At 55.4% G+C, this 280,434-nt stretch overlaps 4 protein-coding genes and 1 pseudogene across 6 annotated transcripts; 1 reads left to right on the top strand and 4 right to left on the bottom strand.

Annotated features, from left to right (window-relative positions):
* Positions 1-375: 375 nt before the first annotated feature.
* ABCC11 (ATP binding cassette subfamily C member 11) lies at positions 376-44,296 on the bottom strand. Its single transcript, XM_024551504.3, has 30 exons — positions 42,110-44,296; positions 35,611-35,755; positions 33,111-33,247; positions 32,627-32,785; positions 30,782-30,929; positions 29,247-29,480; positions 27,525-27,698; positions 26,649-26,796; positions 26,335-26,483; positions 25,086-25,193; positions 24,357-24,620; positions 22,405-22,476; positions 21,289-21,413; positions 19,825-19,897; positions 18,736-18,939; positions 17,464-17,598; positions 17,285-17,381; positions 16,889-16,978; positions 15,127-15,230; positions 13,952-14,149; positions 13,081-13,307; positions 12,819-12,956; positions 11,377-11,563; positions 7,648-7,737; positions 6,164-6,353; positions 4,426-4,585; positions 2,596-2,674; positions 1,919-2,032; positions 645-809; positions 376-525 (listed from the first exon to the last, which is right to left on the bottom strand). Exons 2-30 carry the CDS (start codon positions 35,707-35,709, stop codon positions 376-378), a joined length of 4,218 nt encoding a protein of 1,405 aa, XP_024407272.2. The 5' UTR covers positions 35,710-35,755; positions 42,110-44,296.
* On the top strand, positions 41,242-103,774 carry LONP2 (lon peptidase 2, peroxisomal). Of its 2 annotated transcripts, XM_053916191.1 has the most exons (17): positions 41,242-41,585; positions 49,516-49,750; positions 51,015-51,146; positions 52,251-52,373; positions 54,191-54,354; positions 55,529-55,623; positions 58,645-58,903; positions 62,919-63,060; positions 67,416-67,566; positions 69,285-69,411; positions 72,538-72,671; positions 83,253-83,392; positions 85,776-85,983; positions 86,401-86,591; positions 91,148-91,362; positions 99,369-99,412; positions 103,653-103,774. In XM_053916191.1, the coding sequence occupies exons 1-17, from the start codon at positions 41,353-41,355 to the stop codon at positions 103,772-103,774; spliced, it is 2,715 nt and encodes a 904-aa protein (XP_053772166.1). In that variant the 5' UTR covers positions 41,242-41,352. The 2 variants fall into 2 exon arrangements, with proteins under 2 accessions (XP_053772166.1, XP_053772165.1); XM_053916190.1 differs by lacking the exons at positions 99,369-99,412; positions 103,653-103,774 and having other exon boundaries at positions 41,244-41,585; positions 91,148-91,578.
* SIAH1 (siah E3 ubiquitin protein ligase 1) lies at positions 102,684-120,693 on the bottom strand. 2 transcript variants are annotated; one of them, XM_053916192.2, is made up of 2 exons: positions 120,427-120,693; positions 102,684-104,608 (listed from the first exon to the last, which is right to left on the bottom strand). In XM_053916192.2, exon 2 carries the CDS (start codon positions 104,604-104,606, stop codon positions 103,758-103,760), a length of 849 nt encoding a protein of 282 aa, XP_053772167.1. In that variant the 5' UTR covers positions 104,607-104,608; positions 120,427-120,693; the 3' UTR covers positions 102,684-103,757. The 2 variants fall into 2 exon arrangements, with proteins under 2 accessions (XP_053772167.1, XP_024407225.1); XM_024551457.4 differs by lacking the exon at positions 120,427-120,693 and adding an exon at positions 106,726-107,720.
* A 32,864-nt stretch (positions 120,694-153,557) lies between these two features.
* Positions 153,558-154,866, bottom strand: LOC128779618 (keratin, type I cytoskeletal 18 pseudogene; annotated as a pseudogene).
* Positions 154,867-169,724: 14,858 nt separating this feature from the next.
* N4BP1 (NEDD4 binding protein 1) lies at positions 169,725-204,837 on the bottom strand. Its single transcript, XM_053915186.1, has 7 exons — positions 204,400-204,837; positions 182,773-184,472; positions 177,249-177,379; positions 175,522-175,618; positions 172,901-173,008; positions 172,023-172,130; positions 169,725-170,433 (listed from the first exon to the last, which is right to left on the bottom strand). The coding sequence occupies exons 1-7, from the start codon at positions 204,595-204,597 to the stop codon at positions 170,085-170,087; spliced, it is 2,691 nt and encodes an 896-aa protein (XP_053771161.1). The 5' UTR covers positions 204,598-204,837; the 3' UTR covers positions 169,725-170,084.
* Between the last annotated feature and the right edge of the window lie 75,597 nt (positions 204,838-280,434).

Genomic DNA, 280,434 nt, shown 5'->3' on the forward strand with positions numbered 1-280,434 from the left:
ATACCTGAGCCAATCAAGCTCCCTTTCCCGGAAGTCAGTTTAAGGAAGTTTCTGCTCCTGGCAACTGAAGGAATATTAGCGCAAGTAGAAAGCAGGACAGAGAATGAGACTTTTCTTTACAGAGTCAATACATCATTCGCAACACTCTTCACACAGATCAGGAAAGTATAATAAGCTTTTACATTATGATGAAATTACTCAACACATCAGTTAAAAAGAGACACAAGATCATTTGACCCCACGGTCTCAAAGGGTGCTGGGGTTCTCAGCATCCCCAAACCTCCCTCGGTCTCCTTTTGCGTCCGCTCCCCAGCACCCCTCGGGCCCATGAGCCCGGCTTTCAGAAGGGGTCTGTGCTGCCCCTGCACCTGACGGTCACAGAATGCAGGCCTCACCCGGGCGGTGACGAGCTCGGCCCTCAGTCCCCGAGTCTCCTTTGCTCTGCGACCTGGCCATTGCCAGTAAGGCTGCGAACATGGACCCGGGCTGCCTCTGCAGGACCTCAGGACTGTCGAACTCTACAACCTGGAGGGTGGAGAAAGGAAGGGACAGCGGCCGGGCTGAGCTCAGACTGGAAGGATCAAAGGCCTCCCGGGTGCTGGCATGCACGCCCGTCCTCCCCCAGCCCAGGTGGCTGCCCTGACCTTCCCGTTGTCCATGACCAGGATGCGGTCACAGTAGAGGACAGTGGTGATGCGGTGGGCGATGACCAGCACTGTGCAGCCCTGGAAGGCTTCACGGATCGTGTGCTGGACCAGGGCATCGGTCTCCAGGTCGATAGAGGCTGTGGCTTCATCGATGATGAGGATCTGGCAGACACAGACAGGGGTTGAAGGCGGCCTTGGGCCCCAAACCTGGGTCTGGCCCTGGGTCAGCCCCTAATGCACCAAGACCCTTAGCTGCACGTTGAGAGCTTGGGACTGCATTTGAAATCCAGTGCGAGCTCTTGTTACTGGTTCCATTTTAAAGACACTATTAGGTTGCCACCAAGAGCTAACTATTTTCTAGTGACCAGAGAGTTAAAACCTTTTTCTAAATTTACTGATTAGAGAAAGGGAGGGAGGGAGAGAGAGAAACATTGATCTGTAGTTCCACTTATTCATGCACTCATTGGTTGATTCCTGTATGTGCCCTGACCGGGGGATGGAACCCTCAACCTTCACATTTTGGAATGATGCTCTAGCCAACTGACCACCCGGCCATGGTGAAAACTAAACTCTTGAAAATGCCCCAGTAGCCCTTCTGGTTTTACAAACCGCCTTCCTGTTTGCTGAACAAACATAGAGCCACGTTCTGCACGGGGCAGGAGAGGGGCTCCTCGGACCACCGTCCTTTTTACTACAGCTTTTTTGCACTTGTTTCTTTAACTCCCTGCATCAGGGAGCTGTAACAAGCATGGAGTGTGATTCCACGAATGTGACAGTTCACGATGAGACCCTTCTTAAGAAGAGGGCTTCATGAGTAGGTCAGAGGGCACACGGACACGACAAAATCGTGAGCGCATGTGCACATAGGCGAGTGTGTGTGTGCTGCTTTGCTTGGGAGAGAAAGCTTGCTGCTAACGAGCCCAGGGGGTCAACGACCTGTAATTACCGGTGAAATTACTTAGAAAACTTCAAAAAACACCACCAGATGAAATTTTCCAAACCTGTATAATGTTGCCCTGGAAGGGCAGAGCTCTCGGTCCCGGTTGTAATAAGGACAAGGGAGTACCCGGCTCCCGAGTTTTAAAAGAATGTGCAGTGAGCCGCTTTTAAATCAGTCAGCTCCTGACCTCTGAGCTTTGTGGTTCTGGGGCCCGCACCTGGGCTCGGGTGTGGGACATCGGGGTTGAGGATGCAGGTGCGAGCCCTGCCTGTCCCGCCTCACCACCCCCGGCAGCGAAGGGAGACATCCCCTGGCGCTGCCCTGGCCTCACCTTGGAGTTGCACAGCAGGGCTCGGGTGATGCAGAGCAGCTGCCTCTCCCCCACGGAGAAGTTCCTGCCGTTCTCCAGGACCTCGGCCTGCAGCCTTTGGGGCAGCTTTACGATCTGTCACGTCGGGGCAGGCAAGAGTAGGTCATGCAGCCCTGTGCGCGCTGTGCGGTGAGACCTAGGCCGAACCCCGTAAGGCTCCTGTCTCGTTCTGTCCCTCTCCTCCACTCTCTCTCTGCCCTCCCCGTCGGCTGTCTCCTTCCTTGCCTGCGCCCACCCGTCCGTGTCTGGTCTCAGCTCCAGTCCTTAAAGAGACCCTGCCTGGGGGGCTGCTACCCCCACCCCCATGGAAGTGCCGGTGGTCTCGCTGGGCCCCTTCCAGCCCCGACCACCATCGGAAAGGATCTCCGTGGTCGCAAGCCGGTTGCCTTTACCTCCCACCGAATGCAGAGGCCTGGAGGATAAAGACTCCACTCGCCTCTCCTCTGCTGTGTCCCTGAGCCCAGCATGTACCCGGTGCACTGTTCGTGTCTGAGCGCCATCAGCCCATCCCAAGGAATCTCAGGTCATGCCATCTGGGTGAGACGGCCCCGCCCATGGCCCAGTGTGGCTCCCTCGGGAGCACCGTGCGGGACGAGCCCTGTGGGAGACGCCAGCTCAGGCCTGGTCGGGCTACTGACCGTCTTGCTCAGGGACGTCTTCTCCAAAGCACCCCAGATCTGCTCGTCCGTGTAGTTGTTGAAGGGGTCCAGGTTTAACCTGCGCAGGAGAGGAAGAGAAGTGTTTGTTGACCATCTGGGCCACCAAGCAGTGTGTCCTAGACACAGCGAATGACCAAGGACTGTTAGAACGGACACCGGGTGTACAGAAGCCCATGGGCCTACCATGTGTGGGCATGTCTTATGCCGGTTGGTACCTATTCCTTCTGCAGGCAGCACCCCGGGTTTCGTCTGGGGCCACCTGTCTCCCAGCCCCCAAACCCATGAGGTCCAGGTGGGGCTCTCTCTCCAACCCCAGGGGTGGATGGAGCAAGGGACTTGGGTAGAAGCAGATCAGATGCGGCGAGCCCCCAGCCACAGCGGTCAGTCGGGGGTGGCAGGTCAGCACGCAGAGTGTGTCTCGGGACTTTTAAGACATTCGCTGGGAAGAAACTCTTTCTCCAACTGAGAAGGAGAGGCTATGACCATCCTGCCCCAGGAGGGGCACATGGAGCCCCCCAGAGCCCTCACTGGGCCTCGAGAATGGAGCTAGAGCAGGGCTGTGGGGGGGCCCTGGCCCTGGAATGAGCCCCAGCCTTCCCCAGGTCATGAGGCAAAAGAGGACTTTTTAGCTTAAGCCATTTGCGGTGTGTGTGTGCATGAAAATAAGCATAACATGTTCATCACTTTAACCATTTCTAAGTATACAACCAGTGGCATCAAATGTATTCACAATGTCGTGTAACCATCCCTAAAACTCATCAGCTGCAATGAAATTTCTTCCGTCCAACCATCTCCCTCCCCGCCCCAGCCCCTCTGAGCGTTGGTTCTACTTTATGTCGTTGTGAATTTGCCTGTTCCAGGTACCTCGTTTAAGTGGAAATACATAATGTTTGTCCTCTCTGCCTGGCTTATTCCTTGAAGCACAATGTTTCCAAGGCCCAGCCGTGCTGTAGCATATACAGCTTTGTACACGTACGGATATATAGCACATATATGATACTTTGTTCCTATATCTGACCGAGCAGTTACATCTGGTATTATAATGTATCAGGTCTTATGTCTCCGCAACATCCCCATCCCCCCGACTGCTCTGTGATGCTGGGGGGTGGGGGCAGGGATTGTTCATGTCCCCAGTCCCTAGCCAATGTCTGGACTCGACAAAGCCTCAGAAAAGGCAAGCCAATGGGTGGGTGAATGAATGAATGAATCAATCAGTCAATCAATTCTCTTGCCTCTGAGAATGCCCCTCAACTAGCCCCAAATCCCGAGGCCTCGGGCTTCATGTAGCGCCTCAGTCCCCCTGGGTCACCAGGCCTTGGTGGCCCTACACAGCCAACAAGCATGACGGTCAAGCAGGAGCTCTCGATGACTGAAGTGGGGTCCCTGAGCTGCCTTTGGGGGGCTAGAGCCTGGGAGTGCCTCTTCTGCGTGCTCACGGAGCGGCCGCCCGGGCCACTTCTCACTCCCCCCCCCCGCCCCCCCCCCCCCCCCCCGCATAGAGTGTGTGCCTCGGGAAGGACCCCTTGCTAATTCCAGCCTCAGCTGTCCCCAGCCGGTGGAAACAAGAAACTAAACCACCCCAGACAGGGAGGCGTCTGGCCACCACTGCACATGTGCTGAACAGTGAACTGAAATCGGACACGAAAACTACACCTTGCTCTGGTTTGGATGGGACAGGTCCCCAAGAGGCCTTGTGTTTATCAGGGTCTCCTTCGATCTTCAAGGACAGCTCAGTGAGGGGGACCTGCCTGGCAGCCCAGCCCTGACACCCGGTCCTCGCCCTAGGCTGGCCTCTGGCCCAGCCCTCACCTGACAGTTCCTGAGAACAGGACTGGATCTTGAGGGATGATGGACAGCTTGGACCGCAGGTCCTGCAGGCTGACGCTGCTGATGTCGACACCGTCGATGAGAATCCGGCCCGCGGCAGGCTCCGCCAGCCGGAAGAGCGCCACCCCCAGGGAGGACTTCCCTGTCGGGGGAGAAACAGGCGGCACGCTGGTTTCCTGAGTCTGCACAGGGACCCCGACTTGCACACCAGACCTGCTCCCCACCGTGGCCCAAGCTTGGTCAGCACAGGTGCTGAGAGGACAGAAGAGGGCTGGACCTCCGCTGCAGGCGGCCTCCAAACGAGCAGCTTCCTTAGAGCTGAGATTGGGGGGCACCGCGGACTCGGTGTATTAAATCCAGCCACGTATGTGTTTTGTTTTACACATGCAGCGTTCCTGGTATTTTTAAAATTCTCTGCCAGCATTTCAAACAGCCAAAGGTCCTGCACATAAAATTGAGATCGCATGCTTCTAGCCCCACGTCCCCGGGGCGACCGGCAGCCGGGGCTGCTTTCCTGAGAGACCCCTGTTCTCCAGCTCAGCATGCAGCCCTCCCCACCCCACCCCGACAGCAGCCCCAGCCCCGTTCCACTCATCCATGTCACTTGTCAGGCCCTAACACACTTGAGTGGTCAACCTCTGCTCAAAAAGACAAGGTCAATGCTTGTTCTCATTCACCTTGGCGTTCCTATCGCTGCACCTGCTGATGCTCAGTTAATGCCTACGGGGCGAGCACGATCCTCTGGCCCAGGGCCAATTGAGAGCTTCATTTGACTCCTGGGAGGAGTCAATCTTCCCAGGCCCATCGCCTGCAGGTACACTACAGAGTCCAGACTGAAGCCCTTCACTAGCAGTGGTGTGAGCCCTGCAGGGGCCTAAGGAGGAACAGCCATGAAGATCGTGCTCAACCCTGGGGGGCTTCCTGGAGGAGGCAGCTCCAAGGTGCACAAAGGTAGGGCAAGAACCAAGTCTGAGCAATGTCTTTGAACAAGTGGAGATCAGGAGGGAGTGACCTTGGACCAGATCTCCCAAACGTGCTGGGAGGGAAGGAAAGAAGTCAGAAAGGAGAGGGGAGGAGACCGATAAAGGTCCAGGAAGGGAGGGTGGGGGCAGAGGGAAGGAAAAGAAGACCCAGATTTCACTCCTCGGCCTGCTCGACCCCTGCCTGAAGCGCTCCTCCCCTACACCCTGGTCTTCCTATCCCAGCTCCAATGCTGGCCTCAGGGCCCAGGCCACCGTGGCTTCAGGACCAGCAACCCATCACTCGGCTGGACCCCATCCCTCCCATTTCCTCCAGGCACTCACTTCACCTGTCAGTATCCCGCTTGCTTCCCTGCCCGACCACTTGTTCAACACCCGTCTCCTGCGCTGCGGCCCCCCGAGTTCAACACCCGTCTCCTGCGCTGCGGCCCCCCGAGTTCAACACCCGTCTCCTGCGCTGCGGCCCCCCGAGTTCAACACCCGTCTCCTGTGCTGTGGCCCCCCGAGCTCAACACCCGTCTCCTGTGCTGTGGCCCCCCGAGCTCAACACCCGTCTCCTGCACTGTGGTCCCCTGACAGCGGGGGCTTGGGGCTCTATTTGCCAGTGTCCAGGGCAGGGCCCAGCACAGAGTGAGGGTCAGCAAACACCTGCGGGGTCTCTGAGCCAACCCATGCCCCAAAACAGGTCCGACACCCCAAGGCCAAAGTTGGAGATGGGGTGTGCAGGACGTGCAGCTCACCGGAGCCCGTCCTGCCCACGATGCCCACCACTTCCTGGCTGCGAATCCTCAGGCTGACCCCTTTGAGGACCACGGGCGTGTTGTCCCGGTACTTCATCTGATAGTCCTGGAAGGTGATTTCCCCGTGCTGTGGCCACCCGTGGGGGCAGCTTGCGCCTTCCTCATGTAAAGAGGCCTCGGGGACACACATCTGAAGAAGAAGGAAAGTTTTCGAAGGAGGGAAAAGAAATCAACAGTTACCACCTACCTCTGCCCACCCACTGCCGACCCACGGGCTCCAGCCCCCGGCGGGGTGGTCACAGAAACAGCCCACGAGGAACTTCTCTGCCCCCACTCCCCTGAAAGGCACGGAGTTTTATCCCCAAAGAGGGAGAAACCCCATAGCCAGCCCCCTCGTTACTGACAGAGAGAACTTTTTCTAATTTGTTGTCAGGTCCGAAAGAAATAGGATCCAGGGTAATAGTGACAAGGGCAGCGGAGAAACAGCCCCCAGCAGGGCGCCGTGGGCAGCTCAGAGCCCCGGGCAGACACTGCCTCCCTGGGTCTAGTCCCGAGAGGCGGGTGCGCATTTTCCCCTGTGTCTCCCGGGCAAGGAAACAGAGGCTCAGACCATACCAACAGCGAGCTTGAGGTCACACAGCTGGGGAGTGGACAGGCAAGGACTCTGGCCCAGGGCTGCCGGCTCCAAGGCCACAAGCCCAGTTGGGGGGAAAGGATGATGGAGGAGAAGCTGGGCACAGGCTGCAAGTGACGGGTCGCCCCCCTCAGCACAGTGCCACCACAGCCCGCTGCAGGGTCTGGAGTCCCAGCTGTGCAGTTCACCACTTCCTCTCATGGGACGGGGCAGGGGCCTGGCGTCGGAGGGCTCTGCCAGCCCCTGGCCGCGCGGTCTTCGGCCAGATGCTCAGCACGGCCAAGCCCTGGCTCCCTCTTCTGGATAATGGTACGAGTTCAGTCGACCTTATACAAGGGTTTTCTGGTTTTGCTGACTGAGGCTTCCCTACCGGCCAGGCTGTGCTCGGTGCTTCAGATGCCGCACCGTTTAACCCGTGCACTAACCCAACGACGGAGCGACTGGCATTTCTCCCGTTTCAGAGACGGGGAACAGAGGGGCTGCCGCAGTTGCCCCCAGCTGCACAGCTGATGCAAGTGGCTCCGAAACCTGTGTGCTTCACTACTATGACATAAATAGAACAGTAGCAATACTATTATTATTATCGTCGCTGTTAGACTTGGGCAAAACTCTCGTTTCTGAAAAGGGGAGATCATTCCTTCTGTACCCAAGAATGCTGGCGCATGGACAGATTGGTCAGAGTGAGCCAGTGAGTATGGAAGGGCTTCAGAGAGGAAGCTCTTCTGGGAAGATGGGGAGGAAGTTCCTCGAGCCCTGGCGGCCTCCTGGCAAAGTCTCAGGGCCCTGGGGACTTGCAGGGACCAACAGAAGCCGCGCCCCGGGCTCGTGCCAGACCCAGACCTGCGCCTACCTTCATGTACTGCAGCATCCTCTCCGCCGCCATGAAGTGCGCCTCTGTCTCCGAGCCCATGCGGCCCATGGCCTGGAAGCTGGACGCCAGCTGGAAGGAAGGAGACTTGTTGGACTGCGTGGCTGCTGGAGGTGTGCCCAGGCTCTCTAGGTTCCTGGGACCCGGTCACCGCCATGCCCCCAAGAGTGGCTCAGGTGCTCCCCAGTGGAGGTGCAGCTGTGGTGGGCAGTTCTGAATGAGAATCCCAGGGACACCGTGTCCTGGTCTGCGCCACCTCAGTGCCCAGAGGCCCAGAAAGAGCAGAGTGCAGGCTCTGGGGGGTGACCCTCACCGAATGGGGACAGGAGACAGGGGACAAGGCCCCCCATTCTCTCAGCCTTCAAGGACAACCCAGAGAGCATCCTACACACTGCTCAGGAGATCTCAGTCAGTCCTGTGCTGGTGACCCAGGCCTGCGACTTCGGTGACACACCCTCGTGATGCAGCTCCTCCTTCCCTGCCACCCAAGGCCTGTCTTCCAGAAGCATCACCCGAACAATCTGCCCGCACCCATGGCCTTGGTGTCAGGCTCTGCCTTCAGGGGAGCCCAGGCTAGGAGTCCTGGGGGCTCCCGGGACCTGGCAGTGCCACAGACGAGGAAACGGAGGACCAGAAAGAGGACAGATGGAGCCCCCACAGTGTCCCTGGGAGCCGGAGGTGGAGCTGGGAGGGGCCCCGCCTCCACACTCCAGACGTGGGCAGTCTGGCAGTGCAGAGTGCTGGGAAATCCCTTCCCAGCGCGGTGGGTCACCAAACCCCAAGGTCAGGCCCCCTGCCCCTGAGTGCCACCGACACAAGCCCGCCCACCAGGAGCACCCCGTCCGATGGGCAGAAAAGACAGGTCGACAGAGAACGGCAACCCAGAGGGGTGCTCTCCACGATGCAGTCAACACGGAGAGCCATCGGGGCCACGGGACGGTCACCCAGGCGGGGGTCACAGGGAGGGCTCCCGGAGCAGCTGGCACTAGAGGTGCACTTTTAAGGAGAGGGGCAGTTAGCAGGTGAAAAGTGGGCAGAGACAGGTGTTGCAAATAGAGAGCAAAGTGCTGCAGGTCATCCAGTAGCAGGACTTGCCCAGGGTCCGGGGTGGGGAGGGAGAGCTGTCTGTACGAGAGAGAAGGAGGACCCCGTCGGGGCATGGCACTAGGTTGGGAAAGGAGGTCAAGGGCGGGCTGGGGGACTGTGTTTCCTCCAATCAGCAGATCAGACATGCTGCCCCCCTAACCAATAGCTGATCCCTTCTTTCTTCTGCTATGTTCAGGTAGGCGGCAGCCGGGTGCCCCAGGGGGGGCCTGGCTACTTCAAACCAGTCATGATAACCCCACTGCTCGAGTGCCCATAAAGCCTGAGGAAGAGTCAGATAGGAGCATTCTGCAAAACTGCTCCTTGCTCTTAAAAAGGGACCTGTGAACAAAGCTATCTCCTCCTCTCCAGCCTTGGACAGATGTTGGATGAGGATGTGCAGCTTGGGGCTGCGGCAGCCGTTTTGTGGACTTGAATAGACAATCCTGCGGACAAAGGCAGGCTGTGGATGCCAGAATAGCATGGAGACAAAACAACCACGGGCTCCTGCTAAGCCACTAAATTAACCGACAGAGCACAGCCCTGCCTCAGCCTTCCGGCCACATCAGGTAAGTCCCCAGACTGCCGCGGCCACTTTGATTTGGTTCTGTGGCTTCATTTGGCAACCAGAAGCTTCTCCATTATTTACTGAGAAGCCTCTTAGGGCTGCAGAGCAACGCGGTGTGGGGTTCCTGCTTCCCAAAGAGCGACCGTGGCTTCCTGGAGCTGCACACAGCAGTCAGTGAGGCACCCCTGTGGTCAGAGGAGAGCATGCATGTTGGGGTCACAGAGCCAGATTTGAGGGGCCTGGATGGCAGGGCAGAGCTCAGAAGGAGGCAGGGGGTCTCTGGGGGCCCTGAAACAGGCGGTGACTTCAGGACCACTGAAACTGGAGATCGCTCTAGGGAGGGGGCAGGAGATGGGTGGGGAGGGTTTTGCGGGCGGGGCAGGTGGGCAGGCAGGGAGATTCCCCAGGACACGGATGGGGCAGGGCAGCCAACCTCGAGGAGAAAGGACACGCCCGGGGCTGTTATGCAGCCAGGCCAGGCCTGTAGGCAGAGTCCCTCACTGGTTCCTGTGGGACAGAGCCAGGAGTTCCTGGGAGCAGGCGCCCTCTGGGACAGGTGAGCCTCTGCTCACGCTCCCCTGCACCGGCATGGGACAACCTTTCCTCTGAACCTGTCCCTCCGCACAGCCAGGGGCAGTTTCTGGACTTAATGACTCTTAAGTCCCCTAGGGCCCCATGTGGCACCTCTGCCCTGCATCCTGGAAGGCTTGGGAGCAACTGTGCTCCAGGGTGTGCGTGTGCCCATGTGTCAGAGACCAGGAGAGAGACCGACAAGCCCGTGACCAGCTGCGGGACCCTGAGCTCTCAAAGCGGGCCCCCTCTCCGTAAGTCGGGGAGGGCATAGGTCTTCCGGGCGTTTCTCATGCTGTGACCCTCTCGCTTACGCATGCTCCGCACCAGGCTGGGATGTGTTACCTCCCTTCCGCTGATGAGAAGCCCTAGGCACGAGGATAACGGGCTTCCCCAAAGTCACACTGCAAATGGGGGCAAAGCCCAGGGCAATGCCGCACGTCCCAAACCGCACGCTCTTAACCACTTCGCTGTGTCCCTTAGCACGTGATGAGAACACTGTGGAGCAGAGTCCAGCGAGTGCCCAGCCAGGCGCCGGCTGAGGTGCAGCTCCCAGTAAATCCCACGGTGGTCACGCTGTGGGCATCGTACAGCCTCCCGCATGGCCCATGCGCCAGGGAGGGGCCTGCGCACGCAGGCAGGGATGGTGTGCGTGTGTGTGTGTGTGTGTGCAGATGTATGCCTGCTGCAGAGCCTCACCCAGAAGCAAGACAGAGCCCTTAGCTCACCCAAAAGAAGGCGCCAGCTTTGGGCACTCAGTTCGAAAGCTAGCTCAAGAGGAAGCCGCACAGCACAGGGGAGAGTTAATGAACTCCCCTGGCAGCAGGGAGCGGGGCAGGCTGGGGGAGGTGGGATCAGGCAGCCTGGACTGGAAGAGGTGGCTGCTGAGCCGGCCTTGGGGCTCACAGTCCTTCAAGGACAGACAGCCCTTCTGCAGGAATCTATAGACGTGAACCACGACCACCAGTCCCCTCTCACACCCAGAGCCCCGGGAGGTAGGCAGACCACCACATCAGACCCCCTGCCCCCAGGCAACCTGGCTTTAAAATTAGATCCCAGACCCCGCCCGGCCAGGACCTGACTCCAAGCCGAGCTAGCCTGTGAGCTTTGGGACCCCTCCCCGTGTCAACTCCCCAGGTGACTCAGACAAGTTTGCTGCCTGGAACAGGGCATGAACGGTGACGGGAACAGAACCAGCCAGGCAACCGAAGGGGTCAGCGTTCTCGCCCTGGCTCTGCTTCTAACACTCTGTCCATTCGAACGACTCCTTTCCCTCTCTGGGCCTCAGTTTCCCCATCTGCACAATAGAGGTTGGCCTCCCCTTCGATGCCGATATTCTATGATTCCATGTGATATCTTTAAATGGACTTCCCAGTGCAGAGGTGACGGGGAAGCAGAGCAACAGGTGCAGGAGCCCATAAGGTCACAAGTGGCCCGAGGTGTGATCACAGTCCCGTGCCTGCAGGCCACAGACTGAGCCCCGCCCTCACCTGCAGGATGAGGTTGATGACCATGGCTTTATAGGAATAGGGAGCAGAGGAAACGCCGAAAGCCACGAACAGGGCCACGGCCAAGGTCATCAGGTTGATCGTGAGCTCCAGCCTCAACACCAACCATCGCGTGGCAGATAGAAACATCAGCAGGTAGTTATTCTGTGCATCAGTCAGCCTTTTGAACCTGAGAAAGAAAGGACCACCTGAAATACACGCGTTTGTCTGCCCCGAGGTTTCCCCAGGGCAGACACTGGCTGCTTACCTGCCCCCAGCATCCAGCTCCCTGCCCCCACCCAGACAACCTGACCTTTCTCTGGGGGAGTCCTCCCTACTCCTTTCTCAGGCCACAGAGTTGACCTGACCCCAGATCTAGAGTAGGCTCTGGGCCCATGTAGGCCTGTCCACACATGCTTGTCCCAGCCTTGGTGACAGGTTCAAGGATGGGTAAGTGACCCTCGTTGGGCCAGGGAAAGGGAATAGTGAGTGCTGGGATTTGTGAGTGGGGGGAGGCCTGATTCTGCCCTATCCATCTCCGAGCGGGGCTGTGTGTGCCTGGTCCAGCGAGTGTCCCCGGTGGGTGCTGAGCACCGCATGGGGTCTCAGGGCTGACTGCACGCAGGCAACGCTCCAAGGGTCCGTCAGCCGTGTTGTCTGCACCACCCTCGAGGGCTCTCGCCACAATCCACCCGATATTCCAGGTGACTGGGCTCACGCCATCTCCCGTGCCCACATCTCAGCAGGCTCTGGAGCTGGCTCAGACACCACCTCCTCCTGAGAGCCTTCCCTGATATCCCCAGCAGGCCGCCTCGCTCCCCCCCCCCCCCCGAACTCATCTGGTATTTCACCTGCTCCTCTCTCTGCTGTCTGTCATAGTCAGCCCTGGGTTATTACAAAGATATGCACTAGTTTGCGCCTCCTCTCTTCCTCTGATTGTGAGCTTCCTGTCGGTCAGGGCAGACCACATGGGACCGGTCTTTGCAAATAGCTAAGCTCAGAGGGCACGATGAGCCCCCAGCAACAACCGCTGGATTTTTGTTTGTTTGTTTCAACCAACATTGAGAGGGCAAATCGGCGCATGTGAATAGTAAAGGAAATTCTGTTCCTTAGAAAGCTCTTGCTCCTTCCTCTTCTAAGAAAATTAGGCACCTGTTTGGAAGTGAAAGGGAAAACCAGGAAAGCAGTGCTTCCCAGAGACTTGTCCCTGTAACGCTACGCATAGGGGCGTCCACACCCCCTTGGGGGTCAGGGTCACAGACATTTTCTGCGCCGCTGTGCTTTTCGTTCCTCTCTGTGCCGTCTTAACAGGGGGCTCTGGGGGCACAGAGGATAAACGGAGTAAAACAAGCTTTTCCCTGATCCACCTGCAGATGGCGCTGTTCCCGGGGCTGTCCGGCACCCCGCCACCGGCAGCCCCCACGCCCTGCGGCAGAAGGACTCACTCGCTGATGAAGTCTTCGGTCTTCCCGTAGATGTGGATGGAGCTCAGGCCCTGCAGCGAGGTGAGGATGTGGGAGAATAAAGGGGAGCGGCTATAGTTCTCCAGCCTCTTGAACACGTTGATGGCCCTCTTGAACTTCCTGCGTCGAGAGGGACAGGGAGTGGCCTGGGCCGTCCTCCTCTGGGATCACCCAGGTCTGGGTGGGTTCCCACCTCAAACCCCAAGTCGCAAGGCCCGTTCCCAAGCGAGGGAAAGACCCTCACGTGTAACCAGTGAGGCACGCCGCCATCAGAACGACGCCTGTCAGCAGGATGAAGGGGGACAGTGCGCTGGCCACCATCAGGTTGAGGGTCACCGCCAGGAGCAGGACTAGGAACTCTTCTGCCACGATGGGCAAAAGCTGGTCCAGCTGGTCCAAGTCCCCCACAAAGCAGTTCAGGAGCCGGCCTGTGGGTGTCGTGTCAAAGAAGCTCAAGGGACTGCCGAACACCTGTGGGGAGCAGAGTGCCGGGTCATGAGCTGGGCTGCAGGCCTCGCTGGGACACCGGACTGCTGGAGCCCTGCCTCCAGCAGGGGGCGCTTCAGCCCACCCACTCAGACCTGCCAGCATCCCGCCTAGTGCCTCTAGTGCCTGGGTGTCCCCTTGCACCCATGTGACGCTCTGGGAAAGGCAAAACTAGGGAGACATTCAACAGATCAGTGGCTGCCAGGGGTGGGGGGCGGGGGAGGAAGGAGCAGGTGGGCCCCCGGCGGGGGGGGGTGGGTTCAGGGCAGAGAAAATAGTGTGCATGATACTAAGTGGCGGATCCACATCGGCATACATTCCTCAAAACCCTAGACTCACAGCGCCGCGGGCGAACCTTAACGTGAACGGTGGGCCTCCGTTAAAAATACAGTAATAATAGACCCATGCTGGCCCCTCCGCTGTGACAGGCGTCCCACCCCGCTGCAAGAGGTTAATAAAAGGGGGGGGGGGGGCGTTGGTGAGGGAGCATGTGAGAACTCTCTGTCCCTTCCACTCAGTTTCTCTGAAACCAAAAACTGCTCAAAAAGTGAAATCTGGTCATTAAAAAAATGAAGAAAGAAAGAAAAAGATAGGGCAAGGTCAAGTCCAGCCTGTGGCCAGGCCCTTACCCTGTGGAAGAGCTTGTTGTGCAAAGCCGTGGACGCCTTCCGCGTGACCTTGGTGAACGCCACTGAGGAGCAGCACCCCACACAGGTTAGGACCAGGGCGCTGAGGCCAAACACCAGTTGGTAAAAGGACAGGTGAGGGTTGTCCAGGATGTCACCTGGGTCTGCGGTGGTCCCGTTGGTCTCTCGGCTGCTGTTGGTCTTCAGGAGAGAACAGGGGACGTGGTGTGATAATGCACGTTGCTGGTCTTAGTCCCGGGCCCTGGCACAGAGGTCCTACAGCCCTTGTCATTTCCCACACGAGGCAGAGCTATGAGTTTCCTGTGTTCCAGAACTTGGCCTCTGACTCTGGTTCCTGCTCCAGGAGCTTCTGAGCCCCTTGGAGTCTCCGGAGCAGTAAGAGAGACTTCGTAGCTGATGGGCCAGCAGGTGGCTAGGGCCCTGCCTGGCTTCAGGGTGGAGCTGGTCTCCGGGAGACGAAGCCATCGGTAAAAACCTGGACCCTCCAGCCCCACACCATCCTCATGCCAGTGGGGGAGGGTCTGGCGATGTCATCGACTGCCTATACAACACAGGCAAACTGGAGCGTGGATTCCTGCCGTTTAAGGTGTGTCTGTAGGAGGACCCCAGCCCCCCAACTAAAACGCCTGTCTGAGAAAGCTCAGGGGCTGCCCCAAGAATTTCCTGGTGGTTGCAGCCAGCACCTCGCACACTCCCCTGAGCTGCCTCTCTCCGCTCACTAAAAAGGGCTCAGGACGGCGAGTCCACGTCTCGTGTGAGTCGGAAGCATCTCTCTTCAGGACCTGAGAGGGGCTCCCTAGGAATGTAACCTTTCCACGAACAGGGCCCCTGCCTCCCGGTCTCTGGGGGAGGGTAGGCTCCAGCCAGCTGCCACGGACCAAGACCTCCCCTGGAGGTGTCACTTTTCTGACTCCACAGCGAGCTGCCTGTGGACAGAAACCTCTTAGTTTTGTCCCCAAAAGTCTGCACGGGTAACGGCTCATTCAGTGCACACCGGTGAGAGCCAGGATGGAGCAGCCCCAGACACCTCCTCCCAGAGGCCCTCCCTGTAGTTCCCCACGTCATCTCGGCACTGGCAGCTGCGGGCGGCTCGTGGGGCCCCCAGATTGTGCACACTGGTCCTCAGAGAAGCCACCCACTCCCACCGCGGCACTCACCCCTGAGCCCTGCTCCATCCAGTAGCTCAGCCACCAGAAGTTGAAGGCCATGAGGGAGATGAACATCACTATGAGGAGGAAAACCACGACACAGACGGTGTACCCTGCAGAGGAGGGGGTGGTGACGCGGGTACTCTGGGACAGCGCACGGCAACTGCGGAGGACACAGCTGCTTGTCCGCCCCAGGCCCTTGGGTCTCCCTGACCCCCTCCCATGCACCTTGAACACCTCGAAGGGCCAGAAACAGCTGGCCTCTGAGGTCAGACAGCCCCGGGTTCAAGTCCTGGCTCTGTTTCTTACAAACGGTGTGATCCCGGGCAAGGTACCAAATGTCAGTGACACGCCACTTCCTCAGCTGTGAAATGGCGACAGCAGTCACGGCAGCCTCCTGGGCCGCTCTGACGAGGACACGGGATGACCTGGGTCCAGCCCCCAGCCCCGTGTCCGGCCCATGAGCAGCATCCTGGAGAAGTCAGCTCCCCCTTATGCAGGGGCTGGGGCTCAATTTTCAAAATAACACCACCAGCCCCCCTTTCTGTGGTGCTCGCTCTTGTGTGTGACGTGGCAGACGTGCCAGACCTGGTCCCACACACATGGGCCATTTCTGCGTTAGGGACTCCTCCCCCTGTCCCCCCAGTCACTGAGTCTCCAAGGGCGGATCCACCTCTCACAGAGTTCCAAAGTCAGGGAAGAGTAAAAAGTTGTCACGGAGTCAGACTTGCTCTCAGAAATTTCTTAAATTACTCGGAGAATGCAGAACCATGCTCAGTTTGGAGGGTTATAACAGTGTGCCGCGGAACGCACATGGATTGGACAGGTCGCACACCGTCCCAGGGCTCTGAAACTTCTCTTCGCCACTGTCCTTCAGAAATGCAATTTAGTGCCATCGCAATAAAAGCTGCACCCATGTCCCAGCATGCAACAGTGCTGGTGGGTTCCATCCTGTTCCATCTCTTCATGCCGCTAAGGATTTAGCTCAGTGGGTTTCGCAGCCGTGCAGCTTGGAAAACACCGAAATGCGGAGAACTGTATTCAACTGTGTGTTCTCAGACCCTGTGTCTGGGTGCTTTGGAGTTGGGGCCCCGGTCCTGGAGAGGCCACCCTTCCCGGGGTCAGCCCGTGCCTGCAGCTGCCAAATGACTCCCGCGGGCCCATCCACAGCCTCCACACCCCGTGGTCTCATTCATCACCATGCCAGTGTTCCCCCTGCCCTTCACCGCCCCAGAGCCAGCTACCTGACCCTGAAGGGTCACCCCGAGAGCCCATAGCCTCCTGAAACCATTCAGCCCATCTGATCCTAAGCTTACTCAGTGTATCTACCCTGCCTCTGCCCACTGTTTCCCGTGAAAACCCCAATAAGGGCTGTGGGCCATGCGCTCCCTTCTTAGCCCCCGGCCTCCTGATCAACGGAGGTGCCTCCCCACGCGGCCCCACGTGGCCCGGCACGCCTGCTGTTTCTAGGGACCTGTGAGTACGCACCTCTCCCTTCGTGACGGTCACTTCTATGTCTGTGTGTCTGATCCCACCCGCACAAACCAAATCCCAGGTCCATGGTAACACAAGCACACACGGAAGCACCTTCCAGCACTGACCGTGAGGGTGGAGCTGCCAGACCTGAGGGTGGCAGGGACTGTGCGAGGACCGCCATGCATGGCACAACTCCTCTGTGCCTCTGGACCACACGCGACCTCACACATTCTGACCTGACCTGGCCTCGGGTCAGAGAGCCTGGGCTGGGCCGGGGGCAGCTGACAGACCATACCTCCAGCTGCCTGGATGTAGTCGTGGTAGACACGCCATGTCAGGGAGCCTTCTTCTATCTTCTCCTTCGTGGTGAGCTGACTCTCCAGCCCTGGGGCGGGGGCGGAGGGGGGGACAAGAAGGAACCGGTGTGCCTCACAGGCTCCGTCCTGCCGCACGAGGGGCCCCTGCAAAGCCTTCTGCTCCTGGCTCCCCCCTTTCCCAGCTCCCTCACCTTCCAGCTGCTGTGTGTCACCCCACCTGGCCCTAAGTGGCAGATTTTCCACGGAAGACTCCGGACTCTGGGATCCCTGACCGTGAGGGACGTGGCCCAGCCTGGGGCTGAGAGGAAATGGCAGGGCCTCTGGGGGACCCAGGCAGACACAGGGACGTTCTGGCCTGTCCCCAGCCTCCTTACCAGCACTGTCACTCTGAGGCTTTTCCTGGCTGGTGGCCTGGGCAGGACCTTGCACCTGATGCTCTGCGGCTGTCTTTGCTGTGTCCTGAAACGCGTCCTGGGCAGAAGGCAGGGCCGTGAGCGTTGGGGTGTTCCTGCCCATGGGGAGTGCGGGCGGGGGGCCGGGGGGTGCAAGTCACCTGTGTGTCTTCCCCGTGCATCTTCTGGATGAGGTGGGCGTATTGCCCCTTCTTCTGGACTAACTCATGATGAACCCCTTTTTCAGAGATTTTACCATCTTTCATCAAAATGATCTGGTCACAGAACTTTAAATACTGAAGAATCAGAAAGAATAAGGTTTTCAGGGAGTATACGGAGATGTTCAACCTCGCTATTCAGAAGGAAAACGTACATTCACCTCCTGATAAAATATCAGGACGTCCTGTTGGACAACCCAAGTAATGGTGGTGACTGGAGGGAAGGGGGGCACTCCTAAAATGTCGGGGGGTGGGGCAGGTTGTAGACCCGTGCAATGCCATTGGGAAGCAAGTTGACCGCATCTAGTAAAACGAAAGGTTTCCGAAGAATTACGAACCAGCAGTCAAACTGTTAAAACTCTGTCATAAAAAAAGCTCTCAAAAGTGCACAGAGACACACGGAGACCGGCACACATCGGAGCATTTTTTTTTTGTAAAAGTGAAAAATCGGGGGGGCAAACCCTAGATGCCCACCGTAGAGAAATACATTCTGGTGGTATGTTTGGGTACTGGAATACTTTACCAGGGAGAGTCAAGTTACCCGTGTCAACAGGGAAGATCTCGGAAGTGTGATGCTGAGTGAAAAGGCGAAGTAACCCAGGACGCAGAGAGTAAAATACCAACGAGATGAGTATTTAAAAATGTGGGAAAGGAGACGGGACTTTATCGGGTGTAAAGACCCACATACATGTTATAAAGGTGTGAAGACACGCCCAGAAGCCGTGAACAGCAAAGCCAGGAGAGATGGGAGGAGCCGGAACACCACCTGGGAGGGCTCATGTCTGATGAGGTCCCCGGGAGCCAGACCAGTGCGATTGCTTTGTAAAGCTTTTTTATATGTCTTAAATATTCTATCCCCCCCAAATCTAAGGCCCAAATACAAGACGAAGAGGGAGAAATACCAACAATGTGTTGAGGCCAAAACCAAGTATGAAAATATCGCGCAGAAAAGACCTGTGAGAGGCAGCCCCGGGCTCAGCGTTGCATCTGACCCAAGAACCGGAGACCTGGGGAATTCTCCTCTGAGGGACGTTTTTTCTTCACAGGCGCTGGCCCACCCAGACGTTTGGTTTTGGTTTTTACCAGCCTATCTTCTTCACATGGAAAGCCAAGGAAGTCCAAGTTCTTTACAACACCCCCTGAATTTTGGGGTGCAGTCCGAACTGAAGCTGCTGTGTAAGTGGTTACTAAGTCACAGCCTGGAAGGGCAGTCACCTGCAGCTGGTGGGTCACCAGGAGGACCGTCTTGCCCCGGAGCGTCTTCTTAATGCACTCCTCAAAGATGTGCCGCCCCACGTGGGCGTCCACGGCCGACAGGGGGTCGTCCAGCAGGTAGATGTCATGGTTGGAGTAGACGGCGCGGGCCAGGCTGACCCTCTGCCTCTGCCCCCCGGAGAGGTTGAGGCCCCGCTCCCCGATCTGCAGACAGGGGCCAAAGGCACAGTGTTTAGTGGGTGAGCACAGCCAGGCAAGCTCAAACCCCCACCTCGAGTACTCCTAGGCACCTAATGATTTGGCATCCCTGGCATTTAGAATATAGTTCCAAAGTTTGCATAGTGGCCAATGTCCTCCCATGGAAGACGCGGCCCATGTGTGCAGTGAAACACCACTCAGCCATAGGCACGGGTGAAGTCCTGCCATTTGCAACAACACGGACGGGGCTGGAGCGTGCCGTGCTAGGTGAGGCAAGTGGACAGAAAAGGACAGAGACACACGGTTTCACTCGTAGGTGGGGTACTGAACAGAAAGCCAGAAGCAAATGCACAGAAGAACAAATTCCTCGACGGGATGAGCCGACACCGTGGCGGCTCTCAGAGGGAGAAGGGGCGGGGGTGTCTGAGCCCCCCTGGAGCCCTCCAGGCGCTAGAGCAGCGCTGTGCACAGGGCGAGCGGGCACAGGCCGCGCTGTGGTCAGGTAGTAAAACCAAGACAGCAGCACTGCTTCTGTCTTACCAGGGCGTTCCGTGGAGCGAAGGTGGCTGTGGGTGGGAAAGATGGTGAATTCTCCGGAAAATGCAAGTCAGAACCCAAATCACTCCTCTGGGTCCATGGCTGATGTCCACCCCCCCCCCCCCCCCGGTGAGGGGAGTGGTGGCCAGCGAGGGGCAAGCAGGTGGGGGGCCAAGGGGGCAGGTGGGAGGTTTCTTATCTTCTCACTTTTCCCTCCTTGATGGGGAAGCTCTGCAGTGGCAGCTCGGGCTGCTCTGGGAAGAAGATGGGGTCCCCCCTCTCTTTACCCAGGGGGGCGGCTGGGGGACCCCAGAACATCACCACAGAACTGAGGGATGCTCACCTCCCACTCACCTCTGTCATGTCTCCAAAGGGCAGCCTGTCCAGGTCGTGGTTCAGGGAACAGGAGTGGATCACCTTCAGGTACCTGCCGAGTCGGGGAGCAGAGGGGACCGGGCGAGGGACCCGTCTTTATCCTGCGCTACTAAGAGGGTCGGATTTGGTCCTCTGTGGGCTGGCTAACCACGGGAGGCTCTTCATTTCCTCCCGTCTTTCTTTGCTCTTAACCTGACATGGGTGCTTCGTGAATATTTGAACAGAACAAAAAGAAGAGACAGCGGGAACACGTCTCTCTCGTGCCTTTGACCTTCAGGGGCTCCCCTTAGAGGCCGCCACCCTTGCACTTTCTAACGTATTTACTGAGAAACAGCCTCTCCCTCTCTCTGTGTGCAGCGTACACGGGCTTACGTCACTCTAATGCCGCACATGGCCGCCCGTAAACATTTAAGCAGTGCCCCAGGGGGACTCTTGGGTTCTTTCTGGTCTTTTGCCACTGGACTCTCTTGCACACAGGTCTTGGTGCACAAGGGTGAAACCATCTGCCCATTAAACACCCAGCATTGCCGAGCCTGCTCTGATTTTGCCGAGATGTTTCCAAACGGGCCCGTGTGGTACCCATCTGAGGAGACCGGGCACCAGAGGCCAGGACAGGAGGACAGTCCCAGCCAGAGACCGCAGCCCCGCAGAGAGAAACCTGAGAGACAGGAAGGAGGTGGAGCCGTCCAGGGTGGGTGACCACTGAGATGGGAGGGGGCTGAGGAGGAGGCGGCTGGCTGGCTGGGGGGGCGTAGTTCTGGAATCTCATCACACCGTATCGGGCAGCTTGGGGGTTGGGCAAGAAGGGGGGTCACCAGTTGGTATTGGGCCTGGCGTTGAGGAGGCCACCGGACATCCGGCCGCAGCTGGCCGGTGCAAACATCTGCGTGTCTATGCCCTCGGGGCTGTTCCCGTGGGGGCGGAGGCAGATTGCAAAACCAAGCCAAGAGTCCACGGAGTCCTGTGCCCCACACACGGCCAGAGGCCAGTGGTAGCATTTGGACTCATGACTGAACCCGGCAGGTCCGCTCAGCACCCAGGGCGGAGAGGCCCCCGGGCCATGGATCCAAAGGCGATCCCTCCACATTCACAACCTCACCCCCCTAGGGACTAACCTGGAGACCTAGAGGTCAGGAACGAATCGGTACAAAGCTTCAAACAAACCGTTTGCACCGGGAGGGTTATTTCGGCCCCAATAATAATGTAGTTAAACATGTAATTTCGGAAAGCGACTGGGTTCAGTCCCGGTCATTCCAAACCCCACCAGCTGTGTGCCTTTGTGACGATTAGTTAACCTCTTGGGGCCTCGGTGGCTCCCCTGGAAAATGGATGCAATGAGAACCCGTCGTTCGTGGTCAGGAGGAGCTCGGGCAGGGCCTGCCGGTGGGCGCACAGCAGGTCTTAGCCTCAAAGTACCTCCCACATCCCTCCCCAGAGGCTCACCAGGCTTCCTCGAACTTGCTTCCCATGAGGATGTTGTCCCTGATGCTGCCCGGGATGATCCAGGCCTGCTGGGGCACATAGGCCAGGCCCCCGCACACCCCCACCGTGCCCTCCAGCAGGTGCATCTGCGGGACAGGGAGCCCAGCCTCAGGACAGGCAGGCCCTCTGGACCCTGGGGCCCGCCTGCGTAAGTAGGGCTTTGAATGACACCGTCCTGCCTGCCTGTGAGGGAGGGCCTGGCCCCGAAGACACGGAGCTGAGCCAGGCCGGATCCAGTGGCGGCTGAACACCCCAGGCTTTCTTTCTCCTTACGTCCCAGCCCCTTTGTTTGGAGACCCTCTGGGGCCAACCCCTGGACACCCGGGGGGCTGTTGGTAGCGTGATGATGTCATGGAGGTGAGATGGGAAACGGCCCTTGTGGTTTGGACTTCAGGAGGACGTGGCTGGTGGGACAGCGTCATCGTCTCTGTCCTTAAAAGAAGTTCCATGAAATACGTTTCTGCACAGATGGGGCGAGTGCTACCAGCTGGTGCGTCTAGGCACTGGGCATGCGGTCCTTCACCGCCGTGGCTCCGCCCGACTTGCCGTGTGCTCCATTTAAAGACGCACGTTAAAAAGGTAGAGACCACAGCCTGCCCCCCATCACCCCAGCCCAGGCCCAGCACCCTGTGTTGCTTTCTCTCTCTCATCCTGGGCTCCCTGCTCCTGCTCTGGAAGAACAAATCTTTAAAGTGACATCTTTCTGTTTTCCTTTCTTGGCATGAAAGCGGCTGGCTCCTGGGAAGAGGAAACACACCCCCGGCCACGTAGGAAGGTGGCCTTGAAGGGAAGCCGCCAGGAAATGCGCTGTGATGAGAAGCAAAGCTCCGACCACCTCCGGGCAGGGGACCTGGCTTGCAGCCCTGGCCCCACGCCTTCCCTGCCCTGTGACCTTGGGCAGGGCACCTCTCCGACTCCTCTTCCTCTCGGGGTGCACACCATCATTTGCAATTTGTCAAGGCTGGTTTGGTTGGCTCAGACCCCTCTGAGGAAGGAAGCGATGGAGCCACTCACTGGGGGAACCTGGGAGGCCCTGGTCTGCCTGAGGGTGGACATGCACGGTCAGGGGTCACTCACCTCCCCAAGGATGGCTGACAACAGGCTGCTCTTGCCGCTCCCTGTGTTGCCACAGACCCCTAACATGGTCCCCTGCAAAGCCAAGGAGGACAGACAGGTGTTGGGACAGCACAACCGTCCCACTCGCCCGGGGTGGGTCTGCTGTTTGAGCACAGTGACAAAGAGAAAACAGAATAACTGCCCCCCCCCAAGCTGCTCAGACAAGCAGACCTCAGGAGATGTGTGGTCAGTGTACGAGGTGGCCCCGGGGGAGTGGCACATAGGAACTGAGGGATTGGTGTCCTGTTAGCGGGGAGCCCACCATCCGGTCCAGCCTGCATTCTCCTCTACGGCTCTGGGCAAGTCACTGAGCCCTTCTGCTCCTTCGTTTCTCCATCTGTGAAGTGGGGCCGCAAAGCCAGCCTCACCGAATTCATGCCTCCATCCACTCACTCACTCACGCATTCCCCCTTCCATCACACAGTCGCTGAAGTGTCCTCTGGATACCAAGCAGTGAAGAAGTGGCTCTCCCAGAGCGGACACTCCAGTGGGGAGAGGAAAACCATGCCATACAGGAGCAAGCGAACAAGCCGTAGCAGGCGGAGAGAAGTGCAGACGGCAGAGGAAACTGGCTACTGCTTCAGAGTCGGGGGTCAAAGCCATTGTAGGTGGGTTGGCTAAGGGAGGGCCTCTCACAGCACGTGCCATTGCCGCTGAGACCCACGTGACAAGGAGGAGCCAGACACGGGAGGACCTGGAGCCGCTGTGGGAACAGCAGGTGCAAAGGTCCTGCGACAGGAACGAGGCTGGCTGCCAGAGAGCAGGGCTGGTGTAGGTGGTGTGCAGATGGTCAGTGGGAGAAGGAGGTGGCGACGGTGTGGGCAGGGTGCTCGGGTACCCGGGTCCCTCCTGAGTGTGGTGACACTGAGGGGTGGAAGCAGGAGGGGACCTACACTGGTGTACACCTTAAAAAGATCCCTCTGTCCTCTGTGTGTTGTGAATTGGGAAAGGGCAAAGCAGAGCAAGAGAGGCTGGTTGGAGGCTTCTCTGGAGGAGAAGGGAGCAGCGTGGTGGGGGCTGGGGCAGTGGAGGGCGCTGGGTGGGAGGAGGCGGCTCTGAAATGTGGAAGGGAGCTGACCGTCCTCCAGGACGAGTCAGGTTGGTGGGAGGGAACGGAAGGACTCGACTTTGACTTCCAGGTCCTCCGCACTCGCCCCTGAGAGGGGGAAGACGGGGTGAGGGGCTTCTTGTGCTGGAGACGTGCAGTAGTCATTGCAGAGGAGAGAGTAAATACATCACCCGTTGAGCCCGCAGCTCAGGGGAGACTTCAAGGCTGCAGAAAGCAGCTCGGAGATGGAGCTTGAAGCAATGGACCGCAGGGGCCGCCAAGGGGCAGAGCGTAATGGGTGATGGGTATTAGATGGTACCGTCTATGGCTGGTAGAGGTTAGCCTTGATTCCTGTTAAGCACGAGTAGCTATCTGAGGTACCTCTACCCTGAGGGGTAGATCAGTGTCTACAAGCTCTCTCTATGTGATTGTTATATCTATATTACCTATCACAAGACATGAAGAGATCACAGAGAAGGGCAGAGCAGATCTTCCGGAGCAGAAGTGAGGACAGGGCAGGGAAGCCGGCCCTCGCAAGTGTGACGCAGAGAGGAAGCCGGAGAAGGTGAGCCCACAGGTAGGGCGGTGCTTGGCACACTCCAGGAACTGATTGTGAATGTGATCTCCTTCCCCATCCCCTCCCCGTGTCCTGCGTCCCTCCGCAGTCCGGCACACGTGCAGCCTGCTCTTCTGGGGTTTTCCATTACAGAACAATTTCAGACGACCAACTGGTTCACGCTAACGTGTGAAAGACTGCCAGTGTTTGCCTTCCATGAAAACTCTATTTTAAAGGAAGATGTGGAGAAGGCAGTTTTTAGCCAAGGAAATGGTGGCATGCCAGGCTGGGCGGCCAGGAGGAGGTTACCTTGGGCACCACGACGTTTATCTTGCGCAGCTCTGGGGCCAGGCTGTCCCCTTTGTCCTCTGGCCCGAGGGCACCCAGAGGTGGCTGGGCCCTAGCTGTCCCCTCGGGGGGAGTGTGTCCGTTCCTCTCCAGCTCGAAGGCTCGGTTGACAACCGCGGGGCAGGTCTTTCTCCAGGACAAGGTGGCCTCCTCCAAAACCAGTGCTTTGCTGGGGTCTTCCAGGGTCTGGACATATAAATCGGGGCTCTGCTTCAGGAAAAAGCTCTGTGTAGACAAAAGAAAGGGAGGGAGGAGGAATTGGGATGCCCACTCCAGCAGAAATGTGGACCCCTTTGGCTGGATGGGCCCTAGGACCGGTTTATGAACTCATAACCAGGAAAAGTGCAAAAAACTACCATTGGTTGAGAGGAGGCTAGTGTCTGCCGGGGAAGCTTCAAGGTTTTCCCGTTTTCAGACTGCTGGGTCCCTCTTTCATAGCTGAACACGTGCTACCCTGTTCATTCTTTTCCAGGAGCCACACGGGGCCTAGAGCCAGGACCCGTACCTGTCTCTGGGGTCCCGCCCCAGCCGGCTCAGCCCCCTGCAGGTGCTACTCGCCCTCCAAGCACCCCGCCCCCCGCAGAACCCCGCCCCGCAACCACTAACCCCACATCCGGGGAGGAACATCTTGAAGCTGAAGGCAAATACCACCCAATGCCGAGGGCCGTGCGGCCATTGCCGAGCCCTCACCTGGAACCTCTCCATGGCAGACTTGGAATGGCTGAGACCCTTGACCGAGAAGGGCAGGAAGAACATGGAAACCCGCATGGTGTTCCAGATGGCCACCACGGTGAAGGCCTGGATGGGGCAGGGGGCATGGGGGTGTGATGGTGAGGGTCTCGGCCCTGCCCTGCTCCCTCCACCCCCGCAGGCCCCCATTCCGACCCACAGCTTCCCACAAGCAGGCCCTTCGCTTGGCAGGGGCCGGCCCGCTGTCTTGGGGAGACAGAAAATTGGTGAAAAAGAGGAGCTGTCTTAAAGCCTCCCCATCCGAAGGCTGGGTCCATCTAGTCACTTAGCCGACGGGGAGCTCCTGTGGACATAGTGCCAAGAAGCATAAATCTGGTGCCAGAAGGGAGTTCGGGCGACACTAAGGAAATACAGGTGAGACAGTTTTGTCTGCTATCAATGTAGCCTGGTACTATTATTGCTGTTAGGAGCCTATTTCTTCCTCTTTGCCTTCGACGTTCTGTTATTTTCTGTCATTCAAAATCTCCCTACACGTCAAGGCTGAGCCCTGCCTCCTTCTTCCCCAGCAGGCCTCCCTGACTATGGCAAACCACCTCTGGCCTTCAGCATCCCAGCCCGCGAGGCGCCTGCTTCCACCCTCCGACTCCGGGCAAGGGCTCCGAGCCCGTGCCCAGCAGAGGGGACTACTGTCGAGCCCTTGGCTGCAGGCTCCCAAGTGACACCCCTCTTGCTTTGGGTGCAGGCTCCTGGCTGCCCCAGCTGATTCCAACCTCTCTCAGGTGAGCACCCTGTCCTGTTCTCCTCAAAGACCTGGGACCCCTAACCTGAAAAGCCAGTGGCTCTGTCCCCAGGCCAGGGTCAGGCCGCAAAGGGAAAGAGAGAAGAAACTAGATCTTTTCATTTAAAGAGTATTTTCAGGGCCCTGTGTGGGCATCAGAGAAACTCATCGATTTCGGGTTCCCAACCTCAAGACATGTATAGGGATCATCGGGGTGAGAACTACGTGTTCTGCCTCCCCTGCACCCCGAGATGACTCATCCCTCCCCCGCAGGGTTGCTCTCCAAGGGACGCCGGCTTCTCCCGCGGGTTGGGGTGGAAGAGAGCTTGACCACCCTAGTGCCTGGAAAGTTTAATGAATTCATGTTCTCCATGTGCAGAGCCTTTGACTCTTTGAGGGGCACGAGCTGGGAAAAGGCGCATGAGAAAACCCCGTCGATACCGGGCGGAAAAACTATGTGCACAGACTTACTACCGAGGCTGTGAGCTTCAGCCGCAAGCCTAAGTGGACAAGATACGTCACCACTATGGCCACGGTGGGGCCCACAAACAGGACAACGGTGCTGAGGCTCTGGTTGAGCCCCTTCTCCTCCAGCATCTTCCTCTCTTTCCTCCTGAGATCTGGGACAGAACAAAGAAATGCACCGAAGGAAACCCCTCACGCCTTCTGCAAAGACACGGAACCACCCTCAGCGCACGAAGGAGCGGGACGCTCAGCCCCACCCCACCCCCACCCCCCCGCCGTCCCATCCGCAGACTCTGAGCACAAAGCCCGATTTTCTGTACCTTTAATGATTTTTGCGAACGGTTTCTCCCATGTGTACATTTTAATCAGCTTGATGCTGGTGAGAACCTCGCTGGTCACACGGACGCGCCGGTCACTGATCTCGGAGACCCGACTCTGAGTCTTCACCACCCTGAGGGTTAGGAGCCCCTGTGGCCGGGGCGCAGCAAGAACGTCCATTGAGAAGGGCAGGTGAGGGCTCCCCGAGGGAAACTCCAGCTGCCATGGGCTGCTGGGTGTCCCCCTGCACTGTTTCAGTCTGTGGAGACTGAGTTCAGGTCCCCGCTGAAGGCTTTCCTGGAAGTCCCCCCACCCCCACCCTGGGGCTGTCATGCCCTGCGGCACCTGCCTCGCACACCCTGTGGGGGTGGGCACCTTTCTCTCCTGGGGGCCGAGCCAGGCTAACTAAACAGAAGTCTGACACCCCCGCCTTTGGGAATCCTAACCCTCTACCAAGAACGGCCACCTTTCCCGCGGGCCTGTGCCGAGGAAGAATGCTCGATCTCAGCGAGTCAGAACGTGGGTAATCCAAGCATCATCCCCCTTAACTTCCCCTGAAATTTAGGCAGCATGTGGGTTCCGCACCCCATCCCCATGATACAGGGCTCAGCCAGCTGTTAAATGCTGTTATGTTCTTAGACCAGCACGCTCTGAGTGGAAGAAAAGGGGCAAAAGTATAGGAGGCTGTCTACCGAGCGAAGCGTGAAACAGACACCCCACCAGAGAAGCCACACGTACACCAGAGTCGCCTCTAAGTCCCTGGGCTGATGCTGCGGCCAGAGAATCGTTTGAGGTAGGAGTGGAAGCTGAAGGGCCAACGTGTCCGCTCAGAAGCACCCCCAGGAGCCCTGGGGGTTCTGGGGCGCGTCCGGCCTTACCAACAGCAGTAGAACCAGGAGAAAGCAAAAGGTGGTGATGAGCCCGGTGAGGCCAAGCAAGAGGCAGGTGGTGACGGTGCAGGTGATCAACGTCGTGAAGCAGATGAAGATCATGGGGCAGTAGTACACGCCTTCATACAGGTAGTCGATGTCGGTGGCGAAGAAACTGATGGCCTATAAGACAGCCAGCCCGTGCGCCCAGGCGTCACCTCTCCCGTCACCCGAGCGGGGCTCCTTGTGCCCCTGGCAAGCAGCTTCACCGGGCCTCCTCACGGCAGGAAGGCCTGAGAGGCAGGTGGGAGGGCAGGGACGGACACGCCAGGTTCGCAGCTCCCACCAGCTGCGTGACCCTGGACACGCTGAGCCTCGGCTTTGTTACCTGGGAAGCTAGAATAACCGCACCTGCTTTACAGTGAGACTCTCAACAAGATACAGTATCTGCACTCATAGACCGGGCTGAAGGGAAGTTCTACCTGACGATACTGTTGCTGCTAATGCTAGTATCCAGATTCCAGAGAGCAGCTTCTGGTCTTGTACGCTGCCCTATTCCATTCTACTCCTGCTACTAGTAATATGAATAATAACTGAGCTTTTTAGGTAGGACCTGAGTTGTTTTCCTCCTCCTCTTTTTTTTTTTTTTTTTTTTGCTCGACTCTTCTACCCTCTTGTCCTTACCCCGACACGTACCCCTGAGTTCAGTGTGTCACACAAACGCCAACATTCCAACTCAGGAAACATTTAAGGAACCCATTCATTAATATCCTTTAGAATGACGTGTCTGAATCCCTTCAGAAATGATTTCATTCGACTTGAGTCCGATCTCCTTCCAGCTGCCGGTATGTACCCCAGGTTGAGCCTTTATAAAAATGCTCCGCGTAGGAGGGAGTGCAACTCGGGACGGCCACTTCGGAGGGCAGTGCCACAGCATCTTGTACAATGAAATATTTCCACAGGCCGGGGAAGCCCTTAGGAGACGGTCGCTGCAGCACCGCCTGCGGCAGCCAGGCCTTGAAAACATCCCAGACGCTCATTGGTGGGAGAGGCTGACGTGCCCGCCCGGGGAAGAATCGGGTACCATGGGGTCCCGGACCTGTCATCGACTAGCTGTGGAGCCACAGCCACACTACTCAGTCTCTCTGGGCCTCGGTCACCTCACCAGGAACATGGGAACAGTAATGCAACCTGCTTCGTAGTGCTGATGGGACGGCTGAAGGAGATGATGCCTAAGGAACCCTTCGGGCACATCAACGGTGCTTTGCAGGGGTGGGTGAAGGGCATCAAAAGGTACCACCTTCTAGTGATGGGATAAGTCAGCCCGGGGGATGCGGTGTACAGCGTGGGGTTGGAGGTCACAGTAGCGCCCTGTGAACCTGACGGCTGCCACAAGAGTTGGTCTTCAAAGTTCTCATCAGATAAAAAAAGAAACATGTAACTCTGCGTGGGGATGGGTGTTAACTGGACCCACCGTGGTCGCCGTTTTGCCACACGCAGGCCCCATCGTTCCGTTGCATACCTCGCACTAACGCGACAGAAACGGGGAGTGAAGAAAGGGCTAGGACCCTGAGGGAGACCTCTGTGTGCTAACGTGGAAGCTGGGGACATAAAGAGGAGGGAGAGACAGCTACAAACCGACGTAAATGTAAATGTCAATGGAAAAACTGACCCAAAAGACGATACCGTGCATTTCCTTCGGCAAAACCCAGTCGCAGCCCAGGCACTGACCTCTCCCGTGCTGATGTGCGTCAGAGACTTAAACCGCATCAGCTTCTCGAAGGTGAAGGCCATGGCGGCCGTGTGGAACCTGATGCCCGTGCGCTGGTTGACGGTCCAACTGCCGCACATGCACAGAGACTTCAGACACTCGGTGAGGAACAGAGAGAGGCAGAGGCCCACTCCACGGGCAACACCCTTCGATGGCTCTTTGGAATAATCCAGGATCTTCGGTATAATCAGCACCTGAAACAAAAGCCGGGGTTTTGGCGCGTTTGGATCTTCCAATCCTGCTTTCGGGAAAAGATCTCAAACACCGGCTGGGCACCAGGGTCTCGGGCTAATGCCGGGGCTCATTGAATGACTCACACTGACATGGAGGGCACAGTCCTATCTCAAGGTCATATAGCCCAGAGCGGGGAAGCTTAGTTCAGCTGACCCAGATCTGAACCCCAGCTCTGCCACCTCCTGGCTGGCCCCAGCAGGGAACTGAAGATACCCACGGGGTAACCGGGAGTTAACGGACTATTTCTGAAAGTGTGTGCAGAATTGAGGCAACCCACCAGGGCTGGTGGAGCACTGTGGGGCTGGGGACAGCAGGGAACGCTCACCTCCCCAGGCCTGAGGACGGACTGGGGGGTTCCTGGAATCCAGGAGAACAGCCACTCAGAAAAAACCGCTCACAAGACTCTGGTCACGTCCAGGGAAGGACAAGGAGGCAGCCAAAGGAAGACACATTCTTCCCTGAATTTCTTCTCTCCTCCAGTCCCCTGTGGCACCCCCACTGGTCACACCCCACCGGATGCCGAAAGGTGAGGGGACCCCATTCATGCGCTCCATAATCTCTGGGATGACATCCACCGTTGTTTCTTCCTACATCCATTCTCCCCTTCGCTGGTCATAGCACTTCGATTTTATCGGGCGACACTGTCACCGGCCCCATTGCCTGCAGTCTAGGCCGGGCTGCCCTACCCTCTGGTGGCCCACAGCGACCCCAGCAGGGACAATCCGCTCCCTCTCTGTGATCAGATCTTGAGCTGAGGAACTGGAGGACCCAGAATAGCCTCAGTGGGTTCATCCCAAGCAGGGTACATGGAAGAGACCACCAGTTCCCGCCACCTGCATACCCCGTGGCTGCTCGGCCATTTCTCAGAGCGGCTAGCATGGAATGAGCCAGGACACGTTCTGTGTACTTACAGACTTAACCCATTTAACGTCACCCTCTGAAGCAGGTGACACATGAGCATCTCCAGGACGTCTATCGCTGTCAGAGTCACAGGGCTCCGTGATGAATGAAGGCACAGAGAAGGTAAACAAATTGCCCAAAGTCACCCAGCATCTAAGCGGAAGGGCCAAGGTTTGAACCCAAGCAAGGGCTGCAGAACTCACACTCTTATTATTAGCTCTACTACACATCCCCACACCCGAGATATTCAGGTTTGGAGCAGCATCTGAGAGACAAACACATCCCCAACTCCTGGCGTAGACTTGCACATGCTGATCTCTCAAGCCCAGGGTCCCCCGATGTCACCAAGCCTGCCACTTACCGGCCCTAGCACACTGGTGATCGCGAGGCAGACGCTCAGAATCATGTAGAGCAAAACCCGTGTTCTTTGGAATCTCAGTAACACGCGAAGTAACGAAGCTTTTTTAATCCCACTCCTTGAGACTTCGTCTTCCCAAAGGCGGCGGAACCTTGAAAAGAGGAATGTTGAACCAAGTGAAATCTCTTTGCTAGTGTCACCCGAAAGTCCCAGGTCTGGCTAGCACAGGCTTCGTTACAGAAATTCGCAAACGTAACCAAAGGCAACCAGTAGAGAGGACCTCCCCCCAAACACCACTCAAGCTTTATCAACAGCAGCCACGTTTATGTCTTCTCTCCTCCCCTCCACTTCGTTTCTTTTTTTTGCTACATCCCAAGCAAATCCCAGACATATCTCAGTGCCTTAGTATGTCTCTCTCCCAGATAGGCCTTTTAACCGCACCCCCAACCACAGCCATAATAACAATACTTATTCATCGTAATTAATAGTTACATATTAGTAACATAGTAACAATAATTTCTTTATGGTGTGGAATACCCAGTCTGTATTCAAATGTATCTCATTATTTCAAAAATATCTTCTTGTAGTTAGCTTGCCTAAAGCAAGATACAAACCAGGTGTGTACGTTGTTTTTTGGAAGAAGCATCTGAGAGACCTCTTGAGTCTCATTTTAACCTGTACTGGCTTCCCCTTCCCTGCACTTTCTGTCATTCATCTGTGAGAGAAACTGAGTCTTTATCCTGCAGAGCAGGGGTGTCACACTCATTGTCACTGGGGGCCACATCAGCCTCACGGTTGCCTTCAAAGGGCCGAATGTGATTTTTTTAGGACTGTGTAAATGTAACTACTCCTTAACTAGGGGCAAGGAGCTCGGCGCTGCCACCGGGGAGAAACAAGGTGCCGGGCCGGATAAAACAAGGTGGAGGGTCAGAGTTAGCCCTCGGGCCTTGTGTCTGCCACCTGTGCTGGAGAATGTCCCACATTCTGGATTTGACTGAGTGCCTCCCTGCGCCCCCTGAAGGCTCTCTTCAGAGGGGCCCACTGGGGCTGCCATGTCCCAGAACATCTGGAACAGACGCTCCATACCTGCTGACTCTCAGGGAGTAGCTGGAGGTGGGGGCACATGTACAGAACATTTCCGGTCACTTCGTCTTCCCCCCATGTTACCTTGTCAGGTGGGTAATACAGGAAAGTTAATCCCACAGCCAGCTCCCGGTGACTCAAGGACTGAGAGACGAAGCTGCCGACCCCAAAGGGAAGGGCCCTTGACACTGACAAACACCTGACCCAGGAGAAGAAGCAAAAGGGACTAGGAAGTAAACAGTCCTGTTTGCGGTTCTTGGGGTCCTGGGCCCTCAGGCAAATCTGATAAAAGACGTGAATTCTTTTAAAAAAAATTTTATCCTCGCTCGAGGGCATTTCGTCATTGCTTTTAGAGAGTGGAAGGGAGACAAGAGACGTCGATGTGAGAGAGAAACATCGATTGGCTGCCTTGTGTGCCCGTCCTGACCAGGGATCCTACACGCTGGGCCCAGGAATCAAACCCTGAACCTTTCAGTAATAAGACAACCCTCCAACCAGCTGAGCCACACCAGCCAGGACAAAAGGTGTGAGTTCTTGCTCCAGAAAAAATATCTCCAGCCATATGCCTCAAAAATGTGTACCATTTCTGGAGATTCCTGAGCCCCAGGTAAGGGAGCTCTGGATGAGAGGGAGGCCCTTGGTATAGAGGAAGAACCGATATGGCTGCCTGAGGGTGGACTTGACTTACTCTTAAGCATCTCTGGTCTCCTTCCCCCCAAGACATGATCTCTCAGCAACCCAGTGGCTCGCCCGGCAGGACCGCACCTTCTAGAGTTCCGGGCTGAGGCATCGCGCGGCGACAGCGGAGGGGTGGAGCTCTCGTCCAAGTGTTTCCGCAGGCCCCGGACCATGAGTGGGGTGATCCAGGACACCGTGAGGTAGGAGAGCAGGCCGGCGTCGTCAATGGGATTAGGGGAAGGAAACCTAGGGGTCACAGGCAAGGTGGTCACCACGAGGGTGCTGGCTCCAGAGAGGGAAGGTGAGGTCGAGGGCAAGGTTCTGAGCTGATGAACAGTAACTCTGTATAAGCTGCAGTGCGGTCAACCAGAGATACACGCACGTGTGTGTTCCCGTGACCTGCTTACGTGTAATAGTGGAACCACCACCACACCAACGAGGAGGGGAATGAGTTTCAAAGAAAGGAGAGCACGGCAGGTCCATTCCGTGGGAGACGGAGCAGAAGCGTCCCGGGGCCGGCCGGCCTCTGCTGCCCTGCTGGGAACTGCCGGTCACCCTGCCCGGGACTCACTTTGGCTTGAGCCGGAAGGGGAGCATCACTCTCCGGTCACGGTCCTTCCCCGCAGCGGGGACCCCTGCGCTCCCCGGTGCCTCCTCCGGCTTCCCTGCCTGTGGGCCCCCGCGTCCGTCTTCAAGAGTGCACGTTTTCTTGGGAAAGAAAACCAAAGAGCATTAGTTTCATGAATACTGTCCCGAGGGGGTGTTGGAGCAGCCGCCCAAGGAAGACGGACCCTTCCACATCCAGCTTCGGAGTCAGGCAGGCAACTCCTGCATGTTCTCACTCACACGTAGAATCCTAAAAAAAAAAGAAAGAAAAAAAAATAGGTAGCTCATGGATGCAGAAGACAGATGGTGGTTGCCCGAGTCAAGGTGGGAGGGTGGGCAAATGGGTGAAGGTGAAAAGGTGCAACCTTCCAGCTGCAAAACAAACCAACCCTGGGGTGGAGCGCAGGGCACGGAGACTGTGGGCAACGACGGTGCGCTGTGCCTGGGAAGTTCCTGAGAGAGGAGATGGTACAGTTTCTCAGCGGGAGAAAACGAAGTGTTACTCTCTGCGGTGATGGATGTTAACGGGGCTGATTGCGGGACCCCTTCACCATGTGCACAGATACCGAGTTCTAGGCGGTGCACCAGAAACTAACATGCCGGTGTAGGTCAATTCTATCTCACTAAAAATGAATGAAAATGAATGAATGAATGAAATGGTGCCAGGCGGAGAGTGAGCACTGAGCCAGCAGTCAGGAAAACCAGGTCCCACCCCCGGCTCTGCCCCGACGTCGCCCAGTGACTCTGGGCAGGTCACTCCACCTCCCTGGATTTCCATCTGTCACCAAACACCGTAGACAAGAGGGAAAGGGGGCCGTGGTTAGTCACCCACTGAATGTGAGGCCAAGTCCCCCTCTGAGGGTTAACCTCCCGGAAAGAAATCAGCAAGTGAAAAAGTAAATCCCCAAACACGATGTTACCCTTTGGAGAAAGTGGGAAATGACCAAAACAAAAAAGAGAGATACCATTTCTGGGACTTCATATAGAGTAAGTGATAACGACCTTAAAAGCCCTGCAGCGGATCGATGGGAAAGGGTTCAGAGAGTGGGCCCTTCGGGGGGCGGGGAGGGGAAGGAGCAGACCAACAGCTGGATGTGACGTTCAAGGTCCAATCTGGCATGTTGCTGATGGGTTTGTAGGTGCTCATGTTATTCTGAGTAAATGCATAGATCCGTAGGTCATGGGTAACACGTACGTATGCGATACATACACAGACCCGTAGGTCATGGGTAACACGTATGCATGTGATACACACATAGATCCGTAGGTCATGGGTAACACATACGTATGCAATAAATACACAGACCCGTAGGGCATGGGTAACACGTATGTATGCAATACATGCATGGATCCGTAGGTCATGGGTAACACATATGTATGCAACGCGCAGAGATATGTAGGTCATGGGTAACACGTATGCATGCAATACATACACAGATCCGTGGGTCATGGATAACACGTACGCATGTGATACATACACAGATCCGTGGGTCATGGGTAACACACATGTATGCAATACATACACAGATTCATGGGTCATGGGTAACACGTACGTATGCGATACATACACAGATCCGTAGGTCATGGGTAACGCATATGTATGCAATACATACACAGATCCGTAGGTCATGGGTAACGCATATGTATGCGATACATACACAGATCCGTGGGTCATGGGTAACACACATGTATGCAATACATACACAGATCTGTAGGTCATGGGTAACACGTACGTATGCGATACATACACAGATCCGTAGGTCATGGGTAACGCATATGTATGCAATACATACACAGATCCGTAGGTCATGGGTAACGCATATGTATGCGATACATACACAGATCCGTGGGTCATGGGTAACACACATGTATGCAATACATACACAGATCTGTAGGTCATGGGTAACACGTACGTATGCGATACATACACAGATCCGTAGGTCATGGGTAACGCATATGTATGCGATACATACACAGATCCGTGGCTCATGAGTAACACGTATGCATGTGATACATACACAGATCCATAGGTCATGGGTAACACGTACGTATGCGATACATACACAGATCCGTAGGTCATGGGTAATGCGTATGTATGTGATACATACACAGATCCGTAGGTCATGGGTAACGCGTACGTATGCGATACATACACAGATCCGTGGGTCATGAGTAACACGTATGCATGTGATACATACACAGATCCGTAGGTCATGGGTAACACATATGTATGCGATGCATACACAGATCCGTAGGCAATAGGGAATGCATACATGCACACACATGCATGGCCCGTGAAGATTGTGTCATGACCAGGGGTTATTGATGGTTCATCTAGTTGTAGAGGCCTGGGGTCCGTTAATAAAAATCAATACAGGAGACCACTCCTTGAGCTAAGTTCTAGCATTGAGAATACCCTGCTATCGCCGTTTCCAGGTGCTTTGGTGCAAAGGAGACCTACTTACGTAGCTAAGTCCCGAAACCATGTCATCAGCCACATCCAGGCCGAGATTCACGAGGCCATTCGAAGACCTGGGGACCCAGTATTCCTTCCTCCTGCTCATTTTCAGTTGTCCTGCCAGTTGTCTTCGTTTTCCACAATCAGAGAATCTGCAAACCCAAGAAGTAGGAGTAGCTCAGCTCCAGACCTGAGCAGGCAGGAGAGAGGATGGCACCCGGCAGGGAGGCACGTGGGGACCAGGCACAGGACGGGCCATCGTCCCAGCCCCTGCTCTTCCCTCTGCCTGGAATGGACTTGGCTCCCTCTTTCCAAACATCTACTCTGAACTCAGCCCGACATCACTTAGGGAAACCTTCTCTGACGGCCCGCTCCCAACCCCACGCCCTTACGCTGGGTCAGTCTGCTCACAAAACCATGCTTCTTCCCTTCTCCCAGTCTGTAACTGCACGCTTGTATCCATCATTATGTGTTCCAGGTCATTTCCTGCACTACACAGAGGACGGGGACGTGTCTGCTGTGCTCACCGTGGAGTCCCGGGGGCCTGGGACGGAGCGAGGAGTACAGGCCAGGTGTTCAGTAACTGAATGACGAATGGGTGGGTGGACAAGTGAAAGGCAGGCGATTTTGCCATTTCCCGACTCTTGGTTTTTGGACTCAGGGCAGGGGGCCCAGGCACAACTGGGGAGCCTGGAGTCACCAGGCATTTTTACAATGTACTGACGTGCTTTTTGTTTTCACCTTTCTGCGTGTGTGACTCTCTCCCAGCAGGGCCACTGCCAGGGGGAGGAGAAGGACGGTGATGAGGAATGTTTCTGAAGGGACGGAAAGAGAACTTGGATGCCCCAGCAGCATCTGGGGTGTGACTGGTGCCCCACAGGGCCCCATGCTCAGAAGGGCCCCAGGCTCAGGTCCATGCTCTCCCGCCACCAACTTGAAATTCTTTGGGTTTTTTTTTTTTTTTTAAGATTTTTTAAATTTTATTTTTGGACAGAGAGGAAGGGAGGGAGAAGGAGACGGAGAGAAACATCAGTGTGTGGTTGCTTCTCACACGCCCCCTACTGGGGACCTGGCTCGCAACACCAGCATGTGCCCCGACTGGGAATCGAACCGGCAACCCTTTGGTTCGCAGGCTGGCGTTCAATCCATTGAGCCACACCAGCCAGGGCCCAACTGGAAGTTCTTAACAATTTCCAACAAGGAGCCCCACATGTTCACCCTGCCCTGGTGTTGGGATACAGCCTTTGACATTCACGTCTTGGATTGTGCTTCACAGGAACAGCCTTGCAGGCTAGCCTATTGTCTTGGGACAAGATTTACTCAATCCTTTTATCCCTCCTCCCCCTACCTTTTTTTTTTTTTTGCAAATCAGAGCCCAATTTGGTGGACTCTGTTTCTGGAATTTTCCTGTAGAGCACACAGGTAGATCGACGCCCCGGGAAAGCACCAGGCCACATGCTAGCCTCACTGAGCCATGGCTGAAGCGGGCCTTTCAGGGCTGATACAAAAGGAAGAGGAGAGAAGGAGGCGTGTTACGTAAGAGGGAGTCGCAGGCTCCTTGTCCAAGGCTCTGGAAAGAGGCCGGGTTTCCGGCTGCTGTGAGCCAGCCTGACTCATAGGCACATTCCACTAACATTGGCACGGTTCCACGGAGAGAGGCCCAGGGTGGAGGACTGTGTTTGCTGCCGTCCACTTTGTTCACCGGGCAAAGTTCCCCAGGGGAGGGAGCGGGGGGCGGGGGGCACAGTCAGCAAATTCTAGATCGCAAGTCATGCACCCTGGCACTGGGCTGTGCCTGCAGGTGTCTGCACGTCACCAGCCTCTTGGGGCAGCTGGTGAGTCAGCGTGGTTCCCACAGGAAAGCTGCTTGGCGTTTTGCTGTGCGCTGAGGCGTAATAGGAGAGTGAAACGTCAAAGCTGATTGGACCTTCACTCGTGTGCCCACGGCCAGAGTAGCTGTGCCGGACAGTTTTCAAGCAGGGAAGGAATGGGTCCTCCGTTGCTTGGTACTTGCTCTTCACAAAGTCTTGGCTGCAGGCACCGCCCGCTTGTCAATTGCGTCTGCGTTATGAACATTGCCCGCATTTCTTAAGCCTAGATAATCAACAATATGGCAAGAAAACAAGCCATGATTTGCAGCTTTCGTTGATTTCGGTGGTGAAAAAATTCCCACCGTGACTGACTTCCAGGCACCCGCACGACCACGGAGTGCGGAGTTTGGAAGGGAGGCGTGGTCAGACTTCGGGGTGGCCTGTCCGCCGTGCAGGTCCAAGGTGTGTAAATTACCTCAAGAGTGCAAAGTGAAGTAAAATAATTAGGACGTGATAAACCTGGAGTATTCCCTTTGTCCTTGATGGAGCATATTTAGGAAGTGTATCTAATTTGTTTTTCCTGGTGTTTGTATGTAACAACGGGGCTCACGAAATCCCTGAGAATTTGACATTCGTTCCCACGGACTTGTATGAACAGATCACTGTCACATCCATCTGGAAAAAGTGGCACTTTTTAGTAAATCTTCTCATCAGGGACATCTTTGTCCAATAGCTCTTGAGTGCTCTTTGGGCTCCTCTTGGCTCTGCCTGAGGGGTCACCCTCCTGGCTCCCCCAAGATGCAGGTGGGAGCAAGAAGTAGCTGGAAGTTGGGATGAGGGCCTCACCTGCGGTGCCTAGCGGCCCACCCAGGCTGCAAGTAAATGAGAACCATGGGAGGGGAGGACAGTGCCAGGAGAGGCCAAGCCACCCTGGGGACACCACCAGGCCACGAGCAAGCCAAAAGCATCGCTTGAAGGCTACAGCAGATGCTCCAGCGGCAGCAGGTCACGCACTAAGCAGGTGGACAAAAGACGTATTTTGGGAAGGCTGCAGACAGCCCGCCCAGGACCCTGTGTCTGAGACCCAGCCTTCACCGCGCTGCCTCCGGGAGCTGTTTCAGTGACTGGATGAAACCAGGTCTTACAATGGGGAGCGAGCGTCACCGTTTGCTTTCTCCTCACTCAACAACCAGGGTTTTCAGGAGGAAGGCCAGGTGCTTAGGGAGCAGCTCAAGAAATTCCATTTTCTCCCTCCTTTCAGCTGCAGTGTGGTTTCTTCACCTGGTTTCTTTAGATTCACGTGCAAAGAGAGGCAACGAAGGTGTCCAAGGTGGGGCTGTGCAAGGCTAGTCTGGGAAACGAATCCAGGGAAAAGTAAACCAAGGGACAGAGAAGGAGATGCAAACTTGTGCAATGTTTGCAGAACGCCAGCTGCTCCCCCCAGCGGGCCTGGAGCTCAGCCCCAAGTTAGCTTGGGCCACCTTCCAACCCGCAGAGGCCCAGCTCCGCTTCCTGGACTGGCCAGGAGAATTCCCTCCAGAGCTTCCTTCGGCAGCGCTTGAGAAGTTCCCTGGCCGTCTGACTTCAGGAAGTCAGAGCTGAAGGTCATTCACTCTAATCAGTGGCAAGGCCATTGTTGCAGGCAGGGTGGGGACCAGGACGTGACTGAGAATAAAACAGAGAGGGACCACGCTTCCAGCCTGTGTTCTCCCCATCCCCGGGGGACCAAAGTCATGGCTGTAAACTTGGTTTGGATGTGGGCTATTTGCATATGGCGAAATGGCCTGAAAACAGGGAGGGAGCTAGGTAAACTGTGCCCTGGTTCCAAGGCCAGAAGGCTCCCAAGGACACGGGGCAGAGCCACCTGCCAGCCAGGCCCCGAAGGAGTTTGAGATCAGACCTTTCTCCTCCTATAGGTCTTCCACCGGGGCAGGTCACACCCCATGCCAGCTACCCTCCTGGCTCTTAGGTTTTCTGCCTCGACCGGTTCTGGTGGCTTCTGGAGGCCATCGCTGGCCAATTGTTGACTGCTGAGCCCTTACTTCCCAGTTCCTGGACCTTTTTTCTGTCCCAGAAACTGGGATGCTCCTCTCCACCTTCATCTTCGCTCTGGTTTTAATCTCTGCCGAGAACATTCTCCAGCCAGCTCCTTGCACAGCTGGTCCATGCTCGAATCCGGAGTAGCACCAGCACATAGCAGAAGCTCGGTGCACACATCTGACGGCCGCACGAGGGAAGCAGACGCAGAGCCTGCTGGAGCAGGAGAGCCACAGGGGCACGAAAGGCCTCGCGTCTACATTTTGATGTTGGCCCCAGTGGGCTGACCTGTCGCAGCGCAGAGATGCACCGACAGGGTTGAAGGGAAGTGATTGCGGAGCAAGCGACTTCAACACGGGCCCATTCTCTCTGCACACCCTCTGTGTCGTGGTCGGAAACTGTATTTCCAAAAGTAAATCCGGCCATTGTTATGGGAATAAAACACTCGGAAGGTTTGTTGCTGGTGGCGGCAGGGGGTGTGCATTAAAAGCATTAAACATAAGTGTTTAAAAACTACCTGCAAAGTTTGTGAGATGGTGTTTGAAGTTCTTTGTTAAAACACTGGGAGCCTCAAAAATGCACAACCCCCCCCCAGGTGCCCTGGGAGAGACCTGGATGAAAAGGTAAGCCCTTGTGGTCCTGGGCCACGCACATTCACCTCTGCATTACCCCCAGCGTCAATGAGAGGGTGCGCGGTGCCCATCCAGGGAAACAACCCAGCATCTTCAGTCACCCCCAAGACTTCCCTCTCAGCCCTAGAGGCTCCGTCCCCGTCCAGGAGACACCCTTGACCACCGCTGTCCTTCCCTCGCCAGGCCCCTCCCGCCAGCATGCTCTGCTGCAGCTGCATTTGAACGTGGCCTGACCCCTCAGCTTGAGTCTGCGTCACTCTCACCTCTTGCCTCCACAGGTGCAGCCCCCTCCTCACTGCCGTCCCCGTTTTTCACCTTAAACCCTTCCATTCCATTTCTGACGCTGCAGCAAAAACGCTCTTTTGAAAACATAAGCCCAGCAATGTTTTCCTGAAAGTTGAAACCTCCAGTGGCTTGCATCGGGCCTGGAGTAAGAGCCCTGCTCCTCGCCAGGGCCCCCTCAGCATCTGCAGTCCCCACGGAAGGCCACACCCTTCGATGGTCTCCCTGCCCAAAATGCGTACGTTTTCTCTTGATCCCATGAAGACAAAACATCCCATAAACCCAAATTGAGGAACATTCTACAAAATAATGGATCAAAACACTTTAAAAGTACCAAGGTCTTAAAAGGAAAAAAAACTGATTGAGGAACCATCATAACTAAATGAAATGTGGGGTCCTCGGCCAGAAAACAAGGACATTAGCCAGGAAAATGGCAACATTTAAGTAATGTCTATGGATCAGACAACAACGACGCTGAGCTCCTGGTTGTTATCATTAAGCCATGATTTTGTAAGATAATTGCAGAGGGAGTCGAACGGAAGATGCACGCGTGGGACCTTGTTATTAGATTTCTGCAACGCTTTTGCACATCTAAATTCAATTCGAATCAAAAGTTAAAAACATTTCCTTTTTTAAATTTCTTTTTATTGTATGTTTTCTCATTACCATTTAAAAACATCTTCAGTAGTTAGAATTTACAGCCGATCGTCCCAGTCCCACGAGAAAGCGGACGCGGGTGGGCAAGCGGGGAGAGGTGAGTCTCACGGGGGACCTGCGCCTCTTTTCGCGTAATTACGACGCGCGTCTGGCCGCGCGGCCCCGCGAGCGGGGAGCGCGCGGCGGCGGCGGCGGAAACTGAGCCTCGGGGCGCGCCGTAGCCCGGGGCCGGAAGTGCGGGCGCGCCAGCAGCCGCGAGCTCCGGGGTTGGCCGCGCAGAGCTGCGAGTGCTGCGCGGTGCGAGGTCACCGGGTCCGAACGGCCGGTGCCATGTCGTCGGTGAGCCCCATCCAGATCCCCAGCCGCCTGCCGCTGCTGCTCACCCACGAGGGCGTGCTGCTGCCGGGCTCCACCATGCGCACCAGCGTGGACTCGGCCCGCAACCTGCAGCTGGTGCGCAGCCGCTTGCTCAAGGGCACGTCGCTGCAGAGCACCATCCTGGGCGTCATCCCCAACACGCCCGACCCGGCCAGCGACGCGCAGGACCTGCCGCCGCTGCACAGGTGGGCGCGCGGCCCCGGCCGGCGCGGCTCCGGAGGGGGGAGGGGCGGCCTTCGCGGCTGGGCGCTGCCGGCTAGCAGGTGAAGCAGGGGTGACAGGTGTCCGCCTGCGGCCGCTGGGTGAGAGCGCTCGGGCGGCGCTGCGACGCTACAGTGAATGGTCACTGCGAACAGTTCGGTCGGAGTCCCCTCCCCGCACCGCCGCCCCCCCACCCCCAGGTCTTAACTTTCCAGGCTGCTTCGCTCTCTACCTTCCTTCCTCCCTGTCACTTTGGACCTCTCGACTGCGACACCTGCTGCTCCGCGTGTTTTCCCTTTTTTTCTGTCCCCTCCTGAACCGCGTCAGCCCTGCGGCTAACTTGCGGCCGCCTGTGTTCCGCACTCCCTTGCCTGTCCCTTCTCCCGTCCTCTCCCTGTTTTCCTTCCGGAAGGGCCTTTCTTGCCCACGGGTGCCCTTGACTCCTGTTTGGCGCTTGCTCCTCATCTCTGCTCCTTGTCTCTGAGCATTTCTCAGGCCCCGTGTTTACCGAGAGAGCGCCCTGCGCCGTGGCCGTCGTCGTGTGGCTTTGGCTGGGAGGCGGAACCGGTGCCTGTGTCGTCCTTCGCCTCGTATGTGGACGCGAATGGTCCATCTCCTGGGTGTGCGGGGAAGATCGAGTGGAAGAACAGGTTGTCTGCTTTGTGCTGCTTGGTAGGGAGTTGCCTGTCCAGACCCTGAGCACTAGCCACGGTACAAATTGGGACGCTGGAGTGGCCCCTTGTCCCGGTTTCCTGCGGACCCTCCTGGTTTGCGCACTGAAAGAGTCCTCTGTCCCAGGCAAAGCCCTCACCCCAAACCTGCCGTAAGTGTACCACACACAGTAGATTCTGAAGACTTCGTCTGAAACACGTTGATTATTAAAAGAATACGTTTTCTGTAGAGTAGGCCCTGGAATGCTAAGATTTTGGCTCTTTGCACTTAAATAAAACATTAGTATGTTTGCCCATATCTTTTGACCTTATCACGTGAGCACTAAAACTGCGCGTGTGACTGGCATTGCGTTTCTGTGGCACTGCGCTGTCCTCGCCCTCAGACCTGCCCCCCCTCCTAGCTCCTCTCGAGGTGTGTCCCCCTTAGAGCCCTTGTTCGCCTGCAGGTATCTTCACACAAAATTCGGGCCTCCTGGCTCCGTGGGTTTCCAGAGGCTTAAGATAGCCTTGTTTTTATCCAAAACCTTGTGACTGTAGACATTTTTTAAAAAGTGAGTCTGTAGCTTCAAATTCCCAAGGGAGACTGGTACCTCTCCCCTCCCCCCGCAAAACAATACTGAACAAAACAAACCCCGAAAGACCAAACAGCCTGCTATCAGCCCGCGTTGGGAGAGCTTTGCTTTTCCCACTATTTTGGCTCCCGTCTGACCAGCGCTGGGGATTGCTGGAGTGGGACTGGACACTTTCCAAGTTGCAGCGAACTCTGGTAAATCGTACTGGTTGCGGGTTTCCCTGCGCCTGACCCGACCCCCCGAAGACTCTGTTGACACCTCCCGGAGGTCCTGCTTCCTGTGCCCAGGCACTTAGGCACCTGTCGAGTCAGAGTGACCGCGGTTCCATTTGTCCTTGTCTTCCTCTCGCGCGCCTGCACGGTGGTTACCCGTGGGCACACTGTGAATCTCAGAAGTGGATGTAGCCCTAGGTTAGGTTGGAGGGACTGTGTGATGGTATTATTCTGGCCAGATATTGGAGGGCTTTTTAGTCTCTTTGATGTAAGTCCCTGTGAAAAGACCAATAACTGAACCCTACACCCTCCTGCCCGGAAGCGCGCACTAAGATTCAGATGGTGCGACCTCTGACCCTTGATGCTCACGTTGCTGCCTTTGTTTTGCGTGAATAGCGATGTTAAAATTTAGTCATTTCAGTTAGAAAACCCACACTGAAAATTCTTCATAGAATTCCAGCATTGGAAGGACGCACCCGACCCCCCAGCTCTCCCAGAAACGCTGTGTGCTGCCTGAAAAGTCTATGTGGAAACATCACACTGCATTCTCAGTATTGGCTTCCACTGTCTTTTCTCTCTAACGTGATCGTGGAACACTCTTTACTTTAAAAAATAAAACAAACTTTTACTAGCACAGACATCGAGTTATTCATAACATTATTCTCTTTTGCTATGCAATCTTCCCTCGTGGGTTACCTGCTCTTCCAGGTGGCGGTCTCCAGGGGGAGGGCTGGGGCTCGCTCTGCTCCTGCCTGTTCCTTTACACCATCCAGGGGACACTGACAGAGTCTTCAAGGAGCAGCAGAAGTCAGTCTGTCCCCTGGGCTCCTTGCCACACGGAAGAGCGGGGCCAGGTGTTGACTTCCGGAACCAGCTCCTCTGCTGTCCTGAACCGCAGCCCTTTTCCGAGTGCTGGGGTGCGAGCAGTGCCTGACGCGGAGCCTCTTCCCAGGAGGAGCTGTGGGTCACCCCTGCAGGCTGGGACTTGGGACCTAGCGCCCGTGCCACCGCAAGCCACCCTGCATAAGTGGGCTGTATTTTTAGTGGCTCCGCAGGGACCCATTGCTTTCTTAGTGAAAAATGCGTAAGGGTCAGCACTGCCCGCAGGGCACACCGTCCTGCCTCCCTCTGCCCCCCACCCCCACCCCAGTGCATCAGGGCTGGTGTCTCTGCCCCTCTGCGTTGTGCAGCTCCTTCTTCGTCTCCGAGACCCCAGACTAGTTTCCCTGGCACTAGTCTAACAGCAAACGAATGCATTACACATGTAGCACAGGTACACAGCTTTGTTTATCATTTGGATCGACTCTCTGTGCCTGACTCCCATCTCTGTCTGCTAGCATTCTGAGGCACCGACCAGAGAAATGCTGGTAATAGTAAGATTTTAAATTGTAATCTTCTATATTAGCCAGTGTGTAGTGGTCAGCTCTAGGTAGAGTTTCCTGAATTTGCATTTATGTGAAGGTAGATCCCAGTTAGGACTCTCAGAAATTCTTTGGACCGTAGAAGAGGACAGCACTCGAGGTGCAGAGCTGCAGGGCTGCTGCCTGAGAGGGAAGAGTGGCGCCTGCGCGCCTGTGTACACTGTGATCTGTGGCAAAGTCAAAACGTTGCCATTTGGTCATGCCTAATAGGGCGTGTTACTTAGAAAGGCGACTAACTTGCTACAAGGTCTACTATGTATCACAGTTAGAAGGAAAGTATTCAGTTAACTGACTATTTTGTGTACTTAACTCCCACTGTGACGTAGAGGCAGGTGTGCTGGGCACGCTCCGCAGACCCTGTGTGTGCACGCTGCTCGAGCGTGGGGTGGCCCTGTGTCAGGCGGGTCTCGGCACTGCCCCCCGCCGCCCATGCTCACTTCCTGTCCCTGTCACAGCCTGCTCGTTTTCGCAGTGTCTCAGTCCTTTTCCTTATTATTGGACGGGTCCTGGTGACCTGCGACCCCTGATCTTTGATGTTTCTGCTGTAACCGTTTTGGGGTGCCATGGACTGCACCCATGTAAGACGGAACTTGGTGGCCGGCTGTGTCCTGACTGCTCCACGGACCGGCTGTGGCCTGTCTCGCTCCCTCCCCACGGCCTCTCTATTGTCTGAGACACGGCAGTTTTGGAATCAGGCCACAGAGTTGCCCTGCAGTGGCCTCTGGGTGTTCGGGTGAGAGGAAGAGTCTCACGTCTCTCAATTAAAATCAGAAGCTAGGAAGGGCCAAGCGCAGTGAGGAGGCATGGGGAAAGCCAGCATGCGCTGCGACCGGCCCCGTGTGCCAGTGAGCCAAGCTGTGAAGGCCAAGCAGACGCTCCTGTGGGAAATCCGAAGTGCTGAGCGCCCCAGGGAACACGTGGGTGACAGGAAAGGGAAATGGACTCATTGCTGGTCGTGGAGAGAGTGTCAGTGGTCTGGAGAGGAGGCCGGCCCAGGCACCGCTTTCCCTCCATCCACAGCCGAATCTGGAGCCGGGCCCTAACGCTCCTCAATTCTGTGAAGGCCGTGCGAGGCGAGGAGGCTGTGGAAGAGAGGCTCGCAGCCCGCGGAGGGGCTCAGGAGGGTTAAGGACAGAGGCCATCTCCATGCCACGAAAGCACCAGGGGAGGCAGCACGGTCTCCAGAAGATCTGCCTGAGACAGTGCACGAAGGTGGCTACAGCAAACAGCAGGTCTTCAAAGCAGAGAAAGAGCCTTCTGTTGGAAGAAGATGCACCTTGCTTCCGTTGCTGGAGAGAAGTCAGTGCCTGGCTTCAAAGCTTCAGAGGACAGGCTGGCTCTGTCCTTGGGGGCTAATGTGGCTGCTGATTCGTGGTTGAGGCCAGTGCTCGCGCACCACCTGAAAACCCTGGGGCCCTCAGCGGGACGCTGACTCCGCCCCGCCTGTGCTCGATGAACGGACTGCAAACCCTGGAGTGCGGCACGTCGGTGTACCGGATGGGTCGCTGAGTAGTTTAATCCCACTGCCGAGACCTGTTTGAAAAAAGATTTTTTTTCCAAGTGTGACCGCTCGTTGATAACGCAGCTCCCTCTGCAAGGACTGTGACGGCGGTGCACGAGGCTGGCGAGTGTGTGCACGCCTGCTCACACAGGTCCATTCTGCGGCCTGTGGACCAAGGAATAATTCCAACTTGTAAGCCTTACTACTCAGGAAAATCATTTCCTGGATTGCGATGCCTCGGTGGGTCTGGGCAGAGCGACCTGGAAACTCCTGGGAAGGAGTCACCGTGCCAACGCCACCAGGGACCTTCACAACCCGCGGGAAGAGGTCAGAATATCAGCATTAGCGGGAATCAGGAAGAATTGGATTCCGGCCCCCTTGAGCGACTTCGGCGGAGGAAGTGACTGCAGCTGTGGTGGGAACGGCTGCCGCGGCCTCAGCACAAGACTCGCGTGGGCGAGGGGGTGCGTCTGGTGGATAAGCAAAGAAAGCAGTTTCTTGAGACGGAGCCCACTCAGGTGACGCCGCAGGTGGTTGTCGAATGGCAGCAAAGGGTTTGGGGTGTCACGTAGCCCTAGCTAGCAATGCGGCGGCGGGGCTGGAGGGGTCGACTCCAGTGTCCAGCCTCAGCCGGCGAAGTGCTGGCGAATGCGTGGTGTGCTGCTGAGAAGTCCCTCCTGAAGGGAGGGGTCAGCCGGTGCAGCCGGGTTCCGTGCTGTCTTTTTTCAAGTAACTGCCCCAGCCACCAGCTCCCACCACCCCCCAGGAGCAGTGGGCAGCCATCGGCATCACAGCGAGGCCCTCCCCCGGCACAGGGAACACAGCCCACCGAAGGCTCAGGAGCCGGTGAGCATTTGTTACCAGTAAAGCGTTTTCTTTTTTTCGCTTGCTTCCTTCTTTGAGCTGCCCACCCACACACTGGGTGAGTCCTCCCGCCTGCCCCGCTCCCACCCCAGACACACGGGAAGGATCAAGGGTCAGTGCCACTGGTTACTGGCGCAGCCACGTGACAGCCAGACACTCGTTCCTGAGTCACACCGTGGCGTCCCTCCTCCCGTTAGTTGCCTCCTGTCTACCTGCGAGACCGGCACGGAAACTCTGTCTTCCGCAGTTTCTTTCCTCCTGGCCCCAGGCCCTCTTTTTTAAAAAAAGTTCATAGATGCTTCCCCACTTCTCCTTCCTCTAAGTCAGCAGGTCAGGAGAGTTACTAGGAATGGCAGGTGCTCGGACAGCGAGGAGGGTGGGCAGGCCTGTCCTTCCACCCGCCCTGGGATGGGAGTCGCCCCCCGCGGCCAGGCCTGCGGAGCAGCCCCCGCTCCCAATCCCTGGTGCTCAGGAGACCTCAGAAGTGGCTCCCGATGAGAACAGAGCTGGCGCTTGGAGGGAGACAGAACGCGGCCAGGACGGGGATGTCACAGAGCAGTTCTGATGTCTGGTTAGGGATTGACTCTGTTAGGAAACCAATGAGGAAGTGTTTTCCAGTAAACGTGTGGGCGCCGTCTTTTAAGACACCACGCTGCCGCTCGCCGAGCAGACTGCGGCCCAGTGTGAGCACGACTTGTGTGTGCACCGGGAACCAAAACTCGACGCGACGCTGTCGTGACAGCCGCTGAACTGCGTGTGGGGCTCCGGGTCCGGACCCGCGGTGTGTGGGAGGTGTGCCTGCGGCAAACCTACAGCCCGGCAGGCAGCGGAGCCGTCTAGAAGAGCGTCAGCACAAACACGGTCTTTTCTCAGCCTTTCGCCCCAATGCCTGTTAGCAGGTGTCGTTTCTGGCCATCTGTCACCTTCACGGATGATGGTTTTCTTTCAAGGGGGCGCATTCGAGTCAACTGTGAGTGGTTCGAAGTGAGAACCGCTTGGTGCGCCTGCAAAGCCCTGTTGTCTGTTGTCTGTCTTCTCGGCAGAGGCGTGGCGCACCTCGTCCTTTCGCGGTTAGCAGAAGTGCTTTACTGGCTTTGTAAGCAAACCCATTTTTGGTCTCCCCATGAGCAGTGTTGTGGCCCAAATAAATAAGCTCATCTCCTGATCCGGAGTTTGGGTTTACCTCCTCTCCCTCTGGTTTCTCGTGTGCAAACCCCCGAGGCCAGGGATCCGGCTCCTCACCGGTTGCTGTTGCCCGTGGACGCGTCCTGAGCTCCTCCCACACGTGAGAGCTCAGTAAGCACCGTCGGCAGTGAACTCAGCTCTCAGCTGGCCTCTGTCTCCTAGCTGCTGCCAACTTGCTCAGGCAGCCTGAGCTGGTTGCCAGGAGATGGGGGGGCCGGGGGGGGGGACAACCCCCTTTTAGCAGCCACAACACAGATAACTCCGTAATAGATCATTGCCACGTCATTTCCAGTTTTTAGAGCGTGGGGCGTCTTTCTCCCCACCAAACCCTCTTCCTGCTTTTTCGATTTAAGGGATTGTTCAAGTCAGTTTTTGCCCCTGTGCCCGTGATAGGACTGGAAGGGCGGCAGGAAAGTAGTACAGCCCGAAGTTACGCGCAGTCTAGAGAAGGGATTTACAAGGCAGCGGCCTCGTGTGCGGTGTGCGTGTGGTACGCGAGGGAGCGGCCAGACCGCCGGATCCATCCCGCGCTGTGCCTGCAGGAGCCGCGTTCTGTGTGAGCGGCCAGGGCAGTGTGCTCCCAGTACGGTGCCCAGGGTGTCGGGAGCTCTGGGCCCTGTAGTTCTTTTCCAAAATTACAGCCGTTCCTCCGGCCAAAGAGAGACAATGCAGTTTTAGTTTGGGACCTGGAAGTGTCTTCTGAGCGTTGGTCTTCCTGTTCTGTGTCACCGAGGCTGAGTTTGGATGGGACTTCCTCTCCGTGAATAAGTTTGTACGTCACGTGGTCAGGGTTGCATGTTTTACAAGGAGTTAAGACTTAAGTATAACACAACTTCTTCAACTCGGATTAGGCAAGGTGACTGCGAGTTAGAACAGAATTCAGCCTGTACCTCCTGGAGATGGATGTGGGTCCCTAACTCCCCTCAGTGCAGGACCGTGTGGGCCTCTGATATGTAACCACCGCTTCCAGAAGCTCAGTGTTCAAGAGCGTGCGTGTCATTCCCAGATCTGAGGTCACTTTGTGTTCAGGAGGGTTTGTAGAAGCTGTACAGGTTCCGTAAAAGCCCTGGCTTGATGCCAGTAGCAAAACTGGTGTTGGAAGGGAGATTTCCTGGGGTGGTTTACATCATGCTGTTTATGTTTAAGTCCATTTAAATCGCTAATATTTATTCTGACTTAGGGTTGCCTCCTGCCTAGGTGGGAGAACTAAGCTACGTAATCGTCAGCTACTTTTGTGACTTTATGCTTAGAGAATCCAACTGTGTAGGAATTCCTACCCGATCCTTGCAAGGGGTGCTAACGAGAAGGCGCTGGCTCTGCCCCGGCCGATGGCAGTGACTTGGCCCCCGAGCCCCGGTGCCAGATCACACGGAACAGCACGTTCTCTGAGTTCAAGCGAGGCCCCTGGGCGAGGCAGCAGCTTCGGAGGCGGGCGTCTGCTTTTGCAGACCGGGCGCTTGTAATGCGGGCACTTGCTGTGTGTTTCAGGATCGGGACGGCCGCCCTGGCCGTGCAGGTCGTGGGCAGCAACTGGCCGAAGCCCCACTACACCCTGCTGATCACGGGCCTGTGCCGCTTCCAGATCGTCCAGGTGCTGAAAGAGAAGCCGTACCCGGTTGCCGAGGTGGAGCAGCTGGACCGGCTGGAGGAGTTCCCCCACAGCGGCAGGACGAGGGAGGAGCTGGGAGAGCTGTCGGAGCAGTTTTACAAGTACGCCGTGCAGGTGAGCCGCTGCCGCCTCCGTCCTTGCCGCGCCCGTTCCCGGTGCCCTTGCCACCCTGAGAGAGAGAGGGTGGGTTTGCTGGACGGTGACGTCTTAGGGCAGCCTGTGTTTACATGATTTAATAATGTATTGATTTCAATTTGCTTATCTCCCGGATGATACCTAAATCATTCTAGGACATACTAGCCAGCCCTTCGTAAAATTTTTCCAGAAAGCATTTCTGGAATTTTCCTTATAACTTCCAGTGTCTCCAAAACAGGTAGCTATTAAAAATAAGTAACTTTAAAAACAGTAACGCTGGCAGGTGAAGCGTGGGGCAGACTGGTTCTGAGCGAGGGACCCAGGCGGGTTGGAGGCTGGTCTCAAACACGCCTGCGCCGTCCTGCAGCGGGAAAAGGGCAGGAGCAGACAGCGCTCTCGGTGGCTGAGGCTTCTGCCCGGAAGGAGGCGTCGCTTCCCCTCCTGTTCATAGGGCAGGAGGGGCCCACAGCCACGTGGGTGTTCAGAACAGGCGGGAAAGCAGTCCCACCAGGTGCCCCGAGGAAGGCGGGGTCTTTGTCCGCAGCCCCGGTGAGGACCAGACTGACTGAAGCGGCCCTGAACCAAATGCCCTTCGCGCCAGGGTGCACCCTGGAAGCTGATTCACAAAACTCATTCACAGTCAGGGTTCAGATTCCCGCTGATCCAAACGTCCTCCTAAAAAGCGGAGTTTCAGCTACCAGCCGGTTGACGTAAGCGCATCAGCTGCGTTCGGTTTCCAGAACTTACTGGTCACCCTGCGGTTACGTAAGAGAAGGCCCTGTTCTTGGAACAGGGGCCATGGTGCCGGCAGCCCCCCGGACATGCGGCGCAGTGGGCACGTGTGGGAGTGGGAGTGTGGAAAGAGCGAGCAGATGCGGCGGGGTGCTACCAAGTGGTGGACTTAGGGGAAGGACGTATAGTTTATTGTACTGTTGCCACTTTTCTGTGAATGTTAATTGCTAATTGCTTTCTAAATAAAATTTAAAATAAAATCAGAAATTCATAAAGCTTTTTCTAAACATCAGTATTACCCCCTTTCTTTGAGCCATTTTTCCTCTTCATTCTGATGGACGTTCTGAAAGGACCTCTCTCTTCCTCTGAGGCCTGGACGGACCCTGCGCTGTGATAATCAGCGAACTTTCAACCACAGACACAGGGACCGAGGCCCGGACATGGCACCGGCAAGGCAGTCTGAGTTCTGAAATGCAGCACTCACGCCGGGCGTCTTTCTCTCCCCTTGCAGCTGGTCGAAATGCTGGACATGTCCGTCCCCGCGGTTGCAAAGCTGAGGCGTCTCCTGGATAGCCTTCCCAGGGAGGCGCTCCCGGACATCCTGACCTCCATCATCCGCACGAGCAACAAGGAGAAGCTCCAGGTAGCGCCCCCTTCTGGAGGGCAGACTTGCCTTGCCACGTTTTGGTTGGGTCTAGATTGTGGGTAAAGTTGGACCACAGGTCAGGGACACTGGAGGCTCACAGAAGTAGTTACGTCGACTCTGAAAGCGACGGCTGTCATCTGTGTTGTCAGCAAGAGCCGTGTGTCAGTTTATGGAGGAAGTAGCAGCAGAGAACAGTAGCAAAGGCGGGCGTTCACTGTAACTTAGAGGCACGCGGAACCTTGTCCCGGTGTTTCTGAGCGTATGGTGCCGTGACCTTCCCGCCGTGTCTGGTGTTTCTCACACGGACCGCCGTTGGGGTGCGTTAGCGGTAGTTTTCTGCCTCCGTGTCTGTCACGTGAAAAAGAATACAAGTACAAAATGTTAGATTTGCATTCCCCCCCCAACCATGAAAGTTTGCTTGCAAACTTATTTGACAGTATTTTTTTAGCAGTGTGATTTTTTTAATCTTCCTAGAACACTGAAGCTAGTTTTCATTGAAACAACCCTCCTTACTTCATCAGTTTACTTAGTACTCCAGCCCAGCAGTGGTAGCCACAGGTACAACTAGTGCAGACTGGCTGGGTGTAGCCCTGTGCAGCCGGTCCGGCTGGGGAGGTGCGGGGATACTGGCCCCCCCGCCCCCCGCCCTCTACCCCCGGTGGTGGGCCGGCGTGGGCACGGCAGTTCTGAGGGTGTGGGGAGCCCTTGTTGCTCAGATGGCTTGGCGTGGGAGGTGCGTAAGGTGCTTCTAGTCTCGTGTGTGCACGAGAGTTTAATATCTCGAACCTAGAAGTTGTCCACACCTACTGTCCACACACAGTCTGGGCTGTAAGAGAAGAATCCCCAGAAAGAGTTGGCGTAGAGTGTGCGTTCCGTTCTTGCTCTTGGAACAGCACACGTGGCTTCATTTTTAAATGAAAACTCAAGATCTCTTCTCTTGTTTCGTAGCATTCTGGGATGCGTGTCAAACAGTTTGATTAGTCTGGTTAATCGGGCTTGTTAGCCCGGGTGCCTCTGTGAGGGGGGTTCCGTGGGCGGCTCGGCCTGCCTGCTGCTGGAGCGCGGGTCCGAGCGAGCGAGTTCTCACGCGCGCTCCCTCAGATTTTAGACGCCGTGAGCCTGGAGGAGCGCTTCAAGATGACCATCCCGCTGCTCGTCAGGCAGATCGAAGGCCTGAAGCTGCTGCACAAGACCCGGAAGCACAAGCAAGACGAGGATAAGCGGGCAAGTACTTGGAATCCGCGGCTTCAGGCTGCCAGTTGTTTTCCCGTGGCGCCAGATTCGGTGTTCTTTGAAGAGAAAAAGGGGGGGGATAAAGAAACACACAGAAGAAAAGCTTCATTGTCTCTTACCAAGCGAGCTACCGATAAAATTTTCAGTTTTAGTACATTTCCCTCCGGTCTTTTTCACGCCAGAATCTTTTTTTGTCCGAGCAGGTAAACGTGTCCCCTCCTCCAACTTTGTTCAGCGGCTGTCGGAACCGAATGGTTCCCTCGGCCATCTTCCTCTGCGCCGCACTCTGTGTCGTCCCCAGTGCTCTCTGCAGTTTAGGGACCGGCAAAGATCCGCTCTGAGCCTCTGAGTAGAACTCTCCTTGCGGGATGTAACACTAAGGAGAGACTGCAAGCCCTGTGGGCAGAGTTAAGATCAGGAAACCGTGCTGATGTGGGCGGGGGTGAAAAGGGGAGCCCGCAAAGGGGGTCGGAGACGCAGGGCGCTGAGTCAGAGGTCCGATGGCGGAGTGGAGGTGAAGGCTCTCCCCTGCTGGGACGGACAGAGAAGCGGGCGGGAGGCCAGAGCGGGAGCAGCGCTCTGGTGTGTGTGTCCCCACACACCATGCTGCTTAAAGCAAACGCCCCAAATCCGAATTATTTCTGGCATGAGATTAGATCGTTAACTCAGTTCTTCATCTGAGGCAGAAAGACAGACCAGGGCCCGCTCTGCACTGGGAGGCAGAGAACTGCAGCTTGCTGTCAAGAAACGTCCTCATCACTTAAAAGGAGATTGTTCCAAATTGCTCCAGAAAACCATCCAGTAAGGGACGGTGTTTGAAAACAGAGGGAGCACAGGGCATGTTTGGGGTTGGTCCGAATCAGCTTCCTCGCCGTCCCTGAGAGCTGAGCACTGTTCCCGGGGCAGCCGGGGAGGGGGGGCTGCATATAAAAGCACTTTGTCTCAACAGTAAAGTCATTGATGTGCTTTATATTTAATCTCACTCTAAAATAAAATGTTGCATTTTCAGTTTTTTATACCTTATCCTACTAATTTTTACCTGCTAACAGCTTGTGTAGGACTAGAAGTATATGTTTAACATTTCTGTTTTTATAATGTTACATTATCGTTCCCTGCTTTGTGTTTTTAACTTTTTGTATTTGAATGTAGTAAATGGGTCATTTCATAGGTTAAATAAAATAAATCCTGAGGCTTCTGAGTGAAATGCCAGCATCACATTTTGCTGCAGTACGGCTGGAGCTCAGTCAGTATGGTAGTGAGCGTGTAGGCAGGTTTGAAGAGCCCCGAGCAAAGTAGCCGTGAGGGAGAGGAGCAGCAGAGTTAGGCGGAAGGGAGGTCCCTTGGGTGGTACCTGGTTCTTCAGGGAGGAAGGCTTCCCTCCCTGTTTGTGCCAGACGCAGGCCTACAGCAGGGGTGGGGAGGTGGTGCTGTTGGAGGCGGGGTGGGCGCCATCCAGCTGCAGAGCGGTGGGCAGTACGTGTGTCCAGAGGCCAGGTGCGGCAACGGCGGTGCAAAGAAGGGAGCTCCTGGGCGCTCTTGGTACTTGTGGCAGTTTCCTGATTTTCCTCTGCGGTGCAGTGAGCCGACGCCAGAGAGTGGTGCCACGTGGTCGTGGTCCACTGTCACTTTCTGCCGTGTTCACCTCTGCGTGTGTCCCGGAGGGTCGCTCTGAACCTCGGTTTCCGAGGATCTAGACGCTAGCCATGGAGTGTTTATTTACTCTGCCCCAGGCGTGAGCTTCTGTGTGGCTGGGAGCTGCGTCTCCAGTCCGTGGTGGCACTCAGTTTCACCGTCCCTTTCTCCTGCAGGTGATAGCCATTCGCCCCACTCGGAGGATCCTGCCCCTCCCGGGCACGTTGGAAGATGAGGAGGAGGAGGAAGATAACGATGACATCGTCATGCTGGAGAAAAAGATCCGGACATCCCACATGCCAGAGCAGGCCCACAAGGTCTGCGTCAAGGAGATCAGAAGGTGAGCCGTGGAGGCGCCGCTGCCTTCATGTTTGCGTGCCTCTTGCTGGGGCGGAAGGGCCTCGCCCATGGCGGCACACCTGCTGCTTTGCTTCGGAAACTGAAAGCCGAGTCATTCGTTGTAGATGCTCTGCTCTTTCTCCTTTTCTCCCACTTAGTGTGGACACAGACCACCCTGTCCGTCTTGTCCCTGCGTCATCAGCTCTCAGCTCCCTGCCTCCCCCAGTTCTCAGGCTCTCGCTGTGGCCTAGACGACTCTCCCCGCTTCATCCCTCACCCCTTAACCCAGCGTTACTGCTCCCGAGTTCACATCACTGCCCCTCCTCTCCTCCCCCGGTGCCGAGTGTGAGCGGGGTCAGCCCTTCCAGCTGCTGGGCGTGCCGTCAGGCGCGGTCACAGCCGAGACCTGCGTTAGTCGTCTCAGAGAGCCGGCCGCCCTGGGTGTAGACGGCATGTCTGCTTACTCACCGTGACCTTCACGGGCACTGTGTTCTTCAGAGGGCAGGCAGGGGCTGTCCCTGTCTCTGTGTACCAGACGGCGTGCAGGCAGGCCGGCCTTGGCGGCGGTGCGGGTGCGTCCCTGGGCACCTGTACCGTTACAGCCACGGCCCCTTTTCTTGCATTAGTGACTTATAACGGGCGCAGCTAGAGGCTCGCTCTCTGAGCTTCACAGTTAGGAACAGCAGTGCATGCGGTCGAGGGACCTTTCACGGCGACACCCCGTGAGCAGGGCCCGCCCAGCACCGCACGCACTGTGCACGGTGCACTTCCTGTTAAGCAGCGGATGCCGGCGTGCTCACGTGAGCTGACCTGGGCTCTGCTGCAGAAGCACACCGGTGCGTGGCGAGGCACTGAGGTCTCACCTCGGCGAGGAAATCGTGGGTGCGCGTGACGTGAGACCGTGTGAGGGACTGACGCCCATTTGGCCGCATTCCGAGGCCAGAGTCATTCACAGGTGCCCACCCTCCCTGCAGTTGGCAGGCAGCGCTCTAATTGTGTTTTGTAGCATGCCTTCAGAACAAAATGGACGTTCTGTTAACTAGATGGTGCAGCTTTCCGGGTTTGGTTAGCCAAATATGTGTGGCACATCTGGCCCCAAAATGGACAGAAGCCTGATTTTTCTTTTTATGGAATGCTTTTCTTGAACATGTTTGCAATGTATTCTTTCCCCACAGACTCAAAAAAATGCCTCAGTCAATGCCAGAATACGCTCTGACGAGAAATTATTTAGAACTCATGGTGGAGCTTCCCTGGAACAAAAGCACAACCGGTGAGCCAACAAGCGAGAGCCTTGTCGCGGTCCCATCGTCAGTCTGCGCTCGTGCGGGTTCTGCGGAAACCCCGGCCCTTGGCCGCCTTCCTGTTACATTTGCTCTGGGTGAAAATGATGTAGAGACGGAACTTCTGGCACCCAGGTCTTGGGATTGAACAGGAAAAGAAGGCGCTACCTGGGAGTCCCTTGCACCTGATTTCAGAGGAAGTAGGATTTTCTGTACCTGAGAAATGTGTGTTTCTCAGTACTGTTCCGTCTGGGTCGTCCTCTCCTCTAACTCCTGACCCTCCAGGCCCCGTGCCTGTCTCTGGGGCGCGGCGACCCTCCGAGCGGCCTGCGCCTGGCCCGCTCCTGTCGGCTGGCCGGGAGCGGAGGGGCCCTTCCCTTCATGGCTGGTAGCTGGTCTGCCGCCTCCGTGCGGCGTGTGCTGGACAGGCACGTGTTTGCTAGGTGGTGGTGGTGGGTCTGTGAGTCTCCTGTCGTGCACGACAGGTGCTTTCTCGGCAGCACTGTCCTGCGTTGCGGGATTTATTCTGACGAACGACTTAAGGGAAATGCTGGGGCGTGCAGTGAAGTGACCTGAGGACATGGAAGCGGCGGCTCTGACTCTTCGTCGTTAGAGACTTGCACTCGGCTTCCTCCCTCCCCACACGTCCCGTTTGTAACGTGAAATTATTCACAAACCCGGCGTTCTTACCCAGCGTACACAGTGTAGGTGTAGCGACTCGGGGTCAAAAGGTTTATTGAACAGAGAGCTGACTCCCGTTTGTTTATGAAAATAACCAAGACAGTATAAACACAGGGCAAAGCAATTAGTATTTTTACAACTAGGGAAGGAGGCCCCTCATGTGCCAGAAACAGCGCGCGTTTCCGTGAGAGAGAGCCAGGCGCGCGGCCCGTGGGCAGGCACCTGTCACTGTGCAGCGCGTCCTCAGTCCTCAGAGAGTGGCGGTGGGGGGCAGTGGTGCGGACGTGCGAGTGCCTGGCCCACCCCGGGTAGACCCAGCTCTAACTGCAAGCCCTGGGCGTGGCGAGGAAACCGCAGAAAGGCCTTGTGTCCCGCCCCAGGGCGCTGCCGCCAGCCCAGGCAGAGGCCCGCAGCGAGGAGAACGGGAGCGGTGGGGGACACAGGTTTTCTGATGTCCCCACCTTGAGTGGAAGGAGCCTGCAGGACCATTTCAAACTTCAGTCGTAAATAGGAAAATACGTTCAAGTGAGGTTTAAATATTTCACGTGTAACCCCCATAGTATTCAAAGCAGGGAGTGTGCCTTCTGAATCGTTGGAAAGGATAATCAGAAGAAATGCGTGTCCCGCAGAGGAAACATGCAAAGCAGCGAGTGACAGAGTAGGAATGGCCTCTTCTTACGAGTGTAAAAGAACTTCCTTTTTCAGGTTTTCTTCACTTGGCATATTTCTTAGGAGAAATTCCTTCGCAGTGTCCTTGGTTTTTTCCTAAATTGCCTAGAATTGTGTTTTCACTTTACTAAGCGTTAACTGGGAGTCGACGTTGTGTTGTAAAACTGCCTGGTGCGTACAGAATGACGTCTTGGTGGAGAGATTTTCTCCTTTCACGGTGATACAGTACGGGCAGCCTAACGTCGACCCGTCTGTGCACGAGTAAGCCAGACCCACGGGACTCTTCAGTCTTTGGAGACGCCACCTGGGGCTGGTCTGGAGTTTTCCGTGGCGTTTGCTGGGCTGGTCTAAGTGCCAAGGTCAGCACTGAACAAACCGCTGGGAAACTCCCACTCCTGCGTTTATTCCCATCTACTGGCTGGGTTCTGAACGAAGCCTAACCGCTCAGCTGGGACTCCTGCCGGATCCCTAGTCCTGCAGTTAAATTACAGGGAGTGCCGCTGAGCCGGGGCTTTACGGACTGTCTCGGGAGCCAGACTGTTATTTAAAGACGTTTTTCTCCTGTATAAAAACACGAGCGAGTGCCAGACACCCGGAGGAAAGGGTGGAGTTGTGTACGTGTCTCTCCCCCTCTCCCTCCTCTTTCGCTGGGAGTGTGGTCTGGCGGCCGTGCCCTGCCCCCGGCTGCCACCCCGCTGGGGAATTTATCTTGGCTTCCCCGAGCTGGCGGTTCATCTGTGAGTGTTTGAAGTACGCAGCACATCAGGAAGCCTGGTGAAAGCTTGTCTTCAGAAACAGCCCCACCCACACACCTGGTGACACTGTGGTCAGCGGGACGTGGGCACGTCCTTACGTCTTAGTGTTTTTCTTCCTGCGCTTCCATTTGTAGGAGGTCCACTAAAGGAAAGAATTCCAGGTAGATGTGGAGATTTGGTTAAAAGGACACACTGGGGCATTTTAGAGTGCTAGAACCGTAAAGATTTATAGACCTAAATGCTCGGGCGTAGGGAATTAGTTAAACGAGCATGCATACGTAAATGAGGGGACGTTATGCAGCCCCCCAAATGTCACTGACAAATGCAATGGACGTGAAAGCTGTTCATAATATATTAGGCGAAAAGACACCTCCCAAACCGGAAGGCCTCATGAAACTGCCGTTTTGAAAAGCAGGTACATGAGAGACACACACTGAGAACCTGGAGTAGCGCCTGCCAGAGAGGGCAGCGGTGCCGTCTTGGGGCGGGAGGTGACGGGCGGCTCTTTTCTTTTTGAGAATGCCATCAGGGCTTCTGGCACGAGTGTACAGGACAGAAGTAGTGAGAAGAAGAACACTTCAAAAGGAACACGTGCCCACACAGACAGGGTGTGCAGACATTGTTTCCACAGAAATACTGTGTATCCAGGAAACCGTCCCAGACGAAATGGTGGGAGCATTAACCCCGCCAGTGTCTGTGCAGTGCCTGCTGTTTCTGTAGACACTGCATCCTCTCGGGGAAGGAAACCAAGTCCGGTCCGCCCGGAGACTCGTTCGGGAGGGCCCGAGCCTGTCCTCCTGCCGCATCTCCTCGAGCTAGACCGGGGCTCCGGCCAGCCCTGACAGGAGCTTTCGCACCCCCAACTCCACGCACTCACGCTGTGTCTGTTGTCGGGTCCTTCCCCAGACCGTCTGGACATCCGGGCAGCCCGGGCCCTCCTGGACAGTGACCACTACGCCATGGAGAAGTTGAAGAAGCGGGTGCTGGAGTACTTGGCTGTCAGGCAGCTGAAGAACGACCTGAAGGGCCCCATCCTGTGCTTCGTCGGCCCCCCTGGAGTTGGGAAGACCAGCGTGGGGAGGTCCGTGGCCAAGACCTTGGGCCGGGAGTTCCACAGGATTGCGCTGGGAGGTGTGTGCGACCAGTCTGACATCCGGGGACACAGGTATGCTCTTCTCCTGGCTGGGTCTGTGATGCCCCGCCCTTTGCCCTTGACTCAGCTGCCCAAGGGCAAAGCGGAGCTTTCGGTGCAGGGCTGCTAAGGGGTGCTGAGTGGAAGGGGAATGCGCCTCCCCGTAGTGGGGTCCCCCCCGCTCTGCTGGAGCCGCACACGCACGCCGTTATAATAAATGGGTCATGACGAGGGCGTCTTTACGGCATTCTGGCCCCGTAGCCTTTCAGGAGGGGCCACCAGAGCTCTGCGAGGTTGAAGAGTAGGCACAGCGTGGTGAGGGCGGGGAGCAGAAGCGGGAGATGCCCGGGAGCCAGTTTCTCCTGCTGGCAGTGAAAGCCCCGTTTGGGAAGGCTGCTTTAGGCGTGCTGGAGTTACAGGGAGGAGACCGGCATCGCTGTTCGCGCTCACCCCTGCACAGCTGGCGCTTTTCCTGCAAAGACGCGCGGAGCTGTGAGCACTGAGTCTGTTAATAACCTGACATGTCGGATCGGAGCGCATGTTAACTCTTTGTTCACCGTTGCTCAGGGTGGCAGGTGCTTGGGGCAGCGTGAACCCCTGTTTCCCAGTCTCGGGGGACAGAGCAGGGGCAGGCTGTGAGGTGACGTGCCCCCAGGTGTGTGGTGAGGGCCCCATGTGGCCGCGTGTGCTTCCCCACGGCAGGGCGTGCTGCGCACCTCGGACCCAGTGGTGTGTGTGTGTCGGCCACACCGGGACTCAAGTGGGCTTTCCAAAGGACCTGCTGAGCTTGTAGTCCAAGTGATCAAACTGGACATAAAACCTCTGTCCTGGAGACGAGACCCTCCTCGTGTGGTCGTGAAGGAAACCCAGGGTCGAAGTGGGGGCTTGCACAGGGGGCCAGTGCCACCTGGGCCAAGGGCACTTTAACTGCGCGGTGACGGGTCGGTGTGGATGAAACTTGGGTTGTGGGAGAGGATCTGGTGCTTTTATGGCATCTGATTTTCCACTCGCCTCTTCAAAGATCACTGGCCTTGGGGCGGGATAGGAAACTTCAGAACGTGGCATGAAAAATGATTCTTTTTATTTTTTGTTTGCTTACAATTCTCATACATTAAAGAAAACGCATTCCGAGATTTTAATAGCTAAGCAGTGAGGGCTGCAGGTTAGCCAGGGGATGGACTCGTCCCGTTCTTTCTGGCAATTTCAAATGCTATTTTTTGTTACCAAGACCGTCTTATTCTCGCTTGTGCCACTAGAGGCTGTACTTGGCTTTTATAAAGAAATTGGCATCTTGGACCAATGTTGGAGAAGCTGGCTCCAGGGCCCAAGCCTTCGAGTTTCAGCTGCAGAGCTTTGGGGAGGTTTTCCCCATTCAGGTGACTTGGCTCGGGCACTCCGAGTTGCTTTGGTTTATTTCTTCCTTGTGTGATCTGGAGCACGGTATCGTGTGTGTGACGCGCGCCAGGGAGCAAGCTGGTGTGGCCGTTCTCGTGTGAAAGCAGCGTCGTGGGCACATGAGTGTAGGCGGTTTGCCTTCGCTCCTTCCCACACTGGGGTTGGCCAGTCCGTGAGGCTCTGAAAGTGGACCCTCCGCGCCTGGCGCGCGGGCTGCAGTCCACAAAGTCCAGCCTTCATTGCTATTTTGTGTCTAAGTGCCCAGGGGGACAAGTTTAGGTTTACACGTTTCAATACACCGTTTTATGAAATTCAGTCTGATTTTTAATTGCACCCCAGATCTCAGTTCTCAGCATGGTTGGTTAATTTGTGTGGCCAAACTGTGGGGCGATGTGTTTTTATAGGCCTGTTGGTGGGCGACGTCATAGCCCTCAGCAGCTCCCGTGGATACCGGGCAGGTGTGAACAGTCCTCTGCTTTAAATCTGCTGACACCGATAGATACAAAACGCATTCCCTTTTCTCCAAGCGAATATGCTCTCACGTGTGACTGTCGTGAAGAGGACTGACGTAAAGAAGATAAGTTGTTCTGTAAAAGAAGGTCGTGCTTGTGGCTGAACCACATGAGTGTGGCGTTCTGGGTCGTGCGGCGTGGACCGAGGCAGTGCCCACCCCCTGACGGGAGGCATGGGGCTCCTCTGGGTCACTCTGTTGGCTTGAGGCCTGATTTTCGGTGCGCCTCGCTGGGCAGCGTTCCCCAGCCGTCACTGCACCAGGGGTTGCATTCGGCAGGACAGCCGCCTGCCCTCCGTGGTGTCTTGTCATCGGTGTCCATGCCTGCTGAGGCTTTGCCTTTGAAAACCTGTCGGGCAGCAGGTGGACTGTGGGCGGGGTTGGTGAGGGAAGAGAGCCTGAGGGCTGTGGCAGAGGGCTGGGCTGGGGGCGGGGCCTGGGGAGGGGGACCACAGGGTGGGGTGTGTGGGAGCAAGCTCTCCCAGTGACAGTTGGCATTTGGGAACCGCCCGGGTCTTGGCAGTTCAGCTGCGGTCACATGGTCCCAAGTGGGGTTCTCGCAGAGTTTTGTTTTGCTCTCCTCTGAGTAGGCCCCACTGTCCTGAGTTTAAAATAGCCAAGGGCAAGCGGAGCTGGTTTATGTTATGTTCTGGCTGTGCCCTGGGTTTCCTCCCTCAGTTTCCTTACTTATCCCAGCCACGGGGCTCCAGGCTTTTGCTGCAAGCACCTGTTTACGTGAAGGAAGCTGCCGTTGTAATGGTAGGAAGTGATTTTACCAGGAGCCAGAGAGTTCGGTGACAACGAGGTGGGACGTGGGAAGAGAGAGAAGGACCAGCTGTCATGTCCGTCTTCCGCTGGGACGGTGATGGCAATCTGACTGTGCGCCGGTGCGGGGCGGCCCTGGCCGCCTTGGCCCGGTGGACTGAGTACCGGCCCCCCAGCCAGAAGGCCCAGTCGTTTCTGCTCCTGTTGTTCCCAGTGGCTTAAAGGAAGAACAGGCGTGTTTGTGCTCCACGCGAACTAACGGAGTTTTTCAGTCTTAACATTTCTCATTTGAGTTTGTCTCCATTGGGATTTTCCGTCTACTTTTATAAGTCACTGTTCCCGTTTATCAGTTTTTGCAACTTACAATTTTATATTCAAACATTACTTTTAAACTTGTGTTTAAAAGAAATTGAATACAGCTTCTTGTAGGATGACGTTGTATGGAACCACGCCTGCTTAGGGACCGGCTTCTCGGCAGTCGTTCCTCGATAAGACGCCCCAGTTGTTATGCCAGGGCTCCGCTGCGGGTGATACTGACTCTTTGGGAAGAGTTTACCAGCTGCGTGTCGGAGAACACGTTGCTGGGAACCCTAAGTATGTGCACAGCGTGAGCTCGGCAGAGCAGGGGTTCCGTGGTGTCTCACGCAGCACCCGTGGTCTCGCTCCACGTGCTCCGGCAGAGCAGGTGCCCCGAGCGCTTTGTGCTTTCGAGGACGATGAAAACGTGGTGACGTTGTGCAGGTGTCGCTGCACTGTCATCGGGCTCCCATCTCAAAGGGGCCTGTGAAACATGCTGTGGGTCCTCAGGCAGCGAGGGGCGTGCTACCATTGCTCCTGGCACGAGACGAGCACGGTGCAGGCAGATACTGTCCCTGCATTTTCAGTAGCCGTTCCTGATAAGAACTGCAGCTCACATTTCCTGAAAGCCGTGTGCCTGTCGTGCTCTCTCATGTGACCCGTGAGGTCGGCACCGCTACTGTCTCTCTCACCGATGAGGAAACCAAGGCCTGGGTCAAGTAACTTGTCCAAAGCCACACCGAGAGGCTCATGTGACCAGAGCAGTGATGGTGGGCGCCGGCTTCGGTGACACGCTGTCCCTAACGAGTGGGGTGGGGTGCAGCCAGAGTGCTCTGGAAGACCGTGCGCGGTGTGGGGTTAAATCGTAGGGTTTGGACATCTTGGAATCACAGAGTAGGGACCACAGCTCTGTGACTTAAGTGCCCTGTTTTTCCGTTCCGCTAAATGGCCGAGATGAGACACAGCTGTTCCAGTGCCATGGGACTTCCCCCAGACTTAAGTAACAACTGAGCTTCACTTCCTCCTGCTCGCTGGCCCTGCCCTTGCCCGACCCCACTCATGTGTGCTGGCTCTCTGCAGGCGCACGTACGTGGGCAGCATGCCCGGCCGCATCATCAACGGCCTGAAGACGGTGGCGGTGAACAACCCGGTGTTCCTGCTGGACGAGGTGGACAAGCTGGGGAAGAGCCTGCAGGGCGACCCAGCTGCAGCTCTGCTCGAGGTGAGCCGGGGAGCGCCCTGCCTGGCATCGCGGCCTGGACGTGCGTGGGAGCCGCTCAGGTGTCCTGTGGGGGTAGTCACGGGAAAAACGGTGGGATACAGACCACGGTCGGAAGCAGTGTGAGAGTTACATTCTAGTGTCTCAGAGATTTCTCTTCTAGTAATCCTCAGTTGTTTCTTTCTTTCTTTGTATCAACTGGCTTATCAAAAGCTCATGCCTGGTGTTGCTGAGACACCAGTGATTCTACAAGGTTATTACAGAAGAGAGCGTGTGAGCCTCCTTCTCCCTGGGCCCCCGGGTGCTCTTCTGCCCTTGGACCTCGAACTTTGAGGCGACTCATGTTGCTCCCTGTGGCGTGGCTGCGCTGCCGCTTCTTGGTCCTGCAGTTCGGGGCCTTAGAGGGGATGAGGGTTCTGTCAGCTTTCTGCCCTCTGCCCCCACAGTGTCGTTCTCGTACCCCGTCTCCCAGTGTGAGTGCTACCCTGACTGTAACTCATTGAGTATTTACATTTTTATAATTATGCAAGTGCTTTCACACCTGAGCGAAATGGTAAACCCACTTCTCGTTCTCTGTCTTCCTTTTTGTCTGTACGTGTTTTCAAAAATCGTTTTAGAGTTAGTAATTGGCTTGCTTCTTTCGTTTACTTTGACCAGTCATCTAATTTATTTTTCGAGATGTTCAGACACCTTGTGTTCTACCGGGTTCGTCTTGTGTAAGCCTCAGGTCCGAACTAGGTGTCCCTCTCCACTGGCACGCTGCTGGCCTCCTGGGTCCTCCCTGCACCTTTCACCTGCCGGACTTCCTGTTTCCTGTGTTCTGGGTCCTCCTCTTTCCCCGCTCTCCCCTTTGCCTGGCTTAACCCCCGATGTTCCCGGAGAAAGCTCACAGGGGTGGTGGATGGATTTCGGTGTTAGTGTCTGGCAGTGTCTGTATGTTTCCCTCGCCTTTGATTGGTGGCTTGACTGTGGTAGTCTGCATGGAAATTACTCGTGGAGTGGCTGGGGGATCACTGCCAGGAGTCTGTGACTAGGTCGTCAGCAAGCCTTCCTTCCTCCTGCTGTCCTGGAGGGTGTTCTGTCAGGGATTGCAACGTGGAGCCCACGTCCTGGCGCTCGTCACAGTCCTGTCCCTACAAGGACCCACACTGGAGTCGGTAGTGAAATAAGCAGTGAAAACAGGCACCCGAGAGAAACGCAGACGGTAATTTTGGCCTGTCTTCAAGTTCTGATTCTGTCTTCTGCCAGCCGCAATTGCCGTGTAGACCGTTTAGTGAATTTTTCATTTAAATTACTATATTTCGGTACTTCAGGATCTCTGTTTGCTCCTTTCTTTGTAATTCCTGTCTCTTTTTGATCTATATTTGTTAGAGCATCGTTCTCGTATTTTCCTGTAATTCTTTAGACACGGTTTCCTTTGGTTCTTGTTTTTCATCTGTGGTAAAATACACACGACGTAAAACGTGCCATCTTGTTAGCCTCTGCTCGGTGTCCGACACAGTGGTGTGGGGTGCGCGCGCACTGTCCTGCCAGCAGTCTGCAAAACGTGTGCCTTCTGCAGGGCGGGAGCTCTGCCCTCCCTACAGCCGCCCGTCCTCCCGCCCTCAGCCCCTGGCAGCGGCCTTCCTCACGCCTTTCCGTTTCTCGTAGGGGGAGTAACCTCTGTACTGTGTACACGTGGAATCCCGGTGTCTGTCTCTCTCTGACTGGTGCATTTCACTTTGCATAACGTCCTTAGGTGCATCCGTGTAGGAGCATTTGTCTTGGGGGCATGTTTATGTTTTTTTAAGATTTTATTTATTTATTAAGAGAAAGGGGAAGGGAGGGAGAAAGAGAGGGAGACAAACATCAATGTGTGGTTGCCTCTCATGCGCCCCCTACTGGGGACCCAGCCTGCAACCCAGGCCTGTGCCCTGACTGGGAATCCAGCCTGTGATCCCTTGCTTTTGCAGTGAACATGTTTATAATGGCCGATGTAAACTCTTCGTAGAAGTCCACCTCTGGTCTTCGTTTCTTCCAGTCTTGTAATTTCTTTGTTGTAACTGACCGTGTAAAGTGCTGTCATCGTATTGAAACAATAGAATCAGGGGCCCGCCCTGGGTCTCACTGTCGTTGCTGTGTGTTCAGTGACGCTCTCATCCTGTGGGGTTTGTGGTCTCTGTCACGGCGGCCACCAAAGGTGTTCGCTTTGTTCAGTGGTCCTGTGATCGGACGCAGATGTACGTCGCCACTCGTTGCCAAGGGGCTGTGTGCGTGCGCATGTGCGGACGGAGCTGGGCGGTTAACGCTCCGGCCGTAGCCTTCGCTTCCTGCTCTCCACTCAGCCTCCTTGTCTGCCCGAGGTGAACCGTTGGGGCTTCCTCAGATCTGTCCTGGTCACACTGACAGCCCCGTATGTTGACGTGGCCGTTGACACTTCCCAGGAACATTTCAGAGCTTTGCGAAGGCTCCCATGAGTACCTCATTCCCTAGTTCCTCCTTTTCACTTCCGTGATCAGCTGGTGTCGCTGCCTGGGCAGCAGAAATGCTGAACGCTTGCTGCTGGCTGGTTTTGACCAGTGCTCCGGGGACAGGCCTGTTCACACAGGGGACTCTGAGTCCGGTCAAGTGCACATGCAGCCTGAGAAGCAGCCGAGCAGGTCCGACGTCGGCCCATTCCTTGGAGATGGGGCTTTGGGGATCCTGATCCTATTCCGCCCCTACAGGGGTTGCTAGGCTACTGGTCCTCATAGCTACTGAGGCTGGGACACTGTTGGTTTTCGAGGCTGCCATGAACTTGGGAGCAGGGCATGAGTGTCAAGCAAGTTACAATGCCACAAAGCTTGCTGTATTTACTGAAACTCAGCCAGTTTTTGGAAATAAACAGTCCTCAGATTGTTTTAAGTTAGTTTCTAGACTTGTGACAAAGTTGATCTTGCAGCTTTTGCGAGCGTTCTCGCTGTTTTTACAGGGGAGCAGATTTCCAGAACCCCTGGCCCTGCTGTGCTAGAGGGGCTTCCTCCCCCACGGACCTTTGCCTCTGTGCGGAAACGGCCGTAATGGCTTTGTTCTGATCCTTCCGGTCTGAGTTACCTGTTGTTCCGATGGGATCTATTTTCAGGTGGCCTTTTTCAAGGGTTTGTTTGTAGATTATATTTTGAGCCCTAAATTTGCTAAGGTCTCTGCTGTGTGCACCAGTAATCTCCACATACTCAGTTCACTAGCCCATCGATACAAAATTATGAAGGTATATCATAGGATATAAACGTGTTTATATGCATAAGCACGTAAGTAATGAGGAGGCATCAGCCTCCGCAGGCTGCCGTAACAAAACAACGTAGACTGGGTGGCTTAAAAAAAAAAAAAAAAGAAATGTGTTGTCTCACAGTTCTGGAGGCACGAAGTCCAAGGTCAGGGTGCTCTCCCCAGGCCTCTCTCCTCACCTTAGTATCACTGCCCTTGTGGTATGTACTTACATATATGACCCACACGGAATACATTTTAAGAGGTGAGATCATTACATGTTTCCTGTATATGGGTTTCGGTAGCAGTGCACTCTATTAGATAAGTGAAGGTGGGACTGGTGAATACTGTAGTCATTTTACTTCCTTTCTGAATATGTAAGTGCACCCTGTCCATGTCTGTACTAACCTAGTGCAGGCGGCAGTGTGTGACAGGTGCGACCGTGTGGGAGGCTCTGGAACCTTCTCTGAAGCCCTGGGCAGGCCTCTCCGCAGTGAGGCCCCGGGACGCGGAGCGTGGGAGCGGCCGCCAAGATGAGACAGAGCTGCGCAGCGTCGTCGGAGTCTGACTGGCGGATGACCTGGTTTACCCATGTACAATATTTTCGGGGACTCTGATACTCTGCTCCTCGTGCACGGGAAGGCCCTGCTGTAGACGTTTCTAAGAGAGCCTTTGACCTTGTGCTGTGTCAGCGTGTTGGGCAGAGTCGTTGGCACCGGCTCTCTCTTGTTTGGCGTTTTCCTTTTCAGTGGAAAACTGGGCACCAGCCTCTCTGATAATGTTGGAGGAGGAATGTGCTAGTTGTTTTCCCTGTTTCCTTGCTGTTCGTGCCCAGGGCAGTCAGGGAGGGTGCGCTGCGCAGAGGGAGCTGGTTCCGTGGGGCTGGGGACTAGCTGTGGCCACGCAGTAGGTCAGTCGTTAATAAACAGGTATAAGAGTGAAATCGAAAGGGTAATTTTTGCTTCCTTGTGCTTTTCTGGTTTCAGAAATGTTGACATTGAACCAGTTTCACTTTTATAAACAGTACCTAGCATGCGGGGAAGGCGCAGAGCGAGGCCCAGGTGTCCGCACCGTGCCCGCCTCGCCCTCCCCTTGCAGCTGCTGCGTCTGCTTGCTGTCTCTCGTCCCCCCCGCAGGTGTTGGACCCGGAACAGAACCATAACTTCACCGATCATTATCTCAACGTGGCCTTTGACCTCTCCCAAGTCCTCTTCATCGCGACCGCCAACACCACGGCCACCATCCCCCCGGCCTTGCTGGACAGGATGGAGATCATCCAGGTGCCAGGTACCGGCCCCCCGACAAAGTCACTGTTCGGCGTTTCTTCCTTTCTGACCTCCGCCCTTGGAGAGCGGTTGTGCTGCGGAGCTCTGAGTAAAAACTTGATTTGCTGACATATGATCTTAAGTTCTGAGAACTGGCTCTGTTTGCTTTAACCCAATAAGAGTATCGGGAATCAATTTTGCATCGTAATTTCAAACTGAACTTAGCATTAAAGAATGATCATGTCTTATTTAAAAAAAAAGACATTCTTCTTTGAAGCAATTTCTAAAATGATGGACGAAAATAATTCTTTTGCAAAGTCTCTAAAAACCAAAAACAGGTCTTTACATGGCCAGGGGAGCTCCCTGCGTATCCGACGGTGAAGCTTCCCCGCCTCTGGGAAAGTGCAGCCGCCTGTTCCCGTGGGTGAGAGGCGGGCCGGGAAGGGCAGCTGGCCTTTCTTCACCGCACCTGGCCTCGCTTTCCATATCGGGGCTGGGTGCTCTGTCCCCTCCTGTTAGCTGGGCCGGTCAAGTAGTGGTTTTGTCTGTCGGTCTGTCTGTCTGTCTGTGTGTCTTCCCCGCGTTTCCTCTCCACTGGAACGTGCGGAGAGTACTTCAGTTACTACCAGTGAGTAAACCCCAGTGTCCTCCCCTTGCTCTAGTGGCTCAGAATCATTTTTCCCTATAAGACATGTGAGTTCAGTGGGTATTTGTTAAAATGAAAACAGAGTAGGATCTAATTATATTCAGGTCCTAAACATAGTCTAAGTGTATATATCTCATATTAATCCGAAATATATTTTTACTATCAAGTGAGTGACGATTGGGTTGCTTAGTTGTCCGTGAGCCCTGCCAGTTCCTGTACTGAGTTTTAAAATACGATGGAGTAAATAACTGCTTTGTGCATATTCGTGAGACTCAGTCATTAGCCCAAGGGCTGGAAAGGCCAGGTTAAGGCGGAGAACTCACAGGATGGGTGAGTGCAGAGGAGGGCACACGCCGGCCCCGCCTTCCTGCAGGTGCGGTGAGCTCCTCCTGTACCTCCGGTGGTGCTCGAGGTGGTTTTTCCTGCTCAAAAGGTGTCTCGTCAGTTCATCCTATTAATTTGTGCTTGTTCAGTGGAAAGTGGGCAGTTTTTTAGGAAGAATTTCATCTTACTGGTTTAAAGACCAAGTAAATCTGCACTCACTGAGGCTTCAAAATAACTAAGAACATAAAGTCTTTTAAATATATAAATTATGTATATAATTCTAACATATATAGGGAATAAACTTTTATAGGGTCATCTTAGTTCTGGGGCTGTTGTGTTGTTGCTAAAATTTATGTGTGGCTTTTCCCTTGGAACCTGCCGATTAATCAAAGTCTTGTTGCGTTTTAAGTCTTTTCAAATATGTAACCAGTTATGCTGAAGGAAAGGGACGTGTTTCCTATTAAATAATAAAATAACCTGAATTTGAGCTGTGGAGATAATTCTCCCTAAGGTTCGAGATCTCTTCCCTCTCCTTTGAGAGATGTCCTTTCACCAGAGGACTTTGAATGTCGTGCTGAGTAGCTGCTTGTTTTGTTTGGGGGAAGTTGGATGTTCTAACAGTTGTCGATGGGAGAATAAGTTTCTTTATTCTGATTATATAATCTCAGTTGAAGTAGTACTTAAACTCACTCCGAAAACGGTCGGCTCTGGGAGGCCACGTGCGCACAGCCAAACAAGCCCCCCCCCCCCCCCCCCCCCCCCCCGCCCAGGGTACACCCAGGAGGAGAAGATCGAGATCGCGCACAGGCACCTGGTCCCCAAGCAGCTGGAGCAGCATGGGCTGACCCCGCAGCAGATCCAGATCCCTCAGGTGACCACGCTGGACATCATCACCAGGTGGGTCGGCTCTGCGGGCCTCCGTGGCATCGGGGTCTGGCAGAGCGGCCCTCCGGCGGGTCCGCAGCACGTACTGCCGTGCCTGCTGGTTGGCCCGAGCTCTGTGTTGGGCAGGAGCTCATAGGGCCAGCACGGAGAGTCTTCACAGCCCTGAACGCTGCTCGGGCCGGAATTCCGACCTTCCCAAGGTAGCAGTGCAGGGTTAATGCGCTAAATCAAGAACCCAAACCGTGGAAAATGTTGAGACACCTTTTATGGCCTGGGATCGTAAAAGCCGGGTGCCCTTAACATGTGAGGTCCTGCTTTCAGACATCTGCTTTAAGTTTTTCAGGCTTCAGGTTTTCTTCTCTTCTGTTCAAGAGGTTTTTAAAAGCCTTAGTTTTCATCTTCAGAGTTAACACAGGGCGATGGAGGAGGTGCTTTCCCAAGCAGCCGCCATGGGCTCACACCTGTGGCAGGCGGAGCGCACACTCTCCGAGGCTGCTGCTCCGTCCCAGGTGGAGGCCCCATGTTTGGATGGAAAGCATGCCCGTTGAGTTTATGTCTGCAGTCGCCTGCCCCGACTCCCGCCTCTCGGCGTTGCAGGCCCCTTGCGTCACCTGGCCCCCCGGGCCACTCTGCCGAGCACTCCGCAGGCGGCCCTTCCTAGCGACTGCCGCATTTGGACTTTGAATTGGCCGGCCGGACTGCCCTGTGGTCGAAGCCAGCCTTCTGTGGAAGTCTGCTTAAATGTATACGCACAACAGTAGGACTAAGTCTGACCTGGGAGTTCTTTTCTTAACTTGAGATTTACTGTGTGGGTGATACCAGGAGAGACAAATCAGGTGATTTATATGCCAAAGTCTTCCAGCAATAGCTTTATTCCAGATAACACCCCGGTGCCTTTGGGTAACTTTCAAGACGTCACTTAACCTTTTGAGAGCTTCCCCATCTGTAAAATTTGAGTGACGGACCAAAATACCATGGCTGCAGTGAGAACTATTTCTTTCCTATTACTTATTAGCTCAAAACCTCAGGTATGAGAAGCCATGGACATCAGGAAATTTCTCCAAGCAGTTCTCCTATTTTTAAAAGCAGCACAGGTATTTGCTACTCCGGGCACATTTTAGATACTGGTGAGTTGCCAGGCTTAGGACATTTTTTCCTGTGATGTGGCTTTCGGCCTTTCTATGTCACGGTCACGGACCCATGGCTCTCAGGAGGAGGAGGAGGGACCTCAGACGTCATCAGCCTGGCTGTCATCCCAGGGGGAGCCGCTGCCTGTATACCCCCCTGCCAGCAGGCTCCCCGGCGGCTGCTCCTTGGCACCAAGACGCGGTTCTCTAGTTCGGCCCTGTGCGAACGCCTAGAACCCAGCCCTCGTCCCCCGTACCATGCTCTGCCGTTACAGACAAAGGGCTGTCTGCGGCCCACATCCCAGAAACACTCCCTCTTCAGACTGAGCGGTCCTGCCCCGTGTACCGTTCCACCCCGGCCCGCGTTCGAGAGTCGGGCCTTCCGGGGTGGCCGGGGCAGTTGCCGGTGTGAGAGGGCTGCTGGTTTTCTCGCTCTGACCGTATCGCTTCGCAACAGTGTCTCAGGACCATTCGTTTCTCTGGGTTCTTCCTCCTGTCGCACTTAGTCACTGACGCTCTTGGTTCTTTTTCGCACGAACTTCTGCTGAGCCTGGCCTGCACCGAGCTGCACGCACAGGGCTCATTTCTGTAGCTCGCACGGGGCAGCTGGCCATCTGTCTGTCTGCACCGGTACCGTCGGCCAGCAGAGCGGCTCGCGGGCATTGTCGGGCTCTCTGGTCGTGGAGGACGTTAGTTTTCTCTGCCCTGAAAGTTGGCGTCTCCAGCACCTTCCTGTCCGAGTCACGACGAAGGAGCCAGTGCGCACTGACGGTGGCGATGCTTCCCTTTCTGGTGCAGCGGTGCATGTGGCCCCTTCCCGTCAGCTGCGGCGTTGCCCTGTCTGCACTGGTTCCTGCCCTTCATTGTTCCAAACGCCTGGCAGAAGGGCGGCCACGGCCTGTCAGTGCTCCCTGCACTCCTGTTGCCGTTTCTGCGAGTAGGTGCGGCTCCCCGGGAGCTTCCTCCGTTCCTCTCTCCCATGCTGTCTGGACCAATTCACCTGAGCGGATCAGGGCTGTCTGGGGGGCTACCTGGGGTGTGTGGGTTCCTTTCTGTGTTGGTTTGTCTGCTTTGTAGATGCCTCCCTGCTTTCCTGCCTACTGGGGTTAGGTGTGGTTGTGTAACACGGGCTTCACCCTTAGGGCCCCTGTCCTGTTGATGGAAATGAGCCTGAGAGTGTTTAGCCAAGAGCTTTCCATTGTCTTTTCCTTTGTCTTTGTCTTAAAAATCTGCCCCCCTAAGGTCTGGAAGGTAGGGTCTGGCTGCCGGTGAAATCCAGGCCTGCCCAGCAAACCGGACCCTGCACCTCACACTGCCCGTGCAAGCCCCCCAGAGCCGGGCGGCCCGACGTGGTCGTGCCGCGTGGCCATTGCGACGTGGCGCGGGGGTTCTCGGCAAACACGGAGGGTTTTTAAGGCAGCTCTGCCTCAGCACGTCCAGTGTCTGCTGCACAAAATCCCAACACTCACGTCACTGAGCGTCCCGTCTGCAGAAGTTTCTGCGGTGAGAACACACAGGGCAGAGGTCATGTGCAGCTTCTAGTGCGAACTAGGTTTCTGTCTCGGGTGACTTTTTGCTTTAGTGGGAAAAAAGTGCTGGGATTTAAAAAAAAAACTTTTCAGCAATACTTGAAGCATAATAAATTTATCTGGCATTTTCTCAAGTTGCCTGGTTTTGTTGAAGAAAGAGCTTACACATACCCTCAAAGAGAAATGATGTTTGTGTGTGGCCAGCTCGACTGTGAAGAGCCAAGGACTCATCCGTAAGTCTAGGGTCGCTGCCCGAGAGGGTCCGTGCGGACGGAATGGTTGTAGCTGAGAAGACGTCTACGTGTTTCAGAAATAACAGTGCTTTCCAAAGGAATTTTTACCTGTGAGGGACTTGGTGCCCAGGAACATGCGATGAACTTGTAAATGTACAGTTTACACATTTCGTGTAAATGCTGATCACAGTCCTCTCGTCTCGACAAGGGCTGTTTAGCCAGAAATCAAACGTTGCTCTTTGATGACAGGTACACCCGAGAGGCGGGGGTCCGCTCCCTGGACAGGAAGTTGGGGGCCATTTGCCGCGCTGTCGCTGTGAAGGTTGCAGAGGGACAGCATAAGGAAGCCAAGCTGGACCGTGCGGACGCCACGGAGGCGGAAGGTCTGTGACCCAACCGGCGCCCTTGGGTGGGGCGGGGGCGGTGCCGGGGGTCCCAAGAGTGTTCACCGCGAGTGTTCACGGAGAGGGCTCTCCCTGTCAGGCCCACACGCCCTTAGCTGGAGTCACACACGGCGGGGGGATGCTGCAAGGCTGCGATTTTTAGCCTTTCTCATCTCATGGCACATAAACTACTGAAAATCTGTGGCACATGAAAAAATAAAGTATTCTTTACTGATCTGACAAGAAATAGGTATAATTTGATTATTTAAAAAAATAGTAATAGCCATAGATAATAGTTATTACCTACCCTTTTTGCTCCAAAGTGACTTTGTACAAAATCGGGTGCCTATACTTGCATATAAGCATTTCTAGTACCAAGAATTAACCAATCAGGTGCAACCTTATTATGTGATGTGACCAATCAGATGCAGCTCAATTGTGTGACCCATCTATTTGTGGTCCAAGGCAGGGCATTTCCCCCCGGCCAGCTGCTGCTGCTGCATGGGCTGTCGTCGGGTCTGTATTGGACCGCGGGAGGGAGAAGAGGTTGGGGCCCCCGACTGAGCGGTCCTGTGGCGCCAGCTGGAGACGCTGCTGTGGGGCCGCAGTGCTCTGGGTGTGTGGCGAGGGTGCGCCTCACGCACAGGTTCTGGGGCCTCATTTTCCTTCCAGTGCACATCGCCATCCCCTCTTCTGCTATTTACAGCTTCGAACGCTGTGACAACAGTAAGGGCAGCCGTCTGCCCACGGAGGCGGGACACAGCTCTGTGTCCTCAGTGGTGGCTTCGTCTTACTTAGGTGGTCGCCTTTCTTTCTCATTCATTTTCTCTGGTAGCTACGTGATTTAAATGTAATCTAAATTATTTTTTCTTTAAAAAATAATGTGGAGGTGGTAGCAGGGAAAGAAAGGGAAGGGTTCTATTACCAGAATTAATCAAATGTGGACTTTTTTGGTACCCAGTTAAAATCTTTTTTTTTTTAAGATTTTATTTATTTCCTTATTTCTTAGGAGAAGGGAGGGAGAAAGAGAGGGAGAGAAGCATCAGTGTGTGGTCCCCTCTCACGCACCCCCTACTGGGGACCTGGCTCGCAACCCAGGCATGTGCTGTGACTGGGAATTGAACCAGTGACCCTTTGCTTCACAGCCCAGCTCTCAACTGTGGGGTCTCAGTTATGCCGCCGCATGGGTGGCCCAAACTCAAACGTGACTCCAGTGGTAAGGAACTGGAAATCTCTTCATGGCCAAGCGATGTGTTAGGTGTTCTGGCGTGTCTGTAGGTCTTTCTGGGAGGGAGGCCAGTGAGTGTGGTTGAAGATTTGTGGAACAGAGGGACTTGAACACCTTCTCTGTTGCTCGTTCTGTTGCGTCTAACAGCACTATCATCCAGACAGAACCCTTCTGTTCCCCGTGCGATGCTTCCCCCCGCCCCCTGCGCCTGGACCCTCGGGTTCCTTCCCCGGGGAGCACACCACCTCTCCTGATCTTGAGCTCTGAAGGATTCTTACACAGACCCCCCCCCCACTTTTGTCTGTCGCCCACCCCTCACACACGTGCTCGGGACTGACCTCAAGTTCCTGAGCCCTTGTAGGGTCTCAGGGCCACCCCTGCTCCATGGGCTTCCGGGTTCCCCTCGCTTGTTAGTTCCTCTGCACACCCTCCTGCTTCCCAAAACACTGCCGGCCTCTCTGTCAGCTCTTGTCTTCTCTCTTAATTTTTTTGTTTTTGTGGGTTTTTTCCTTTTTAAAATTTCTTGTCATTTTCATGGGACTTGGAGGTAAACACATGTTCAGATAAACACATGTTCAGACCACCATTTTTTAAGAATCTACATTTTTAAAAAGTGCCCTACATGAGTGGGAGGCTACCAAGAATGGAAGCCCTGGGTGGGGAGGGACGGGGCGGGAGCAGGGGATTAGGCGGCACAAACTTTCACTTGCACCACGGGTCGCGGAGATGCAATGCACAGCCCCGGGAAGTCGTCAGCGACGCCATGACGACTATACAGTGGCAGGTGGGGACGGGACTTACGGCGGGGGGGGGGGGGGGGGGGGGGGACCACTTAGTAAGGTGGGAACATCGTGTTGTACGCCTGACACTAACACAATACTGCATGCCAATTGTCATTAAAAGTAAATTCTAAAAATATTCCTGAGAGCCAAAGAAAAAAGAAACCAAGTGAGAATGGACGTGCTGGTGTGAGCTGACGGCGAGAGTGGCGAGCAGTCGCTGCACGTGCGTGTGTTCCCTTCTAACTGGACGGCCGGGTCCTCCTGCAGTTTCCCCTTCTTGTTCTCAGGACACCCCCTGTGCCGAGGCCTCAGCCCTGAGCTGGCGTCTTTTGTCCTCATCTGCGAAGCCCTAGAAGGGCAGAGCGGGACAGGAGTCTGAGTAGATAGCACGTTCTGGAAATGTGTGCGGGGTTCAGATGGCGTGTTTTTGGTGATAAGCCGTTGCAGGGGATTCGCCGTCACAGGCAGCGCGTTGTGGGTACGGCTCTTGGACTGGTGACGCCCGCCCATGAGCCTGTGTCCAGCAGTGCCTGTGACCCCGGTAGCTGTTCAGAGTAGCCCGAAATGCTGAAGAGCTCGCTCAGACAGCCTGTGCCCTTCGGGAGGACGTGCAGGTTTTCATGGTGCCATCTGTTGGTTTTGTTTGTAAATCCGTGATTCACAGGAAGAAATCCCAAGTGAGAACAAGGAGGTTCGGGCGGTTACGGTATGACCTGGGACGTTCCCCTCCCGACAAGGAATTAGGATAAATACTTGTCTCCTGAGGGTGCTTTTGGTCGGAGTTTTGATCCGAGGCATGTGGACTCCGGGTGGTTTTGACGCTGTGAAAGGCGCCCTGGAGTTGCGTGGCCCTGCTCCAGGTTTCTGTCTGATAAGGACAAGGTGTCCTGACTGTGGTGTCCTTGACCTCAGCCAGCCCAGAAGAAAACTGACTGCAGAACAGCCCCCAGTGGGTTTTTGTGCTGCACAGTTCAGATGGCGCTGGCTTAGTAAGAAAGTTTCTCATCGAGAAATGAATTCTTTCGAGTTAGAGTCCAAAATACAGCAGTTGTTGCAGAAATGTCAAGTAGTGCAGTGAGGGAGTTGTTTTTAACGTTAACAGTGTTGCTGGACACAGAGCGACTGCCAGGGAAAAGTCATTTCGGGCCGCGAGCTTCAAAACAGGCAGACCTGGCACCGTGTCGAAGTAGCGTCCTGGAGGGGCCCCAGAAATGCCGGCGTGCCAACAGTCAGCCCTGGTGTTTGGGGGGTCTTCGCCAGCGGCGAAACAACAAATAACAATGGGGCGTCAGGGCAGGTGGGGAACGGAGAGATAATGGCGGGGCCGTGCTAGGGGACGCTCCCCATCAGTGCGGGAGCCGCTTCTCGACTGTGGGCCCGAGCATCTTCGGACCTGCCCTGCCCCTCCCTGAGAAATCACTAGCTGGGCTGAGAGAGAAACTGCGTGGCTGAAGCCTGCTTCTGCTCTTTGCCTGCCCTTTGCCGAGGACAATGCCCCGTGCGTCCCATGTCGCAAACTGGGACGCTTCTCTGTAAGAGTCAGGCCGTGTCCACCTGTCCAGGTGCTCGGGTGGCATATACGCCCATTAATATCTGGTAAGGACTTTTCCTCCAAAAATGTCCTCAGCAAAGGATTTGTATCGGAATCAACCCTTGTAAGGTTTCTCAGAATGCAGAGCATCGCAATTTTTTTTTTTTTTAAATAACAGTATAGAGCCCTGGCTGGTGTGGCTCAGTGGATTGAGCGCCAGACTGCGACCAAAGGGTGGCTGGTTCGATTCCCAGTCAGGGCACGTGCTGGGGTTGCAGGCCAGGTCCCCAGTAGTGGGTGCGTGAGAGGCGACTGACCGATGTTTCTCTCCCTGTCTTCCTCCCTCCCTTCCCCTTTCTCTAAAATCAATAAATGAAATCTTTTAAAAAGTAATATTTACTAGAGAGGCTCCATTAAACTTAGTGGATCTCAGGATGTCAGTGTCTTATTATTCTTCTAGAAGTCCCTAGAAAATGTGGTTAGGAAAAGGAGACAAAGTGCACACTCACTTAACAATCGTTCCTGAGTTGGAGGAGACGTCCCTGTGAGTGAGCTGCTCGCACGTTGCTTTAAAGCAGCACTGTGAGGTGGGGGCTGCTTGGCCTGCTGTGTCTGGCTTCCTGCTGTCACCTCGTCACTTCTAGAGCCCTCCCCTGCGATGTGCTGGCTATTGTAAGTGCACTTTCTCGTAACCGAAGCAGAAAGGTGCTCCTGGGGGAGCGTCGGGCGCTCCCATCCATCCTCTGGTTTGCTGTCAGGAATGCGTTTTTTAGGCTGTGGGCTTTGAGTCAGCGCTGGCTGGATTCTTTGTTGCGGGGCAGCCTCCTGCTTGTTGCAGGGTCCGTGTCTTTCTTTTATATTTTCCATTGGCCCTTGAGGGCTGCGCTGCAAGTCACCCCAGAACTCAGTAGATTGAAGCACTTCACGGCAGTCACCACCGCGCAGCCTCGGTGGGCCAGGGCCCGGGGGACAGCTGAGCTGGGCAGCTCTGCTCCGGCCCTCGTGACGGCGCCCTCAGGTGTCGGCCACTGGAGAGCTCAGCGCGGGCTCTGCCTGCCTCCCCGTCACTGGCAGGCCTGGTAGGGGAGCTCAGCCCCTTGCTGACCGCTGGCCCCGACTGCGGTTCTGCGCCTCCGGGTCCCTGCACAGGCTCAGCACTGGGCCGGGCCGCTGGTCGTGAGGAAGGGCGCCGATCAAGCCAGGAGGTCGGGGCATTAGGGACCGTCTGGAAGGCTGGCTCTCAGAGATCTTGTATGTCTGTGTGTATGTGCTTCTTTTAAAGAAGGTTTTCCCGGGTTTCATGTCTAGTAATCCAGCTCCCGTGTCCAAGAGTGCAGGTGGTTTGTTTAGCTAAAGGAAGCCCGTGGTTGGTCGGGCTGGTGGTGGAGGGCGGACCTCTCCGAGCTGCAGGGACCGCTGAGGGGGTGCTGCTGCCTGTTTGGGGGGCCTCGGGGAGGAGAGTTGGGGGACCCGCAGGCGAACAGGCGCTTCTTCGGCAACAACCGGGAGAGCCTCTGTTGGCCGGCCTCTAGTGTGGGCCACGTGGACGTTCTCGTCTGTTTGGTTTGGGGACGTAAAACTGTGTTAGCTGTGTCCAGTTAAGCAGGGGCAATTGGAACTGTCCTCTTACTTGGTTCCAGTTACAGAAAAAGCCCTCAAACATTTTAACCTAAATCCTTTGTCTTCCCCTCTGGCTGGAGTCAGCACACAGAGAAAGAGAGAGCAATTTGCGTGTGTGTCTCCGAACCCAAAACCACAGACCAGTCGCTTGGCTGCGCATCTCAGACGGGCATGAGGCCCAGAGGCTGGAGCTGTGCTGTCCCGAGAAGCCCGTGATGGAGGTGGCCGGCTGGAATGCAGTGTGACAGCTCGCACTTTCAGTAGTGTTGTGGGGGCGGGACTAAAATCAGCCTATGTATTCCTGATCTTTATGCAGCGTAACTTTGAAAATTTTGATGTATTCCTGTAGAACTTACCAATTTAAAAGGCTACCGCCGTTCCGCAGCCATCGCAGTGTGGGACGCTTGGTCATCAGAGGGACTTCTCTGAGCCGGCACCACAGTCCGTGCTGCTAAGCGCCCGCCCCTCGACTCTAGCCGGTTTGCTCCCGGAGCGCCAGGCCGCGCAGGGTGGGGTTAGGCGTTCCGGCTCAGTTAGGCGCCTTCAGCATGTACAGCCTCGCTTTGTCTGTCCGTGCTGCCTTCCTGCCCTTTGTGCCAGTGGCACAGGATGAACAGAAGTTCCCAGGGGCCCCAGGGCCCAGGGTTAGCCGCTCAGCGATGTGGGCATCCGCACGAGGCTCGGTTCCCAGGCACCTGGCTGGCTGGACCTAAAGCTTTGGGGGTTTGTAGTGTTGGTTCTGTGACAGCAAATCGAGATTATAAAAACATCACACCTGGAGAGAAGACTTTCTGTAGTAAGTTGTTTGCGTTTTAGGGCCGTTGGGCAGTGTGGTGTGTCCAAACATCCAGCATCACGTGGTGGTCCCGTGTCCACTGCCAGCAGCACGGAGGCGTGCTCAGGCCTTTCCCTGACACGCGGGCCGCCTGCGTGCCGTGCGGGCCACAGGGAGCTGGGCGGTGAAGGCGGAGCCGCCCTGCCAGTCCCCGGCTGTCAGCATTGGAGGGAGAGGCAGAGTCTGCGGCTGTGCGTGTCACACATCCTCAAAGCCAGCCTTCGAAGCTGCAAGACAGGAAATCGATTGATAATGTTTTTATATTACAGATGGTCTGTGCCTTTCAACTGCTAATCAAAATAATTCTCCAAGACTGTTTTCTGAATCTCTACTACAGGAAATGAGATTTATCAATGCAAAAAGAAGGGAGACCCACTGGCAGACAGCCGCGGGCTCCCCCTTGCGGCGCGGCCCGGCTCTGTGTCTGGGGCCGCGTGTAGTGTTGGTGCGTTTCATCGGTGGGCAGCCCGCCTCCCGGAGCTCCTGTACGCCAGGTCCGGGTGGGGTTCTGGGGGGAGGACGGCCGACAACCAGCAAACAGGCAGTCCGTGGGGGTAGACACGTGAGCAGTAGTTGCTGGGGCGGGGTGAGGGCTGGTTTCTGGAGTGCTGAGGGGCACCGCACCCACCGTGGGAAGTACTGTCCCACTTGAGTCAAACTTCGCAGGTTTCGTGAGTTGAGACAAAGCGGTCCTCTGCTGACCTCTCCAGGTGCGCTTGAATGGGTAAGGAGACGGGAGACGTGTTTCCAGGCACTCTTTTGTGATGTTCTTTACTTTCAGGAGTAGGTAGCTGTTACTGAGGTTGAGAAATGGTTCACAGTCGTAACTTCCATCTCTATCTCAATAGTTACTATGTAATAGAAATGTTTAGTAGGTGAACTTGAAAGACATTGTATTTGGTAATGTGAAGGTCGTTTTATTGTCCCCCCAAAATGAAGAAAATATTGGCAGGAAGGACTTCACGGATTTTCTTGCTGATGTGAAGGTTTTTCTGGGCCTCGGGCCCTTAGGCGTCTCCCTTACAGCAGCTCCTGTGAAGACAGATTGAAAACACGCAGACACCAACCGTGGCCGCGGCCGCCCTGGTCAGGGTCTCGAGTCTCCATGGCAGTCAGCACGCTTTCTCTGGCTGGGAGCACGGCTTTTCTGGAGATTAAGCTGAAACTGACAGTACAAATTATACGGTTGGGAACTTTCAGGTTTTTCTGGTTTGTTTTGAAGATACTTCGTTTTTTCTTTCTGCCTTCCCAAGAGGAGCCTCTCGGAACTAGGGTGTCCGTGGTCTGTCTGCCCCGAGGCCCACGCCTGTACTTTCTGGTAAGAAATAAGAGCCACTGAGAATCTCAGCACGCAGCTCACTTCTTACTGCCGACTCGGTGCAGGAAAAAAGAAAAACTTAGTCTGTCTTATACCTGCAGCCATGCCAGTCTTTCCCTCCCTGCCAAACGGGGCTGGGCCCTGATTGCAGACACCGGTGCGCTGAGGAGGACAGCTATAAGCAGGTCTCTCCCACGGGGGTCCGTGCACGCCCCCTGCCAACGCGCCCCTCCTGCCCCCTGCGCACACATGCCACTCAGCATGCCGTCTGCGCGTGGGTGCAACTTCCAAGAAAAACTTTAATTACTTAGTAATAATTGCGTTACATGATTAATTTTTACCGGTGAAAAACGTTTACTTGCCAAAGTCCGCATTGTTAAAAACCGAGTGATTTGGGGGCAAATCAAAGTTGGGATCAAGTCTTTTGGTGATTCGTCAGAGGCCCGCAGAGGTTGTTGAGATTTAAGAACTGCACAGCCCGAACTTGTTCTAAGGCAGGAGAGCGGAGTGGCTGCCTGTTCCGTGTGCAGCACCCAGATGAACTGGGGCGGGGAGGGGGGTTGCCTGGCCGGACCCCCGTGTCACGGGCCGAGACCCTGGGGCCCCGTTTCTGGCCCGCGACTGCGCTTGCTCCCTAATCAGCAGTTCAGGTACGGCCTGAGGGCTGGGCAGCCAGTCGTCGTCCCCCCCACCACCTGAAAGGCATTAGGAGCAGCGGGAGGGGCAGCCCAAAACGGACTCCGACCCTAAGTGTGGTCCGTCTGCCATGCAACTCTTAGAAGTTAGGGGTTTGCTGAATTTGGCGTGAAAACTACTGAAGACATCGAAGTCCAGAAATGATACAGCTACAGCAGTGACTGATAGGTAGTGAGTAAAATGGATAGTGGGGAAGCTAGGTGAAGCAACCAGATGATGGGAAAATCCAATACAATTAAATTATGTAAGAGAACTAAAAGAAATTTAAAAAATAAAAACAAAGAGAATGTCCATGCACAACAACAAAAAGAAAGAAATTAGTAGGCTGTTGTGATAACTCAGGCAGGGAGGGTGGTTGTCATTTATCAAGTCCCCGCTATATGCTGGACTCTGTTCTAAGCATTTCTCATGTGCTTACTCACTTTTTAAAAGATTTTATTTATTTATTTTTAAAAAGAGGGGAAGGGAGGGAGAAAGGGAAAGAAACATCGATCAGTTGCTTCTTGATCTACGAGAATGAAACACTTAAGAATAAATGCCACCAAGAAGGTGAAAGACTTGTATGCCAAACACCGCGCTGGGAAGGATCCAAAGTCAGCGGAGAGATACCGCGCTCGCATATGGGAAAGCTCAACATTGCCACGGTCTCCAGATGCAATGCAGCCTCTTCCAAACCTTCGGTGGCCTTCGCCAGAGAAGTGGACCGACCTTCAACTTCATGTGGAATTGGACTGGGTCCCAAACAGCCAAAACAGGCTTGGGAAAGAAGAACAAAGTGGGAGATTCATGCCTCCTGGCTTTGAACTCCCTGCAAGGCTGTGGTGCAGAGTGATGGCTCGGGAGTGAAGGCTCACCCCCGGGGTCACCTGGCTCCTGACACGGGTCCCAGGGCCTCCCGGTGGGAAGAGGACAGTCTCTTCAGGGAAAGGTGCTGGGAAGACTGGACCGTCAGCTCACGTTAACTGGAAGCTGATCGGCGGCCTCGACTCGACCTCATGGCAGAGGGAGCAGCCTCGGTGAGCATCTCCGATTACGTCACTCCCGCGTGCATTTATGCTGCATTCGGGAGAACGGATGGGCTGTGTGACATCATACACTCCTCCTTCCTTAACTTGATTCCGCTTCCCAGGAATTACTTAGAGCCACCAAGGAAAGCATTTCAGGGAGAGAGCAGTCTCTTCCTCTGTGCTGGAGCACAGCTCACACCCTGGGCTCCTCGCACCCGTGGCCTGGTCTGTCACGGATGGCACTGCTGGGAGGGAGCCGCCGCGCCATCGGAGCTGCCGTCCGCACTTCGGCTCTGTCCCTGGGGTGGATGGGCCTGTGAAACGGGGCCTGGCAGGCCCTCCGTGTGCCGGCCGGCGGCGTTCCAGAGAGGGTGCACCAGGCCCTGCCCTGAGGGGCCCAGCATCTGAGGTCCCTTCCCTTTCTCAGCTGTGCCCCTCGTTACTTCCGAAACTTGTTTCCCAGAGCCGTCACTTCGGTAATCACGACACGGGTCCTGCTTTTAACTACCCCTCTTGCTCCTTGGTGAAATAGCCACTTTTTCCTGTGACTGCTCTCCTCCTTTCAAGAGCCACTGTTTTAGCCCGAGAGCAGGACTCAGAAGAAAATGTCACAATTCCAGCAGGAAGATTTGGGGAACAGGGTCCTCATTGTGTTGGCAGGTTGAACTTTTTCCCTTGTTTTTGCTTGCCTGGCCTGAAAAAGTCTGTCTCGCCAGCACCGTATCCTAGGGACTCTGCGCCCGTCTTCTCTCGGCTGCAGTCACCCCTCCTGGCAGGGGCATGTGGCACTAGCTGAGTGGTCCCGAAGGCCTGTGCAGGGGACTCGTGCAGCCGTGTCCTGGGCTCATGTTGCCCACTGACACGCACTGATCGCTCCCCGACGTCCGGGCGTGAGGAGCGAGGGCAACGAAAGGCAGGTGGTGTCTGAAAACCCCTCGTGTGCCAGGTGGGGCCAGGGCTGGAAGACAGCAGCGGGCTCCACGCCCTGAGGGCTGGCACTGCCAGTGTGAAGATTCTTGTTGGAAGAGGTCACCGTGGGGTGGAGCCGTGGGTTTGCCGGAGAGGCGTGGCTTGTATGGGTTCCATCATTTTCCAGTTCACGTTGCCTGCCGGGGAGCAGGACGCCTGACGTGATCCCTCTGAAGAGGGGCTTGGAAGGCTCGGGGCTGTCGGCGTACCAGAGCCGACAGGGTACGGGGTAACCTGCCACACTTGACCCTCGACTCCCGGCCCCTACAGGCAGGCCGTCCGTCAGACTGCCGGGCCTCACTCTTGGTATAAGAACGTAACGTTGAAGAAGAAGACAGGCGAGGTCGCTGCCCTCCGGGAGCTCACACTGGTGTGGGGGACAGACAGACACGTGGGGCTGGGTGCACAAGGCGAGGCGCGCCCCGCCTGCCCCGGGGCTCTGGAAGGGCTGATTCTCCTGCCCGAGGTGCAGACACACGGCTGAAATTTTGTGCCTTCGGGAACACGCCAAGGGCTGAGCTGTGGAGTCCTCTGTGCTTCTGTCTGATGTCTCTGCAAACCTCTGAGAATTCCTAAGCACAGCTTGCTCCCGCAGGGTGCAGAGAACACGTCCTGGACACGAAACCTGAGTCTATCAACGGCACGGCCGACCTCGGCCTGCCGCCCGAGATGCCCATCCTGATCGACTTCCACGCGCTCAAGGACATCCTGGGGCCGCCGATGTATGAGATGGAGGTGAGCAGTCTCGTGTGCGGTTGGTCTGCGCCGCGCCCTGCCCCCGGCTCCCTCTGCCGGCGGCCTGGTGGGTCGGGGGAGAAGTAGAACCGGGTGCTTGGGGAGCCTGTGCCTAGTCCTCAGCTTGGAGACGCGTTTTCTCCGTGGTGCTGAGTGTCAGTGCCTCGCGAGAACATGGCTTTTGCAGACGGCCCGGGGCCTGACCCTTCTCTTCCGGAAGCCGTGGGTCCTCTACAGCCCAGCCCCGCTGTAGGAACCGGGCGGGGCGGGCGAAAGTCCGTGTACAGTCATTTGCTCAGGGGTACGGTAGTCGACACGTACTGACGGGAATGGACCGTGTCTCCCGCGCTCACCACCGCAAGCCGACGTTCGCCCACACGGTGGATTCCTACTGTGGGTGCTTCACTCAGGGGTTCCTCTGCGCTGCCCAAGGCGTGGGAAACAGGGCAGGGAAAGCGGAGGAGGAACAGTCTCAAGAAGCAGGGCACCTGTGTGTGCTGACAGCGTGGAGGTGGCCGATGACCTCGGCGGGCGGGCTGGCCGAAGGGGAAGCCTGTGAAGGAGAGACAGGAGTGGAGGAAGTGGAGTCGGGTTGGCCACCCTTCAGGAGTGGGGCTGTGAGTGACAGCCCCAGGGAGCAAGGAGGCCTGAGGGCAGCGTTGTCCGCGTGGATAGGGAGGACAGGCAGAGAGCGGCCTGGCGTTGCTGCAGGGAGAGGTGGTCACGCAGACCGGGAACCACGTCCGGGGCAGGGGGTGGAGAGGCCTGTGATGAGGACGCCAGTGGGGAGGAGGCGGGCATGGATGCCGAGCTGCTCGTGGGGACCGGCACCCGGGTGTGAGCGCCCCAGGGAGGGGGAGCCGGGCCGTGATGGGAGGTGCAGGGTGGTGGTCTTGAGCGCAGGTGAGCTGTGGGGTACGAGGCGATGGGGTTGGAGGGAACAGCCTGCGCAGACTGCCCCCACCCTGCGAAGGTGAGCAGGAGACGCCATGGGCACGCTGGCCTGTCAGAGGGACAAAAGGAGGCACTGAGGACGGGCGGAGTGCCGACACTGAGCCAACGCCCAGTGGGGCCGTGGCCGCAGGCCCTGCCGTGCACCCAGCACCTCGCTCGGCAGCTGGGCCGGGCGACGCTGCCCTCGCTGGCGGGGGCTCCAGCACTCTGCACGGGGTCAGGCCTGCCCTCCTTGCTGCAGACGCTGCTGAAGCAGATTTGCAGCAGAAATACTCACATGGCCACCAAGTCCAGGCTGGGGCTCGAGTGGGACTTTGAAGAAGCGGGCAGATGGATGCTGCTGTGTGCCGAGCGTGGCAAGTGCAGCGGGAGCCGTGACGGAGCAAAACCAACACCTTCCGCAGATAGCAGACAGCGCAGGGTTGCGTGTAGCGCGGTGGATGCAGCGCCACCCATGTCTCTGGTCCTGGGCGCCGGCCGGCCTCTCCTGTGGCACCTGTCCCAGCTTCAGACAGGGCCCATGCAGGGCTCTGGGGATACAGCGGGAGTACGATTGCCCCCCATCTGAGTCCGAGAGTCGTCTCGGTCCCCGGAGCTGTTCGCATTCCCGTCCCAGTGGTCTGTGGCATGTGGTGGAGCCCAGCAGCCTCCATGGCTGCCACCGTGATTTTAGAGAACGTTTTAAAGTCAGGGTTCTCACCACCCCGGCCCCGTGGAAAAGGCCTGAGCATCAACGACCCGACTCCTCGCCGAGCCTCAGGCCACAACCCTGCTGCTCCTGAGGGAGACCGGCCCCGGGGAAGGTCACACTCTCGGGGGAGCACTGGTGGGCGCGTGTGCTCGGCTCTCGGACGTGGGGCCTTCGGTAGGCACGGAGCGTTTCCCATGGCCACTCTGTTTTCCTGACGTTGCTGTGCTCATGTATGTGGCTGAGCACCAGGCCCGTGGCCTCAGGTGAGTGGCATGTTCGGTTTGAAATGGCAGGGAGGCAGCACTGCCGGCCTCCGAACACCAGGGGGACTTGGGACACCGGGGGCGTCGGCAGGAGCAGAGCCAGGAGCCTGTGGAGCTCACGCCTCCTCACTGTGCGGAAGGGGGCTGTGTTTCCTGACACAGACTGGCGGCAACTAAGTGGGGTCGGGGTCTGAGCGTCCACACAGCCTCGTGACAGCGGTCCAACAGGGAGGACAGTGGGTGGGTGTGTCCCCTGAAAGCTAGGAGAGGGGTGCCAGGTCCCTCCCACATTCGAAGGTAAAATCACCCTCATGAATGCCAGAGGGGAGTCAGCTTCGCTTCTGGTGGAGAGACGTCCTCAGCAGGTGGCGAGGGGAGTCCACGGCCTGGGCATGGCAGGTTCTGGGACGTCTGGGTAGCCAGCCGGAAGTAACCGGGCCCTGGCTGACCAGCCGTCACCCTTCACTCCGTGCAGGTGTCGGAGCGCCTGAGCCAGCCTGGGGTGGCCATAGGCCTAGCGTGGTCCCCCTTGGGCGGGGAGATCATGTTCGTGGAGGCAAGTCGAATGGATGGCGAGGGCCAGTTAACTCTGACCGGCCAGCTGGGGGACGTCATGAAGGAGTCCGCCCACCTCGCTATCAGCTGGCTCCGCAGCAACGCCAAGAAGTACCACCTGACCAATGGTGAGTGGCGGGGGTGGCGGCGGGGAGATGCACTGTGAGCCCTAGCAGGAGCCTGCGGGTCCCAACCCGGCAGGCCTGAGATCACGGCGGAGACCGAGGCTGGCTTCCAGCGGGCAGCTGCCCTTCGCTGAGGCACAGGCCTGCATGGGGCGGGGGTGGGGGGGTGTGGAAGTGCTGGTCCCACGTCGGGGCCGGGGGGCCATGGGCGAGAACCTGAGGCAGACGCAGACTCCGAGGAGGTGCTTCGTTTCCAGCCCCACTCGGAATGGGATGGGACTGCGCTCCCCCTGGACCGCACTGCCCGCCGATGCTTTGAGGGAGTAGTCCTTCCCCCAGACGTCACTGGTTTTCTTTGTTAGGAGTAAAAGGAAACAGGTTTAATTTTCCTGCGTTAAAACCCTGCCTTCCTGTTGAAAGCTTCCGGAAGCTTTGATCTTCTGGACAACACGGACGTCCATCTGCACTTCCCGGCTGGGGCTGTCACGAAAGACGGGCCGTCGGCAGGGGTCACCATAGTGACCTGCCTCGCGTCCCTCTTCAGCGGGCGGCTGGTGCGCTCCGACGTGGCCATGACGGGGGAGATCACGCTGCGCGGCCTCGTGCTCCCGGTGAGTGCGGCCGCCCGCTCGGGCCCTTCTCTCCCACGGGTGGCTTGTGCGTGGGCGCTGCGGGTCGGAGGCCGTGCTCGGTGGGCACTGCGGGCAGTGGGCAGCGAGGGTGCAGCGTAGGGAAGGTTCCGTTCTGTGTGGCTCTGACCACAGCCTTACTGGCGGTCAGGCGAGTGCAGGCATTTTAACGCCTGCGGGGAATCCGTGTGTCTTACACGGTCAGAGGAAGGTGCCTCGGACGTGTTCTTCGGCCGCCTGAAGCAAACCCTGGCCAGAGGCGGCGCCTGCGCAGTGGGGCTGGGCGCAGCCCTGCTGGGGCAGGGGGCTGAGCTCCCCGTTCTCAGGGCTGTGACAGAGAGCCTTGCTCACCTCCTGCTGCAGAACGCGCCCCAAACAGCAGCTGTCTGCTCACTGTGAACCCCGCTCACTGCCCTGTGGGCCAGCGGGTCAGAAGATGCTCAACTGGACCTTGGCTCGGGGTTCCTCACCTTAGGGTGCCGGCCAGGTTGCAGTCACCTGACCGATCCCCACCTCCCGGCTTCTCTGTCGGCTGCCTGGCTGACACAACAGGGTGCCGGCTGCGTCCAGGGCGTGAGACCCAAGGGCCGGGTCCAGGTAGCGCCCTTCCTGCGTATGGCTTGACCTTGGCAGTCACAGTGTCACTTCCACTGCTTGTGAGTCACCAACCTGGTCACGTTCAAGGGCAGGGGAGTGATACTCACTCTGCTGTTAGTGTCTGTGTGTTTTGGGGTTCTTTTTTGCTTAAGCCCTTCACCTTTTTCACCCAGCCCACCAAGCCCCTCCCCTCTGACAGCTGTCGGTCTGCTCTCTGTGTCTGTGAGTTGGTTTCTATTTTGTTAGTGTGTTCATTAGATTCCACATAGAGGTGAAGATCACATGGTATTTGTCTTTCTCTGACTGGCTTATTTCACTCAGCATAATGCTCTCCAGGTGCATCCATGCTGTTGCCCAAGGTAAGAGTTCCTTCCTTTTTGTGGCTGAGTAGCGTCCCATTGTGTAAAGGTGCCACAGCTTTTGTATCCACTCGTGTACTGACGGGCACTGGGCTCTTTCCAGATCTTGGCTGTTGTAAGTAGCGCTGCAATGATCGCAGAGGTGCGTATGGTCTTTCTGGTTGGTGTTTCGGGTTCTTAGCAGAAACTCGCAGAAGGGGTTGCGCTGGTTCATAAGGCAGTTTCCATTTGTTGAGGCATGTCCGTACTGCTGTCCACGGTGGCCGCACCAGTCTGCACTCCCACCAGCAGTGCCCGAGGTTCCCCTTTCCGCACGGCCTCGCCAGCACTTGTTTGCTGATTTATTGATGACGGCCACTCTGACAGGTGTGCGGTGATACCTCATTGTGGTTTTAATTTGCATCTCTGATGATTAGCGACGTTGAGCATCTTTTCATGTGTCTATTGGCCTCTGCACGTCCTCTTTGGAGACGCGTCTGTTCAGGTCCTTTGCACATTTTTTAATTGGATTGTTTGTTTTCGGGTGTTGAGTCGTAAAAGGTCTTTATAAATTTTGGATATTAACTCTGTCAGATGTATCATTGGCGAGCATGCTCTCCCGTTCAGTGGGCTGTCTTTTCCTTTGGTTGATGGTTTCCTTTGCTGTGCAAAAGCTTTTTGGTTGGATGTGGTCCCATTTGTTTATTTTTTTCTTTTGTTTCCTTTGCGAGAGGAGCTGTATTAGAAGAGATATTGCTGTAAGAAATACCCAAGATTTTACTGCCTGTGTTTTCTTCTAGGATTTTTATAGTCTCGAGTTTCACAGTTAAGCCCGTAATCCATTTTGAGTTTATTTTTGTGTGTGGTATAAAAAGTGGTCATTTCATGTTCCATGTGTGTCCAATTTTCCCAACACCATTTATTGAATTGGCCAGAGATTATCAGCCTGTGTGCCGCAAGAAATTTTTTTAAGTGCAATACCTATTTAATCAGGGGCACCGACCTCTTTTCCCTCAGATTGCCAAATAAAAAAATGACAACAGCCCATACAAGCATAGCCATCCTGTGTGAATGAATGAAAATTGTGCCCATTTCTTGTGTCGTGTGGGCGAAGAATAGAGTGTCGGTGAGCCGCAGAGCCGCAGTACTCGGTCGGTGCGCCGTGAGATGAGGAAGGCGCTGGACGAGACTGCGTTTACCTCACTGTGTGCTCCCGCCCCCGTGTCAAATATCAACTGACCGTGAAGGCGAGTGTGTGTTTCCGGGCTGTGTGTTCTGTTCCCTTGGTCCGTGAGTCTGCTTTTACGCCGGTACCAGGCTGTTTGGGTGACTGCAGCCTTGTAGCAGTTTGACACCGGGTGGCGTGACTCCTCTGACTTTGCTCTTCTTTCTCTGGACGGCTGTTACTGTTTGGAGCCTTTCGTGGCGGCATAGAAATGTCTGGAGTATTGTTCTAGTTCTGTGGCAGACTGCACTGGTACCCTGATAGGAACCGCATGGAACCTGCAGATTGCTTTGGGTGCGATGGGCATTGGAGTGACGTTAATTCCTCCTCCGCACGAGCACGGCACACGCTTCCACCTGTGTGTAGCTTCAGTTCCTTTTTTCAGCGTCTTTTCATTTTCCGAGTGCAGGTCTTTATGTCCTTGGTTAGAGCTGTTCCTAGGTTTATTTTTTATGTGTGTATTTTGATGCAGTTGTCGGTGGGATTGTTTTCTGAGTTTCCCTTTTGATGGTTCATTGTCGGTGTAGAAAAATGCAGCTTACTTTTAGATACAGTTCTGTGCCCTGCTGTGTACTGAACCCGTCGACAGTTCCGGTCGGGTTCGGTGGGGTCTTCAGGGCTCCGTGTGCGCAGTGGCACGGCGTCCGCAGCCGCAGCTCTGTGTCCTGCTTTCCAACGTGGGTGCCTTTTGTTTCCTCCCGTCTGACTGCTGTGGCCGGGACCTCCGGGGCTCTGTTGAGTAAGAGGTGAGAGCGCTCATCCCCGTCGTGTGGCCCGTGTTCAGGGAGATGCTTTTGTGTTTGCCCATTGAGGAGATGCTGGCGGTGGGTTCGTCCTGTGTGGCCTCTATTATGTTGAGGTGTGTCCCTTCTTTGCCCCCTTTGCTGAGCATTTTTCTCCTAAGTGGGTGCTGGATGGTATCCAGTGCTTTTTCTGCAGCTGTTGTTATAATCATGTGATTTTTATCTTTCATTGTGCGTCTGTGGTGTATGTACCACATTTATTGATTTGTGGGCATTGTACCAACCTTGCATCCCCAGAATAAATCTCCAGTTTGCCAATCTTTCTTTGAGGATTTTAGCATCTATGTTCATCAGGGATATTGGCCTATAATTTTCTTTCTTTGTAATGTCTTTATGTGTTAGGGTACTGCTGGCCTCAAGAAGGAGCTTGGGAGGGTCCCCTCCTGTTGAATTGTTCGGAGCGGTTTGAGAAGGATGGCTGTGAGTCCGTCCTTGATGTCTGGTGGAGGTTTCCTGTGAGGTCGGCCGCTACAGGGCTTGTGTGTGTTGGGAGTGGTGTCGCTGCTTCAATGTCACTAATTGGAATGTTTGTCCGGATTCGCTGATTCCTCCTGATTCAGTTTTGGAAGATTGTGTATTTCTAGGAATGTATCCATTTTGTCAAGATTGTCCAGTTTTTTTCAGCACAGTTGTTTGTAGTGTTTTCTCACAATCCTTCGTATTTCCGTGGTTTCAGTTGTTACTTCTCCTTTCATTTCTGATCGTATTTATTTGGATCCTCACCCTTTTTGTCTTGAGTCTGGTTTAACGTTTAGCTTGTCTTTTCAAAGAATTGACTCTTGGTTTCCCTGGTGTGTGTGTTGTATTTTTAGACTCTCGTTTGTATCTGCTCCGATCTGTATTATGTCCTTCCTCCCACTCACGTGGGGTCTTGTCTGTTCTTTTCCTGGTTCCTGTACGCGTGGTGTGGGAGCGTGGGAGACTCCGGAAGCAGGCCCGGAGTGCTCGGAGCTTCCCTCTCGGGGTTGCGTTCGCTGTGTCCCACGGTTTTGGGCTGTCGTTCGTTCATTTTCGTTTCCCGGTATCTCGTGTGGTTTCTGCCTTGGTCTCATTGTTACCCCATTTGTTGTTTAGTAAGAAGTTGTGTAGCCTCTGTGTCGTCCTATTTTTCAGTTGTTGTGGACGTCTTTTAACGCTCTGACAGCCTAGGTTGTTCGGGGACATGTTTCCTCCATCAGGTGGCACAGCGGCCGTGGCTGTGAACTTGCGCGGGAGGAAGTGCCCTTGACACACAGCCCCACTCTGCAGGAACAGGGCTTGCGCTCAGAGTCGTGTGGTGTGTCTTCTGAGCCAAGCCTCAGCCAAGCCGCCGTGACTACAGGACGGACCAGAAATGCAGACCTCGGCAGCCTGAAAGCGAATCAGGGACCGGAGAGGGGCTGCCCGTCAGAAATCTAGACTCTTCCCCATGTACAGGACTTAGTATCACACTAATGGCAATGGATTTGCTACACATTTCCCTTTTCAGTGCCCTTCCTAGCTCCCGGTGTAACAAAACGGAAGCTGATCCGGAAGCCCCGAAGCAGCAGGGAGGGCGGCCGCAGCTCCAGTGACCTGTACCCTTCTCTCGCACAGGTGGGCGGCATCAAGGACAAGGTGCTGGCGGCACACCGGGCAGGCCTGAAGCGCGTCATCATCCCGCAGAGGAACGAGAAGGACCTCGAGGAAATCCCAGGCAACGTGCGCCAGGACCTAAGTTTCGTCACCGCGAGCTGCCTGGACGACGTCCTGAATGCAGCCTTCGATGGTGGCTTTGCGGTCAAGAGCAGCCCTCTGGTGAGCAGCAAACTGTAGGCGCAGGGCACAGCTGTGCGGAAGCTCGGGCGGCAGGTGCCCAGAGGCGCTGACGAGGCCGACGCCTGTCGCACACCTGTCCTACAACACCTGTCCGGGCGAACGGCGTGTCCCTTTGTGTGCGAACATAATCACAGCAGCGTCGCATCTCACTCACGCGGTGGCTTATGTTTGTTACGGAAATGTGATTTAATAAATTGATACAAACTAAATTCGTCTCTCATCTTTCACGGGAGCGTTACTGTGCCTGGAAAGGTAAGGAGCCCTGGTGCGCAGCGTGGCCACGTCAGAAGCCCCTGCAGTAGCTGAGAATGTGGTAGAAACATCAACTGTCCGGTCCCACCAGGAGCCCCCGGGGTGATTGAGAGGCACAGTCAAGGTCGAGGTCAGTTGGTAGAGAAAGTTACCTTAGCAATTCCCCTGTGGACGTTGAGTCTAGAAAACAATCAACTAGGAAGGGAACTGGGCAAAGGTGAGACGGAGCCAGCCAGCAGCCTCTGTGGGAAAGGAAGTACTCTGGCGAGCTGAGCTCTGCCAGGAGGCCCCCGACCCCCAGCACAGGCCCCTCCGGGGCTGAGGGGAGGGGTGCGCAGGGCACTGAGTCAGGCAGGGTGGCTCGGCTCAGCACACACCCGAGACGCGCCAGCCCTGAGGGCCCGTCATCTTGTTAAAAAAGTCCAGTCCCTCCAGGGAGGCCGCCAGCCATCCTAGGACAGTCCCCACGCTTGCCGTCCTGATCCCTCCTCCCCCTCTGTTGCTTGTTCGCCTGCCTGTGCCGATTCCCAGGTCTGAGCCGCCTCTCTGTGCCACTCCTCTTCTGCGACACGGGCAGCATGTGGACACCGGGGAGGTCAGGCTGGGGAGCTTCCTGAGGCGCAGGCTCCCTGCCCTGTAAAACACAGATTGCCGCACTAAGGCAGCGTAAGAGGGAAGGTTAGGTTAGAAAGCAACATAAAACCACCGAGCGCCTCCTAGCGGTTATTTCAGCCAACAGTGACCTTCAGGAGCTTATACAATGCAAGAACAGACCTGTAAGGACAAGTAGGAAATCTCTCGGACAAGAAAGGGGTCTGCCAGTGAGAAAGACCTGCCAGTATAATCTGAATGTGCTGCGGGAGGGCACGTGCAGCCCCAGGGCTCACTGTGACCAGCAGGAGGCACCCTGCAGACACTGGCGACCACATCGCCGTGGCGAAGTAGGTGGGCTGTGCTCAGTCACCCAATGGGGAGAAGAGAAGCTTGGTGCGGCCCAGGAACCACAGCGCCAACCCTCACCCAGTCCTGCCTTGGCTAACCACCCCCCCACCCCCCCCACCCCCCCCCCACCCCCGCCCTGGCAGCAAAGCCTCCTGGGAAGTGGGGCCTGTGTCCCCCCGGGGTGTGTGCCCTGAACACGCCTTCCTCTCTGAAGGAGCTGACCCAAGACCACGCTGTGCACGACCTCCAACCTCCAACCTTCGTTTCTCTGGTGCTGCCTTTGGTTTTAGAAGTCTCAGCTTTTGTGGTCACTTGTTCTTTTTAATTTCGGCAAAACAACAAAATTTGCCGTTTTAACCACATGTAACTCGGGGACATTAGTCCATGCACAGTGCTGTACAAGCGCCACCACCACCTGCATCGAACCCTTTCTCACTGCCTCAGCCTGGACGCGACAGATGACAACTGCAGCCCCTGTGTCGCCCCCACACCCTGGCAGCACTCGCTGCCTCGCAGGCTTTGTGAGCCCTTGGGCGGGCGGGCGGGCGGGCACGGAGCGGGGACACAGAGACCCCAGCAGCACCCCCCTCGGTGACAGGCCTCCGCAGCACCGTGCCTGTCTCTTCCATAACCCGCATAAATGGCCGCACCGCACCGTTTCCCCCAGACTGGTCCCTCAGTTCCAGTTCGCTGCTCCCGACCTTGGCCGGTCCTCGGCCCGCACAGTCCGAGCCGGCTGACTATCAATTTGGGCTGCTCTCCGCGCGGGAAGCTGAAGGCAGTAGAACTCCATTAGTAAGGTCACTGCAGGCATCCCTGGGGGTGAGAGCGCTTGAGCTCCGGGTGGCGGGGAGGAGACGGGACAGAGATTTCCAGTCACGCATGTTATAGAGTCTCCCCTCCCCTCCCCAGTCCCGAAAGCAAGCCAGACACCAAAAGAACGGGCAGGAGCATTAACAGGAGAAAACAGAAGACTGGTTACAACAGAGGTGATTTCAGAACAAAAGAGACCTCGTAAGTCAAATCTCAAAAGGACCACAAAATACGGCTCTGGAGCTCTTCACCCCTTAGGCCGAGAACACGCAGACAACGTAGACGAGACGTAGGTAACAAATATTCAACTGTCAACCTTGGTAGCTGTCAGACAGAAAACTCACCATCTTCATTTGCAGAAATTAGCAAAGTATGAGATGACAAGCGAACAGAAAATCCTTCACACTGTCGTGTCCCCTGGAACCTCCAGAGGCAATGAGTAAAGTATGAAGCCCTTAGAACAGATAAAGAATACCAAGAATATCAGAAAACAGATAAATGTTCACAGGTGATTTATAAATAGCCCCCCAAAATTTACCTGGACCCAGTGGGCAAAGCGAATATCCAACATCAGGAAACCGGCCAGAACTCGTCAGTCATCACGAGACTTGCCCAGAGGGGAGTTTCTCCAAGACAGAAGTGACAGCGTGCCTAGGGGACCATGTGTGGGGACGGGAAGGGGTCCCACTTGCTCCAAATTCACAGGGTTGCAGACCGCCCGCGTGAGCACCGGGAGGCACGCGTAAGGCCTGGAAAAGTGAAAATACTGCTGTCCGCCGTGCGCGGTGAGGGGAGAAGCAGCTTCTCTCATCAGACCTAGACATGCGCGGGTGGCTGAGCTGCGCTGTGTGTTGCCGCAGAAGTGGCGATAGAAGCCCGAGGCTTAAGCAGCAGAGAGATGGCAGAGTCCTATTCACTGACGGATGGGTCTCCGAAGTGAACTCCATGCTCCAGAGCAATTGCAGCTGGCTTTTCAGGTTTGGGAGCCGTGAAAGCCGCACAAAGGAGAGTGGTCTCAGGTGAGTCAGAGGCAACGTCAGCATCTCAACAGCGCTGTCAGGATAGCAGGCTACAGGTAGCTCTCCGTTGGTAGCTAGAAGCATGAGAACAGGATGCTCATTACGCGCAAAGTGATGAGGGCCCCACTCTAGCCGACAGAACCCTTTGAGGTAGCTGCGATAGCAAAGCGCCACTGGGAAGTGGGTTTCAGCTGGGATGGCCGGGAAGGTCTGTGGAAGGTTAACTCATTTTAAGTAGAAAAAGTGGTCAGCATCTTCACTACTACCAGCCTCCCGAGAGCTGGGGTGGCTTGTGGGTTAAGTAGCCGCCTGCGAACCACAAGGTAGGGGGTTCGATTCTCAGTCAGGGTGTGTGAAGTGAAATTCCTGCGAGGCAGGAGGCAGGAGGCAGGAGGCAGGAGGCAGGAGGCAGGAGGCAGGAGGCAGGAGGCAGGAGGCAGGAGGCAGGAGGCAGGAGGCAGGAGGCAGGAGGCAGGAGGCAGGAGGCAGGAGGCAGGAGGCAGGAGGCAGGAGGCAGGAGGCAGGAGGCAGGAGGCAGGAGGCAGGAGGCAGGAGGCAGGAGGCAGGAGGCAGGAGGCAGGAGGCAGGAGGCAGGAGGCAGGAGGCAGGAGGCAGGAGGCAGGAGGCAGGAGGCAGGAGGCAGGAGGCAGGAGGCAGGAGGCAGGAGGCAGGAGGCAGGAGGCAGGAGGCAGGAGGCAGGAGGCAGGAGGCAGGAGGCAGGAGGCAGGAGGCAGGAGGCAGGAGGCAGGAGGCAGGAGGCAGGAGGCAGGAGGCAGGAGGCAGGAGGCAGGAGGCAGGAGGCAGGAGGCAGGAGGCAGGAGGCAGGAGGCAGGAGGCAGGAGGCAGGAGGCAGGAGGCAGGAGGCAGGAGGCAGGAGGCAGGAGGCAGGAGGCAGGAGGCAGGAGGCAGGAGGCAGGAGGCAGGAGGCAGGAGGCAGGAGGCAGGAGGCAGGAGGCAGGAGGCAGGAGGCAGGAGGCAGGAGGCAGGAGGCAGGAGGCAGGAGGCAGGAGGCAGGAGGCAGGAGGCAGGAGGCAGGAGGCAGGAGGCAGGAGGCAGGAGGCAGGAGGCAGGAGGCAGGAGGCAGGAGGCAGGAGGCAGGAGGCAGGAGGCAGGAGGCAGGAGGCAGGAGGCAGGAGGCAGGAGGCAGGAGGCAGGAGGCAGGAGGCAGGAGGCAGGAGGCAGGAGGCAGGAGGCAGGAGGCAGGAGGCAGGAGGCAGGAGGCAGGAGGCAGGAGGCAGGAGGCAGGAGGCAGGAGGCAGGAGGCAGGAGGCAGGAGGCAGGAGGCAGGAGGCAGGAGGCAGGAGGCAGGAGGCAGGAGGCAGGAGGCAGGAGGCAGGAGGCAGGAGGCAGGAGGCAGGAGGCAGGAGGCAGGAGGCAGGGGAGGCAGGAGGCAGGAGGCAGGAGGCAGGAGGCAGGAGGCAGGAGGCAGGAGGCAGGAGGCAGGAGGCAGGAGGCAGGAGGCAGGAGGCAGGAGGCAGGAGGCAGGAGGCAGGAGGCAGGAGGCAGGAGGCAGGAGGCAGGAGGCAGGAGGCAGGAGGCAGGAGGCAGGAGGCAGGAGGCAGGAGGCAGGAGGCAGGAGGCAGGAGGCAGGAGGCAGGAGGGCAGGAGGCAGGAGGCAGGAGGCAGGAGGCAGGAGGCAGGAGGCAGGAGGCAGGAGGCAGGAGGCAGGAGGCAGGAGGCAGGAGGCAGGAGGCAGGAGGCAGGAGGCAGGAGGCAGGAGGCAGGAGGCAGGAGGCAGGAGGCAGGAGGCAGGAGGCAGGAGGCAGGAGGCAGGAGGCAGGAGGCAGGAGGCAGGAGGCAGGAGGCAGGAGGCAGGAGGCAGGAGGCAGGAGGCAGGAGGCAGGAGGCAGGAGGCAGGAGGCAGGAGGCAGGAGGCAGGAGGCAGGAGGCAGGAGGCAGGAGGCAGGAGGCAGGAGGCAGGAGGCAGGAGGCAGGAGGCAGGAGGCAGGAGGCAGGAGGCAGGAGGCAGGAGGCAGGAGGCAGGAGGCAGGAGGCAGGAGGCAGGAGGCAGGAGGCAGGAGGCAGGAGGCAGGAGGCAGGAGGCAGGAGGCAGGAGGCAGGAGGCAGGAGGCAGGAGGCAGGAGGCAGGAGGCAGGAGGCAGGAGGCAGGAGGCAGGAGGCAGGAGGCAGGAGGCAGGAGGCAGGAGGCAGGAGGCAGGAGGCAGGAGGCAGGAGGCAGGAGGCAGGAGGCAGGAGGCAGGAGGCAGGAGGCAGGAGGCAGGAGGCAGGAGGCAGGAGGCAGGAGGCAGGAGGCAGGAGGCAGGAGGCAGGAGGCAGGAGGCAGGAGGCAGGAGGCAGGAGGCAGGAGGCAGGAGGCAGGAGGCAGGAGGCAGGAGGCAGGAGGCAGGAGGCAGGAGGCAGGAGGCAGGAGGCAGGAGGCAGGAGGCAGGAGGCAGGAGGCAGGAGGCAGGAGGCAGGAGGCAGGAGGCAGGAGGCAGGAGGCAGGAGGCAGGAGGCAGGAGGCAGGAGGCAGGAGGCAGGAGGCAGGAGGCAGGAGGCAGGAGGCAGGAGGCAGGAGGCAGGAGGCAGGAGGCAGGAGGCAGGAGGCAGGAGGCAGGAGGCAGGAGGCAGGAGGCAGGAGGCAGGAGGCAGGAGGCAGGAGGCAGGAGGCAGGAGGCAGGAGGCAGGAGGCAGGAGGCAGGAGGCAGGAGGCAGGAGGCAGGAGGCAGGAGGCAGGAGGCAGGAGGCAGGAGGCAGGAGGCAGGAGGCAGGAGGCAGGAGGCAGGAGGCAGGAGGCAGGAGGCAGGAGGCAGGAGGCAGGAGGCAGGAGGCAGGAGGCAGGAGGCAGGAGGCAGGAGGCAGGAGGCAGGAGGCAGGAGGCAGGAGGCAGGAGGCAGGAGGCAGGAGGCAGGAGGCAGGAGGCAGGAGGCAGGAGGCAGGAGGCAGGAGGCAGGAGGCAGGAGGCAGGAGGCAGGAGGCAGGAGGCAGGAGGCAGGAGGCAGGAGGCAGGAGGCAGGAGGCAGGAGGCAGGAGGCAGGAGGCAGGAGGCAGGAGGCAGGAGGCAGGAGGCAGGAGGCAGGAGGCAGGAGGCGGCAGGAGGCAGGAGGCAGGAGGCAGGAGGCAGGAGGCAGGAGGCAGGAGGCAGGAGGCAGGAGGCAGGAGGCAGGAGGCAGGAGGCAGGAGGCAGGAGGCAGGAGGCAGGAGGCAGGAGGCAGGAGGCAGGAGGCAGGAGGCAGGAGGCAGGAGGCAGGAGGGCAGGAGGCAGGAGGCAGGAGGCAGGAGGCAGGAGGGCAGGAGGCAGGAGGCAGGAGGCAGGAGGCAGGAGGCAGGAGGCAGGAGGCAGGAGGCAGGAGGCAGGAGGCAGGAGGCAGGAGGCAGGAGGCAGGAGGCAGGAGGCAGGAGGCAGGAGGCAGGAGGCAGGAGGCAGGAGGCAGGAGGCAGGAGGCAGGAGGCAGGAGGCAGGAGGCAGGAGGCAGGAGGCAGGAGGCAGGAGGCAGGAGGCAGGAGGCAGGAGGCAGGAGGCAGGAGGCAGGAGGCAGGAGGCAGGAGGCAGGAGGCAGGAGGCAGGAGGCAGGAGGCAGGAGGCAGGAGGCAGGAGGCAGGAGGCAGGAGGCAGGAGGCAGGAGGCAGGAGGCAGGAGGCAGGAGGCAGGAGGCAGGAGGCAGGAGGCAGGAGGCAGGAGGCAGGAGGCAGGAGGCAGGAGGCAGGAGGCAGGAGGCAGGAGGCAGGAGGCAGGAGGCAGGAGGCAGGAGGCAGGAGGCAGGAGGCAGGAGGCAGGAGGCAGGAGGCAGGAGGCAGGAGGCAGGAGGCAGGAGGCAGGAGGCAGGAGGCAGGAGGCAGGAGGCAGGAGGCAGGAGGCAGGAGGCAGGAGGCAGGAGGCAGGAGGCAGGAGGCAGGAGGCAGGAGGCAGGAGGCAGGAGGCAGGAGGCAGGAGGCAGGAGGCAGGAGGCAGGAGGCAGGAGGCAGGAGGCAGGAGGCAGGAGGCAGGAGGCAGGAGGCAGGAGGCAGGAGGCAGGAGGCAGGAGGCAGGAGGCAGGAGGCAGGAGGCAGGAGGCAGGAGGCAGGAGGCAGGAGGCAGGAGGCAGGAGGCAGGAGGCAGGAGGCAGGAGGCAGGAGGCAGGAGGCAGGAGGCAGGAGGCAGGAGGCAGGAGGCAGGAGGCAGGAGGCAGGAGGCAGGAGGCAGGAGGCAGGAGGCAGGAGGCAGGAGGCAGGAGGCAGGAGGCAGGAGGCAGGAGGCAGGAGGCAGGAGGCAGGAGGCAGGAGGCAGGAGGCAGGAGGCAGGAGGCAGGAGGCAGGAGGCAGGAGGCAGGAGGCAGGAGGCAGGAGGCAGGAGGCAGGAGGCAGGAGGCAGGAGGCAGGAGGCAGGAGGCAGGAGGCAGGAGGCAGGAGGCAGGAGGCAGGAGGCAGGAGGCAGGAGGCAGGAGGCAGGAGGCAGGAGGCAGGAGGCAGGAGGCAGGAGGCAGGAGGCAGGAGGCAGGAGGCAGGAGCAGGCAGGAGGCAGGAGGCAGGAGGCAGGAGGCAGGAGGCAGGAGGCAGGAGGCAGGAGGCAGGAGGCAGGAGGCAGGAGGCAGGAGGCAGGAGGCAGGAGGCAGGAGGCAGGAGGCAGGAGGCAGGAGGCAGGAGGCAGGAGGCAGGAGGCAGGAGGCAGGAGGCAGGAGGCAGGAGGCAGGAGGCAGGAGGCAGGAGGCAGGAGGCAGGAGGCAGGAGGCAGGAGGCAGGAGGCAGGAGGCAGGAGGCAGGAGGCAGGAGGCAGGAGGCAGGAGGCAGGAGGCAGGAGGCAGGAGGCAGGAGGCAGGAGGCAGGAGGCAGGAGGCAGGAGGCAGGAGGCAGGAGGCAGGAGGCAGGAGGCAGGAGGCAGGAGGCAGGAGGCAGGAGGCAGGAGGCAGGAGGCAGGAGGCAGGAGGCAGGAGGCAGGAGGCAGGAGGCAGGAGGCAGGAGGCAGGAGGCAGGAGGCAGGAGGCAGGAGGCAGGAGGCAGGAGGCAGGAGGCAGGAGGCAGGAGGCAGGAGGCAGGAGGCAGGAGGCAGGAGGCAGAGGCAGGAGGCAGGAGGCAGGAGGCAGGAGGCAGGAGGCAGGAGGCAGGAGGCAGGAGAGGCAGGAGGCAGGAGGCAGGAGGCAGGAGGCAGGAGGCAGGAGGCAGGAGGCAGGAGGCAGGAGGCAGGAGGCAGGAGGCAGGAGGCAGGAGGCAGGAGGCAGGAGGCAGGAGGCAGGAGGCAGGAGGCAGGAGGCAGGAGGCAGGAGGCAGGAGGCAGGAGGCAGGAGGCAGGAGGCAGGAGGCAGGAGGCAGGAGGCAGGAGGCAGGAGGCAGGAGGCAGGAGGCAGGAGGCAGGAGGCAGGAGGCAGGAGGCAGGAGGCAGGAGGCAGGAGGCAGGAGGCAGGAGGCAGGAGGCAGGAGGCAGGAGGCAGGAGGCAGGAGGCAGGAGGCAGGAGGCAGGAGGCAGGAGGCAGGAGGCAGGAGGCAGGAGGGCAGGAGGCAGGAGGCAGGAGGCAGGAGGCAGGAGGCAGGAGGCAGGAGGCAGGAGGCAGGAGGCAGGAGGCAGGAGGCAGGAGGCAGGAGGCAGGAGGCAGGAGGCAGGAGGCAGGAGGCAGGAGGCAGGAGGCAGGAGGCAGAGGCAGGAGGCAGGAGGCAGGAGGCAGGAGGCAGGAGGCAGGAGGGCAGGAGGCAGGAGGCAGGAGGCAGGAGGCAGGAGGCAGGAGCAGGAGGCAGGAGGCAGGAGGGCAGGAGGCAGGAGGCAGGAGGCAGGAGGCAGGAGGCAGGAGGCAGGAGGCAGGAGGCAGGAGGGCAGGAGGCAGGAGGCAGGAGGGGCAGGAGGCAGGAGGCAGGAGGCAGGAGGCAGGAGGCAGGAGGCAGGAGGCAGGAGGCAGGAGGCAGGAGGCAGGAGGCAGGAGGCAGGAGGCAGGAGGCAGGAGGCAGGAGGCAGGAGGCAGGAGGCAGGAGGCAGGAGGCAGGAGGCAGGAGGCAGGAGGCAGGAGGCAGGAGGCAGGAGGCAGGAGGCAGGAGGCAGGAGGCAGGAGGCAGGAGGCAGGAGGCAGGAGGCAGGAGGCAGGAGCAGGAGGCAGGAGGCAGGAGGCAGGAGGCAGGAGGCAGGAGGCAGGAGGCAGGAGGCAGGAGGCAGGAGGCAGGAGGCAGGAGGCAGGAGGCAGGAGGCAGGAGGCAGGAGGCAGGAGGCAGGAGGCAGGAGGCAGGAGGCAGGAGGCAGGAGGCAGGAGGCAGGAGGCAGTGAGGCAGGAGGCAGGAGGCAGGAGGCAGGTAGGCAGGAGGCAGGAGGCAGGAGGCAGGAGGCAGGAGGCAGAGGCAGGAGGCAGGAGGCAGGAGGCAGGAGGGCAGGAGGCAGGAGGCAGGAGGCAGGAGGCAGGAGGCAGGAGGCAGGAGGCAGGAGGCAGGAGGCAGGAGGCAGGAGGCAGGAGGCAGGAGGCAGGAGGCAGGAGGCAGGAGGCAGGAGGCAGGAGGCAGGAGGCAGGAGGCAGGAGGCAGGAGGCAGGAGGCAGGAGGCAGGAGGCAGGAGGCAGGAGGCAGGAGGCAGGAGGCAGGAGGCAGGAGGCAGGAGGCAGGAGGCAGGAGGCAGGAGGCAGGAGGCAGGAGGCAGGAGGCAGGAGGCAGGAGGCAGGAGGCAGGAGGCAGGAGGCAGGAGGCAGGAGGCAGGAGCAGGAGGCAGGAGGCAGGAGGCAGGAGGCAGGAGGCAGGAGGCAGGAGGCAGGAGGCAGGAGGCAGGAGGCAGGAGGCAGGAGGCAGGAGGCAGGAGGCAGGAGGCAGGAGGCAGGAGGCAGGAGGAGGCAGGAGGCAGGAGGCAGGAGGCAGGAGGCAGGAGGCAGGAGGCAGGAGGCAGGAGGCAGGAGGCAGGAGGCAGGAGGCAGGAGGCAGGAGGCAGGAGGCAGGAGGCAGGAGGCAGGAGGCAGGAGGCAGGAGGCAGGAGGCAGGAGGCAGGAGGCAGGAGGCAGGAGGCAGGAGGCAGGAGGCAGGAGGCAGGAGGCAGGAGGCAGGAGGCAGGAGGCAGGAGCAGGAGGCAGGAGGCAGGAGGCAGGAGGCAGGAGGCAGGAGGCAGGAGGCAGGAGGCAGGAGGCAGGAGGCAGGAGGCAGGAGGCAGGAGGCAGGAGGCAGGAGGCAGGAGGCAGGAGGCAGGAGGCAGGAGGCAGGAGGCAGGAGGCAGGAGGCAGGAGGCAGGAGGCAGGAGGCAGGAGGCAGGAGGCAGGAGGCAGGAGGCAGGAGGCAGGAGGCAGGAGCAGGAGGCAGGAGGCAGGAGGCAGGAGGCAGGAGGCAGGAGGCAGGAGGCAGGAGGCAGGAGGCAGGAGGCAGGAGGCAGGAGGCAGGAGGCAGGAGGCAGGAGGCAGGAGGCAGGAGGCAGGAGGCAGGAGGCAGGAGGCAGGAGGCAGGAGGCAGGAGGCAGGAGGCAGGAGCAGGAGGCAGGAGGCAGGAGGCAGGAGGCAGGAGGCAGGAGGCAGGAGGCAGGAGGCAGAGCAGGAGGCAGGAGGCAGGAGGCAGGAGGCAGGAGGCAGGAGGCAGGAGGCAGGAGGCAGGAGGCAGGAGGCAGGAGGCAGGAGGCAGGAGGCAGGAGGCAGGAGGCAGGAGGCAGGAGGCAGGAGGCAGGAGGCAGGAGGCAGGAGGCAGGAGGCAGGAGGCAGGAGGCAGGAGGCAGGAGGCAGGAGGCAGGAGGCAGGAGGCAGGAGGCAGGAGGCAGGAGGCAGGAGGCAGGAGGCAGGAGGCAGGAGGCAGGAGGCAGGAGGCAGGGAGGCAGGAGGCAGGAGGCAGGAGGCAGGAGGCAGGAGGCAGGAGGCAGGAGGCAGGAGGCAGGAGGCAGGAGGCAGGAGGCAGGAGGCAGGAGGCAGGAGGCAGGAGGCAGGAGGCAGGAGGCAGGAGGCAGGAGGCAGGAGGCAGGAGGCAGGAGGCAGGAGGCAGGAGGCAGGAGGCAGGAGGCAGGAGGCAGGAGGCAGGAGGCAGGAGGCAGGAGGCAGGAGGCAGGAGGCAGGAGGCAGGAGGCAGGAGGCAGGAGGCAGGAGGCAGGAGGCAGGAGGCAGGAGGCAGGAGGCAGGAGGCAGGAGGCAGGAGGCAGGAGGCAGGAGGCAGGACCATAGTTCCATTCTGATCCCTCATTAGATCCTTAGTCTGCAGAAAATTAAACGGCACTGCATCCCTCCCTCCCTCCAGCCCGGAGGTTTGTCGGATTGAATGTGTTGCTATTACAAATACCATGCTGTACTATACCACCCCCTTGGCCATGCCCTGAGTCGTATGTCACTGATCACCCTGTGCTCGAGACGGAAGCCCCCGCACTGCGGACGGCGCGCTGCTCTCTGCTACTCAGCACGGAGCTGGGCGGGAGAGTAACTTTGGAGCTGAAGCGACACACAGAGTTCTTTACTTTGCCAGATATTCTTTTAATGAGAATTATAAAAGACCACAAACATTTTTTTTTGCAAACTGCCGTTTTTTAAAACAAATGATTTGCTTTTAATTACAAATACTGTGTAAGACAATGCCTTCTTTTGCAAAACCAATAAATACAAGAACACATTTTAAACATGTGATTTGTCCAAAATATTTGGAAAAAAAATAGCCTCATTTTTTTTAGTGTCTTAAAAAAATCAGTACATCCTAACCTTTTAAAGAATAAGTTTGAAGACCTGACTCCACTGGAGGAAGAAAAGGAAGGAATGGCCATCCTGTAGCTGCTTTACATAGCTTCTGCGCATTCTTCCGACGTCACCTGTCCTTTCTGGGAACTCTTCGCAAAAATAGCTCCATTGAAAATATGTCTAATTAACTGATTAAAGGGGAGAAAACAATTCTATGGAGCACACATGTATAAACTTTACCATAACAATTATGCATATCAAAAAGACACTAACTTTAAAAAGGTACAAAAAAATTGGGAAAAGCCTGAATTACAGGAAAGAAAGTCAAATTTATTTAATGAAAAACTAGAATTAATAAAAATTAGCAAATACACACACGAAAAAATATACACACACAGCAGCACTATGCATCGACTCACAAAGGGGGAAGCAGTGGCCTGAGGCCACGCACATGGCTTGTCAGTTACAGGAGAAACCCGGATGCGCACGCGCACGCACGCACACGGGTAAAACGCAAACCAAAACCCAGTATTTCCAACAGTACGCTCAGATCTACAACGAACACAAATTCAGAATTATTTTACAATGCTTCCTTTCTTAATACAAAAGATGCCCATCTTGGGTGTATATATATATATATATTTTCAGTGGTTTACTGTTGACTTACTTTAAATATATTAGTGTTACTACATGCAACTGTTTCCTGGATTTGACAGCCTCTCCTTTCATTTACCTTCATGGGACTAGCCCCACCTGCCCCGGTTTCAGGGTGGCAGGCGGAAGGGTGCCTATTCTCTGTGGAGTTGAATGCAACAGTTTTAAACACTGGCCAGAAAATGTTCGATTGCCATTTCAACACATGGAAATAGTTACATTGATGCCTAAATTGCCATTCTCTGCAAAAAGCTGTGCGATGCTGGTGTCGAAGACTAGACAGTCGCTGTTCATAATGGCCGTCGCGATCCCCTCGTGAATAGACCGCGGAGTGGCTTCCCAAGTCAATCGCCGCCTGTGACCGTTGAGCTCGAGCCGATACGCGAAATTCTCGGCCTGCTTGCGCGTTCCGATCAGCTGCACGATGGCAAAGAACTGCTGGTGGCCGTCGTACTTCTCCTGCTTCTCCAGGACCAGCATGAAGTGGAAGCCGAAGCAGGACTGCATCATCACCCAGTCCACGGCGCCGGGCAGGTTGATGTCTGTGGCGAGGAACACTATGTCCTCCCCCTGCAGGGTGGTGATGGACTTGTGCTGGTGCATCAGGTGCGGCATGACGGCGTCCAGGGAGCCCTGCCACTTGCAGGACGCCCCGGGGCACGGGCAGGAGTACGGCCGAAACTCGCAGAGCTCCTCGTGGTCTGCTTTCTCCGTGTGGGGCAGCGTTATTTCACACCCAGAAGACGCGTATTTACAAGGGAACAGTACCGAGTTGGCCACTTTCTCCATAGCCAAGTTGCGAATGGACCCCAAGGGGCCGCGGCAGGTGGGGCAGCATGTGAGCTTTGGGCGACAGTTGCTACAGACGAGGTGGCCGCTCTGACACTGCAGGATGGGCGGCAGCACGTAGTCGAAGCAGACAGGACACTCGAAGAGACTGGCCAGGTCATTGTTGGACGCGGTGGTGCCCGTCAGGGCGGGCACCCTCTGGGACGGCGTGCACTTGGAGGTCCCGGTAGGCAGCGCTGTGGCGGTCTGGCGGCTCATTTCTGTAATAAAAGCATAAGTAAAAATAAAAAGAGGAAGGAGAAAAGTCGCTACAGTTTTAACTTCTTTTGCAAAGTTATACTTGTTTCATGCAAATTTCACTGAGCAAAACAAAGGACAAGAAACAGGGTTGGGGAACTGCACGAAGTATGCATTTTGATTACTAGGAGTCACACGCGGGATGAAACATCTCTACAAAATGTTCCAGAACACGTCGGAACTCACTTCCTTACACAGAAAGCACACGCCACCCTCCGGCGCACCGTGCAACCAATGCTGAAACAGCCCCGGGCCCTGAGCGGCAAAGAGACAGCGTGAGCGGCTCACATCCAACCAGGTCGGTTTTGACTGAACGCTCCCCTCCCTCTGCGTCCAGCCCCCTGCGCAGTCTGCTTTTCCCCGTCCGGGGTCAGCTGTGCACAGCTGTGGGGAGTTGGAAGTGACCCGGAGAGTCACCGAGGCACTGACTGTGACGGACTCCTAGGGTGACCAGTTGTCTGCTCGAGAGCAGACTCTGGGGGATGGATGGGGGCCGAGTGCCATCCACCACGCATCCCCCCCAGTATGTCTTTCCCCAGAATGTTACCCCCGGTCCCACTGAGAGGGCTCCCCTCAAAGGTGAGGGGGGGATAGAGGGCAGACACTGGGCTATCCTCCAGGTTTCTAGTCTGACAGTCAGAGAAAGCGAAGCATTGTATCCTACTTCCACAATACAAATCAGATGTAATTGGCAAAGGGGAAAGTTAGGAAAAGAAGGTAAACAAAAATAAGAGCCTCAGAGAAGCACACACAGTCCTGGGGTGTGGGGGGAGGGGTCCTTGGACCCGAGGCTCTCCCATGCTGCTGAAGACATGCGTCAGCACAGTAACAGCTGTCAGGGAGAGGTGTCCCCTGGCAGAAACGCCCGGCAACGTGACTAACCGTAGGCCGTGGGGCAGATGACACAGCGCCTTTCCCCAGGAGTCTACCTGTGTCTTGGGGCAAAAGACCAGCCTGCTGCCTAAGAGTGGGCCCCGTAACTACACAAGCCACACGTCTACGAAATTAAATTTAATGCCTCAGATTTAACATTCGCTCAATTATCATCATTATTCTGTTGCAAAGAATTTCACTCTGAGAGCCAACGCTGGCCACCAATAGGACACGTCGATGCAATCTCGTCCTGTGTCACTCGAGGGCAGACACTCCGAAATGCAGCCCAGGGCTCCCACGTGACCGACTGCACTGTCGCTAAACCGGTGAGAGCTGGAGAGCAGACGGTCGGGCACAATCCCACCCCACTGGGGCTCACCCCCGCGCTCAGGGCTGCACGACCCCGTGTGCTCCCCATCGCAAGCCCGGCACGGCCAGGTGTGCGGGCCCAGTGAAGGCACAACTCAGGGGCACTCTCTCCTGTGTTCCAGGTTCCCCGGGACGTTCCTCGTGCACGTGATCCGCGCATTTTAGGTCACTTGTCAGGCAATGGGGTGAGCACTGCCCAACACCCTGTCTGTGCTACACGCCGATTTCACGGTCCATTTTCTGCTGCTCGTTAAGTGAGTAAAATAATACTTGGGAAAAAAATGCTAAGCCACCAATGCCTTTCAAATTACTAAGCTGAAACAGCTCCTACCATCTGAGAGTCGCTAAATACTACTAAGCAAGAAAAACACTCCTGTTTAATTTCTTGGCTTAACAAGATAGTTACACTTGTAACAATAGTTCAGGTTCACGTTACGATGTATCTTTATTATTTTCCAAATACTGTAAAAAGCACAATTTAAATTCCTATTCAAAGTGTGGACACAGTGGAACGTGGCTGGTGATTCTTGCGAAGGTATTACATTCCCAACATTGCTGTTGCCACAACGTCCCAGAGCTCCCCAGACGGAACCCAGCCGCAGGTTCAAACAGAAAAGCGTCCGGGCTCCAGGAGGCCCTGCAACTCAGCAGCGAGGACTCAAGTGTCCACGGAAAACTGCCGGAGTCCCCATGGGACCTTAAGTTTAAACGCAGATCAACAGAAACGCCCCTGCAAGTTGGACCACGTTGCAGCCAGTCCTGATCCAGTCGGCTCCCGCCCCTCGCAACTCCCCCGGTTCCCGGTGTAAGCCCCTCCCCCCCCCTTAAAAGCCAGTACCTTTTCTCTTCCTCGTCCCAGCGGCCGGTAAGCACGTGAGCAAGGTGCCCCTCCAGGAGTACAGAGAGGCCGAGGTCGACTTCCCGGTCATGGGAAGCCCGGCAGCGCACAGCCCTTCCCCCAGAAGCAGACACCGTTGGTGGCAGCGGCCCCTCCTGAACGGCTTCTGTTCCCAAGCATGTCGGGGTCGAGCTGTCAGGACGCGCAGGAGGTGCCCTGCTCCGTCCACTCCCCAGAAGCACCGGCTCCGGAGACAGCGAAAGGAAGCCTCTTCTGTCTCAGGAGGAGCGGACTACACCTCCCCGAGCTCAAATTCTCCTGCGTCTCCAAACCCCGGCGCCATCGCTGAACTGCCCAGCCGTTCGTCCCGCCCGCGCCAGCTCGAGTGCAGGGCGGGTTGTAGGTGCGCAGTGGCGGCACCCCGGGAAGGTGGCGTGCTGGGAGGCGCTCAGGAGGGACTGCAGGCTCCGGCCACTGGAGAGCCCTTTGGAGCCCAGGGCCCGGCCCAGCGGTAGCTGGAGAAGCTGGCTGCACCCACGGCCGCAGGCGCCTCCCCACGGGCAGCAGCCAGAAGCTCTGCGGGGCGGGGCCAGCAAGGAGGGGCGGCGCTGGAGGGGAGGGTGCGGGGAGCTCAGCCCCGCCCGAGCTCCACCCACCAGCCGGAGGCCGCTGGCGAGCACCGACCCCCGACCCCCGACTCCAACCGATGGGGCAAAAGCCCGGGCGCCCCAGCACTGCCACCAGCTGAGTCAGGTCGGAACACGCTGTTTGCGCAGGCCAGCACACTCGGACATCGCCACTTCGGAGGGCCTCGGCCTAGCTCGCACGGGCTGTGTGGGCCCTCCCGGCACTGCCGGGGCTCGCTGGCAGCATTCTCCCCACCGCACTCAGCAACTGTTCACGGCGCATCCTCGGCTCTCACTCGCGTCTCCATTTCTACCGCCAGCGCCGCACTCTAAGCCCCTCTCGCTCCAGAAACACTGCACTGAGAGAAGAAGCCCCCCATTAAACCCCCACCCCCACCTCCGCGCTGAGGCAGCATCCCCTCCCCACTCTGCGAAAGCCCGCCCACGTGGCCTCCCGAAACCGAGTGGCTTGCTTTGTCTGTAAACAACCATCAGCCTCGCCCCATCCAGTCCTGGGCCTCGGGATGGCCTTGCGTCAGCCGGCGCGCTCCGGGTGCAACCTGCCGTTACGTCGCGCTCCGGCGGCCCGCAAACGCAGGAGCTGGTGGTGGGGGTGCGCCAGCTGGGCAGGGGAGGGCAGATCGCCCACTCCCGGCATCGAGTCTTAGCGCTCAATCAGTTCCCACCCTCTTACTTGTGTGTTCAGTCGCCTCGACCTTATTTTACTATTAGGCTATACAAAACATCACGAGGAGAAGAACGTGATTGAAAATACGCTGTCTGTTGACAAATACAAACTACTATTACCGACGTTGTCTCTTCTAATACTGATCCGTTCTAGGTAGGTCTCAAGTTTCTAGGCAGGAGACTTCCAATGTTTTAGGCAGAGAAACACTTCCCAAAAGCAATTAAGGCAGAACCAAAATGTATAAAACAAAAGAAGATTCCTGATTCCGCAAGCTAAAAGAAAATTTCACTTCCCCCCAAACTTCCAAAGGACCTGCACAGAGCCTTCCGAGCATTGTCTGAAACATCGTTAGTCTGTGAACAGACCCCTCAGCAAAGGAGTCGCAGAGGGAAAGCAGAGCTGTCCTCGGACTCACAAGCACTTCAATCCACACCCAGTGGCCAGCCCCGCTCACCTGCGGAGCTGGGACACTTCCAGGCTCGTGTGTATTCTGTCTGCACTGAGGGCGGTGGAAACTTACACAGGTCATAGGAGACCCGTATTCCGCAATGTGCAGGTATTCGTCTGACACCTCCAAAAATTACTTGCCTGGCGTCTTCAACTAGTTAGAGACCTGGACTGGTGGACTCCAGAAACACATTCTAAAAATGCCTTCAGCTTGTAAAGACGGTCACACATGTCTGCCAAAGATCAGCTGCCACTTAACTAATTTTTAGACAGTAACCCTTAAAAGAATCTCTCATCTAGGTAGGACTTACCTACAGTGGTTTTGCAGGGACCTGAAAACCACCCAAAAACTACAATACACTAAGACAAGCCCACAGAATCCAACGTAAGCAAAAACTCAAAATTCTGCAAGAGTGTACTAATTACTTATACGTTCTAAAGACTACATCTCCAGCCCAAGTTGGTATAAAGTTTAAATAGACTGTAACCTAAACAAAACCATTTTAGAAACAGCCTTCAATGTTGTCTCAGCAAGTTCAGAGCATTTAACCATCGCTTTGACGTACCAACCTACAGTAGAAGTAGACGAACTTAAACTTTTCTTCTCAAGTCATGTGGGAACTTGTTTCCTTTTATTAAATGGCTGACGAAGAATGTGTCTGATTAGTCATAACCACGTGCCTGGCTACTCTAATTAATACACAGTGTTGTGCTTTGCATTTTCTTCTACTTTATAAATGTTACAACAGCAGGCAACTAACGCCCCCCTCAAAGATGTCCACGTCCTAACCTCCGCCACTGAAGCTGTAAAAACGTTCTGTTACAGCGGCAGCAGGGAGGTAATACAGTTACCAGCAAAATAAATGTAAAATGGAGAAAGACTCAGACAGGGAAATGGTCACAATGTATCATCATAAAGCAGGTTACACACAGAACATACATGGGAGGTACAGGGCGGGGCGGAAAGACTCTGCACCAGAAAATGACCAGTTAGATAGTTTTCGGAGGGATAGGGGGCACTGGCGGTTTTAGCTCTATTTCCTTCAAAGGGGACAATAAAGAAACTTTTTCTGTAAAGATTAGTCTGACTGAAAAATATGGAAACAGAATAAGAGGTAAAACCTGCATTCTTAATTTAGGAAAAAAGTAGGCTGCCAATACCATTACCCCTCTCACTTCTCCCAAAATCATTCATAGAAACAACATATTTACTGTAAAATAACAGTACAGGTCCCTATTATAAATTGTTCTGTTTTAGAAATCAAGGGGTTAAATCAAACTACTCCATTCAAAACATTTAAGGGTTTTTCTCCTTTCCTCAACTGCTTTTTGCAAAAAAGGTACTTTGTCCATTTGATATTGTGATGGGTATTATGCATAAAATGTTTGTTAAAATTAATGTTAAAAATTGCTTCTATTTTAAGATTTACTTTTCACACACTGACAAAATTTAGGCAGGTCTCATTAAAAATTCAACATCTTAAAGCACCAAGTTAAAAGTCAAACTTTGTTTTACACAATGCTAAGAAAAAAATAACCCATCTTTAGTTCCCAGAACTGAAGCAAAAGAAAAAAAATGTTAATTGTACACATTTTCCTAAAAGCTCCGTTTTCCTGAAGGTAAATCTGAAGACTTTGCAGCTACAGAAGAAAAGTTAGTGCCTCACAAGACTGACGGTGGGAAAGCCCAGGGCAGAAGACCCCGCCCAGGGCCACCGCCAAACGCGAAGTCCGCCCACCGCGCCGCCCACTCAGCCCACAGAGGGAAACGCTCAGACCCTCACGCAAATCCGGAAAGCACCGCACGTTTGCTTTTTTACTGACTCGCTGTGTTTTGAGACCTCTACCTCAGGTTAAAAAATGTGTATGTACATAGCATAACTTAATCAAAACCTGTCAGGCACTACACCAGCTAGATCCTGGAATATGCTAATGAGATGCAAAGTAGGGGATGCCCGAAAACTGTCTCGTCAAAGCAGCAGCCCATCCGCAGAGGAGTTAGGACGAGGGAGGGGCTGAAAAAGAGAAGCCAGCCTCAAACCCAAGAACTCTCGGCACTTCATTTCCAGACGCGAGGGCTCCCGGCAGGGGAGGGCAGCAGACCCGCCGGCGCAGTTCTCAGACTTCCCCGCGCTCACTGGCCGTCTGGGGTCCCCTGGAAGCGCAGACCGGGGCTGAGCCCGAAAGTGCGGCCAGCTCTCGGAGGGCCCCCGGGACGCACCCGCTCCCGGGCGGCCGGCGGCCGGCGGAGGCCCACGGTGCGCAGCAGAGGCCTAAAGGGCTGGGAGGACCAGGCGAGGTGAGACACCCGGCGGGCAAGGTGTCTGGGGTGCAGGGGCGAAAGGGGCGGCAGAAGATCTAGAAGACTCCCGTGCGCATCAGTGCGGGAGGAGACTGTGCTTCATTACGGTGCCTCGTAAACTGCGTTCTCATAGGAAACTCGCATATTTGTCATCAGAAAAAACTAAGAAAAAAGGCAAAAGCAGACATGCTTAGACATGGAGGAACTCAAGGAATATGGTACCCATGAACCCTTATGAAAATTACTTGGTGAAAAAAAAAGCAAACCAATCAAGTGATGAATCAAAATAAGTAATTTAGAAATGGTGATTCAGCTGTAAAAAGATTAGTCAACTGTGACTCTTACTTAAATACAGAACTGAGACTAAACTACAGGCATTAAAATTGCAAACTAGCATGTCAACATCACAAACCTGGACCAGGGACAGATAACTGTAAAATAGTACACAATCACTTGACAAGCAAGTAGTAAAAATAAAATGGCACAACCATGTGGGACCCACGAAGAGGCCAGACCACGGCTTGGGGAGCACGGACATTAGAGTAAGTCCAGAAACAGGTCTTACAGCTTCACAAAAACTACAATTTCAATCAAAGACCTACCTGTACAATGTGAAACTATAAAAGCCCTAGAGGTCAACATGGCAGAAAATCCAGATGACCTTGAGTCTGGCCGTGACTTCTAGAAACACCACCAAAGACGTGAACCAGGAAAGTCTAAAAATCTCTGCTCTGCAGAACTCACTGTCAGGAGGATAAGAAGACAAACCACGAATTGGGAGAATGTAACTGCACAAGACATAGCTGATCAACAATTATTATATTTTGCCTCCTGTAACGTGCACTTTCCCCAAGTTTTGGAGGGAAAATAAGGGTGCATATCACACATGGGCGTAACAATGCCACATAAACCTGACAGGCACACACACGGCGGCTGCCCGGCGTGCACGGCAGTGCGCTGTGCACACCAAAGTGCAGCATTACCCGAAACACACAAAGCGACTTTCAGCCCATGTTCTTCCTCCGTCCTGTGGGTTCCGTACACAGGCCTCATAAACTAGGTTGTATCTCCATTCTGCAGAGGAGGAACTCAAAGCCCAGAAAATGGCCCTTGACTGGGGGCTGAGCTGGTTGGATGGGGACCAGTTACAGACGGGTTGTGGGTCTGGTCCCAGTCAAGGCAAGGCGACACGGGAGGCAGACGATGATGTCTCCCTCCCTTCCTGTCTCTCTAAAAAATAAATACACTCTTTTTTTAAGATCACAGAATTTAAGAAGTAATAAAAATAGAGCCTGACTGACTGCTTTATTGCTAAATCTTATTTTCTTTCAAATAACCCTAAAAAAAAGTATGAATAATCTCCTCAGTCTGGTACAGAATATTTAACTTAGCATCCAACACATCTTTTCAGTGTTAATAAAAATTGACAAAAATATTTAAAATTTCCCTAAATTCTTTTAACATTTTATTTACTTTTAGAGGGAAAGGGAGGGAGAGAAACATCAGTGTGTGGTTGCCTCTCACGTGCCCTCTACTGGGGACCTGGCCCACAACCCAGGCATGTGCCCTGACTGGGAATCGAACCGGCGACCCTTTGATTCCCAGGCCGAAATTTCCCTAAATTCTTTACATTAAACCTCTAGCCCTAACAAGTAGTTGCTTGTTGATATTTTTTGCATCAAAGTGGTAGAACCTGAGCATCTGAGTTGGCCGTTAAATCATCAGACATTAAACCAAAGTATCAAGAAAAGAGGAGCAGAGAAATAAAAGGGGAAGAAAGAGGGTCAAAACAGGCTTTCTATTCTTTTTTCTCGGCGTTGTTCTTTATATATTTTTTCTTTGTTTTCTTTTGTCATTTTTTTCTCACCCTTTTCATTTCATAGCACACATTATTAAATAATAGTTTGGGCAACACAGTAGAAATTATTGAAACTATGTCAGTCAAGATTGCAACACAGTAATTACTGCAAGTCTCACAGTCCATACAAGCGTCCATGCCCTGGCCAAGTAGCTCAGTTGGTTAGAACATCATCCACAAAGACACGCCAAGACATGCCAAGATTGGGGGTTCGATCCCAGGTCAGGGCACATATAAGAATCAACCAATGAATGCATGAATAGGTGGAACAACATATTTTAATACCATGTTTCTCTCTTCCTTCCTCTCTCTAAAATCAAATACATTTTTTTAAAAGCCTCCAAATACCAGTCCCTCAGTCATCTGTGTCCAAGTCTGAATGCAACTGTCTACCGCCCCGTGTTTTACACTCTCTCAGAGCGTAAGGTCAGCACACACTGCAGCGGAGGTTCGCCCTCTTGCTCCATCTTGGCACTAAGCCACGCTGGGGAACTTTATGCGACATATTGCGCCCAGGCCCACAGTGTGGTGCCGCCCACTGAATGCCACACCCCAGCTGACACGTGCAGCAGATGAGCGCACGCGCGCGCACACACACACACGCACGCACCTCAGAACAAACACTTCAAAGCACATCAAACTCGGCAGCAAACTATGAAGAGCTGATGCTGCACTAAACAGAAACAAGCACACACTTGGGACAGAAGAGGTTTTAAAAGCAAGGTTAAAAAAGCACTCGAGAGAGACTTACTACATCATCTGACTGACGTCTCTTTGCTAGTCAAACAGAAAAATAATGAAATTTATGGGAAATAAATGTCACATTAAAATTTATGGAGCCTTATTCAAATTAAACTATACTCCACGGAAAGTTATAATGTGTCTTCATAAACATTACATCTGAAACTAACCAAATCATTTCAGGCATTTCAAAGAAGGGTACAACACATGAATTAACATACACTCCAACTTTCCTCAAACTAATTTCTCCGTGACATTTAACATTTCAGGTTCCTGTTAGCCCAATCTGAGCCACCTGAACTGTGTCAGCCCTGTCACTGAAGGACCCCTCGGAAGCAGCGGCCCCCGGCTCCAAGCTGGAGCTCCAGCACAGCCAGGACGGCAGGCTCCAGACAAGCGGGGCGGGGCGGGGCTCACCCAGAAACGATTCATGTGGGTGAAGCAAAGCCACATGCCAGCTGGCTCCCACTGGAGCCCTCACGGGTCAGGAAGGAAGTGCGTCACGTGGCGACCCCACCACACAGGGCACCTTGGGTGTGCTTGAGCCAGAAAGGACTTCCAGCCCGGCGGTCGCAGGGCTTCGGGCTCCATCCTCAGCAGATGCCACCCAGCGCCCCACGGCGCAGGACACTGTGACCCACTGGTCTGGCGCTTTCGTCTGTCTTTAAGTCGCATGTTCGAGCGGTCACCAGCGTCTGGCAGCTCATCCATCACTGGCTGACCAACTGCGCTCACTGCCCACGACCACTCCTGGCCCTCCTGCCCCACTGGGCACTCCTCAGCTCCTTCACTGGCTCCTGCTCCCTTCCCCAAATTCTTGAAATTGGAAGTTGTCCACGGTCCACTTTTCTTCACTTAGGGGACCTCATTTGGCCTTAATAGTTTTTAAATTCCACCAAAATTTTCAAGGACTTCAACATCTTTGTGTCTACACCAGGTAAAACAAACAGAACCCCTAGACTTTTCTGGAGCCCCGATGTCTACACCCAACTGCCCCCCGACACCCCATGGGGGTTGGGGGCTGTCAAAGCAGAGCTCCCGCCCTTCCTCCACACCACCTGCCCACAGCCTTCCCTCCCTGGTGGCAGGCAACTCCACCCTTCCAGGGGCTCGGCTCAGAAGCCCGAGGGCACCCTGGCCTCTTCTCAGCACACGACAGACCCGGTGCCTCCTTCCAAACCGCATCCAGAATCCACCCACTCTCACCGCCTCGACCCCTACCACACAGCCTAAGCCACCGCTCACTCTCACCTGGATTACTGACGCAAGACCCTCCTACCTGGAAACCGGTCTCCCTACCTCCATCCTTGCCCCTCCACCCCACGCGCACCCCCGGCACGTTCTGAGCACAGCAACCAGAGAAGCCCAGTTCACGTGTGCACCGGATCATGCCACTCCTCTGCTCCACCCCCTCCCCACCAGCACCCCTACACATCCGGTGCTGGGCCTGTCCCCATCGCTGGGTCTTCGTCTCCCGAGGCACGGCCTCCTTGTCCCAGGTAGCCAGGCTGCTCCTTTGGGCCTCTGCCTTAAACTGCTTTGCTCCTGGACACCCATGTGACGGATAGTTCCTTCCAGCCTCTGCTCTTCCTTCCGCTCCTTCGCAATGAGGCCTACCCCATCCCTTGGCGCTTGCCCACGATCCGGGTCACTATGCCCACCTACTCCTTGCCCATTCCACCCTCTTCCACTTCCCTTCCCCCATTTCTATCTGCTTTTCCATAGAATGTATTACTTTCTAACGGGTCAATATAATTTACTTGTTTACTATGTTGTAGCCTCCCCACCCACGCACCCCCAAGCTGGAAGGTAGGAATTTTTGTCTGGTTCAATGATGTACCCCAACATGTGAAACAGTGCCTGGCATATAGCATGGGCTCAATAAATATTTGTTGAATGAATGAATAAATGAGAGAGCAAAAGATCTATGGACTTCTGAGTAGTATCATCCAAAGCTATCCAGATACAATGGAACAAAGCTTCCTAACACCCTCAGAGAAAATGACTAGCACTTAGAGCTCCGGACCTGGGCCAACTGTGCTGGGTGTTGAGGGCAGAAGAATGACGCAAGGTTCAGAAACACACGTCCTCTGGTGTGGAGCTCCTGGAGGATACACTCTTCAAACACAAGGGAATGGGCCAGGAAGGAGGGCAGCTCGGGCTCCGGCAAACAGCAGGCCCCGCCCACAAGAGGGCGAAGGGAACGCAGACGATGGCTACCACGACAGCGACCACGGTGCACACTGCAGGGAGAAAGCAGTGTGAGGAGGCACCCCGAGCAACCGGGGCATTTCCACGAGTGGTAAGGAAGGCAGGGCAGCATTAAGAATAAGCACAGAGAAAACAAAGCAAAACAACTACATGAAGACAAGTATGAACTACAAGGAAAACTGCACAAAGGCAAATCGAACAGTGCAGGAGACAGGGAACAGGCAGCAGCCTCCCTCCATGTGTGGGTGCACACACGCCCCACGAAATGGAGGAAAGAGGGCAGGAGCTGTCACCGCGGAAGACCAGTGGTCCCAGCACCTCTCCTCTCCCCTCAGCGTCGCCTTTAACCTGCCCTTTAACCCGCCGCAGTAGGGCACTCACTTAACGATGTTCACCATGCTTCCTAGAGTAATAAACACAGCAGAAGCCCTCAAATGCCAACGTGCCGCCACCCCCCTCCCATTAGAAAGGAGCAAGTGACCTGCACTTGGGCACTGTCCTCTCACCTTCAAGACCTCACACCCTTAGCAACCCACCCCACTGGCATCAGCCTCTCCTTCTCTGCTGGTGCAGTCCCTCTACCATCCGAACGCGCTCGTCCACCTCCCACCGGCCTCTGGGACCCGCATCCCCGGCTGGCCTCTGCCTCACTGGGTCATCTGGACGTGTCTTGGAGCCCTCGCCTCCCACCGATTTGAACCTACCCTGCCATAGTGCTGCCCCCTCTGTCCCCCCTTCCCCCGTCTTTCCCGTCTGGGTAACAGCACCATGACCCACCCAGCTGCTCGAGCCAGAGCCCACCTAATTCCTTCTTCCCCTCACCTCTACTACCTGACCCACCAGCAAACCCTGTTAAACCCATCTCAGGTCCACCCACTTCTCTTCACCTTCAGTGCCACCACCTTAATCCAGCTCATATCCAACAACTGCCTGGTCACAGAAACGGCGCTGACCAACCAGCTCCCCAAACGACGGGAGAGCGAGTGCCAAAGCGAAAAGAGGGTCGTGTTCCTCCCGACTGAAACCTTCCGAGGGCTTCTCAGCACCCCGAAAACTAAACTCGCGTGCCTCACCTGGCCGTGCCCAGCCACCGCCCTCATCCACACGCGACACTCTCTTCTCTGAGCTCCCAGGGCAGTGCCGGTCACTCCTGCGGTCACTCCTGTCTGCCTCGGGGCCTGCACCTGCTCTGACGACCACCGGAGGCGTCAGCGGCCCCTCCTTCCCAGGCCCCGCTGGCTCCGCCCCTTTCACCACAGCCCTGTGCCACCGCTGACAGCAGGCCTCCCCCTGCCCCGTCACCCCACAAGCCAGCCAGCAGTGCTGCCTCCTTACGGCACACACCACCACCTGCAGTTCTGTTTATGTCCCTCAGCAGACTGTGAGTAATCATACTCAGAGAAACTAAGTAACTGGCTCAGCAACTGGTCTTTAAAATCACAGAAGCACTTTCTTCGCATGGGGCAGTGTGCGTTTATACGCAACAGCAGGCAGTGCCCCTGCTCTCGAGGGGCCAACGTCACCAACACGACTAGAAGGGACAGAGCCTGACAGGGCCACGAGAAGATACCTGCAGGTCTACCAGGTCTCACTCTCAAGAACTTGTCCTCTCAGCCACTTACTACCCCTGCGGCTGCAGCAGTGGGATGTGGGGAGGGCAACGTACCGAATAACCTGTGTGTGCTAATGGAAACTAAGGCTCAGAGGTCAGTCGTGTCCCCAAAGTGGCACAGACAGACGTTTGAGAGAGTAAGAGCAATCCTGAGCAAAGGCATAGAGATGCTGAAGTCCAGGCAGAGCTCAAGAAACAAAACAGAGCCCGGTCTGATCAGAGAGAAAATGCGGCAGAGAATAAAGCTGCAGAAGCATGTTAAGGACAAGGCAAAGGCACTGGGCAGTCAGCAGCCCTATCCTGAGCACGACTACAGTCCACAGACATGCCGACCTCTACAGGAACTAGGGGGACCAAAACACGGTCCCACACAGGCTGCAGGCTACTGGCGTGGGGCGTGGGGCACACAGTACAGACAGAATTACAGCTCAGGGGTACACGCTACAGTGGATACATGTTACTGCAGAGAACACTACGGGAACTGAGAGATGACACCCCACTCAAGGCGGGAGTCCAGAAAGGACGTCGCAAATAAGCTAGGCTGAGACCACAGAGCTCAGCGGGAAGAGACAATGCGGCACACACAGGCACCAGCAAGCACGCAGTTGAAAATGGTAGGGAAGCACGAGAGCCAGCTCAGGAGGGGCTGTGCACGTCCTATCCGTGTCAGGTAAGTCACCTGTGTTAGAAAGCTCCCTTCAACTGCAGTAGGAGGAACTGGAGGGAGGACAGAGACCAAAAGCAGGCACACTACTCAGAAAGCCGAAGAGAATGTACTTGTGAAAATGAGAGAGACAGAGGGAGGGGGGGAAAGGGAGGGGGGGACAGGCCGCAGAGCAATGCCAGATCTGAAATAAACAGACAGGAGAAAAGCCAGGGCTTGACCACTAACTGGATATAGAGAGCAAGATTTGGACAGTTAGAAAAGTGGACGTGTAAATTTGAAGTACCTTAGGACATAAAAGCGGGTACATATCATCGTACATTTGTCAAAACTCGCAATATACAATATCAAGAGAGAACCAGAACTAACGCCCAGACCTCCGGGTGGTGCGTGTCAAGGCTTACAGGGAGGGTAACAATGTATCGCTTTGGGGGGGATGCCGTAGTAGGGAAGGCTGTGTGTGAGCGGGAGGGAACAGGGAGTGTATGGGAAATCTCAACACCTCCTGTGCCCTTCAGACGAGAGAGTGCCCGAGTCTAGGGCTCAGCGAGCGGAGGCCTGAGTGTCTCGGGCGTGCAGGCGGCCGCAGTCAGAAGCACGTTATGTGCCGAGGGGTCCCGACGACACCAGAATACAAACCGCAGCCCCAGCCCCCCTGCAGCAGAGGCTCTAGCACCCACGTCCGTGGCAAACCAAGCTACCAGCATTTACAGTGTGTTAGAAAAACTGCTGTTTGAAAGAAATCATTAAAGAAACATTATAAAAAAGAAAAAGTTATCCTCAGGAGTTTTGGGTTGTTTTTGGACAGGGGGTGTGGGGAGTGACAGGGAGTCTAAGGTTTTCATGTATTATGTTTGTGGGGAGGTCGATACAAAAAAATACCCAGAATTTAAACATTTTACAAGGGGTGTACAGAAAATCTATAATTATAATCAAAAGTCTGTAACAGATCTCTTCAAGGAAGAAAACCCTGCAATCTTTAGAAACTGGGCATATCAACTGCTTTAAAATATAAGTGGTCACTTGGCAAAGTTACTGAACACTGCACTACCCTCGTAATGTAAGACCTATTTTCAAAATACTGAAAATAAAGAACTATTCTTCAAACCATGTCACTATTGCCATAGTTAGATATTTCCTTTAACTCCAATTAATTTAGCCTGATTATAATATTCTTAATTGCACTATTAAAGAGCATTGCTCTACAGCAATTTTATAAAAATTTCCCAAACTTAGAGGCAACAGATATTAAGCTGAATTGAAATAATTCTGTTTCTGAATTTGTAGTCTGCGAAATACTTATCCAGAAAAGTTCTATATCTATTAATTCACTGTAGTTCTGTTTAAAAATATGATTAAATGTTGATAAATTATGCTGGGAGAATGCCAAGGGGGTCATTTAGACCAACTCGATAACAGAGCTAAAGAAAATGTTTGGCAGAGCAAACTCCGCGGATGCAACCAACCCTTCCAGGTCACTGCAGCGTCCAGAACAAGACAACTGCACGATCTGTCTCAACACCTACTTGTCACAAACCCCCCGGCGCCACCTGCCAGCGGCCGCCCGTCGCCCTGGGCCGCAGCTCCACTCGCTCCCCCGCGGCGTCCGAGGGGGCGCGGCCCGGGGCCCGCGCTCCGGGGGCAGCTCGGTCCCGGGACTCGGGCGCGTCCCGCCCAGCGCCCCGCGAGCCCCTCCCGGAGAAAGTCCGCGGCGCCCCCTCCCGAAACACCTGTCAACGCGCCCCCGCGGCCTCGCGCTCTCCGCTCCGAGCAACAGATGCGCCGAGAGAAGCCGCCCCGGGGACCGAGGGTCTGCAGCGCGGTCTCAGCCCCCGGCCGTCGCGCCGGGGCGCCTCCCAGCCCGGGGACGCAGCACCCGGCCCCCGCCCCGCCCGCGCCCGCATCTCGGCGCCCCGCGCTTCGCAGGTGACGCGCCGCGCGGGGCCGGGGGCGCCCGGGCCGAGGCCACGACCCGGGGCAGCGCCGGGACCCAGGCCGCCGAGCCGCGAGCGGGGGCCCCGGGACGGGGCACGGGAAGCGGGAAACTCGCGGCGCGCGGCGTCCGGGCGCCCCCGCAGCCCCGGGGGGCGCACGCGGGGGCGCCGGGGACCGGCCCCGAGCGGCCCGCCCGCGGACGCGCGGGGACCCCGGCGCCCCGCGGCGCCCGCGCTCCCGGCGGCGGCGCCGACGCAGGGCCCGGGCCCGGGCGGCGGGCGGGGCGGCGGGGCCGCGGGCTCAGCTGACCTCCGCCATGTTGGCCGCGCTCCCCGGACCCCGCGCAACAAAGGCCGCGCGGGGACCCGCGGCCCGGCCCGCCGGCCCCCGGCCCCGGCCCTGCCCGCCTCGCCCGGCCCCGCGCGGCCCGCCGGGCCCGGGGCGGCGGCGCGGGGCGGGCGCGCGGGGCGGGGAGCGGCGGGGGGCGGCGCCGCGGGGCCGGCGGGGCCCAGACAAAGGCGCCGGGCCGGGGGCCGCCGCGCCGGGCCCGCCGCCCGCCCGCCCCGAGAGGCCCCCCGCGCGCGCGGCTCCTCCCTCCGCGCCGGGGCCCCACTTACCTGTGGGCGGAGGGCGCGCCTCGGACCCCGGCCCCGGCTCACACGCGCTCCGTCGCCGCCGCCGACCCCCGCCGCCGCGGGCCGCGCCACCGCCTCCTCCCCGCGCCGCCGCCGCCGACGGGACGCTCCGGGCCGCCGCCGCCGCCGCCGCCGCCGCCGCCGCTCGAGAGCGCGCCCCGCAACGGCCGCCCCGGCTCCCCCCTGGCCGCCGCCGCCGCCGCCGCGCCGCGCGTCCTCGAGCCCGCCGCGCGCGCCCGCTAAATACCACACACTGCGGCGGCCGCCATGAGGAGGCGCGGCCCCGCGAGCCGGGGCCCGGGGGCGGGGCTTCGCGCGCGCGCAGGCGCAGAGGCCCTGGCGCGAGCCCCGCGGCGTGGCTCTGTGAGGGCGGCGGCGGCGGGCGCTCGAGCCGGGAGGCGACGGTGGCTGTGGCTGGAAACCTCGCGCCCAGCGGACGCCCGCGCGGCCCGCTCCGGCCCGCGCACGCCGCCCGCGGGGAGGAGCGGCGAACTGCTCGCCGGCTCAGGGCTTTGCGCGCCGCCCGCGGGGCTTTGTCCGTGGCGCGAGGGGTCGCTGGGCCGGGAAGGCTACCCGGGCGCCACGCCACCCGTGCGGTCTTGTTGGCTGGTCTTGCTCGCTGCCTCCCCGGGCCCGTCCCAGTTCCGCTCCTTCCCAACCAGAAACGCGCTACCGGATACCCCACCCTGGAAGACCCGGGGGCAAGCCCCTCCCTTAGGTTGGAGCTGCCTGCCCCCCCACCCCAAAAGCGGGAAGAGTTTCTAAGGTTTGTCTACAACCGAAAACCACGCCTCTTCCCCCGTGTCCAGGTCTGGAAGCCAAACGGGAGTATACGTTCTTCCCATTCAATGAAAACATAAAAGGAAATGCCATTCACAGTGCTTTGATGGATACAATGTATTCTGTATACCTGAGCGAGCGCGGGTGTCTGGGACATTCACGAGCCCTGATTAGACCCTCTATGGAAACAGTATTCTACGGGGAAACAAAGTTACTTTTTATATGTTAGAGACCCAGGGAATTACCTCCCCGTCGTCTCCAGCCTCCCCACCGGTTGGAAATCCTTCCGGTGGGAAGTGGGAAGTTTTTAAGCAAGCAGTCCCCTGAGAACACACTCAAAGGTTAGCTAGAAAGCCCAAGGCTCGGAGTCGGAGTTACCTCAGGTACTAACGCAAGCTGCGAATTTGCAGCTCCCCGAACCAATGGGCGGACCCACTGTGTCCGTGTTGATACTGTTAATTCTCTTCTCTACCTTACACTTTGCACATTGTGGCTGCTGTCTGCCTCTGGGACCATTAGCACATCCAAACAGTGTTTCTTGGGATCTGGGGAGTTAAGAAACAAAAACAAAAAAAAACCCTCTCGCGTTCTTAGCCACAAGTTATACTGCCAATATGCTGATCCCCAAAGCCCAAAAGTCATTGGAAGAACTTGGGTTATTTCGGTGTGTGTAGTAATTGATGGTGTTATTATGCATTTCTTCTGCTATAAATATTTGTAGAAGGATTCTAACGTGTTCAGTCATGCACTGTGCTTAGTCGTGGAGCTTACCTAGTGAGGAAGGCTCATTCATTCATTCATTCATTTGACATGCCAGGCACCGTGCTAGGTTCTGGGAGTACAGAGCCCCGCACTCATGGACCATATACAGTCTGGGGGGCAGGGGTGGGGCACAGACATTAACCAATCTCACAAATAAATGTATCATGACAACTGTAAAACATGTTTCAGAAAAGAAAAAGGGGGCCTGATGCTAAGGAATAAGAGGCCAGGTACATGACAGGACAGGTTGACTGCGTAAAGTTTAGGAGGACAGAAAGTTTGGGAGGAACTGGCCGAGTTGGGAGTGGTGGACAGTGGAGGACTTGCTTTGGGGAAAGCATTGCAGAAGAAGCCCTGGCAGGGTAAGGAAACTGCTCAATTCCAGGAACTGAAAAAGGTCCCGCTTGTGGGCTTTTTCCCTTAGCGAGAGGGGTCAGAAATGGAAGGGCACAGGCCAGGGCTGTGGGGTAGGCAATGATGCTGAGGCTGATGGAATCAGAGGGTCCGGGGTGGGCTGGGCTTTGCGGCCCAAGGGACCCAAAGTGCAAAATGAACGGACAATACTTCTAAGGCTGGTAAGGCTGACAAAGGGTTCACTGAGGAAGGAAGTTGGCAGTGGGCCTTGGCTGAGGGGATTGACCAAAATATGCAAAGACTGCCCAGGAACGACACTCAGTCCGGGCAAGAAATGAAGCTCCGAGCCCAAGAGGCGGCTGTGGGCGTGGAGACGAGGTCTTGGCAGAGACCCCAGAGAGACTGCTGCACCTGGAGGGGAGTGGGGGTGGATTTAGGGAGGGTAGGGTGTGAACGGGGATGAAGAGCAAGGCTGAAGATAACAAAGATAATAGTATTAGCCCCTGTTTTTAAGAGTCTGCTCTGGGCCAGGCCCACACATGACCTTGCCAGCCCTTGTGTGAAGTAACACCTTGTTACTTCATTCCATATGTGCAGCAACTGAGCACAAAGAGGTCAACTAGCTTGCCTAAGGTGACGCAGCTGCTAGGCGGCCAGGACTCAAACCCAAGCCCCCTACTGCATTGCTCTGCTGGAAAGCCTGCTCTGAGACTTGTAGTTTGGCAAATGGTGGCAGACAGGGGCACCTGGAGAGGAAAGGTAAATTCTGGCGTTGGAGGCCTTAGGTGTGAAGTGCCCAGGGCCAGGCGGAAAAGAGCTGAAAATCCGGAGGTGGCAGTTCACTGCCCAGGGGCGGGGGTCAGTGGGGCGGGGAGGGGCTGTGTGTTCTGTGAGTCACAGCATCTGCAATCAGAGAGGGCAGGGGCCTAAGAGGTGAATTTTGAGGTTTGTTGATTTTAATTCAATGAAGGCAAAAGTAGACTTTTTACAAGCACATATTTTAAAGACCTAAGATAGATCTCAACCAACTAAATTTAAAAAGGGAGGCATGCAGGAAACCACGATGCATACAGAGTGTGAACACAAAGTGGCATCTTATGTTAGCAGGGGCAGGTTCCACACTCCACCCTTAAAGAAAAAAACAAGCAGTGTAATTGTTAAAAATTATGATTTCAAGGTTACCCTTGAAAATCCTTTAAATCACCCATAAGTCACAGTATCCATTGTTTGATTTAGATAATCCTGTACCCAGTATATCTGAATAAAGTTTGCTCAGATAAAATACAGTGTTACAGTATTCCTACTCACGCTATTTAAATTGCACTTTTTTTTCTCACGTTTTCTTGGGGTGGGGGGAGGCTAACAGAGTCCAGTTTCGCTCCTGTTCGGAGGTAAATTTTCCACTTTCACAAACAATGCACTGGGACCAGCCACGGGCTTGTAAAAGATACAGGTCTCACTTTCTTGGCCCTGAGGGAGAGAGGGAGAGAGCATCGTCCCGATGTCAACGTTGCACTCTCAGCCTCTCTGCAAACAGTGTAACGGATTTGACTAAAGAGAACTTGCCATTAAAGTTCCGAACAGCCCACTTTCCCAAAACCAAATTCTAGCTCCCCGAGACCGCATCACCCACGCCTCCTCCCCACTCCCCCCACCCCCCCTGCACTGTGTCTATCTGGGAATGACCGACAGTCCTCATTTGGCTCACTGCTGACAGGGACTTACCTTGTAAACTGGTGGGTTCTCTGGAACGGCTCGGTGCCCAGGACAGAGTGTCCCCTGAAGACGGCGCATGCCAGTCGGTCTCCGAAGTCTTGGGCCTTTCACCTCGGTCACTTAGAAGCAACTTCTGCCTCTGGAATTCTCTCACTTGCTTTGTTTGGCTGGGTTTATGCCTCCTCTTCAGTAGAGAAGTCCAAACAACTTCCTTCTCCTGCTTCCTTTTACACAAAACTAATCTCATCAGTTGTCTCTCCACTCCTGTTAACTACATTTAGGAGGGGTTTCAGCTGGTTGAGTTGATTCCAAATGAATGAACAAATGAATGAATGGGAGGGATGGGTGGGACATAAACATCACTACTCTCGATTTTAAAGGTTCGAAGGAAAACAGACCCCCTGCGAGGTCAGGAGTCATCCTTTTCTGCCCAGGCGGGAGGCTCTGCTCCCTTGACAGTGGACCCACAAAAAGGCATTTTGTAAACTGTGATGTCAACCCAAAACAGTGCTCTCTGCTCGATGGGATTTCAGGATGAGTGCCAAATATTGTCAGGCCCCATGGGGAAAATTGTGCAGGGTAGGGAGCCTTCCCGGTCCACTCAGACCACATTCGAAGGGCCATCCCATCCACTGCAAATGGAACAGAACATGCTCATCCCGTAGCTGACCTTCAGGAAACGCTCCAGAAATAGCATGTGGCTTTATTTTCCTCTTTCCTTAGGAATAAAGCAAGCGCTGGTGATAGCGTCTATACTTGGCTCCTATATGAATTCCCATTAACTCCATACTTAATATAGGTCAACTACCAACTCATTGGCATCTTCTCAAAAACAACTCCACTTCCCACGATGCCTGGTGAGATTACACCAAGAGATGAAGTGGAAATAAATGGGCTAAGGAACGTGTTTTAACTTACTTCATTGGTCTGTGGCTTTTGACAACGGAACCACGCTTTCAAAATTAGATAACAGTTTGTCTTTCACATGGGAGTTCCCTGGAAAAACACACACACACACACACACACATTTCTTCTCTCTCCTACCCTTTCTTAGGTGACTATTTTTAAACTGAAGAGTGTTCACGCGCGAATCTAACCAGGTCTTTCAGCACATCGGTGTACCTGATTGAAGAAACATGAGTTAAAATTACACATATATATAAAAATATGTATAAATTACATTTTATCTTTTTATGTATTATATTTCTGTATTTTATATGTATATACTTCAGATATATAAAGTTCTAACCTCTGTTTTGTCCCTCCAATACAAAAATGCAATGCTATAGTAACTTTTCAGATGCTCCCCAAAGCTCAAAAACACCCTTAGCCCCACTCTCCCTCCTCCTGGTCACCTGTGCCCGTTATCCAGAGCAGAAATCCTGCCTTGGTTCACTCCTCGTCCTGCTGCTGACCTCATCGGTAGCTCTCTGTAGGGGTCTTTGCAACCCCTGAAGTTCTGGAAGGCCCATTCCTCAAACTCCTCCCCCGTGAAGCCTCCGTTACTGCACTGGCTCTCTCGATGAACGGGTCCGTGCCGTCCAAGGCAGCCTAGCTGTCCTCGGCCAGGGGTGTCCAGCCTTTTGGCGTCTCTGGGCCACACTGGAAGAAGAAGAGTTGTCTTGGGCCACCCATTCAATACATTGCAACACGTAATCGCACAAAAATCTCATCATGTTTTAAGTAAATTGACGACCTTGTGTTGGGCCGCATTCACAGCCATCCTGAGCCACCTGCAGCCCGGGGGCCGCAGGTTGGACACCCGTGGTTCCATGCCATCAAAGCAAGGCGTCCTCTGCACGGGTCACACGCGGTCCCAGGGAACACTGTCAAGGTTGGCAAAACCAGTGAAGACAGTACCGATGATTTCCAAGTGTCTGATGTCAACGCGATCGCTTTACTTCAGACCGGCTCCCAAGACCAGACCCACCCCTTCTGGACCACTCACGGGCTGTTCGTTTCTAAGCAATCAGAGAGCCCTCGCCCAAGAAACTACTTCTGTCTCCTCACAGGAGAGACCTCGACTCCCCGTTCATCATTCAGCTTCAAAGGATAGCTCAGAGGACATTAGCACCCCCTTCACAGCCCAGCTCCGCAGGCAGCCAACCCGAGAGCCTTTCTTGGAGTGAAAGCGGGAGGCACTCCTCGCTCTCAAACAGATTTCTCTCCACAGCGCAGAGGGAAGCAGGTCCCTAACGTGTCAGACATGCCTGAAGCAGAGGAGAAGAATGTGTTCTCTGTCACACACCTGTTGGCAGTCATTCACTGTCGGGGCTGGTGGCTGCATTGACCAGCATCCGAAGTGCATTCCACCTAACGTGGTGGAGAAGAAATTGGAGATGGCGCGCGAGCATCCCGAAATGAGACTGGAACTAATTGCAGAGAGGGCCTCAAAGCTCGAATGACCAGAATTGCATTAACCCACAACAGTTTTTTTTTCTCCTCAACTTTAATCTGTTTCTTCAGGAAGAAGGTTATATGCTAGGCACTACATTTTGCAGGAAGCTAGTTTTGTATGTCCCTAGTGGTCTGTGGGGGTAGGTAATATCAACAGCATTCACTTTCCACACATCCGTATAAATCATCTGAAATGCACTTGGGACCTGTCTGGTGCTTTTGTACAATCCCTGCCCCTCCCCCACCCCACCCCCATACACACACACACTCCTTCCACCTGTCCACGTCTTTCCTTCAGAGTCATTAAGATTTAAACTCCTGCTCATGTTAAGGAGGACCCTAAGCCCTGCCACATTCACCGCTGTGTCCCCACGGCGGCCTGGCACGCAGAGAGCCCTCACGTTTTTCTTGAGCAAAGAGGCATCAGACCAAGTTAACACCTCTGTCTGCCTGCGGAATCTGTCCAGTTTTTCCTTTACACGTTTTCTGTTCATCATTAGCAGATACTTGTTCCTTCTTTCTCGAAAGCATTAGCATGCATTGACCTCCTAACGTGTGCTTAAGTTTGTGGGTTACTTAATTAAAGTTGACATTAGGAAGGGAGAGTTTTCTGGACAAGGAAACTCCCCAGCTCTGGGGGGGAGAGTGAGCACCCACGTCTGCTGGGCTCCGAAGCCTCCTCTCTGTGCCTGAGCCTGTGTGTTCCAGCTGGGTACACGGATCTCTAAGGGTTTATTGTTATTATTTTTAATCCTCACCTGAGGGTGTGTTTATTGATTTGAGAGAGAGGAAGGGGGAGGGAGAGAGAGAGACATCAATCAGTTGCTTCCTGTAAGCAACCTGACAGGGAATTGAACCCTCCAGCTTTTTTTTTTTTTTTAAGATGTGTTTATTTTTAAAAGAGAGGAGAAGGGAGGGAGAAAAAGGGAGAAAAACATCAATGTGTGGTTGACTCTCGCATGCCCCCTACTGGGAACCTAGCCTGCAACACAGGCATGTGCCTTGACTGGGAATCAAACCCGCAACCCTTTGGTTCTCAGGCCGGCACTGAATCCACTGAGCCACACCAGCCAGGAGTGGCTGAACCCACCAGCTTTTGGTGTGCGGGATGATGCTCCAACCAACCGAGCCACCCAACCAGGGCGGATCTCTACGGGTTTACACACGAATTCCTCTCTGGGGCCCTCAAGTCTTCTTTGAGAATGTCTAAATTCAGGGTTTTCATGTTAATAATTCTGGAAGAAGGCATCAAAGTGTATTTTGTGTTATCCGGGCAACTATCTAACACTCTCTCTGTGAAGAGAACAGTGAAGGTGAGTGCGTAACATTTAGGGTATAGTGGTGACCGTGGCGGCTCTCAGGCTGTGATGGGCTCATGCGCTGCCAGGAGGGGTCCGGGTGGGGACAGGGTCAGGGAGAGGACACGGGTTCTCGTTCGAAGTCTTTTTCATCACATTATTCAGAGACAAGGGCGCGGAAAGGCTGTGTGATCCTGAGTGAGAATGCAGCCCGGATGCCACCCTGCCTGGGCCTGAGCACTAAGTCAGTGACCCCCGGGGGGTAATTGAACCGTTCTGCCCTCGCCTCTCACAGCAGACCTCTCTTCCCGGGGGGATCAGGGTTAAAGGAGGTCATCCACATAAACCAGTCAGATCGGGGCCTGGCGTGAGTAGGCAGGAAAGAGCAAGAGGAGGCGGAGCGATGGAGATGGTGACGGACAGAAAAATAGCCCCCCAAAATGCCCTGATCCCCCAAACCTGCAAATATGCCACCTCACATGGCAAAAAGGACTTCGCAGGTATGATTGAGTTAAGGCTCTTGAGCCGCGGGCGTGATCTTGAACTCTCCCAGCGCTGCCGATGTAACCCCAAGGTCTTCATACAGAGGGAGGACAGCCCAAGAGAAGGAGGTGTGAGGATGGAAGCCGAGGTCAAGGTGATGTGGGAAGCAAATAAGGGACACAGGTGGCCTCCAGAATGCCGAACAGGCAGGGACTCGGATTCTCCCATGATGCCTTCGGAAGGACCCAGCCCTGCCCTTGACGTTGGCCTGAGGAGACAGACTTGAGACCTTTGGCCTCCAGAACTGTGAGGTGACACATTTGCGTTGTTTTGAGCCCTGGAAAGCGGAGTGCTGGTTACAGCAGCCACGGGCAACGGCTGCAGACCCAGGGAGGTGGGAGCCATCAGTCCGTACAGACGGAAATGGAAGTGGGAGTCCACACTTTCAGGTGGCACATCTGAAGACAGAGCGAAAAGGTCCCTGGGCACCTCTGCCAGCAACGGGAAGACAGAAGGGCCCTGCCCGATCTGAGGAAGACAGAACAGGCCATCAGAACTCACGGAACTCCACGGTCACGCGGGCACAATCTCACGGTCCCCAGATGCAAGCGCCCCTGCTCATTTCAGCCATCGATTCTCCGCAACCGTCCCTTCGGTGGCCTAAAAGAAACCCCTCACAGTTCGTTTCTTAGTTAACAGATGCGTCCACTAACCCGGCGGACTGTCCAGCACGGGTATACGTGTGCTCGTAGACACATTTCATTTTTCTTTTAATAAAAACGTCACTCGCAAAGATATCCTGAGAAAAAGCACTCCGGCCACAGCAGGACAGCCTTCATGGGCCAAGGACTCGATTTTTTTCCCTCTGACACAGAACATCATTCTTAACAGCTTCACACACATTTCATTAATCGTCCCCATGGCCACAGCAAGGACATGGGGATATTCACAGGATCTCCGCCCCATGGCGGCCTCTCGTTTGGCGAGCCTTCCGCTGGCTTGGAAAGGCGTCTGTGCCACCGAGGTTATCTGGGCCACCGTGGCCTCTTGGGTCCTACTTCCCTCATGGAACCGGCCAGCGGAGCAGTTTCAATTGCCCTCTCATCGGGCTGGAGGGGCAGAGGAGCAGCTTTCAGCCTGCACGAGGGGTGGCAGCGATTCCCTCTGAGAAATGACAAAGCGCGTCTGTGCCAGACCCGTGAGACAGGCTCGTGACCCAGGCCGGCTGCCAGTGGCCGTCGGAGTCCCATTCACGCGGTGGAACTGGGGTGCGATGGCTATCGCGAGGCCCTTCTCAGAGCCCGTCTCTCCCGAGGCCCAGGGAGAGTCAGCAGCTGAATTTCACCCACTCTTGGCTTCGCCTCTCCGATGCGTGGGAAGCTCTAGGAAGCCCTACTTTCTGTCTATTCAGACCTGCTTCCTGCCAAAGGTCTTGCTAAGACAGACCAGCTGAGCAACCCCACAGACCAAACCAGACTCCAGGCCAGCCGTGCCCCGCAGGTGGGGTCTTCCCCTCCCCAGCCTCCCCTCAGACCCGATCTGTTTGTTACAAAGGCGGCTGGCTGGCTAATGCCTTCCACTCCATAGGTCAGGGTGTCCGTGGCCAGAATGATGTCAAGTCCCAACAGCCAGGAAGGAACCCAGGTGTCCAGGAAGCAGCCTGGTACCTGAGTGCTCTCGGAGGGGCTCCTCCAGGCCCCGTCAAGCTTTCGGAAGACGCGGCAGCTGGGGACCCACAGCTTGACTGCGACAACATCCAGAGGCTCCCAGTCAGGACCCTCAGCTGAGCCACTCCCAAATTCCTGGCCCACAGAAACTTTCAAAAATCTATGTTTGTTGTTTTAAGCTGCTACATGTGGGTAATCTGATATCCATCAACAGGTAATAAAGTCAGCAAGAGGAGCCTCCGGGCGGGGCACCGCTGGGGTTTGCCCCTTCCCTAGAATATCTCAAGAAATTACAAACCTACAGAGACCCTGGGACTGCCGCTCCTATTCTATGGAGGGGGTAGGGGGTGGGGGCAGAGCTCACAGAGAGCCAAGCACCGCCACCCTCCCCAGAGAAGCGAACTGGTCTGCCCCAGTGCAGGGCCCCTCCTCCTTCACTCATTCGCCCATTCACCCGCCCACCCATCCCACAACCACCAATTAGGCACCCACTCCCTCCAGCTGCCCGCAAAGCAGCAGGGAGCAGGACAGACCTGCTCTCTGGGCCTTCCACTTTGATGGGGAAGGCGGCGATGAGACAAGCAAGCACATAAATAATTTCAGACAGCCTTGGGTGTTCCGGAGAAAATAAAACCAGGCAACAGGGAGATTGATTGAACCGGGGAGTGGGGGAGACTCTAGGTGCAGAGTAGGCAATAGGCCTGCCCCTCCTTGTGGGGGCCAGAGGGAGAGCACAAATGGTTCCCCCAGAGCAGACAGCCAAGGTGACTGAAGACTTCGGGGAAGGAAAGAACAGAGGGAGGAGGAGAGGAAGGGAGGGAGGGAGGAGTGATGGAGACTAGAAGGAGGCAGGACTCCAGAATAATTTCAGACTGACTGGAGGTGTGCGAAACACCTGTGTAGTCTGTGAGGTTGCTGGGATGAAAGCAGGTTGTTAGGAGGACGTCATCGGTGTGACCAGGGCTGTCTTGGGACCACTAACCCTCCAGCACCTTCGCACAAACCCACAGTCAACTTTCACTCCCCCTCGCTCGGTCTCGGGTGAGTCTGCTAGAATATGTATCCATTTCTCATTCCCGCTGAATTCACTGTCTCCAGACTCCAGGGTTCGAGAGGTTCCCATGGGCAGGGGAGTCCTCGACGCCTCTTTTCTTTTGGACCGACATGCCAACCGCAGTGCTTTTCCGAACGCAAACAGAAAAAAACACTGGGTCCCTGTACCCCAAGGTTCTGTGGTTCCTTCTCTAATTAAAAATGCAAGCTTCTCCTGCCTGTCCCAACCCGGGAGCGTAAGACTTAGTGGGAAGGGCAGACAGTTATGGGAAAATGGATTTGAGGTGTTCCATAGGCAGCAAGTTGCCCAGGAAAGTGGCACTCGCTACCACTTTCGTGGTGTGGTGCGGGGGGGGGGGGGTAGGGGCAGAAAGACCCTCAGATCTCCAGGTGCCCTGCGCCGGCGTGGTCAGTTTTGCAAGACCTGAAGGCCCTGCCAGAGAGCGCCGAGGGCTGCGGCACGAAGCTAGCACCCGGGCCTGGGTAGTTTGGCATCTTTTAAAACAAGTTATTCAGCAGCTTCCAGATAATTTGAGTGATTCTTTAAACCACGTAAACTATAGTGTTGGACTTTTTTTCTCTTGGGAGGAGTATAAGATCGGAGTGGTCTCATTTGTTTTTCATTGTTTTCATTGCTTTTAGAGAAGAAGGGAGGGAGAGAAACATAGACTGGTTGCCTCCGGTATGCACCCGGACTGCGGACTGAACCCACAATCCAGGCATGTGCCCTGACCGGGAACTGAACCCACAGCCTTTTGGTTACGGATGATGCTCCAACAAACTGAGCCACACCGGCCAGGGCACATTTTTCTTTCTGGATATTAAAGAACAAGGCAGGACAGGATGCCTCTGCACCCTACAGGACCTTGTTGTTATGGCAACGAGGATGGACAAACATAGATTTCCTGACACCTAGGGCCTTGAAGTCAGTACAAGGATGCACCTTTGTGAAACCCAGGTAGTGAAAGAAAGAAGCAAATAAATATAGCTCCCTCCTGCTCCCTCGCTGGGGCCACACACAGGAGTCCATTAAACTCACTGACGCAGGTCTGCTGGGGCGCTGGCACAGTCCCAGCTGGGTTAGGTTTCGCCTGCTCCATCCCCAGCTGGGATCTCAGATATCCTCCCTCCCTGTCATCGAAGCTGGGTCACAGGGGCCCCACAGAATGGCCAGGGACCTGGCAAAGACCCCTAAGCCCAGCCACCGAGAGCTCAGGCCAGCCAGCACCTCCTCTCTGAGTTTCTCCATCTCTGAAGTGAAGCTGTTGTCCTAGAAACACTTCATCTCTAATTCCAACCCCCCCCCAAAAAAAACCCCAAAAAAGAACAAAAACAAAACCACTCTAGGAAGACAGTACATGCTCACTGCATATCCACCCTGTCAGGCGCTTTATTAACTTACATAATCCTCACGGCTCTGGTAGGACTTTCCCATTTTATCAGTTGTCTCCCCACCCCCCTTCATAAATGAGGAAATAAGTTTCAGGAAATGCAGCTTGCCCAACCCGGGGTCATGACTGGTACGCAGGTAGCCGGCCTTCACCCTGAGGTCTGTCTGGGTCCAAAGTCCATTTCTTCACGCCACTCTGCCTCCCAGTCACCCTTGATTTCTTCGCCACTTTTTATTACAAGTCCCAGGTCAGGCAGACGAAGCCACCGTGGCCACCACCCCCCCCCACCCCCGTGAAGGTTTCAGAGGTTGTGTTTGTGTTCACAGGGCACAGGCCTCGCTCCCCCGCAACCTCGCTGTCCTGGCCGCCGCACGCACTGGGGGAGACCCTCTTTCACAGGCTCCCCTGAGCCACCCTGCGACCCCAGGAAGTAGGGGCCATTGTTACCCCCGGTTTTAGGGAGGGCACAAAAGACCGAGGGAGGTGGAGACAGGCGCCCAGAGGGCCTCGTATGGGCAGTGGCCACGTGAGGGATGAGATGGTCACCCCCCAGCACCGGTACGCGCTCCCAACGCAGATGGGATGGGCGAGCTTCTGACACCCCGTGGTCCAGGGACTGAGAGTGCCCCATCGCTTCAACTCACTCTGGTCTGTGGCTGTTTTCTTTCCTTCCTGCCTTTTTTTTTTTTAAGCTTTTTAACATTTTATTAACAAGGGTTAAAAATAAGAAGAAATAATAAAAGTAGCTTTAAGAAGTCAGAAAAAAGTCTTCAAATGTCAAGAAAAAAATGTAGCCTAATTTAAAATAGCATCTCATGTCTCGCACATTTCCTACCAAGTATGATTATAAATACGCATTAAAGTGTATGCCCTTCGGGCCACTGTTCTCATGAAGAGCCGATCTGGTGACCGACCAGGGAACGTCCACACCTGGGAAGACTCAGAGCCCAGACCACGGGCAGAGTCCTCGACGCCCCGGCTGCACCACAGGACCACAAAGGAACGGGCCTGAGACTCTGCACCCCAAGTCAGAGGCAGCAGGAGCCACTCCTATAGCGTTCGATGCCAGCATAAAAGTCCAAGTTCGCTTTCACACCTGAAAACCGAGGAAAGGCATCCGGGGATGAGCCGTTGGCAATGTCACACCCCTTAAAGCACAGGGGCGGGCAGAGCGGCCTGGGAAGGAGACCAGGGTCGGGACTGAGAAGTCTAAGTGCAGGTGGCAGCACGTGGCGGGCCCAGAACCGCACAGCATTCGCCCCTGTTCTGGAGGCTACAAGTCCAAGGTTGGCCGGCAGTGCGCTCAGTGCCTGGTCAGGGCTCTCTCCCGGGTTACCAGGCATCTCACTGCAGCGGTCTCGGCCTGGCTTTTCTGTGCATCCTGAGACTGGACTTCTGTTCGGTCCGTTTCGGGTGGTTCTCGGTGACAGTTGTTCTGCAGTTTAGTTGTAGTTTTGATGTCGCTGCGGGAAGATGGGAGAACCGGGTTCACCTAGGCAACCATTTCTGAATGTCCTCACTACAGGGAGAGGGACACCGCAGGCTTTCCGGCAGAGCCCCAGCTTTTGGCCCGTCCACAAGGACTCGCTGGGAGCCAGGCTTGCGACTGACTTTGGCTGTCTGTTCCCGTGACTCGTGTGGATGGTCAAAGCCTTTGGGGGGCGGGTGAGAAAGGACGTGATCCTGTGAATGGCTGTGTTTCCATTTACACCTTGCTTTACACCTTTCCACGGCTTCTCAACCACTAAAAAATCCCCAGACTTCTGCCCCACGTGACCTGGCCCTTGCTTACCTCTCCTGCCCTCGAACCTGACCTGAGCCTATCGGATAGAGACAGTGCCTCCCTCCAGAGCAAGAGCAAGTTCGCCAACAGCCTTGGGAGACGCAGTGGCTGACTCCGGAGCAAAGGGAAGGCAGGCTGACTGCCCATTATCAAAGGTGCGGGCTCCCAACTACACACTAGGCCCCACCTGCGAGGGCGTGTCACCTGCCCTCTTCACGTCGTCCTGTGGGAGTTGGGGCTTGGGGAACTGGCCTGAGAAAATGCCGTTGCTCTGCTACTGCCATTGCTGTGAGTAATAAAGTCCTTTGTCCCTGACCCTGGAGTCTCACATCTTCTGCCAGCGCGTAAAACTGTGGCACGAAAGGTAAAGCCTCAGACCCTTCAGAGCCTGGACGCCCACAGCTGCGCCTGCTCCCAGCGCCTCAGCCTGGCTCCCTTCACCCCTGCTCCCAGTATCCGGTGACAGCCCAGGGATCCAGGGACCCAGAAGCTGGGCTACTCCTGGGTGTAAGATGGCCAGGGGTTTTATTTAGAAGCTGTCGTAACACTGTAAGGGAATCCCATTAGCATCGCGGCGTTTATACGTGGTGCAGTACCAAGGGGTTGCCGGTTTTGCATCATCCCCAAGGAGAAAAAGTAGAAAAAGGAGGAGGAATAGAGCAAAGAGAAGTTCTTTAAAAAGTAACTTCATTAAAAAAAAATGTTTTCCTGCCTATACTGAGCTCAGTGGGGACTGAAAGATATAGAAGCATATTTGCTGCCTTTAAAGAACCTGCCGTCTCCTGAGGCAGGTGCCCGGGCGCCAATAATCTGAATGAAAGCAGAGGGTGCGCTGCGGCTGCCCTGAGCCCGCACTGGGAGACAGGAGAGCTGACGCAGGCCGCACAGGTGGGAGTTGGGTTGGGGGGAACCCCTGAGAAATCCGGGGCATTTGTGGGGGGGTTTGGGGACATGCTGCTGAATGAAGAAAGGCCACAAAAGGGTGATAAGTGGAAGAGGGGGGAAGTGTCAGGTGTGGGAAGTCACAACGGAGCAAAAGGCACATGTGGAGGACAGGGAGACGGGAGCCCAGAGGTCTACAAAGTGCTGCATCTCAGAAAACCTGCTCTCCTCCTCCCTGCGGCGTCCCCCACAGCCGGCTGAGAGGACCTGCTGCAGGGAGGGAGGACAGCCAGCCCCCGACCTAGGCCCAGGTCACTTCACGACTTCAATGGAGTCACAGGCCCCTTTTGTTCTCCTGAATTCTTCAGTCACACATGTGGCGGGTCAGCATCCTTCTGCTCTGCTGGACATGCTTGAGTGACACAAATCTCCGAGATTCGTGCGATTTAAAAATGTTAGAGCCAGAGAAACGTCTATGGTTTTCAGATCTGATTTCCACAAACCCTTATGCAATGTATCATTTTTTAAAACATTGAATTTGATATCCTTTAAGATTGGGCAACAATCTTATCCTAGCAGGGAAAAAAAATAAGAGCTTTTTTCTTTCCTTTAAAAAAAAAAAACAAATAGACAAACCTGCTTGTCCGATGGAACTTATGAGAACTCATCAGGACGGACCTTCTGGATTCCTGAAATACTCACACCCCGTTCTTCCCAATGTGGCCTCAAATCAGCACCTGACTGCAAAGAAAGAGGGCTTATCACCAACTTTCATGAGTCAGCTGGGCTGCTGGATACCCGGTAATTACCTAACATGCAACAACAGATCAGAAGTAGGCCAGGGGTCAGGAGCAGGCACTGCGGAGTGCTTCAGGAGAGGCGACAGAGCAGCCAGCCAAGGGCGTCGTCCGCCCGCCCTTCAGCCCCATGGGTCTCAGGTCCCTGGGTCCGCAGGGAGCCCAGGGAGTGAGTGCGGGGCTGTCCTTGGGGGCCCTTCGGAGCTCCAGGAGGGGCCAGGAGGCTCCTCTCCCCAGCCCTGCCCCTCTTGGCAGGCCCACGAGAATTCTGCGGCCTCCCCGTTCACCTCCCAATGCTAATTCCAGATGTGTGTCTGCGCACACCGCTGTCTCCGTGAGGTGGGTTTAGCCGCTGCTGACAGTGGCGCTTGAGCGAAGGCGGAGGCAGTCCCGACGAGGACACAACTACACAGCCCTCACCTCACCCAAGTTTCCCACTAAAAATGAATTGCTACCCAGCAGCCAAAGCAGTTGGGGTTAGCTCAGGAAAGCACCTCCTCCAAAGAGTCCACCATCTGGAACCCCAGTCACGTCCACTAGTCTCCAAGGTGGGCTCACTACAATGGAATGGTGTGTGTTTGTTGGAAACAACCTGTGCGTTGGTGGGGTTAGGGAATAAACAGCTCAACAGTGCATTTGCGGCTAAGGAAATGCGCCGATAGGAGGTCGTCGCTGGTAGAGGATGCTCTGAGGGTTAGTTAACGAGCACTGCCGTTTTCCTAGCCCGACACATCCCAATCGAGGGGGCCCTGGACCAGGTGAGTGCATGGCTCAGGGGAAGTAGCTCTGGCACTGCTCAGTAGGGGCCCCCACGGTAGTGGCGGTGTGGCCACACCATCAGGGCGTGGAGGTCCAGCTAGAAACACCTTCCTGGGGTGCTCGGGCCTCCTCCAAGGCACCCCAGTCCGCATGCTGCTGTTTCCTGGAAACCTTTCAGAGTTCTTGAATGATATCCCCCCACTTGGGCGAGATCTGAACGTAATTTGTTGATTTAATTTTTTAAAATCAGCCAGATGACTCCCGAGAGTTCCGTGCACCTGACCAATTGGGTGATGAATGGGGCGGGGTGGGCAAGGAAGTAAAATTTGGATTTTTCTGCAAGTAAGTGTAGGTAGGGGCAAGTGGATACAATCTGGGGCGGAGGGAGAGAAAAGGAGCTGATTCCTGGGAAGAAATCCAGACCCCAGGGGAGCAGCCACGTGCCAAGACACTAAGTTGTATGAGAAACGATGACGTTGCCAGTAGTGGCCCACGGGGAGAGTGGCAGGAGGGGGTGAGCTGGGGCTGGGGCTGGGAGTCCCCCAGGTCAGTCATGAAGTCTGCTTTACCTCCTGCGTGCTGGGGGCCATTGGAGAGTGTCAGTGAGTAACTTGGTCGGATTCGTGCCTGAACAGCCGCATTCTGCTGCTCAGTCCAAGAGGAAGGAGAGGGGCAGGAGTGACGTCAGGGGACCCGGAGAGGCTGCAAAAGCGACCCAGGGGAGGGCCCTCTGGGCTCGGAGAGAGGAGGGTGGCCTGGAAGGAGGAGCCCACAGGACCAGGAGCCCACTGGGAGCTGAGACAGGAAGAACAACGCATCTCAGCGTTTGTTTGAGTTCCCAGCAGATTTCGTTCTCTGTTCACGTGGGAGAGACGGGAAGGCCGCAGGTGGTGTGCTTGGGATGGAGTGGGAGAAACTCAAGTGTGGAATCTTACGAGGAGTTTCTGAGAGGCTAACAGCGTGCCCGTGGCCAGGGGACGATTCACAAACACGGCTCAAGGAGACTGGATGCCATACTCCCCGCTGAAACCCTCGGGGGCTCCTTCTCGCCTGAGACGTGGGTTCTGAGTCACAGGCGGGCCCTTGGGAGGCAGGCGGCTGGGCCCTCTCCAGCATACAGACTTGTCCCCCCGCCCCCCCCGCCCCAGCCCCCCGTCCGACCCTGCAGGCTGGCCGCCCCCCACCCCGGGAGACTATCGGTCACTGTTCATTCCTTCATATATTTTTGTTTTCAAAGTAATGTGTACACATTGTAAACACTCAAATAATACAGACAAAAATTTAAATGAAAAACCTAGAAAGTGAGAGTCCCTCCCTACGGCCCCCCAATACCCCATCTGCTCTTACCCAGGGGGCTAACTGGTGGAGACTGGGAGACCTGGAATGGCCTCACATTCCAAGGGGATTTAGGGATTGCAGCCTCAGGAAGGGCGGGCGTCGGGCCCTGCTGTCCCATTAGCCTGCCAGCTGGAATGCACTCAGGGCCTGGGGCAGGGCCACCGGGCAGGGCCACCTCCTCAGAAGTCCTGAGTGAGTTAGGAAGTCTGCAAATATGGTGACTACTTTCATTTTCAAAAATCAACATTTGGATTATTTTAAAATAGACAATACATGCCTGTATTGAAAAAAAAAAACCCCAACATTTAAAAAGGTCTACAGGAAGAAGGAATTCTCCCTCCCGTCCCTGTCCTGCCATCTCCCAGGGCAACGGGGAGAGTGGCAGGAGGAGGTGAGCTGGGGCTGGGGCCGGGAGTCCCCCAGGTCTGTCACGGAGTCTGCTTTACCTCCGGCGTGCTGGGGGCCATTGCGGGGGTCCTGTTTGGCCCCCCAGGCGTCCTGTTTCTTTCCAGGTGCGGGGCACCTGGCCCCCCTCACCACGCTGGTGGTGCCGAATCGCCCTACTGCCCTGCCTCCTCACCGCTCAGCCACACCGGGTCCAAGGCCATAGCTCCATCCACTGCGGGGCCGTCAGTGAGCACGGGGCAGCGCGATGGCCCTGACCACAGCAGTGGGACGGCACAGCCGGGATAGAATGGCCCTTGGGACTGTGGGGCTGTCAGAGATGCAGGCCAGTGGCTCAGATCAGCACTCAACACAGACAGATTCAATACAACTCTTTCTCCGTGACTGATGGTGGGCGTGGAGGAAAGACAAGGTTCGAGAGCGCACCAACGACGCGTGCTGCTCTCCCCCTCTCCCCCCACTCCTGTCCCCACCTCCACTGCCGACCCCAGTAGATTTCGTAGCAAGTAGACTGAAGACCTGATGTGCGTTTTACCTTCAGGCTCATCCGTAGTAAAGGTTCTGCGAGAAGTTCACTGCCAAATTCATTCATTTCACAGATAGGACTTAGAAGCCTGGTTTGGGTCAGGCCGAGTGCCAGAGTTGGCATGGCATTCACCACAGCCTGACAAGCATGCTCCTGGCTTCACCGATCCCACGGTCCAGCGGGGCAGACAGGCCCACCGACAGCTGTGCTGCTGAAGGGTGACAAGCACCATGGAGGAGAAGCAGAGGGTGCCGTGGGGGGGCAGAGCTGAGCAGCAAGCAGACCAGGGAATCAGGGAAGGCTTCCTGGAGGAGATGATATCTTAGCTGAGATCTGAAGAATCAGGGGCAGTGGGCGGGTGTACAAAGACTAGATGGCAGAGAGAAGACGGCCCACAGGACACACGAAGAGAGATGGAATTTGGAAGAGGTGAGGACTGCGTTGGTTGAGTCTGTAGGCTTTTTCAAGATAGCCTGGCTGAGTTCAACGTCTCCCTCTACCTCGGACTGGCCGTGCGACCCCAGGCAAGTGATGAAACTCTGCACGCAGTTCCCTCACCTGTAAAGCAGGACTGATAACTGCCCTACGCCGTCGGATAGAAATGAGACAATGTAGCTGAAATTGCTGAGATTCAGTGCACTCTAAGTACCGAATAGTCTCAGCGATGACTTTCGGTTCCATTTGACTGATCTGGGGAGCCGGTGGGGGGAGCTGAGAGGAGGTTGAAGACGCAGATGGCAGGGGAGACACAGGGCAGCCCTACAAAGTCCCTCTAATTCACGTTAAGAGGTTAGAACTTTTCTCCTGCAGGGAAATGCACACGTTTCAGAGAAGCCAAGAGCGGCAGAGGCCTGTGGAAGCCCCTCGGTGGAAGAGCCAGCTCTCGGTACCCAGCAAGTGCTCCAGTAGACAGAGGTACAGGCTGGGCACCAGCGAGACCAGGACTTGCATGCAAGCTCCACAGGGCCCATGTGGACAAGTGGCATCGCCTGTCTGGGTCTGTGCCTTTGACTGAGACGGTTATTTTCAGGGACTGAAAGAGATGAGGAAGCCTCCTGCCTGTGGTATGCAGCACAAAGTACGGGTTTGATACTGGCCGGGGCCTTCCCCCTGCATTCCACAAATATTTCTTGAGTGCAACAGCTTCAGAGCTCTTCCACCGCCTTCTCCAAACTAAGCCCAGGCCTCCTCCTCGCCGGGAGTTCTGATTTCGCCAGAGGAACCTCTCTGCCTTAACCTACCCTGATTGGAGCCACGTTCCAGAGGCTTGACTCCCGATCCTCTGCAGCCTGGGCTGTCTCGAGCTGGTTCAGCCCTGTCCGGCATCCACAGCAGCCACAGGGACTGTATTTCACTCAATGAAATAGAACACTCAGCACTCCTCTGGGAGGAGAGAGAGAAGAAACCGTACAACTTATACTGAAATGTGCAATGTGTTTAAAGTCAGAAACAACTACTCTAGAAATTTGCCAGCAGGGTGAGCCCTGGGTGGGTGGGGGGAAGACACCTACTAAGAAGGGCTCCTGATGACTAACTGGGCTCACATTTAAAAGCAGGGCCTAGCAGCCATGTCTGCCCGGGGGTCTCTCATGCAAATCACACTTCAGGGAGCAGCCTGCACTGAACTGACTGCCTGCACTGTGTTCCTGCGGCCGAGCCAGCCCTTATAGGAGTTCCTGGAATCCTATTTCAACCAATAGGACTGAGGCTCACCCCATTGACCAAGAGCTGTGCAGCTGCAGCCAATCAGAGCAGCTCTGTTCTGACCAAGCAGGACAGTGCCTTTTGGACCAGTCAGACTGTGGGGCTTCAGAGCCCTCATTCGCATGAAGATGGATCAGGGACCATTAAGACAGTTCCCCTCTGGCTCAGAGAGTTCTACCAAAGACTGAATTCAGACCCTATCTCCCCCACTGGGCTGAAACTGCAAAGATGCATAATGGAGCAGACCAAAGCGCAGAGGGCAGAGCTGTCTAGCTGGAAAGGGGCTGGCCCAGCGCTGTTCCACAGCCGTGCTGTATCGCAATCAAGCTGTTGCCACTGAATAAAGTTTCCTTCTTCACCACAGGCCAGACAGGGGATTCTTGTTGGCGCTGAATTGGCACCAAGGACCATTAATTGGCAAGGGCCATCATTGTTTTTTATGAGTTACATGAATCCTGAAATGCCTGGTGTTGGCTTAGTCCATCTGCAGCACATCCAGGAAGTGTTCCATTCAATGCCTCGACGCACACTTGGACCCGGGCATCCAAGGACACAGAGGCCTGCGGGGGGAGGACACGGCCTGACACCCGAGATTAAACATCAGAGTGGGTGGATGGAGAGAGCTCGAGGGGAACTTGGACGCAGGGTCTCGGGAGCATGCCCACAGCGGGCGCACAGGGTCCGCGCCACCGCTCACACACACACACAGACTTCACCGCAGGCTTCATGGACATCTTCTGCAAAGGGCCAGGCAGTAAACAGGTCATGCTTTCTGGGCCACACGGCCTCTGCCGCAGCCGTTCACCTCTGCTGCCACAGCACACGGGAGAGATTTCCACACGTGAGCTGGCCTCAATTCCACTGAAACTTTATTTATAGGCACTGAAAGTGTGTCATGGAATATGCTACTTTTTAATTATTTTTATAAGATTTTATTTATTTTTTATTTTTAGAGGGGGGAAGGGGGGAGAAAGAAAGGGAGAGAAACATCAATGTGTGGTTTCCTTTTGAGCGCCCCCTACTGGGGGCCTGGCCCACAACCCAGGTGTGTGCCCTGACTGGGAATCGAACTGGCGACCCTTTGGTTTGCAGGCCAAGAGCTCAAGCCACTGAGCCACACCAGCCAGGGCTACTTTTTAATTATTTCCAACCATTAAAAAACTGTAAACTATCCTTCTTGGCTCATGCACTGTACAAGAACAGACAGCGGGCTGGATTTGGCCCGTGGGGCTGTACTTGGCAGGCCCCCAATGTGGGTTTCAATGAGAGTGCCGGTCCCTGGAGGGACGCAGAAGGAGGGCCTGTGTGGCTTTGCTCAGATTCTGAGAAGCAGTAACTGCTGCCTCAGTGGATGCGTCAGGGGAGGGAGGACAAGCGGAGGGAACAGCCTGGGCAAAGCCACCGCACAGCTGTGCTGGAGGGAACTGGGAGGTGGGGCAGAGGCAGGTCGTAGAGGGACTGTGCAGGGTCTGGTGAAGGCTACGCCCAGCAGTTTGGGCTCTGTCCTGGGGGAAACTGGGGGAGATTCCAGGTGTCAGGCCAAGAGGGACAAGGTTTGGGGTTGCGTTTTAGGGAGTGAGATGGGACCCGGAAAGCTCAGTGAGGAGGCCTGCGAAGCAGAGGTGGCTTGGGGCAGGCCTGAACAAGCGGGGTGGCTGGGGGCGGGTTAGAGAGAGAACTCAAAGGCAAACTGGACGTGTGAAAAGATGCTCAACATCATTGGCCATCAGGGAATGCACACCAAACCACGAGACACTGTGGCACAGCCAGTGGGGTGTCGAGCATAAAAAAGACAGGGAGCCCTGCAGAGCCCAGCTGGTGTGGCTCAGTGGACTGAGCACTGGCCTGAGAACCAAAGGGTTGCCAGTTCAATTCCCAGTCAGGGCATATGCAGGCCAGGCCCCCAGTAGGGGGGCGTGGGAGAGGCAACAGGTATCTCTCACACATCAATGTTTGTCTTCCTCCCTTCCCCTCTCTCTAAAAATAAATAAAATCTTTTTTTTTTAAAAAAAAGGACAGGGAAAAACCAGTGGCGGCAAGGATGGGGGGAAATCAGAGCCCTCGTGGCCTGCTGGCGGGGGTGTGAAATGGGACAGCCGCTGTGGACCACAGCGTGACAGGAGCTACCGTCGGGGCCAGCGGTATATACAGGGAAAATATAAAACCTCCGCCCACACAAAAACGTGTACACTTGTGTTCATAGAAGCAATATTCATCACAGCCAAAAAGTGGAAGCAAGCCAAATCAGCAGGCACGTGGGTACATGAGATGTGGTCCAGCCATACAACGGAATGTTACCCGTCCAGAGAAAGGGACGAAGTGGGGAACCACGACGTGATGGACCTGGGAAACATCGGCTAAGGAGCCAGTCCCGGAAGACCGCACAGTGTGTGATTCCGTGTGCGGGAAATGTCCAGAACAGGCCAGCCTATACAGACAGCAAACGGGGGTGGGCGCTAAAGGGTTGGGGGTCTCTCAGGGTGAACAAAATGTCCTAACCCTAATTGTGGGGACAGTGGCCCAACTGTGAATTTGCTGAAAACGACTGAACTGTACACTCCAAGGGGCTGAAACGTTTACGGTGAATTGTATCTCAATGAAGCTGTTTAGAAAGATCACGTCAATGTAACGCTGGAGGGACCATCTTCTCTCTGCATCTCTCGAAATAAATTACCTGTCAAGTGCAATTTAAACCCTCATCATTGGTTTTAAAATGTACGCAGGCTTCCGTAATTTTGGGTTCTGCGCTGTGTTTAATTCAACCCATATGTTTTCATCTGAGGACTGCTGTTCCAATAACCACTTTTTAAAAAACACTGTATCCGAGAGGGAAGGATACGCGGAACCAGGCAGACTCGGAAAAGCCTCGGGCCTCTCACTTCCCCTTCGTCCTCGTGCCCAGCCAGCCAAGGTCCTCCCTTCAGTTTGCTTTTTTGTGGGGGAGAAGGGAACCATCTCGAAGGAAGACACACTCCAGGCCGCGCCTTCTGGTCAAAGGTCCAGATGAAACAGGAACACGCTCCCAACGTCTCACTCCCAGCTGGGCGCCCCCCGCCCCTCCTTCTCATTTGGGCCTAACTTTCACATCAGCTCACTCCCACCACCCTCAGGCTGGCACCCTGCTCCCTGCCTCCCCAGATGTTTATTTTGCCTCCCGGGGTGATGAGTCCAAACACCACCCTTGGCTCATTGTGACCTCCGCCTGTTGCCTCCCCCCTCTGTGCCCTGGTGTCCCTCACGCGGGGGGGGGGGCCCGGGGCTGCTGTGAAGAGCAGTAGAGCGGAGGCCCGCACCAGGCTTAGGCCGGTGCCGGACTCACGGGGAGCATTCAATGGACACTCACAGAACCAGAAAGAGGAGACACACCCAGTGTTGCCACTTGCTTCTCTCTGTGGCCAAAACCTGCTGCTGGACCTGGGCTCCCCATTTCGCTGTCCGGGAAGGCCCGCTGAGCCCGGACAGCCTGGGCCATGGGCCAGCCGGCCAGCCATGCCCTTCTGAAAGCCAGGGCCCTGGAGACCGCGAGGCTCCAAACCCGCCGCCCTCCAGTCCTGCTGTCCAGATGGTTGAAATCCGCAGACAGCAACAAACCTCCACCGTGGTTTCCCCCCTCTTCTTTCTTTCTTTCTTTTAAAAGATATGTGTCCCGAGGGGGGAGTGGAGTGGGTCCTGCTTTCTGGAGGCCCCCGTGAGTGGCTTGGAGGCCATCCTTTCAGCAAGAAGTTGGGCGACGTTGTCTGAGGACCCCACAGCCAAGGGGCGGCTGTTTCGATGACACCAGGCTGTCTCTGCTCCTTTCTGGCCCCCTCGCCCACCACAGCCCATTTCCACGGAGAAAATGACCACAGAACCTTTGGCAGGCAGCGTGTGGCAGCCCGGCCTTCGCCTGCCCCTCCTCCCTCCTGCAGGCCAATCCCCGCCTGCATGTGGAAGCTGGAGTCCTCAAGCCTTCACGGTCTCGGCGGCACCACCTAGAAACAGCAGAGGGAATTAGGTCTCTTACATTCACCTATTTAAATGGCTCCAAATTAAGTCCCACGGTGATCTGTTTCTTTACATCATGACGGTTAATGAGAGGCCCCCCTGGACCAAAGAGCAGCAGAACGGAGTCCCGCAACCCACGCAGCCAGGCGGGGCAGCTCTGAGCTGGGAGGAAGGAGCAGGGATGGAGGAGGGGCAAGGCCGGGGCTCTGAGCACCTGGTGGGTTTCTGGAGGCACGTGGGCAGTGGATGGCTCCTCGTCCTCTCTGTGCCATCTGGGTTTTTCAGAGGCTGCAGCTGGGAACTTAGTTTTGGGTAAGTCTGCAGACTGACGACCTTCCCGACTCTCCCTCTCATTGGTGACTTCGTACAGAAACACCTGGATAACCCCCTTGGTTAACTCCTGGTGCTTCTCTGTGTCTGTGGGGGGGTGGGGCAGAAATTGCTCCAGGTCTTTCCACAGAGGGAATTGAATGCAAGGAATTGGTTGCACGGACGAGGGAAGAGATGAGATGCTAAACTCCCCAAAGTTGGGGAGCGAGCCCTGAGTCCACACCGGCTTGCAGAAGCTAGCCCAGGGCCAGGACTGCCCGGGGAACAAGCACACAGCGACCAGAACCATCCCAAACGAGTTGGAGCCCCATGAGGGCCGTGCTCTGTGAGTTAGGCCCATGGAGGAGACACAGCCTCCTAAGCAGAGCAAGAGGGGCGGAAGGCCCGATTCTGCCCCTTCCTGCACGCCAACCCCCACCCTCTCTCTCATCACACACAGCCATCTGGATGCAGCTTAGCAAAGGAGCCTGGAAGGGAGATTTCCTGGAATACAGGACAATGGCGAGGCAGGGGAGAGGCCTGGGGGGAAATAAGGGCAGAGTCTCCAAGACACCGAGGAGGAGGTCGCTGGATGAAGCAGGAAGTAGGAGCTGGGTCCTCGAGTGCAGGCCCGCCGCTGAGGAAGGCGGACAGGCAGGCGGGACATCAGCCACAGGAGCCGGTGGGGCAGAGAGCCCGCCTCCCCTTCCTTCTCTTTCCAGCCATTCCACTGCACCAGAACCGGTGGCATAGAAGACAAGGCCACCTTGTCTCTGCAGTCACGCCTTTCCTGATCTTTGGAGTTTTTGTTTTATTAAAGAAAATGTTCCTAGCGAGAGAGGAAGGAGGAGGAAGAAAGAGCTTCCTGAGGCTGGTGGCAAAGAAAGGTCTCCCCTTGCTCCGCCTTGGAGGGGAGAGCAGGAAGAGGGTTAGTGGTTGACAATGAACGTGACTGAGGGCCCACCCTGCGGAGCAGGTGGACGATGGGAAAGCCCCAGGGTTACTCAGCCAGGAATCTCTGCCCTCAGCCCTGGTCCTCCAACATCCAAGTTTCTTAAGGCTGCTTGTCCGCTGTCTCCCGTTTCTGGCCCCGAGCCTGTTTGGCGGAGGATAGATCTGAGCAGAGGTGGGAGGCCTTGACCTAGCCCGGGAGCCTGCTCCGAGAGTCCTGTCAATGTTGACTTTGTACCAAGTCGGTTGTCCAAACATCATCCGTCCCTACGAACCAACCATATTTCCTCGGATGAAATGGCTTCTTTTTGCAAAGGAGGACTTGTGCTAATATTTACCTTGCGCCTTGTGAAACCATATGGAAACCAGATAATGATGGTGAACGTGGAAAAAGCGAATCCCAGAGAGAATATAGCTGAGACAGCCATGCTCCCTGAGCAGCCCGGCGGGCCCAGGGCACCTCCTCCTCGTCCCCTGTCGGCTCACTCGGGCGGCCTCGGCCCCAGCCGAAGGCAAAGGCCAGACTCCACAGGTGACGTGGAACTCACATGGAGAGTCTTTTAGATTTAGGCTCAGCCCACATTTCCCCCAGTGGAGATTTTTTTTAACTCGCTAAGAAATCCAGCAGTCACGTGGCTGTAGAAAATCTGTAAATAGCCATGGACGACAATGAGAAAAGTTATTTTGGTCATTTGCTAAGTGGTATGTGTGCGTATTATTAACAGTTTCATTCGTTCATTTAATTGTCAAACATTTACAGAGCGCAGCTACACGCTGTATTGCAGTGTGATACATACTAGCATTTTACGCATTCAGGCGCGCATCCATTCATTCACCCAACTGACCCTGCTGGGTCTGCCGTGGGCCCTGCGCTGCGTCCGGTGTTGGACAGGGAAGCACAGGAAACAGCTCGAAGCCCCGAAGTTTTGCCCCATGAGGGGCAATGATGAAGGCTTCTATTGATTGCTCTTCCCCGTGTTGATTTACTCCATATATACTCCTTTTTTAAAAAAACACATTATGGTCCTTTTACACTGAGGTATAAGTGGCATGTCCTGGAGTCAGAAGCACAGCGTAGTGTGACTCGGTACTTGTAAACACTGCAAAGTGACCGGCACAGTAACCTGGCTAACACCTGTCACCTCACGGGGATGCGCAGGGTTTTCCTGCTGGTGTGGACCTGTAAGGTCCACTCTCTCAGCACCTCTCAGATACACACTCAAATACGCACTGCGTGTGGGTCGCCGTAGTCCCTGCCCGTACCTCACATCCCCGGACTTACTTGTAACTGGGAGTTTGTGCTTTTCGACCCCCTTCACCCGTTTTGCCCGCCCCAGCCCCTCGCCGTAGCAACCACCAACCTTCTCTCAGGGTCTGGGAGTTCGTGTTGCAATTGCTGTTGTTTTTGCTTTTAGATTCTCCGTAGGAGTGAGATCGCATGTCTTTCTCGGGCTGACTTATTTCACTGAGCATGATCCCCCTAGGGCCATCCGTGGTGTTGCAAACGGCAAGGCCCCTTTTTCCTGGTTGGACAATACTCCGCTGTGTGCGCACACCACACCCTCCTCACCCACCTGTCCGCCCACGCCTGGCTGCCACGTCTCGGCTCCTGGACACAGTGCTGCCATGAAGACGGGACGCAGATAGCTCCCGTTTTCCGGGATTTTTTCCACTTAAATACCCAGAAACGGGGTTGCTGGATCATACAGGAGTTCTACTGTTACTTTCACGATTTTTACGATTGAGTTGTACGAGTTCTTTGTATATTTTGGATATTAACTGTTTATCAGATATATGATCAGCAGGCGTTTTCTCTTGTTCAACACGCTGCATTTTCATTTCGCTGATGGCTTTCTTTCCTGCGCCACATTCGTCCCTGAATGTCCACTGTTGGCCGCTAGCATGCGGGCGTGAGGGGTTTCCCTGGCCTTGAGGAGCTCACAGCCTGGACACACCCCAGAGTCCCCTCCCAACCGTGTCACTGTGAAGTCACTCAACCATTCACCCACCAGAGGGATGGGGCACGTGGTGTGAAACAGCGGCCAGTGAGATAGAGCAATTGGCCTGTGATGGGCGCGGTGACTGGCCGGGGCTCTGGCCCTGGGGACCTCGGAGAAGGCCGACTCTTCATGGTGGCTCCTCCTGGGTGCCTACTTTCCCTTTTCTCGACTTCATCACACTTGCTATTGGTTGTTTAATGGCAGCAACGTGACGATGCGCTTTTTTCAGAACAGAGTCTGGTACATCATAGGTGCTTAACAGATATTTGTGGTCTGACCACCTCTGCCAGTTTCCAGAGTGACAGAGATTTCCCGGAGGAGGGGGCCTTCTGAACAGGGTTTTAGAGAAATTCTGAGAGGCCTCAGTGTGATAGGAGAGGAGGCACCAGCATCTAGAAAAGCACCAGGTTTCAAATGAAACATCAGTGATGAGGATGGTGATGGTGGTGATGGTAATGATGATGGTGAAGAAGGCAGATGCTGGAACCAGTGGACTCTGGATGATAAGTCCAGCTTTCGAACCCTAAGGGGTGCTCCTGAAATCCATGGGCAAATATGCTTCTCTGTTTTTCCCTGCCCAAGTCCCCCATCCTGGAAGTCCACACCACAGGGTCATCCAGGAGCCTCCCCGTGCAGGACTTCACCCGGAAGCCCGTGGTGGGGGCTCCCATGCCCCGGGAACCAGTGACAGAGCAGAGCTTCGGGCAGCACCCACTGGGGTGCTTCTAGCTCCTGCTGTCAGTGGAGCTGGTAACGGAGAACCTTCCCTGGGCCTGTGGTGGGAGCGCGGGTGGGGCTCTATTTATTCTTCGAGTGACACAAAGGAAGGGGCTCCTTGTTTTGCAGGACGGCAGGAAATGTCAGCTCTGCTGCTATTTATAGTTGAAATGATATTACTTTGTTTCTGTGACCCGAAATCTCTGGCATTTCCCTTTCTCGCTTCCTCCCTCGGTATGGTCTTCCTTAGTTTACAGCCCTGGCTTCCTGATGCCAGTTTCCCCTCCACTCACGGAGGGCTCCCTGTGAGTCAGACGCTGGCCTGAGCAATTATGCGCATGCACGCATCTGGCCCTCCTCACAGCTCTTTGGGGGACCAGCTGCACCCCCACTTCACATGTGAGGACACTGAGGCTCGGTGTGTGCAAATCACCTCTTCAAAGTTATCAGGTGATTAAGTGGCAAAACCAGAACATCTCTCAACCACAGACACTTAAATCTCCAAGAAAGGCAGCTCCTGTTTCTGGAAATTAAATTGAAAGAAAAGTAAGGGAGTCAGGAAGAGCTGTTACTTTGTGGGTGACAGCTAATTAGAGGATGTTTGTTTGGGGCTGGAGAAAATGTTTTCTGGTGTGAAAAATGGACCTGAAGCATCCCTTCATTTTTAGCAATAGCTCCTACAAGCAAGATGCTTTCCCCGTTTGTACCTTCTCTCATCCCAGGGTGCAGAAAACATACAAGCCAAGGAAGCACAGCCTCTGAGCACTGGAACAAGAACACCTGTGGCCAGCCTTCAGGGTCCCTGGTTCCCAGTTGCCCCAACAGATTGGCCGCACCCACACCCCTCATAGAGGGTGGAGTAGTGAGGTTACCTGCAGAAAACTGGGGTCACCTGCCAGAGGTGATGCTAGACTAGGGCTGCAGTCAACAGCTGCAGAAGTTTGAGTTGGCTTATTTGTTTTAATAATTAAGGAGAAAACCAGAGGAAGAAGCAAATATCTGGCACAGAACAGCCGGAAGAGGATCCCAGGACCTCAGAGAGAAAGAGCCCGACCCCGCCGGGGCTCCTTTGGCCCTGTTCCAGCAGCTAAGCCCAGACCTGCTAGGTGCCTCCCGGAAGGATGTGATGAAGTGATGGAGAGAATATGCTTTTCCCAGCTTTTGAGTTTCATAAGCCGATGCCTCTAGACAAATAGGAAGGACAGACCTACCTGCTTATTACAGATGCAGGTGGGTCTGTGAAGAGTGAGACCCAGCCCCTCCCCTAGGGTGGAGTGGCCACAGGCTCTGATGATTTGAGAAGGACCCTGACCCTTTATAAGCCTCAGGCTGGAGCCAGACCACTGAGCCAAGGGGCAGAGCATCCAAGCCCCTTCCTGGGAGCAGGGCGGTGGGGGGTGGGGCTCAGGGAGGCAGCAAGACACAGAGAAGGGCCTGGGGCCACAGGCAGTCCCCAAGAGTGGGAGCAGCAGAATGCCGGCCCCCACCCCTGAGGGAGGCCCTACGCCCAGGGCAGTGGGGAGAGGGGTCCCCAGGGCAAGCGTGAGGACAGATGGGGTTGTGTGCCCTTGATATGTGCCCCAGAAATTAGAGGCAGCCCTGAGGAAAGGGGTGAGCACCCCAAGTTGCCTGAGATGACATTTCTGCCACCCAGCAAAACAGAGGCTCAGAACAAATTAAATTGACTTGTAAAAAGCAATGTCTGTCTCATTTTACTCCACTAGGGAATCCAGAACCCTCCAGTTTGCAGACTGAGAGACCCCTTCCCCCGCCCCCGAGGTATCCTGGGAAGGCCTGCTTCTGGCCAGTACAAGGAGCTTCCCAAGGGACCCCCATTGGGACCAGCCTTCCGATCCCCCCGCCTGCTTAGGTCCAGTCTGGAATTTCGAATCCTGGAAGTAAACGGTGGATGCTGAGGACACCGATTCACAGGCTGGAGTCTGCAGGTCTTAGCTGGTCCCCCAAGGCCCACTGTTACCTGGTCCCCAGTGACGGCTCCGTTTGTGGGGCTCCTGATGTGGCCCCACTGGGCGAGAGGCCCGGATTGCAACGTCTTGAGCTTCTGCTCCCCAGCAGGTCCCCACTTCCCACCCCAGACCATCCGTCTAGACCTGGGCAAGCAGCTTCTGATGGTTCCAGATTTAGCTCAAACATCACCTCCTTTGTGATGTTTCCCCAGGTAATACTAACCACACCCTTTCTTTGTGACCTCACCTACCAGGCACCAAGGCTCCTGCCCCATTCTAGTGAGCTGGTCGGCTTTCCCATCATTCCCTTCCATCCTGAGACTTTGGGTTTTAGGATGAGAGAGAGAGAGAGAGAGGGAAAGAGATTAGGAGAGGGGAAGGAGAGATAAACGGAGGGGCCATCAAATAGGGCTGCAAAGGGTTCTGCCCTGTGACAAGGTGTTTATGAAATACCCCAAGCTCTCCTCCATCATCATTATTTCACAAAAGCCAGGTAATACCAATACAACAAGTAATAGGAAGGTCATGACCTCAGCCTTAAGGACGGTGTTTGAAAGAAAGGAGCCTTGACAACGGGGACAGTGACTTTACACATTTTGGCCTACATTTCTCATTTGTCCTTAGGCCGCAGGGTGGGGACCAGCTTTTGAGAACTTTTGTCGAGAGTGTGAGTTCTGGCAGGGCGCCTAGTGGCCTGTGAGCTCACAGCCCTGGCCGCTGTGGTTTCCTTGGCAACCAGAGCCCTGGGGATGCCCTTCAGAGGCAAGTGGTTTCTCAGCAAAGCCAGCGGCTCTGGGCCGTGACCTCCAGCTCCCGCAGAGGCCAAGGATGTGGGCACCACCCCAGGCAGCTGCCAGCGCCCCCCAAGGTGCCCGGAGCCCTGGGGAACCCCTTCTGCCTGCACCGTTGATGCCTGCTATCTCTTAGCAACTGTTGCCAGCATCAACACAAGTGGGGCTGCCAGAGGGGGGCTGGGTCCCGTTTCAGAGCCTCTGAGGTCTTCAGACCTGAGGTCCCCTCTTTCTCACCTACTGGGTGCCCCAGAGCCCAAGTTCAGCCCTGTGACGCAGACAGGCAGGGTGGGCCCTGCCCCAGCAGCAGGGTGGGAGCCCCTGGCAGCAGAGGGTGGGCTGCTCCGCCCAGGCCTCTCTGCCCGGCTCCAGGGTGGGAGGTGTCAGGCTTGGGCACCCTAGGCCTTCTAATCCACCAAGCGCCCCGAAGGTGCCAAGCCTCTGGTATCGGGAAATGACCTCAGAGCTCTGGACGCGGCTGGCAGGCGGCTGCCCAGGCTTAAAGGTGCCCTGGCAGGCACCTGTCACCCAGACTGGACAGTCGTCCTTCCCCTGTCTCAGACCTTCCAGAAGGGAGCTGAGGGTTCTGGGAAAGAAAGGGGCTTCTAGGGTGAGGCCTTGACATTCCAAAGGCCTTTTTTGAACGTTCGGCTCCCTGAAGTCTGCAAGCAGCTTCGTCTTGGGCCAGCGGAGGAAAAGGAGACCTGCTGGGTGGGAGGACAGCGTGGGCGGGAGACGCCTGAATGAGACCCTCTTCTGTCTCCATCTCCAGGGCCTGCAGCCCCTTCCCGCCCGTCCCCTGGGAGGACCAGCGCTGCGTCAGGAGCCTGCCTTACCTCGGAGGAAACACAGCTCAGAAAGGTTATTTTGGGCCCAAGGACCTGCATCTTGCGTCAGTGTGCGTGATGCCAAAAGCCAGGGACCGAAGTTCACATTCTGGACCCGCCTCTTCCTGGCTGTGTGACCTTGAACAATACTTAACCTCTCTGTGCCTCCTTTTTCTCGTGAGAAAATGGAAGTAATCATTGTACCTGCCCCTGGGGTTGTCGTGAGGAATAAGGAGGCCGTGAACGTGTAGTGTTGCACAGTGCCCCACCCACAAACACCTCCCTTCACTTACCTGTGGTTATTAGGGGCCACATGTGGCCTCCGGGGGGTCAGCCTGGAGCGCAGGCATCCTGGCCCCTTCTCCTTACCGTGTCTCCTGGTCAGTGTCCTGGGCCTCTCAGATCTAATTTGCTCTGTAATTTCGGTTGCTAAGCAATAGTGTCATTTTCCATATTGACTAAGCATTATCAAATATGTAAGCGAAATAACACAGCCTGGAACAGGGCCAGGCCCAAGGGGCTGGCTTCTCTTTGGTCTGTAACAGTGGAGGTTTCTTTCTCTTTTTTCTTTTTGAATCAAAGAAACAAGCCAGCCAACACTCTTCAGTCTCACGGTGATCTCTCGCAGTGTGGAATCAGGTCTGCCTCCCCAGGGGCCTGGAGCTGAGCCCGGTACCTGGGGCAGGGCGGGGGGGTGGGGCGGCAGCAGTTACTGAGGATGCTGATGCCTCTGAAATCAGCAGGTGCTGAGGCAGATGACATCCCACGTGCGCATGCCTGCCAGGCGTCAGGGGACCGGCCAAAGAGCACTTTTGTGGTGGAAAAGCACCAAGCCTCCCCGCTGCCCACGTGATCAGATTAGCTGCTTAGCTCACTGAGAGCTTATTCTGTTCTGATCGCGAGACTAATCGCGTGCTGTTGGAAGGGTTAGACGTCCCAGCTCCAGTAAAGACATCAGTGACCACGAATACACGAAGTGTGTTTGTGTTTCCAAGCACTGGCTGGAAACTGTATCACTTTCTATTTCACCAGCAGCACCTCGCTACCAGGAGGCATCTCTTGCCCCGTTTGCTGGATCCTGGGCCCCGGGATTTCATTCCAGCGAACACGTTTTCAGGCCAAAAAAGCTTCCTTTTTCTTTGGAGGAAAACAATGTTGGGAGTCGAGAACGCTGGGTTTCCCCTCTGTCTGTGAGGACGGTGGCCACGTGGCCGTGTGCCAGTCATTGTACTAGGAGTTCTGCTCCCGTGACCTCATTTCCTCCTCCCCCAAATCGGCCTGGTTGCCACGATTTCGCAGCGGTCTTCTTTCCTCAGCGACTGGGTCCAGCCTCAACCCGTGCCCGGCCGCTATCGCCTCCTAGGGCACGGGTTGTCTTCTCCTCTTAAGAGTTACCGAAAGTAAAAATAGGAGTTGTCAACATCTGTCCCTTACATGAGATTTTAAAAAGTGTTTTTTGATCTCTGAACTTTTCAAAAAAGTTTTGGCCCCCTCGCCCCCGCAAGGGGTGCCACTTCTGCTGTCTCAACATTGGTGTCGCTGGCCTCAGACACCATTTTGCCGTCCACAACCCTGCGGGGGGGTGGCCTTTTGGACAATGCACGTGGAGTGGCTGTTGTCCAGGGCGTCACCAAGATCGAAGTCCTCCCTTTCTCCCAGCAGGTGTCAGTAGTGGCGGTCTCAGCCTCCGACTTGACCTTGGTGTTCAGCAGGGCCTCATGCTCCCGAGCCTGGCGCTGCCCCTCTGCCCGGGTCTGGGTCGGCTCCGACTCCAGTGCAGCAGGCAGGACCCTGCTGAGCCGTCCACCTGCCTGGCACAGCGCGTGGGCCCCTCCCTCGGCCATGCTCCACCCTGGCCTACAGATTTCTCATCGGTCCAGGTCCATCTGCAAGGACTGGCCGTGCGTCTGAGCTCCATGAGCGTCCTCTCAGCAGCTCCCAGCTCGGCAGTCTGCAGGGTGACCGCTGCAGCGCGCTCCTCCGTCTGTTGGGACCGGCATGCTTCCCGCTCCTCTGCACTCTTCTGAGCCACTCGTCATGCTGGGCCTGGGTGTCTGCCACGATCTTGCCGAGGTCCTGAGATTGGGGGCATCCAACGCCACGGTCAGCCCAGCGTCGGCAACCTGGCTCTGTCCTAACTTCCTTCTCGTGCTGCTTCTTCAGGAAAAGCAGCTCCTCCGTGACGGCCTCGGTCTCCACCTCTGGCGCAGCCGAGTGACATTGGTGTCATCAGGGACTTTTTGGAGTCCATCGATGTCACTCTCCACAGACTGGCGTGTGGCCAGCTCTGCCTCACACTTGACTCCGAAGTCTTCAGCAGCAAGACAGGCGTCCGTGAGCAGACCGCTGAGGGCACTGATCATAGACTTTGCAAAGCTCTGAGCCCTCAGGTCCTTGATGGTCTTGAAATAGTGTCCCCAGTCTCTGACCTGGGGCCCTTCTTCTCCAGGTGTTCCCGGATTTTGCTCTCCAGTCTCCGATTGCCAGCCTCCAGGCCCCTCACCCTCCCAGGCAGGAGGCAAGGCGGTCCTTCAGACATTGCCTAGTCTCCTTCTCATTCTGGACACTCCCCATGCCCACCAGACCCCCCCAACCATCCCCACAGCTGGATCCCCGGGCCCTCAGCCACCCAGATGCTGGTGGAGCGGGACACAGGGATCCAGGGTCCGAGCCACCAGCACCTGTGAAATGTGTGGTTTTGGTAACTGAAGACGCACCTGTGCCTCCTTTCCGCCCCTGCCTCTGAGATTTTTCAAGTTCCTGTGCACCGGCCAAGGGCATTGCCAGAAATCACGCCCTGTAGCTTGGCCGGCGTTTACCTTTCCTTCCTCGGGGACTTCACCACCAACTGGTTCTTTTGGTCTCTCTGTTTGTTTTAGAATGAGCTCAGGCTGCGAGGAAACCAAGTGCCAGGGAGTAATGCCCCTCTTATCTTGGAGAGCTGGGCTACCGGGGGGACAAGCAGACTGTCTTTTTCAGAACAGGAAACAAGCGTTCCAGCAGAACTGGAAGGAACACAGACGTTCATCGCGGCGTGGTAGCCGAAGCCCGAAACAGCCCACCTGCGTGGGCCGGCAAAGGAACCCTGGCCTGTGCGGGCGATGGGATGTCCGCAGCACGGAAAACGGAGCGCTGCTATGTGTCACAAAGTGGATGAACCTGGAAAAGATTATGATGGTACAAAGAGCGGGGGGGCGGGGGGGGTCAGACACAGGAAGGCACACACCGTGTGACTGGCTTTGTGTGAAATATCCAGAGTAGGCAACTAGTCTAGAGAGTCGCACACAGACCAGTGGTGGCCGGGGCTTGGGGTGGGGGAACACAAGTGACTGCTCCATGTGTACTGGACTTCCTTTTTTCTATTTAAAAATTTTTATTTATTGATTTGAGAGAGAGAGATTGATTGATTTGTTGTTCCACTCACTCACGCGTTCACTGGTTCATCGGCTGAGCGGTGTGGATGCTGGAGGGCCTGGAGGCTGGCCATCGGAGACTGGAGAGCAAAATCCGGGAACACCTGGAGAAGAAGGGCCCCAGGTCAGAGACTGGGGACATTATTTCAAGACCGTCGAGGACCTGAGGGCTCAGAGCTTTGCAAGGTCTATGGACAGTGCCCTCAGCGGTCTGCTCACGGACGCCTGTCTTGCTGCTGAAGACTTCGGAGTCAAGTGTGAGGCAGAGCTGGCCACACGCCAGTCTGTGGAGAGTGACATCGATGGACTCCAAAAAGTCCCTGATGACACCAAGGTCACTCGGCTGCAGCAGGAGGTGGAGACCCCCCGAATGCCACTGATAGTAGCACAGGTGTTATGTGTACCATACCACGGCTTTTAAAACACAACTTTCCTTGAAAGCAAAACTTCCTTTTCAGAGGTTAGTATTATTTTTTAAGAGAGAGAGGGGAAGGGAGGGAGAACGAGAGGGAGAGAGAGACATTGATGTGAGAGAGAAACATCCATCGGCTGCCTCGCGTACACGCCCCAACCGGGGGCCCTGGCTGGGAACCCAGGCATGTGCCCTGACCTGGAATCGAACCGACAACCTTTTGTTTGCTGGGACGATGCCCAACCCACTGAGCCACACTGGTCGGGGCTCTGTTTCAGAGAGCTGTGAGTATTATCTCAAATGAGCATTTACCCGAAATGCCCCAGAGAGAAAGCTCACCGATGCAGAAGCTGGTTCCACGGGTGCATGTGTGCTTTGTCAGAACTCTGTGAATTGTGCTTAGCATCCGTGTGTTTCACTGTGTGTGAATTTTACCTTAATAAAAACTAGCCGGTCAGGAGTAACAGAAAATACAAGCACACTGCATGTGAAAACAGTCTGCGGAAATACGATAGTGCACCAGCCAGAGGACTCAGCTCCATGGCTTCTGGGAACCCAAGAACCCGGCCCCATCACCATGCCGACCCCCAGGACCATTGAAATCGCCACTGAAGTCCAGAAGGGTTCACACGTGGAACTGCAAGCAGGGTACGTGTTCAGCAGCCCCGGGGGCACAGGGTGTCCCTGTGGCTGATGTCACGGCGGCGGAGGACTTGCTTCCTGCCCACGGGAAGTCTGAGCATAGTGTGACTGAAGTCCTCTGGTGGTACAGCTGTGGATCCGGACAAACGTTTATGGTGGGGATGAGGTTAGCCAACCCACTGCCACCCCCTCATCCCTACATGCTGTGCAAAATCACGTCGTCCCATCTGCCAAATGCCTCCACGGAAGACCTTCCTCGTGTTTAAATCAATTGCATCCAGTCAGACTTCTCTCGAACAGGTGCTCCTATTGAACGACACTCACCAAACGTTTACTGAACATAAGGTGCGCAGGATTATAATATTAGCACTCAGGTCTGTATGCCTACTTTTTAAAAAAACACTTTATTTTTAGAGAGAGGGGCAGGGAGAAAGAGAGGGAGAGAAACAGCAATGTGTGGTTGCCTCTCGCACGCCCCCTACTGGGGAGCTGGCCCACAACCCAGGCACGTGCCGTGACTGGGAATTGAACCTGACCCTTTGGTTTGCAGGCCGGCACTCAGTCCCCTGAGCCACACCAGCCAGGGCTGTGTGCCTCCTTTCACATTAACTAGATTCCTCGGTTATTCGTTCTCCTTCATAAGCACCGGGAAGCTTACAGCTCCCGAGGAGCCTGGCCAGGGTTAGTGCGTCTCATTCTTTTATTCCAGATAGAAGTGGTGCTACGAGAACAGCAACCCTTTAAAATAGCCTAAGTCAAACAGTGCAAGGGGGAAGAAACGAAATGACAAGCTCCAGAAAAACCGAAGAGCTGATCGAAAACCAACCAAAGCAATAAAAAACAAAACAAAACCCTTCCTTGGCTCTGCAGGGAACATTTATATTGTCAGAATAGAAGTCCTGTTCAGTAACTTAAACTCTCACCGTCTAGAGTTAGACAGCACACAGGCGTAACGGTGATTACCGGACAGAAAGAAAACGCTATTTGCTTTGCCCACATCCACGCAGAAGTTCAAGCGACGGGAGCTGAAAGGCAGAGGGAGAAGCGGAGTTCAAAGTGAGGGGTTGAATTCCCTTCCCACGGAGGGAGCCGAGGGCCACCGCGTCATTAACGGCATGAGGAGTAAAGGTGTCTGTACTCGATTTAGGAAGCACCTGGGGCGAACCCACCACCTCGCCAGTGTCCCCCTGCTCTGCGTCCTTGGGATGGAGCCCCAGTTCTGTTGAGGGTGTCGGGGTGCCAGCCGTAGGCACGCCGGGCGTTCATAAAGGAAGGGCGCGCACACGGGTTGCCGCGGGGACCACCTGGACGAGATTGCGATTTTCACTCGGGTTTATAACAGCTGGTCGCGCAAAGTTCCTCAGTGCTGACACCGGCGGCCTTTCGGAACGGCTAGTTCTCTGGAGTGGGGGCCATTGTCCTGTGCACCGTAGGGCGTGTGGCCGCAGCCTGGCCTCTCCCCCGGATGTCAGAAACACCCCCATCCCCGACAATAAAGAGTGCTTGGAAGGATCCACCAAAACATTGCTTGGCAGAGTTGAACGTGATTTCTGCTTAGGAGCCAGGGCAGGACTTGGCCAAGAAGCCACGGCGTTTAATTATTGTTCCTTCTCACAGTCTTGATGTTTGAAAACTGTGTTTTATTGCTTGGGTAAAAACGTTTAAAGAACCTTTAAGGGAAGAAAAAGTGGAAGTGGCATAGAACATTTCTTTCTTTGTAGCCTTGGATAAGCTGGCGACTCCGTGGAGGAAGGACTTCTTTCCTCTCTTATTTGCAGGCAGTTTGCCAGTTTAAACCCCCTTCCTGCCAACGTGCTGTCAGACATGGAAAACGAGCTTTGAAGAAATTAAAAAGCGCATTCTCAGTTAAAATCACACCTTTGTAATTCTTCAGCCCACCGCAAGCACAAAGTAATGCAGAGAGAGTGAGGCGTATCCTAACTCAAAAGTCAGTTCCTAATCCCTTCACTAGCCCTTCGAGGAGAATCCGGAAGGAGCGTGTGGCTCAGCAGTAATTGGTCACACCCGCTCACATCCCAGTCCTGAGCTGGGGGACCAGCGCCCGTGGCCCTCGAGGACAGGACTCTGCAGGCACCGAAGCAGAAGTCTGCGTTCCACACGGGCAACCGGCTGTCCTGGAAGACGCCCTCTCTCCCTGCAGATGCCCGTGAAAGACCTTTCCCAGCTGATACTCCCTGGGCCCATAATCCCGGTGTTGCACGAGATGCAGCTCCAACGCACAGGATCAAAAATCGTTATTTTGCACGAACGACTTCTTGCTCATACTCAGGAGCAACGCTCTGGCTTCTGACGCTGCCAAAGACTCCCGCTGAGGCCGGCTGGGCACGGCCAGTCCTTCTGGCCCAGCTAGGTCTCCTCTCCTTCCGCTCCTTTTTATATCACAAGGTCACGGTTTCTCTCCACGTCCTTAAAGCGCCCTAAGCCTCCCGTGTCTCCCCAACCCCACCAGCCTCCACACCCACCCAAGGAGCTTCTGACATGCTCAGATGTGAGGGCGGCTGGGCAGGGCTGGGTGCGGCCCAGAGCCATGAGGCCTGAATTCCCACCTGGAGCCCAGAGGCTGACCCTTCCCTCCCGTGACCTGTCTGGTGGACCTTCCTGGAGTATGAGTTCTGGCCTCGCCGTTATTTTTGTCAAGCCCCCCAGCAGCGGGCCCCGGTGGGAGAACTCAGGTGTGTTCTCAGCATTAACCCATACAGGGCTCCCCAGGAGCGTGGCCGTTCCGAGCCCTGGAAGGCCTGCCCGAGCCTCCCATGATTGATGGTGGAGGGTCAGGAGGCACCAGGCCCTGCTGGACATGGCGTCCCCCCAGATGACAAGGGGCACCCTGACCAGGGCAGACAGGATGGGTGCCAACAGCACCCGGCTCAGCCCCACTTAGCTTCCTAACGTTTGGGACAAAGAGTGTCTTCCCCCACCCCCCCGCCCAACCCCAGTAGTTCCCACGGGGCTCAGAACCGAATCCCTCCGGCCTGGGGCCGGTCACATGGCCGGGGTGGAGGATTCTGGTCGGCCCTGCCCCGCTCCCATGTCCACCTGCCTGTGGTGGCCCTGGGAAGCAGGGTTGGAGTTCCCCACATGAGGGATGACCGGCAGGCAGACGGGATGGTGGCTTGCCCCATGGAGGGCCGCTGAAGATGCCAGAGAGGAGAGAAGAGAAGGACAAACACTGAGCACATTGAAGTCACTCCTAAGCCCTAGCCAGGGTGTCCTTGGTACCAATCTCTGTGCACCATTGTGCAACTTGCTCTTTCTGCCTCATTCCTGAGCTGCTGCTGTAGCCAGGGCTCCCGGCTCAGCAGGGCAGTCTGGAGAGACAGTTGTCAGGTCCAGAAGGAAAAGCTCTTGAGGTGCATGACCCCACCGCCCCAGGAAGATCTCCCCTCTGCAGCCCACTCTCGAGCCTGAGCCCTGCACCCCGCTCTCCGCCCCTGCGCCATGCTGCGCAGCCAGAAACCAGCCTGCTGCGGAAGGACGGCATCTCTCTCTGGGAAGGGCTGGGTCCCGTGCCTCTCACACCCTCTCCCCTGGGGGCCCTCTCTCCTGCTCCCCTCCGGTGTCCGCTGTTCCTGGTTTAAGGAGGGACCTCTCCAGGGTCATTTACACTCTAGTCACGGAGGCCAGAGGATGGGATTTCGGGCAGCGGACCTGCCCTGGAGGAAATCCTATCCGCTGGGGTCGGGCAGACCCGAGTTTCACTCCCATCATCGCCACTTACGCAGGTGGCTTTGAGCCAAGTGCTTAATCTCACCAAGCCGCCAGTGATGTTGAGGGCTCATTTAAAAGGGGACCTGTATTTCAAATGCCCATCTGGGGTCTGGTTTAAATCAGGCGCCCAGTAAACATATTACCACGAATTGATGCTCTTTACTGGCTTGGCATACAGGGGCCGGTTTGGCTGGCTGGCCTGGGCCACGTCCCCGCCCCTGCCTGGATGGTGAGGGTCAGACTGAGTGAGAGCCTGGGGTTGCGGGCAAGGGCTTGGGGTGTGTGTGTGTGTGTGTGTGTGTGTGTGTGTGTGTGTGTGTGTGTGTGTTTGGAGGGGAGCATGAGTCTGTGTGTGTCCCTTTGCACCCCCAAACCCACAAGCCCCTGCAGGTAGAGAACTTTCCAGCTTCCTGACACCACATTCTGGCAGCACCACCTCTGCATTTTGGAAATCTGAGCGGCAGGCAGGGGCCCTGGTCTGCAGGGAGCAGAGGTCGGGCTGCCGGTGGGGCTGGCTGCTCCCTCTCTTCCCTCGGGCTGCTCCCTCTCTTCCCTCGGGCTGCTCGAAGGCGCAGGGGGCTGGGTGGGCCTGGGGCGTCCTCAGCAACTCTATCTCCGTGGAAAAGGGACCGGCAAGCTCAGCCCTCCTGCGGGGTGCTGGCTGGTGGCCAGTCCTCACGGTCAGCGTCCCCCAGCTCAATTGGATCCAGCTGCCGCCCAGGAATCTGAGAGAGGTGCATGGGTTCCTGGGGCAGCCGGCCCTTCCTACTGCAGGCAGCTCCAGGCCCGCAGCCAGCCGGATGGAGGTTTGGGAGGAGCCCCAGGCCCACAGGATCTCAGTAGAGCAGTTTAGGGGGAAAGTGGGAAGGATGCTGTTAGTGTGGGAGGCTAGGGAGTGCAGGGGAGGGGAGTGTGCTTTCAAAGACCTGGATGGGATGGAGGATGGATGGTGGGACTGCAGGGCTGAGTGAGCCCATCCCTGAGTACGGCATTCTTGTCAGAGCAGCCCGAATGGGATGACGCAGGGCACGGGGCGGGGGGGCGGGGGGGTGCGGCGCGACTTGGGAACTCTCCACCCGACCTCTGTAAAGGTTCTGCATGTCTCAGTCTCTGCGAAATGAAAGCATTTCCTGGAAATAATGCCCGTTTTCCAAAGAAGAAGGAGGCTGTCACTGAAATGGTTATGATCTCCAGGAGGGCGGAAGTTTAGATGTTTTTATGTTCTTCCTTATCCTTTTGGGTAATTTGTGGCATTTATTACAACACAATTTAAACCTGTAAAGAAAGCTGGAAAGGAAGGGTGGGAGGGAGCGAGGAGAGCAGGGAGGGAGGAAAAAAGGACTAAGAACAAAGGAAAGGAAATAAAAGGAAAAAAAAAAGAAAGTGTAAAGCGCACCGGCAGCGAACACCACCCAGGCTGTGGTCCCGGTATTCTTGCTGGATGAGTCCCCACAGGTGCACTGGTGGCTCTGGGCCCCCATCCCCGCCAACCCCGCCCCCAGCTCTTCTCCCACGGCTCGCCGGCTCGTCCCAGGAGGCCTTGGGAGGGACGGGCTGCTCCCAGTTTTGCTCTCCACTTCATCCCCAGAGCAGCGTCCAGGGCCGGGCGGGCGCACAAGGAAACGGCTCCCATTAACCACCAGGGTTTGGTGAAGCGGTGAGCGACAAAACGCAAAATAATGGGGACATAAGGAAGTACACTTTCATTTTTGTGTCACATGAGCCAAGCCCAGAGGTAGGCCCAGAGTCAGGCTGCTGAGCCCACGGTCATGTGGTGGGAGCCCATGACGATGGAGACCCCAAGCCTCCACACTGTTGCTCAGCGAGCCTCTCGGCTCGGCTTCAACGTCCTACTCCACGACGCTGGCTCCGGCCACCGCTGCCACGCGCCAGCCAGTCCAGAAACCACATGTACCACTTCCACGTACCTTCCCGTCTCGTCAGCACACGGGACCCATTCCCAGCAGCTGCCTTCCCCCTCGAAGGGCGGGGGCTCTGCTTCCCAGAAGCAGCGTCTGCCCCGGGTCTTGATGCGTCGTCACGGGGTGGAGAAGTCACCTCGTTTGACACTCAGAGTGATCCTTTGAGAGAGGCGTGCTTGTCCCCATTTTATAGCCCTGGCACAGCTGGCCCAAGTTCAGATCACCTGCCGGCTCCCTGGGGCACCCTGGACGTAGTCTTCCCCATGTGTGCGGTGAGCCTGTGGGCCCTTCTCCTCTGACCATCTGTGTTCCCCCAACACAGCTGAGGCCCCACACTGGGAAGAGCCGGAACCTTCTAGTTCCCAGCACGGGGCTCCATCCAGAGGATGGTGGAAGTCCAAGGCTGGCTCTCTGTGGGCCTGGCCTCCGCCCGCTGCGGGCTCTGACCACCCTGGGGGGCCCTGCTCCTGACATCAGCCGCCTCCCCTCCCCCGGGTGCCCCCGAGGCCCCATCACCCTGCTGTTACCAACGGGGTGTGTCCTGCCCTCCAAGGCAGGGCCGCAGGTCCCGGGGTGGGAGGGGCAGTTCCTGCCTCCTGCCCAGAGGCTGTCGTGAGTCAGGGGCTGCTGGGAACGCTGGCTGGTTTCTGGGTGTCTGGTCCCGACAAGCTCTCTGCCACTCGGGCCTGCCCGCTGTCTCCCTGTCTGCCATCGCTGGGAGCTCAGGGTCCTGTCACACCTGCCCATCCATCGAGGAAATGTGCCTTAGCATAACCCGCCAGGAATTTGGCCTCCAGGTGCCAGTCTGTCTTCCAGACGGTCTCCCCCAAACACCGGGGGTGAGGGGGGGTTCTCAGAGCAATGCCTGTCGCCACCGCCACTTCACAGGCGACATGGGCTCCGGAACACACAAACCCCTCTGCTGACCGAGGGAGGGGCTCCACTCACCTGCCATCGCCCGTTTACCTACTCACTAAACATCTGCTGAGCACCTACTATGTGCCATGTTGTCCTACGTGCAGGGAACACGGTTATGGAGTGAGTCCCCGTGGCCCAGAGGGGAAGATGCATGTCCTACGTAAGCATCTCAGGGGACATCCGCTGACAGCCGGACCGCCCTCGTTCTGTGTGCGCATCTCCCCCAGAAGGACATGCCGAAGGCCACCTGCGTGCCGGGCTCCGTGCCCCAACAGTGCTTTAGGAGTGTGGGAGCTGCTGGCGTTGGATGCGAGGGGACCCGAAGGTGCTGCGGCCAGACCCCATGCCTGGGGCTTCCATGGCCGTGAGCACTGGCCGAGGGCAGATAGCAGAGGGGCTGCCCTGCGTGACTGTCCCCTTGCCCAGAGGCGGGACAAACCCTGGGGCATCTTGTGTGATACAACTCCCCCGGGGGTCAGGTGAAGCCACCTCGGCAGGGGCCACGGCTCTGCTGAGCGCTGCCCCTGGCCTGCCTGAGTCCTCCCTCTCCTCCTCCAGAGAGCCCGGGGCCTCCTCAGTCTCGGCCTCACCTGGTCCTTGGGCTGCCAGCCCCTCACCATCACGGCGTCTCGCTGCCCTGGGGCCCTGTCAGAGCGGGGGTGACTCTGGCCCTTGGCCTACCCCTGGGCCACTCTGTCTTGGGAGGCCCCGCCCAGGTCTGGGGATCAGAGGCTCAGGCCTGTGGGCTGGGCCGACACCTGTGACATCAGAGGGTTGTCACATAGGGTGGACGCGAGCCTGTTGCTGCGCTGTTCCCCTCAGCAGTGCATGTAGCAGGGGGCTCAGTAAATTCAGGCAACACTAGCTGCCCACGGCTGGTGCGCTGGGAGGGTGGAGGGGGTGCTCCCTGGGGGACTTCCTAGAAGAGGGGGCTTGGAGGTGATGGCTAGAGGACAATCCCCCCACAGTCAGTGCTCTTGCGTCCACTGCTGGCCAGGCCAGTGGCAGGTGGGAGACGTGCTTGTGTCTCACGTGCTGAAATGCTGGCACCCAGGGACAGGGAGGGCCCAGCCCAAGGGGTTGCCAGCAGGGCTGAGGCAGAACTGGGGTGACCTTGACCTGAGCAGAGACAGGCTTGTGGGTGGCAGGGGTGGGGACTTCCTCCGTGGACCCCTGCAATCCCCACTCAGCACAGTGGGGTGAGTACCAGGGTAGCCACCAGGAATGCCCTCGGGTTCCTCAGCACAGCACGGGGCAGGCATGGGAACCCCCCATCTCTGGGGGGGATGTGGCAGGCAGGGCCTGTCCTCTGGAGGGGCCAGCAAGGGCAGAGGGACCTGCTGGCCTCAAGAGACCCTGGTTTTGGGAGCACAGCAGTGCCGGCAGCTCCCTGGCCAGCTGCGGGCAGCCCTCTCCTTCCTGAAGCCTTTTTTGGTGGCTGAAACCCTAGACTGATCCCGGAGCCAGACAGGCGGGCAGACAAGCACATTCTTCCAGGGGAGGCTGCCTCCTCCTCGCTCAGGGGGCAGCGACGGGGGAGGGCGGGGCCTGCCCGGGCCTGACCCCAGACTGGGTTTCAGGCTGCGCAGCCTGGAAGGCTGGCTCCCTGGGGACCTGGCAGGGTGGGGTGGGCTGGAGTGGGAAGGGAAGGAAATCTCCAAAGGCCCAGGCCTGCGGCTGGGTGTCCTGTGGGAGGGGCTGATCCAAGGCCCCCCAAGGCCCCTGGGGGACGTCCAGCTCCGGCACCGGCAGCAAGCACTTCTGCCCTGTGTCTGGGCAAATCCCAGCTTGCCCGGACTCAGTTTCCTCAGTGACTGCCACCAGTGGTCACCGCGACCCAGCTTCCGTGCTGCGGGCCGGGCCACTCTCTCTCTTAAAAGTTTCATTTAGCGGTTTTAGAGAGAGGAAGAGAAGTGTCAATTTGTTGTTCCACTTACTTGAGTGCTCACCGGTCGCTTCTTGTGTGTGTCCCGACTGGGGATTGAACCCGCAACTGTGGTGTATCGGGACAACGCTCCAACCATCTGCACCGCCTAGCCAGGGTCCACGTTCTCCTTCTAAAAATGTGCTCTTGCCTCCCGCCCCAGGAACAGGGCTGGACGTGGGCCCCTGGACAGTGCAGGAAGGTGGGGCGCTGGGAGGCAGCTTTCTCCTCTCACTCCCCCCAGCGGGCTGACATCACTGACCGGGTATGGGCCTCGGTTCTGCTCACGGGTCAGGCCAGGGGTCATCTTAGGCGCCATTCTGTCTGCCAAGTCACCCGTGGGGCGGTGTGCCTCTTGGGGAGGTGGCACAGCCTTTTGAAGTCAACACCTGAGTCCTGGACACCCCAGCTGTGTGAAGCGCAATCTTGGAGCCCCAAGGCTCTGCCCCTCTCCCGGCAGGGACCTCAGGGTCCTGCTGAGCACAGAGTGGCCGGGACCAGCCTTCCCTTCCTGCGCACGGCGATGCCCTCCATGCTGCCTGGTGTTCCCCCGCCCTGCTGAGGCTCCTGCGGGGTTGGCAGGGACAGAGGGCCGAGTCCAGAATCTGGCTGCGCATCTGGAGACGGGTCAGGAGGGATGTGGGAGGATGGGGACCAGTGACAGTGTCACAGGGGCTGTCGGGAACCATGCCAGGCGCTGCCCGAGTGACACAATGCACCCCGGGGCAGGGGGCGCCTTTCCAACCCACCCCTCCCACAGGCCAGGACATGGAAGGGCGGACAGGGCTAAGTGCACACAGCCAGGCCTGGTCTCGCCCAGTGTGGGAACTGAGCCAAGAAAGTCACATCAGGGAGTCTCAGAGACACAATGTGGAGCGGAAGTGGGGACGCACAGGACAGGTGGTGGTAGGAGCCGGCCCACTTCAGGGCGGGCTGGAGCACCCTGGGGGAGTTCCTTCCTTAGGAGCCACAGGCGCTCACACCATGCCCTGCCTGGGCTGGACGTCCCCAAGTCCTGTCTGCACACGTCCCCGGGGTCTTTTTACAGACACCACATGCCCTAGGATTTCATCTGCCAAGTCGAGGGCAGGGATACAGGTCCTACTCGACTTCCGATTCCAAGGGACGTTCCCCCAACCTGAACCAGGGTGAGGAAAAGGGAAGTGTATTAGAACGAGGCATCTGGACAGCTGAGGAGGGCTACGGTGAACCAGGTTTCCACGGTGACAAGGACGTGGGTGTGACAGCCCCCGGCTCCCACAGAGGGAGTGGCTCTGCCTGGCCTTCATCAGGACAGGTGTCCACCCCTGGCCAACCTGGGTGCCCATGGCTTGGCTCCGCCTGTTGCACGCTCACCGCGGGCTGGGCCAGATGTGTGTCGGAGCCTTGGAGAAGGGAAGAGGTAGGGAGGCAGGCAGGCCCCCTCCTGCAGCGCACTGCGGCAGAGCAGCGGGCAGATGGGCACAGCTGCTGACAGCGTGGTCCTGAGGGTCCCCCGGGCTCGCCAGGCGCTCTCAAAAAGGCACTGTCCCCCAAGTGAGTGGAGCAGATGTTTATTGAGCACCTAGGTGCAAGGCACTGTGCTAGGTGCCGTGGAAACACAAAGGATGAACACAGGCGTCCCTGCCCGCGAGGAGCTCACAGTCTAGAGAGGGAGGCAAGAGGCAGTACAATCAGCTGCAGTGACGCTGAGTGGCAGGTGCCGGGAGCAGGACACGGCGCTGCGGGTTCCCACACAGCGCAGGCTGCACAAGGGGTGTCGCTAGCAGAGAGGAGGGGAACACGGGGCCAGGAGCCCACAGGTAACCGAGCACGTATGTGCGGCTGCGGTGAGAGCGTGGGCAAAGTGTGCAAAGTGAGCAGCCCAGGAGACCGAGCTCAGGGGTATCTGAACGGGGTGCTCTGGTCTCAAGCCGCTGAAGACCACTGACCGGGAGGCGGTGAGAGCAGGGGTGGACGAGGGGACGTGGGGCCAGGTGGGTGGGGAAGAACAGCGAGGCAGAGGCAGGCGGAGGGTCAGCAGGCCGGTCTCGGGTGTCCCGGGGCTCCAGGGAGAGCTAGCAACGCACTCCGACGGGCACAGGGGGACGGTCGGAACTGGGGGGAAGGGCTGATTCCTAAGGGCAACACTGATTTCTCAAAATGAGGCCCAGGAACCACCCGCACGAGCGCCGCCCAGGGAGGCTGCGGAGGCGGCAGGGCTCCTCCGGCTTCCCTCCGGAGCCACCGAGGAAACCTCTCTGTGGTGCCCGGGGATCCGTCCCGCACGAGCCCACAGCCGGTCTGGAGTTTGAGTGCGCCGAAGAGGAGGAAGGTGTTATGGACTGGCCTTCGGGTGAGAGAAGGAAAAGGAAGGAAGAGTGGCCAGGAGGGAACCTCAGCTCACAGGGAGAGGAAGGTCAGTGGTGTCAAGTGCGTGGTCACCGAGTGTGGACACTGAGGACGGGCAGAGGTGACCTCTGCCAACAGCGGGTGCCGATGGCGGCTGCTGCGCGGTGGGGGGCCAGCCTGCATGCCGAGCAACCAGGCTGGGGGCGGTGAGAAGTGGCAGTGAATGAAGACAGTTCTTAGAGCAAGTCAGGTTGCTTGACTGTAATCTAAAAGATCTGAGACACGCGGCGAGCGAGGCGGCGGCAGCAGAAGAAGCCACGAGAATCAGAGTTAACTGAGCAAACCAGTCGGGAGGAGACAGGAAGGAGGCAAGATGGCGAGGCCGTGGGCCAGCGGGGGAGGGGCTGCCCGGAGGCAGGCCTGTCTTGGATGCAAGGGAGGCAGGCCGGGACCCGGGGGATCGAAGAGCCCCGAGCACCTGGGTTTCCAGGTGCAGACGGGACTGCACTGGAGACACAGCCCAAGCAAGATGGACCCCTCCTCTGCTCACGAACCCCGAGGGCTGCACGGACCGGTCCCCAGCGACACGGCCAGGACACGGCGAGCCAGCCAGAGCAGGCTGAGCAGCTGCCCGGGACCAGATGGCCAAGGTGCCTTCTCACCACTCTTCCAGCTGACAGCCCCCAGGGTCTCAAACCCAGGCTAACACAGGTGGGAACATCTCCTCCCAGAGGAGAGGCCTGGGCCTGGGCCTGGGGGAAGACAGGGCCAGATTCGGTCAGCACGACCACCCGCTCACTCTTGGACCCGATGGCCCCTAAGCAGTGGGCAGCGTCCACCGGAGAACGGCGGCCGTGACCTGCAGAACGCAGAGCCACCGCACACAGGGGCCTGCAGGGGGCGGGTGCCAGGACTGACCTGAGGTAGGTGTGCCACCAAGAAACAATTGTGAGCTCAACAAGTGTCAAGAGGAGGCTAGGAACACAAGGATTTGAAAACTGAGGTTGTAAGTACTAGATTTAACTAAAGTTGATGAACTTCAGAAAGCTCTGTGAATCACATTTCCTGTTATGATTTATCAAGATAAGGAATTAATGCTTTTCTGTACTCCTCCTGCTTAGCCATCTGCACCCTGCCTTCCCACAGGAAGGGGCAGGCAGGGCTCTAACAATTTATAGCGTCAAGGTCAAAGGTCAGAGCTTGCCCAGCCCCCTTGCAGGCGGGCATGTGCCTGTGCCTTGGCAACTGGGGCCGCTGCCTGGGTCCTTCTCTGCAACAGAAGTTCTGGATAGGCAAGGCTGCCGGACCAACTTTGACCCTGAAGGCTGGAGTCACAAGACAGCCCCAGACCTCGCACGGCAGCTGTGCCCACCTGAAGTCCCTTCCTGGCCCACCTTGAGCCTTCTACCTCCTCGCCCACGGCTGGGTAACTCAGGCACCTGCCCCGAAGCAAAAGCTGCCAGCCAGCTCCACATCGGCACGCTGAGGGCATCCAAGAGAAGAAAATGATGGAAGTAAAAATCCAGCAACCTGGGGGGAGCGCCTGGGGAGCCACTGGGGAGGGCGAAGCGGCCCGCGGCGGCGGTTTCTGGGGCTGGGAGAGCCGCGGCCCACAGGGCAGGCAGGTCGCAGACGGTGAGCAGCATGGCGAGAGGACAGGTGTAAAACACAAAGCCCTTTGAAGGTCCAGAGAACAGTGAGGATGTTCGGAGTCGCCTGCCCGGGAGAAGGACATCACGGCACAGCGTCTGGGCAACACCGAGAACAGGACACTAAGAGGGCAGTGCCCGGGACGGCTCACGGGAAGGCGGTGCGGGGGACACCAGAGACAGGCGCGGCGGTCTGGGCCCCCACGGGAGCTACTAAAGCTATTTACTGGCTGGGGTCATTTTGAAAATAGAAAACCGTTTTTTTTGGCAAAGCTGCACAAAGTTCCCATGGCTGTGGACAAAAGATGACCGTAACGATGGGGCTGGTTACTCGACTTCCTCGTTACCTTCTGAGGCTAAGACAACTTGAGTCAGGGGAGACTTGAGTCAGGGGAGTGTGCGCCTGGCCAGCGGGCCTGAGAGCTGGGGGGGGAGCAGAGGCTCCGCCCCCTGTGCTGGTGGGAGGGGGGAGAAGGGTGGTGCTCCTGGTAGGGCTCCCACCAAGCCCTGTCATTCACAAGGGCTGGGCACGAGGTGCCATCTAGTGGCACCCGGGCCACACTCACCCACAGCTTGGGTGAAGGACCCCATGGGAGCAAAACTCTCCCACTGACTCTAATTCTGGGGGTGGGGCGCCCATACTTCCTGTTAGTGGGCGGGACGTAGTTATCGCAAGAAAATATACTTTAAGAGGTCCTGTTTTCCCTAACAAAGCAGCTCTTATTTTTTTTTTTTATTTAGAAAGGCTAATCATATCCATTTGTCAATATTTTCAGCTTTAAGGAAAATAGTTTAAAAAACATAAAAACGTCAATACACTCGAGAGTAACTGCTATTAAACAGTTCTGAACAGGCAGAAAATGTAGACTTTCCTTTTACAGAAAATGTTAAATCTGTAATAGCAGCATAATTTATATATAGAAAAAAGCTGGCTTCGAAAACCCAGGTTTTTATACACAAAACACCGGTTTTCCTTCTGTACAAGACAACAGCATCCCCACCAGGAGATGGGTTCTTCACATTGTGTCGCCCCCGCCGCCGCCCCGGCGCGCCAGGCCCTCAGTCCAGCACCATGGCCGACAGCGCGTTCAGGTCTTTCATGTACGGGTGGGCCGCCAGGATCTGGTCGATCTTCAGCCTCTGCTCCGAGTCCGGGAAGATCTTGAGCAGGGCCTCACGCAGCCCGCTGGTCTCGGCGGGGGACCTCTGGGCCGGCATGGGCAGGCTCTGCGGGAGGCCGGGCAGCAGGGGGAAGCGGGGCTGCTGAGGAAGCCAGTGGCCCGGTGGGGGGCCCTGACCCCGTGCCAGAGGCTGGTGGCTGGTGCTGGCTGCCGGGGCGCCCGGGCCTCTGAAGCTGGGGTCAAACATGCCCACGTTTGGCAGGGCGGTGAGCAGGGGCTGCATGTCTCTGTGAACGGAAGCGAGTCCGGTGAGTGGGGCTGTGGGACCAACCAGAGACCCTGGCACTGCCCCGACATCGGAGGAGAGGACGTGAGACTGAGGTCCGGCCGGGCAGGCCCAGACAGCACCTTCCGGGGAGCTGCGCCAGGCACGGGGCTCCTCCCTGGCCACCCCGCCCGCAGGCTGGCTGCACACCCTGGCACCCCAGCAGCACCGGTGCTCCCGGCAGGCACGGGTGTCAGGGCTCCTCTGGAGATTCCGATTCTGTTCGAGGCCCGGCTGGGGAGGCCTCACAGAAAGGGACCCCTGTGGGCGACCGGGCAGCCCCCACCCATCCAGGGGCTGCTTCCTCTCCCTGTGCTCTGGATGGGGAGGTGCTGGCGCCCACAACCTGTGCGCATGTGGGTGTGTGAACTTCCTAATCAGCTCGCACTGCTCTGGCAGAGGCCATTAGGTGAGCGGCAGGACAGGCTCTGCCGCCAGCATGCCCAGGGTGGGGGAGCAGCTGGGGAGCGCACCCCCCATTAGCTCTGACCAGTGAACCTGAGGCTCGCAGGCCTCGGGTCTCAAATCTCCGCAGTGGGTTTCAAGGTTGGATGTTCGGAAGAGAAGAGGGGCACTGGTGTGCAGCGGGTATGGGAATGGCTGCCACTCTCTTCGCGTGGGCAGAGGAGCAGGACCTTTGGGCACTACAGCCTCGTCCGCATAGTAAAACCCAAAGGCCCCAAAGGGAAATGACCGCCAAGACCAGAAGTCCACCTTCTGTGAACTGCACTGGTCTCCTCTGCGTGACGCACCCCCGGCCCCAATGCAAGCCTAGAACCCAGAAAGGGTCTCCCCCCGTGAACGGAAACTCCCCACTGAAAGGTGTTCCTGCCCTGCAAGCTGGGGGAGCTGCTGCCAAACACACCGAAGGGCAGCCTCTTCCAGTTCTGAAAGACAGAAGGCCTGTTGCTGGGTTACGGGACCCCGCCGGTCAGGCACTGAGAATACTGCCGGGAACAGTGCCCATCACCTGAGCCTTCTGGGAAGAGAAACAACACTAGCACTGAGTCAAAACCAAAACAGAAAACCTAAACAACAAACCCAAACCACAACAAAGAAAATGGAAAGTTTCGAATCCATTTCAGAAACATGCAGAGCACTGGCTTCTCCATCCAGTGGGGGCAGAAGGCAACATGGCTCATCAGGTGGTGACTTCTGAGTAGTAAACACCTTAATGTAACAGGCAGAGCACAGGACCGTGGATGTGAATACGGGAAGAACCCCCCCCGCTGCTGCATCTCAGTGGCCTTGCTAACACGGGACCATCAGCCAAACCTGCTTTGTCTTTTCAGACCCACAGGGAAGGCCTGGCCCCCTCCCTTCCTAGGTTAGAACCAAAAAGACCAAAACCGAAAGGACAACAAACGAAGGTTTGGTCTCTTGAGGGTGCTCGCTTGATTAGTCTCCACGTCCACAGCCCCAGCACTAAATACCTAAGGCTATTTAAAAAAAAAATGCCGTTTCCAGTCTCCAGAGACCGTGGCTGCACGAGACGAGCACAGAGGACAGACAGAAGCATGTCTGCACGCGGCACCCGGACAAGGACGCTACCTGAGGGGGACTTCCTTCCGGAGAAAGTCTTCCAGCCGGGGCCCGCTTCTTCCCAGAGGGTCGTCGGGGACCATGAAGATGTCCCCCACAAAGGTGTACTGGAGCAGCCTGCAACAGAGGAGGGCGACAGAGCTGGGGGGACGCTGAGCTCCGACTGCAGCCCCACTGTGCACAGTAGCCACCAGCGTCCCAAGTGACAGTCACCTACAAAATCACAAGGCTGCTTAATTGCCCACAGGGCAAAAGGACACCCACTTCCACCCTTCTGACTTCTCTTCCTGGCACACAGCAGAGTGAGGAGCCCAGAAACAAGCAGCCTCTCTCAGCCTGACTTTCAGTATCACTTTAAAAAGCAAGCTTACAGACGCAGCTTAGGACGCAAAGGTGCGCAACGAAGGGCCGACCGTGGACAGGTGTGTCTGCCGAGAGCCACCCTGGGATGGCCTACCTGAAATTACAGCCGGGAGTGAGCGAGAGACGGGTAGTCAGCCAGTAGCCTCGGGCCAGCCACCCAGCCGGCTCGAACTCCCGACTGGGATGGGGGGCTCTGATTGTCCTTCCAAGTGACCGCCAGACACCACTAATCAAAGTGGTCACCGTCTCTTCCTCATGGGCTCTGCCGCTCTCCTAGAGCTGCCCCTGCACCTCTGTCTGCCCCCCCTCCAGTGTGCGTTCTTTCCAAGCAGCTCACATCTCTCTTCCCCAAATGTGACGTGTAAAAGCGCCCCAACCCCAGGGCCGCAGGCTGCTGTCCTCTCCCCCCAGCCCTGCGGCTGGTGGTTCAGACTCCTCAGGGGAGCACAGAAGGAACAAAATGCAAACACAACCCACAGCAAACAGTGGAACCACTCTAGCAAGGACAAAGGAGGAAATACTACCTTTTCGTAATAATTTCTCTCCAAGAGACAGACTCGGTCACGAACTCTCTAAAGTTGTCATTCGTTACAATGATGCCGCCAGTCTTGTCCGCCAAGTGCAGCAGAAACCTGCGGAGACAGGAGAGAGGTGACCTCGGGCAGGGGGACTGCACCATACGGAAACACAGGGCCCTCCTCACGGGAGCACCGGAGCGCTCAGCCACAGCTGGGTGCCAGACCAGTCGCGCCCTTGCCGACTGCAGGCCAGCCAAAGGGCTGACCCCCCTGAGACCGCCAGCACGGTTATGAAAGGAGGCCTGGCTCTCACGCCGCCTTCTCGTGTTTTCCAGGAATTGTCTCATCAGTAAATGGTGGTGGTGAGATGGCGCGAGGAGGCCCGAGCGCATAGGGGCTGGGGCTGAGGCTGGCTGCTGGACTGTCAGCCCTCCAGGCCCTCTTTCCGCAGGCTCCCCTCTTCCGCCCTGGCTGAAGGAGATTATGTCCAGAGCTCCCACTCTGTCTTCCAAGTTACGGACTCACTCAACTCCACCTTCTGAAAAGACACTTGTCCTGGCTAGTGTGGCTCAGTGGACTGAGCAGCGGCCTGTGAACCAAAAGATCGCCAGTTCGATTCCCCGTCAGGGCACTTGCCTGGGTTGTGGGTCAGGTCCCCAGTTGGGGGCGTTTCTCTTCCTCTCTTTCTCCCTCCCCCACCTCTCTCTAAAAATAAATAAAATCTCTCTAAAAAAAAGACGCATGGCGATAAAAAATAAAGGTTCTGAATTAAACAGGAAGAGGAGTCGCGTAGCTGCTGGAATTATCCATGTTCAAACCCTCTTCATGAAAGACTTGGGAGGATAATGGAAGGTTCTGTTTTTGGCTTTTTAATCCTCCCCTGAGGACTTGTCTATTGATTTCAGAGAGAGGAAGTGTGGGCGGGGGTGGGAAGAGAAACATCCACTGGTAACCTCCCCTATGCATCCCAACCAGGGAGTGATTGAACCCGCAACCGCGGTATGTGCCCTGACCAGGAATCAAACCCACGACCCCTTGATGGATGGACGACACTCCCACCAGCTGGTCCACCCAGCCAGGGCAACAGTGGGAGTTTTGCCCCTTAGGATGATGGCACTGGTCTAGGGCAGCACAAAGACAATGGAGCCGTGAGCTAAGTGGGCCACTAGAATTACAGGTAGAAACAACCGCTAGTTTACTAGTAGTCCTGGGTGTTTAAAGGGAATTAAAACAATAAGAAAACAAGCCTCACCAGTCCCAGAGATCTGAGGAAACCTTGGAGAGTAAACATGATTTAGCACTTCGGACTCACTAAGGAGCACTTCACAAGTCACTTCTAACGGGCACGGGTGGTGAGAGGTGGCGCCCACCCAGAGGATTGGAGAGCGCCAGGCCGCTGTGTGCACGAGCTGTAGGGCAGGACCCACCCTCCTGTCCACTACAGACCCAGGGGGGCCACACCACCGAGGACTGAGTCTGAGGGCGGGCCCCCGCCTGCCGGGCACGCACTGCAGTGTGTGTGTGTGTGTGTGGGGGGAGGGTCTGAGGCCCTTTAGGGCCGTGAGCCCTGCTGCCCGCCCTGCCACCTGAGCCCTCAGGGCCCTCCCTGTCCCCCTGCGGGTCCCTTAGCTTCCTCCAGTGCTGCTGGAGGGCTGGGGCTGTGGCGAGAAGCCCCTGGCCCTCCTGCTGGATGGATGTGGGCTGTCCTCTCCAGGTCCCCAACCCCACCATGTCCCCTTCTCACCCACCAGACTACCACCCACTAGCTTGGGTTCTAAGCTAAACTCAGTCCCTAGTGGGGGGCATGTTCGGGGTGGGGGGGAACACTGAGGCAAACCCTCTAGGGCTGTGAGTGGCATAGGCCAAAGGCACACAAAGAGGTGACCGCAGGACAGGCAGCCACCACTCAGGTCCCCACGGACACTACAGGCTTGCTCTTGCTGGCTTGGCCCCCCAGAGGGTGGAGGGCTGGTTTGCGCACCACTGGTCACGTCTGGACTCTGCTCTGGGTGGCGAGCTCCTCGGGACCAGAAGTGTGTCTGAACTGTGTGTCCCAGGGCCCCGCCCCGCCCCGCCCCGCCCCTGGGCCTGCCTGGTGCTGGGCGAAGCTTTTAGAAACAGATGTGAAGGGTGCAGAGGCTGCACCGGCACCCGCCTTCCGAGCGACACACCAGCCTATGGGTGCAGTTTCTTCCCAGTCCCCCCCGCCCCCGCCAGCCAAGACCACCTCCCACTGCACAGCAGAAACTCTGGGGGCTCAGGCACAAAACAGTCACGAGACAGGCAATGCTTGAGAACCAAGAAAGCTGAGACAAGAAAACGTTACTTTTAGCATGCACCAAAAAAGACAGTAATTCAATACCTGCTTTTCCTAATGGATTCCCAGTCGTGTTTCATTTAAGAAGACTGAGAAATTCTAACCGAACAGCTTATTTAAAGTGTTCCTGCACCGTGCGGCGAAGATGATTAAACAGGTAGCATCAACGACCATACACATGAAAGTTCCCCACAGGGGGCAGCGCGTCCCTCCAGGACGTGGGTGCGGACGCACGACGACACGCCTCGTGGAGCAGGCAGCTGGCTCCTCCCCACCCCGCCCGCCTCAGGAAGGAAAGCGGCCTTCATACCTGTCGTCATGGGAAGCAATTCTCTCTCCAAAGACCATCCGAGCGGGAGTCAGAGACAATATTCCAAGCTCCTGGAGCTGGGTTAAGAAGTGCTGTTCTGTTTACGGAACAAGTTGGATACACATTCAGAAAGAGACTATCTTCCCGCTGTTTACGTAAACGAACGTACCCCAAATGTTGCACGTGGAGAGTGGTGGGGACCCTGTGTTTCTGCTGACTCAGGCAGACTCAAGGTCACTAACTCACTGGAGGAAAAATCAAGCAAAACATGTACTAAGGCAAATGCAATGTAAAAACGGACAAGCAATTTTTGAACATAAAAAAGTTCAGCTCATTTGCTTCTTAAATTAACCAGAGTGAGCCACAAACCTGTAAGTGCTGAGCCCTACTACCGAGGACTCTTGGACAGCCCCGTGACAAGCAATAGCGGACGAGGGTGACGGCCGAAGCCCCGTCGGGGCCGGGAAGAGTGATGGGAGAGGCAGCAGGAGGACCCGCTCTCTTGCTGCTCTGCCGGGACCCCAGCAGGGCCTGCAGGGTCCCCACCAAGACCTAGTCACGGTCTCCCTCTGGTTGCCGCCCCAGCCACTCAGTCACTGGTGCAAACATGTGCTGATTCTCACGGGGGTGTCCTGACAGAGGAGAAAGGAGGGCCAGAGCCACATTCCAGAAGACCAGTCTCGGGCAAAAAAAGCAGCCAAATGCTCAGGGCCTGAGACCCCGGCCCTGCCCCCACTACAGGGGCGCTCGGCACTGGCTCGCGCGCCAGCGCCGACACAGGGCTTTACTGTCCCAGCCACGTGCCGTGCGCAAGGCCCACCAGACTCGTCCAGGGGCCGACCTGCAAAAATAACTACAGGACGCGTGGGTCTGCCTCGCCCGCCAGCACCTGCTGGGAGGGAAGCTGCTCCTCGGGGAGCACAGGCCCTGCCCCCAGTGCAGCGGGGGCCACGTCGGACCGCCCGGTCAGTGCGGTGGGCACATTCTGCCTTCTCCTCCTGCCTCCTGATTTACTGCTCCTCTCTGGGCGCTCAGGCACTCTGTGCGGGGCCGCCCGAGAGGGCCCTGCCGTGGGGCTTCCCACCACAGCCTGGGTGACAGACCCAGCCGGAGTTTCTCTCAACTCAGTGTTTCACGATTCACAGTAAGTTCAAGCCTCTGTGTGCGGCCTGCAGGTCGGCCATGCAGAACCGTGTGATTCGCAGAAATTATTTATATCCGCAATTAAGGAGACCAGTAAAGACGTTCTATTTCAGGGTTCCAAATTTATCAAGTGACCATTTTCAAAAATAATACTGAAAGGAGCATGATGGAAAAGAATAAGTTTGTTTAAAAAAGAGGCAGATTTGACCTGCTGTACTACTAGAGAAGTGTACACCTGAACCCTAAGGACTTAATATTATTAAGCAGTGTCACCCCGGGAAATTCAATTAAAAAAGAGGCAGAAACCCAGCTTAAAGGAAGGATAAAGGTCTCAAGGCCTTAGGAAAGCTTTTGTGCCACAGAAGGCACTCCCGCGAGTCCCCGCAGGGAGGGCCGCGGTGGCGGTGCCCCTCGCCCGAGTGCGCTTCCCGCCAGCCCCCTCTGCGGCGGTTGTTATGGGTGCGGCGACACACCTGCCACTTCGTGTTCGCAGCTGCTGCCTGTGTCACAGGAGGTGTGTGCTGCAACCACAGGCCGACTCGTCAGACCTCGAGTCAGAAGCCCAGATGGTTGGCGTGCCTCACCTGTGACGTTGGGGTCGCGCCTCGTCCTCCACTGCGGGACGAACACGGTGATGTTCCTGTTCCCGAGCTTCCAGAAGTACTCGACCGCGATGGCGATCCCGCGGCAGGAGAAGAACTTCTTCAGGCCGTGGCTGCGGGGAGCAACGAGACTGTTCAATGAAGCAGGAGCGTGACGTGGTCGCTGTGCCTGCTGCCCCTCTGAGCTTCGGGGTGCTGCTTGTTTGCGGCACCTTTCACTTGTGGTTCTTAGATGAAGAGCCCATTCTAAAGCTCCCTGCCTGGTCCCCAGCCTCTAAGAACCTTCCACAAATTCTGCCAGGAGACCTGTCGCCAAAGCTGAGGTGGCTGTGAGCACCATGACCCCAGGTGTCTCGCCGTGGAGGGCTCTGCACCCTTTATGGGGACCGCAAGGCACACAGGCTGCCGCGTGGGGGTGTGGCTGAGCTGGAAGGACTGGGGCCCTGCAAGCCGCCTTGGCAGCACCGCTCAGCCCTGCTGATGGGAAAAGGTTTGCACGAATGGGTGGTGAACGACCCCTGGTAGAGGGGATGAAAAAATGCCCTCTGCCCCAAAGTCAGGCAAGAAATTTTAAAAGAAACAATAAAAAAAAATTTACACTTTATTCTTTGGCAGTTAAGTAAAAGTAAAGGTTGAAGAAGTGTTTGGAATTCTGCCAGTGGCAATCCACCTGCTGACCCATGAGATGAGAAAGAACCCCCCCCACAAACTGCGCTGTTCCAGTTTGAGACGAGCAGAACGCACCTCCCTGGCCCCCACGGTCACCTGTGTGCCCAGGACATTAACTCCTGCACCTCCAGGCCAGTGTCTCTGCGTCAGAACCGCTTGGTGGATCTGCCCCTCCCTCGGAAGTCCTGCCCGGTGAGCTTGCGCGGCCCCACCCACCCCCAGCTCCCATTGGACTGACCTTGAAACGCAGGCCCAGGTCTCAGACAGATCCAGTGTCTGGCTGCGTGCTCCCCCGACACCTGAAGACACCTGACTCGTCAGAAGGGATCTGGCCACCAGCCCCCACGCGTCACCACACTCACGACCTGGGCCTGGAGGTCCAGCCTTTCCTGAGGCCGCGCTCCTGCAGCGGATCCCTTACACCTGCCCTGCTCCTCCCTCCAAGGGGCTCAGGACTCCAGCCTCCCTCCCCTCCCCTCCAAATGCTTTCCTGCCCTGTGCCCCCAAGACACAGAAGCTGGGGGGAGCCAGTACACTGATGGGCCTGTCAGGTAAGCGGAAAAGAACAGCCCACGAGGGACAGAGCCACTTGCCCAGGCTGCACTGCCAGAGGGCGGGTGAGTGGGGGGTCCGATTTGGCCCCCTCCCCCTGGGCCGGGGCCCTTCCTGGGACCCCACAGTGGTACCGCCCCTAGGGATCTGTCCTCACGGTGGAGGAGTGGGCTGGACACACAGCAAACACCTAATGTCCAGAAGTGTGCCCTGGAAGCACCTTTTAGAGGCAGGAGCCCACTGTTCCTCAGTGAGCCCCAAATGAGAGACCACACAGGTGTGAGCACACCCCAGGACGCATGCAGTACACCCATTCCTGGTGAGAAAACCCAGCGGTCTGTTCACCCAGAAGTGTCCAAAATAGGGCAAGAATGTAGCAATGTGACATTTGTTATAGGAAAATAGATTGGAGGTAGCTTTTGTAGAGGAAGGGGGTCTCTCTTTTTTTTAATCTTTTAAAGGAATAAATCATTCTAATGGCATCACAGACAGGACAGACCTAGAGGGGATGCCAACAACAGCCTGATAAGATCAAGTCACTTTTGGCACCCTGAAAACTCTCTAGCAGAGAACACAGACATTTCCCCAGAAAATACAACCACAGAAGAAAATCAAGTGGACCCATACTGCTGTCCTCAAAATACTCGAGGGTCCGTCCTGCCTCAGCCCCCACCGTCTCGGGGCCCTTGTGTCTCAGCCAGCGCGCTCGCTGTCAGGGAAGCCCAGCCGGCTACCGGCTGTGACTCAGAGACCGTGCGCACCTCCACAGTGACACCCCCACCTCTGAGGAGGTGCGTGAGCGCTCCCAGGACCAGCCGCAGACAAATGCGCACTAGGCTGAGAGGCTGGGTGAGCCAGCTGGACAGGCAGCGCCCTGCCCCTGCCGGCCCACGAGTGGGAGCGCGCCACACATCGGCAGCTTGTCTCCCACCATAGTGCAGGCAGTCGCCCAGAAGGAAGGGTGCCAGATGACAGAGAACTGATAAAAGCTGATGACAGTCACAGAACCAGAGAGGGCAGTGTGGGGAAATAGTGAAAATCCCTTTCTGATTTACCCGGGAAAGAGGAATTTCCTTCTACAGCTCCCACTTTAATAAAATTAGCCCTGGAACTCGGGCGCAGAAAGACCAGCAGGAAGAATGGTTGAAGCGCACAGTGGTGGCAGGCGAAGGGGCACCCCGCAGCTACGCGGAGCTCTGCCTGCTCTCCTGCCGGAGCAGGCCGCGTCCCCCGCCCCCAGCGAGCTGGCCACCCCAGTGGAGTCCAGCTGCACGCCGCAGCAGTTCCCACTTCCTCACCCCGACTCCTTCCTGGGCACGAAGGGGAAAACCCAGGCCAGACGCGTCTCAGCGGCGGTGCTCCGAGGGGCGTTCTGGGATTTCTCACGCTGTGTGTGAGCTGCAGACCCTGAGCTGGCGGCGAAGAAACCAGGGCTTTGCGGAAACCGGGGGATGGGCGGGCCGGGGCTGCTCTGGGGTGGGGTTCCAAGAACCTCTTGCTTAAGGGCTCCACTGTCTGTGTTAACCACTTCCCCAGCAGCGGGGTTAGACGAACCAGGCTGGCAGGGCTCAGGCCACGCACTGCGCTGTGCCCCGAGGCCCCCACCCTGAGGTGGGCTTTGCAGGGGACCACAGCACAGGCCCGAATCTTGCCCTGCCTTGCCCTGGACCAGATCCTTAAGCCACTTTATGGTATGCAAATCACAGATAATCTTTACCTCACAAAACTGTTTCGAGGGTTGTGTTTTAAAAGATAAAGTACAGTACCTGACACATAAGTTTCGGCTTTAAGATTCCAAATACTTGTTGAATTAAATATATGGCCTCAGCCACAGTTTAACCTAAAATGATCCCTGAAATAGCAATTGGAATTGAAATTGTAAGTGGGTGGTGAAAAGTCATTCTACAAAGCCCGATCTTCAACAACCTCCTCTTCACTCCCCTCAGCACACTGCGACCGAGCGCCCGCCCTGTGCCGGCGCTGACTCCGGGGTGGCTCGGGCCACACAGACACGGCCACGCTCCGTGGAATGGACAGGCGGAAACTCACACTTCATACTGAAACAACTAATTTAGAGCAAGGGCTCATTTCTTCCAACCTTCCCAAAGTCTGAGGGAGACACACAACAAAATCGTTTTTGCAGTGAACAACTCGGTGGCATTCAACTCGTTCCCTGTGCACAACCACCACTTACTCTTGTTCCCAAACATTTCATCACTGCAAAACGAAACCTATACCCAGTAAGCAGTTCCTTTCCAGAATAGGTTAATTTCAATTCCTGATATTCTGAAATCCGTCTGCATTAAACTGCGAATCTGTCTTCTTTGTAAAAGTGGGGCTTTTAACCTTAAGACAGCTGTGAATTCAGAGAAAACCAACGGCTTCCCAAACCAATCAGTTCTCACAAAAACTGATGCCCCTCAGCGTGCGGTCACCCTCCGCGCACTGATTCAGAGGGTTTCCAGGGATGGTGCTGTGCCCGAGGGTGCAAGGAAGCACGTGGGTGGGCGTGGGCAGTCCCCGGACTGGGGGAGGGAGGCGCTACGGCCCCAGGGGCAGGACAGACCACCCCAAATCCCAGCAGCCACCCCGCTGAGAAGCAATGACTGCTCCAAAAGGGCTTTCCGAAGAGAAGAGCGTCACCACCACCACCGACTCTGCGTCAATCTGCGTTTCCTCTCCTGTGAGCCCACTTGGGACCTCTCTCCACGCACGGAAGGTGAAGACGGGGTCACGGCCCCTCACAATCAGGACCTACATGTTGCGCCGTTTGCTCTGGTGCTGGGCTCTGGCTGGGGCGACCATGACCGCACAGTGCACTTGGCGGGGAGGCTGCGCCCCCAAAGGAGCCGCCCACAAGCCAGGGCAGCGACAACGAGCAGCAGTGTTCGGGAATGAAGACGGCGTATGCGCATTTTTACTGCCTCTCTTCTAACTTCAGCGGGAAACACTGACTCTCAGCGAAGAACAGCATCAACAATTCATTCAAAAACTGAAACTCCAAAGAACCTTCTATTTTAAAAACACACACTAAAATATTTGTAGTGAAGTGACAAACCTGAGACTGCCTTCACAATGGCCTGGGAGGAAGGCCCAGGCCGGGGGAGGGAAGAAATGGCTGACACGTGGCCGCGGACAGGCCGTGAGCCAGACCTACGGAGCTGGGCGACAGGCCTGCCACGGGCATCCCAAGTGCACCCGACACGGGGTTCCCTGTGCCCCTGTGCTACCTTCTTGTGTAGTTATTTGAAAACGCTACCAAAAATTTAACAAAACAAATAAATACCTAAACACACACATCTCAGTAGTGAGCTTATCTGCAATCTCACACGGAGCATCCCCGAGAGATGAAGGTGTGAACGAACCTCTCAGCCCCCTCAGCAGAGGCCGCAGAGACCTCAGCAATACAGAGAAACACTGCAGCCGCTCTCCTTCTGTCCGCCTTTCCTAAAACGCAGTCGTCAGGGGAACGACTGACTTTGAAGACTGGGAGGGAGGCCTCACCGGGCGGGCGGTCGTAGAAATGGTGTGATAAAACATGTCCTTTGGACAGGGGGAGACGAGAGGCAACAGACCACAGCAGGGGAACTCAGCAGGCAGGAGGCTGCCCCAGGCCAAAGGCTGCCGCCCCCCTAACTTAGCCACCATGTTGAACTGCCCCTCACAGAAGACCCCAGGCCCCCAGCAGGAGTAAGACAGGGTGCACAGAAACGATCACTTAGCTGTTTTTACTATAAACAAATACAGGAAGTTCGGTGAGAGCAGAGGCCCACAAAAGAGCTCATCCCGACGAAGCTCCTTAGGAAGCAGACAGCGGTCACCCCATCAGCGGAAGTGACGAGAGCACATCACCGCCACGGCCACAGCCGGCTCTGGGCCAGGCACCGGCACAATGTGGCAAACACAGGAAACCCTTTTTGCCCGCAGCGCCAGCCTTGCACCCCCACCCTAATGGCATTCACGGTATTGAGAATCCAGCGACAAGTCAGTCAGTCTTAGTAAGAGGAAGTCTCTACACTGCTTACCACTGGGCGAAGCCACGTGGAGAGAGAACTTTCTATCCTCTCCTGCCCGGGAACGTGGGGTCCCCAGGGTGCAGCCAAGTGCACAGCTCTGGAAGACGGAACAACAAAGCTTTCCCAACCAGCTGCTCCCCGCCGCCCCCGCCCCCAGGGAAGGCCACAGATCAGCCAAGCAGACACAGCAGTCCCTACAAATGCATGTCATCCGGGGACGCGGCGCAGGGCCCTACGTGAAACCGTCGCACGACGGGCAGAGCACTTACGTGATGGCGACGTTGCTCCCGTCTATAACGATGTGCTTCAGATCTGTCCTTCCCGGTTCGTTTTTCAACTCCAGCTTGTAGGGCACTTTCAGAGTATCTCGGAACCTTTGAACGCCCGTAACCGAGCAGTCGATGTGATCGGAAAGCCCCGCCAGCCTCGCGTCAGCGGCCGAGGGTGACAGCGGGGGCCACGGCGCTGGTGGGGGAAAGGGCTGGCAGTTTGGCTTAGACTGAGGAGAGCCACAGCAGCCGGGACGGCTCTCCGAGGCAGACTTGAGAGGGTTTGGAAGCAAGGGCTCTCCTTGCTGCCGCACACCGTTTTCAGGAAAAACGGGAATTCTGGGTTGGTGACCTGCCACCCCTCTCGAAACAAAGCTGACTTCTTTGGGACTTGGAGGGGCGACAGAGGGTGCGGGGCCGTCCGTTTCAAGGTCCACGTTCCCCAGGTAGCTCTGATGCGAGCCCCAGGGGTCTTGTCTCGGCTCCCGTGGCGCTGTTCTGAGCGCGTTAGCTTTGCAGTTCGAGGTGCACGGTTTTGACTCGACTCTGAGTGGAGACTGGGCAGGCCTGGGCGTCACGCTCTGCTGCGCCTGAGCCTGTGTCTTCTTTGGGGCCGAATCCACCGTGAGCTCGTTCACGCTGCTGCAAACACCCTTACCTCTGGCTTTGCTGGTCTCTGGAGACATGGTGCCCGACGAAAACTCTCTGTCTTCTTGGAATCTTTTATTTTCTTTTTCAATTTCCTCTAGGAGCAGTAACGGTTCGGTAGATGGCCCATACTCCCGAATGACCTTTTCAACAATTTCCTGGGAATAGCCCATGGTTTTAAAAAAGTTGACCAGGATGTTGTGTTCCATTTCCTCAGTAGTGTCTTTTCCATCTGGCCCGACAAGGTCAGGGTCAGCAGGCGAGTCGGACAGGTCGACGGCCGCACTCCCAGCCAAGGCCTTGCCGTCCTGTAGGAGCTCCAGCTCTTGAGTGCTTTCCAGAGAAAACTGTTTCTTGGTGTGCCTTTCTTCAGAGTCGGAGGACCGCCTTTTGTGGCACACCCGGCCTCTGCAAAGCGCCTCTGCGTCGGGGGTCAGGCCGTTTATTGGGACGAAAGGTGCCTCCCGTGTGCCAGACAAGACATTGTCCATTTGTTTTGTAAGCTCGGTAACAGGGGACCCAGCTTTCTGCCTCACCTCCTGCTGCAGGACCGTCCCATCTGCTGCGGTGGCCGGCGGCCCCGGGGCGGTGCCCTGCAGAGACTCTGCCTGCTCGGAGTCCCAGGCCTCTCGGGCACCCTTGTCGTCTCCGGTTGGAAAGGGGCCGTCCTCCTCCCCCTGCGAGAGAGTCAGCAGCTCCTTCTTCAGGGCGGGGGGCAGCAGCAGCAAGTCCATCGTGTAGCTGTCTGCATGGGCTTCCACAAACTGTTTGAATTCCCTTTTCACCTCTGACTCCTTCTGACTGCTGGGCAGGTTCTCGTTGCTCTCGAAGAGCTTCACAAACTGCTGAATGTGGCTCCGGGCCATGACCACAGCTTCCGCACTTCCTCGGATGCCAAGGAGCCCGGTGTCCAGGACGCAGAGATCGGCACAGGTGTCCTGGATCAAGCTCTTCAGAAACAGGCCCTGCGCCCCAACGAAAATGCAGTGCACGGCTTTGGGGTAGCATTCCCTTTCTTCCAGCTCAGGTTCACAGATTCCTTTAATATACTCCTGCAAGGAGAAGAATTAGATCAGTTTACAATAGCTCTTCATAACACGGATTATGTTACACGTGTAATTACAAATGTCAAGCCGTACAAAAGTCAAAAGCAGGAGGGTCCGACCTGTGGGCCCAGGACAGAACCGGAAATGTACTTAAAGCGTTATGAGGGTTTTTTGTGATTACGTGTCGCCATGCTTTTTATGTGTGGCCCAAGACGACTCTTCTTCTTCCAGTGTGGCCGAGACGCCAAGAGGTTAGACACATCTGGTCAGGAGCATGTGGGAAAAGGGCCACACTTTAAAGAAAGAATTGCAAGGAACATATACAAGCTAACTGCTTCTACAGAAGCCGGAAACGCTGATCTGACTGAGCCTAGGAGGCAGGGAGCGTTCAGCGGGGCACCTTGCAATGTGATGTCAGGCCTGGCCGAGTCCAGAGCACGGCGGCGACTTCCGAGGCCAGGCTCCCTCACACCCGTGAAGAACGGACACCTTTGTCTGCCACTAGTCACTTATTACCACGGTGACGTACTCAAGAGACAAGATAATCAGGTCAAACAAATCACTCCAGAACCAACCTTGACTTTTGCTTCACTACTGACATAGTTTCCAAATAAAACATAATGATTTGTTGAACACATTAAAAAAAGAAAAAAGATTAACTTAGCAAAAATTTTTCCCAGCTGGCTGGAACAGTGTATATAGCCTATGTAACTTGATGCCTGTTTTCTAAGAAAGACCAGACTGTTTAAATGCAGGCCTACACACGAAGAACCAGAGAACCCTGGACCGCACCGCGTTCTTGGATGTGATGCGGGGTTTCTGGTGAGATTTCGCACCGAAGGGGCCTGCATGCCACACGGAAGGGAACTGTGCTCTCTGGGAACAGGCTGCTGCACGAGGCAGAAGTGCGTGAATCCAGCAAGCACGTGCGCGCACACGCCAACAGTGGAACAGGCTTTGTTCGTCACTCGGGCACTGGAGCCCGTTCCCGACTCCGGCCCCAGCCATACAACCGGGGACCTGGCTCCAGTCCCCTAACCCTCTCCAAGCCCAGCTCCTGCATCCGTAGAGAGATGAGAGACGGAAAGGCGGTGCAGTCCTCTAGTTGAGGGGATTCCACGAGATAACAAATGCAAAGTTCTGTCGATAGTGTCTTGCACACTGTAACTGCTTAACTAAATACCACCACCACACTTAAATCATCAATGAAAATTTTCTGAACAGGAATTTGTAAGAAATGAGCCTGGATGCCTGATCGATGCCTCCGAATTAGAGCAACGATCCTGAAAATGGCGCCACTTCCAAGTCCAGCCCAAGCAGCACCGGTTACCGTGAGCCTTTGCTGTGACAACGGCCACACCCCTTCAGTGGGAATGAACACAGAAGTGCGCACACTCTCCTTGCTTACCCACCCACAAGTGGATGAAACACCAAAAACGTGAGAAAGGCATCCCAGAGGGAATGCTCGGCCTAACCAGCAGGATGCTCGGCCGCGACCCTGCTTCCCCTTGTCCGTGGGGATTGCCCTGGGGCGTCGGTGGAGTCGCTGAAGAGTGAAGGCAGTGCGGGCTGCACTCAGAGAGAGCAGCCCCTTTTGTTTAAATTAGAGCAGTTTGCTATTTTTCTAACGCGGCCGATGCAGGAAGCACACAGCACCCTTACCGATCACCCTTTCACCACGGAGGGGCTGGCGGCACTCAACACTGATGTCGGGGTCCCAGAAAACCTCCCGACGGACGTTTTGCCGCCTACTGCCTGTCTGCACCCACGCCGCGTTTGGGCCGTGGTTTGAAGTTGTTTCTTTGAAACAGTTTATTTTGAAAACATCATAGGTTCGCAGGAAGTTGCAAAGATAGTACACAAAGATTCTGTGTACTCTTCACCATTTCCTCCAATCATCACATCTGACTTAGTTATCGTGCGGCATCAGACCCAGGGAAGCTGCCTCGACACAGTGGGTGTGGCTGGTTCTGCGCCCGTCCATCCCCCGAATATGTGTAGATTGCTGAACCACCACTTCGACCACGATGCAGAATCACCCCGGATGGGAAGGAAGACTTCCTCCAAGTCAGCCCTTCACAGTCACGTTCACCCCGCTTCACCCACTGCCCCTACCTCCCTGCAGCCACTAATCTGCTTCCCTCGCCACACCTCCGTGACTTCAAGAGTGTTATGTAAATAGGTCGGACAGTACGGGACTGCTGAGGTTGGCCCTCTTACTCCACATGCCGCTCCCGACACCCACCGGCGCCGTCCTGCACACCCACACTGCACTCCCACCAACCACTGGGTGCTACTCCCGGATGTGGACAGACCGTGGGGATTGCACCACCTCCCTACCGAGGGTGCTGTGCCCGTACCTGGCTGGGGCTTTTACACGCCAAGCTGCAGCGAATAGTTACTGGGTGTTAATGGACTTCCTGTCACTTCTCTGGGGTAAATGTCCCTGAGGGCAACTGCTGGTCTCACGGCAAGAGCGTGTTGGTGTCCCAAAATGGCATGGCCGTGTTCCAGAACGGCCGCACCCTGTTCCAGACCCACCAGCACGGGGGGAGAGAGCCAGTGTCCCTCACCCTTGCCGGCATTCGGCACTGTCGTTACAGCGCTGCCCCTTACCCATGGCTCGCCCTTGGCAGCTTCAGCCACCTGCAGTCAATCCGCACGGCTCAGTGACGGGGGGCCTCAGGGAGAGCGGGGTCCTCCTCCCGACAGCCTTGCCTCAAGGCAGCCAGCAGCAGCCGCGAACAAGGGTACCTCGTTCGCGCACTTGACCTTGTCACGCAGGCACGTGCCATCTGCACCGTCACAGGAAGGGTGAGGTGTTTCGAGAGAGACCACATTCACATAGTTCTCATTACAGAATCCTGTTACTGCGGTTCCGCTTCACTGCTGCCGTTCACCTCTTCCTGTGCCGAGCTGATAAACCAAGCGTCACCGCAGGCACACACGTGTATCACACATGCAGGAGAAAGCCCAGTACAGCAGGTCCTCGGACGGCCACCACACCCCGCTGTAACGTCGGCGAGCCGCCGGAGGAACCGCACTCTTACTTACATGAGCCAGGCTGTGGTGAAATGAGTTTCGTCCTACGTTGTTTCACTTGAAGTCGCAGCCATTTTCAGCTATTTTGGTTCCTCTGCCTTTCCACACAATTTTACAGATAGTCTTGCTTCGCAACTGCGTGGAACGTGTACACTGATCTGAGGGTCGCTGCCGTCTGCGCATCCCTCCGTTTCTCTGGACCTCGCCCTCCTTCATCAGTGTCCTGTGGTTCTAAGCATGCAAGTCCCGTGCACACTTGCTAGTTTTACAACCTGGCACTTCACCTCCGAGTGACCGGACACGGCGCTGCGTTCTGACTCTAGTTTCTACGTGTGCACTGTTAGTAAATACAAACACAACGGACTGTGCACACCAATCACCATCTTGTGACCTCGCTGAACCTACTTCTAGTTCTAGCATTTTTTTCTTGTAGATTCCTTGGGGTTTTCTATTCAGACAATTACACCATCTACACTTGTTTCCTGGTCTACAAGCCTTCTATTTTATTTTCCTGCCCTACTGCGCCAGTCGGCTTCTCGACACCGTGCTGACAAGCAGCGGGGACAGCTGGCACGCTCGCCGTGCTGTTCACCACCGGGGGAGAAGCCGAGTCTGGTGCCATGAAGCAAGCCAGGTTTGGTAAGTGGATGTTCGCTGCTGTGTTGAGGAAGCTGTCCTGCATGCCACTTTTCCCGGGACACAAGCACGAACGAGCACTGGAACCTGCTAAGCACTTCACTGCGCCCGCTGATGCAGTCGTGGGACTCGTTTCCTTAGCTTGCTCCCGTGTGTCTCGCTGACGACTTCGGGACACCGGACCAGCCTGGTATCCCGGGAGCAATCGCCACGTGGCCACGATGTGTAATTCTTTCACGCACTGACGAGTCACACGTGCACACGTCCTGTCAGGAGTTCCCACGCCCTCTGCATCTACAGTCATGAGAAACTGGGGCCCGCAGTTCTCCTTTGCTTTGCGTCGTCTGTCCGGTTTTAGCACCGGGAGTATACGACGACAAATGAGTAGAGGGGGAGGAAGTGCTCTCTCTTCGCGTGCCCCCTTCAACGGCACTGGCATCTGCGTGCCACCCCCGCCCCTCCGTCACTTAAAACCCCACGGGCACAAACACCATGCCTGGGGTTCCTTTAGCTCGGTCCCTTTCCTCCCCGCCTGCCCTGCCCTTTGTGTTACAGGGATCTCATGCATTACACGGGCCTACATGTGAAATCCCCTCAGACACGTTATAAAACTCACTTTCAACCATTAACTCATTTTAAAGAACTCAAAAGGGGAAAGTGATCTATTATATTCAGCCAGATTTCCATCACTTCTGTCTGAAGAACTTCCTTTAGCAATTCTTTCGGAGCAGGCTGCTGGACTGATTTCTCTTCAGTGGGGTGCTTTATCACGCTTTATTTCATTTTCATTCTCGAAGGATAACCTCACTGGACAGAGAATCTTTGGTTAATCGTTCTTTTTTCCCAGCACTTACAAAATATTATGCTGCTTCTCTGGCGGGCATGGTTTCTGATGGGAAACCTGTACTCATTCTCGTTCACATCCATGTAGCTTTTCTCTAGATGCTTTCTTTCATGGTTTTTAACTGTCTTCAGTTTCCAGCAGCGTGGTTCTGGGGCATCTGGCTGTGAAAGTCTTCAAGTTTATTCCGTGTGTGTTCACTGAGCTTCTGGAAGCGTGATGCCTGAATCTTCCGCCCGTTCGGGAAGTCTTCAGCTGTTATTTCTGCAAACGTTCTCGCCGTGCTTTCCCCTCCACCCCTCTGCTCGGACTAGATCGAGTGCGTGGTTCTCCCTCCACGGGCACCGACTCTCTGCTCTATCATCTCCATTTAAAGCTGAGCCCCTCCGGGGGGGGGGTTACTTATTGAGAGCATTGCATTTTTCAGTTCTAGCCTTTCCATGCGGTTCCTCTATTTCTTTGCTGAAACCTTCTGTCCGTTGCAACGACTGCCTGTTGGAGAACTTTTATGACAGATACTTTAAAGTCTGAGATAAGTTGACGTCTCTGTCACCATGGCGATGGTGTCCGCTGTCTTCTCCCACAAGAACGGACATGTTCCTAGTTCTCCACACGCCAGGCAATGCTGTGTCATAGCCGCCTGGAATACGATGAGACTCTGATCGTGATTAAGTCCCACAGCGGATGTTGACACCTCTGTTCTAGCAGGCAACTGGCCTGGACACAGGCTACAAGCTGCCGGCAGAGAGTCCAACCTCAGTCTGGTTTTTAAAGCGTCCGCAGTGCTATCTGCGTCTGTCTCACGTGTGCTTTCGATTCTCCACGGCAACGCTGGCTGACCCGGGAAAACAGGGCGCAATGCATTCGAAATCCCAAGGGAAACTGACTCTCAGCCTGTCACTCCATGCCCTCCGCAATCCCCATCAAATGTGAGGCGGCACAAAGACACTTCCAGCCATGCCAAAGCCTGAGAAAGTTAGCCCCATGGACTCGCTCCTCGAGAAGCTACCTTACTTAACACAGAGGCCACCAAAAATACGGGAGATAGCTGAGTGAATTTGATCCAAGAGTGGCAAATAGAAGTCCAAAGATTACAGCTGTGCAGTGACAAGCTTGGCACCCAGCCACCTGGAGCAGGGAAGGGGCCGGAGAGGCCCTCTCCCAGCCAAGGGGCTCCGTGAACGGCGGACATAAAGGAACCTTCGTAAAACGGGTGTGTTCAAGTCAAATTTCACAAGTAGATGGAAATTCCAGGAAAAATTAAAAGCTGTACCAGAAGGAAAACACAATGTAGTACAGTGTTGGGCTTTGTTGTATTTATATAAGTCATTTATATAGAAACTCTGTTTCTTGCTTAACAACAACAACAAAAAGAAACAGCTCTGGCTGGTGTGGTTCAGTGGACTGAATGCTGGCCTGTGAGCCAAAGGGTCGCCAGTTCGATTCCCAGTCAGGGCACAGGCCTGGGTTGCAGGCCAGGTCCCCAGTAGGGGGCGCATGAGAGGCAGCCACACATTGATGTTTCTCTCCCTCTCTTCCTCCTTCCCCTCCCCCCAAATAAATAAAATCTTAAAAAAAAAAGAAAGAAAGAAAGAAATGGTTTTAGTCCATTCAGGCTGTTACAACAAACACCACAGACTGGGTGGCTTAAAAACAACAGAAATGTATTTCTCACAGTTTTGGAGGTGGGAAGCCCGAGACCAGGGTGCCGAAGTCAGGGGCCTCTCCCGCAGGCGGCAGACGTCTTGCTTGCCCTCACGTGGTGGAAGGGGCACTGCTCTCACTCATGGGGGCTCTGCCCTTGTGACCCAATCACCCCCAAAAGGCCCTGTCTCCCAACGCCAGTGTGCCAGGCACTAGGGCTTCATTCAGTACACAAATTCTGAGGGGACACACACAGTCAGATCACAGCGACTGGGAGAACAGGGGCAGTTTCTGTGCGCCATCTAACTTAAGTGAATAATGCCTGAACTTGGTAAGAAATAGCAGCATATTATTTAACTATTTCAGTACTGTTAGAACAAACAGCTAAGAACAGCACTGGCTGGTGTGGCTCAGTGGACTGAGTGCCAGCTTGTGAACCAAAGGGTCGCTGGTTCGATTCCCAGCCAGGGCACATGCCTGGGTTCCGGGCCAGGTCCCTGGTTGGGGGTGTGCGAGAGGCAGCTAGTTGGTGTGTCTTTCACACATCGATGTCCTTTCCCTCCCTGCCTCCCTCCCTGCCCTCTCTAAAAAAACAGCGCAAAGTCGTTGTCCCTGGAAGTCAGGGAGAAGCCGGAGGGACTGCCATTCTTGACTACAGAGAACCTTAGAGCTACTTGAAGTCTGTGGCCAGCTGTGCACATACATTCTTTTGGCATCCTCCCGACTTGTTAATTTTAGTAAAAACCAGGCAGGTGGGCACACCCCTCGCTGCGCCAGCGCCAGCGTGGCCCTCCTTTAGGTTGTGTCGATTCTGTCGGAGACAAGGAGCCCTAGCACTTTCGACACACCGAGTGATTCACCTTTCAAACAACTCTTTTCTATCACTGCTGTTACTGTTCTAGGTCAGTTTAATTGAAGAACATTCTGCAAGAAGAGTTGTCCCAAAACGGTCACACCTGTAACCAAGTACCTGTATGATCTGGGATGTTCTGAAGTCTGTGCAACGGAGACAAAATGTAAAACCGAGGTGGACACTGAGGCAGGTCATTGCAAGGATCAGTGAAAACCCCCACTTTGATTTTTTAAAGTAGACTTTATTTTCTTAAGTAGTTTTAGGTTCGTGGCAAAGTTGAGCAGACAGTACAGAGACTTCCCACAGGTAATTTTTAAAATGATAATCACAAAAGTCCCTCTGATTTTATCAACTTAAGTCAATTTTATACATCGGAGCCTATAGAAAACACATGCTCTAAAACTTACCTGATCTGTTATCCACAAACAAGTCAACTCACGTTCCCTAGTTCCCACGAGTCCCTCCCAGCAAGTGGCAGTCTGGGGCTACCCGGGCACTGTGTGGGTTACTGCCTCTCCGAGAGCGTCCAGCTCAGGCCGGGCCCTCGGGGAGCCCCCGCGCCCCAGTGTGCGAGCACCAGGAGGCTGGGGGAGCAGTGCCCGGGGCAAGCGGTGCTGTGCAACAGCACCCCACCACCAAGACTATCGCCGCCCCATTAGGAGGAAGGCAGCCTGTTGCAGCCGTGTGTGCACAGAGCTGAGTGTGTGTGTGTGTGTGTGTGTGTGCGGGTGTGCCCCAAGAGAGACGAGTCATCTCCCTTGAGAATTCCGAAGCAGGAGCAGTCGACTTTCACACTCGTGCTCAGAGGTGAGCGATGAAGTGCACAGTGTTGTTGGCACGCGCTAGGAGAGCTCTGGCTGTCAGCTGTACTGGTAAGAAAGAGTCTGTGGCCCCCAACAGCCATCATTTCCATTTGGTTCTATTGGTATTGGAACATTTGAATGTTAGTCAAACACTCTCTCCCCACCCTGCAATATTCACATTGTTTTACGTTAGTCACGGTTTTAAAAGAAAAAAGGAGGAGCATATAATACATACATAACTTCCCTTTCATGTGGCAAAATGAACCTCTACCAGTCTACCTTCTTCTCCAGCCTCAGCTCCTCTCAGCTCTCACACCATCTCAGGAATCCGAGGGGGCACAGCTACGACCGGGAAGGTCGAAGTGGCCGCTCAAGAGCCTGCAGGTTGGACCTGGGGCAGGTTCTCCGCACCCCTGTTCACCACATAGCATCCCTTCTGGGCACAGCCCTGAGGGGCTGTCAGCCTGTCTCCCAGGTCACATGGGGCTGAAGCAGCTGATTGAAGGTGTGGGGGAAGCACAGGGCACAACCTGCCAAGCACTCGGCAGCAGTGACAACCGAGAGCACTGGTGCAAAATGAGCTTTGACAAGACACGCACGTTAAGAACCAGAGCGCCTGGCGAGCAGCTGTGCCGGGTGCAGACCTAACACGCCGGACAGCCCCAGGGCACAAGCCACAGAAGCCACTGGAGCAGCCACTGGTCACTGGGAGGAGAAGCCAGGCAGCAAGGGAGCCCTTAACCCACTAGAAGTGACCCCGGCCGGGAGGCCTCGACTCTGGGGCCCACTTCAGGACGCTGAGATGCCACGCAGTTCTGGAACTACTGCTGGTTCCGGAACTGTGCGTGATCTCCAGGAGAAAAGAGAGCTGCAAGGTCAACATGAGCTTCAGACTCTGCCATAGGAACCCTACCGAATATACACCAATCAGAAGCACAGCACAAGCCTTAGAGAAAGGGCATTTTCACACACCACTCATCTGCACGTCTGTTCCACCCGGCCCTCCCCATTACTAACATCGCTGCGGTGACGGTGCGGGCCGTTCCCCACTGCGCTCCTCACACTCGCTTTCTCTTCTATCTTCACACGCTGACCCCGTGCTTCCCAGGCCTGGGGGTAGGGGACGGTGCTAACCACCCCAACGGAACAGTTTCCTCCCCCCGCCCCCATGCCTCCACCTTCGTCCCGGTCCACTGGCAAACCTCTGTAACTCCCCAGCTTCCACAGCGCCCAGCATTCCTAATCAATTCACTCTTCGCCCTCCCCTGACAAAGTCCCCGGGTGCCCAACCTCATCTGTGTCACTCCTGTCACCTAGTAAAAGGCAGCATTTTGACAGAGCCCGGAGGCCAACACTTGTGCGTCCCTCCAACTGCCTCTCCTTCTGCACCTAAAAACCCCACCCTTCAGGAACCCCTTCAGCTGGTGCCTCACAGCTGCATGCCCCCCCCCCCCCAGCTGGATTAGTGCTCCCCCCGCCCAGCCCTGCCCCTCTGGCACCAACAGGCGTGGCCCGGTTCTGCAGAACACTTCCCCTGCCTGCCCCGCTGCCTGCACCTCGGACCACCCCACCTGCCCCCTCACCTCCACACTTTTTGAACTCCCTAAACTCCACTTCACTGCCAACGCTTTGAAACCTGGACCCCAGCCCCGTTCCAACTGCAGCCACTCTCCTGAATGCCAACAGCAGTCATCCACGCCAAACCCGAAGGCCCTGCTCTGTGCTATCCTACTCCACCAAGCTCTCCGGGACAAGTTCTTTCCCTGCACTTCCCAAGATACCATGAGCTGTCTTTTACTTCCCATTTTTTCTGACGAATCCCCCAAATCCTTTGCTGCCTTTTCCTCCGGCACCTTAAGTGTAGACATTCCCCAAGGGTCCGTCCTGGTCCTTTCCCTTGGTTACACTCTACACTCCCACCAGACTCCAAATCCCAACCCCAACTTTCACTTCTCTCTGGTAATAACTCCCAGCCTCCGTCTCTAGCCATCACTGGTGAACTCTGGGCATCTCCACGAGTGCCTCAAACATGGAAGGTCTGAACCGGACTTGCAGCTTCCCCCAGCCTGGACCGCGTCTTCGGTCCAAGTTCCCTTTCGATGAAGCGCAGTCACCGAGACGCAAAGCTCTCTTCCCTTCTGATCACACGCAACCCTCCGCAAAGCTCGTTTCTCACGGACGCAGAAACCAACACCACACTCTCCTTTCTGCTGCCAGTCTCGTCACACTTCACTCCCTTCCCGCGACAGCGCTGAAGTCACGTCTGAACGCACACCCACTCCACTTCCTCACTTGAAGCTTTCTAAAGCTCCTTGCTGCCAGAGATTAACGTTCACGATCTCAGAGCCGCAGTCAAAGCTCTCTGTGGTTTGGAGGTTAGCGTGTTGTATGTGCGGTCTAACCTAGCCATTCCTTCCTCCCACTCTTATCCAAAAACACATTCCCAGAATGGAGGCGGGTCGCGTGGGGGAGCGATGGCGATCTGTTCTCCACACACAACCGCATCTCGCTCTTCGAGCTCGAGCGTTCCCTGCACAGTGTCAGCGCAGCGTGGGGACAGGGCTCAGTGCTCCCACACAGCGGCTCTCAACCGGGGGCGCTTCAGTTGTCCCTGGGGCACCGGCGGTGCAAGGAGACATTGCTGGCCATCACAACTGCGGGGCGCTGCTGGCGTCACAGGGGCAGGGGGTGGGCATTCTCTGACCAAAACGCCGACAGTGCCGTCCCTGGGAGACCCTGAGTCCATCAATAAAGGTCTCCCAAATGGATGTCCCAGCAGGAGTTAGAAGTATGGGGACACCAGCGGACATCCAGCCCAGTGACAATGATGTCGGCAACACTGTTTGAGAAAGTGGCTGAAATGACCCAAAAAGGGTTTGCGTTCCATTTTAATAACTGCACACAATTAAGAAAAACTATTAAATACTTCTGAATGAGGCAGAATGGCCTTTCCATCAAGAAGCTCGCTCCTGGGCCCGCCCGGGGCAGTCTCCTTCTCGGGGGAACTAACCTCTGACTCACCACTCAACTGCCGGGAGCCCCCGGATGCGGCCCTGAGGCTGTCACTCCACTGCTGATAGGATAGCAGCCACTTTGTATCCAACCTAGCAGTTCTCCTCTACCATTCTTTTTCAGTGCTGCAAAAACCTCAGTCCCTCCAATGCTCTCCGAACCACTTCTGCGTTCCCGATAGTTCTCTCACTCATGAGTCACCTAGCTGTTTGAAAGTGTGCTCATAACCCTAAAAAACATTTATTTGCACTTGGACAGTTTCGTCGGAGCCACGGAGACGTCCAAGGGCCTCGCCAGCTTGGCGCTGGTGGACTGGGCGCCCGCGAAGGGCAGTGCATGCCAGCCCAAGCTTGGCGCCTTCCGGCACCCAGAGTGAGTCCCCAGCAGAAAGAGAACGGGTGGGTGCTGGTTCCCTGTGCTCTTGTTCCTTCCAGTTTTGTCCTGCTTTCTGGCCACACGTCTCTTTCCACACTGGCTCAGGGACCAGTGTGTAGGGACGACCGGGTGGGTGTCAGCTGTACCCTCACTGACACAAAACCAATCTTCAGGATTCTGGTTTTACCGCCTGACCGGGCAGTGATCTGCCCAGTAGAGGACAGGGATTTATTTCTACTAAAGGAGAGATGCCAGGAAAACCTGGTGTTACTCTTTTCTGTTTGTGGAAGAACTGGCTCAGGACCACCCAAAGAAGCCTTTCACAGCCTTGTGAAATCTGACAAGTTTTGTGTTTTTGGATTACGCTGGACCTGTGGCTAAATTGGTGGGGAACAAAAGCTGAAAGCTCTCTGCATGTTTGTGAGAAAAGCCTTTCTTCTTAAAGCGTGAGTGTGAAATACAGTCCCATCTCAAGGATGTTAACAAATTAGGTTACAATGTGTCTTAAAGAACCTCTGTTCTAATTGGTTTACAGAGAATAACAGCTTTTACCTAAGTCTACGTTCCTAGAATTCCCAGAAAATAAAGAAGCTAAACACCTGATACTTACAATGTGTTAGCGCTTCAAGGACCCCCCAAAACCCCAAGAGTCACAGAAACTGATACTTGGAAAGCATTTTTTTGCTTAAGAATGCAAATTCATGTAATAAAAATAATCCTTAGAATACCCATGTGATTTGATAACTTTAAAGCTAATTTTAATTTTTTAAAAAATTTTATTTAATCACTTTTAGAGAGAGGGGAAGGGAGGAAGAAAGAGAGGGAGAGAAACATCAGTGTTTGGTTGTCTCTCATGCGCCCCCCTACTGGGGACCTCATCCACAACCCAGGCATGCGCCCTGACTGGGAATCGAACTGGTGACCCTTTGGTTCATAGGCCAGCACTCAATCCACTGAGCCATGCCAGGTTAATGTTAATTTTAAAATAGATGTCCTTTCCATGATTTTATGAGTCCATGTATTGTAACAAAGGAATAACTTCATCATATTAATTTTTAAAACACCAGGGTTAACAACGAAACTACTGAGAGCTGAGCAGAGCTGAGCGTGCAGGCTCCAGGGTATCCGGGCAGGCCCAAGGGGCTGGCAGGCAGGGAGCGCCAAGCCGAAGCCGTGAGCACGGCGACTCCCACGCAGAGAACTCAGAGGTGAGCTCCTGCAGCTCAGCCAGCAGCTCGTGCACACTCATCAGCTACTGGGAAGTGCTGATTCTGTCGGCGCGGAGACGGAGCAAAACCTTGAAGCTGAAAGGAACCCCTTAAAGTAACACTGAAAAGAAACAATTCAGGGTCTGTAGACAAAAGGATTTTCTGGTTTCCATATGACATGAGTTCTTATTAAAAAGCTCTTCAATTAATTACATAAGGATCCCCTCATACTTTTGTTTTTGAAACGCAAGCCTGCTAACGTTAAGCAGTTACGTTACTTTGGTGAGAACGCAGCACAGAAGCGGCTGTCCTTGATCTAAGAAAGACGCCGCAGCACTAGCTGGTGAACAGGGAGGAGGAAGCTAGTCATGAGCTATCGCTTTTACCCCAGCACCTCCAGTGTGAGGATCCCCTACGGTAACATCCTGGTGTAACCCCAAAATATTAACCATAAAAAGAGACTGAATAAACCATTGTTTCTTAAGAAGATGATTTTCACAACCACAGTGAGTTAAAAAAATTTTTTCATTCTTGGAAATGCAGAAAGGCCACCAACATTCTTTCTGGTGAAATCAAAACAAAAACTCCATGTCACCACCAGGTGTGACATCTGTGAATTATTTCCTTCGTGCACAACCCTACTGTTACAGAAGTCATCATAAAACCAGGTACTGCCCCTCAAAAAAGACTTAAAAAAATTTAAACAAGGTTAGAGAACCAAGATGGCAGCGTAGGTAGACACACTGCGCCTCCTCGAACAACCAGAACTGACAGAATATCTAACGGCAAGGAAGTCCGACACCAAGTAGATAAAAAAGAAACATTCATGCAGACCGGTAGGAGGGGCAGAGACGGGCACCGGGGAGGAGAGGACTCGCGTGGCCGTGGTGGGACCGAGACTGGCAGAGTGTGGGATGTACGGGGCAGGCAGTCTGACCACTGGCAGACCCTGCGACCCCACATTCGCGCACAGACAAACCGGGACAAACGGCGGGAACCAGGGCTCCAGCGTGGGGGAAATAAAGCCTCAAACAAACCTCTGATTGAAAACATCCGTGGGGGTTGGGGCGGCAGCGGGAGAGACTCCCAGCCTCACAGGAGAGGTCGTTGGAGAGACCCGTGGGGGCCTAGGGCGTGCACAAGCCCACCCACTCGGGAACCAGCACAAGAGGGGCCCAATTTGATTGTGGGTAGCGGAGGGAGTGACTGAAACCTGGCAGAGAGTGGAGCGGGCGCCATTACTCCCTCTCAGCCCCTCCCCCACGTACAGCGTCACAGCACAGCGACCAGAGTTACCCAGCCCCAGGGAACACCTAAGGCTCCGCCACTTTAAGCAACAGAAGCACCAAGACAAAAAAAAAAAAAAAGGCCCAGACGACAGAACACTTCAAAGCTCCAGAAATAATTCAACTAAGCGGTGAACAGATACCCAACCTATCAAATGCACAGTTCAAAACACTGGTAATCAATAAGCTCACAGAATTGGTTGAATATGGTCGAAAACTAGATGGAAAAATGAAGGCTATGCTAAGAAAGACAAAGGAAAATGTACAGGGAACCAATAGTGAGGCAAAAGAAACTGGGACTCAAATCAACGGTGTGGACCAGAAGGAAGAAAGAAACATCCAACCAGAAAAGAATGAAGAAACAAGAATTCGGAAAAATGAGGAGAGGCTTAGGAACCTCCAGGACATCTTGAAACGTTCCAACATCCGAATTATAGGGGTGCCAGAAGGAGAAGAAGAAGAACAAAAAATTGAAAACTTATTTGAACAAATAATGAAGGAGAACTTCCCCAGTCTGGCAAAGGAAACAGACTTCCAGGAAGTCCAGGAAGCTCAGAGAGTCCCAAAGAAGCTGGACCCAAGGCGGAACACACCAAGGCACATCATAATTACATTACCTAAGATGAAAGAGAAGGAGAGAATCTTAGAAGCAGCAAGAGAAAAGGACACGGTTACCTACAAAGGGGTTCCCATAAGACTGTCAGCTGATTTCTCAAAAGAGACCTTACAGGCAAGAAGGGACTGGCAAGAAGTATTCCAAGTCATGAAAGGCAAGGACCTACATTCAAGATTACTCTATCCAGCAAAGCTATCATTTAGAATGGAAGGGAAGATAAAGTGCTTCTCAGATAAGGTCAAGTTGAGTTCATCATCACCAAGCCCTTATTATATGAAATGGTAAAGGGATTTATCTAAGAAAAAGAAGGTCAAAAATATGAACAGTAAAAATGACAGCAAACTCACAGTTATTAACAACCACACCTAAAACAAAAACAAGAGCAAACTAAGCAAACAACTAGAACAGGAACGGAACCACAGAAATGGAGCTCACATGGAGGGTTGTCAATAGGGGAGTGGAAGGGGGAGAGGGGGAAAGGTACAGAGAATAAGTAGCATAAATGGTAGGTGGAAAACAGACAGGGGGAGGGTAAGAATAGTGTAGGAAATGTAGAAGCCAAAGAACTTATAAGTATGACCCATGGACATGAACTATAGGGGGGGAATGTGGGAGGGAGGGGGTGGGCAGGATGGAGTGGAGTGAAAGGGGGGAAATGGGACAACTGTAATAGCATAATCAATAAATACATTAAAAAAAATTTTAAACAAAACAAAAAAGGACAGATGCCCTGGCTGGTGTAGCTCAGTGGATTGAGTGCCAGACTACAAACCAAAAGGTCGCCAGTTTGGTTCCTGGTCAGGGCACATGCCTGGGTTGTGGGCCAGGTCCCCAGTAGGGGGCGTGCAAGAGGCAACTGATAGATGTATCTCTCACACATGGATGTTTTTCTCCCTTTCTTCTTCCTTTCCCCTCTAAATGTTAGTAAAATCTGAAAAAAAAAGGACAGACAGGAAAGAAACCAGGTACCTAGCCCTCCTGACCAAGAAGGAAATGGAACCCCGTGAAGTCACAGCAGAACAGGTTACTTCTACTGCATCTGCATGTTGTTCTCTCTTGCTCTACAAGTACAGAAGTCAGAACTCAAGTGGGGGGGAAAAGGCAACCGCCAGCTCTCCCTGACACCCTCCCCGCACCCGCCCTTCCGCACAGAAAGCGCAGTTCCTCGGGTGTGCTGTCATTTCAGAGCCCGCCGAGGCCACTCAGTCCTCTCCCCATAAGTTCTCCAGACGGGAGCTGCTGGCCGGTCACTGCTGTGCCTAGTGGCGTGAGGCCACGCCCCGCACAGCCACCTCCACCATCTTCTCGGCTCTGCTCCACTCTCGGAGGGAAAGGAAGCCTGGCCTCTCCCACCAGACCCACGAGGCCCCGCCCCCGGGGGGCTCAGAACCAGCCTCACAATTCCTCCACAGCTACCAGCTCTAGAATTCTCCAGTACTTGCGGAACCTTTCCTCTAGCTGCTTGACTCCTGAGTCTTGAGGGGGCCCAGCCTAAGGTCTGGTCCCTGTCCACGCTTGATTACGTCCCTCCTGCCCCGACCAGCCTCCTTGGCAGACTGGCCCCTTCAGCGGTCAGTTCCCTGAAACCAGAAGGTAAGTCTTGGTGTCTCAGGACTGTCCTGGCTCCGATGACGCAGAACCTCAGAAGCAGTTCCTGGGCCCCAGGGTTCCCTGCTGAAGGGCAGGCACCTCGGGCCCTTTCAGTCCAGAGTGCGGGCAACTGGCACCCCTGGAGCTTCTGGATCAAGCCACACCATCGATTCGTGGCCTTGAGCCTCCCTGGGCCCTTCCTTTGCTTCCTGGTCCCTTCACGTTCTTCTCCAGTGCCCTTCCTACCGCTCCTCCACATCTGCCCCGCCCCGGTCCCCGTCTTCCAGCTCGCACCCTCCGGCTCCAGGAGGGAGCAGGCATCTCTCTCCCGAGACAGTCCGCGCGACAGGCCACTGGGCCTTCAACCACCCTCTTCCCCCAGGGAAACAAACGGACAGCATCTCCCCCCTTTCCTGTCTCCCAGCGGCTAACAAGGCGCCCCTAAAGGGCCGTCCGACAGCCAAATCTGGTCCACTTGGCATGCTCTGCTTAGCATGCATGATGGATTTTTGTTTGGGTTTTTTTGAGTATGTATACGTTAAAAAGAACATTATTAATGCAAAACTCTTACGGAGATGTAATTCATTCATAGCATGCAAAACATAAACTGGCTGCCTCGTGAACAGATCAGACGCCGCTGGGCCCACACTGTGCATGGGCTGGCACTAAGCGCGGCCCCGTCCTCTCCCGCAGGGTCCTGACAGCCACTGCCCTCCGCAGTCCCTGGCCTTGTCCCAGGGAGCACCTGAAGGGGTGGCTCTGGGATCTAAAGGAAGATCTCTAACTCTGCTCACTCCCAGGGCTAAGCTCTCTCCAGCCTCCTCCCTCCCCACCACTGCCTGATGCCAAGGGTCCCACCCAGCTCTGCATCTTTCCTCTCTCTTCGAATGAGGCAGCATCTAGGAAGCAAACTTCAAGTTCCTCTCTGAAATTCGCCCGCAAACTCCTTCATTTCCCTGTCTGCCACCAGCCCTCCCCCTGGGCCAGTGGGCGATGCCTCTTCAGGTTTCCCTCCACTTCCAGACACTGCGCCCCTGCCCCTTGCGGTCACGCTGCATCACTGGAAACGTGGCTGGATACTCCCCAAGTCACAGCCTCACAGACCAGCCCAGAGACAGGTGGCTCTGATGGCCTCACTCGTGCTCCTTCAGCCCTGCCTTGCCTCTCCCTAGCCGGCCTGGACACCCCGTGCCCTGGCCCTCACCAATTCAGCCACTTCTTGAGGGGTCTGTGGTGGAAGGGCAGCTTCCTGTCACGGAGATTCTGCACGGCTCTTCCCTCTGGAAAGCGCTCACTGGCGGAGCAGCCCCTCCTTCCGGCTGCACAGGAGCCCCCCTGCAGTGTTGCGGCTCCATACTGTTTGTTTCCAAGCTCCTCTCCTCTGCCCCAGTAAGCCTGGGTTCCTTGAGGTCAGGAGCCAACAGTCAGGGCACTTCTTGGCACATTTTCTCTTCAGTGTCGACTCGCCAGCCCCACCAAGCAACAGGCCACCAAGGTGCCCTCCACCATCCTTCCTGATACCACTACTTAAAACCTCTCCCTCAATTTCTGCAGCTAAGTCCCAGGGAAAACCTTGTCACCCCTCTCCTGCGGAGCTCAACCTGGAACAATGTCCCTTCCCCTGTTGGGACTTTCGGACAAACCCTCCCCGTCAAACCCTTGCTGACTCCCTACTGGACACATCCCTGACCGCAGCTGGCCTCGGGACCCCCGGACAGTGCCATCCAGCCTCTCCACTGTGCTTCTTGGGAAACCACCTCTGCCTGGGAATGTTCCGGGCCCCTCAAGCCCAGCTCAAGTGCTGCTCCCTCCAACAAATGTCCCCCTCTGACCACAGGGGCCACTCAGAGAGCCCGGGCCTCTGTCACTTCCCAGGACAGCATCGCTTTCTACCCCGCCACCTCCAGTCCACACAGCCTCACAACTACTCCACTAGCTAGCTCCTCCAGTAGTCCTCTAGCCGTTGATAAGAGGTGGTGAATTCACAGTTTCAAAGCAAGAAAACAGAGCAAACCACCTGACGGGACCCAGAACAGTGGCCCACATCTTATTTGAATCACTCAACCAACCAGCCAGTTGAAGTCTTTCCTCTAACTCTTCCTCCCTCCAAACCTCCTCCACAGGCAACTTCACGTATTTCAGATGCTGAAGCCTGCTCCGTTGTTTTGAATTGTGAGAGTGAAGTTAATGGCATTCTCTTCCTCAAAAGAATGTAAAACAAGCTCCAAAACGAAATTAACAAAAAGCCCTTGAGTGTGGTATTCAAGGCTTACCCATGAGTCTCAAGGGGAAAAAAAGGAATTTCTCACAAGTGGGAGGGTTGGACTGTAACACATATCATACAGATAGCCCGGCAGGTGACATGTACTCTGAGATACTGCCAGACACACCTTTTTCAATTAGCTCATGCTAAATGTGGGGCAGGGACCAGAGGAGGGGGAGGGTGTGGTGAGACAGGCAGCGTTTTTTTTTTTTTTTTTTTTTGTCAGGCCAAAGAAGCACTTTCTGTGCGTGGGGTGACTCCTGAGTGAGGGTGAACTGGGAGCAGGCAGTGTGCACAGACAAAGCAAGACAGTCAGACGCAGCCGCGGAGGCTTCACCCGAGGACTGCGAACCTAGGTGGGGGTGGGCCAACTCTGTAAACCAGAGGAGTTGTTTCCAGTGAAAACAGGCAGCAGGAGGCCCCAGGGCGGGGAGTGACTTTTTGAGGATTAATCTAAGGCACACGGTACTGCAAGTGATACCGAGAGGGAGGAGAGCAGAGAAGGGAGGCAGGCGCACACTCAGAATGCAGGTCCTACTTGCAGAGAAGGTAGTGGAAAGGGGGTGCAGTTAATGCGAGGCAGAGACGGTCCTGAGGAGCAATCGGGGGACACCAGGCCAGCCTGTCAACCCTGAGGATGAGGAAGGAATCGGAGCACTTGTCCGAAGCAGACAAACCGTTTAAAAAATTAGGAGCAGGAAAGCAAACCTGACCCAACACTCACAGGGTTTTTAAATGAAGCTGTGGGGAAGAGCGACACAGTTCAGCGTCCTATCTCCTGTGCACGCGCGGGAACCAGTCCTCCAGCCAGCAGCTCCGGCTGCAGTCTCCCAGGGCCCCAGGGCATTCCTGAAGTAAGACACCACCCCGGTCCCCACGCCCCCCAGGGCTCATCGTTTGGGAGCTAGAGCTCTGGGAACACCTGGCTGCTGCACCTGCTCTCTGGGAGAAGCTAGAGAAGCTAGGAAACTGGGGTCCGGGGGGGCGTGGGGGTGGGAGTGGGGGCTCTTGCTGTTTTCTGGTTGCGGAGGGAGGGAGAGGGAGTAGCTGAAGGTCTCCAGGACGTATAAGACTAAAATGCTGATCTAGAGAGGTGAGTCACCTCCTCAAAAGTTTCAGTTTCCCCAGCTGTTAATGTAAAGAGAGAAAGAGAGGAGAGCAAAATCTATCCCACTGCATAGAAGTCTGCATTAGCTGCTCCAGAAGTATCGAGCGCAACGTCTGATATGCTATAACCACGAACAAAGACGTGAACTGCACATAATATCAACACAAGAAACGATGCTCTTTTTAACACTATTATTAAACATCCAATCTCTTCTGGACAGTCCTGGAGTCAGATTCCCAAATGGACTGAAACCCCCTAAAGGCTCCGCACCCCAGGAGCGGAGGCCTGGGCCCAGCTAACAGCCCTGCGCACCACGACCAGGTCGGAGGGATGCTAACAACAGAAGACATTCGCGGCGCGCTCGTTCCGGGCGGGCCTCGGTGCTCTGCTCTGGGCGACAGCCCGGCAAGGTAGGTGCTTCCGCCAGTGACCCTTACAAACGGGGAAACTGAGACGCCCCGGGATTAAACCGCTAGCCCAGGGTCACGTGGCTCGAGAGCGGCGCACGCAGGTCCGCGGGCTCCGGGGGCTGCGCTTTCCCCACCGCGCGCGGGGAGGGGCGGGAGAGGGCGGGGGCGCCCCGGGACCCGGGCCGAGCGGAGGCCGCGGGCCGGGCGGGCAGGCGGGCGCACGGGGGCGGCGGCGGCGGGACTCACCTTGGCGCTGTGCACCGCCTCCTGCGCCCCGCTGAGCTGCAGCCAGATGCGCGCGGGCAGCGGTTCCTCGGTCCCGAGCGCGCCCAGCACCGCCAGGCTCACGCCGAACAGGTCCTCGATGCGGCCGCGGCTCTGCTCCAGTAGCGCCGCCTTCTCGGCGGGCGCCGTGAACTCGTCCAGCACTACCCGGGCCGCCATGGCGGGCGCGGCCTCCCGCGGCGGCGCCGGGGGCAGGCGGCGGCGACGCCCCCTCAGCGTGCGGCCGCTGGCCCCGAGCCCGTCAGGAGGCGTCCGCCTCGCCCCCGCCCGCGCCCCGCCGCCCGCCCGCAGGCCCAGCTACTCCATCCCGCCTCGGCCGCCGCGGCTCGGCAACTGCGGCCAGGGCAGCCCTCCGCCCCTCCGTCCCCGTCGCCGCGGGCCGGGCCCCGCACCCGCGCATGCGCCCCGCCCGATGCCGTCACTGGGGCTCGCCGCCCACTAGGGGCGGGGACAGGGCGGAGGCGACGGAAGGTGACGTCACGCGCCGTTGCCATGTTTGTTGAGGGCACGGCTTCGGCTCGGGAGAGGGGCTTGAGCGGCCTCTGTGATGAAGCGCGGTGCTTCCGGGCGGCCGGGTGGCTGACGACTACTGGTGTCGCACGTGGGGAATCGGGCTCAGAGCCGAGAGGCGGGGCCCACCCAGCGCCACGCCAGGGCTTTGGCTGGCCTTCAGACGGCTTGAACTCGCCCCCAGGGCCGCACGGACGGCCTTATGCACCTTCTCCTTCGTTGATGGGCGGGTGGTTCCGACGGCGGAGGCAGGCAGGCGTGAGCAGGGCAGGAATGACGGGCCAGGAACGGAATGTCACCAGGGCGGAAAGTCCCTGGTGTGTAGCAGTGGGCAAAACTGGGAAAACAAGTGTTAGAGGCTAGGACCTTACCCCCAGGGCGACTTTTCCTCCCGTAGCCTGTCGCAACTCCTGCCGCCACTCCTGCGGCTTTGACGCCCCCGGGGAGGAACAGGGGGCTGGGAACAGCCACCGAAGACCTCCAGAAGAGCCCTCGCAGGACCCCTCCCTTTCAGCATTCGGCCTTCAGGACTGTAACTTCCGATCAGCATCACGTCATCTTAGGAACAGGGCTTCCGGTCTGCTGACCACAGAGACAGGGTTTTGGTCGGATGAGAGATAACATCTGGGCCGTGGTTGTGTTTCAGCTCCAGGCGCAGAAAAGCTGTAAAATCAGACAAAACGACGCCGTGGCTGACGCCAGGACCAGCTTCGATGACGAATGACCCCCGGCGACGGCCCATCACTGGTGACCAGGGCCCTGAAAGGACACACCTGGAAAGCTGATGACTATTCTATCGAGTTTCTCCCCTAAAATCCCCGCCTTTAACATATAGATTAAAAGCCCTTAGGATAGGGACATGGTTTCCTCTCTTCTCCCTGTCTGTCCGGAGCACGCTGGCGCCTTTCCTCCCCACCGCCCCAACGCCTTCTTTTCTTACGTGTGCATCCTTTGCTCTCTTTCTCCTTAGCTGCAAGCATCCTTCTTTTGCCTCTGTAACTTGTTTCCTGAGTCCATGCAGCCCGGCTGGCTCACTTTTTCACCTCTGGGACTTTCTAAGTAAACTCCTTGCACCAGGCTTCTTGGCTCGAATTCCCTCGTGGCCTGGAGAACTGTCTTAACACATCGCCATCAACGGTGCCCTCCATCCCAGCCTCTCCGTCTCCTTTCTCTTTCTCTCTCCCCCTGCCCAGCTCTCTCTTTCTCTCTTTCTTTAAAGATTTATTTATTTATTTATTTTTAGGGAGAGGGGAGAGTGGAAGGAGAGGGAGAGAAACATCAATGTGCAAAACACACATCGGTCAATTGCCTTTCACATGCCCCCAGCTGGGGACCTGGCCCACAACCCAGGGATGTACCCTGGTGCCCTGGCTGGGAATCGAACAGGGAACCTTTCAGTTCACAGACCAGTGCTTAACCCACTGAGCCACACCAGCCAGGGCTCTCTTTCTTTCTTTCTGTCTTCTTTCCTTTCCCTTTCCTCTTGTCTTTCCCTTGTTTATTTTTTTTTCCACTAAAAATGGTAGCAGGAAGGGAAAAAATGAAATGATAAGTATGGAGAACTGAAAAACAAAGGATTAAGAAAACTTCGGGGTAGCTACGCCATCTGGGCGGGAAGGAGGAGGATGTGCTAGAGGAGAGGCCCGAAAACGGGTTAGAGACTCATCCGTGATTTTAACGTGGGCCTTGGACAAATACACCCCAAGCCCTCTGCAGGTCTGTTTTTCTGTCTGTAAAATCAAGGGTGCACTGTGTTATCTCTCAAGTCTTTCCAAGATCTTAACATTCTTTGAGTCCATGGAAACAGGTTGTGGAAGACAAAGGATTGCTGTCCTTTCTCTGGGCTGCATGTTGCAGATGTAGCAGATAGTTGGGGACCGCGGGAATTCGCTTCTCTGTGTCTTGATCCCTTATCTGCATCATGTGGTTAACAACAGTACTTCCTGTTGTTCTGGAAAATAATACAGTACTGGGGAAGAGAGTGAAGAAATAAAGGAGAGTCGCTATAGTTGAGCAGTTAAATTGCCAGCATCAAGTAGGTTGAAGCAACAATTCTTGTTTTGATTAGCTCCAAACCTTACGTGTCTGAGCTTTCCGGTCCTGTGTCAATGCCTGGACACTCCAGGTGAGTATCCAGGTGATCCTCTGATGACCCCAGCAGGCCTAGGAGAAGAGTGTCCGTGCTTTAGACTGCCAGCCCCCCAGAGGGCTGCCACCACACACCAACCTAGAAGCTAATGTGCCGGACCGATTTTTCTCAGTTCTGACTGTCAGCACCCTCAGCTTGTCTCTCTTCTGCGGGGCACTCTGGGTATTGCCTGGTTGTGTTTCCAGTTTGCAAACTCTTAAGACCTTTGACAAAATCTGTTTTTTAAAATACTTTATTTGGTTTTAGAGACAGGGCAAGGGAGGGAGAAAAACATCAATGTGTGAGAGAGACATGTTGCCTCTCACGTGCCCCCCAACTGGGGACCTGGCCCAAAACCCAGGCATGTGCCCTGGCTGGGAATCAAACCAGCAACCTTTTGGGTTGTAGGCCAGCGCTCAATCCACTGAGCTACACCTGCCAGGGCAGCCCTTGAATAAATCTTTGTGATGTTTCTAGTTGAAGCCTCCCAATTGTCTTAACACTCAGTCAACAATACCTGGACACAGTAAGTGATTACTAAACTCTAGCTATTATTATTATTATTATTATTATTATTATTATTATTATTATTGCTAAGTTAGCAATATACTTAAGGCTCCATTACCATGGAAAAGCTTTGTGTGAATTACGCAACTACACTGAACTTGTGGGCCCTCCATCTGTGAGGATTCCCCTGGAGGAGAAAGAGAGGATGGGAAAGTGTAGCGGGTGGAAGTGCCGAGGGGGTGGGGTCAGAGGGATTACCCAAGGTAGAACCTCCCAGGGATCAGGGCTGCTGGGGTTTTCCATAGGCCTCGGAAATTCAGGCAGGTGTGGTCCGCTGGTACCCCACAGCGAGATGACTCAGCACAGGGAGGAGAGCCACTGGCGCTTAAGACCGACAGCTTCCTGCTCCCCTGGGCTTTTCCCTGCGTGTCCACACAACCTGCAGCCCCCCTCCCCCAGGCAGGCCACCTGAGATTCACTGGGGTGGTTCCTGGTGAATGTGGCCTTGTTGATAGCTTGCACCCGGGGCTGGAGTCAACTCCAGGGGTTATTTCCTGTCTTCCTGCTGCACTCACCTCAAATGGAGCGGCTATGGTTGCGTGATTGGGCAGGGCTTTCCCCAGGACGGTTCCTGTTTGCTTCCAGTGACTTCCCTGCCGGTCATTCTTTGAGGGGTGAGGAGAGGCTGCCTTGAAAAGCACACAACAGCACCCCCAAACCCCACCCTAAAACAAAGTAGTATCTACACATACCCAGAAAGAAAGCTGGCCCTGGATACTGTATTCACAGAGATACAGCTTTGAGGGGGGGGGGGGTTCCCTTCTGCTTAGAAGGCTTGCCAGTTCATATCTGGTCAGCATTTCCCTTTAGGAAACTCTCAAGATTTCCTGAGTATAGGGAACAAGGAAAGAAGGGGAAATAGAGAAATCCCCTCTTAAGAAACTCCCTTGCTTCAAGCGGTTTCTCAACCACAACTTCCCTCAGTGGACCAGTCTTGCAGCCCAGGACAGCTGATGCCAGGGATGAGTCTCTTATTGGAAGCGCGGCTCTTCTTCCCCGACGCAGTAAAGAATTATAGATCGGAGGGCTGAACGCGGATGAGTAAGAGTTTTATTAGTACATCCTCAAGAGAGAGGAGGGGCCTCCAGAGAGTGGGCGAGAAAAGGCTGCGCCCAGGAAAAGCAACAGGAGAGCCTGAGGTGGGCTGCCTTAGCTCCCTGGGAAGTCAGAGAAGAGGAGCCTTCGGGACCGGCTCAGGGGATCAGCCTGGGACAGGCTGCCAGCTGCCCACTGCCTTAGCGTTGAGGGGATGCATGCCTGTGTAGAAAGAAGGGGGGGAGAAGGGAAAGGAAAATGGGGGAATGACTCAGGCTGCTCCCCAGAGGGAGAGCACACGCCCTGGGTCCTTGGACTTGAGGCTGTTCTCTGTCTCTGGCAGGCGGGGATCTTAGGGCAGGTCTCAGGGGAGGGTTTCAGTGGAACGCTCTTCCGTGCTCCAGGTGCGCTCTGTCAGGTCCTGGTCTCCACTGACTGGTGGTGGTAGGGCAAGGGTCCTTCCTCATTGCAATTGATCCTGGAGTTGCCCACCTGGTTTTGCTGCTTTTCTGGGCCTGGAGCCGCCAACGCAACTGAGGCCTAGATGTTGTCTCCGGGGAGGGAAGACAGGGGAGGAGAGGTCACCCTGGGGGCGAGGCCCTCATTTTCCCAGTTTTGCCCCCTGCCAGGCACTAACCCAGGTGACCGGCTGCACCAGGCTGTACATTGTGGGGCCATTGTGTTTGCCTATCTGCCTCAATTTCCCTATTCCACTGGCTTCTCACTGTCCTGCCCCCAGACCTCTGCGGAGTCTGCGCTCCAGACCCTGTACCTGTTTGTTCTCTGCTCTCGATAACAACCCCATGAGAAGGTGTTGAGAGACTCACATCCTTCCTCTTCTCGAATTTCCATGGGGGGAGAGGGTTTCCTACTCTGGCCCCAGCACTGTGGGGCCATAGGAACTCACCCAGCTGCCCAAGAGTCCTCAAGTCCCCAGGACGGGAGGAAGACTTGTGACCCCCCCACCCCGTGACTTTCCGAGAAGGCTCAGTGCTGGGTCGGACCCTGCCCCCGGGGCAGGGTGTGTGATTCTCTGCTGCCTGTGGTTTTTCACTGTGTCGGCGTGAACATTGGCACCTCAGCCACATCCTCTGGTCTGGCTTTGTCAGTCTTAAACGGGAGGTTGTGATCTTTACCTGTCTGGCTCCTGGTCTTATTTCTCAGTTCTGAAAGCATGAGGGGCAGAAGGGGTGTTTTATCTGGCCTCCGAAAACCCCAGCGGCTGCTTGTTATTATCACTCCCGTGTTGAAGGTGAGGAAATAGAAGTATAGAGAGGTTCTAGAATGTTCCACAAAGCCGGGAAGTGAAGCAATAGGAATAGGCATTTGAATCCAGGAACATCGATGCCTTAATGATAAGCCCTTTTGTGCAACCAGCCCCCTTTTCTGCTCTTTCGCAAAAGTAAGCAAGAGGCCCTGATAAGTTCTCATGCCCAGACCCCTCAGCCATCAGGTTCAAGAGTGACTTGCTCCAGACGTCATTCGCTGGCCTCTCCGATGAGTCAAATCCCCTTGTCACTGGCTCGGGGGGCCCTGTGGCCCTCTCACCCGCAGCACGGGGGCCAGCTTTACCTGCACTTGCGGGACATGATTGACCCATGTCCATCCTGGATGCCACCAGACCGTCAGCTCCGTCTGAGGCTGGATGGAAGCTGAAGGATCCCAGGAAGGGAAAGCAGGCCAGCAGGCAGCCTTTGTGCCCAGGGAGGGGAGCGCCCACGGCGGGGGAGGAGCCGGTCACGGATGTTGTGTTTTACCTCGAGGGCCATAGAAAGCCATCCAGGGCTCTTAGGCAGCGAGTGCACTGTTTCATTTGTGCTAAGATCCAGGGCATCCAAGATTAATTCTCAAGAATGTCAGCTTCTGCGTCCTTCCTCTTGGAACATTTGCTGTGGAGCAGTCCTATTTGGAACCTACTTACCAAGCTAAGAGGAAGCCCACACAAATATGTGGAGGAGAGCCAAGGGCCCCATGCCCCAAGCTGACAGTCCCAGATAAGCTCCCAGCTAGGGGCCAGCGCCAAATACCAGCCCTGTGAACAAAGCCGTTTAGGAATCTGCAGCTGGCCCAGCATTCTGGCTGACAACCTGCGGAGCAAAAAGAACCATCTGGCCAACCCACAGACTCACGAGAAATAGTAAATTGTCAATTTAAGCTACTGAGTTTGGGGTGATTTGTTATGCAGAAATAGAAAAAAGAAACACATGAATTCATAAGCAATTGAATTCATGACCAACACAGGAGCCAGGCGGATATTTAAACTTGTAACTGGTAGTGTTGAACGTAGCTAGTTAATGCTTTAGCCGTGAACTCGATAGTGCCAGCAGCTGTACCTCCTCAGGCCTCCTCTCCTTCCCCCTCCCTACCGGGATGGGGGTGGGGTGGGGGTGGGGAGCCCCCTTTCTGCAAGACAGAGCAGATGGAAACATGCTCTCTGCCCAGGGGCCCGCTCCCCAGAGAAGAGGGCTGCGCTGAGCCTGCTCTGTGTCTTCACCCAAACTCATCAATCAGACACTCAGTCCTCCCAGAGGACAGAGGGAGTGACAGGTAGGGAGATTGGCCAAGAGACAGGGTCGGGCTGGTCTCCCTCCACGCGGACACAGGAAGAGTGGAGGAGAAGCGGGTCCCAGCCCTGACGAGGATTCCGAAGTGGAGGGGTGCCACCTCCAAGAGGCCAGGCCGGAGAGGCCAGCCTGCCGGGAAGGCCTCTCTGAGGAGCTGATGTCGGAGTGGGGACCTGAGGGGAGAGGGGAGCCGTGGAGATGCCTGGGGGAAGTTTCCAGGCAGAGAGAGTGTTTTCAGAAAAGCAAGGTGCCTCTTGGGTTGAGAGCTGGGTGAGTGAGGTGAGCAGGCCAGGAGAAGAGGGGACAGTGGCCCGAACACGGGGGCCCTGTGGGCCTGGGAGGGACGTGGGGCTTGACTGCATGTGCTGGGAAGTCACGAGAAGGTCATCGCTGTCCTTGGTCAGTACATTCTCCAAGTCACATTGCTGCAAGAGCTCCAGCGACCTTGCCGTGGATTTCCTGTCTGTGGTCGAGGTGGTGTTCGAGCTCAGCGGGGGGGCTGCAGGGTTCAGGCAGGTGTGGGAGGCCGCTGAGCTGGGTGTGAGACTCCAGGCACTCGGCTGTGCGTGCGGCAGTTGGGCCTGACACCTGGCTGGGTAGATGCTTTCATGACAAAATGGCCAAACAGAAGCCGGGAGCTTTGCGGGACCTCGAGTCCCAGCCCGTGGATGCCTGTCAAAGGCAGGGGGTTCTGAGCACTCTGGTGAGGGGGGAGGGCAATGGTGGCTACGGTGGCCCCTGCTTCCCTTTCTGGAGGAGGAGGAGGAGGAAGATCACGGCTCCACAGGAAAGGAGGGAGGCGGTCAGCACCACCAGAGCAGCAGTCGGAGGCCGAGGGGCGGGAGGAAGGTGCAGCCACCGAGGAAGGGCGAGGAAGGGCATCGGGTGGAATTGTGGTGGCACAGGAGGTGTCCCGTCCAAACCTGCACCCGCATTCTGTGTATGGTGTTCCAAGCGCCCCGTGCGTGCTTAGCCCCCCTGCCATCCCCCCCAGAAGTGGCTGGCGATGCCCCAGGCACCTGTAGCGGCAGGTGTTCTGGACATTGTTGATCCGCTGCCTCTGCACAAACGGCCTTGTTTCGCCGCCACCAACCACTCTGTGAAGTAGGCACCACACCCATTTTACACTCGGGGAAACTGAAACCGAGGGAGTTTCAGGAACTCGTCTGGCGGCCCCACCACCAGGAAAGGAGACAGCCAGGCCTGGCACAACAGGCCCACAGGATTGAAGACTTCCCCGCAGATCAGAAGGGTGAACTTGAACTCTCCTGTACCTGAACACATACGAGGCTAGTTCAGTGTGAAACTGATGGTCCTTATGACGTCGATTACATTTAGTTTTAAATCCTACTCTAGAAATTGTTTCTGCCCCTCGCTGTCTGTGCCCCTCCGACACCCAGGCTTTCCCTGGATGGCCGGCAGCCCCTGAGGCAGCAGGAGACCAGAGCCTGGGCCTGGGCAATGGTCACTCGGTCCCACCACTGACCATAACCTTTGATCTCAGGTACGTTTCAGCTCCCGAGTCCTAAGGTGGAATGATGCCCCCCCACTAGGTTCCCCTGTGACCCGGTAGGGAGATGCCAGAAAAGACCTCAGAATCGTCCACAAGACCTGAAGAAATGATTCGTTATCTTCATCTGACCTCCAAGCAATCAGCTCCCAGCATGACCCTGAACCCCAAATCCTGAACCCCAAACGCACAGGTGTCTTGTGATTTTGCCTGATATAACCCCAAAACCACACACCATTGGGAGTCAGGTTTTTTTAGAGCATAATAAGTTCTCCATCTCCATACCGGCCAATTCGATCAATATTAAACTGTATTTTCCTTAACATTCCGCAACCCCCTGCTGCGCCTGTTCTGGGGCCAGTGTGCGCAGGCAGGCGGACTCACAGGAAAAGACCTTGGGGTTCCACTGACAGGCGACTTCCGGGACCAATCACTGGGTCTCCTGGACCCAAAGATCTGTAAGCAAAAGGGCATAAGCGACCCCCCACGGCCCAGGATCACAGGCCACAGCAAAGAGGTCTTTCTCCTGCTTGGCCACAGTCTCCTGGGTGTTCTCTGGAGGGGACGACAGACACCCTGGGCCTCGTGTTAAAGCCTGGCGCACGCTCTGGAAGACTGTGTTGGCCAGGGGGTGTCTTCTCCCCCACAGCCCCGGGGCGCAGCCTGGAGAAGGGCTTGGAGCTGGCCCTGCGACACGCCCCGTGTAACCCTCCCTCTTTATTTCACAGATGGGAAACCAAGACTAAGGGTGGGCAACCTCTTTATCAACAGGCTCACGGAGGCCCCTTCTGAAGAAGGGCCACTTCAGCTCCTGTGTCCCACTCTGCTGTCCTGGCCCCTGAGCCACCTACAGGGGCTGCCTCCCCAGCAGGCAATAGGCCGTTGGGAGCAGGGGCAAGAGGATGCCCCCCGAAAGGGGGTGGGTGAGATTGGTCTGCAGCCGCAGGGGAGCGCCTCGCCCTGAGATGCTGTGCGTGGGGCTTTCCTAAGAGCTCCAGGGAGCCAGGCTCACAGGAAGTCAGGTCTCCGCCCTTCCCCTCCCGCTTCCAGGGTCAGAAAGAGCTCGCCGGTTCGGGAAGTGTGAGTGAGTGTAGCAGCAGGAATTTGGAATGCGGGTCAGAGTCCCTCCGCCCTGCTCCCGGCTAAAGTGCAGCTGCCTGTCTCCTTGCTCCCTTCTCTCCTGGCACCGCCCGGGGTCTCCTCTCCTTCAGAATTCCTCTCTCTCTCTCTCTCTCTCTCTCTCTCTCTCTCTCTCTCTCTCTCTCTCATTGTACTGGAATCCCAGTTTTGCCTAAAGTGTGGAAAATACACCGCCCATGGTGTGGCAGATGATTTTCATTGGGTAATAGCCAGACTTCTAAGAAATCGTAATTGTTATATATTTCTTTTTACAGTCCTTCCTGTTTCTTATTTAAAAACAAAAAACAAACGGGGCCTCCCTCCAGTTATTTTTAACTTGAAAAAGCGCAAAACAAAGCCAAATGGAGTACATTTGAAGATCGAATTGACCTGATTAAGCAATTCATGAAGTGGGCGGCACGCATCCAGCAAGGAGGGAGGTGGGCGCAGGGAGCTGTCCCAAAGGGAGGGTTTTACAGGCAGAAGGGTGGAGCAAAGGGGCGGGAGCGACAGAGAAGGCGGGACTGTCTCAGGCCCTGCGATGTATTTGCTGGGGGCGGATCCCCTCCCTAGTGCGGAGCCGGAGTTTTCAGGCTGACGGGAGAGGTCGAAGTCCTAGCAAGTCTTGCTTTGCCGTCCTGGGAGCGAATGACTCCATTTTGAGGTTTCTTTTCCTTCCTCCCTTCTCTCGCTTTTTCTTTCTTTTTAACAAAAACGCGTTGGTTTTAAGAAAAACATGAACTGAATAATAGCCCGAGGGGCGTGCCGGCTGCGAGCAGACCCAGGAAGACGGATGCGAGGAACTCGAAAGTGGCGAAGGCCCTAGCGGGGTCTGGGTGCCCAGGACGCTTGGGTAGGGATGCGCTCGCAGAGGCGCCCCTCTGGGAAGAGCCAGGTCCGTGGGTCCGACGACTGGCCCTCGGTGGGCGGGAGACCCGGCGGGACGCGAGTCTGGGCTCCGCCCTTCTGCGTGGGGACTGGGTGACTGTCCCCATTTCTGCCAGGAGCCGTTCCAGCCTTTCCAGCTGCCACGTTCTCAAATTCTTCCTGGGTCCCCTGCTGGCGTCGGAACCGGGGCCAGGAGACAGAGCGTACCGGGAAACGACTGCACGTTTCACACGCACTCTGGCTCCCGTGCCGAGTCTTGCCGACTCTGCCCCTCCGCGCACCGGACACTTTCTCTCTCGAGGAAAGTCTCGGTTACGCTCGGTCTCGGCCGCCAGGGCCCGGGGCGCCACCTGCTGTTCGCAGGGCGGCAGTGCAGCCCCTTGCGCTGGCTGGATTTCCACCTCCGCCCGCGCGAGGGAGCGCGGGATCCCCGGGAAATCCGGGGACGCAGAGCTCCCGGGTGCAGACGGCCAGGCCGGAGGGGGATGCAAAGGAAAGGGTGCTGTGTGGTCGCCAGGAAAGCCTCCCACGGACGAGGGGATCCCAGAGGGAACCCAAAGGAAGTGGGCAAACAGCTACAGCTGCTTTTAGCCACGTTTTTCTCTGACCTAAAGGCTTCCGACGGGCACCTGCAGGCAACCGAGCGCATCGCTGGGTAGGAGTTCAATGCATGTGATGAGTTAATAGCCTTGGGACACTGCACTCTCTTGGCTGCTGTAAGTGGAGGAACGTGATGCTAAGTGCCCGTGGGGAAGAGCAGCGCCCTCCCCTCCCACCCGGGGGGTGGGCTATTGGAGGGGGGCAAGGACTCGCTTCCCGAGCTCCCTTTCTTAGCAGTCTTCAGGAGGACTCTGCAACTCCTCTGCGTCAGCAGGCCTGGGGCCCGGCACCTGCGCTCCGACTCTGCCACCTACTGGAACTGTGAACAAATAACTCCAAGGCCATTGAGGTTTTGCAGCTGGTGGCCAGGAGGTGCAGTCCAGGAACGGGGGACCTCTCTACCTTGCCTGTTCTCTAGCTCCGGCCTCTCTGAGCCAAAGTGAGGGCGGTGCAGCTAAAATAAGAGAGCTCTGGTCCCACCCTTGCTAGGTTCCAGTGTGTGGGTTTGGGGCAACCCTGGGCAGGTACACTTTTAACAGGCACCCCCAGTGATCTGGGCCTCCAAAGGTTGCACTCACTGCCCTGCCATAGAGGGCACTCCCTTGTCTAGCCTTCTTCCCCGCGAAGTGAAACAAATTACAGTCGTTGCGAACTGTGAACTTTGGGGCCAGATACCGGGAGGGGGACCATTGGCACCAGTTGTGCAAATGTCCCACAGGAGGGACACTTTTTGGGGGGATGCACACAGATGAGTTAACATCAGTTACAGTCAGGGGTGCGGGGGGCTGTCCCTTGCATGGCTCTCATGGCCCTTCCATCAGCTCTAGTTCCCGTGCTCCCTCATTCAACGGTAAGTTCCTTGCTGCCCAGAGTGGAGTCTCCTCTGTTCCTGCCATTCTCACAGCCCTGGAGGGACATCCTGGGTGCAGGCAACACCTGAACACTTACCCAGTGCCACGTGCCTGTGAAGCACCTCATTCAAGCCTCACTTAGTCCTTGTGACAACTCCCCGCACTAGGTGGTGTTGTTATTCCCCATTTTGAGATGAAGACAATAGGCACAGAGAGGCTGAGCAACCCATCAGAGTCACACAGCCCCCAGCGGCAGAGCCAAACCTGCCGTCTTCATCACTCGGCTGTGCTGCCCAAGTGCCCTTCCCTCTTTGCCCCGGGAAGTGAGGGAGAGAGGCTGGGTCGTGTTTAATTCAACACCGAACAAGAACGTTCGATTCAGCAAGAGTGCCATGTGGCTCCTGGCTGTGCTGCTCATAGGCCGTTACAAGCTCAGGACAGGTTTGATTCTCGTCCACAGGACAGGGCTGGGAGTACTGGCCGCGTGGGGCTCCTGTGAATTACTCCCGGTGCTCGAAGCCTGTTCTGCTTCCACTGGCCCGGCAGGGGGTCGGTGCGTGGGACTCTCGGTACTCAAAGCGTGATGGCTGGGCCAGCAGCATGAGCATCACTGGAGAACATGTTAGGAATGCAGACTCCCAGGCCCTGCCCTGGACCCACTGCATCGCAGCCTACAGCAGCGCAGCGAGGTCCCCATGTGACCTGCGTGTGCATTGAGGTCCCAGAAAGCCCTGCTCTACGGTGGTGGCTTCCCACCACCCTTCTTCATTAGACTCTCAGGCCCAACTGCCCCCCTCCCCACCATGGTGTGTGGGGGTGGGGCCCGACAACCCGATTTCACCAGCCCCTGCAGACTCTTCTGAGGCTTGGGGGACCACTGGGGCTTGGAGACAGCTATGAGAAGCGGCAGCAATGAATGAATGAGGTGGTTTCTTCACCTCGGATGTGACAGAAAGGGCGTGTTTTTTTCCCCTTGGAGCCCCCAGACATTATCATCTTTTTATGGGTCCACTTTCCATCTTTGCCCAGCGAGGAATTTGGAGAAATGAAGCTTCTGTGCAGAAGGAAGCCTGGCCAGACACGAGAGTGCCACCCTGTGGCGTGAGCCTGGCATTACCGCCCAGAGTGCGGCTGCTAAGGATGAGGGCGGAGAGGACTGACTGTTACACGCTAGACTCCGTGCCAAGCCCTCCTCGTGGATGAGTTTACTTAAAACTCACCCCAAGAGCGTGGAGTAGGTACTATTATCCTCACATTGTGAGCTGGGGGAACAGAGAGGCAGAGAAGCCCGGAGGGTCCCCGGGTAGCCAGGCTCCAGAGCCCACAGTTCTAACCGTTTTGCCATATTTCCTCGGCAGCAAAAGAAGGAGCCCTTTCTGGAGAACAGCAGACTTTCGACTGCTTTTAGGCCTGTGTTATGTCATTTACTGGAGACAGGCAGTGAGTGCTGGGCCAGGCGGCAGAGACCTGGGGCTGGGCTGAGCTCTCCTCTGCCCACCCAGTGCATCTCAGGTGCGACCGTCACGTAATTTTGTCTGAGTTTGCAGGAGATGGGACAATGTTATCTGAGCAGTTTCCCTTACAGCATCTTTGCATGGGCCCAGGGAAGCCCCTGGGAAATGTAAAATGGAATTGGAAATTGCAGCAGTGACAAAGGGGAGGTGTCAGCCGATGTTCTCGGGGAATAAAAGATTAAGAACGAGTCTTTTCCTGACACCCCAAACCAGCTGCGTGGGTCAGGCAGACATGCTGTGCAGGGTTAACCAGATGTCCTAATGGCTCAGCTGTTCAAAAGGGCAGAGTGTCCCTCTCATCAACGCTGCAAGGCCACCCCAGGTCAGCCAGGCCTCCACTCATCACACCCAGTCAGGGCCAGGCCACCAGAGGCTCCATCTCAACACGTGCTTCCGTCACCCCGAAGGCAGCGAAACAGCCTGGAGACCACAGGCCGGTCCTGCACTTCTGCCCGGCAGTGACACGGGAGTGACACATTCCATGCATGAGCTCAGGTGGGTGGGGAGGTGCCACCCCATCGTGTGTTGCCCTCCCCCCGTGTGTTAGGGGACAGCTGCACCTTTGTGACTCAGGGGTTTTCTTCTCTCCCTCCCCTCCCTTCTTGTTTACTTTGTGCCTATGATGTGTAGGTGATGTTTCTGACACTGGTTATAGGATGAGACAAAATTTCCACCCTCAAGGTACACATGGTCTCACGGCGAAGTCAGAAAGCTGATAGGGAAAGCACAGATGATCTGCAAGCACAGAGAAGGGGCAGCTCACTCAGCCTGAGGAGCAGTTAGGGAAGGCTTCCTGGAGGAGGTGGAGCACGAGTCCCCAGGGATAAGCTAGAGCAAGCCTGGTGAGAGGTACGGGACAGCACTTTCAGCAGAAGGGGCAGCAGATGTAAAGGTGTAGAGGAGAGCATTCTGGCCAACGGGGAGAAGGTCTGGTGTGTGTTGGAAGTGGACGAGCAGTTGAGAAGGCATGGTAGGGGTCGGGCCAGAGTGCACAGGCCCGTGGTCCCTTTTACAGTTTGGACTTTAGTGTGAGGGCAGCGACAGAGCGTTTAAAGCAGAGCAGTGAGTGATACAGGGGGGTCCTTCATCCGTAGGGTGGATGGGAGCCGAGAGGGAGTTAGGATGCCGAGGCAGTAACTGGACGGAGACCGTGGACACCCTCCGGGGCAGAGGGAGGGCGCACAGGTCTGAGAGGTGACAGGCAGAGGCCGGCTGCCAGACTTGGAGAAACAGAAGTAGGGGGAACGTCAGAAATGCGCTTCAAAGCGCGTGAAACGGCTGGAGTTTAGTCATTCATTCCCGTTATTTGTTAACGTCCATCGCAGGCCTCTTCTGGGCGCTTGGAGCGCACAGGGAAGAAAGGAAAACACGATTTCCTGTCCTCGTGAGGTTCACAGTCAAATGGGAGAGCAGGCAATGGACGCTGAGTATGGAAGAGCATCCAGGGGTAACGCCATGGGGAAGGGTCAGGGTTGGAGTGATCAGCAATGTGGGGGGGCGTGGAGAGGGGTCCCTGCGTTACGTTGGCTGGTAATTACCACCGAGGGAGTCTCGAGGAGCACAGGCATGGCCAGGCAGGGCGGCAAGGGAAGCTGCTGTTACAGGGTCGTCAGCGAGGCACGCTCAGTCGCCTGGACAGGAAGTGCTGCTGCTCCTTTCTGTGAGGAAGAGACCCAGAAAGACCCAGGGTTTGGGGTCCTCACCCCATCTGGATCCATCCAGATAGTCCCACTTTAACTGTGGGGTGCCGCTCCTTCCCCACCGGTGCCTTAACTGTTACGTTTGAGGCTGGGCGAATCTGAGAAGCCATTCTGCAACCGGCCCAGTTAAGTAAGCTTTGGTGTATTTTTTGTTGAGGTGTGTCAACTGGTGTCATTGGTGCCAATTCCGTGGCAACAGAAATCCCCCATTTGGGGTGTGGTGAGGAAGAAAACTTCCTCTAGCGTAACAGCACGGCTGTGAGAGCACAGTGGCGGGACGGCTCCAGTGTGATGCAGCCTGGCTGAGAACACAGCGCAGCCCTAAGCTGTCCCCTGGGGCCAGGCCTGACTAGACCCGTCTGCGGAGCCCTGCGGTGTCCTGGTTCACACACATCTTCAGGGTTTCAGCTCAGCCAGGGGGGCAGAAACTTCAGTCACTGGTGGAGAGGGAAAGTGAGTTCCCCTAGCCAGAGGGACCATCTGTGACGGTCACTCATGTGGTTGTCACTGCTCCAGCCGTCAGGGCCACTGCGTCCACAGGCACGCCGTCCCGATCGAGTGCAGGTGATAATTGGATCCACCGATAGTCGTCCCCACCATCTAGGTAACTGTGACTAACATCCCCGTTCTCAGGTCCAAGGACGGGACCCAAGCAGTCCAGGATCCCGTCCGTGAGGAGCCACTCCCTCAGGTCAGGCCTGGTATCAGCTGTGGGGTCCGTCAGAGGCAAGGCAGTGAACAAAACCTCACTGGCTTTCTTTATGCAAAATTACCTCTTTTAAAGGGACTTATGTGGCAAGAAGGGAACACTGAGGTGCTGGAGGGTAGTGACTGCAGGAGGCGCTGGGTCCTCTTGGGGCTGGAGACATGGCGTTAAGAAGACAAGGCGGTAGGGACCTAGGTTCTTGGAGGAGGACCCCCGGGGACTGTGGAAGGCTGTGTGGCCAGCTACTGCTGGTTTATCTGGATGGGTGGGTGGCCCTGGGGAGGTCAGTTCTGTTGGTGCTGGAAGAAGTGGGAAATGGGACCCACTGTGGCCGCTGGGGTGAAGCCAACAGGAAAGAGCCTAACAGGTAAGAGCGAGTCCTCTCCTGTCCAGTTTCCGGTCTCCCTTCTGCGCTGGCCAGAAGCCAGTCTCAGCCCCGGAGCACAGAGGGGAGTGTAGCAAGGTGGCTTTGCTGCTGAGAACAACAGCTTAGTAACCTGACTCCTGGTGGCCGCCGTGGCATCTGAAAGCTGAGACCGGGTGCCGAAGGGTAGTCCGGTTGCTAAGCAGATTTTCCTTAAGACGAGGGGTCCCCTAAAACGTTGCCTGGAACCCAAGGACGAGGCATAGACAGGACCCCACGCTATTGTGTTTCCTCCCTCTGTCCTCCATGACCACCCTGAGGTGGCTGCCTCCGTGCACCCCAATTAAAGTGCAGGCTTCCTTTCTCTCTCTCTCTCTCTTTTTTTTTTAACACCTAAACTTCCTTTTCTCATTAGCAGTCTTCTGGAGGGAGGGACAGCACCGAGTAGCTAATTAGTGAAGCTGGGTGATTGCCTCATGCCCCAAACCTTGCCCAAACATCTGCTGCACATCCCCCCTACTGGAGGAAGCTGGAGCCCGCTGCTCGAAGACGTTCTCTTTTGAGAAACTATCAAAGAACATTTGCAAATAACTGTGATCGCCTTAATGTGGTGGGGTGGGGGAAAGCACAATTTTCCAATTGCAGCGTGGGCGATCGGTCTGGCTTGCTTAATTAATGGTGCGTGCATCTGTTTGCTGAGGCCCTTTGAATGCATTTTCAGGAGTTCCTTAATTGGTTACAAAAAGCTGCAGGTGTACCTGTGGTGTGTGTGTGTGTGTATGTGGGGGTGTGGGGGGAGTGGAGCTGGTACGTCTTTCAGAAGAGGGGATCGTTTCTAATGGAAACATTTCATCACAGGACGATGAGGTTCATTTTAAATGAGGGTTTGGTCCGTGCGCCGTGGTGTTGGAAGATCTGTTCGGCCTCTGGCTGGGTTGTTGACACATTCAATTGAAAGGGAAGAGACCAGTTTTCGTGATGACAGACACTTCCATGCAGTCAGACCATGACAGGATGACAAGTCATTCGGGTGCTGTCGCTGGGAGGCTGCTGCCTGGTGTTTCAGGCGAAAGTGCTTGCGAGGGGCGATGAGGTGTGGCGAACCAATTCCGTGGGCAGCATGGAGGCGCTATTCGTGTTAGGTGGCGGGACCCGTGGTAGGAGGGGGGGGACCTCTGTCTTCCTGGTAAGTGAGGATTGTGTCGGCTACGCTGATGTGTTGGAAAGGTTGGCCCTCCTGTGAACGGGGCTCTCCCGCCTGCTGTTGTTTATTAAAAAACCGGGGTGCCGTCTCTTGATGGGGTTAGTTGCCCCTTCTGGCTGTGAGAGGCGGTGTCACCGTCTGACAGTGTTCAAGGCTGAGCTCTCCAAGACCGGGAAGACAGAGCGTGTGGTTGTGGGGGGCTGCAGCCCCATCCCTCAGGGGGGCCTGGCAAACTGCAGCCCTGGGCCAGACGTGGCCCGCGGTGTTTTCCAGGTGGTTTATGGGGACTCATCCACTCCTGTGCGTCTCTGTCTGTGGCTGCTTTCGCCACGTGGGCGGAGTCCAGCCGCTGGAAAACTCTGTGGCCTGCACAGCCTAAAACGTTTACTCTCGGGCTCCTTACAGAAACCGTTTGCTGAGCCCCCGAGGATGGGCACAGCGTGGTCAGCAGCTTAGGGCAAGGGGAGGGGCATCGACTTCTGTGCCCTTCTTTGCGGGCCTCTGTGTCCCCACCTCTCAGCCGGGGCTACAACTTCCTACCCCGTGTGTCTCCGAGTGCTGGGTGAGACGTGCAGTTGGAGGATTTCTGGCCCTGACCGGGGCGGCTCAGCGGGGTGGGTGTCGTCCGGCAAAGTGAAAGGCCTCCGCTTTAATTCCTGGTCAGGGCACAGACCTGGGTTGGGGGTTTGGTTCCCTGTCGATGTTTCTCTCTCATTTCCTCCCTTCCCCTCTCTCTTAAAAAAAAAAAAAATTCCCACGAATCTGTGTGTTTTCTCACTCAGAAACACAGACTTGGGAGCTGAGACAATGGGAGATGTTCCCTACTTTCCTCGGGCTCTCTCCTGTGAGCCAGGGTGAAGACAAGTGAGTCACTGGAACAAGGGGTGGCTTGGGGCAGCCCTTCCACCTCCTGCCCCCGTTCCTCTCCCACGTCTGTGTAGCCTTTGAGAACAAAGACTCTTCTACTCCAGGACAAAGGGGCACACCTGTGACCGTCCCAAGCCCAGCGTTGCTTCTCCAGGCACCTGCGCTCCCCCTTCAGGGTCCCCCCTGTGTGATTCCAGTCACCGCAACTCTGGACACATCTTGGTGTGGCAAGCCTTAATTTGTTAGTGTTCCAAGTAGCTCCTAGCACTGTCCTTAAGATCTCATTAACCAGGGTTTTGCTTCTAGGCCCGGATTAAAGTTTTCAGGCAAAAGGGATGTTAGCAAGGCATCTGGTGAGCACTTAGGCACTGCCTGGTGAGCAGAGAGATGCCCCGAGTGTGTGAATTCCAGCCACATTGCAGTGCCCACTGAGATAATGCAACTAAGCAGCTGAGGTAGAGGGGGTTATGGAAGCTGCTACTAACTAGCTAGGTAAAGTCCAACCACTCACCTCCTCCTCTGGGTTTCACCTGCCCAAGGAAGGCTTTGGCATAGGTGCTCTCTAAGGTCCCTGTTAAAAGACATTCAGTATGGGAAGAGCAATTCCTGTTACTTGGGTAGTGGAGCAATAGTCTCCCCCAACCCTTTCTCTTCTAATTCTGCACACCCCATTCTGTCTGGACAAAGCAAGGTGGGACTGGCTGGCAAGAAGGGGTCAGGGGTCAGGGATCCGCTGGACAGACAACAGATGTGCGAACAGCAGAGACTGACTCCTGCAAATGGAGGCAGGAGAGCGACTCGTAGGGAGGACAATGGGATGCTCCCAGGGTTGGAAGGAAGGCTGGGTGGGGGGCAGGGACCACGGGAGGCTGGAGGGGGAGGGGCCAGCCAGCGTCTCCTTCTGGAAGAGACTGCGTAGATGGCTGGGGCTGGCGCCCCCACCTGAAGCCCCCCCTTCAGGACCACCACTAGTCATCCATGTGGGTTAGAAAGAGGGGCTTGCCTTGTCACCGTGCGCTAGGAGGCTCAGCTTGGCGAGCAGGGTGTGGGCTAGGTCCAGCCCCTCCCCAACTCCGCCGGACTCTCAGCTCCTTGATGGTTTTCTGTGATGACCGCCACAGACGGGAGCTCTGGGTCGGCTTCCCTTGAGCCTGGTCCAGAGTGAAACCTTGGGCGAGCAGGGATACACAGCTCCTTCGGCCACCATGGTGGGATTTGGGGTTCCCTCCAAGTAGAGAGATGCTCCTGTGCCAGGTAGCCAAACACAAGACAACTGTCCGAGTACAAATTGTGTCCCTTACAGATGGCAAGGTTCACGCAGAACTCTACGGGCGCCTTCACCTGCAGCCCCCAGGTCTCTTTGTCCTTGGATTACTCCCCCCCAGATTCAGGGTCACACACACGTTCTGAACAGGGCCGACAGGAGCAGGCCATAATGGCTGGCCCCCCACGCGACCTGGACCGAAAGCATGCCAGGTGTCATTCCAATGTTCTCACAAACACGAAATGACAAGTGGGTCCTTTGCCCATTTCCCGAGTTTGCCTCGCTGGGTGATCTCTTCTAGAACTGCACAGAATTCTTCCCCGCTGTCCGAAGGAATTCGCTCTGGAAGCACCCTAGAGGTGTTATGAAATAAGTTAATGTTTAACCTTGTGGTAGACATGGTTATATTTAATGTTCAATATTGGATGCAAAGGGGGGAGAGAGCTCTAGTGGTGTTTCTCAGCAGGGGTGCCCTGAATGGTTGCTGTGGGTTTGAAAACAGAGTTTAGGAGAAGCTGGTTTTCCTCCGACACTCCTACAAAAATCCCACACTTTGCTCTCTGTGGCTGAGCTGTTTATGTTTACTTTCCTGAGTGACAGAAAATTCTCCTTCCGTTATTTTATCTAGAAGCCTCTATTTTGACATAAAACCAAGAAGCATTTTAGTTTTTAGTTTCCTCACTTCTCAAAAAAAAAAAAAGTTCATTTAAATACCATCGGAGGGCCCCTTCGAGGCAGAGACCTTTGGAAATTGCTCCAACCCCGTAACATTTAGAGAAGCCTGTTTCTAGAAGCAGAGAGTCTCTGCGGGGTGTACTTGCTGTGCAGGGAGGGAAACAGCCTGCACTCCCCTCTGAAGAATGAAGCCATTCCACTCAGGACCGGCCAGGAGGACTGGACGCAGAGGCTGCCGGCCAGCGCCTCGTGTGTCAGAGGCCCGTCAGACCGCATTTGGGCGTGGGTTTTACGTGAACCACAAGAAGAGTGTCTGCTTCTGTTTCCTCTGGAGCAGGGAAGCATCAGGGTAAAGATTTGGGATGAGCAGAGTCATTGAATTCACAAAAAATTGTCCTTCATGCTAAGGTGGGGTACCACATCCACCCTCACGCTAAGGTGGGGTACCACATCCACCCTCACGCTAAGGTGGGGTACCACATCCACCCTCACACTAAGGTGAGGTACCACATCCATCCTCATGCTAAGGGGCGGTACCACATTCACCTAATGTTGACCCATTGATCCATCATCCATCCATCCATCCATCCAACCAACCTCCCTCCCTCCCACCCATCCTAGCATTTGTCCCATCAATATTTATTGAGCACTTCCTGTGCACCAGATGCCGCGCGTGGGTCAGAGGAACACAATGCCAGAGAAGCAGATGCGGGAACAGAAAGGGGTAAAGACAATCGGCAGAGGCGGAAAGGCAGCATGGGGCTAGGGCGGTGGGTGGGCAGCAAGAGGAAATAGGCCAAATCTATTTTTACATTAGCACTTAAAGCTTTTTCAGACTCACCCTCCAATTACTGGTGCACGATTCTCTACTGCGTAGAATTTCCATGGCCAAGTGCTTTCTCATGGGATGAATTCATTTGTTCATTCAACAAATGAGTTCATCTGTTGTTCATCAAATATATATTGGTACCAAGGGTTGGGCCAGGACTTGGGTACTCAGTCGCAGACCCCCACCCCCCAAAAAAGAAAGAAAAGAAACAGATAGAAAGAAGGAAAGAAAGAACCCGTTCTCTGGACTTGCAGAGTTCAGAGTCTAGTGGAAAACAAATACATAAATAAATATCTATTTATAATTGTGCTATGGGCCGCAGAGGAGAACTAAGAAGCACAATAGTCGATTCATCGAACGCTTATTACAGGTTAGGCTCTGTTTCAAGGGCTTCCTTGTGTTGTATCTCATTTACTCCTCAAAGCAAGCCTTATTTTTATTCCGGTTTTACCCCTGAAGAAACACGCAAAACAATGAGGATGAGGAGGCTTTACTTCGATCAGGGCGCAGAGAAGGCGTTCTGAGCAATGGGTGCAGGAGAAAGGGTGGGTCATAGAGGCGAAAACCGAGGGGCAGAATGTTCCAGGCAGAGATAACAAACAGCCGTGTGAAGGTGCCCAGGCAGCCAAGAGCCGGGACGCCTGGAGAAAGTCAAAGCTGGCCCGTGTGGGTGGAGCCAGGAGGGGGAAGGACGATGACGTCAGCGGCAGGGCCGCCAATGGAGGCCGTCTGCAGGCAGGCAGAGTTTGGCTTTCCTTAGAAGAAGCATTGGACGGCTGGAGGCGTGTAGGAAAGAGAGCTGGGACCGCACAGCCCCAGGTGGAAACCCGGACCTAGAAATACCCCTCAATTTGTCCATTTCTGTGGCAGACGAGTCTGTCTCAGTGGCGTCCGACCTAGCTGCAGGGGGACGGCTAACGTTTGAGTTTTGCAAATTGGAGTTTCATCGCTTTGGAAATACTTGCTGTGAAAAGGTTGAACTGAATTTTAAAAAATATTTGCATCATGAATGAAATTTTAACCATCAAAAGAACCCTTAGATTCTTTGAGTATAATTTCAACACTTTTGGAATGGCCATCAAGGTAATTTAAAAATTTCATCACTATCGGTACGTACAAATTTTGTCGTGGGTGGTGACTTAAGAGAATTGAAAAGATGACCACTAATCTCTTCAAGTCTTTATCAGGGAGTGTGTGGGGCTATTTCAAGCCTAAAAAGTGGTGCAAAAAAGTTAGTCTCCACCAAAGCAAGCCCAAGTCTGTTAATGAAAAATTAAAATATTTTAAATGGAGGGTTTGTCAGATTTAAGAATCAGTATGTTCCCAAAACTTTGCATTTCATTTTGGAAAATTATAATCCCATAGCGATAAGGAAACAAATGAAGTTTCACCAAATCTCTAGCGATGACCCCAATTTCCCTTTCATCAACCCAGGCGCCATACCCATCCGAACATTCCTTGCCGGTGCCACGGTGTGGGAAAGGTGGGGACGTGCCCTCCTGGACCAACACCAGCATCCGAGTTCTTCAATCAAGGAGCTGCTCGGCGGGCTTACCTGGCAGAGTCTCGCAAACCCTCTTAGACGTTAACATCTAAAGTGAGGAAGGTTCTCCACCCCGTGCACCTGGCTGATGAGTCAGTTGCGATGGATGCTGCGTAACAAACAACCCCCTTGAATTTCAGGCTTTATTTTCTTGCTTCCGCATGAGGCACTTGTGGTTGGAGGGCTGCAGGGAGAGCTCCTCCTTGTCGAACAAGAACCTTTGTGATCAAGGTCTCTGGCTTCTGCTCAGAAAGCGTTGCCTGCGGCTACTCCTTTGGCCCCACCCCACCACAAGGGGGCGCAGAAGGCATGATCCCGTGTGTGTGTGTGTGTGTGTGTGTGTGTGTGTGTGTGTGCAGGCAGCAGAGGCAGAACTATTTGGCAAATGGCACTGTGGATGCCATGCAGGTGGTTCATTTGAGTGACCTTGGCAATGGCTTCTGTCAGCTTGTCCACTGTCCATCCCAGAGGCCCCAAGTGTCTGGAGGCTGGCTCACCGGTCATACGTTCTCCTGCTGTAAGGACCCCCTCGAAGGGGTGACGTGTTCTCCACTGCTCACGAAGAAGCTCATTATAGTGGGATCTGCATGTGGGAGCTCCAGCAGGAGAGTGAGCGATGGGCTTTGAGAGCAGCGCGGCTGATTTGTAAGGGAAGAGAAGGGGGTGCCAGTGCGCCCCACCATCTACCCCAGCCTTGGCAGACATACAGAGTTGGAGGCAGTGGGGTGGGGGCATTTATGTCCATAAGGAACCAGCCGTGGGGTTTCACACCCAGGGCCAAAACACTTCTTCCCATTCAGCCTCTGTTTTGCAAATCCAAATGTGGCTCCGATCCTACGTGAGAAAACCCGGTCCTTTGCTTCCCTCAGAGCTCCTTCTGCTCAATGCGGGTCTCAGAATCAGAACACGCCCCTGTGGCACCCCATGCACCTTCGGCTCTCTGGGTGCCCAAAGTGGGCTGATGTTCTAGTTTCTACCAGCAGGGGCCGTCCTTTCCCTTTTGTAATTCTGGGGAGACTGGATTCTGCAGGCACCTTCACAAGCCTACCAACATTTTTCCTCTTTGGCTTATGGCATTAATCCTGAGGTTAGGGTCGGCCTGTGATGAGCAATACTACGTTTAACCCCGGGCGCTGGGCACTAAGATGGAATTGATCATCTGTGGTCTCCTTTCCAAGAACTGGGAACCTTGGTTCAGGCCGAGATAAATGCAGACAGGCGGACCCTCAGCGGCAGTGACACGCAGAAGAGCAAAGGGCAGATCTGACCGCTGCATTTCACGGACACCGCACTCTCTCACTGATCTTCACTGAAAAGCAAAAAGAAAAAAAAATCCCACTAAGTGATTTGTTTCTTTCACATTTTACAACCACTGTCGGATCCTGGGGAGGGTAATTTCCCCTGGAATGCACATTAGTGTCTAGTCGGTGGATAAACTTGAAGCATTTCTGCATTGGGCCAAAAACGGAGATGAACACCGAGTTCTACACCAAACGGCAGGCAGCCTGGGACTGCAGGTTCCACACAGGCGTGCGGCGTTGTTCTTGTGATCATCCTCTCGTTGTTGTACATCCTCATAGTGAGATGATTATTCGATGCGTTTTAATCTAAACAGAAAGAACCACTTCGGGTGAATTGGCTGCGACTCTGACTGTTGATCGAAAGCCCAGCAGCCTGTGTCAGGCACACTCTCCACCACTGACTTCTTTTCTCGAAGCTCACAGCGATGGAGAGTGGGGATCACCAGTTTGATTCGGAGGCCTGAGACCAGGTATCAGCGATGGAAGGGACGGAGCGCAGCAAAACAGAAAAAGATGACAAAACTCGTAAAGAACAGAACCGGGGTTTGAACCGCATTTCAGGGTCCCCCCACGATACCACTTAGGGACCTGAATACGGGCATGGGTGTCTTGCTTTTCCATCCTTTTTTTCTGGTTTGCTTTTCTCATTTTCCAGTTTGAGGCTCTAGACATATGAACTTGACCCTTCTCTAATGTGTGTCTGAACTTTAATTTGGCTTGAGACTTAACATTCTCGGAGTGGTCTGGTTAGCAGCTTGCTCCTCAAAAGAGGGAAGCCGTCTGTGTTGTGTGTGTACTTTCGATCCTCTAGCTGGATGCGGCAGCCCATCCGGTTCTTCAGGCCTTTGACTTCTTCTGCCCACGGGGCCTTCTCCCTGCACCTTTGAACAATCAACATGGCTCTTGAGAGAGAATGTTGGTCCTGCATGGTCTGGGGAAGTAAAGAGCCCCAAGTAAGGAAGTCCATCCCCTGAATGACCAGCCTGCGTCAGGCTACTGGTGGGCCCCCAGTGAGTGCCCTTGACTGGCCACTTGGTCTCCTTGGGAGACCCCAGGATTACGGGATTTCACCGTCACAGGTGCCCCCATCAGCACGACCACCTCAAAAAGCAATGGGCATCATCCCTGGGTGCGGTGAGTGGCAGCATTTGATGGGAGGGGCTCTGACAGGGACGGTCTGGTTCCAGCCCGGGACTCCACACTGCCTTTGTGTTCCCGGGGGATGGCACCCAGGTGGCAGCCAGTTTCCATGAGCCTATGGCACCTGGGTTCAACTGCTGTTACGGTATCTGGGTTTACACTTTCCTGTGCTCGGCAGGCCGATTCCCATTTACGCGTCCTCTATCTGTATGCCTATACGTCTGTACGGATGTAGGTATGCTCACTCTGTCTATCTGTCTGTCTACCTATCATCTCTCTTTTGAGTGATGTCTGATTCGTGCCCAAAACAGCACCAGTGTTCACCATAAAAGAGCATGGTCCACATCAGTGAGCAGAGATACAAACCCATGTTGCAGAGTTACGTCATTGCAAATGCACACTCTGGTCTTTGTCCGCTCTGTGGCCTTGGGCACCTAGCTGGCTACTCTGTCCTTCCATCTCTCAGTCTGTAAAGGGGGTGGCACCTCCCAGGACTGTCTCGAGAATCACCAGCACCTGGGCATGTGAAGCCTTGCAGCAGTCCCTGGTCTGCGCTCAGGTGTTGGTGGCTGTGACTTCCACAGGTCTGGGGTCTGTGGGTGCATCAGGAGGGGTTGCTCAGGGGAGCTGAACTGGGCCAGTGGCCCCACATGGAGGGGTCTGCAGCCTCAGCTGTGGTGTTCCTGCCAGATGAACTGTGACCCCGTCAGATGAACTGTGACCCCATGGCTCAGTGACTTCCCAGAAAGTGCCATCCCTGCCCTGCTGACCTGTCTGCCCAGAGGCAGTGGAGGGTTCAAGGTGCGGAAGGACCTCCCAGAAGAAGGAACATCATGTGCGAATGTCCTAGGCTGTGACCGTGACCTAATGGAGAAGGGTCACAAGCAGTGGTTTACAGCTGTCTTTCCGGGCCCCATGCAGACCCCCGGAAGCCTCCGTGGGAAGAGCATCTTCCGTCTGTCCTCAGTGCTGATGGAGTCTCAAGGAGAAAACCTCGTTCCTCGCTCACTCTTCCTTGCCCGCTCTCTCCTTAGAGAAGAAACAAACTTCCTCTCCGGCAGTCCGACCAGATGAGCACGCTAATCCCCGAATAGAAGAGTTCTGAAGCACCCTACAACCAGCCTCCCAGCTCACAGTCGAATTAGCTGGAAGTGGCCCCTTGGGGTCTGCACCAGAGAAATGTCCCGAGGTCCCCAATGTCGTCTAATGAGAGAAGATGGCCCGTCCAAGGAGAGGGGGAGGTCTGTGCTTGTGTGTCGGTGGGAGGGAGGAGGGACGCCAGTCCTGTGTATTTCTCCATAATCACTTCCGCGGCTACCGACAGCCAGAAAACCGGAGAATGGAATCACACAGCTCTCCGCTAGCACAGCCTGGGTGGCAGTGGCCCAAGAGCCCAGTAGACAGGATACCTCCCAGGGTTTTCCACAGAGAAGAAGATTGCTTTTCTTTAGAGCCACTGCCAGCCCCAGGCAGCCAGGCTCTGCTTAGCACCTCAATAGACCAGAGAGGAAGAAACATTCTAAAAACAGCCTGTGATTGGATTAGGGGCATCTCATATTCGGGGGGGGGGGGGGGGGGGTATGGTAGGTGACCCTGTGACCCCGTGATGGGGGTGGGCCGATCAATCAGGAGTTCTGAGTTCTTGCTCAGTGCTCTGAGACCAGCGAGAACAGCAGGAAATGGAGCCTGCCCTGGAGGGCTGACAAAGATGCTGCCAATCACTCGGCAGTTCACTCACTCACTGAGAGGCAGGCTCTGGGGTGTGGACTGGAACAAGCCCTTCTGGGGCCACAGGCAGACAACACATCGGAAAAAGTCACCAGGTAACGGTGAGACGTGTGCTAGGTGAGAGGATAAAGCAGGGTTTCGTAGGACACGTGTACGGGGGGCGTGTGCTGTTTTACCGGGGTCTCTCCCTTCAGTGCCCCCGGGCTCTGCGGGCCGCTTCCCAGAGGGCAGTGGGCTGCCGGGAGGGCTTGTTGTGAAGGCCTCTCAGCCCAGCTGCTCAGCCCTGTTTCCTTCACTCCCTGCGCTGATTGGCCCCGAGAGCCGGCCCCTGTAGACGTTCTGCAGACAGGTCTCCGACTCAGTCTGTTTCCTGGACAGTCCAGCCCCAGGTGGGGAGCAACTGCAGGCAGGACAATGAGCTCAGCTGCTTCCAGGGAAGACTGATGTGCAAGGGCGATGTGTGTGCTGAGCGCGCGTGGTGGAGGGCCCAGCTCTGAGGGCGTCCTGCGGGACAGCATCTTAGGAATCAGGCTGCGGGTGGGGGTGATGTGCACAGTGTCGTCTGTCAGATGGGGCCGTCTTGGTGTGTGAAAGGACCAGAGAGAGGGTCTGTGGGGCTCAAGGGTGGTGATGGGGAAGGAAAGGGGAACGCAAATAGAGGACAGGGCCAGGTCTGGCAGGGCCCCGCAGGCTGCAGCGAGGAGTTTGGGTTTTATCTTAAGGGTGATGGGGACTCATTGCAGAGGGTCAAGCAGAGGAATAAAAGGATCCAATTTACATTTTAAAAAGATCATTCTGACTACCTGTGAAGTCAATTTGGTCAGGAAGACAGGGCTAACTGACACGGAAAATTAGAGAGTAACCTCAGGGTGATAGGATTCTGCATCTAGAAAGGCCTTTTATCAGCCCCTTTGATGTGAACATGCCTTGTACTCATTGGCTGTTCATTCAAGAATAATAATAGTGAGCACCTGTTACGTGCCCGACCCTGGGCTGGGCTCTGGGACGTGTCACCTACACCAGATAAGTAATCCCCCGAACCTCATGCAGCTTACATTCCTTGTGGGAAAACTTTCCTAAAGCACTCGACTGGCGGGCAGAGAGTTTGGGCAAGTCCTTGGGACCCATATGGAAGGGGAAGACTTCACGGAGAGGATGGGACCCAAACTGGGTGGGAAATGAGCAGGGGCCCCCTGCCAGAGAGAAGCAGCCGTGGCAGTGAACATGGGAACAGTCTCAGCAGTCACCCCCTGCTGAGGACGTACCACACGCCAGGCACCAAGCTAAGAATTTAGCATCTTTTATATGGTGTAACCTTCCAGGATACCATACAAAGTAACCATTCCTCTTCTCTCATTTTACAGATGATGGAGCTGAGGCTCATCGAAATATCTGGTTCCAAGTCACATACTTAGAAAGAGGTGGGTCCTCCTGACCAGGTGCTAAGCTCAGTTGGTTAGAGCATCGTCCTGTAACACCAAGGTTGTGGGTTTGATTCCCAGTCAGGGCACATCCAAGAATCAACCAGTGAATGCATATATAAGTGGAACAAAATATTGATGCTTCTCCCTCTTTTCCTTTCTCCTTCTCAAACCAATAAATAAAATATTAATTAATTAGAAATACATATTGAAAAAAAGAAAGAACAAAGCAGGTCTGGATTTAATTCCATTACCTGCCTGCTTCTGAACCTGAGTCCTATGCCCTTGAGAACATCCTGATTGGTCAGAGGTGGCCCTCTGGCTGTTTCACTCTGTCCACCCCCCTCCCGCAGGACAAGGTCTGTGGCAAGTCTTGCTGCTTTGCTGTTGTGGAGACACAGCTCTTGGTTTAGCCTTAACTTTTCTGCCTGTGACCCCTCACCACCTGTCCCATCTCTCATTTGTCAGAGACGTCAGCTTTCTCCTCCTTACGGCACGCGGTGGAAGGCACTTCCCACCTCTCCTTTTACACTGTCAGTTACACATGGTCAGGCGACTGAGTCCTGGCCACCGGAGCGTGAGCGAAGGTTGTGTGTGGCACTTCGGGGCTGCGCCCCCAAGTCTCCCATCCGCACTCTTCACTTGTTTCCCTCCCTGGCTGTCGGGGAAGGCATCTGTTACAGACATCAGGGCTGCCCTTAGCCTGTGACTTTGAATGATGGCGAGGAGAGGAGCCCAGCCCTGGACCCGCACCTGCCTTGCGGTCATGTGGACAGTGAGCTGATTTACCAGGAATGAAATAGACTGCTAATTTCTACTTTGTCTGGTAGGCATAAAATCCTGCTGTGTGATGGAACCATTAAACGGTCCTATTTGTCCCTGCAGCTGGGCCCACACGAACTCATATGCCTACTTGATATCATGGCTCCTGATTCTAAATCTCCTTTCCAGTATCGTTCCAGCCTTTGTTCAAGGTTGCTGGCAGAGCCGAGGGTGATTAGGACTCTTCTAACAAAAAGGAGCTAAATCAAGGAAGCTACAGATACAAATCAGAGAGTGAGCGAACAAGAACTTTACATTTGTTCTGGTTATGGCGGCCATATGCTAGCAAGAGATGGGGCATGAACAAGGGAGAAATAAAGACAGAGAAAGAAGAGAGCGGGGAGGAAGACAGAGAAGAGGAAGCAGAAGTTTGGGAGAGAAGATGAGGAAGAAAGAAGAGAAAATAAAGAGGAGAGAGAAACCAGGAGAGGGCACGGAGAAAGAAGAGTTGATTGAAAAAAGAAAAAAAAAAGGTCTATCCTAAAGGTCTGAGCAAGCCCCCGATGTTAAAAGGCGCTTTCCTGGTCTGGGACCGGTGTGTCCGGCCCACCACCCCATCACCCTCTCACACCTACAAATATTCTGAAGAGATAAGGCATTGTGCTCAGCAGCCTTGGGTTGTGTGTCAAACCTGAGATTAGCTGCCAGTCAAGCTCTTAAGGAAATAGCATCTCTTCCTGGCAGGTTAACAAAAAAAAAAAGAAGAAGAAAAAAAGAAAGAGGGATAAAGGTTACGTCAACAGGAGACAATCTCAGCTTCAGGACCTTCCTACGAAGGTTGCGGTGACCGGGCGTTAATTAGGCTTGGTGTTTTTTCCACTCTCCGCCTCCTCATCCTCTTTTTTTTTTTTCTGAGTCATCAGTTTGAAAATGGGTTATGGAGGAAATCGGAGAGAAGTGCCCCTTAGAAACCCGTTCGCTCTGGCAGGCCCTGGAGGAGGCAGCTGTCCGTCAGCACCGCGGACAGCTCAGGGCCGGGACCGCATTGCAGGCTGGGAGGCGGCTTTAACAACGCGGGGGGCCTAGCAACCCCTGGGTAGCTGGCTCCCGCCGCCTGCCACTTTATTTAATTATGCAACAATCAGCGACCTCTACATTTTAATTAAGGAGTCAGGTAATGAAGCCATCCTGCTTCTACCGGGGCAGGCCAGCCCATTCTCTCGCCTCTCCAGAAAGGTCTTGGGCACTAATTGGCTGTTGGGCGCCTCGATCTCGACAAGACCAGGCAGGTAGTGATCCCCTCGCTTTCTTCTAACGCGTTCGCGGGTCTCTTTGCCCTCTTCCTCTTTGATTTGCCTAATTAGTACTAATAATTTAAAAGCTGCACCGCCCTCTTTTGATCTCGCCATCCACAGAGCCTCTCGCAGACGAGCCACTCCATTAACAGATACTAAACAGCGTTAATGTGCGGTGACATGATCGGCGCTGGCTTGCACAGTTCCAGCTTGGGACCCCAAGGCTGCCACACACACACACACACACACACACGTACACACTCACACACAGAGCATCCACTTTATTTCTGGAGAAAAGTCATTCTAGGTGGCAGCAGCTTGGAGTGCTGTGTCTTAATAACCATTTGAGACCCCTTTATTGTGGGCTGGCATTGAAACTACATGATTTATTCCACGTTTCAGGGTTTTAATGATTAATTCATGAACGTATCTGCAAGAATGCCAAGGTCTCCCAAATAATGAAAGCCCTTTTATTTTTTTTTTTCCTAAAGTAGTTTGTTTTCATTTCAAATCAAAGCAATCCGTCCTGAGCATTCATTTCTCTTTCCCTTTCACTCCCTTCAGCCTGAAAAGAAAAAAAAAGGGGGGGGAGCTCATTTCATGGGGGTCTTGATAACATTTTGACAAGTAATAGAATTCATTTACATTTATCAAAATAAACAGATAAGTCTTCCATCTTCTGTCTGTTCAGCTGACACAGACCAGTCTCTCACCTCCAACAGACATTAATAAGCTCGAGGCTGTGCTCAGTGATTCCACCTGTGTGTCCCCCAGATAGTCCGACATTAAAAAAAAAAGACTTTATTTATTTACTTTTAGAGAGAAGGGAAGGCGGGGAGAAAGACGGGAGAGAAACATCAATGTGTGGTTGCCTCTTACGTGCCCCCTACTGGGGACCTGGCCCGCAACCCAGGCCTGTGCCCTGACTGGGAATCGAACCAGCGACTCTTTGGTTCTCAGGCTGGCACTCGATGCACTGGGAGGCTCTTTTATTGAGCCTTTGTGTTCTGTGCAAGAGGAGATGATAGCTTGATTACTTTAAAATCAGATACACGCTTTGGAGCCCTGAAGTTAATTTTAAAAGTAATTCTTGACCTTAAGACTGTTTCTGAGAGCCTACCTTATTTTAAGGAATTGTTATATTTATTTTAGTGATGGTGTTCTATTTTCCTAACATAGTACCATTATCTTAATGCTGGTGAGAGATGGAGAGTAGGTTGGAAGACGAACGAGTTAGGAAGATTTGGGGTGCAAGAAGAAAACCTGACCCTTGTAAGGTTTAAACCTCAAGGATGATCACTGACCCCAGCCGTGGAAGTGCAAGTGCGCGACGGGCTTCCCAGCTGGCCAAAGTCTGTAGTTCCGTCCTCACGTCCCTGCAGTTCTCTTGGCTGCGTCTCCTCCTTGGAGTGACATCAAACTCAGTTGGGGGTGGAGGGGCTGCACATAACGACATCAGAGGATGAGAGAGGTTGCTTCTGGAAGCTCTTCCAGAAGATGGAGGAACGATTCTTCCAGCTCTTGTGCTCACTTCCTTTCAGTCTGTCCCTCAAATGGCCGCGAAAGGGATCCTGCTAAAACGGACGTCGAATCACGATGTGCTTCTGCCCAGAGCCCTCCGGCGTTCCCCGGGTCCTTGTGTAAAAGCCGGAGTCCCTCCCAGACCCCCGAATGGCAGGGGCTGCCCAGCACCACCTCTTCGTCCTCCTCGCCTCTCCCGGTTTTACTTCCCTCCGTTTCACTGACCACCACCAAATATCCAACACATACATTATGATTTATTTTGCTTATTTTCTGCTTCTCCTCACAAAGACTCCTGTTTTCCTTTTCTTTTAAAAAAATTTCACGAGTGGTGTATTCCTTGCACTTGGGGCAGTGCCTGGAACATAGTAACACATAATAGTTGTTGAATAAGGAAAGTTGTCTCCCAGGCATCTCCTTTCCTTTCATTGGCTCAGATTTGGTCACATGACCATTCCTGAGCCAATCATTGCAAGGGTTTTGGCATCACCCTGGAGCCAGAGGGGGGGTGGTTTTCCTGGGAAGCACTTGGCTGCAGGAACACCTGCAGGAAACCTGGACTCCGTTAGGAAGGAGAAGAGGGGAAGGCGTGTTTGTTGGGCATCCAACAATGTCGTCACGGATGGCGCTAGCTCTTGCTGCAGACCTCAGTGGGGACTCCCAGCATGCTCTGCCTCCCCTTGGAAAACTTTCCGCTGACCCCGCCAAGACATTCCCTCTGGGATGCATGGCTGTGGAGAAGAGATGGGGAGCGGGCTGGGGAAAGAAGAGGAGTTACTTTAGAGAAGCGATGAAAGACAAACACCGCTGACAAGCAGCAATTCGATCTGCAAAATGAGAAAATCACACACAAAGCCCCGATGGCAAAATCCGAGGTGCTAACAGCAATCCCCAGCAGGACTTCTCTTGAATGACAGTCTCATTTTCCCAACGTAGCGGAGGGGGCTCCTCAGCAAGGCTGCTGTGCGCGAAGACGTGTGAGTGAGAAAGATCCAAGACGCCCATTTTTACCCAGAAGCAGTGCAAGGTGCTTGGTGGGGCTCCCTGGTGTGGGAGGCCCTGAGCTCACCCTATGGACCGGCTGCCGTAGAAGCTGGGCCCATTGTAACTGCTCCGGCACCGTCGGAAGCTAAAGTCTGTGGGAATGTCTCCCTTTTGCTCAGTAGTGGACGTAGAGAGGGCATCTGATAAAGAGTCAGCTCAGGTCAGGAATGGCCTCGGTCAGCCCCTGAGAAGGCACAGGCACATCCATTCTTCGATTTGGGAGGAGGCTGTTGGAAGGCAGCTGCGTGGGAGGCAGGACTCTAGGTCCTGAGGAGCTGCTGTTGCCTCTCTACAAAGCAGCCAGGGTCATCTTTTAAAAATGGAAATCCAACCTATCCCCACTGCTTACCAGCCTTCCGTGTTCCTCACCATAGTGAAGATAGCCCCCAGATTCCCTACGTGACTCCTGCCCCCCCACTGGCCCGTCTGATGACTGTGTGCTGGTCACCCTGGTGGCCTTCTCTGTGGCTCTCTCTTAGTCCTCCAAGCTTCTTCTTGCCACAGCTCTTCTCCCCAGGACGGTCCCGTCTCCTGGAGCCCGCTTCCATTCTATGCACTCGTGGCCAACTTCTCATCATTCAGATCTGGGTCCATGCTAAGCACTCAAAGATGCCTTCCTGGACTATCTGACACCGGCGGTGCGGCAACACGTTTCTAGCAGGGGTGGTTCAGTCAGTGGTTAATCCACACAGAAGCTGGCCAAGCGCGGCAGCCGCGGCTGTGCCTACCACCTGAGCACGCCGCCCCCATCATGTTTCAATGCTCACAGTGTTGATCTTCTTCTTCTTCTTAGATAAGTCCCTTTAACACTTCATGTAATAAGGGCTGGGTGATGATGACCTCCTTTAACTTTCCCTTGTCTGGGAAGCTCTTTATCTGCCCTCCCATTCTAAATGACAATTTTGCTGGATAGAGTCATCTAGGTTGGAGGTCCTTGCTTTTCATGACTTGGAATATTCCTTTCCAGACGCTTCTTGCCTGCAAAGTTTCTTTTAAGACATCCACTGACAGTCTCATGGGAATTCCTTTGTAGGTAACTCTCTGCATTTCTCTTGCTGCTTTTAAGATTCTTTCTTTATCTTTAACCTTTGGCATTTTAAATGTGATGTGTCTTGGTGTGGTCCTCATTGGGTCCAACTTTTTGGGACTGTCTGTGTTTCCTGGGCTTATATATGGATTTCCTTTGCCAAATTATTTCTTTCATTATTTTTTCAAATAAGTTTTCAATTTCTTGCTCTTTCTCTTCTCCTTCTGACATCCCAATAATTTGGATGTTGGTACATTTGGAGATGTCCCAGAGGGTCTTTATACTATCCTCGTTTTTTTTGGAATTCTTGTTTTCTTCTTTCTGTTCTGGTCAAATGCATTTCTTCCTTATGTTCCAAACCATTGATTTCATTCCTGGTTTTCTCCCCTCTATGGATGGTTTCCTATAGATTTTTCTTTATTTCACTTAGTGTAACCTTCATTTCTTCCTTTGCATTGTTGCTGTACTCAGTGTTTTGAACTCTGCATCTGAGAGCTTGTTTATCTCCACTTCATTTAGCTCTTTTTCTGAGGTTTTGTTCTGTTCTTTCATTTGGGCCATATTTCTTTGTCTCCTCAATTTGGCAGCCTCCCTGTGTTCGTTTCTATGCATTAGGTAGATCTGCTTTGGCTGCTTGTCTTAGTAGTGTGGCCCACTGTAGAAAAGGCACCTGTAAATTCTGTGGGGCGGAGCCTTTGGTGATCTCCAGGGTGGGGCAATCCGCTTCACCACTTTGTGGCTCTGCGTGGGGCTTGGAGAGGGGACAATGTTGCTGCTTGGCTTCTGGAGGTTTGCCTGGCACTTGCCCCATTTCCCATCACTTCACCCGCTCCCCATATGTGACTGGTACCTTTCCAGCCGTTGCTCTGCTGGTGAATCCCAGAGTGGGTGGGTTTGAGTACGTTCTACATCCATGCAGGCCCTTTAAACAGAGTCTCCTGAAAATCCATCAATTTATTCTGCTGCCCTGACCCCACTGGTTTTTACAGTCAGAAGTTATCGGATTTATCTTCCCAGTGCTGGACCACTGGGCTCTGTGGTCTGGCCTGGGGCTGGGATCGCTCACTCCCAAAGGTGTCCCTCCTGATTTTTATCCACCGTATGTGAACGTGGGGCCATCCGTTCCACCACCACTGCTGTCTCTCCATGCCTCCCTGTGTCTCCAAGCCTCTCCACCTACTTCCCCGACTCTGCCCCTCCTACCTGTCTGGAAGAATGTGGCTTCTTTAAATCCTTGGTTGTCAGACTTCCATACAGCTCAATTTTCTGAGGGTTCTAGGTGTTACTTGTTTAGAGATCTAGTTGTAATTCTTTTAATGGTTGCGCAAGGAGGCAAAGTGTGTCTACCTACACCTCCGTCTTGACTGGAAGTCTACTTTTCGACTCTTAATAGCACGTCTCAGTCTATTAAAGCAGAAGTGTGTCTGTTGTGTTCCTTGTACATTCGCAGTATCTTAGGACATAGCTCAGAGTCTGGCTTAGGGTGGGCTCTCTGTGAATATCTATGGAGTAAAGGACCCAAACATCCAGCCCTTCAGGCAGCTCCCATTCTGGGTGCTGGGCTCAAAGCTGGCAGCGTCTCAGAGGTGTGCGCATGTGCCACGGCATTGTCTTAGGATTCCGAATTCCAAAATCAGAAGTCCTTTGAGATTGGAAGTAACTCTAAACTGGGGGACAGGTTGATTATGTCTGTGTGGGTACCTAGGAGGGGCAGAGCTGTACAGGTTCCAGGGGCACACATCTGGGGCAGCAGCTGGAGGATGTAGACTGTGAGTACCGGGATCCCCAGAACAGTGATAGCAGTCATTGTCTGTTGACAACGTCGGCCTTTTTCTAGAGCCTGCTAGAAAGCAGCATGAATATGGTTCTGAACATATCAAATGTCTCATTTAATCATAGCACCCAGAATGGCTCATAGGTGAAACCAGCTTCCCCTTGCCGACAAGGAAACTGAACCCAGTGACATTAGTGACTTACCCTAGGTCACAGAGCCAAGGCTTAGACCTGATCTCTCGACTGTGCTCAGATCTGGGCTTCTCGACAGAGGCGTCAGGTGTCTCCTGTTTGGCTCCCCTGGACCCCATTGTGGGTGGACTCAAGTAGACCTCCTGCCTTTGCAGATTCAGCAAAGAAAGTGGGCAGAGCCACGGAGCCTCCTCCTGGTGGGTTATGTTAAGACAGTGGCTCTGCCAGGCTCTCTCTGAGTGACCTGGGGCAGATGCCACCCCCTCGCCAGCCTCAGCCTTCTCCTCTGTAAAATAAAGGTCTTGGATAAAGACCTTAAGGATCCTTCCAGCTTTGATGTAGGGTTCTGCGATGTCGAAAAATAAGAGAGATTGTATTATCGCAAATTGAAAAATGATTATCTTTTATGCTCCGTGTGGAACGCTCTACCTCTCTGGCTCCCTGTTATATAGTGTCAACATTGCCTCGTATGTCAGACATGGTTGTAATAAGGATGCAATTTGTGACTGCAATTTCCATTTTGTGGCAATAACTCATTCACACGAGGTGTTGTGAAAGTGTGTCGCTTGTAACAGACGCACCTGCCAAGAGCCCAGTCTCTCATAATGACTTTCCTGCGAGGTCAGAGGAAGTGCCCCGATTGAAGTAAACAAAGAACAGACAAGTTTTCAACACTCAAGCCTTGCTGCTCCTGGGAGGCACGTTGCATTTGCGTGAGGGATGGTCGAAACTGTCCCATATTCGTACACAAAGGCCATTGGCTAGGCAGATTGAGACTATGGAAACTCTTCGGGAGGGCCCTCTGAAACTCTGTCTGGGGGAGGGAAGAGCTGTTCAGAAGCCTTTGAATCCACCAGGTGAGGGGCCATCATAGCTCAACTTGGCAAATATCAGCGAGCCACCACTGAAGGACCGTTCACCGAGTGTCCAATTTGCCGACTGATCATTTAGATAAGAAAGGTAAGGTAAATATTTGAAGGGCAGGGACAGACTGGACAAGGGGGGGCATCCAGAAAAACAATCCTGATTGTGTGAATTTTTCTTACTGTCCATGGGTCTTTGGGAAAATTGGTTATTTACAAGTTAGCGTTGGACTGAGTTTGGGCAAGTCGGTCTGTTGCTGAGGGGGGAGCCCAGGCAGTGTGAGGCCCGAAACTTAGGACTTTTGGTGCTGTGGATGCAGATTGAAAGCCCACCTGGTGCAGCCGTCAGCAGCCAGGCGGAGCACACCTGGTCCAGCTCAGCTCCAGAGCAGAGAGCGCCGCGAAGGCTGGGCAGGCTGTGCGTCTTGCATCTGATCCTGCCTCCCACACCCTGAGTGGAGAGGATTTGGTGGAATCTCTCTCCTTAAGTCGGGCAGGAATTTAGCGGCCTCTGAAGCAGAGCCAAGCGGACGCAGCTTCTGGGGAAGCTGATCCCCTGGCCGCCCTCAGACGCCTGGCCTCAAGCCCCACAGCTCCCGTGTGAGGCCTCAGGGATCTTTATGAAGCTCCCCGTGATGGTGCGATTGTGACAAAAGCACCCAGAGGCCAGGAGAGATTAGGGGCTTGAGGATGGCTTTGGATGAAGCTTCTGCTGACTCAGCCTCTCTTGGACACTCCAAGGTCCAGGTCAGCAACTTGACACGGTTGGCTGAGAAGGGGCTGGGAATGGGGCCACTTGTTTGAAATCCTCCCAAACTTACTCATTGGCTGGGATTCCTTCTTGAGCCTTATGGCCTGTGCAGCCTCCCCTTGGGACAGACTGGCCCTGGGAGCGTACAGCTACTCACTGCTGTTATCACCTCAGGGCCGGCCCAGGGCCAGGCTTGGTGGAGAGACTCAATAAACGATCAATCAAACAATCGATTGTAGATGGGATGGTAGTCTTGAAAGGCATGCAGCCAGTGGGGTGAGGCCTCGCCATCTCCCACTCTGGGCGCCTTTGTCACCACTGGGGACTTGTTCAGACAGGCGGCAGGGTGCAGAGAGCGACAAAGGATCTCTCAGGCCTATGATGTGGGGGTGCCGGCCACCGTGCCCACTCTCTGCCAGGAGAGCCCTGTGCTGGGCATGAGTCCCTCTGAGCTCCCCATCCTGCAACACCCAGCTCACGGGTCACTTTCTCTGTAAAACCGTCCCTGTCCCGTCAGGCTCAGGGCACGTAGAGTTGTTTGCACACATCAGTGTCCCCACTGCATGTAGAGCCTCAGAGACACGCACTTCACCTTTGTTCTCTTCTATTCACTCGGCTGAGTAGAATGATACCATGCTTAAGGGCACAGCCTGGATTCGCAGACAGCCTGCCCAGGCTGAATGGTGAGGTTTGCGCCTTATTGGCTGTTTAATTCATAGTGAGTGACTTAACCTCTTTAAGCCCTATGTTTCTTATATGTAAACATAAATTCAGTGCTAATATTCACCTCCTAGGGTTGTTGAAGGAATTCGGTGCATATGTCATTGATTGAGCACATACTATGTGCCAAGCTTTGTGCTCCTAGTAGTCACTATTATGATGATTCATTTATTCCACATTATTTATTGAACAAATGTTGAGTGTCTATTACTGTCCTAGGAGCTGCCTCAAGGATCTAGGAAGATGTTTGGCACAGAGTTAGGGCTTGGCAGATCTCTACTGAATGAATGAAGATTGAACAAGTCAGGCAGGTGGATTATGCTGTGTAACAAACACTCCCTCCTCCCATCACTCCCACCGAATCTCAGTAGCTTAACTTCACAAATATACATACTGTTTCCACGATACGACCAGTGCGAGCTGGGATGCTCAGTTCATCGGGGCTCAGAGAGCCAGGCTGACCGTGGTGCATGGCAACAGTGGCTTCTGTGATCCCTGTAGCACTTGCTCTTAAAGTTTCCACTTGAAGGGGCACAGGTCATCTCTGCTCACATTTTATTGGCTGGAGCCAGTCACATGGCCCTGCATAACTTTAAAGGGGAGAATTGATTGAAAGCCTGTTCTGTGCCCCAAAGGAAGAGGACCAGGACATCTGTGAATGTCCCTCATGACTGACATAGGCTGGAAGCTAATGACTCAGTGTCTGGCTAATATACAATCACCTTTGGCTTCACAAAGATCCCAAAGTTCAAGGTCAGCATCAGCAGCTACCCCCAGGCTTCTGGTTTGGACTTAAATTTTCAGACTCAGTCTTTTTTTCCTCTCTTCTCCCTTCCTCACTCAATTATATTTTAAGCAGATGGGTGATCCCGTCAGCCTTGGGAAAACAATGGAGAGAATCACATTTCTGTAAAACATCCCACATTCTCATTAAATTTCCCCTCGACCCCAACGTTTGAGCTCGGATGCTGATTTGCACTTCAAATCAAAACAGAAGCCCACGTTGGAGAAAACTCGCCAAGTGCTCTCCACGGCTGACATGTAAATGAAGAACAGGCTTTTATTTCTCCGCACGACAAACACCTTTGTTTTTGTTGCTTGATGGCTTGGAACGGGATTCTGTTTAAAGACCATGAAAAGCGGCTTCTAAATGTGGACCTAGTGAAGCAGGCCAAGGGAAAGAGCACCTGGCAGCTGAAGGGGGGCAATTCTTAGTCAGGTGACGGGTCTCTGAGGACCCCTGGCCTGGTCTGCCAGGCCCCTGGGCCAGCCCGAGGCTTCAAAGCACCATCATCATGCCCCTCAGTCAAGTGAGGGCGTATTCATTGTCCGCTCCTTTCTAACGAAGAACTCCAACTTAGTGTTTTTGTTTTCTTAAATCAACAAACGTTGACTATTTCACACGGCATCTGAGGGTTGAGGATCAGGAGTGGCTTGTTTGGGTGGTTCTGGCTCCGGGCCTGTCAGACAGCTGCAGTCACTCTGTGGGCGGGGGCCAGAGGGGCCCGTTCCACACTCATGCACGTGCTTGTTGGGTGGCCTCAGCTCCCCACTAGCTGTCAGCCAGAGACCTCAGTTCCGGGCCTCGCACCCCTGCCCACAGAGCCATTCCTGACGTGGCTGCTGGCGTGCCCAGGTGATCAGGTGGGTAGATAGGTAGGTAGATAGGTAGGTAGGTTTGTAGGTAGGTTGATAGGTAGGATGCTAAGTGATAGGTAGGTAGGTAGGTAGGTAGATAGGTAGTTAGGTAGGTTGATAGGTAGGTAGGTAGGTTGATAGGATGCTAAGTGATAGGTATGTGGGTAGGTAGGTAGGTAGATAGGTAGGTAGGTTGATAGGATGCTAAGTGATAGGTAGGTAGGTAGATAGGTAGTTAGGTAGGTTGATAGGTAGGTAGACAGGTAGGTAGGTAGGTTGATAGGTAGGACGCTAAGTGATAGGTAGGTGGGTAGGTAGAGAAGTAGGTAGGTAGACAGGTAGGTAGTTGGTTGATAGGTAGGACGCTAAGTGATAGGTAGGTGGGTAGGTAGAGAAGTAGGTAGGTAGACAGGTAGGTAGGTAGGTAGATAGGTAGGATGCTAAGTGATAGGTAGGTGGGTAGGTAGAGAAGTAGGTAGGTAGACAGGTAGGTAGGTAGGTTGATAGGTAGGACGCTAAGTGATAGGTAGGTGGGTAGGTAGAGAAGTAGGTAGGTAGACAGGTAGGTAGTTGGTTGATAGGTAGGACGCTAAGTGATAGGTAGGTGGGTAGGTAGAGAAGTAGGTAGGTAGACAGGTAGGTAGGTAGGTAGATAGGTAGGACGCTAAGTGATAGGTAGGTGGGTAGGTAGAGAAGTAGGTAGGTAGACAGGTAGGTAGGTAGGTTGACAGGTAGGATGCTAAGTGATAGGTAGGTGGGTAGGTAGAGAAGTAGGTAGGTAGACAGGTAGGTAGGTAGGTAGACAGGTAGGACGCTAAGTGATAGGTAGGTGGGTAGGTAGAGAAGTAGGTAGGTAGACAGGTAGGTAGTTGGTTGATAGGTAGGACGCTAAGTGATAGGTAGGTGGGTAGGTAGAGAAGTAGGTAGGTAGACAGGTAGGTAGGTAGGTTGATAGGTAGGACGCTAAGTGATAGGTAGGTGGGTAGGTAGAGAAGTAGGTAGGTAGACAGGTAGGTAGGTAGGTTGACAGGTAGGACGCTAAGTGATAGGTAGGTGGGTAGGTAGAGAAGTAGGTAGGTAGACAGGTAGGTAGTTGGTTGATAGGTAGGACGCTAAGTGATAGGTAGGTGGGTAGGTAGAGAAGTAGGTAGGTAGACAGGTAGGTAGGTAGGTAGATAGGTAGGACGCTAAGTGATAGGTAGGTGGGTAGGTAGAGAAGTAGGTAGGTAGACAGGTAGGTAGGTAGGTAGACAGGTAGGACGCTAAGTGATAGGTAGGTGGGTAGGTAGAGAAGTAGGTAGGTACATAGATAGAGAGATAAGTAGATAGCCGCATAGATAGCTAGGTAGACCAAAATGGGAGGGATAGTTTCTATCCCCTGTTCTTGGAAACAAATATCCTTTCTGCTGAATTCTATCGGTCACATACTCTGACTGGTGCGTTTGGGAGGAATATACTCAAGGATGAGACTACCAGGAGGCGGAGATCACTGGGGGTCATTTTGGAGGCTGGTGAGCACATGAGGGATGCACACACACACACGTACAGGAGAACAAAGCCTAGGGACTACGGCCAAGTAGCTAAACGCTGTCTGGGTGGGAAGTGGCAGAGCCAGGGCACAAAACAAAGTCTGTCTCATGCGAAACACTTCTGCAGCCCTGGCTGGTGTGTCTCAGTGGACTGAGTGCTGGCCTGCGAACCAAAGGGTTGGGGGTTCGATTCCCAGCCAGGGCACATGCCTGAGTTGTGGACCAGGTCCCCAGTAGGAGGCGCGTGAAAGATAACCACACACTGATGTTTCTCTCCCACTCTTTCTCCCTCCCTGCCCCTCTCTCTCTAAAAAGACACTTCTGCAGCCAAGGGCAGGGCAGGGATGATCTTGACAGTGACCTTTGAGGTTAGTGTGACCCAGCCTCAACTCCAGCTACTTCTCCTTACCAACCATGTGACCTTGGGACAGCCCCTGCGTCCTGGTCATCGGTGGGGTGGAATGAGTGGGGTCCACTGTATGAGGCAGTGTGGAGATTCAATGGGGTAAGTGACCCACACTGGCGCTGGCCTGGCGCTGGGCATGGGGGAGGAGGGTTCAGTGGGTGCTGGGTCAGACCCCTTCTCCTTGCTCCACGTCAGCTCCCCTACCTGAGAAATGAAGGTGGGAGAGGATGCGTCCCGGGGCACTTGCAGGTCATAGCCCATGACATTTTCGTAAACATATTTACCGCTTATCTAAGTGGTGTGAACCCAAGTGCACTCTAACTGTCGAATTGAAAAGCTGCAATGTGCTTGACTTTCACCAGAATTGAAGAGAAGTGGGTGGCAGCTTCCTCCTTCATACTTGATAACCAAATTGTCCCAAGGAGGTGGAGGGGAAAGCAGGCTGGGCAGGGACCCTGGGCTGAAACCCCAGCTTTGACTCCCCCTGGCTGTGTGACCTCAGGGGAAGTTCTTAACCTCTCTGTTCTATGCTTTCTCCTTTCCCTGGAGGAATAAAAAAACTCCGGCTTTTATTCTTTAGACGGGTGCCTTGTGGTCCCACGAGTCTGAGATACACAGAACAAACGAGACACGTTCCTCGCGATGGAGCGCCGAAGCAGGCGCTGGAGGCAGGGGCTCTGGAGGCTGCTTCTGTGATCGATGTTCCAGGCCTTCGAGCGCACAGGGCCGGGAGGGCCATGCCCCTTAACCTCTAGAGAAAAATAGCAGTGCGTACATTCCAAGGACCTTTTAACACACTCTTCCTAATGGATTTCTCAGAGGGGCAGGTGTGGAGGTGGCCGAGGCAGTGACAAAAGAACCTGGCAGTGTCTTTAACCTCTGGGGGCAGAAGTGCCGGCTGTCCCAGAAGGACTGGGTTTTGCCTGCTCTGTGAAGAGCAGATACCAAGGCCAAGGGCAAAAGCGAGAAGAGGACAGAAAGAGAGTGTGGGGTGTGTGTGCACGCGCTTGCTTTCCCTCCTCGCCCGTGCTCATCTCTTCGGGTCAGGCCTTCTGGAACTGGCTCCGGCATCGGCCACGCTCCCCTGTCATCCTGTGTGGCTGACGTAGATGGCATCTCCAGCCAGTGACGGCGGGCTGTCCCTGCTTCTGCAGCTACCCCATTGGCGTGTGCCTGTCGGCAGTGTGGGCGTAGAATCAGGACCCATCATGGACTAGAGAAGCCTGGTCCAGCCCTAACAGGATGCTCTTGGTCCCTGTCCCTACGCGGGGATCGGGTGCCCAGTCCCCTCTGTCCACCTCCAGTCCTGGAGCGGGACAGATGCGAGGCTCCAACAGCCCCTCCCAGCTGAGAGCTTCTGCCCACGTCTGGGCTGTTCCAGGGCGACGCTTGCTTTGTTCTAAGTGACGCTCTCACACACAGATGCATTTTTCATACTTTTTGTCTCACTGTTTTGTGTTCGTCTGTTTGGGGCGGAGGGGGTTTGGTGAATCAAGCGTGGCATGCTGCCTTGACTCGGTATACAATTTCATGCCGTGCTGAAAATCATCTCACAGTTTTAAAAAACGGGAAGGAGAAGGGAAGGGAGGGAGAAAGAGAGGGAAAGAATCATTGATGTGGGAGAGACACATTGATTGGTAGCCTCTCGCACATCCCCAGACCGGGGACCGAACCCACAACCCAGGCACGTGCCCTGACCAGCAGTCAAACCCAAGACCTTTCGGTTTGTGGGATGATGCCCAACAGCTGAGCCACACCGGCCAGGGCCTCTCACAGGTTTTTAATTGAAATTTTTACTGAGATAGTTGCTCATGAAGTTGTAAGAAATAGTACAGAGAGATCTTGTGTTCTCTTTATCCAATTATTCCCAATGATAATGGTTTTGCAAAACTGCAGGACAATTTATTTTTAGAAAGGTGAAGGGAGGGAGACAGAGAGGGAGAGAAGCATCACTCAGTTGTCTCTTGCACACACGCCCCCTGCTGGGGACCTGGCCCGCAAGCCAGGCACGTGCCTTGACTGGGAATCGAACTCATGAACTTTCATGCCACAAGCATAAAGCTCCAACCAGCTGAGCCACAGCTGCCAGGGATGTTAACTAGATTTAAGGATCCAGCACAAGAGTGAGAGCCATGCACCTCGCCCTGCCCAAGGGCCATGGTGGGGGAGGCAAAAGAGTAAATGGGAGGTGGCTGTGCCCTGTGGGCAGGTCTAAAAGAGATGATCATTGATAGTCTCTTAGCATGGGCAAGGCCCCTAATTCAAGTTCCTCGAGGCAGTTGAAGGGTGGGGTGGAAGTTTTTCAGCTAAAATTGCCCTTAGCTGAAAGCAGTCTGCATACACAGAGGCACATCTTGGGGTGGTGAGCTCTGCACCCCCACACCATCACCCCCTGACTTGGCTGGGTTCCTCCCTGAGAGGGGGCTGCCGAGAACGTGGAGGGAAGGAGATTCCTCCCTTCGGCTCCCGCCCACACGGACCCGCCCATCTGCAGCCACAGCTGACGCTCAGCAAGTGTGGGTGGGCTCTTAGGAGTCGTGTGGGGGGTTCTGTTCACGCTGTCTTTTGGCAGTCCTAATAAATGGTATCACTGAGCTGACATTTCGGTGTTTAGGATAAAAAAATAACACATTCACGACTCAGACAGCTTCGCGGCCAGCAGGTCCACAGGCAGAACACTCGAGAGCCCAGATTTGCCAACAGCTGGAAAGCGCCTCTGCCCCGTCTCTGCAGGGCAGTGCCGGCTTGTCTCGGGGGTCAGTGCTGACTCTGTGACCAGCTGATTTGAAGTGCCTGCACCTTGAAGGAAGTCATGGTGACATTTTGGGACTCCAGCTGAATTTTTAGATTAGTCACTGACTGCAATGGCCCCCTTTGGCTCATTAAATTGGTTTTTAAGAGCAGAATAAAATCACATAACAAAACCCAACGGTTGTAGTCTGAGGTCCCCAGAAATCAGAGGCAGACAAAGGCTTGCCTGCAAAGGGATCCTCCTTAGGAATGTGGTCCCAGGGAGTCGGAGCTGTGAGCAGGGGAGGAGGGGTGACTGAGTTGGCTGCCGGCATGGCAGCTGGTGCTTCACTCCGCTAGGACTTCCAGGGCAGGGTTACGGGATGCACAGGATGCCTGTCTGCCCGAAGGACCAAAGTGGGGAAGTGCCTGTCCATCGGCAGCGGGGACCCCCTGATCAAGATGGGCCGGTGGGGATTAGCTCCGGGTTGTGGGTGTTAAGCGCAGAGCGGGTGTGAGCGGAGCCCCAAGCGAGAATCGAACTGTAGGTGAGACAACGATCAGACCTGCCCGGCGGTGACCTCCGCCTGGGTGGAGCCAGTCTCACTGTGTGGCTGCAGACAGGGGTGGGGTTAACGAGTCCTGGCAGGGGCCACAGGAAGCATCCAGAATGTCTCCAGGTCCATGAGCTCGTGTCCACTGTCCTGGGTGTCAGACGTGGGGATGGTCCCGGCAAAGCCGGGGGCACATGGACACGAAAAAGCTCTTATTCCTTACTCTCCCCCAAGTATCTATCCTTGTCCTAAGATTAAAATATCTCAGGTACGTAAGATATGTTATGTATTCCAAATTTATGTCCCAGTTATATGTTCAAATTTAAGTTCATACTGAGATATATTAAATGATGGTGAATTTTATCTGTCAGCTTGACTGGACCACAGGGCACCCCGATATCTGCTGAAACACTACTTCTGGGGTGTCTGTGAGGGCGTTTCTGGCTGGAGGAGCATCTGAATTGGTAGGCTGAGTAAAGTGAGCACCCCTCCCTAGGGTGGGGGGCCCCCTCCAGGCCCTGGGAGGGCCCGAGGAGAGCAGGAAGGTGGCGGAAGGGAGAAGTGGCACGCTCTCTGCCTGGTTGTATTTAAACAGGGGCCATTGGGCTTCTGTCTTCAGATTCAGGTGGACTGGGAATCCCTCAGCTCTGCTGGGGCTGCAGCCTGCTGGCCACAGGTCTCGGGGGCTGTCAGCCTCCATGGTCTCACGAGCCAATTCCTTACAATAAATCTATAATTAAATATATACCACATACGCATATCCCTCCGAGCATACAGCCAGTAAAATCATTAGGTATACATCTGATGTATCTTATCTTTTCTTTTTTTGATATTTCTTTTTAAATTTAATTTTCTATTGTGGGTGCTATTACATACATCTTAGGTATCTCATGTATAGATCTACAGAGAGAGGTAGATCTCTATTTTATTGGTTCTCTCTCTCTCTCTCTCTCTGTTTTTCCTGTTTCTCTGCAGGACCCTAATACAAGGTATATTTTTCCCAAAATCATGTTTTGTAGGGAAGGGGGCTGTGCCACACGCGTCCTGGGAGCCGGATACACTTGCGAGCCCGTGTCCCAAAGCTTGTGTATTTTCCATCACCAGCCTTGCTTTGCTTGCTGCCGGTGACCTCGGGAGACCTTGTCCTGTACTGCCCGCCCCCACTGCCCCTGCCGCCGCCCTCTCCCCCGGGACTGGTTTTCCGTCAGTCATTCTTCTCCCTGGGCTGTTGCTGTGAGGAGCCTGATGGGAGGCGAGAACTCAGCAAATATTTAAGTAAATATTTATGGGAGGACACGAATGAATGCGATGGGGGTTAAAAATAGAACATTTTCTTATTTGAGTCTGGACTAGATGTACGACCAAACCCACCCGAATAGATTTTTGCATGGATTACAGCCACCTTCCTGACCTCCCCAGATGAGTTCCGCTTCCGCTGCCCTGTGATTTTCCAGGCCGCCACGTACTCGCAGCGGCTGCAGCCTTCATTCCGCGCTTTAGTTATTTGAAGCTCACGAGAGTGCAGGCTCCTCCAGACCAAGGACCGTTTCTCTTCCATCTTTCTGCAGTCAGCCCCGAGCAGAGTCTGTGGGGCCTGGATGTTTGGAATTAGTTGTTGCAGAATCTGACTTTAGCCTCTCTACATCATGACATCTTCAGCAACGGACTCAAAGTGAAGAAAACCATCAGTAGAATAAAAGGGCTAAGTGTACCTCCTGGCCGAGCAATGTTGGGCAGGTCACTAAGTTTCTCCGTGCCTCAGTTTACCTAAGTGAGAAATGAGAGGCCAAACAGGGCCAGGAGATACGTGGTGGGCAGAGTGCCCCTAGGTGTCCTGGGCTGTGGCTGGTATTTCTAAGGGATCAGGGCTCTTTCCTACAGAGCTCAGACATGACTCCTCCCCCTCCCCCTCCTCCCTCCCCCTCCCCCCTCCCCCTCCCCCCTCCCCCTCCCCCTCCCCTCCCCCCTCCCCCCCTCCCCCCCTCCCCCCTCCCCCTCCCCTCCCCCTCCCCTCCCCCTCCCCTCCCCCTCCCCTCTTCCTCCTTCTTCTTTTGGATCCTCACCCAAGGACATTTTTTTCATTACTTCTAGAGAGAGAGGAAGGGTCGGGGGAGAGAGAAAGAGAGAGAGAGAAACATTGATTGATTGTCTCTTGTGGGCTCCCTGACTGAGGCTTGAACCTGCAGTCTAGGTATGTGACCTGACTGGGAATCAAACCCTCAACCTTTTGGTGTACAGGACGACGCCCAACCTACTGAGCCACCCGGCCAGGGCCATGACTTGTTATTCTTAATCTAGTACTCTGGACGGCACCTGGTAGTTGATCAGAATGGTCTTTGAAAACATAAGTCAAATTGCATCTCTCCCCGGCTTGAAAGCTTCCAAGGAGCTGATTTCAGCCCAATGGCAAACTCAGATTGTTGGAGAAACCTCCAGCTGTGTATACCCTCAGAAACTCTAGCTAAACTGTAATGGCAAAGATGTAATGCGTGGTCGATCCTGCGGGAAAGCTAGGAAAATCTCCAGGTGCCAGAGATACAAATGAGGCACAAGGAGGAGGGAGAAGTGCGGGAGCGTGTGGCGTGGTTGCCCCGGGCGGAGGGGGTGAATGAGGGTTGGGGTGTGTGATTGGGTAACTAAGTTCTTAGTCAAATTCGGGGGTAGGAGACACCCTCCTGGGTCTGAATGAGGCATATAAAAAGCCACATGAACCAGGATGCTTGAAGGGTTTTGCAAATACGGGGCAGGTCTGGATTGAGTTCATATTTTTATATTTGGGTGACTCAGCACTATTTTTGTAAAGACGATTATTTTTCTCTGTTGAGTTGTCTTGGCCCATTTGTCTCCCAACTAGATGTCCGACGAGGGACTATTTCTGGACTCCGTTCTGTTCCGTTGATCCACAGCTCTACCCCAACACCGGCGACGCCCGGTCTTCATTACGGGGGCTTTATAGGGCCTTAAAATCACATAGCGTACATCTTCCAACATCGCTCTTCTTTTCCAGGGTGAGTCCGGTGATTTTAGATATTTTGCTTCCCCAAGTAAGTTTTAGAATCAGCCTGTCAATTTCTACAAAAACACCACCTGGCATTTTAATTGGGACGGTATCGACTCAATAGATCAATTTGAGGAGAGCTGACATCTTAACAAGAACTTACCAGTTGAGTCTTCCCATCCATGAACACGTTTCCATGTTTTTTAGGTCTTGTTCAATTTTTCTTCGTTGAGCCAATAGGTTTGGGGAGGTGTGTTATATGGAACTAAGTCACTGCAAACACCTCCTGGGTCTACTCTTTTACACCGAGGGGTTAGAGCGGGCTCTAGAATGTTTTCTGTTCTAGGTGTGCAGCTGGTGCTCAGCGGATATTCTTTGGCTGAATAAGGGGTTGGCGCACGAGAGAAATCTAGTTGCTCCAGAGGACATGTCACTAGCTACTCCACAAGACTGCGGGATGAAAGCAGTGAGTGACCAAGTGAGCGTGGGCAGGCAGCGAGTATGAGTTATGTTAACGGGAGAGAAAGGTCGAAAAATAACTTCATATTGGCCGGGTGGTCCTGGGGTCCCCAAAGTGAAGGACGAAAGGTTAACGATCCTTCAGAGACATGATAAATGGTAAGACGCGGGTTCGTAAGATGCCTGGGTCCGAGCTGGACGAAGCACTATTTGCACGCATCTCTTTCTTGGCAGACCTCTCCACTGCAGAGCAAAGCGACCCGTCCCTTGTGGCCCAACAGCGGGCTGCCCTCCGGACCTTCTGTGGGCCATGACCATGCGGTCAGCCAGGACTCACCTTACAGGAGCCACTTGCCACAGCTCTGCCGGTCAGCCTGTCTGGGCCCTCCTACAATGCTCGCCAAAGCTTTCCAGAAAGCACTATCAGAGCCCTGGGGCTGGTAGCAGTGAGGTGAGTAGAGCCAACACGGAGTCTGAGGTTTCGCGGACTCTCGTGGACTCCCGGCTCCCTGGCTTACTGATGCTCTCCGAATCTCGACTCCCTCCTCTGTATGCTGGGGAAATGAGAAAAGGAAGTACGAGAGATGCCTGGGACATCTTTACAGCAGCCACGCAGTAAAGGATTGCTGTTAGCACATAAGACTCTGGCTAGAGCCTTCTTTGAAATCCATGCTTAAAGCTCCATGCTCTGTTGAAATGAGTCTTTTAAAAAAAATTTTCTTTTTAAGATTTTATTCATTTTTTAGAGAGGGAAGGGAGGGAGAGAGGGAGAGAAACATCCATGTGTGGTTGCCTCTCACACTCCCGCTGCTGGGGACCTGGCTCACAACCCAGGCATGTGCCTTGACTGGGAATCGAACCCACCACCCTTTGGTTCACAGGCCGGCACTCAATCCACTGAGCCGCACCAGTGGGGACACAAATGAGTCTTTATACCACTAGGATTTCCTGGGTTGCTGATAAACACCTTGTTAAGTTATGTCTCCTGAAAGCAAATCTTGATTCAAGCAAAACTGCTGGAGAAAAGAACAAGAAGCAACTACTCAACCCCGAAAACAGCACCTGCACCCCCCCGCCCCCCCATAACAGCAGCCTGGGTCTCTCCACTCAATACTCAGCAACTTTGCTTTAGTGAGGCCCATAAACAAATTTTACTCTGCTCTTAAATTTTAGTGCCTTTGTTTCTCTGCAGTGCGTCTGGCACTTTCTACTTCATTCTAGGAAGCACCGTGATTAACACCAGGGAAGGTGGGTGCTGTGAGCATGCCACCAGCCTGCCAGCTCTGTAATGGGGACGCTGGGCTGTGCCTGCTTCTTTATCCAGGGCTCAGAGGCGGTGAGGCAGGGTGGACGGCTGAGGCAGGCCCGGTGATGGACGGGTAGGCTCTTCTGCGTGAACCCTGCCCACTGGAGGGGAGAGATGGAGGCTGGCCCGTCTCGCAGTGTTTTCTGCATCACTCTGAGCAGCCCCGGGAGTGGGCTTACACAGACACGTGTGTTCTCAGTGTCGGACCACACACACAGGCCCTACTGTAGGCTACGCTCCCACGCTCTTTACAGGCATCGAATTTTAAATAACCGACCCTCTTGGTCTCCAGTCAAAGAAGAACCCAAGCGCTCAACCCCCTGGTCTTCTTCCTGTAACGCAGGCAGCATGGACCCTCCATCAATGCTTGAGGGAGGACTGGGAAGGGAGGGGCGGAGGATGGGAAAGAAGAGAGAGACAAAGGGGAAGGGATGAATAATTAAATTGCCTAGCAGACACCCTGTTCAGTGTGTGGTCCCCTTAAAAGTCACAGGGGTGACTTTTCCCTCTGCAGATCACACTGCTCAGCTCCCTCTTGTGGCCACCCTGCCCCAGGTCGGGCCCTGTCTGCCATTGCTGTTAACCCTCTGACCACTGAGCTCACTGCCTTAGAGGCTTATGCGGAGGCGGCTGCCCTGGGACCTGGTGGCTGGCCTCCTCCCTGTGGTCTCTGAGTGCCTGGCAGGGTGGCCTGGTGCCGCCCCAGGCTGACTTCCCTCGCAGGGATGCTCCCGTGGGTGGGCTTCCCCCTGGCCCCGTGGGTGATGCTGCGCCACCCTTCACTGAGGGGTGGCCGGCTCTGCTGTGTCCACAGGTCACGTTTTCGTGAGAGAAATCTCCTGGGAAGGGGCTGTGGTATTGTGATTTATAACAAGAAATACGTATTTCGTCTTCGTCCCTGTTTCTGGCACAGAGCTGGTAAAAGCCTTGGCCTAAGTGAGGGAAGCCCTGAAGAGGCCTCTCATGATGTTAATGAAGTGACTCTTGGATGGTGACTAAGGATGGGACTGGTTGGCATTTCAGCCCTGCCTCAGCCCTCCGGGAAGGGGAGGGGCTGGAGCCTGAGGCCGGCCCCCAGTGGCCAGCAATGTAGCCAGTGGTGACTGTGATGAGGCCTCCATAGCAACCCAGAAGGACCGGGCTCGGGGAGCTTCAGGTTCGGGAGCTTCAGGTCGGTGAACACGTGGAGGTCGGGGGAGGGAGGACCACCTGCAGAGGTCGTGGGAGCTCTGCGCCCTCCCCCAACCCCCACACGTTGCCCTACGCATCTGTTCCATCTGGCCGTTTCTGAGTTATATCCTTTTGTAATAAACCGGGGAGCTAGTGAGTGAAATGTTTGTGTTCTGTGAGCTGCACTAGCAAATGAACCAAACCCAAGGAGGGGGCTGTGGGAAGCTGTGCTCGCAGCTGGCGTCTGAAGTACAGGGTGGTCTTTTGGGACAGGCTCCTCCCCCTGTGGAATCGGATGCTCTCTCCGGGTGTCAGAGTTGAGTTGGATTCTAAGGCACCCGATTGGTGTCCAGAGAATTCCACCCTGTAGGAATTGGGTGCAGAGCCCCCAAGAGGGGCAACCTGAGACCAACTTCACGGCCTCATAGCAGCCGCCATGGAAAGGAGGGGTGAAAACAAGACAGGCTACTCTGAAAAACAAAACTACCCCATGAACTCTTCCCCTCCTCCATGCCAGACAGCGATCCCTACCTCCTGGCCGTCTTTATTTCTTCTCCCTTAAAAACACATTCGCAGCAATTGTTCAAGGAATCATCCTAATTAGTTTAAGAATGACCCTAATCAGTTCATCGATTTCAAAATGATGAGTGATGCAGTGGCTAAGAACAGACTGGTCCCCTAGGGCACCAGTTAGGGACTCTGGATAGTTCAGAGCTGAGACTGATCTCTGAGAGCGAGCACTCTCCAATCCCCCAGCTCACCCCGCTGCAGACCACACCCTTCCTCCTCTCTGCCAGGAGCAACCTGTGCCCCCTGGCGCAGCCCCCTGGAGACAGGAGTCCATCGATCGCTGGGTGAGGCCGAGCGCCCCAGAGGGTTGAGTCCGGTGTGAGGTCTCGAGCCTGAGAGGATGGACTGGGTCCTTCCGAGAGCTGTCCGTGAGGCCCTGGTGCTCGAGGACGGAGGTGGCCATCTGCTCCCCCTCTCCTTGTGGCTCTAATACCTCCTTTCTTTTCGGCAACTGCTGCTTCCCTTCCACCGCCTCCCACCGAGCGGTTCTGGTCAAAGGTCCCTGCGCAGGCAGGCCAAGGGAGTGCTTCCAGGGGGGATCTGGAATGAGAAGAGAAGAGCTTCTGCCCCCTTCATTCTGGCGGCGAAGCAGGGGAGGTGTGGACTCAGAGGGAAGCACAGCTTTGGCTCTGGTTTGGTGGACAAAGCCGCATGGGGAAACGAAGCGGAGGGATCAGGGGCAGGAACTGCACCCGTGTCACTGGATTAGAAAAGAACGATAAAATGAAGAAACCAGTTGTATCAGTTTCCTATCGCTGTGGTTACAAAGTAAGATGAGGTAGTGGCTTAAAACAACAGAAATTTATCATTTTAACAGTTCTGAAAGTTAGAAGTCTGAGGTGGGTCTAATGGGCTAAAAGCAAGGTGCAGGCAGAACTCATTCCTCCTGGAGGCTCTAGGGGAGAATCGGTTTCTTTTCCGTTTGTTTTTGTTTTCTAGCTTCTAGGGGCTGCCTGCATTTCTTGGCTTGTGGCCCCTTCCTCCATCTCTGAAGTGCCTCTCCCCCACCTCTGCTTCCCACATCTCCTCTCTCTGAAATTCCTGCCTCCCACTTATAAGGATCCTTATGGTTACCCTGGGCCAGAACTGCCCTGGCGACCTGAGACGCCCTTGCTCAGGGCCGGGTGCTTGCTTGCAACCTCCTTGCTAGTTGGGCCTCATTTCCCCCCCAACCGTGGGCGTTCTGCCTGCTCTCCGTGGACTGGTGGGTAAGTGGAACTGGGTCCTACAACTCGAGGGCTGGGTGTATGCTGTTCACCTGGCTTCGCTAGCCCCCTCTGGGTTTGTTTCTGACGGCTTCACCTTGCTCCAGACGAGGTCTTCACAACCCTCTGTTCTCCAATTCTTTACGCACAAGCTCGTGCCCAAGAAGAGTCTTCCGGACACATGAAGCCGTTCCCATTCCTTTGTGCTTGTTCTTGGTTCCATCCCCTTCCTTCTACATTGTGTGTGTGCTCTTCTTACAGGATTTTATTTTCCTCCCAAGCAGCCGGGGGAATTGAGGGAGGAGGACGCCGCTTGTCTCAGGCCCCCCTAGCCCACCCCACAGACAACGATGAGTAAACACTCAACTTGAAACATTAAGAAGGAAGCGGGGGCCCTACTCCCTAGATACGGAGGATCTTAATCCACTTAATAGCTAGGATTCTTTGAGTGCTAATACCAGACACCATGCTAAGTGCTTTATTTGTGTTATTTGTTCTAAACTTTCAACTACTTTATGTAGTACTAACCTCATTCGACACACGAAGAAATCGAGGCACGTGCCCAAGGCCACAGAGTTCTAAAGTGACGTGGTTGTGGCACACGCCCTCCTCTCCGACCTCTGCCCTTGTCCTCGCAGATTCTGTCCGAGGACGACCCTCCTGCCTCCCTCTCATAAGGTCTCTAGTGACGACATCATTCCTCCTTCTCAAGACCCTTAGTCACACCTGCAAAGCCCCTCTTGCTGTGTAAGGTCCCACGGTCATGGGGGGTGGGGTGGGGAGGGTCAGCATACAGACATCCTGGGGAGCCATCCGTCTTCTTGCTGCAGGTTGGCCACCACCAGTAGGGGGTGTTGAGGTTGGACTTCCCATCCAGAGGACGGGCGGGCACCTAACCGAAAGAGAGGAACGCGCAGAAGTCCCCCAAGCAGAGGGTGGGAGAGGGGGAGCACCAGAAGGTCATTCTGAGGCCACCACACCAGGCAACAGCAGTTAGACACGTAGAGACCTAGGAAAACACAAAAAGTGATCCTTTTCCTTAATCTCCTCCCCACCCCGGACACATTTCTGGAAGGGCCAAAAGTTTCACATGGCAAGTAGTGGAACAGGCGTACTAGCTGCTGGTTTTAGATAAGGCAACAAAAATGGTCCTGTGGATAAAAAAGCCCAGAAAACTTTGGGGCCTGCTTGAGGCTGTGTCTTGACGTAGAAACAATGACCCAGAATCCACAGCGAGAGCCGGAAGTGACAGAGGGCGATAAAGTGGGGTTACTTCCTGCTTGCACCCTCTCCACGCCCTCGAGAACACCCAGGCTGTGCCTGTATGTGGCTCTGGATCCCACCACTGGCCCAGGGTCCCCCTGCAGGCTTCCTTCCTCTTCCTACCTCAAGCCCACTCTGGGCCCACCCAGCACAAGCCCCATCCCTCAGGAGAGGGCCAGGGACCAGATGCTACTGGGGGCTATGACCCAAGTCCACTCACAAGTTTCCCACTTCTCTTTCTTGGTGATGCCCAGTTCCGTGACCAGTGCATGCCTTCAGAAGCCACCAAGTAAAGTGACAGAGCCATTCACCCAGAGCACATGCAGACGATAGGGAGAAGGGGCCTCAGAGCCAGGATAAACAGGACCCTGGTTGCTGAGTGATCATCGGCCACTGGGTCCAATGTTGTGAGACATGGTCTGCCTCGTGGGTGGCAGTGAGCCGTTCCAGCTTGTCACCAGGGGGCAGGGGAAAGACAGCTTGGATTCACTTCTGGGATAGACTAAGAGGTGTGCGTCTTCCCACCTCGGCGGTTCATCTGAATTTGTCCTTGTTGAGAAAGTCGCCATCAGGGGCCTTGGGAGGCTGGAGAGGTTAATGGTGAATCGGGCAGACCCCCCCCCGGGTTTGAATTTCGGTTTGCCTACTTGATACCCGTGTGACTCTGGGTGGGTTGACACCTGCCGGGGCCTCGGGTACCTCGTCTGCTAGGTGGGGAAATAAGCGCGAGAATCCCCCTCCAATGCTGAGCGTGGTGCCCGCACCCATTGGTGCTCAAAGCCATCACCGTTGTTACTATCACGGGGGTGGTGAAGGCGCCCCAGACTGGGGATCGGCAAACTTGGGCTTCAGGTTCAATCGCTAGTCCTGTGAAAATAATAGTTCATATCGACTGAGAACTGAAAACGGGCATCTTGTCAGGTGTCAGCATCAGCCATGCCATGTGAGCCTCATCGCCACCCCGAGAGGTGGGGACGTGCGTCAGTCCCGATTCTGTGGGTGAGGGAGCTGGTCGCAAGGAGATGAGTGGCTCATGCAGGGTCCACGGCGGTCAGTGTTCCTCCCACTCCCTCTTCTCGGGGCCCAGCCCACTGATCCTTGCCCAGTCACCAGCCCCCTCCCTGGAGAGACCCAATGCAATGGGTGGAGGGGCCCTGACCCTCAGCTCTCGCCCCCTCAGGGGAACAGCATCTGGTGCCCCAGAGTACTAGAGGGTAATAACCCTCTGCCATTTTTTTAAAAAAAATTTATTTATTTTTAGAAAGAGGGGAAGGGAAGGAGAAAGAGAGGGAGAGAAACATCAATGTGTGGTTGCCTCTCCCACGCCCCGCACTGGGGGCCTGACCTGGCCCACAACCCAGGCATGTGCCCTGACTGGGGATCGAACTGGTGACCCCTCGGTTTGCAGGCTGGCGCTCAGTCCACGGAGCCGCACCAGCCAGGGCCCTCTGCCATTTTGTTCCAGCACTGCAATCACAACTTCGCTTTGATGGGCCTCAGTTTCCCCATCTGACAAGTCAGATGGTTGGAGTGCCTCTTCCACTTTTTCTCTGCTGTGTTAGGGTTCTAGGATTTGGTGCTCTGCAGGAAGTCAGCCCCTCCCCCCCGCACCCCCCACTCCCTGTCTGGCTCCCTTAGTGCATAAATCATCATTGTCTCTCTGGCTCTCCCTGCCCTGCTGCTGTGAACTGAATTATGACTCTGCCCCCCCCCCCCCCCCCCCCCGAATCCGTATGTCGAAGCCCTAACCCCACTGTGAGTGCGTTTGGGGACAGGGCCTTTAGGGAGGTCATTGAGGTTCACTGAGGCCATGAGGCTGGGACCCTAATCCAACAGGACAAGTGCCCCTCTGAGAAGAGGAAGAGACCCCAGACCCCTCTCTCTGTCTCTCTGTCCGTGTCTCTGTCTCCCTCCCTCCCTGCACGCACAGAGGAAGGGCCATGTGAGGACCCACAGAAAAAGTGGCCCTTTGCAACCCAAGGACAGAGGCCTCAGAAGAAACCAACCTTCTGGTCCCTGACCTTGGACGTCCAATCTCCAGAACTGTGAGAACATACTCTGGTGTTTAAGCTGCCCCGTCCGTGGTCCTCTGTTGTGGCAGCCTGAGCTGACAGACACACCTGCGTCCCCAGTCTGTCTGCTTATGGTGCTCGTGGGGACTGCTTTCGAGCCGTGGAGGGTGTCCCCAGAGCGCCCCTGCTGCTCCCACACTGCTCTGCCCAGGAAATCCCTGCTGAGGGACTGAGAGGAAACGATGCGGTCGGAAGGCTGATTTTGGTGGAACGCACGCCATCATCCGTTAGCCGAGGTTCTCGACAGCCTGGACCATTCATTTTAGCTGGCCCTGTGCAGACTCAGCTTTGAGTGGTAGAGACAGGAGGGCTGGGAGTAAGGCCAGAGGGTCTGCGTTCAAGTCTCTGGCTCCCCACTTATTAGCTCGGGACCTGGAACGAGGTCCTTAACCACCTGAGACTCAGCATCCTCAGGGGAGAAATAGGGGTGACGGCCCCGGTCTCCCAAGCAGTACCCTGTGGGACGGGCCCTGTGCCCGCGTGGGCCTGCTCCGCAGGTGAAGACATTCTGTAGCAGTGTTTTCAGTGGTTCCTCTTTCTTCGTTATTTACTGCATATTCGTCAGCTTCTCCTGCTAACTGTTGGAGAGCCTGCGTGCCAGTGGACAGACAGCGCTGACCTTCCGGGACCTGGCTCCTGCCCTCGGGACAGCCCCTTCCAGGTGACATATGTGACATATGTACCAGATCTTGTTTACATGTAAACCGCTACCTACCAGATCCCGTATATATACAAATAAACCACTATCAGATCCCATCCGGCCCCCGAGCGATGGGCAAGCAGTGTCTCCCAGGAGCAGAGAGGAACCGGGCTCAGAGGGCCCAGCGCCCAGCCAGGGTCCCAGAGCGGTGCGGGATCTCCAACCGCAGGCGGATGCTGGCACCGAGTGCGGCTGCGTTGAGGCCTCTGCTCTCTGCTGCCCTGGGCAGGGGAGCGCCCCGAGGGAGAGTTCGGGTCTGGGGTGCTCAGGGGCCGGGGCCCTCCCCAGCGCCCCACGCCCCAGCCTTCCCGTGGCTCCGGTGGCACAGTGCCGGTGGGGCGGGCTGCGGGGAGCTGGCTGGGCACGTCTCGGCGGTACACACGGCGCCGGACATGCTTGGCGATGAACTCGGCCGATTTAGACACTCAGCCCTAATTGCGCCGAGCCGGGCCCGAGGCACCCGCGCGGGGCAGCTGTGCCTCGGAGCCACACGGCCCAATTGCTTCCACTTATCCCGGCCTTGCCGGCGGCCGGGAGCGCGCCGCCAGAACGGCCGCCGTCCTCACTGGGAGCTGCAGGGTGGCGGGATCGATGGCGGCCCCGCCCTAAGGGTCCCGCCCGCGATCAATCCGGTACCCCGCGCGTGGGGAGACGGTCGATGCCGCTCGGACTCCGGCTGCGTCGCCCTCGCCGTCTCTCTCCCCTTTCCCTGGGCCTGTTTACCGAGGCCTCTCCCTGCCCTCCCTTCCCCGGCCCTCTCCGGTCCTCCTGCAGATCTAACATTTCCGAGCTTTACCCAGCCCACCCCGCCCCTCCCCCATCTCATTTTCATGCTGTCTGATTGCTTCCAAGGCTGTAGCCAGCCTCCCAGGCCGAGCGCTGGGCCGAGGCTCTGGGTAATTGCTTACTAGAGGGTGGGAAGACCTTCTCAACCCTTCAGACAGAATCAGGGTAATGTCAGCGGAGTTACACCCGGGCCTCTAATTACCCCCTCGGTTCGCTGTCAATATTTTCCTGGGAGCTCGTCGTGGGATGAGCCTTTGTCAGAGAGAATCAGCAACAGGACATCACAGGCAGCCAGAGGAGTGCTGAGGAGCCAAAGGAGAGGACAGAGCTGTTTGGTTCAGACCCCCCCAAACCTTTGACAAATCTGCTGGGAGGCAGTGTGCTCCCTCCCCCACTTTCTCTGTGAGCTCATAAAAACGAAGAGGTCTGGAGGGAGTGGGCAGGCCGGGGTACCCCCCAGGCTCCACCCCAGTCTAGGTGTTATTAGCTTCCAAGGGGCTCTGTTTCCATGAGGGTTTCTGCTAGCCATGAACCCGGGAAGTGAAAACCCCCATCTGCTAACCTGTCCCCTCTAAAACCTTCAAAGGCTTAGCTAAAGCTGCCTCTCTCTCGCTTGCAGAGGGGTGGCAGCAGGCTCTCCCAGCCTGAGAGAGGTCTGCTTCGTTACCTGCAGCCTTCCCAGGTTCAAGTACAGCCACGCATGGGTGGGTTAGCCGATTTCGTGGTTGTGCCAGCGTCACGGGGGGCGCCCGCACAAACCCAGAGGGTCTAGCCCTGTGCACACACAGGCTGTGGGCAGAGCCTCTCGCCCCTGCTCCGCATGCCTGCGCGGCACGTTGCTGTCGAGTGTGCTGTGGGTGTATAAGTGTCTGCACACCCGAGCGTGTCTACACAGAGAAAGGTACACGGCACAAATACGAGTATGAGAGAAAGGGTGTGCACACGCATGTTGGGGAGGCAGGGGGAGGGCTGCGGAGGGAGAGGAGAGGGCAGGAGGGACATGGGAGAGACACAGAGAAATTGAGGGAAGAAATGTGGGTGGGTGTGCACCTGTGAGTGTGTGCACCTGTGAGTGTGTGTGAAGGGGAATTCTGGTCGCTAGGCCGTTCCTCTGCACCCATTTCCTCCCTGTTTGTCGTTGGTCTTCAGGACTAGTGGGTGAGAACAGGACCGACAGCTGCTGTTCTCCGCCCCGCTCCCACAGGGGGACCGCAGTGAGGTTCTTGATGCCATCCGCCGTAAGCACGGTGCCCTGTAAACCCACACAAGGGGCCCAGTGCAAATCACAGGGAGGCCCCTCCCCACAGGACCCTTCACTGCCAGCTGCCAGCAAACTGCCATACAACCCAACAGACCTACACTGAGTCCACACACAGTAGGCGCCCTGGGAGCCTCGCTGGGGGTCAGAGGCCCAGCGAGGGGGGAGAAGAGGGAGGGCGCCGCCCCCGGGTGAGGGTGTGGGCCGTTGGGGAGCGGAGCGGGCAGTGCCCTGCGTGTTCTGTTTTAAATCCACTCCGTGCTTCTCCTGTGATTAGTGCCATTACGCGGTGTCGCAGGTGACCCTTGAAGTACACGGGGGTGAACACCGTGGCTCCACTTCTTCGTGGATTTTTTCCTAAAATCGCCTGCGCTGTTCTGGATCTGCGGCTGGGGGTCTGAGGATGCGGGGGGCCGACTGCAGGCACTGGCTGCTGCCATTTTATCCAGGGGACTCAGGCGTCCTCGGGTTTTTGTGTCCATGAGGGGCCCTGGAACCAATCCCTGGTGGACACAGAGGGACCGCTTAAGGCTTTGGATTTTCAGCAGGGTGGGGGTGGGTGCCCCAATGCCTGTGTTATCGAGGGTCAACTGTAGCTTCTTTGTGTGTTTGTTAGAAGTGTACAGGAAGGCTATCTCGTCATTTGTATGGCTGTCTTTGGCCATTCTTCATTCAGTTCAACATACCCAGACTCTAACAAAATGGCCTTACATTGGCTCTTCTGGCCGAGCAGGGGCCTTGGGAGCTGTTCCCGAGTTTCAGGAAGCCTTGCCCCACCAGTATTTCCTTTGAAGAACCACCTTTCCTCAACCCTCAGCCTTGGAAGCTCAGGTAGATGTGGACCTGGACCTGGTTGGCCAATCAGAGATTCAGGTTCCCCGTGGGGTGGTCATGTGACCAAGTCTTCCCATTGAGATTGAATTTCAGAACATTGTTTCGGATTGCTATGGAAGACCCTCTGCTACATGTTTCTCCATTGGGATTGAGAAGGCCTCAGGTTCCTGGCAGCCATTCTGCAACCATGAAGTGAAAGGCAGGCTGAGAACAGAGCTAACACAGGAGACCAGAGATGGGGAGGGAGAGGCTTCAGTCATCCGTATCTTGCTGGGGACTTGAGACAGCACTTAAGTCAGGTGGGATTGTCCTTCTAGCCTGGGGGCTCTGGAAAAGGATTTAGAGGTCCAAGTCCAATCATCTCACTTTACAGATGGGGAAACCGAGGCCCAGAGACCAGGAAGCTGGATACAGCCAGAGCCCGCCTGAGAATCCAGTGCTCCTTGTTCTCTTGTCCCTAAGAAGTCAGGCCCGACGGCCTCGGTGGGGCAAAGGGACCTAGAAAACGCAGACTGCACAACCGAAGTTCAGACTTTGAATTGAACACAGTAGACATTTTTGAGCGGCTCCTATGCTTGTGCAGATATGTGATAAATATCTGTCCAAGGTCAAATAGGTGCCCTGTGCCGGGCTCTGTGTTAGGCATCGCAGGGCAGCGACGAGCACGGACAGGCTCGGGCAGGACGCAGGCTGGCGCAAGGGCTGGGCAGGACCCACTCTGTCCGCTGCAGCAGGCGCAGTAGACCGACCCGCACCCTGCGCGGTGCCCAGCAGTACTGCCGCTCTGGGGCTCGGAAAGCAGTCCTTCCGGGAAGTCGTCAGCCCCCGTGTGGGAATGCCAGAGACAGCGGGACATGTGCTGCCGTCTCACATGGCCCCCGCCTGGGCCGTTCACACGCGGGGACAGCCCTTCATTAGGCCTAATTTCCTGACTCCAAACGCAATGAGGGGAGTGCCAGAGGCACGTGGGGGGAAGCATGTCGCCCTGCTGCAGGCCAGGCCTCCTTCCTGATTTCCGGTGATTGGGAAGGGGGGGGCGAGTGGGGAAGCCAGAGGGGAACTGATGGAAGACAAACGCAGTGGCCAATTAGCTGAAATGTCACGGTTAGAGCATCCGGCTTGATGGGCTCATTAGGACCCAGAGCTCCTTGGCAGTTTTTGGTGGTGGTTGAGAGCGGACGTGAGCCTCCTGCCTGGCACATGGGGTGCGTCTGCCTGTGGGGACGGCCTGTTTCTCTGAGCTCCCCTCACGTCTCCCCGTCTGTCCCCCTAGGGGGTCTGTGGCTTCTCCCGACTGTTCCACCCTGGAGTCTCTCCCAAACACCAATGATTTCCCTGCTTGCTCAGATATTTCCCTTTCGAAAGTTTAATCTGAATGCTCAATATTCAGTTGCCAAAGGCTGTGAACTGATTTCCGCTGTCATTGCCACTTGGTGAAAATGTCATCATTAGTGAGGCAAGAGATGATAAGGGATGGGGAGAAGGGGAGAAGAGGATGAGAAGGAGGGACCCAGACCCCCCTGGAAACTCCTGAACACCACAGCAGTTAGAGACCGGGGTCCCGGGAAGCAGCCCTGTAGGAGTTCACGTGTGGGCAGTGGGAGGAGGCAGGTTGGGGGCTGGCAGCTTGGCCGACCTCCCTGGGCTGAGTGGAGCTTGCTCGCTCAGCCAGTGCCCTGGGGACAGCCAGCCAGAGTCCCGGGTGACCTCTGTAATTAGAAACATTCCTAAGCAAGAGTTCTGCCTTTTGCAAAATCACTGCTCACTCTGTGACCTGGTGTGGCTTATGTAAGGGTCCTTGCAAGAGCGTCTCCTTGCAGCGAGGCAGCAAGGCTGTGCAGACAGCTTTGCCTGTTGTCCGTGACTGGTCACTTACTGGAACCCAGGGCTGCCCAGGGAAACGCAAAGTGAGGTTCCACACTCAGAAACGCCCCCTGTACCGCCATGTCTGATGCCGTTTGTCCCTCTGTTCCCTTCAAATTGTTTCCATGTCCATGTCTTACATTTTATGTGATCTTTTGTTTAAAAATTATGAAGTAGCCCTGGCTGGTGTGGCTCAGTGGATTGAGCGCGGCCTGTGAACCAAAGTGTCGCTGGTTTGCCTCCCAGTTGGGCCACATGCCTGGGTTGCAGGCCAGGTCTCCAGTAGGGGGCACATGAGAGGCAACCACACACTGATGTTTTTCTCCCTCTCTTTCTCCTTCCCTTCCCCTCCCTCTAAAATACTAAATAAAATCTTTAAAAAAAATTATGAAATAATTCCAGGAAAACAGCAGTGAAGACATACGGATACCAATTTGCTCCCCATCTCTGTCCCCGACTCACGCACACCGCCTCATGTTCAGTTTGGAAGTGAACAGTGTTCAAATCCAGCAGGAACAGATACTGACTCAGTCCCTGCCGCGTACGCTGAGAGTGTGCCAGACCCTTCCATAATCACCCTTCCCCTTCAATGCTCACAGCAGCCTGATGAGAGGGGCAGTGGGCCCCCTTTGCAGGGGTGCGGCAGGAAGTGTCAGGGATCAGCCCAGCGGCTGCAGTGCGGAAATGGCTGAGCTGGGATTTGATCCTAAGACAAAATGACCCTGGTACTGTTTCCATTACGTAAACCGTGTCTCCCTAATGCATTGCAGTCAGAGCTGGGTGATGACACCGCATGCTTGGGGCGGGCCTGGGCTGTTGTGGTTGACTCTTTCCCTCTCTGGGCCTCAGTCTTCTCAGCTGTGAAGTGGGTACAGTGTCCTGGGTCCTGCCCCCTCTCCAGGTTACTGTGAGGACTAAATTGTTTAGCACGTGGGCCAAGGGGTAACCGAGCTGTCTCCGCAGGGTGAGGGACACTGATGAGTCATTTAGAGTCGACCCCGCATCTTCCTCAAAGCCCAAGGCCTGCCGGCTGTCACGGTCACGGGCACGACCTGGAGTGCCGGCGCAGGCTGGGGTCTGGGAGTGCAAGCCCAGGTGAGAGGTCAGAAGCGTCCTCCTCTAGAACGTGTGTCCTCTCATCCACTGAACGGGAACTGGTGACTTTGCTTTCGGAACTTGACTCATTTCCCTCCTCCCCCCGGGGGAGAAATTGCATTTCTGTAGCAGAGTCAGCCTCACGGATTTCCCACCGCTCAGTGTCCAGTCTGGGACCTGCAATGGAGGAGGGGTGTGAGACCTGGGCTGCCTGTTGGTAAGCGCTTGTCAGATGTCACCTGACACCCAGATCTTGTTGTGGGCCAGGCAGACAGGTGGGCTTCGCAGGGGCTGGCTCAACCGTCCTCACCTGGCCTCAGACTGCCTCCTGGTCCGGGCGGTGGCGCTTGGGTCAGATGAGGGGGGCAGTGGCCAGCGTCCCTGGGACCAGCGGCTGGTTCTGAGGTCAGCCTGGAAAAATGCCAGGAGTGTATGTAGAAAAATTACTTTGGCCTTTTCTGTTGTCTGCTGCTCTGAGCCATTCCTGAGGTGCCCAGCCGAGGCCATATCAAGCCAGGACTTTTCCCCTGGCAGCCAAGCCCCTTCTGCTCCTGGCCCGCAGCCTCCATCCCAGGGACCCACCTTCCCGTGTTGAATGCAGAATTCAGGGCTGCCAAGCTCGCCCTTAAACCCATCGGCCCACCCTGCCTTCCTCCAGCTCCCCCCACTCAGCATCTCTGTTTCCAGAACACTCCCCCCAAACACCCAGTCCCAAAAAATGGACCAAAAAAGAGCAAACTGAAGTGGCCACCCACTTAAAATTCCCTAAGATGTTTACCTAGACACGAACCGGTCTCCGAGACTCTCTCGGGCTCTGGGGTCAGGCCTGAGTCACTGCTCCGGCGCCCTGGGGACACAGCTCTCATGGAGCATCTTCTGTGGGGTAAGGCCTGGGCCTGTTGCTAGGAGACAAGAATCCTCGTCTTTCAGGAGACCCAGAGCTTCCTGGGAGTCCGGGAGTGAGCACCTGCTCTCAAGAGCTGACTCTATCAAGGAGGGAAGGTCGAGAAGTGGGAAAGCAGCCTGCCGTGCTGTCCTCCTTTTTCTCATTACCAACTGTACTAGGGACGCTTGCCCTTAGTGCCTCGTTCAACCCTCTGAGTCGCGCTGGGAGTCGTCAGGGAAGGGATTGACCCCCATCTTAGGGAACTGGGGGTCAGAGAGGCCGGGTGGTCTTTCCGAGGTCACACATTCACTGTGAGGATCAAAGTCAAGACTCAAGTGCGTTTGTCTGGCTCCAAGTTCAACCAGTGTCTGCTTTCAAGGATGCTTGCCTCACCTGGGTATGTTGTGAATGGTACGAGAGGTGTTTGGAGGGCAGAGAGAGAGCCTTAGGATGGGGGTAGTCCAGGAAGGCTTCCTGAAAGAGGTGGGCCTGAGCTGGGGAGAGAGAATCTGTGCAGGCAGAGGAGAGATGACCTCTCAAGGTTGCTCCCTGCCCTGGTCTCTCTGGTTTTGCAGGATCCATATGCCATCTTCACCTCTGTCTCCACCTCTGTCACCAGGGACCCAGAGGCTGGAAATTAAAAAGTTGTCACTTGCTGGAAGGAGGCAGCTTTGGGCCCTGGTGCCGGGCTGACGGGGACCCCACTTGGCACTGCCTGTTCACAACCTGCCTGGGCTAAGGGGTGGGGAAGGTGTTGCCATCTGGCCGCCGAACCAGACAGCTCAGAGGAAGGGCACGGGGCCCACTCAGGCTGGGGCTGGGGGCTGCGCAGGGACCGTCCTGCCTCCCGGCCACCCTTCCCGCTACTTCTGCCCAGCTGCTCCCTGACTCACATCCCAGCCTCAGCTGGGCCTGGGGACAGTCCATCTGTGGAAAGGAGGGGCAAGGCCACACCTAGACGCTTTCATTTCCACTGGAGAAATAGCCGTGGCCGTTGCTCTGACCTTCCTGTGACCATAGGTGTGGAGTGTCCACTCTGGGCCAGGCACAGGGTCGTGCAGGGGGTGCAAAGAGACGTCAGCCACCGTCCTCCCCTGTGCAGGAAGCTGGGTCTGGGGTGTGGTTATAGGACCGGGGCTTGACCTTGCTCATTTCTTGCTTGTGGCTCCCGCTCTGCAGCTAGAGAAGAGCCTGGGGTTCGGATCTGGGAGGCAGAACAGGAACTGTGGGCGGAGCAAGGTGTGCCCGCTCAGATGTTCACAAGAGCCCAGCCCTGAGGCGGGCCAGCTGGGGGACGTGGGAAGTGGTGACCACAAGTCCTCTCCCAAAGTGGGCGCCAGCATCACCTGGACAGTAGTCACCTGCCTCCCAGGAGGAGAGTGGGCCCTGATTGCCACGCCTCTGGATTTTTCAAGGGAAGCAGGAGATGCGGTTTTCACATGTAAATCTCTGAAACAGAGGACAACTAACTCAAATAAATATTTTTACACCATGTTGTGGGAAACACACACACATGTGCACACATGTGCAGGTCAGACTTGGGCCACCCGCCATGCCCTGGTCGTCTCTGTAGTGGGAAGAGACCATGTGGGGTGTGAAGGAAAGGGAATTAGAGATGCTGCGTTGATAAGAGAGAGGGAGGGAGGTGGGGAGAGAGAGAGAGAGAGAGAGAAGGAGGCTGCCCTTGGGGGCTGCGGAGGGGCGGATCGAGTGTTTTGCTTGAGAGCCATTCCAGGGAAGTAAGTAGTCGCGCCAGTAGAAGTTGACATTCTTTTCGGGAATTTCCACGTGGCTGCTGGCTGCGTTTTTTTTTTTTTTTAAATGTCAGTTGTTACATGGAAACATAGCTTATATTTAGGTTATACGTTCCATGCAGCGGACTCAGTTTCTCGACTTACATGGAGCGGCGTCCATGAATTTGTTGGTTTGCCTGGTGAGACAGAGGACACAGGAGTTAGCAGAGGAGGGTGTCAGCCAGCCTTTCCATCCAGTGGTCCCCAAGGAGCACGAAATGAGAGATGTTGGTGTCAGTTCTCGGTCAGGCGCCCCTCAAGGTCGGTGTGAGCTTTCTGTGCCCACTGGGACTCGAGGAAAAATGCATGTGTGCGTGTATTTCATTCAGCTCGGACCCTGACCACAAGCCAACCACTTCATCTGACACACAAACAAGGAAGGGGCAACCGGTTCCCGCGCTGGAGGAAAACAGGACTATTAGACTGGCTGAGACATAGCCCACAACTCTGCCTCCTTCTGAGGGAGTTTCATAGGTGGTTTTGAACCCATACAATGCGCATCTCGTGGGCTGACCTCTGTGAGCTGTGGCCCGGATATTCCATTTCAAACACCACGCCAAGAAGTTTGGGGTTTTATTCCAACAGATCCTGTTCTGGAGCAATAGTGGGGGCTGGGGGGAAACACCGTTTTCCAAAGTGACCCTCAGAGTCCAGCTCCAGAAGACAGGAATTTGGAATGTAGGGTCCATCCATGCCTGTGATTCTGAGCTTGGTTTCTGAGTCCTCTCTGCTTCAGGGGGCCTTCCCATGTGTCCATCCCAGTGGGGAGAGTCCCCAATTATGCAATGGTGATGTTTCCCATGTGCCCCACTCACACTGTACCCATCATGCCCCTCTCTGTTTCCTCATGCATTCATTCATTCATTCAGCATTCATGTTTGTTCTTACTTTCTCCATTATGGGAATCACGTTAGGTTTTGCAGATAAAACAGGTGAACAAGAGGGGCAGGACCCTGCTCTCCTGGAGCTTACAGTGTATAGTAGGGAGGCGACATAACACAGTAGTGATTTAGGTACAAACGTGATTATGAGAGCCTTCCAGGCAGTATGAGAACGTGCAATGAGGCGATCTGGGGAAGAGGGGACCGAAGAAGGCTTCCCCAGGAAGTGTTTCTTTTTTAACTGAGAAAAGAGGATAATCAGGAGGCAAGGTAGTGAGAGTACTTCAAGCAGGGAGAACGGACTCCTGAAGAGGGTTGGGTAGACAGACCGTGGGGAGGGCCGTGGGCTTTTCTTTGGGGTGACAGCCAGTCACTGAAAAGTGTTGACACGGTGCTATGTGAGCTTTGCCGAGATCGCTCTGGTTGCGGTGGGGAGACTGGGGGCGGGGAGAACAAGATAACAGGGGTGGGGGGAGTAGGGCCACCCCCAGCATCCGGGCTGCAGGGGCTCCACTTGGGAGACAGACAGAGTGGACGGGTTTTTGAGACCTGTCTGTTTGGTGAGCTAGAGCCGATGAGGGAGACAGGTTGTCGGGGGCTTGGGTTTGTGTATAAGCCACATCCCGCAAGGTGCTCGGCAACTTCACCGGCTTCTCTACCTATAAAATAAGTGATTTTGTATATTATAGGCACTTAATAAAATTTTAAAATAACGGCTTTGCTGAGCTCTAACTCATACATTACATAATTCACCCGTTTAAAGCATCCAGGGCAATGGCTTTTAGTACATTCCCCGAGTCGTGTGCCCATTACCACAATCGATTTTAGTGCCTTTTCATCCCCCGCTGGCGGTCGCTGCCTGTTTTCCTCCTGCTTCCCACAGCCCCAGGCGACTCCTAATCCAGTTCCTGTCTCCATGGATTTGCCTATTCTAGATATTTTGTGTAAATGGAATCGCACAATATGTGGCTTTCTTTCCTGCCTGGCTCTTCTGATTTAGTATCATGTTTTCAAAATTCATCGACATTGCAGCATGTATTGATATTGTATTCCTTTTTATGGCCAAATAATTTCCCATTGTATGACTCTCCCACGTTTCGTTATTCATTTATTAGTGAATGGACATTTAGATTGCTTCCAGTTTTTGGCTATGAAGAAAAACACTGCTGCCGTGACCCTATGGGGACCAGGGCTCGTGTGGATATGCCTTCACTTTGCCTGGGTAAGTACCTAGGACAGGAATTGCTGGGCGCTATGGGAACTCTGTGTCTTACCTTCTCCGGTGCTGCCAGACGGTTTTCCGACCCAACCGCCCCATTCACAGTCCCTGCAGCGGGGAAGCAGGCTCCAGTCTCTCCGCCTCCTTACCCGCACTTGGTACTTCCTGTCTTTCTGATCGTAGCTGTTCTCGTGGGTGTGGAGTGCTGTCTCATTGCAGTCTTAATTTGCATTTCTCTGATGGCTAATGACGTTGAGCATCTTTCATGTAGCTATTGTCCGTTTGCGTATTTTCTTTATAGAAATGTCTGTTCAGAGTCTTTGCCCATTTTTAATTGGGTTGTCCTTTTATTCAGTTGCAATAGTTCTTTCTGTAGTCTAGATACACATTCCTTTAAAATCATAAAGATATATGATTTTAAAACGTTTTTCTCATTCAGCGGGTTCTTTCACTTTTTTTCTTTTTAAAATTACACTTATTGGGGTGACATTGGTTAATACAATTATGTAGGTTTCTGGTGTACAGTTCTATGACACATCATCTGCATATTGTGTTGCGTGCCCACCACCCAAAGTCAAGTCTTCTTCCGTCACTGTGTACTTGACCCCTGTACCCTTTACTATCCGCCCACCCCCCTTGTCGGGTCACTGCCGTAAAGCTGTTTGTGTCTTTGAGTTGCAGTTTCAAATCTCACATAGGAGTGAAATCATACCATTCTTGACTGTTTCTGTCTAAAGTTTTTCCCTTACCACAACATCCTCAAGGTCCGTCCGTTTGGTTGTCACAAATAGCAGTGTTTCATCTTTTCTTCTGGCTGAGTCACGTTCCGTTGTATACGCGGACCGATCTTCTTTATCCAGCATCCAGTGGAGGGCCCTTCGGTGGTTTCCACGTCTGGGTCTCTGCGAATGATACGGCAAAGAACACAGGGGTGCGTGTATCTTTGTGAATACGTGTTTGCAGATATTTTCACCTACTTTAAAGAGTTCTCAGTGGAGAAGTGATGGACCCCATTGGCCCACTGATGGTGTCTGCAGCCCTTGGTATCTCTGCCTCAGTTTCCCTTTCGTTTCTCTTGCCGGAATGAGCATCCTCCCTGGGACAGGCTGTCTGTGGCTTCTGCTGCCCGGGAGCCAGCTGGCTGGGAGTCCACCTCCCTGCTGCGTGCAGGTGCGCACCTGGGTGGGAACCCAGGTCTCAGCCTGCCCCTGCCCCATGCAGAGATCGCCGGGACGGGTCCGAGAGCTTCTGGGCTCCCCTTTTCCTTCTCTGCTCCTTCTTCTCCTCCCCAAGCAGATATTTCACACCTGATACCCAGTCCGGGCAGAACTGTCCGCCTCTTCCGTAAGAACTACGGGTTGTCACCAGGCTGCACACAAGCAGCTTCGATTGCTCAGGAAAAGATATTACAATGTTATCTCCTTGTACTGTTCAATAAAACATTAGTATCTCAGCATTTTTATTTAACAATAGGCAACCTTAGGCCAGTAATTATGCAACAATTATAATCATAAAAACTGTCCCCTGCTGCTCACCTCGAAACAAGAATATATTAAACCGAGACTAACCATCTAAAAGGCAGGCAGCAAAGCCCCTCATTTTTAATGTCCCGGCAGTGCACCATGGGAAGCTAATAATTCACCTTCTAATTAGTGTCCCTTCTGCTGCTGTTGGCGCAAGGACAGACAAAGAGGAAGCAGCTTCGTAACAAACTCGCCTTGGTAATCTTACAATGTCGGGCTGCTCTGCGGGCAGGCTGAGCGGGCGTGGGCGAAATGGCTCGTGCATGTGCAATTAGAGGGGGCAGGGGCGTCCCTTGTCCCGACTGGCTGTTCTCGACCTATAGAGCCGGGCAAGCACCCACCAGCCCATCCCGAGCCTCTTCTCTGTTGAGACAGATTTCTTCCTGCTTGTCCTTTATTCAGTCCGGCCATGGGAGGGGTTGGAGAGGGAGCCCCTGGGTAGAGCGGGTGGAACCTGTGGAAGTCACAGCCCCTCTGAAGGCCGCGATGCATCCCTGCCTCCAGTTCCCCAGGCTGGGGCACGTGGACGGTGAGGGGGGTTAGTGGTCAGTGGTGGGGGAACTTGGAGGATGGCTGTCGCCCCAGAAAGGCAGGCATGTGTGTGTCCCCAGGTACCTGCAGAGGCAATAGCCTGCTTCTCTGGCCCTGGCCTTTCTGCACTCAGCCCTTGGTGGCTCAGGGCGTCAGCTCTGGCTTCCTGACCCCCATGGCACCCATTCTGGCTAAGGCTATCATTGTACAGATGAAAAATACCAAAACCCAGGTCAGGAACAGTTGTCAGGGTGACAAAAACAAAGGACCCAAGTGTCCAGGACAGTAGGGAGTGGTGGGGAGTGCGGTGCACTGAGCCCGCACACCCTCACAGGGCAGCTGCTACCCAGTCTTGCTGATGTGTCGCCCACAGAACATAGGCCTAGTGTGGTAAGACATTGGAAATCTAGATTTTTTTAGGTGAAATCTTCTGACATAAATGTTTTTAGCTGCTCAGAATTACATAATTGGGTATTCAGTTCCCTATTTCATGCGAATGTGAGCCAGATGTAGCCTACCTGTCTTGGGCGTGCGTGGGCCTTCAGGGGTGCGGGCTGGCATCTGTGGGCCACAGACCCGAGTGACATGGGTCTCTCTGCATTGAGTTTGGAATCTAATCTGACCATTAACTGGCCTTCCCTCCCCATGTCCTCTGGGCCAGGCAGCCGGGGCCTCACCTCGGAGAGCTGAAACCAGCTTGGGAGGCAGTGGAACAGCTGGGTGCAATTAGGCAGCGAGGATGAAGTCTAAGTTTAAAAAGAGGGGGCATTTTCCTTTCCATCACCAGCTCATTAACTTCCCGCTTTGACAGCTGGAGCGTACCCAAGACTGGCCAAAGCCAGGTTTTTTTCTCCCGAGCCAACAAGAGCACCTAAGGTTTGGTAGCTCAGTTCTCTGTGGCCTGAGATGCAAGGGCAGCAGCGAGCTGAGTCACGGACTCCGGGGCGTTTGGACTGTCTTTCTCAGAGTCCCTCCTCCGTCCAGGGCGCTGGTCCTGCCAGGGGCGTGGATGCCTGAGAACTGAGTTGCAAGGTCAGAACTGCTTGGCTGGAAAAGGGGGAGAAGCCCCCAGGCTAATGCTGTAGCATCCATTGCTGCCCAGGTCTTCTGGCCGTGAGCCTTTGCCGCGTCACTGCCTCTGACTGCTGCCCCGACTGTCACCAATGAGAATGTCTGGGTCAGCAGCCAGGGTGGGACAATCCAGGAGCAGGGCCAGCAGGAGCCTCAGTAAGTTAGGTCAAGGTTTGGGACCCATCAAAAGGCCTGTCTGGAGCCCCAGGGAACCAGAGACTGGGATATCTTGAATGCACCTGTCTCATCTCTAGGAGGGTCACTGATTTCCTTTGCCCAGGACTCCCTGGCAGAGAGAGTGTCTTTTATTTGACCCTTTTGTTTTTTTCAAACAGAACAAGGGAAAGCAGTACAGGACCTGTCCCGGCAGTGGGGGCAGAGGGGGAAGGGGAGGAGACCATGCCCCCAGGGCAGTCTGGTGGTGGGGGGGGGGCAGCTGCCATAGTAACTGGGTGTTAAGAGCACCCTCTGGGTGCTCTGGGGCCGATCTTTTGGCAGGAGAAGGTGAGTGCTCTGTTCTCCGGGAGCAGGTTTTGTTGGGTTTTAGTTTTTGCTTCATAAGCACTGAAATCTTAAACATTTACAGTGGATTTTGATGCAGGAGAACAGTGGCTCCAAATTACAAAGTTCAGGTCCCCGCAGTCCCAGTGTGCTCGATTCAAAGGGCTCCAGCCTGAGGGCCCTGAGGGGACCCAGCCGAGTTATCCTGTCTGCGGGGTTCAAGGACTTCCTCTCCCGTGGTTTTCATCTCCACTTCCCGTTGGCGTTTTCTCAGTTTCTCATCAGTTACAGCAGATACTGTCATCTCCGTCTGCCGGTGAGAAGACTGAGGCCCAGAGGGATTCAGTAACTTGACCGAGTCGCACAGCTGGGTAGAGGAGGGAGTCAAGTGTCAAATACCCAGGGAGGACTCCAGCCCACACCCTCCCGCCTTGCCGGGCTGTCTCCCTCTTTACATCCTGCGCTACATGGTTTTCCACCGGGAGCGTGTTTCTGAATGAGCCCCGTCTTTCACCCTCGAAGTGCTGCATCATAATAAAAATGTGCCGGCACAGGTACTTATAATACTTATTTCTTTGTAAGGCCTCATAGGTGCTCCTGTGCGCACCTCGGAATGCGCACTTCTGGTTCAGAACGACGGGGGCGAGCTCTGGAATCGGAAGACCAGGGTGTGTCCTGTCGGGCGCCCCTTCTCACCTTAGGCTGTCATCATAAATTAAGGTCGGCAGGGCGTTACCGCACGAGGCTGTGCAGGAGTCCAGTGAGGTTCTGCTCAGGCAGGTCCTCTGTAAACTCTAGGGTTGCCTCGCACTTGTTGGCCATCATTCTTGCTGAATCACTCAAGTTCAGAGTCACGCTGGACCTGTTAGTCGAGAGCCCGTGTTTGAAAATCCGACAACCTGGCTTCTCCTTCCTGCACAGTTGTTTGTTGATGATTAAATTATCACAAATTAGTTCTACTTGTAGTGTAATAAATGTCATTAGCATGACTAATCACATGCTTGATTATATGCGACCCAGTCCTCCTCCCCCGACGCATTCGCTGTGCCCTACGCCTGACAGATCCAGCGTGGGGTGGAGTCCTTGATAGGCTGAAGGACGGGGTGTGGGGATGTTTGCGGGGTGCGTGCTGGTTCCCTCCCACGATCGGAAGGGCCTTTAGAGAGCATCCAGACGCCGGGAAGGGATGCTTGGGCCTGCAGCGGGACCAGGTTTGCCCTGCTCATTTGGCTTCGCTTGCAGGCAGTACTGTTACTACCGAGTTGTCATTATGTGCTTACTACGGTGGCTGGCGTTCGTGGGCGTCATGCCATGGTGGGCACGGCGTCAAGCCCCCTCAGGCTCCTTAGTTTACTCACGGACGCATGGCTACATGTGGTCCTTACAGAAACCTGACGATGCCCACGTTGCTATCAAGGGAAGCTAAGTAACTCGCCCACGCCACCCATCAGGACGTGGCGCGGGCAGTGACAGGGCGATGCTGGCGGTGGTCACATGGTCACGTGGCCGCGGTGGGTGGTAGTGGACAAGAAACGGAGTACGCGCTGTGCAGAGAGGTCAGCATCTCCATGAGAAGACCCGTGTCCTGGTGACTTGTCACCCAGCCTGTCTGGAGTAGGTCTGTCTTGAGGATGGAATGAAACTAAAGTTGTGAATGCAATTTATAAGCTGTGAAGTGATTTCCATATGCGAAGAACTATTTTTAACCTCCCCTGGCTCTGTCCTCTGAAGGAGGATCTGAAGCCTTGGGTTCTGTTCAAGTGGAAATTCACCTTCCAGCTAGGCGGGTGGGTGTGGGGGGGCAAGGGTGGTGGTCCAAGCCGCCGGGAGCATGTCAGTTCTGGAGGGGACCCTCCCCCAGGGGTCTTCCTTTGACTTTATTAATGTGAATGTTCTGTGCTTCCCGGAAAAGAGGCCTTCTTGAGGGTAAATTTCTGTAATGACAATAAAAGTGAGCCCCTCCCCCCAATTTGAATGCACAGCCATTAGAGGTTTTTTTTTTTTTTTAAATTTTTGCTTAGCACTACACCTTCCAGTTCTGAAGGCCACCCTGCCAGGCCAGCTGTGTGGAGAGAGTCCCACTGGGTGACACGCCGTCCACTGGCCGCCGCCCTGACGCTGCTACGCGGGGCCCGTCCCAGGCCTGCCATCCTCGTGTTGCCCGTGGGCAGGGGCTGCTGGGTTTGGGCTGAAGGGCACAGGGCAGGCAGAACTCTCCATGGTGACAAGAGGCCTTCTGAGCTTGATAGGCCAGTGAGATGAGCCCCACTCAGGAGGGAGTGTGAGAGATTTGGGTGCTAAAGGGTCCTTGGGTGGGCCTGGGCTAGCCATGCCAACTGGGGGCGTGGGAGCTGCTCCCCTATCTCACCTCCCTGTCCCTGCTTCTCCTCGAGCACGACAGTGGTTGCTAGTCCACAACAGCCTCTTTCCTGCTGAGCTCAGAACCCCTCAACTGCGCACGCTGGGCAGCCACCCCCGAGAAACTGGAGTTGCCTTCGCTCTGGAGCGAACCGCTTGTTCTTAAGATGAGAGTCTCCAGTCCCAGAGGTGGAAGGAGAATTGTTCAAGGTTACTGGCAGCGTTAGGACCAGGAGAACTCACTTCACTTTGCATCCTGGAAACTCAAGCCTCTTCTAAACCCGTCTGGAAACGCTCCCCTCCCACCCCCCGGAATGCAGAGTCATTTACATACTAACTTTTAACAAGATACTTAGGAGAGGAAAGCACCTATGATGTAGTGAGAGGAAAGGCCAGGATGGGGTGTTAGTTGTCTATCGCTGAATAGCAAACAGCCCCAAACCACCTGCAAACAATGGCCCCTTATTCCTTCTCACGGGTCTGTAGGTCCATGGGCAGCTCCGCTGAGCTGCCCTTGACTGATCTCTGGTGGGTCGGCGGGGCACTGGCTGGCCCAGGATGACCTCAGTTGGGACCGTGTGGCCTCTTGTCCTCCAGCAGGTGAGCCCCGGCTTGCTCTATTGGGAGTGGCGGGTTTCAAGTTGAGGCTCAGAACGGACACAAGGACACTTTGGCCGCACTCTATTGGCCAAAGCAAGCCTCGAGCAGGAAGGCACCGAGGGTACAAATCATAAGGGGTCCTCACTCTCAGGCATTGGCCCCCACATGCACAACGCTGAGGGTGGATGCTTCCCGAAATTTTGAGCCCTCGCCCCCTCGTGTGTCTTAACCTTAGGCCTGGCCTTGGTCACAAAGCCAGCCCAGAGTTACGGGGTGAAGAAACAGACCTCACCTCTGGATGGAAGGAGCTGTGAAGCCACACTCTTGTAGGCAGGGGAACCCAGGGCTTCAGAGCGAGAGGTCAACGGAAGCTCCTCTCCCTTAACGTCACGGTTTTCTCCCTCCCACCCAACAGCCAGTGACCTCGGAGTCACCTCAAAGGGCCTTCATTCCAGCTCATTCCTGAACACTCCCCGCACTGCACTAGCGGAGTCGGTTGCACAACTTGCCTGCCCCCTGGCATTCCTGGGTACAGTCCCCCCAAGTCAAGGATGGTGGAGTAGTGTGGCTACTCAGACCGCTGAACAGAGGCATGGGTTCTAGGTCTCCAAAGGAACAGGCACAGCTGCCAATGCTTTTGGAATTGGTGGCCAACGACACTTTTGCACCAAGTCCAAGGTTCTTCACAGTCTGTATGGTTTCGGTGCGTGTGCTGAAACCAAGGCCACGCGCTTTCTCCAAGAGCATCTAGGAATTCACAGCATCGAGGGATTTTCAGTTGAGGAGGCTTCGAAAGGCTCCAGGGGTCTGCATGCCTATTGACATCTGAACCTGAAGAACGTGGACCTGTTGGGGCCAGAGGTATTGTCGACAGAGTCCACCTCCGGATTTATGGCGGCAGCAGGGAGACGGAACTGCAGGCAGCAGATACGGTGTTATTACAGGCGAATCTAAGGTCACCTGTAAGCCAAGGGTGCCAGGCTGGGTCAACAGGGGCGAAACTGAGCAGGCTGCTTGCCCAAGTGATAGCACCAGCTCTCCTACGACGTCCAGGACCTGGGTCCTGCGCCCAACGTTGGTCTGCCTGTCGCAGAGGCCTGGACTTGGCCTTTAGAATTTTTGTCTTCCTCAGCCACCCGACCCCCACCTTTGACCTCTAAGGTAGGCCTGACAGAAAGCCTGCCTAAAACAGCTCTAATCACGTCCTCTTCCGTGGCCCATGAGGGCCTCCTCATACCTGGCCCGGCCCTTCTCTGTGGCCACATTTCCTTACACTTTGTAGAGAGCATTCTCCAGTCCCATTGAACTTGCCTTCCCTATGTGCCCGTGGCCTCCCCTCACTCTGTCCCCTCCCCTGGAAATGTCCGTCTTCACCTCCTTAAGTCCAGATTGTACCCATTTGCTGAGGCATAGATTAGTTCCCACCTCCCCCATGGGGAGGCAAGTTCAATGGGACTGAAGAATGTCCCAGTGGGACTTCTCCTCATTCTCTTTCTACAAGTCAGTCCTTGCTCCTGAACTCTCACGACGTCTTGGGGGTATTAGAAATAGAGTTAAGGGTGAAGCCTTTGGAAGTGGCTTAGAATCAAATGCCAGTTCCATCCTTTACTGGCTGTGTGACTTTGGGCAATAACCTTAACCCCTCTGTGCCTGGGCTGAGAAATGGGATTAATGACCTAATCACTAAGAATAGCATAACTCCTAGGTCGAGGTAAAGACTGCATAGTTTACTACGTGTAGGTTTCCATAGCACGTGGTACATGGTAAGCGGTAACATTCATTATTGCTATTTTAGAGTGTCTGACACATAGTGACTGAGTCTCTACCATGTGCTGAGTGTCACGCCAGGCTTTGGAACCCGGCAGTGGTGACAGATGCCATCCCTGCCTCACAGAGCTCATGGGAGGGACGCACCAAAGGAGCACTGCACGGGGATGGCTGCTCTGCCGACTCGACCTTCCTTTGCAGGACTCGCGGGCATAGCCACTGCCCCGCCTCCTCCTGTTTATCCGAGTGTCCAGCATAGCGCTTCCTGCACAGGAAGTGGCATGCCCATGCATGAAGAATGGCTAATGGCACAGTCAGTCGCCAGTGCAGGCCGCAGCTGTCCCCCCCAAGAATGGTTGGGCGTGGACTTGGGCCCGGGATGAGGCATGGCATGAGTGGCGTTTTGGGGGCAGCCTGCCGCAAAGTCCCCTTGCCTCCGTGAAGTCAATTCCTT

The sequence above is a fragment of the Desmodus rotundus genome, chromosome 12 (assembly GCF_022682495.2).
Source record: "Desmodus rotundus isolate HL8 chromosome 12, HLdesRot8A.1, whole genome shotgun sequence".
Classification (NCBI taxonomy): Eukaryota; Metazoa; Chordata; class Mammalia; order Chiroptera; family Phyllostomidae; genus Desmodus; species Desmodus rotundus.

Bases quoted from the DNA above. Each gene is read 5' to 3' on its own strand.
- ABCC11 (XM_024551504.3), bottom strand. From the start codon at position 35,709: ATGAGCAGGAGGAAGGAATACTGGGTCCCCAGGTCTTCGAATGGCCTC. The intron at 27,699-29,246 runs GTCAGTGCCTGG...GCTGTCTTATAG, and splicing joins CGCACATCAGCACGGGAGAG to GCCATCAGTTTCTTCGCCAC. The intron at 19,898-21,288 runs GTGAGCCTCTGG...CCGACTCGGCAG, and splicing joins AGCAAGTTCGAGGAAGCCTG to GTACCTGAAGGTGATCCACT.
- LONP2 (XM_053916191.1), top strand. From the start codon at position 41,353: ATGTCGTCGGTGAGCCCCATCCAGATCCCCAGCCGCCTGCCGCTGCTG. The intron at 67,567-69,284 runs GTACCGGCCCCC...CCCCCCGCCCAG, and splicing joins GGAGATCATCCAGGTGCCAG to GGTACACCCAGGAGGAGAAG. The intron at 86,592-91,147 runs GTGAGTGCGGCC...TCTCTCGCACAG, and splicing joins TGCGCGGCCTCGTGCTCCCG to GTGGGCGGCATCAAGGACAA.
- SIAH1 (XM_024551457.4), bottom strand. From the start codon at position 106,816: ATGACCGGGAAGTCGACCTCGGCCTCTCTGTACTCCTGGAGGGGCACC. The intron at 104,609-106,725 runs GTACTGGCTTTT...CTTTTATTACAG, and splicing joins TGGGACGAGGAAGAGAAAAG to AAATGAGCCGCCAGACCGCC.
- N4BP1 (XM_053915186.1), bottom strand. From the start codon at position 204,597: ATGGCGGCCCGGGTAGTGCTGGACGAGTTCACGGCGCCCGCCGAGAAG. The intron at 177,380-182,772 runs GTAAGTGCTCTG...TGCTCCCCGCAG, and splicing joins GGGAGCAACGTCGCCATCAC to CCACGGCCTGAAGAAGTTCT. The intron at 175,619-177,248 runs GTGAGGCACGCC...TTCCGTAAACAG, and splicing joins GCGCGACCCCAACGTCACAG to AACAGCACTTCTTAACCCAG.